Source organism: Ornithodoros turicata, chromosome 3 (genome assembly GCF_037126465.1).
Source record: "Ornithodoros turicata isolate Travis chromosome 3, ASM3712646v1, whole genome shotgun sequence".
In the NCBI taxonomy this organism is placed as follows: domain Eukaryota; kingdom Metazoa; phylum Arthropoda; class Arachnida; order Ixodida; family Argasidae; genus Ornithodoros; species Ornithodoros turicata.
In genome coordinates this window covers 9,132,378-9,345,734 of record NC_088203.1, presented here as the reverse complement: position 1 = coordinate 9,345,734, position 213,357 = coordinate 9,132,378, and the positions used below count along the sequence as shown (strand labels likewise).

Below are 213,357 nucleotides of genomic sequence, written 5' to 3'. Positions count from 1 at the left end.
TCCAGGAAGGAAGGCCAGTCGAACGGAAAGGACGTGAAACTTCCTTTAAATTGATACGACGTCCTTCAGCTAATAAAGGGCTTGCCCTCCAAATAGCTTCCCGGTACTCGGTACCCGTAAACGGAAGACAGTTATCTCGTGTACCGCCTCGATGCCACGTATTCTTGCATCGCGCAGGGTGTTCACGCGCGCAACCCCAGCGGGTGCTCCAATGCCTGTGACGTCATATAAATTCCGTGTTAGCGCCGCGAAGCAACTGTGGCTATGAGCGGCGTACGGACGTGGACAGATGGAGAGAGGACAGCAGGAAGGAGTGGGGGACAGGGGGTTAGTATGCGTCCTGGGCCGACTTCAGGGGGAACTGTGCCGACATTCGTCTGGAAAGTCTTCGGAAAACCCAGGGAAAACCTCAGACAGCACAGCCGGTGACAGGATTCGAACCCGTGTCACCTCCCAGCCTTGCCGTGGAGAGCGATCATCCTAACCACTATGCCACGGGAGACGGTGTGTGACGTCATATAGGCACAGCCAATGGGAACATTTGGCTTATTAGATGCATCCTTAGTAGGGTGCACGAGCGATGACGTTAAACAAGTCACGTGGTATATCTGCAAAGTTTGCGTCTGTCTTTCTGGTAACGTTATCCTCAGATATCGGCACTGCTCGGAGCTTAGGTTTCGTGGTTCACTCTCCCTCGTTCACAAAGCCCCAGTAAACTAAAATACAGATGGTGGAAAGGGCTCGCTGTTGCCTGCCTTACAGACGTGGGTAACGTCGCGACTGACGCCCAGGGAAATGTGCGTCTGAGGAAAACCCATGAAAAACCCCAGACAACACAGTCGGCACCGGGATTCAAACCCCGGTACCTCCCAGTCTCGACGTAACATAGCCAGAGTACTAAAACAACCGACTGGGGGGGGGGGGGGGGGGGTCGAGGTAGCTTGCCGTTGCTGGCCGCACTCAAATGGGCATCGTCACGACTATAGCAAAAAAAAAAAAAGGAAAGTGGGAGAGGGGAGTTGAGGACTTCAAAGTGATGTAGAGGCAGGATGACCGGTACTGATGGGACGGAGGCACACTGTAGGTGAGAGGTGCTCTAGACTCTAGAATGGTCTTTCCGCTAGGCCCGTTTCTTGAAGAAAGCGCACGAGGCCGCCAGTTTTTGAAAGTTGTTCCGCACAAGAACCTAGGGGGAAGAGGACGTCCGATCAGTATGCCAGGCCTGGCGTGGGGAAGATGAGTTTCCCGCATAGTATGGTATATGCACGGCGCTTCACCGCATAGCTCGCTCTGCGCCAATCACTGCGCCGTATGGTACGGCTATCGTTTCTTATTGGAGGAGACAGCGTGGTGCATAGCTTTCTGTGACAATTAACATAGCCAGCTCACATGCCCGAGTGATTAGCGCGCTGGCCATCTCACGTCGAGGTACTCGGGGTCGAATGCCGGTGCCGGCTGTGCTGTCTGGGGCTTTTCCTGGGTTTTCCCCAGATGCTGTTAGACGTGTGTCGGCCCACGACGACCCATAGAGTTAGCCGTGACGTTGCCCATCTCTGTGAGGCCGACAACGACGAGCTCTTTCATTAGCACCACCGCCACCTGTGACAATTAACGTGGTTACATAAGTGTCACAAAAAGGCGTACGCCTCCCATTTCCCAAAAGTTAGGAAATGCCACGGTATCATTCTGAATGGCGGGTCGATTCTCAGAGTGTTGTGCGATCAAGTTCTCTTTTTATAGCGCATTTGCCACCGCGAGGCAATTGTTGCTATGAGGGGCGTACAGACAGACGGGAAGAGCACAACAGGACGGAGCGGGAGGATGAGGGACCGAGTTAGAAGCGTCATGGGTCGACTTCAGGGGCTACTGTGGTGACATTCACGTGAAAAATTCGCCGGAAAACCGAGGGAAACCCTAAAACAGAACAGCTGGTGGTAGGATTCGAACCGACCATCTCTCAGTTTTTAGCTTCAGCGTGACCTTGAAGATCTACACCACCGACAGCCAGTGTTGTATCTCCACTCAGTCATGCCGCCGGAAGCAGAAAAGAATCTTAGCGATACCGTGAACTCACGTGATCGACATCCCAACGGAATATTCTCGTAGAAGAATAATAATTTAAAAAAAACAGGACAGAAGTTCCTCAGCGTCTTATGTTGAGCATTCTCACTTCGCCGCAGTATCGGAAGTGGTGCCTACGCCGCACAAAGCAGACGATACCGTCGGTCCTGTCGTCTGCTACGAAATACTTTCTGGCTGAGCAGCAGGATACTCCTCGTAGATAGAGGAGCACGAAAAGGAATGGTGTTAAGCCTCACGACGAAGCCGAGAGCTACAGTGAGAGAGCAGTGGTATTTTTGAAATGTGACGTGGGCAGGCTTTCGCTTATCCCATCCTACAGTTGGCAGTACGACAGTGTTATGCCTATCTTCCGCTGGAATGGTCTGGGGACCGTCCCTCGTGCGAGTACGCACGGGCGAGGACTCTTCCGTGAAAGTCGGGGGTACCATGCTGCATATCTGTTTCTACTACGTTGCACACAATCGATCTGAGTGACGCAGTACGAGGAGTCAGGATTCGAAACCCAGGAGGGAACTAAATTTAGGAACCTCCCACAGCGCGACGAGTAATTGGTGTCGGTGAGCATCATTGATCACGACATAAACCGCAGCTGCGCCCGCCATGCCATGCGGGAAACGCACTTTGTCTTGTCGCTCATACGTGTAATAAGTGGTGAAATATAATCTCGCTGTCTGTGGAGCGACTCTAGATTTACCTTCAGCTTCCGCGGATTTATTGATTGCGTTAAAAAATGTGTGATAGATTTTCTTGGCTTCTTAGGGGCTGAACATAATTAAGAACGCGGAGGGACAAGGACGACACACAGACACGGAGGCGTTCTTAATCATGTTCAGTCCCAACCAACTCTCCGTATAAGATTTCTATGCGACCAACACGCTCTACGCCTTCTCACACTTCTTAGGGGCGCCAAGACTGCGAATTAGCGAAGAAATAAAGGCCAAGTACTCAATTCCCGATGATCCACTCCGTTCCTATATATAGTGTCACGCACTCTTAAGAGAGTGCATTTCTTTGAACTAGAAATGAGAGACAGCCGTTGACGAAATGCCAGCGAGTATACCGGTGGCGGGATTCGAACCGGCACCTCTCTGACAGCCGGTGAGGTATATGCTACCGACTGGGCCACGCCGACATCGCGCTCTCCTCGACATACCAAAGCCCAATGTCTTTCTGTGTTATACGTCATATCTGCTCGCCGTCTGTAGAAACAAAGGAAAATACAAAGACACTGACAACCTTCGTGAAGTATCAATGAAGGAAGGTTTCGGCTCGTCCGAGTTTTTTGTTTTTTTTTCTTTCTTTTCTTTCTTTCTTTTTCTTTCTTTCTTTTTGTGTGTGGTTTTTTATGTGTATGCCCTATATTATTCGTTAAACTTTGTTCGGAACGTCTGCAAGAGTATCATGCCCAAAATTACTTCAAAAGAAGGCAACAGTAGCACCTGCAGCGAAAGTGTGCTGAAAGATGAAAGTGTGCTGGACAGGTTCCCCTAAAAAATCTTATTGTGCCGCTGTGTTACACTACATAGGTTCCAGAGCTGAATCTCTCAAGGAAATGTATTTAACTGGGAAAGATCGTACAATACTCGTACGGAAGCTGAAGTCCATTTTACCTTTCTAAGTACAATTTGTACTTAGCATATATCACTTCATGTATGTACCACGTTGATGAAACATATACTGTGTGTATTCATGCACTGGGGTGCACGTCCCACATGTAGCAAACAGAAAACGTGATATATTGTAACGACCGTTCTAAAAATAGTATCGCAACGGCGACATATTACTTATACGGACAGGCCCGCATGGCTTTCTGGTCCTATAAAAGCGGCAGCCAAAATCTTGTACCGCTGTGAACCGGTCCTTCTCCAAACTTCGACCATGAGCTTCTCTGCCTTCCTTCTCGGCCTTCTGGTTGCACAGACGGTGCTTTCTTGCAGTGAGTATGACATCGCAATTTTATTCTGCTCCTTTGTTTATTCTCTAAATCATAATATCTTTGTATCCCTACGAACTTCTTTGTTTGTCCTGCAATTTTCCTTTAACTTTGTATTGCAATCTTTGATTGTCTCGCGACGTGAAGCCTCCAGTTATCGTCATCAAGTAATGCAATTTCTGCATTCTTCAACGCTCAGAGGAGGTACATGCTTATACGATGAAAAGTGCACTGGAAAGGTCAGCCAAATGCAAGGGCGACTTGCTGTTCCGTTATAAAAAGAAACTCACTCACTCAACAATTATTATTTGACGGGGTTTGCAGAGACTGTTGCCGGGGTTTTGTGTGTGTCTCGTTCTTGTGACGCGTTGGCTATGGCCGGTATCATCTTCCGACCTCATTTTTCTTTTTCTAATTCAATAAAATAAGCAATCCAATTCAATTTTCCGAGCTCGTACCGTTGTTTGAGGCGCACGACCTGAAAACCAAATACCGTTTTGCTCGTTTGTACTGATCTGATCTCTTTTAGTCCATATGGAAGCGAAACGAAATCAGCGGTAAAACACATAACCATGTCTTAAAACCTAAAAAGTATGTCTCAAATCTTACATTCTGTTGTCATCTGCACTTTTTCAACGAAGCACCTTTGGCGTTCATTTGCTGATTCCTTTTAATCGCAGATGGCCAAGTGGGAATTCCGAACAAAGACACTTGGGAAACCATGAGGAAAAACCTCACAGATATGTAAGTAACCACGTTTCATTAGCGTTTAACGATGCCCGAATTGCATGAAAATGTCCACCCTGTCCGGTCATTTGGCGTGTATGCCCATTGTAATCACGCGCTTACAGAATCTGCATATAGAGAGCGGAAGATGCAATGCGGGGAGATCATGCATACTGGGCCGACTTCGCAAGGAATTGTGCCGGCATTTGTCTTACAGCGTCTGAGGACAACAGCGTTTTTTAATTATGCTTTCCCAGGGTCATGACACGACCGTTTTTTTGTGAATGGACCCTCTGCTCGTTACTGAGTGTTACGTCTATGCCTTGTCGTTGCAGGATGGGAAATGGGTCCCTACCGGCGGGTATGCCATCAGCCAATATTCCATCGAACTTGCCAACTAACCTACCAACTAACCTGCCGACGAACTTGCCCAACGGTTTCCCCACTGCGGCTTTCCCTGCCTGAGCCCGTGCACGCATCTCAGCGGTACCTTGGAACATAGAAATAAATAAAGTTAACGTACTGTGGTGGCAAACCATGTATGCTCACGTATCTCTCTTTTCATAACCGATTTGCCGCATTGTATTTGCCAAGTATGGCTTTCGGCGCTGGAAGTCAAGCTTTACCGCCGTATTATCTCTCTCTGGCCTCGCGGATCCCCGAAGCCTACACTCTTAAAAATGAACTTCACCTCATAGCACGCTCCTAGCCAACCATCATCTCGAATGATATCGTTATCTGGCCTGATTTGTTGAAAACGGGAGGCGTACGCCTTTTTGTGACACTTATGCTGTTCATAATTGTCACAGAAAAGGCGTACGCCTCCCGTTTTCAACAAATCAGGCCAGATAACGATATCACTCGAGATTATGGTTGGCTAGGAGCGTGCTATGAGGTGAAGTTCATTTTTAAGAGTGTATGCTCCATTCAAGACGCACTCTTCTGCTGCTGTATTATCGCTCCGCCCTCGGGGATGCTCGAAGCCTACACTCTTAAAAATGAACTTCACCGCATAGCACGCTCCTAGCCAACCATAATCTCGAATGATATCGTTGTCTGTCCTGATTTGTTGAAAACGGGAGGCGTTCGCCTTTTTTGTGACACTTATGCGGATCATAATTGTCACAAAAAAGGCGTACGCCTCCCGTTTCCAACAAATCAGGACAGACAACGATATCATTCGAGATTATGGTTGGCTAGGAGCGTGCTATACGGTGAAGTTCATTTTTAAGAGTGTAGTGCACCCTTCAAGACGCACTCTTGCTGCCATGTACTCGCTCCGCCCTCGGGGAGCCCCCGAATACTAGTGCGCCCTTCAAGGGGCCCTCTCGTTTTTTTTTCGCATTGTTGTTCCACCTTCCGGGATCCCCGGAGCCTACTGCACCTTTCAAGGGGCCCTGTATATTTGCCCTATTCTCACTCCGGCCTCCGGAATCCCCGAAGCATAGTGCGCCCTTCGAGACGCACTCTTTTGCTACCGTGTTCTCGCTCCGCCCTCGGGGACCCCCAGGGACTAGTACGCCCTTCAAGGAGCCCCCTCTTTCTTTCGTATTGTCGCCCCCCCCCCTCCGGGATCCCCGGAGCCCAGTGCACCCTTCAATGGCCCTTTTTTGCTGCCGTGTAGTCGCTCCGCCCTCGGGGACTCCCCGAAGGCTAGTGCGCCCTTCAAGGGGCCCTCTCGTTCTTCCGTATTGTCGCTCCACCTTCCGGGATCCCCGGAGCCTACTGCACCTTTCAAGGAGCCCTCTATTTCTGCCGTATTCTCGCTCCGGCCTCGGGAATCCCCGAAGCGTAGTGCGCCCTTCGGGCTGCACTCTTTTGCTGCCATGTTCTCGCTCCGCCCTCGGGGACCCCCCCAGAGACTTGTACGCCCTTCAAGGGCCCTCTCTTTCTTCCGTATTGTCGCTCCCCCCTCCGGGATCCCCGGAGCACAGTGCACCCTTCAAGGGTCCTCTATTTCTGCCGTATTCTCTGCTCCGGCCTCGGGAATCTCCGAAGCGTAGTGCGCCCTTCGAGACGCACTCTTTTGCTGCCATGTTCTCGCTCCGCCCTCGGGGACCCCCCCAGAGACTTGTACGCCCTTCAAGGGCCCTCTCTTTCTTCCGTATTGTCGCTCCCCCCTCCGGGATCCCCGGAGCACAGTGCACCCTTCAAGGGTCCTCTATTTCTGCCGTATTCTCTGCTCCGGCCTCGGGAATCTCCGAAGCGTAGTGCGCCCTTCGAGACGCACTCTTTTGCTGCCAAGTTCTCGCTCCGCCCTCGGGGACCCCCCCCCCCCCAGAGACTAGTACGCCCTTCATGGGCCCTCTCGTTCTTCCGTATTGTCGCTCCCCCCTCCGGGATCCCCGGAGCACAGTGCACCCTTCAAGGGTCCTCTATTTCTGCCGTATTCTCGCTCCGGCCTCGGGAATCTCCAAAGCGTAGTGCGCCCTTCGAGACGCACTCTTTTGCTGCCGTCTTCTCGCTCCGCTCTCGGGGACCCCGCGGAGGCTAGTGCGCCCTTCAAGGGGCCCTCGCTTGCTGCCGGATTATCGCTGTGTCCTTGAGGACCCCTACCCAGGAACCCGCTTTGAGGAATTCCCTCCTTGATTCTCGAAGCGCCTCTACAGCAGCGCCCTCCACTGCCGTTCCTTCCACTGGAGGGCACGCTGGACCATCTTCCAGCGGCCCTTGAGTGGTTTCGCGTTAACTTCAAACAGAGTGGACGACATGCAGTGGCGACATTATTGTTCAGTTTGTGAGATACATCGTTAGGTTAAGAGAACGCAGTCAGATTGTACAGCCGGAAGACAGTCACGTGACTCAAGCTATATGAGTGCTCCTTGAAGCGTATTTGGTTCTAAAGGGATTCCTAAGCGCGGAGCGAGAGTACAGCAGTTAGAACGCTGCACCCGACCTTCAAGGGGGCTCAGTTCACTAAAGGCACCTAGTGTACCACGCGCACGCTTACCACTCAACTCTCAACGGACAGCACAAGGCATTTACAATACCCCTTGCGGTGGAACGCGAACCTGGGCTCTTTGCACGCACGTAGTTTTTAAGTCATGCAACTTGATAATGGTGTGGATAGAGACCTTCAGAACGATGGGCTAGTATACGTTGGCAGTGAAGAAAATGAGAAGATTACAGCCACGAAGATGGCTCGGTTGTAGTTCATACTTTGTTCAAACAAGCGACACGACTGTTCCATGCACGATGCTTCGCGAAGAGATGTATGCAGTTTAAAAAGTGTGCTCGCAAGAAACCTTTTCCACGCAATGTAAATATCCTGCAGAAAAGCGCACTTTACACTCTTAAAAATGAACTTCACCGCACAGCACGCTCCTAGCCAACCATTATCTGGAATGATATCGTTATCTGCCCTGATTTGTTGGAAACACGGGGCGTACGCCTTTTCTGTGACAATTATGAACAGCATAAGTGTCACAGAAATGGCGTACGCCCCCCGTTTTCAACAAATCAGGGCAGATAACGATATCATTCCAGATAATGGTTGGCTAGGAGCGTGCTATGAGGTGAAGTTCATTTTTAAGAGTGTAGGAACTCCATTTATTTGCCCATTTTATTCTTTTTTTTTACTTATTTCTTTATTTTTTATTTTTTTGCGCGACTACGGTTTCGACGTATCAATGTGTCGCTCCGTTCTGTGCCTTGGCATATTCGGCGATTAAAACAAAAATGATTTCTCCATTACGGATTGTGCTACATAACGGATTGTGCCTTTTGGTGGATCTCCGGTTCCCTTGGCACGGCCAGCGAGGGGTGGTTCAACCGGGGGTCCCGGGCCACTTCGGAGGCCCGCGGGACACAAGGGTTGTCGTAATCATAGAAAGAAGAAATACTTGGACTGTGTTATCGAGACGTGAGGAGGGGGCCTGTGCATGACCCATCCCCGGGGCCTGTAATTTCTTTCGCCGGAGCTGTGGAATGACATAGCGGATTCTTCTACTTACTACTATTCTACTTTGCTTCCCATGATCCCATGTCATCATCACTTCTTCATTTATTGTTGTTGTTGTTGTTGCTTCCCATGGTGGAATACCTGTGCACAGTACACCCGCATCTTGAAAATATTTAACGCGTATGGCAGCTCGTGGGCGATAAAGAATCTACGTCATATGTTTATGATCTTCAACGAAAGTGGGGAAAATAGTTACACTTCAAATGGTACATGTTGCTATTACCACGTCAGAGCACTAAGGCGAATTTTTGTGTGTGTCGCATAGTAGGCTTTGGTAATAAAGACCCTTGAACACGATCCCGCCTCAAGCTCCGACACCCGAGACGTGAGAGCTACGGCCAATGCCATTGGTTCCCGAAAGGCTGACTAGATACTTCTTGGAGTTGATGTCGACACCTCCTCAGGGCAACCATCGGCTGATGATCCAAAATACCCGCGTCTGGCAACAATGGGCTCATTAATCCATTAAATGTCCACGCTGACAATCTCTTTTACGCAATTTTGCGAAGGTGTTAAAGCTGCATTCCGGGACATCTTTAACGTACATCTTTGCTTGTCACGCCTGAGGGCAGCAACTCTGGATGTTAAACGCCATGGCGTAGGAAACGCGATGTCATTCGCGCAATGGAAAACCCGAAGTGAAATAACAAACGAGTGAAATCCGTCGTTTGCTCCTCCAATTGAGTTATTTTAGTAATTGTGCAGAGGCTAAGTGACCCCGGCAACTTTAAAGCATGAATTAATATGGACTCCTGCAGACTATAATCGTGACGACGGTACCCTGTTCATGCTATATACGGTAAGCGTAGACACCTTCCCCGCACAACGCACGTGTCTTGTGAAGAAGCACGCTTTAGGGCGTATGCGTGCAAGTTACTTTACCACACGTCGGCGGTGCCACGCGGAGAAAAACGCTCTACAGAGTGCGCGCAAGATGGCGCATTTTTATTTCGTGTTGGCGCCGCGATGCAACTGTGGCTATGAGCGGCGTCCACGTATGCTCTCTGAGAAAAAAAAGGTAGAATTTCCTACGCAGAGTTGCAGCGGGACGGTACTTCTACCATTTCTTGCCAACCCACACGCGACCTCTCCCCCGTGGGTATAAGCGGCGGCGTCCCTTTCCCTTGTTCCTCTCTCTCACGTTTGCTCTAAGAGAAAATGGTATAATTCCCTACCCAAGGAGGTATAGAACGACAGATTCTCCACTGTAGTTTGTTTCTAATCTGCAGTTATACCCAAAAGAGTAAAACTGGTTAGAGTAGAAATGTGGTTGCGATGCAGGTCTACCGAAATGGGTAGAAAATCATACCTTTTTTTCTTCTTCTTCTTCTTCTTAGAGAGAGAAGACAGCAGAAAGGAGTGGGGGACAGGAGGGGGTTAGTATGCGTCCTAGGCCGACTTCGGGGGGAAGGTCTTCAGGAAATCCTGGGAAAACCTCAGACAGCACAGCCGGTGATGGGATTACGCTTCCTTTTTTTTTTATTTGCTTTAACGTGGCTTTTGTTTAGTACCCCGAATCGACAACATAACCGGTATAAGCACCGGGTTCCCAACACCGGGGTCCTCTTCCGTTCTATCGAATTAAGATGATTGTGGAACTGTAGCTGCACATCACACGTAAAAGTATTCGTCCTTTAGCTGAGTAAAACCCAACTTCGCAACATAAAACATTGGATGTCAACACTATAGCACAGAGTGATACGACACTCACGATACACGATCTCAAACTTTTAAAATTTGTTACCCACATTTCCTTTCGACGTGTCTAAACGCAATAAAAAAAATGCTGTGGCTACACTTCATTCGTCAGGTGTATAGAGGACAACGTACTTCATGTAAGGGGGCAGAGGTTCGTACATGAAGGCTTGAACGATCAGTCACATGATAGGTGACAGCATGATCTGGGGAAAAAAATGAATTTTTCTTGCGGACCCGCATGGAATGATCCTTTAAAAGGAACCGGTGGAGCTCCGGAAACATCATCAGCCTTCGACCAAAGGATTGAACAAGAGAACCATGCACAGCAAGGTGGCCATCGTAGCTTTCCTATTCGCGCTCACAGCGCATGTCTGCAGTAAGTACCCTTAAGAATATTTTCGCATCAAGTGCATACAACAGTATGTTTTAAAGTATCACTACTTTTAGCAATGTTTCAAGCTCATCTAGTGTAACGATCATTAGAAACGCTTCTCACCGTCCGTCAAATTGCGGGCCAGTAGAAGACATTCAGTTCTACATACATACAATTTTGTCATGGGAAAAATACCCGGAGTTGGGTTGGATCCGGCTTATAGCCTATTTCATAATTTTTAAGGAATATATTTAATATGCAGTAATGCACATACATTCATCAAACATTTATACTTCGTTATGGGCATTTCTTGTCAACGTCTTTGTTCGCTCTTCCGCATTTGCTAGGTTTGGTTTATCGACTTAAGGATCCAGACCCCAATGGCATAGCTAACCGACCATTTTAGAATGCACAAATTTCTCATTGCTACAGTAGCAACGAATGAACATGAGCGTTAATACCGGCATCCATATGCGATGAGTGCACTGTCGTTAGTAGGACCAATGTTGGTACGATAAGGTTGTCCATATTGTTGGATTTCATTCGAACTTTCGGAACACTCATTCGGATTTCATTCATTTGTATACTAATGTATGTCAAAATAATAATAAGAAGTACAGTATAGTAACAGATGCTTGGTATGATCCTGCAGACGGTCAAGGAGGGTGGGTGGACGCAATTCAGAAGTAAGTACAAGTTGCTTCACTCTGTTGTACTTAAAGGAGGTAGGAACTCCCATCTGCATGTATTTAGTTACGGGTTTAATAGATGTAATATTGTTCTTCTACGCTTCGTAATTCTATTAACCGATATATTGTTCAATTATTCTCCTTCATAACTTGTGCAGCGTTAATACAAGAACGCACTCTCTTTCGTATTCGGGCAAGTACACGCACCGCTGTCCAGATACCTCTATCCATCGTTACGTCATCTGAAGTATTGTAGCACCCAATCAGACGCCAACGCGGAGGTACACATATAGCATTCTACTTTACCCTCTTCAAGATGAACTTCACTACATGGCGCGCTCCTAGCCAACCATCATCCCGAATGACAACGTTTTTGTCTCTGGTTTGTTGAAAACGGGAGGCGTATCCCGTTTTGTAGCCGCGCATAATAGACACATAATTAGGGCCTGACTTTTTCGGGTTTTATTTTTGGCCAAATTCGGGGGGTAAATATCGGGTGATATCTTTCATTTGAAAATTCGGGTGTATTCGGGTTAAATCCCGTTACGGCATATTCTGTCGTCAGGAATTCGGGTGTATTCGGGTGATTTTTTTTGTTTAATAAAAGTTTGTCTTAACATGGAACTAATGTTTATCAATGTTATCGAACTTTATTTTAATGCACGCTTATGAGTGTGCCACGGAACCCGGATGTTTTCGGGTAGATTCGGGTTAAACCCGAATTTTACAGATTTCGTTCGGGGGGTAAATATCGGGCGGATACGGGTTTAACCCTAGAAAGTCAGGCCCTACACATAATAAACTTCGCCTCTCCTTATCAACAAATCATGGGCGAGAACGTTGTCGTTCGGGAAGATGGTTGGCCAGGAGCGTGCTATGTGCTGAAGATACGCACCTATCAAATTCACCTATACAAAAGGTGTCCCAGACAACACGTTGAAATCGCCGTTTGGAGCCGACACAGCCGGCGGGCTCGCTTGTTACAGTTCATAGCTCCTTTAAGGAATTCAATTCCTCGTTTCTTCTTTTTCTTTTCTTTTTTTATGTTAAACGGTTACGAACATCGTTTCTTTTCTTCTTATTTTTTTTTAGAAAAGCCACGGAGCCTTCAAGAGAGCGTTAGGGAAATACTATCGCATTTACCGCAAGCAGGAAGCACAAATGGTCTACAGTTTCTGTTGTCGCAGGCCGTCTGTCACCCGAAGAAACGCAGATTCTTACATGAAAGCAGGTTTAAAGTTAAGGAAGATTCTACGTCTAATCGAATCGAAATCGTCTAATCTTGATTTCAATTACTCACATTCGTGTACGTGGCGTTGCTCCACAGTCTGTTAATTCGTACGCAATTACTTTCATTTCTATAAAGGAAACTTTCGTTTATAATTTACACCGCAACCACACAGTGCTGCGTCTTCTTCTTTTTTTCTTTTCTTTTTATGTACGGGCGCATGATTAGTATCGTATTTACCTACTCTGTAGCTCCACGTCACCTTTCCTATTTGAGCGCCACGGTCGTGCAACTGCAACTAACTAATCTCCTTCCATAGCGTTTTTTTTTTCTTTTTCTTCTTGCTTGTTTACACCTTCATCTCGATTTACGTCTCAACTGTGCTCACGCAGAATGAGCTTTAAGCCTTCCGGAGCGTAGACGGATCAGCAGTTGAGGAAGCAGCAGCTCCATGTTTTTCTTCAAATGTTCATTTCATTCCATTCTAGCGGGATAAGCCAGATTCCCGGATCAAACAACATGCCCACCCTTCCCACCGGTGTGAGCGTGCCCGGTATGGAGAATTTTCCCACCCTTCCCACCGGGATGCCTAACGGTGTGAGCGTGCCCGGTATGGAGAATTTTCCCACTCTCGCCGGTATGCCAGCATTGCCCGGCGGCAAATGAGAAGACGGTCTCCGACGAAGCCTCGTGCTGCAAAATAAACCTCGTTATATTTAATGTACACATGTGTGGCTTCGATTTTCTTTCACTTTCCATTTCCAATGCCTTGCTGGTGAGCGTGGTGACTCCTGCGGGGGATTCTCGGGAGTACTTTTCAGTGCGTTACGTCCGTTCAAGAAACCGGGAGTTGTTTCACTGCAGCCGACGTCAAACTCAAAGGAGTTGTGGACTTTACATGTAATGTGCCGATGCTTTGGGATCGGAACTGGCAACCATCGAGGGAGTGCTTGTGGAAACGAAGATGCCGGTTTCAAATTTCGCATTCCTTCGCAGAAAAGGCAGCGGTAGACAGGTGTCCCTGCGTGATATGGGCCTTCCTTGAAGCTGGAGCTCGTGTGCCAACTAGAGTTACCGTGCTGCCCGAGGCTCGTACTGAAGGGTTTCTATTGGCGAATTCGCTTGGTCAAAATGTGGCAAAACGGCCGAGCGTTCGGAAATTGCTAGCCTTTTGCCCGCGCTTGGTCACGTGACAGTCGCCACCCGAACATGAGTGCCAAGAATCTGGCGGTTTTAGTCGCTCGGACCACGCTAGAGGCATCGCGGTCGCTCGTCTTCGGGTTTCGTCGTCTGCTAACCCACGTGAACTTCGACGCCAATGAGGGCCCTCCCCACCTAAGTGGCGCGGATGTGACGACACCGGATATAGTCGGCACACTCTTAAAAATGATGGTGGTGGTGGTGGTGGTGGTGATAGGGCTTGCCGTTGTCGGCCTCACGTAAGTGGGCAACGTCACGACTGACGCCCTGGGGGAATGTGCGTCCTGGGCCGACTTCTAAGGGAACTGTGCCGACATATGTCTGAAAGCGTCTGAGGAAAACCCAGGAAAAACAGCCTGCCCAGACAGCACAGCCTGCAAAAATGAACTTCACCACATAGCACGCTCCTAGCCAACCATAATATCGAATGATATCGTTATCTGCCCTGATTTGTTGAAAACGGGAGGCATACGCCTTTTTTGTGACACTTACGCTGTTCATAATTGTCACAAAAAAGGCGTGCGCCTCCCGTTTTCAACAAATCACGGGCGAGAACGTTGTCATTCGGGATGATGGTTGGCTAGGAGCGTGCTATGTGGTGAAGTTCATTTTTAAGAGTGCAATTCGCTGCCCGGTCGCTTCGACGTCGGGCGGAAAAAGTGCTAGCTAACAGATATACCTCTACCCCAGAAACGTCATCATGACGTTGGTAGACAGACTGAAACCGAAACAGATCGGAAAATTGAGGGCTGGGTTCCACGAATGGGCACTTGTTCGGCTGCCTCCTAGTGAAAGACAAGTAGTACCGAAGGTCGCGTCCCTTTCAGAGACCATCGTAATCCCCTCAAGACCGTGGCTTTCCGGCGCAACCTTGTTCGCCCCTAGCTTCGAGCGTATAGTAAAAACTCTACCAGATTGATGGCGTTGTCGAACACTATGACGTCATTTGTTTACAAACAGACAGAGGTCTATTTCTGGCACTCGGAAAGCGCCACGCGAGATTGCCACGTTTTGTCCAAGCGAGCGCAGTTGCTCCGAATCTAGCGTCCACGACGAAATGACCACGCGAACACGCCACAAGATATCGCTTCTTATGTCTTCGTAATGCCTACACTCTAAAAACTGAGCTTCACCGACCAGCTCCGGTGGCGCAGCGGTAACGCGTGCGCTTGGAGACTGGGAGGTCCGCGGTTCGAATCCGCGGGCCGGCTGTGCCGTCTGGGGTTTTTCCTGGGTTTCCCTCAGATGTGTAATAGGCGTATGCCGGCACAGTTCCCCTGAAGTCGGCCCATGGACGCAGCTATCCTCCCCCCGAGCGGATTCCGCTCGGTCTTCCACTTCACCCTTTCCTCTCCTCCTCTCCACCACCCTTCCCGAGAAACATGCCGCCTAATCAGGCAGGCAGACCTCTCGGGTCACTCCCAACGACACTCCTCCTCCTCCTCCTCCATCATCCCGAATGGCAACGTTCTCTCCACTGATCTACACTCTTAAAAATGAACTTCACCGCATAGCATGCTCCTAGCCAACCATCAACTCGAATGATATCGCTATGTGCCCTGATTTGTTCAAAACGGTAGGCGTACGCCTTTTTTGTGACACTTATGCTGTTCATAATTGTCTCAAAAATGGCGTACGCCCCCAGTTTTCAGCAAATCAGGGCAGATAACGATATCATTCGAGATGACAGTTGGCTAGGAGCGTGCTATGCGGTGAAGTTCATTTTTAAGAGTGTAGGCTGGATCGCGCATAGGAGAGGGGCTCGTGGCAGAGAGATGCGGCACCCGGCCGCCATATTGGAGGACCCAATGACGCCGGCTGCTCCCATAGGAAACAATGGGAAGCGATTTGATTTGGAGTATGTATTGGGCTTTAAGCGCTCATCTTTCTTAGGAATCAGCGTGCTGATGTACTCCTAACGTGTTTCAGCCGTGTTCTTGTAGTTCTTAATGGTAATTGCCTCCTTTTTCTTCTCCGCTGCCTGTACTACTCCGAATAATAGGGGGTCGTAAGTGTCGTGCACGGGGAGCATACGCATGAAGGTGAATTCGGTAAATGTCAACCTATAAAATTAATTCTTTTTGCTCAGAAAGGTTTCACACAGTTTGTTATTGTAAGGTACTTCAGTTTTTATATTGTTTGTTTGTTTTTGTTTGTTGTTCGGTTTTCGAGTGTTGTTCCGTGGTTTTCTGTGGTTTGCGTTCATTACATATTGTATGGTTTTCCTATGGTGTTCTGCGGTTTTCGTTCGTTATTGTGTGGTTTGGTGTTGTATGGTTCTCGTTTGACTTTTTTCCATTATCGTATCATGTTCTACGAGTGTCTGTGTCTGTTCTCTACAATAAGACCTCGATCCTTATTTTGAAGGGGTTGATTATTTTATTCACCACATCACCTCCAGCAATGGGTTGGAGTATCGCCCCTGGCAATTCCTCATCTTCATCCCCATTCCTCATCTTAAAACAGCGTTGTTGTTACGCGTGTGTTGCAGTTGTTCAGCTGTCAGCGCAGTTCTTACAGAAATTCGAAGCCCTGTGCACGATGAGCTTGCACATGCATGACTTATTACACATTCTGTAGGAGCGACTTCATTTACGAGGTTAACACAGCACTTTATTTACTTCCACCCTACCTCACAATAAGAAAAGTGCAGCAAACTGGCATATCTAGCTTCGCATTGCTGCAAGCGATACCGAGATAAAATTGGATGAAACGGCATAGTAACTTCACTGTAAACATGACATGTACAAATAAAAAATTGAAAAAATTGAAAAATTGAAAAAAAAATCCTCAAAATGAAGAGCTTACCTGTGACAAGTTATCCCCCTTCCTGCGTCCGTGCGTGAAGTGCAGCCAAAACTGCAACAAGCTGGCATGGCATGCCCACTAATTTAAAGCAAATTTTAAATTGGGCAGCCCCGCTTGAACTAAATGCAGACGACAGGAGGCCTTGGGCCCACCAATATGGCGGCCGGTGACCACGCTCTGGCCCTATGCGCGATCCAGCCATATACTATAGAGATCAGTGGTTCTCTCCCTTGAGCTGCTGAAAACGGGAGGCGTACCGGCTATTTTTGTGGCAATTATGAGCTTCGTAATGTCATCGGAACGACGTACCCCCCGTTCCCAGCAAGTAAGGGAAAGAACGATGTCACCCGGGATGATGGTTGGCTACCAGCGTGCTATGGGGTGAAGTTCATTGTACTGTGGATGATGTCCTACACCCCAAAGGCTCTTTCACGGAAAGACACTCCAAAATTCGCAGCCTCGTCTACTTTCTCCAGGAATCTGGCCTCGCTCAAAGGCTATAAGTACTGCTCGGACTTCTCGGCAACTCTGCAGTGACTGCCCTAATTTTTCAATTTCGGCCGTCACCATTCCTTCATTTGTTATCACACCATACCGTCTCGTCCAGGCTACAGTGGTGACGCAGCCCACATACGTGAAGCCGACAAGGGCAAGTGGGTTCGCCACCACGAGTGTTCAGAGTGTAGCCCTAGAAGATTCGTTTCCGTTGAAAACATTATGTCCTGTGTGCATTCCCTCACACACACTGTGGACCTCACTGTCGCTCCGACTGTCGACTGGACCAACTTTTCTTGCTGACCCAGAAGTAAAAAGTGATATACGCTAACAGGCTGTCAGAACAACGTTACCCACCACACACTGTAGGCCGGACAACCGGGAGACATGCTTTTCGACCGTGCTTCTGGACCATACACGCAGCGACCGAGCGTCCGACCACATGCGCTGCACCAATTGCCAACAACTCTTTAGTACGAAGACGCACTGCAGGAGTTAAATCTTAACTGGGCATGGGCGTTCCCGGAATTTTTTCCAAAAGTGGGTGGGGGGCAAAGTGCTTATTCCATAGGGGGCATAGCGTGCATCCCCCTCACGTTCTTTCCTGGACGCTGCGGATTGTGCGGGTGTTCGGAGGATTATGTTAGTATTACGACACCTGAGAAACATCATGATGACCTACGAATAAAGAGCGCACAATTTTCGCGAGTGACCTCAAAGCTTCAAGGGGGACTGCCGGCTTTGCCCTACTCTCGCCACTGCCCATGTAACTCGGGCAATCTTAACCCTTGCGATCGTCATATGCACAGCGAGCTTGGAGAAGGAAGTCAAGAGACGCGTAGCACCTCTGAAGCTGTTTTCCGGGCGTAAGGTTTCGCCAAACGGAACACCCATCCTTTGTGCGGTTTGCACCATCTTGAAACAAACTTGTAATCAGCCTAGAGTGCTCGAGGAAATGGACAGAGGACAAAGGCTGGGCCACTCACGCAAGCTGGTGTGGTGCAGCGGTTAGCATATCTGGTCAGAGATCAGAAGACCCGGGTTCGATTCCTGGTGTCAGCATCTCTTTTCCCTGAGTTGTTGCAATTCGTTTAGCAGCCCTCTAGCCACGAATGTCCTGGCGCTGGAGGCCTCCATGTTGAGTTCTATAAAAGGTTCACCGTAGTTAATGCGAGCTCCACTACCGATGCTTTAAATTGATAACTGTCCTGTGGGTACTTTGGGGCAAGATTGTGTTGATTTGTGGAGTATTTGTGGCGGGAGTTCTATTAGAAGAAGTACCCTCGTAGGAGAATACTGAACGAATGGTTGGTTGCTTAGTGATGTCCAGGCTTGGTCACGGCATGCTCCTGGTATTGATTTCGCGCTGTTCGAGCTCTAATAGTTGTTGTACCGACATCTGTCCCTCGTGTGATGCTCAGACCTTACAAGACACCTTTTTGGGTAGTCATAACCCGCCTTTAGAGCCTATTAGCTGACCTATAGGTCAGCTATAGGTCAGCTATAGGTCTATAGAGGCGTATCTAGAGGGGAGGGTCAGAATGTACTGACCCCCTCGGCAATTTCTGTCTTCACATAGTGTTTAGTTTACCTAGATCGTGTATCTGCCATGCTGGCCAAGGCTGGACACCCCCTCTCAGAAAAACCCTGGATCCGCCCCTGAAATGTCCCTAGAACCGAAACCAGTCGGCCAGATCCAGCGAAAGCATAACAACAATGTTTCACCGTTGATTAGATTAATGAGGATAATGATTCATCGCAGGACACGGAAATTAAAGTGCCACCACTATGAACTAAAAAAAAAAATATTTAGTACTTTTAGTGAACCTTACTCAAAGATTCAGTATGCAAAATACAATTATCGTCAGGGAACATTGTACGCTTGAAGGTGACGTCACGGAGTCTCCCAGTTGCTACGACCATGTCATAATCGGCAGATCCTATAAGGAACCCGTCCGCACGATCCGCTAGGGGCGCTACTCATCGGCCCGCGAGATGTACTCGATTGGACAATGGAAATTTGAATTTCGAACGCACAGAAGCGGACGTACGACTACCGTAGCAGACGACAGCAACAACTCCCATGAAAACGCCTAGAATTATGTTGATAATCAACTTTAGAAAGAAGCATCTCTCGTGAGACATCCACCGCTTGTACAAAAATACTAAGGTAAGCGAAAGTACAAAGTACTGTAGAAACTGAGGAAGAAATAACCGGGCCGATGAGTAGCGCCACCGCTAGCCTCAAAATGCGGCGCTGAGAGGGGGTCCATACGACATGGTCGCTTTAGGAGGTCGTGGTTGTTATATGGTCTTTTTCCACTGGGTGTCTGCCTGGCTCGGTAACCCGCCCGCAAAAATGGCATCACATCTTTTAAAAAATGTCAAGGGCACTTCCGCGTAGCTTCGCCGACTAGAATTCGGTTGTTTTCATGCCATTTGGTGCAGGTCTTTCTCCACTTTCATCAGGCTTTTCTCTCCGCCCCATTACGCCTCGTCTACCCGACGCTTCTTTTTGCGAGAATGTCACGCTTTTGAAGATGGATGACAACGAGGATCACAAAACACAAACATGTGCTCATATTCCACGTATACCCGCATGCGAGCTTTATTCCCCGGTTTCTTTATAAAGTTATACGACACAGACCTCTTGTCCATGATGTGCAGCCAAGTCAGCGTTGGTTTATGTTTTCTCGCCCTGGCTGCTCTTTCTTGTAAGTATATACTGTAAGCCTTGAAAGTTGCACCGTGTACCGTGTCGTCGTGCGTCTTGGAGTACCATTTTCAAGAAGATCGTGGTGTGCCGGCGTCTCTTTGCACGTGATCGAATTATAATGTATTTTGTGACGTGGGAGTCGTGGTTGTGATCTGGAAACTTTCGATGTCGTACATTGCCGAAAGCACATACACGTAACCTGATATCCGGTCCTTTTGATCCGAGAGAACGTGTTATCGTAGACGATTATATATATATATATATTTTTTGTAAATGAAGTATAATTCAATTTCAATTTATCTCCATTTCAAGTATACCCTCCGGAACTCGCAGTCACCTAATTTATGTCATTACCTGACATTCTATTCTCCGAAAGTATTGTTTCTCTATGTGACGCGGAGGAATTATTATAAAACTAATTTCTAGTTTTGAGAAGTATGACGCTGTAGGGTGCGAAGTCTACCACGCGCCTGGCAACACTGGCTGCTACTCGGAGGGTCATTTCCGTCTCCTTACTACGGTTGCGCGCGTTCAGACGAACGACGTACGTCCCACGGAATATTCTATTGAAAGAAAAAAAGCAAAAAATTGCTGATGAGGCGGAAGTTCTACCGTGCTTTATGTCGAACATTCGCAGAGCTCTGGAATACCGGTAGTGCCGTATTGGGCACATAGCAGACGACAGCATCGGCCTTGTCGTCTGCTACGGAATATGTTGTGGCTGCGCCGCAGGATATTCCTCATGGTTAGAAGAGCACGAAAAGACATGACGTTGAGCACTCGCATTCACGTGACAGCACAAAACTATAACGTTTTGTGCACCCTCCGCTGAAGCATTCTGGGGAATGTTGGTCCTGTGAAGACAACACGGTTCCTGGAAGTCTTCTAACGTGACGCAGCGAGTGAATGCCGGGAAGGTGGTCTCGCACATTCTTCGAGGATACGAAACTATGAATTTTTTCAGGTTTTTTTTTCCTAAAACTTGTGAAAGCGGCTAATGTAATAAATAATCTATTCTAATCTAATAAAGCTGACTTTGTATTTTGCGTACTAAGTCTCTAAACAAGGTTGACTTATAATTATAATACAAAACAAGATAAATATTTTAGCCCGTAGTCAGCCGTAATTCAGTTTAGTTTGGTCTTTAATTGGCGACAGGGCGAGCTAGAATCTTAACAACTGTGCTGTGTACCAGTGTTCGCTGCGCAGACCAGATTCTGCTTTCGGTTGCGCAGAAAAAGAAAAAGAAATGCCGCGCGAACTTTGCAAAACAAAATTACATATACTACATCGAGGCACAAGGCGAACCCACTTTCGGTGTATATTCAGTGCCTCGAAGATTGTACCCTACGCTAGCACAAACTTCAAATCATCGCCGACTTCCTTGCAGGTTGCCAGATCGAAGACTTTGGCAATATTGTGACTAACATACAGACAAACGTGGGAAGCGGACAGAACGTGACAGGGTACGTTGACATTGCGGTCTTTTATAAAAGAGCGTTATGCGGGTTCCATGAAGTCGGCCACGTGTTCACCCTTAATAGATTTCACCTGAGACCAAACGCCCGTATCGCAGGCAAACGGCGTAGTCCTCAAAACGAGGCTTCATTCTGCCGACGCATTGTACAGCCAAGGATGGTACATGTCCGCCTGTCCCCGACCAGTGATTTCCCCAGAAATCTACCTTTGGGGGAGGTTCGAGCTTCGAACGGGGGCATAAATCTACCTCTGGGGGGCATATGTATTGGTAGCCCGAGCTGTGTTAGACAAACTCAAAAATTTCAGGTGTGTGATGCAAGCTAAGGAGTGTGTACACCCTCCTTGGGGGTCTCCTCCTTGAGAGTAATTGCACTCTCCAAAAGAGAGTGATACATGCGGCAAGGAAAAGGAGTTAAAGTACACTTTTTTTATGGAGTGTAGCCGCATTACTCCAAGTCGGAACAAGTAGTGCACTGACTTCGACACTATGGGACTTTGCAAGAGGTCCAATTTCTGATTCGTCAAATCCCTTCACGGCAGGTACCTTGGTACCACAGGCGACGGCTATGCGGTAACCTAGACTCTTGAAGAAGAAAAAAAAAACTGCTGAGAAGATGTCAGTTGTTCGTGGACGTCGCATCGCAGGGCACAGGAAAACTGCAACAACTTTATTTTAAGATGACGAATGGGAAGTTTCATCGCCAAGGGCGATACTCTACCCCATTGCCGGTGGTGGTGTGGGGAATGAAATAATGAGCCCCTTCACAATAAGGATCGATGCCCACTGTCTAGAAGCCAGGGGTGTCACAAGGCGCCGCAGAATGGAACGACGCGGTCTCCTCTGAGCAGTGTAATACAGGCCCGCTTCCGATACGAGAGAGCTGCTTCTGCGGCGCTGTCGGCCTGCTCGTTCCCCACGACACCACAATGGGCTGGAACCCACGGGAGAACAAGCCTGTGGCCTGCTTCGTACACAGGGTGGTAAGCCATTAACACATCCGTGACTAGGGGTGCGGATGAGCCTCGTATGCCGGAATTTCCAATAGCTTGCAGTGCAGATTTTGAGTCAGTGAAGACACACGGCACAGGATTGGCTGGGGTTGTATACTGTTGGTTTCCTCCTGGTGGCCTCTTGAAAAGGGTGAGCCGTAGGCCGGTCTCTGAAGACTTTGCTTGTGAGGCCTTTTCCAATGACAGTAAGGGTCGTAAAACCCAGTAGAAGACACTGCACTTGGTAATGCTGCAATAAAATTACTCCGGTAAGGCGGAACTCTGCAGCATCGTGCCGTTCTTACGTTGAACACGGGTACAGAGGGCAAATATCGTAGTCGTCAGCACTCTCACGAATAGTACCATGTATCACATGCGATACCACAAACGTCCGTGGAAATACCGCATCAGCTTCTTACATATTTCCACATAACGCCGGCGAATGCACGTTGGTGTGGAGGGACCATTTCAGTGGAGCAGGCAGTGTGGGTCAACCCCCATCCGAAATCGCACCTTGCGTAGTGCATTTGGGGAAAAGTAAACAAGGGGCAACCCTCCTCCCCACGCAGGGGCAGATCCAGACCCTCAGTTTGGGAGGGGAGGGTGAAGTCCCTATACAACCCCCCCCCCTCCCCCGAAATATTTTTCTGGACCATTTTACTCGCAGCACGCAGATACTGCCGATTTGTTTTTGTTTTTTTTATCATAGTTCCACATTAATCTTAAGCGATAATCTACCTGACATTTTGCAGTAACATGGGAGGTCCCGGAGGAAAGAATTCCAGCTTCCCATTCCCAGGACTTCCCGGATTCCCGAACATCGGAAACTTTGGCCGTAAGAAGCGTAGTGTCCCGAGGCATTGAGCTGGACACCCGCAAACAAGTTCATTAGCCAATAAAAGCTTTTTTCTTTTCTTTTTTTCACAGATTTGAATCGTGTTATTACACTGTGTTCTATCTCCAAGACACTGCACCACGTGCAGTGTCTCAAACTCTTCGTATCCTCGGTAGAGCATTTAGGAAAGAGAAATCGGGGGTGAAATCCTCCTCCCCATATAATGTTCCCACAGAACACCAACAAATACATTTTTCTGGCTATGCTAATGGTCAAAACATTTCCTTGTTTACTCACAAAAATCCATATTAAGAAAGAAAATGAATATATAGAAAGTGTCTATCGCTACAGTTTCGTGAGAATACTTTGTGCCGTAGAAATGCCAAGTAGTGCACTGTGGCACAAGGCTGTTGCTGAAATTCATCTAATAAAAATGAAGTGATCCGCAAATATGCAAAGTCACGTTGTGTGTTGAAGAGGATCATGATCCTGTTCAAAAGCACAAACGTGAAGTCTTTTCTTGAAGAGGGAATGTAAGAAAGGCCACCAAAGGTATATATTTTCCCATATAAGGTTCCAATTGACAATGGAGATTGTTGATGTCTCAAAGAGCACAGGTGATGTACCACAACACCAACATCACTCCAGATGAATGGGTCGCAACAAATGCAGCCGCAAGAGGCAAAACAGAGGTGGAGCCGCAGAGGAGCATAGAACCAGTGACCTCAATGTCACAAATTGAAGCTGGTACATATGAACTTTCTGCTGATAGGAGTCATGAATTGTAAGGTCATGAAGGCAAGGTAAGGTAAGGTCGATAAGGTAAGTCATGAATACATATACACGCATTACCTATATGCCGTCAAAGACATGAAAGACCACAACCATCAGGAAATATTTGTAGTATACTGTAATCCCGACAGAGGCATGGACCTATTGTGTGTGAATTCATAAATGCATTCTTAATCGTAACAATCACTTAGCGACACGATAAATTGCTTAGAAGAACAATGTTTTGAGGGCACAAGATGTGGATCCTATAGGCTGGAAGCTCATATAAGAAGCAATTTTTCTAACCCAACCTCCTCCAGGGTGTTCCATTTAGTTCTTTTACACCTTCAAAGTGTAGATGACAACAGGAGCAAGCAGGGAAAAAAAAGTAAAAAGGAGGAAATTATTTATACTTGTGACAAAAAAGACAACATGTACAGAACATTTCAATGAACAACGGCACTCAGGGGCTCCGCTTTTGTGTTGGAAAGATCCAACCTCATGTCGAGTTCGTCATCGATTTCTCCCACCACGACACTGAAATTGCGGGAAATTACATTAAAACAACATATTGCATCCACTTCTGCCACATGATGTGCATTCACACAAACGACAGACATTCCCCGGAATACTCCAGCGGAAGATGGGCGAAATGCCACAGCTTTCTGCTGCCATGTGAGTGTGTGCACCCAAAGTCGTGTCTTTCTGTGCACTTCTAACCATACGGAATATCTCCGTAGCAAGATGTTCCGTAGCAGACGACAGGGCCAATGATGCCATCTGCTATGTGCACAGTACACCATTCCCAATATTTCGACGCCACGTGAATTCTCGTCACAAGACACGGCAGAAACTCTGCCCTGTGAGCAGTGTTTTTCTTTTTTTTTCTTCTACCAGTAGAATATTCCGTGGGGACGTCACTTGTGTGAATACATGGACTGTGTATTTTGTGTGGTGTTTCGGTGCTGGTGCAATGCGGGCATGCGACAAAATCCTGTAAGTATAGCCCAGTTATCCCCTGATCATACTTCTTTCGAGCATCTTTTTCTTTACATTCTCCGCAGAAATTATGATATTCATCACTAAAGAGAACGCGGAGGGATTTCACACAGACTTCGCAGAACCGTCACAAACTACTCGCATCTCACCAGCAGCGCCACAGCCAATGGCTGTCCTTCAGTGGAAAGTTTTCTTACACATTGTCTCCTCGAATAATATACAAGCCCAGCACGACCTGTTCCACGCCATGATTCGAACTGTAAACCCGTTCGTGGCTTTCGTCCAATATCAAGTTGATGGTCTGGTCGAATCCTTTCAACGTACCCTGAAATAGGACGTTTCATCTAGCGCACAATTTACACAACGTTGGATCTACGACATGAGAGGGAAAATTATATTACCACGATGTTCCTCCCATCCGCGGTTATTATCGAAACCGTATCTTTTTCGTGAGTCAAGGCAATACTTGAAAATTAATTCAGTCATAGGAAAACACAAAGCGATCAACAGTGTACCGTTGGGTTGATATCAGAGCGCTGCAGATGCGTTTTGTGGGGTCTAACAAAAGCACAGTGAAAGTGTGGGGAATATATGCTCAGTTGCTAAATGAAAGGATACGGTTCACGTAGCTTTCTAAGGCCAGAGCCATTTATAACGCCGCAACGACGTTCTTTCCGATGCAACAAACTTGGAAACACGAACAATCCGCTGGGAGAACGATGTACATGTCGATGGGAAGCCGGTTACTGTTAGTGGTAATTCTCTTGATATAAGTATTACAATTTTTACACATAAAAGTATCTTGAACATGTTACGAAAACGTTACCCAGTTGTTGTGTGATAATTTTCACTATCAACTTTCACAGGAAAGCAGAAAGATCGCACGCGTCATGCGTTATTCTTCCACCCCATCCTATCGTTATCGTCTGCTAGGCTTTTCCTTGCGCGATTTAATCTAATTCGGACACGACCAATTTGCCGTAATTTTTTTTTTAATTTAGACGCTATTATTGACATATGTATTCGACTTAATACTGCGGCAAAATGACGTTACTTTCTTGAACTGCATGAAAGTCCGCAGGGGACTGCATTTGACGGCGTAGTTACATATGTTCAGAAATCATGAACAGCGGTGCACTTTACGCGGTAAAAGACTGCGGTGTCTGTGCAAAGAAAATGTGCAGATCTCAAGTAAGTTTGCATGAATATATTCGATAAGTGTCTGAGCAGGTCAAATCCAAGATCTTATACACAAATAGGAAACGCAACGCTGTTATTGCGTGATGCTTTACGCTGACTAAGGTGCAAATGACTGGTATACAGGAGTGAAAACCTGAGCTTTCGTGTATGTGTATTCAGTGTATGCGAATTCATAAATGCATTCTTAACCGTAATGATCACCCGAACTCAGTGTGTATGTGTATCCGTATGTGTATCCTTTGCAGTGAATAGCGGCTCGAGAACATCCTCTTTGAAAGTCTCTTAGAAATACGCGGAAATGGCCGGGTTCCTGGCAAACATCGCGAGGGCAACTGTATCGTCCGTGCTGACATGCCCCAGAGCGGTGATCCAACAGGTCAAACCATCCCCGCTGCTTTCCACCGCACTTGCCATGGCATCCGTGGACATGCAGTGTGGTCGTACCCGTACCATGCGGGCATCACGCAGGATCAGAGGCTACCCGCGTCCGTTACTCAAGAACATTGTCCGACCCGAGCCGTGTAAATACGGCTTCATCCCCCTGTTGCCCAAAGACGGAAAGTATACTACCGAGAAGCTTCCGATTCGCAAGCTCGGAGGTCGACACCCGGAAACAGGTGAACTTTCGATATGCGCAGCACACATACTGTTTGCTGAACATTCTTGCGTGCTTTTTGCAGGCAGAGTTGTGGTGTCCACGATTGGAGGAGGCATGAAACGTTATTTCCGCTGGGTCGACTACAAAAGGGTGGGTCCGGAGAGCGCATCTGAGACACTATTGCGAGAGAAGGTGTATCAGGTACAGTTCTGCCGAGCTCTAGCTCTATAGTGCCATGTAGAACGGGCCTTTGTGAAGAGATTATGTGGGACGCTCAACGTTTGTTTCTCAAGCCCTGTCATCTTGCCCTTAGGTAAGGTACGACCCCTGTCGAACGGCACGCATCGCTCTGGTAGCCAACGGAGACCAGAAGCGCTGGGTGATCGCAACACAGAACATCAAGCCGGGTGATACCATCACCACGAGTGGCCATATTCCGAGGATACCTGGTGAGGATAAACATTGCTTTTTGAGCGATAAAGAACCTTGCGACACAATTATTTCTGCAGTTCGCCCTAAGGAAGGCGATGCACACCCTCTTGGGGCTCTCCCTATCGGTACCATCGTGCACAACATTGAGAAGTATCCCAACGAAGGTGGAAGTTGGTGCCGGGCTGCAGGGGCGTCAGCGCAGATTCTAAGGAAGGTTGACAAGCGTGTCATTATCCAATTGCCTTCCAAAGTAGAGGTATACTCTGACCAGATCGTAAAGACCGTAAATAAGAAGTAGCACTTGCAGGTGTCCGTGAGCGAGAAGTGCATGGCCGTTGTTGGGCAGGTGTCCAATGCAGATCGCATGACCAAATTCTATCCCATTGGGAGCCCCAGGAGAATGCGCCGGTTGGGACATAGGCCGAGGTCAGGCTTCTGGCATCGAAAAGATGGTTACTGCGGGCGCAAGATCAGGCCACTGCCCCCGGTCAAGGTGTTTCCACTGAAGAAGCCTGCAAGAGAAGCCTACAACCTCGCAGCTCTTGACTAGACTCGTATATTTCATGGTTAGTTTTTACATGTTGAAAAATAAAAATCTGGTCCTCGCAAAGACCTTCATTGTTGTTGCTTTTTTAAAAACTTTTCACACCATTTTCGGAAATACAATATGCATGGCTGCAACGGTACTAGGTGGCGTTTGCTCACAGGTATGGTAACGTGATGCTCATAAGGATTGTGCGTTTTAGGCAGACTTCGCAGCCTTAGGACAGCACTGCTGCGGTTGTACGGGTTGTACGGATCTCCAAACTACACTTGGCAACAATGAGCTATAAAAGGAAGTTCAATCCAAAGTCAATCTGAGCCAATCCAGTTCCGTTTGTCGCCGCCTCGAATGAGGAAATAGCTGCAGTACTAGAGATTGCAGAACATTTGAGCTGTATTTGTTGTTGATCTCCATAACGTTCGAGTGGTAATCTGGCTATCTGATTCGATCTGACGTTTGTGTATTCTTCGGTTATCGCTTGTTCAGTTTTCGTCCTTCATTGGTGAACTACATTTGCAGCAGACGACAACATCAAATGGCAGCCTGCAGACTGGTTCAACGTTCCCGAGGCACTTTAAATAATCACGTATGTTGCTAGAATGTTACCGCGTGCCATGAAGCTTCATACGATATCATGGGTGGTATCAGCAAGCTAGTTCGCTGTATCGTCCAATCATGTCCACGTTCTATTGCAGCGTCCTTTCGGTCAATTCGAAAGACTATGTTCGACGAAAACGTAAGAAGTATGTGACGTTAAGGGCCGAAATACTGACATTTTGTGCAATCAACTCAGGTACGATGTCTCTTCAGCGGATTACCAGTACCTCCAACGCAGCATTGTGCCTACCATGCACTTTCAAAAGTCGCTGCCGAGATTGCCGATTCCGGAACTTGAAAAAACCTGTCAGCGGTACCTCGCTGCTCTGCAGCCTATTCTTAACGCTGACGAGTATGAGAGATCCCAGAAAGTCGTGGATAAGTTCCGGAAAGGCGAAGCTCTGGGTAAACCCCACGAATGAAATCTCATTTTACGTGATCACGGCTGTTTATATTCGTTTTCAGAACTGAACAAGATGTTGATAGCGAAAGACAAGGCTAACACACACACAAGTTATATCTCTGGTAAGCACTGCAGCGAAACCCGTTGGCAGTAACTGTTCTAATACGCCCCGTTTCGAACAAGGGCCCTGGTTCGACATGTACCTGAAGTCTAGGGTGCCACTTCCGCTCAATTACAACCCATTTATGGCTCTAAAAGATGATCCTAGGTCAGGATACAATGACCAAGTATGTAACATTGAAACGATTTTGTGTTCCGTTAGCATTCTTAAGGCTACGTCCATACTTTTTCAGCTGATACGTGCAACCAACCTTGTGGTGTCTTCACTGCGTTTCATGCGTTCTCTAAAGGCGGGCGTACTGGAACCTGTTGTCTATCATTTGGACCCGAAAAAGTCGGACACAAAGGCTTACAGGAGGATGATGAGGTAACACGAGCACACAACAACCAACTAATATAATACACCATCTCCCACCATTAAAAGAAGAAAAAAAGAAAAACAGACAGACACATTGTGCCCTGCTCAGAAACACATGACAGAGCATTGCTCGGCTGCAGGCTACTTCCGCAGAAAGTGTCTTGGTACGGTAGCTACCTCTACAAGGCGTTCCCGCTGGACATGAGCCAGTTCCAGAACCTCTTCTGCAGCACTCGAATACCAAATCCTGGTCGCGACCAGCTCTTTTGTGACCCTGACGCCAAGCACCTGGTTGTTCTCTACAGGGGACACGTCTATACAGTACAGGTGCTCGACAATAATGGTAACTGTGCCATTGTTTGCAGACTGAATGAGTCCGTGGCACTCACATTATAGTTTTTAATAGATAAATGAAAGTAGGGGTGTCAGGATTGAAAGGTTGAACGTCGACCTCCTGGACATTTTTGTGCTATTCCTGTTTAGGAAACGTCGTCTCGCCGGACCATGTCCACTCCTGTCTCGCCTACATACTGTCTGACAAGAGCCCGCCTCCTGCCACACCAGTTCCAGCACTGACTTCGGAGAATCGGGATCAGTGGGCCAAGGTTCGAGCTGAGTTAGAAGCGCAGGGTAATGCTGATGCGCTGCGGAAAATAGACAGCGCCATATTTGCTCTAGTCCTCGATGAGCAGAGTTTCAAGTCCGACAACCTCGAAGACTTGGCGCATAACTTCCTGCACGGTCCCGTAACTAATAGGTACCAGTGTGCAATGCGGTCTGTCAGATCCGTGCCGCGGTGAAGAATGCAATTTTTTATTGCAGGTGGTTTGACAAGTCCTTTTCGCTGATCATCACAAAGAGTGGCCAGGCTGCCCTGAATTTCGAACACTCTTGGGGCGACGGTGTGGCGGTTCTGCGCTACTTCAACGATCTCTTCAGCGATTCGACGCAGCACAGTTTCGTCTCTCCAGGTGAAAAGCCCAGTGGAGCCATTCAAGCTTCTGATTTTGTACAGAGAATAGGTGAGACCTCCATCATTTTGGAGTATGACACATTGAGCTGTCGTCCCGTGGCCAGCATGTTAGTTTCCTGTTGCCTCTGCAGAGTTCAGCACCAACCCGTCGATAGCGTCGAGCGTGGAGAAGGCACTGCAGAACTACCAGAAGGCAACGAGTCCCCTGCGTATAACGCCCTTCCTGTACCCCGCAGTGTCGAGGGATTTTATCAAGCAAAAAAACTTGAGTCCCGATTCAATAACGCAGCTAGTTTTTCAAGTAAGTATACGAGGCGACGAAGACAGCCGCTCTCGAATACGATAACGCTAAGCCTATTCCTTTGCAGTTGGCATTCTTCCTGCAGTACGGCTTCACGCCGGCTACGTACGAGGCTTGTAGCACGTCTGCATTCCGACACGGCCGCACAGAAACCGTCAGGGCGGCAACCATGGCCACCAAGCGGTGCGTGGAAGCATTTTGTGAGCCCGGAAAACTCAGTCCGAGCCGCGCCAGGGCCCTGATCGATGAGTGCACGAAAGTTCACAACCAGCTAACGAAGGAAGCCGCAATGGGTGAGAGAAGCCATTGATGTCGTAACAAGGGTGACTGAAAGGACTACGGAATCCTGTTATGATCACTAGCATCACAGTCGACAGTTGCACAGTAGATATCTCTCGATAGTTTGGGCAGCATTGTGAGGATCTAAAATGGTACGTCAAAGCACGTCAAGCAGGAAATAGTGGCAAAATTGCAAACATACTAAATAAATAAATACTAAATAATAAATAATTAATTAATAAATAAATAATAATAAATTTACACAAAAGAATAAATAAATAAATTATAAATCAAGGCAGGGCACGAAATATAGTCACTTGCTTTATAAACCATGTCACTGCTCAGCAGAGCGTCAAACCGGAACGGTTTTCGTTTTGTTTCGGGTTCAGGTTCGGCCATAAAGGTTCAGTTCCGTTTCAGCTCCGGAGTTCACATACATCGGTTCGATTAACCGGTTCAGAGGCTGTAAACCGGTTCGGAACCGGTTCAAGGTTCCAATGTGCTACAAAATTATGGGTACCCACTAAAAATGATACAAGATTTCTTAGTTACATTTTTTTTATGCATTTATTTCTGTTTTTCAACCAACAGGATCCCCTTTCATCCCTTCTCCGAGCAATGTGCCGCTAGTTTAGGCAAGCAGCCCACTCAATTCGCCATATCACCCCTCACCACACACCAACCCGAGCCAAACCGGTATCCCGGTCCGGTAACCGAAGTTTTTAGATCTGTTCGGTTCCGGTTCAGCTCCAAGATAGCGCTAGTAATTACAGTTCAGTTCCAGTTCAGTTCCAGCTAAAAACTACGGTTAATTCGGTTTTCGGTTCCGTTTCGGTTTGACGCTCTGCTGCTGAGGGTGGGTGAGAGAGCACTGCGTGGACACTGCAAGTGAAACTGTTTTGCCTTGTGGGGTAATCCAGCAGCACCCCAAAATGAAGAGCTTCTCCCAGAGAAGAAAAATGTGGAGACTTCCAAAACTATAGCACACAAATTTTAAGTACTCTGGCAAGGGAATGAGCATCGCAGATGAGCCACTAGATAAAAAAAAAAAGAAAAGATCACTGTAAGTTGTTGTACGAGGTTTCATAAGTCTCTCATGCTCTCTGCAGGCCAGGGCTTCGACAGACACCTCTTTGCACTGCGGGTGATGGCTGAGGAAAGAGGGGGGCAACTTCCCGAGCTGTATCGTGACCCAGGCTATGTCAAGGCCAATCACTTCATCGTCTCAACCTCAACCCTGTACGGAACTTCATTCAGCGGAGGAGGATTCGCTCCGGTGGTTCCGGATGGCTACGGGCTCAGTTACGGCATGCCGGAGGGCTACTTTGCTGTCGGGATCTCTTCGTACCATCCTCACAGGGACGGTCAAGGATTGAGGGATTGCATGAAGGAAGCGCTGGACCGTATTTGCAGTGTCCTCCTCGCTGAAGGAAGACAATAGGATATATAAAGTGGTGATAAGGTTTCAATTATTGGGACCATTTTTATGGTGATATTACTTAATTTTTTGTCGTTATTAATTTTGATTTAATAATATGGGGACTTACTGATACTGCTGGCAGTATTGATGAATAGATCATAATCATCATCCTCTGTTTTTCCTTGATCAAAGATTTGTATTAAAATTTTTCCCACACAATATATATTTTCTACTGCACAGTGTTTGCTCATTGCGCGGCATGACCATCCATGACTACCTTGAATAATAAGCAAGGCCCCAGGAATTCATCGCGGATCCTTGGTTCGACATGTAATTTCGCGGAATCACTTATTTTGCTCGAAGTTTCGCGAACATCCGATTGGGTCGAAGGACGCGATTGACTCGACGTGGACGGTTACCACTACGTGCAGCGTGGCAGGAGAAGTGCAAACGCTCACGCAAAAGATAGGGTCAGATAAACGCGGGTGCTGCGCACGCTCCCAACTGCTAGGTACACGTACGTGACCCTTCGACGTATTTACTCACATATTTTGCGCCATCGCATAATTTGCGCACCCCTAAAAATAACAAGCAAACAAAAAAATCGCGTAATTTGTGCGTCGTAGAAATGACAAGCAAACAAAATATCGCGTAATTTGCGCACCCCTAGAAATGACAAGCAAACAAAAAATCGCGTAATTTGCGCACCCCTAGAAATGACAAGAAAACAAAAAATCGCATAATTTGCGCACCCCTGGAAATGACAAGAAAACAAAAATTGCGTAATTTGCGCACCCCTAGAAATGACAAGAAAACAAAAAATCGCGTAATTTGCGCACCCCTAGAAATGACAAGCAAACAAAAAATCGCATAATTTTCGCACCCCTAGAAATGACAAGCAAACAAAAAATCGCGTAATTTGCGCACCCCTAAAAATGACAAGAAAACAAAAAAATCGCGTAATTTGCGCACCCCTAGAAATGACAAGAAAACAAAAAATCGCGTAATTTGCGCACCCCTAGAAATGACAAGAAAACAAAAAATCGCGTAATTTGCGCACCCAGGTTTTCGCGCGCGGAGATCTAGCACGCGCGCGTCTCAGTGACCGTGGCGATTGTTTTTCGCAACGCCGCTACCGAAGTTACTGCGGTTGCGGTGCTTTTGTTTGATTAGCGCACACTTTCGGGCGATGGTCAACTGACGCCATGGACGGTATACTGTCACTCGAACTACAAAACGCGGAAAGAAACGCTTGGCAAACACGCTATAGCACAACATGACAAAGTTGGCAAACATAGCGTGCTTTCGGATGTCAAGTGCGACTGGCGTCTTCCAGCAGCGCCTCGACGTACTTCACTGTATGAGCGGTAGCGGGCCGGCATTTTGCCTCCCGACCATCGGCGGTTGCGCGGTATTTGGGTACTTCGTTCGTGCTCGCGCAATGCAGTGATAACGTTAACAGTGAGTTTTAGGTATAACGTACGCTGTCGCGTAATGCGTAAAACCCGCCATTCAGGCGGGATACTACAGGGTTGCATCTATATATGCCATGACTACTGCCAGGATGGTCGAGAACGAATAAAAAATCGTATAGAAAAATCTATACATATGTCTGGAACATTATGGAGTCAATGCTGTACCTCGAGGGAGATTTCGCATGATTTCTGAGCACTTCTATCTTTCTTCTCTCTTTTCTTTTTGAAGAACAGAAAACGCGGACGCGTCAGATTTACCCCATTGCATTGCAAAATACATTCCCTGCTACTCTGGTAATAGCTGAAACAAAACCGCGAAAATCGTCCATTCGAAGCGCGAAAAGAAGAGGTGGTCAGGCCTCCCTTTCCTGTTTCTTTCTCGCTCTTATTTCAGATAACTATATATAAGATAAGATAACATGCTGCCGCGTTATCAGCAGAAGCTTGGAAACGGAAAAGTAAAATTGCATGGTATGTGGCCTCTTCCAAGATCTGAGCGGCCGGCAATTTGCGGTACCCGAAATTGTTTTCTTTCCTTTTTTTTTTTTTTCCACGCCGAGACTGGCAAGCGACTCGTGTTCGAATCTCCGCACTGTCTGAGGTTCTCCCCTGGGTTTTCCCGCAGACTTTCAGGACGTTTGGCAGAGTCCCCCCGAAGCCGGCCCAGGACGCATACTAAGCCCCTGTCCCCTCTCCACGTCCTGTATACCGCTCATAGCCACAGTTGCTTCGCGGCACTAACACGGAATTAAAAAAAAATTGAAATTCAATTTCTCACGAACTCAATTTGATAAAAGCGATCAGAAGCTAGATCTCCCCCGTCGGGAACCCCTGCACGACCGTTTAGGAAAGGAACAGTGCCCGTTTTGGGGTAATTCACCCTATTCATATCCCTTCTAAAATTTTCAGCATTCAATCTCCTTACCCAGAGGACGTAGACGAAGATGACGAAGTGTCCGCGCTCGGTGGACCCAACATGGCTGGGACTCCGGGAGCCGCTTTCGCGTTGCTAGCCGGAATAACCCAGGCCGCGGCGCACGAAATTCACGGGATTCACAATGTGAAACGAGACCACGACGAGCACGACGAACACGACGACGTCACGATATCGCACGTAGACTCCAACAGTCTTAACCTCATCATCGTCCTTGTCCTTATCGCGATACTGGTCGTTTTGATAGTTGTCGTGAGCATCGTCTGCGCGTCCTGGAACAGACGATCCGATTCGCACGTGTACACTCCAATGACTCCGTGGGGAAAGGGCAAGTATATAGCATGATTTTTCTTCCCTACATCGGCCCGTGGCGGATCCACCCCTCCCCCCCCCCCAAAAAAAAAAAAATCATTATGTTAAACATTTGGTTCCCTCATTTACCCTCTACCGCTACGCCCTTCGACAAATAACCCCCCCCCCCCCCCCCCACCTCCAAAGTGACAGTCTGGATCTGCCAGACACCCAGTAGATGATAGGGCTTCAAAGCATAAACGCGTGTGCAAAATCTTATATAAATGTGATTAAAAAGGGCACATTTTGGCAGTATCCAAATTGTAACAGGTGCAGTGACCACCAAAGAAAGTCAAAGAGCTGTCAACATAAATGGCATCAACAACAGCAATGATGACACACTGGATAATGTAAATGCACTAACATTTTGTATCCAAAAGTATACAGATACACAAATATAAATATCTCATTGACAGCACACTATGTACATTGCCTAAGACCAACTGAAGCACTTGACCCTCTCATTGACATTGCCTCGCTTAGCTTTGTATCGGCCAATACCACTCTAGACCCTGGAGCCTTGAAGGTTTCATTCTAAACCTAACTGCAGCACAAGCACTGCAGAATTCTGGCAGCATGCTTAACCACTTACTGCAATTGGGTTCTAACATCAGAAGATAAGACTGGAAGGAAATCAAGACCATGGCGAGATAAGGCGAGTAATTTTTTCTGCACGAACAGACATCTATCGACCTGCCCTGTGCCATCCGGAGTCCTGCCTGGAATCCATCGGACAGAGTCGCAGCTGTCACTGTGATAAGGGAGCTGACAAGTCTCGCACCTGCCGTTGGCACAGCGAGGTGATGAGGATAGACAGCAGTGAAGTGTGCAGCCAGTGTGCCAACCGAAACTACCAAGGCAAGAAAAGAAAGAAAATATACCGCACCGAGGTGTCCCTTACGAAGCTTACCCCTGACAAGGCATCCAAAGAATGTGCTGTGCAGGTAGCATATCTTCATCAACTTTTCTAAATTCGTGCGCGCGGCTCGTTTTATTGGTGTAGCTGCATGCTCTATGAAGTGCGCTTCGATAACAAATTACTCGGATGATAACAATCCGAATTGGTGTGTTATACATTGCTCGAAGTCGAGTGCAACAGATTTTCAATTGTAACAAGACATCTAGACCCTGATTATCATTATCATGGTAAAACTCCACGCCTCTTTGTAAGGAGGTGCGAGACATACTTACCTGTTAATTATCCCTTCTTCCGCAAGGATATCACCATTTGGCATCGCATCCTGCCTATTGAGATTTGGAAAGTGCATTTTTGTAAATGTTATTACAAAAGCAACATGCTCTGGAGACAAGTGTGGCCTTGTGCATCAGATATGTGAACTAAAGTATTACGAAGCATGCATTTACCACTTACAGTTAGGAATGGTTTCTCAACTTCCTAGGTCGACATTGAAACGAGCACAGTACCTGACCTTCCGAACCCAAAGCCCGGTGGTGGAAACGAGACGCTGTTTGGTGCTCATCGTAATGAAGCTGGGAACCCGGAGACGGTGCTCTTCACCACGGGCATCGTTCCGCCGGGACCAAGCGACAGGTCCCTCGTGAGATCGCAGTCGGCGGAGAGCAGCTTTCATCGTGCAAGACCCAACCACGTAATGCGACCTGCTAACGGACTGACTAAAAAGTCGTCCAAAGAATCTGCGTCCAACTCTGACCCTGGTCTAAAACGTACGCCGTCGAATTACCAAGTAAGGAATCGGGATATATAACGAAGCAAACAAGTACTTTTTCTAAGCCAGGACCTACTAGATTACAGCGACCATGTCATAATCGGCAAGCCCTATGAGAAGCCCGTCCGCAAGATCCGCTAGGGGCGTTACTCATCGGCCCGCGAGATATACATCGTGATTGGACAATGGAAATTTGAGTTTCGAACGCGCAGAAGCGGATGTACGACTACCGTAGCAGACGACAGCAACAGCTCTTATGAAAACGTGTAGAATGATGACGATAATCAACTTTAGAAAGAAGCATCTCTCATGGGACATCCACCGCTTGTACAAAAATACTAAGGTAAACTGAAGTACAAAGTATTGCAGAAATTCAGGAAGCAATAACCGGGCCCATGAGCAGCGCCACTGCTAGCTTCCAAATGCGGCGCTGGGAAAGGGTGCCTATGGCATGGTCGCTATAATCTAGTAGGTCGTCGTCTAAGCGCAATTCTTATTGTAATTATACCTCGAATCAATAGGCTGCATTGGGGGAGCTGGTACAGCTCAGGTCAACCTTAATAACCGCACTGGAAAAAATGTGGTCTCGTTCCCGAGCGCGAACAAGAATTTTGTTCACTTAACATTTCCCCAGCGCCTAAAAGGTGGCTGTTATCGCGCTCGGAAATGAGACAGAATTTTTTCCAGTGTTATTATTAAGGTTGACCGGAGCTGTACAGTGCTGGACAAAAGTTAACGGAACACGCTCGCAGCCAATTACTTACAATCGGAATTTTATACCAAGCACTTTTGTTCGCTAAGATCAACAGATAAAACTTGCCCTGTGGATATGCTTGCAACGCCCATTTGCAACCTTTATCAACTCCATGTGGCGCACGACTGCCAGATGCACAGTGTTGCCAACTAACGATGTCCCCCGAATGATTCTGCTTTGCTTACAGTTCACTAGCCAACATAGTAGTCTGCCCTTACATCATTTCTATGAAGTTGCACACAGTGTAGTTGTACTATGTGAACACTACACTGATACCTTATATTACTGCCAAACAAGTTGTAATCTGCTCCAATAGATTGTGCACGTCGCAACGCTGCACCAGTTTAAGCCGATCACCTGCCGGACAAGAGACGCCACAACAAAACAGGTCGGATCCACCGAGTTTCAGCTCACCAAGGATGGTCCCGCCTACCTAGATGACACTTCCGTTCTCCTGCGAACAAACGCCGCTGCACCTAGGGCCCTTCGTCGGCAAACGACGGCCAACGACGGCAGACGCCACGCGAAAATCCTAGATCAAAATGCTAATGAGGAATTGTCATCGTCGGGTTCTGCCGAGTCTGAGTCAAATTCTGAAAGTCCGCCGGATTTTGACGTCGCTGCCAGCGATTCCCAGAGTGCAAAGGCTTCGAAACAGTGGAGTCGAAGCAAGTGACAAGTCGCCACGTATAGTACCAATAAATGTTCGCACGCTTTGAGAACAAGCGAGGTATTATAATGGTTCGTTTTCCGTTTATTTATAGGCACGAGGTTTGACTGTGCAACGGGAAAAAACCACCGCCGTGTCGGAACAATATCAAACAATCCAAAGTATACAAAAATGTCCGGCGAACAGAACACGACATTCACATGAACAAATGGTGCTTTCGGAACGCTCCAGGGTTAATCTGGAAGCACACCGGAATGCGTTAATAAATCTCTGGGAAGGAGGACAACAGATTCTAAAACTTTCCAAAATACTATCTGGGCTATATTAATATAAACAACTCCTTTATAAATATGAACAAACAAACTTAACGTGGGATTAGAGTTCAAAGCAGAGCACCGAAACAGAAAGACACCGGTCACACAATGAAGAATCTGCTGTACGACGCACGTACTGTAAATATTGCCCTTTGCGAAAATAAAGTATGCAAAAATGGGTACCTATAGATATGTATGCCTTAATTCAAAACTGCTTATAGGCAACACCTATGTATGTATTGCAAATGATTGGTTACTCGTGATTGAATTGATTCTACTACGTGATCACAGCTTAGGGGAGACGTGCAACAGGTACCCACACAAGGTACCCACACATATCTGGGACACTGAGACTTAACACACAATAAAGAGAGAGAGAGAGAGAAAAAAAAAACTTGCTCTCCATATACAACACATTGTAAAACATGTGCTGGTTCCGTAAAAGACACCGTAAAATGTAAAACAGAGTTTAGAAAGAAGTGGTAATGGTCAAGCATACCGTCACCGGTGACAAAAATGCTTCCTATTCAAATTGTGCATTTCAGGTAGACAGGGTTTTTCAACGGGGTTCCTCGAGTGATGAATATACAGCTTTGTAAAACAGCACCAGTAACGCTGAATGAAAGTTAGCACACAAACTGTTAAGTAGTATAACCCCCAAACATCATTGCAATTTCATTGCTGAATGTTTTGTTCCCATCCACTGAAGTTATTGTATTTGTGCAATCTTGTAGTCCCCATCGGTACCCTTCTTCTGCTGTTTAGTTCGTTGAGCTCTTGGTCATTTTGTTACCGCAACATATTTGTGACACGCAAGTTGTTTTAACAGCTCATTTTCGTTGTGCCCTGTATAAATAACGGCAGTGCCACAAATTAAATCGGCCCCCCGAATGATAAAGGGTGCCCCCTGTGGTGGCAGACGACGCAGTTTATGCACTTTTGGCACTCTCCTTCTCACCACAGTGTCAAACATGGGTGGCGCATCGCACGAGGACATGACACGAAAGATCACATGGACGAGGCTCCCTGCCAAGAATGTTGGTTCCACAAAGCATCGAAAGACGAGGGAGGTGGAGCTCAATGGGTCTGGCTGCATCAGTACGAGGAAGAAAAAGCAGTCACGGCACCAGGTGGCGCAAGGAAGCCCCTTCGTTGTTTCTGCTTCCTATGTTCTGTCATCTGTAACGAAGGGCTCGCTGTTCAGTGAGACAAAGAAAATAAACAGCGGTATTTACGCTCGGAGACAATGGCGTACGAGAAGATTGCAGCCGCCAGGTTGACTGTGGAACGCGAATCGCGTTCTGTTAACGCAGGTATTTTACGCTTTTGCTATAGAAGCACGCAAAAGTGCCCAGGGTATGTCATCTCAGATGAGTGCTTTTACAATATGACCGGTGTACAAGCAACAGTTTGAAGCATGCAGGCACATTATGTTGAAACTTGGAGGAGTCGTGTCCACCTAAGCCAATCACAGACATCTCGAGATTCATGTCGATGTCTCTGCAAAATCAAAACCTGCGCGTTTTTACATTATGGCACTTTCTGTAAAAGTGACACTCTGTCTTTTAAGACCACGTTTTGGGCCTGTTCGTGCAGCATCGAACTGGTTAAAGAACGCAGATCGAGCGCTTGAGAGTTGGCGCTCGGCGCTTCCCTAATTAGCATTTTTAACCAGTTCGACACCCTGTTTCAAGGTCAATGTGTTGTCGGCACGAGACGATATCGTGACAATGCCTTCTTGTTTGTCTTACCTGGTTCCTTAAGTCGAGCAACAATGTTGAGAGACTTGTCACTATCTTCTGCGTCTCTTCCAACTGCGTCTGCAGCGTTCGCATCTCGTTCTGCTCCCCTTCCGCTTCGTCCGCTGCCAGGGACATGGCACGCATCCGTGGGAACCATTCCAGGTTTTTCTCCTGGAGTGAATTAGTGTGACATGCACACACAGGTTTTCTTGCGCCCGACCAGAAATGCTAATTAAGGCTGCGCGGCGAAACAATAATGCACAACGATGACACGACGGACCTGTATCATGGCGTAGACGTAGCTCTCCGGCCCCGTGAACTCTGTGGGGTCCTTGACTCGAACGAGGACTATGAAGTAAAGGTAGTGCCAAAGGTTGTGTTCACAGCGTATGTGCTCTTCGAAGGAGACGCTCTTGTTGTCAAATGCAGCACGGTCCAGCCCTGTTGTTGTTGTTGAAGAAGGTTGTTGAAGAAGAAGAAAATTAATGCTCAGTACATCATCGATGTAACTTCTCTGGGCGTATCGCAATTAGCTCACCGCAAATAAAGCAGGTGTTCCGCAGAGTTTCTTCCTTTTGCTGTTTCTCGCTACGGAGGTCAGCAAAGGTGTCAATGATGACACCGAAGATGAGGTTGAGCACAATAATAATCACGACGAAGAAGAACAGCAGGTCGTACACCACTCGTGCAAAGTACAGAGGCTCCTGTTGAAAACCGTGGGCTGTTATGTCTGAAAGAAACATCGACAGAGAGCAAGGAAGGAAGACCACTTACCTTGACGCTGGGTGGTCGTAGGACATCACCTATGCCACCCCCATTGCGCAGGCCGTGGTTCATGGACGTGATGATGCACATAATGAGCGAGTCACACGCACGCTCTTTCACGGTGTCATCTCCATCATCCTCCTCACTCTCAGCTACGGATGATGAGGTCACACCCAATCCTGGACCAGAATGCAGGAGCTCCAGAAAAACTGATGCAGTACACTAATGACGTCTGCCATTTTATGTTATGACTGCTTCTTATGTTGTTTCTTGCGAGAATAATCTGCCTTTGATTTAATGATTTCCTCGTGCAACGCTACATAAATGCACGAAAATCAAATATTTCGCACTTAGGGTTCCTCGCTTTTGGGTTTTATGGTTTTCCAAATTCTGGGAGGGGGGGGGGGGGGGTGCAGCTCGTCTGACTCCTGCAGGAGGGGATTATAAGGGGGGTGCGCGTAAATGCACTAGCCCTAGTCATGGACATCAGTAGTACACTCTGATTAACATCAGTAAGACCGCATAGATTCATCACAGAGAGTTGCGACCTTCACAATTTATACAATCCTGCACACGTACAGGAATTTGTACGCTTTAAAACCCTGGCATACTACTTGCCTGGTGTAGTAGCTGAAGAACAAACATCCTTTGTATATTTGGAACCACCAATACCAGACCCCTCACAGAAGCCATCTGTAGGTTCAGGGGGCGCCACTATGTCTTCGACGGCGGGTAACCCTACGTGGCACACACCTCTTAGTGGGACTCAAAATTCGGTTACCGCAGCACCAAAGAATCAGACTTACGAGGGACACTGTTGGATCCTTTATCCACTTCGATTAGGAAGTCATCGCGGAAGAAGAGGTATGCTACGATGGAGAAGAGGTACACGAGGATCAGGGCCAGCACAGCTGTTAAGATGATGGAGCGTCCGTTGCGAGTTACAGACTTGATCACGTTGAGCAGCGTCTCTTCCTGTTTGTGGTAAAAGCGACAAAATGTGTGCCTACTCATGTGCAACAGACTCCATAAATGACAGCCCAGTTAAAAATTCCAATTGTGTCCAACTAGAATTCCAATTGGTCTCAACTGGTTTCCACTGTGTGCAATTCGGTCTAATTGGATTCAGATTGGATCCAACTGGACTTCAGGTTGGGTCTTATTGCGACTAATTGGATTCTGTTTGTCCAATTGGAACCCAACTTGTATCCAACCAGTATTACTTTTTCTGATTGAAGTTCTTATTGAATCCAATTGGGCAGATACTTGACCACCGGTCTCAATTTTCAAAAACCACAAAACTCGAATACACAAGGCAGAAACATTTGCAAAGTTGTACCATTTTGCACATTGCCATATACAGTGAAACCCGCGTATAACGATATTGACGGTAATCGCGAATTCCATCGTTATACGGTGTACATCGTTAAACGAGGGTTGACCTAAATAACCCGTCCTCGAAAAGTCGCGCGCCACCCCGCGTGTAGCAACAGAAAAAGAAACAGATGCTTAAAAAAACGCGTAGCTGTGTGACATCGCACTGGCTTGGGAAAACAGCGACCAGAACTCGTGGAGGGAACCAGGGAACATATCAGGACAACTTCTGGCAATATTACACGTCACCATTCCGCAAGTCGGCTTCACCTAACGCCTGCGTGCTTTAGGAGAAGCCCGCTGTAGAACACTGTCGCGCGACTCGCGGGTGGAAAGCACGTGCTTTGCCTTTTGAATCATCTGGCAAATTTGAGCAGCACTGGCCAAATACGGGGACACAAAAGCGTTACCACCGACCTCCTTCCACTGACAGTACCGTCACACAGTTCCCTTACAAGTCGGCCCAGGATGCACATTCCCCAGGGCGTCAGTCGTGACGTTGCCCACATCTGTGAGGTTGACAACGACGAGTCCTTTCACCATCACCACCACCACCACCACTGACAGTATTGGAAAATGAACAGTCTCTGTCTATTTTCTTGCCTCACTTTTTATTTTGGTTTAATTCTTTTTATAAAAATTTCGGATTATACGAATTTTTTCCGCTACCCCGTGACATTCGTATCATCGAGATCCTACTGTATCCTACTGTATGGCGCAAATCGCCGCGAGGTTACGCGCACGGGACAGTGTCCAACATCGTTATACGAGTACTCGGAACCGCGGTCTCCATCGCTGTACGCGGGTCGTTTCCCCACAGAAACAATGTATATTTTGACGGTAAAATCATAAACCATCGTTTTACGAGGGATATCGTTATCCGCGGGTTTTACTGTACTATTTTGTCCAAGCAGTACAAGTACCTGATAGACAACATCAAGGAGGAGAACACTGTAGAAGAATGGATGAACGACGAGACCAAGTACGCAGAAGCCCAAGTACATAATGTGATATAGCAGTTCTATGTCGGAAGCCACCTGCCGCAGGCTCCTCGTAAACGTGCCATGATTGCCCATGATGCTTACGAGGTGCACAGTACTGCGAGACATGTCGCGCAAATATTAGAACATGTCCTCAAGATTAGGAGTGCTGTAATCTCACCTGATAGCTACATTCACAGTTCCTAACAGCCATAATGTCGGCTGTAGGCCCAAAGAGTAGACGAGCCTCAGAATGAGTGAGCAGGCGAGGGCACGCAGAGCTGAAGGACGTGGTGCCAGGACAGCACCAGCGAGGGAGACCAGCATGACAGCCCAGCTGACTCCAGAGATCCGTGGATCCAACTCTGAAGCAAACATACCCGTCCTTAGGTTCACTTTACTCGGCTTTAGAGGCTAAAAGGACTAAAGACTTGCTTATGCGGGTAGAGGGTTGGACGAAAGTTGGATGTGGCTAAGACATTTCCCAAGAACAAGAATAGAAAGAATTTAATGAGTCACTCAATTTGCATCCTTTTTGTGTTACATACAATGTGGCCAACAGGTACAACGAACCTTCCAGGCACATAACACATCAGAGACAGCCTTGAGGAGCTTAGAGCTCGTACCTGTTTTTTTTTCTTGTTGTCGGTGGCGGTTCAAGGAGGTCCAACCTGTGCAGGATTCTAATAGAAGCCACGCGAGGGGCTGTGGTACATCGTATGCCAGTGAGTGCTGTCGCACAATATCAAGAGTAGAGCATGCTCACTACTTCCAGAACGCGCTGGTCCACACCATATGTTTTCTTGCATCCAAGTATAAACGCTCAGCAAGTAGAGTGCAGCAGGCAACGTCGTTGCACACCCTCTCTCGTCAGTGTAACGCGGTAGTATAAACGGGCCTTAAAAGTGAACTACCTTATTTACCCGAATGTTAGTCGACCCAAATGTGAGTCGACCCCCCCCAACTTCGAGATCTATGAAAATGAAAAAAAGCTTTGTGGTGACGAAAACGTAAAAGATTTATTCATCGTCGGAAGACTCTTCTTCTGTCGTGCTTCCTCGATCTCGTCGGAGGTGTAGCAGACATCGTCGTCGAGACATAGTCTACGCTTCTTGAACGTACAAATGACCATGTCGCATTGCCACCCAACGCCGCCGAAACCCATCTACTAGACCTCGGTGAGAGACACATGCTTGACCCGCCCTGTCGGAGTCATCTTGCGCCCTCCTCTTGCCAACCACGCGTTGTACAACTGCCTGACATAGCTTTTGAACGATTTGTTTAAGCTCACATCAAGCAGTGGCAGCTGGCTTGTGAGGCCACCAGGTATCACCAGCATGCCTTAAACTGGGCACGGCCCATTCCTTCATCACTTGCAAGATGCCTGGCCTCTCCTTGCAACATGTTGCACGTTTCGAGGAGTTTCCTGTTACGCTTTTCTCGCGCAAATGCCTCGAATTTATCTTCAACTGCTGGATAGCGTTCCGTCTTCGGTGAATCCGCGACGTGTCCCGCTGCAGCTGAAGATCGCTTCATGTTGCTTTGTCCATTCTCTGACAACGCGTTCAGAAACGCCAAATTCTCGTTCTGCAGCACAGTTGTTGCTCACTTCGGCAAACAGTATCGCACGTCTCTTGAACGCCGCCGGGTAGGAACGGGGACGCACGTCTCATTGCGCGTCCCATGGCTGGCGGAGAACGAAAGAGGAGCCTTCGTTTTGACTGCTTTTATTGCTGTCGCTTGTCACATGTGTAACTCTCTCTCCCCCCCTTCCCTCTCTCTCCCTCCAAGTGAGGAAGCGGTATGGCCACACAGCGCGCTGGCCGCAGAGCCTTGTGGTTGCGCAGATTCCGATTATAAGTCGACCTTCCTACTTTGGATCGTCGATTTTGGAAAAAGGGGGTCGACTTACATTCGGGTAAATATGGTCAGAGCCTGAAGTTTTAGGGTTTTACCCGATTCTTCCCCGAAATTGCACCCCGAATTGAAGGCTGTCTCTATAGGTTGAAACCCGATTTTTACCCGGCAAATTGCCTTCACTGCGATGTCTGTAGGAATGCACTAACTTACTTGTTTGGCAGAAAAATGCAGTTACATCCCCGTTTGTATCAAACCGCTACAGTTAGTTTGAATAACTGAGCCCGATTTCTCCCCGAATTTAGCGTACTGGAAGGTTTTTCACCCAAATTTGCATGAATTAAGTGCACATGTTTATTTACCCGATTTTTACCCCCCGAATGTGGAAAAAAATATTTCCTGAAAACTTCAGGCTCTAGTTGGTAGTTACATAAGCACCGTTCAGAGCCTCATGGCCCACTGTCCACATAGGTGTTATGTTACGATGCCCTTTCTATCCTACATAGCAGTTTTGTGCAGCAAGTACACTTACCACTGGCTTCAGTGAACGGATAGAAGATGGCGACGAGGATATTCACCAGCACCGCGAGGTTGAATGCCACTGTGCTCCATACTGACATGTGTCTGCTCACCCAGTAAAGCACAGGCTGACCTACAAAGAATCCATTTTAGTGTGCCAGACATTAACGTGCGACGTAAAAGGGCACGTACCACGTAGTTTCTTCTGCCACTTCATTTCGTTGAAGAGATCTTCTGTTCGCTCAAAGAAATCGGACACCTGAGAGGTGCATTATTCGTGTTGACACGTCGCTGAACAATAAAGCTTAGGTAGAAAGAGAGGGGGGGCTGGTACCTTGCTTCCTTGTTCATCACGTTCCGTTGTATTGTAAATTTTGACTTTGGTCTCTCGTGTGAGGAATTCGCAGATCTGAGGCACGGGGAAGACAATTTGCTCCATGGTGCGGTCATGACGGACAATCTGGAATTGCAGGAAACGTTACTGGAATTACACAGAGTCCACATGCTGTACTTTAAAGGCTTTAGCTTCAGAGTTTGTTAGCGCTGGGGTCCATCCATATATTCCTTGGAAACCGAAGGTGTAAACTAATTGAATGAAAGACAATAACGAGCAAACCCACTACCAACACGTCCCTCTCTCTCATCCTCCTTCCCCATGACGAAGGTTCCCGACCAGGACCCCCTTGCATGAACGTTGAGGAGATTCCTCAGTGATGTCGTCGTTGGCTTGCTTTGATAGTGGTTTGAGCATGGGCGCTGGGTTTTCAATCTGCCAGAGGCGGCTGGTGCACAACGCCCCTCTCTCACTTCCTGACGCAAACGCTTCATGTTGCGAGATTTACTAATAAGACCACTGAGGGGAAATCACTGAGGCCGAAAAGATTGCGGAATTTGGAACGTCTTATGACAGCACCCAGTCTTTGGCGCTGTCTGATAAGGAACTGGCTTTTCTTACATCATTAAGACCCTGATGCGTATACGAAGAAGGGAGTCAAGTCCTGTAGATCACATAAACAAAATACAGAAGCCGACACTGAAGATTTTTGTTTAAGTTTAATTTGTACAAGCTTTCGCGTGGAGGTCCACGCTTCCTCAGGCACTTCCTCAGACACTGTACCTGAGGAAGCGTGGACCTCCACGCGAAAGCTTGTACAAATTAAACTTAAACAAAAATCTTCAGTATCGGCTTCTGTATTTTGTTTATATCATTAAGACCCTGTACACATAGAGCCTGAAGTTTTCGGGAAATATTTCTTTCTAAATTCGGGGGGTTAAAAATCGGGTAAATAAACATGTGCACTAAATTCATGCGAATTCGGGTGAAAAAACTACTGGTATGCTAAATTCGGGGAGAAATCGGGCTCAGTTGCTCAAACTAACTGCAATGGTTTGGTACAAACGGTGGTGTAACTGCATTTGCTGCCAAATAAGTAAGTTAATGCGTTCCTACAGACGTCCCAGTGAGGGGAATTTGCCGGGTAAAAATCGTGTTTCAACCTAAAAGGTGAACCTTGAATTCGGGGTGCAAATTCGGGGAAGAATCGGGTAAAACCCTAAAACTTCAGGCTCTATGTACACATAGTGGATTCAGCTGGTCGTTTTCGTGCAGAAGAAGTTGCGATGGCTCAAGCGTGCCTGTCCCAGGACTGCTTTAATGGCAACGTACGTCATGTTTCATTGATCCTCGGTTCTGTTTGGAAGGAGTGCAAGAGAGAGAGAAAGGAGAGGTTCCTCAATGTAGCTTCAAAGTTGAAGGGGAAACACCGGGCAGTTGCGCGCCCTAGGTAACTCTATCTCGCTGGGGCCAACCCCGACAGTTTACAGGGTTTTCCAGACTTTTCCCCCCAAGGTTTCCTTACTCAGACTAAGAGGGAACACTGCCTTAGAACTCTGTGTACTTTGCCATCTCATACCTCAATCTGTGCAGTGTGGGAGGCGTAATACTGAAGCGCCTGCAACATTTTTGCATCCTGGGGCTCCTGAAGCGTAGGTTTGAGCAGCGCGGCCAGGTCCCTGTTGTGTTGTGCAAGCTGATGGCATAGGATGTAGATGTTGTGCCCGACTTCCTTGGGTGAGACCCCATCCTCGTTCACAGAGGCACATCCTCCCTCCTCCTCGTCCTCCTCCTCTTCTTCCTCCTCCTCCTGGTGGTAGGCATTGCAGGCGACCTCCACCAGCTGGCGTGGACTCATGTTGAACAATATTCTTTCAGCATTTTCGTTGTCTCCTCTGCTCTCCATGATGGCCAGCAGTAATTTACTCGCGTTGTTCTGTTGAAATTTGGGAACAAGCTGCATTATGGCTATGCCCAATATTCGGAACACTCAGAGACATCAATTGAATGATGGCACTTTGAATATTCAAAAATCCTTTACTGATTTTGTAGAAAGCATAAATATCAATATACAGATGGAGGTCCCTAGCAAGCTATTGCACTAAAGCGCTCATCCACTATAGCGTTACACTCAGAGACGTTGCTTCTAGCTATCCGGTGGATATGGTCAACTCATATGAGAGTGTGATCTCCACAGTTTGGATCAAGCACCAGTTGGGTGGCATAAACTATAAGTAGGGCCCTCAGTTTTTGGGTAAAACCCGATAAAGCCCGTTTTTACCCCCCGATCTACATCAAGATAGTTCGGGTTTAACCCGATAAAACCCGTAAACCGGGCTTGCGAAAGTGCAAACCAAGGACTTGATCCGCACACGCGCGAACTACGGCAATCGCGCGACCACTCGCGACTTGCTCCCGACCGCGCCGCGTCTTGCTGGTGAAGTAAACAAAACACGTCGAGTTTGGGTTTGTGGACGCTTGCATGCAGGTCCGATTTCTAGCGTGAAAAATGTTCCTTTGGTAGGAGTCACCATTTGAAAGTTGGCTTCACCTAAAACTTCCGTGTATTGCGGTCAAGCCCACTTCAACGAGGGTCTCGTCGACGTCCACGGAAGGCACAAACGGTAGAAAAATCCAACACTGAAGTTTTCAACTTATTTAATGACACAAGCTTTCATGTAGCAGACTACATTTCTTCAGGTGTGACAAAGACACCTGAAGAAATATAGTGTGCTACATGAAAGCTTGTGTCATTAAATAAGTTGAAAACTTCAGTGTTGGATTTTTCTACCGTTTGTTGCCTTAAGTGTACGTTTGTAGATTTAGCGGAACTTTTCGATTCATTTATTTGTGTTACTGGAAAGCCATCTTTAACCTATGACATCATACAATTTGTTTAGTGATATATTAGGTTAGATTAGTGCGGCTGTGGCAGCTTGCCTCGCACTCCCAACTTCATTATCATTACTTCATTATTATAATTAATTAATTTCAACACATAAAAGTATCTTTTTTTTTTCACCCGAAAATGCATCACTTCTCAGTATATCACCCGATTTTACCCTGTTTGGCAGGTCCTGATTTTCAACCCGATATTTACCCCCCGATTTTCACAAAAAATAAAACCCGAAAACTGAGGGCCCTAACTATAAGTATGGTCTTGTGTTTCGGGGTTAAACGTGGTAGAACCCCCTTCCCCCGGATTTGCACCATCGTTGGTACTTTCCAAAATGCAAATTCATCCACCACTATGGGCATTTGAGAACATTGACAGTGAAACTCCCCATTCATCATCATAAAACAAAGTTGTTGTTCTTGTTAAGAATGTTAAGTACTGCACATTCATGTTCATTTGGAATGCACAAAGAGCTCTTTTTTTCACGTGACATCCAACCGATATCACCCCATTTTTGCACTGCATGTTCAAAAAACATAAAACCTGAAAATATGGGGGCCTAACTATGTCATAAGGTGTGAAAATCCTGCTACAAATGAGCTGCATTGCAGTTTCCCCACATAAACATGCACCGTCACAATGCCAAGCTCACCTTGAGTTCTAACACGAGGTCCATTCTCTTTTTTCCCAATGGGTTTATGTCATTCAGGATCAGTGCAATGATGATGTCGATGCCATTGCTTTCATGCATGGCTATGCAGTTCTATTTTAACAGAAATACAACACCACCATCAACCATCAAAGTTCCATGGCACATGCTATAGTGATATAATTATAATCTTCTTGTGACAGGTGACATACTTGGTTTTCATGACAAGGCCCCTGACAGTACTCAGTTAAAGTTTCCAATGTTTGGTTGACAAGCTCAACATTGTGTTCGTTGATGTAGAGACCCAGAAGTCCCAATCCCCCGGTTGTGCTTCCGCAGATGCAGTCGAGGAAGAGCAATGTCTCCGACACCAGGTTGTAGTTGTTCTTATTGTTCTGGTTCCGCAGGAAGTCCTGGGTGAAAAACGTTCTTGCATAAGATAGAGCTAGAGGTAATCCCTGTTAAGAGAATATTAGGTTGCTGTAGCGGTTAACCTGGAGGCTCCTGTTGTGATTTTCGCACAGAAGTTGAAGAAACCTCAGTATGGGCAGCATGACTAATACTTCCGGTGCCAGGCACTGCTCGTCGCCACTTCTCGCCTTTTCAGATCGGTCCGCCACGGCCGATTCCTCGCTCGGAGAGTTTGGAGTTTGCGCTGTGACGCAGATCATGTTGCTCGGATTAACTGTCCACGTCGCACTTACAGCAAGCATAGTAGTGCTAAAATTGTTTGCCGTGTCCATGTTTCATTTTATCAAAATACTGTAGGCAACCTTAAAGCGTACCTTCTGTACTATAGCACACTTCAGTATTGAACTATCCAATTTATGTCTTACTGACATCCATGCTATATGTATCCCATAATCACACAAACGTGCGAGAAACATCTGATGATATTGGATGCTGTCGAGACATCGGAAAATTACATATCGCAAACACAATGGTATGGCATGATACCCGAGATATAAAGCCGTTATTGTGTACTTATCTGGAAATGTTGTATGACTAGTCATGCCTTGGTTTTGTTTAACATATTATTGTGAATGCAATATGAATGCCTATATCTACCCGCAATGCGTCTTCATAAACTTTATTATGACTTTGCTACACTGGCTTCTAACATCAAAACCCAGCGATAACAAAAAGTATGTTTCGACGCCTAAACACCAGCGTTGGAAGCCAGCGTAACAAAGCGATAAAGATCATGACTCCTGGCTTTTCGTCTATTTTCATCTTCATAAACTCTAAACGAACACAGCCAGGACCATCATGACTGTACGTAACACTTACCTCCAGCATCCTCATCTTTTGTGATTCCCCCGATGGTCCCCATACTCCTCAGGTGAGAGTATGCCTTTCCTGTTACACTCGCCGCATCCTCCAACTGGGCCTTCAATTCCTCAGATATCACCAACCCGTTTGACTTTGCCCCTGCACGCAATGAAAACACGAGCGCTTATAGGCTGTGTCTCCAAAACAAGAAACGAGCAGAGAGCAGACGACGGAAGCCTAACCTCTGTTCCTCCTGGATTCCTTTCCCATGCTTCCCCGCGGATGATCTCTGTCCTCACTGGTTGCACGAGCGGCAATGTCCGAAGTGTTGACAGTGACGGTCGACTTGATTTCCTGTTGAGCAGCTTTCGTTTTGTCGTAGAAGACCTTGAAGAACTTCTCCGAGTTGTTGCCTAGAGTTAATTTAGTGTGCATAGATTTCTGGAAGGCAACAGAAATAACGTACTGCTGAGCATGTATGATTTGGATTGCGGGTGACAAGCAGCTACGTAACCACAGGGTAGTTGGCACAGTGAATGCCACCCAGATGCAGCAAACCTCCTCTCACTTCTGTGTCATGTGGACGTAAAGACTCAGGATGTCGCCTGCTTCAGCCAGTCGTCTGCAGTGATTGGCTGAAGCGGACGACTGCAAACACTGGCAACAGCCCCTAGACAAAGAAAGCCTGCTTCCTCGTCGACGTGATGTAACAACCAATAGTCCGCCAATCAGAATCGTGTTTTCAACGGCGGCAGCCAATCACGAACGTGCTTTCACTGGTCGTGGCCATGAAGACGAACCACCGTCGTCTGCGAGTGGTGATTGTACGTCCTCGTGTACTAAATGGGAAAACTTCGAAATAAAACGCAAAACGGCCCCAATCTTTCTCAAAACTGATTTTCTGGAAAGCGTGTTGCGCTTTTTGTTTAAATATTCAGGTCTGCAGGTTCCAAGTAAGCTGCGACCATTTGCGGGTTCTTGGATTCGCAGAACGGCAAATTGCAGTAGCAGACAAATTCTGACTATTTATGTCATCGTAGCGAAGGAGGGAGAGGAGGCAATAAGCAGGCCTTATGTATCTAGGTGGCATTGACATTGGCTTCCCGCGGCTGCTAGTGGCAGCCAGTACGACTGTCTGCGGCTCGTCGCTATGGCTACATCCACCGAAAACGTGTCATAACTGACAGACTCGTAATGACTATGTCAAATTGCTTAAGCAATCGGGCCTTGTTTACTCTGGGTAGCAAGGAAGACCACAATGTCCACTACGGCATTCAGAGCTGTGTCCCCCATTGTAGTACAGTTGGTGACACCGTGGCACAACATAAACACTGTCAACGCGACATACCTGTATTGCTGGGTTTCCTCCTTTGAGCAGCGCAATGCCGAGTTCCACGCTTTCCAGGAAGATTGGGAGCGATGGGTTCATCATAATCAGTTCAACGACCAGATCGGAAGCGCCTTCCTTGTCCAGCTGGCACTGCACTTCGGCCAGCGTCATCTCGGCCCTGCTGAGCAGAGGCGTTCCCGGAGCGCTGGGTTGAGGGATGCGACCCGCGCCACCCGTCGGCGTGTTGCTGCCAGTGCTGGTCCCGCTTCCGTCCCTTTTCGAAGGGGGTTTGCCGAAGTACAGGACCAGTAAACTTTGCCGCAGGACTTCACCCTGAAGATTTGTTTGCACGTTTCGTTATGTACTGGCAAGGAGATGCATCCGACTCATGCCGTGCACGCAAATTAAGACACGTGACCGTGGTGATTTTCACGGAGTGCAAAGGTGTGCTCAAACACGTGAAACAAACATTCAGAAAAGGTATTCTCAGTGGTTAAGAGCAGAGCGTCAAACTGAAACGGTTTTCGGTTTGTTTCGGGTTCGGGTTTGGCCATAAAGGTTCAGTTCCGGTTCAGCTCCGGAGTTCACATATATCGGTTCGGTTAACCGGATCAGAGGCTGCAAACCGGTTCGGAACCGGTTCGAGGTTCTAATATGCTACAAAATTATAGGTAGCCACTAAAAATGGTACAAGATCTCTTCGTTAAGTTTTTTTTTATGCATTTATTTCTGTTTTTCGGCCAAGAGGGCGCCCATTTATCCCTTCTCCGAGCAATGTGGCTCCACCAATCTAGGCAGGCAGACCGCTCAAATGCCCATATCACCCGCCACCACAAACCAACCAGAGCCGAACCGGTATTCCGAACCGGTAACCGAAGTTTTTAGATCGGTTCTGTTCCGGTTCAGCTCCAAGATGGCGCTAGTAATGACGGTTCAGTACTGGTTCAGTTCCAGGTAAAAACTACGGTTAATTACGTTTTTCAGTTTCGGTTCCGGTTCGGTTCGACGCTCTGGTTGAGAGATATTGACAATGAGATCAGTAGTCATGAGATTACACCATGCCTTGCAGTAAACATGCCGTATGTCAACCCACATCTACACAGTGTGTGCGTGTGTATCTATATAGACTTGTGATAGAGCGGAGAAATCAATGACGCAGAAAATTAGATCTCATCTCAAGTACATAGCATAGCTGTACATTTGACATATGCAATATTTCTTCAGCGTTATTTCTGTTGTTCCTGCATTATGAGTATCAAAACAAAACTAGCCTTAGGAACCAGTCGTGTTTATTAAGTTTTACAATATATCAATTATAATGTAATTAATTTTCTGTTTTCTTTCAAACATAGCTGAACAGAGCATTGAAATACAATACAGTTACAATACACAATAAAACTAGCAAACAAGATTAACAGAAAGTATATAAACTGAAAGAGCTCCACGAGTTGATGTATTAGTTGGTACATGCTTGCTAAAAAATGCAGCCACAGGCGACGCACACAAAAGATGATACGGACAAAACAGCTGCTTACGGAAGACAAGCAGCTGTGTCCCATTTTGCATGTGTCTTCTTTTGCGTGTGTCGCTGAATTTTTTTAGCAAGAAAGTATACAATGAATAAACAGTGTAGGGCTCATATACGTAATACTCTGCAGCACTTCATGTACATCTAAATAGGTTTTGCTACATTGTACGTCTCTTACGCTACTCCCACAGTTGCTGCGTTTTATTTTTTTCAATCCTTCCTAATTATAGGTCCTTATCTGGACAGTATGTGAATGAATCGCACAAAAATTACAGAACATCAACACATCACAACAACTCACGTTGTCTCCAGTGAGCATGCCAAGTGCCACAGGTCCACAGGTGCAAACAGCTTGTGAGCCACAAATGACCAACAAGATGCACTCGTGCACAACACCATTCAAACATCCATGCAATCAAGCAGTGGTTGAACATAGCTTGGGCAGGCAGACGGCAAAACATCCCGATGTCTTACCCGTTTCTGATCACTGACTTCTCGGGGAGTGAGAAGTTTGGGGTCGACCTTTGTGGCCACCATCAGCAGAAAGAGACAGAAAAAGCTCAGAAAGTTAGTACCTTCCACAAGCACCAGAGCAGAGCGAAAAGTGACTAAAGAGCAAAGTAGTTAGCTCATCAAGAAAGACAGAGAAGAAAGATTGCTGGATTCAATTATGCATGTATTTACAATGCATGATTTGTTACGCATTCATTATGTATTACTCATTATGCATGATTAATTATATATATGTATAATTTGTTATGTATCCATGATTCATTATGTATGCGTGACTCGTTGCGTATGCGTGACTCGTTGCGTATGCGTGACTCGTTGCGTATGCGTGACTCGTTGCATATGCGTGACTCGTTGCGTATGCGTGACTCGTTGCGTATGCGTGACTCTTTGTGTATGCATGACTCGTTATGTACAATTCATTATCTATGCATTCATTATGCATTATTTATTATATGTTTTCTATCATGAATTTTCCTGTGATGCTCTTGAAAAAGTTAAGAGGCTGCTATGCTGTAAACAGCTGTTCAGAAGAAAGTGTACGTCAGAAATGAAGCACAAGATGAAAAGAATAGAAATTCAGAACTGAACTAAAGACAGTCGTTTCAGAAGGGCCTTCCACATAGGAGGACCATATGAGGATGTTGCAAAAGGTTGTTGACCAGTACAAATTATGTAGAACATACACACATCTTCAGGGTGATGTCTTTGCAAATTTGGCAACATGTCTCTGTTCTGAACTCTACCCCAAATACTTTTACTATATTTATACCCAACAGTAACGGAGCACAACAGTTCCTCAACACAACTAAGAAACATGGCTAACATACGAAAAACCCTCCGATATACACGGCTACTGCATTGTTTGAAAAACCTCGAGCATGATGCACAAACATAATTCGTTCACGCCCACCATTCTACAATGTTGTCCACAAAAATATGAACAAATTGTGCGAACAAATATGCTACTACGCAGCAGGAGCATCTAACTAACTCCAGCACCGATATACCCCTCACACACAGTGACAACGAGGCTACAGAGATGGCTTACCTTGTCACCATAGTCGGCATCAGACATCATTTGCCTCAACGTCTGCAGCACCCGTATGCAGAGAGCTTCCTCGTGCTCTAGCAACAGCCGCTGGGTGTGCTGAACGAGCTTGGAGACGAACGCTGAGCATTTGGTGCGGGCCTCCGTGTTTGCGGGAAACAGCTGTTCGGGATGGTGAAGGACGTCGACCAGGACGGAGAGCTCGGCCTGGACTAGAGGTCGCAGCTGCTCTTCGAGGAGGCAGACCAGATCTTGAAGCACCTCGATCACGGTTCGGTCACTGGGATGTGCAGTGCGGCTCCCCGAACTGCTGCTAGATGAGGGAGCTGGGATGGCGAGCTTCAGGCCCTAGGTTGGCGACGGGAGTTGTGAGAAGATCTAGCAAAATAGCCCCTGTCACACAGCAAATTGAATGCCATTCCCAGCGAATGACAGTCGCACCAAATGTCATTTGTTTGTCTTCCACTGAGTTACACGAAGAAACAGAATGTCATTCGCAAATGACGTCAAAGTCGATAATGATGACACCAGGAACGAACATATGAAGCATTATACAGGTATACTGGTTATAGTTTTATTTCGTTTGCTTGAAACTAGTGAAATGTTACATTATTTCACAAAATTGTTGCGTTTTCGACAACATTTAGTTGGCTATGTATCACAAGCCAAGACAAGTAAGAAGCCTATCTGCACCGCACTTGGCTACGTGACGACTGGGAACGAGGGTAGTTCACCAAAAAACAGTGTTAAGCCTTCCTTCCTTCGTGTCAAAAGTTATCAAATTTGTGATAAAACACTGGAGTACAACTTTTCATTCGTCTTTCATTTCTTCAAATGCTTTATCATTGTTGTTTTTGTTACCTCTCTACTGTGAGGGCACACTGTCGCTGCGAGACGAAAAAGTGAATGAGCTCCCCGAACTCATTCGTATGTAGTATTGCCATTTGGTTCCACCGTCTCACACGAAACAAATGTCATTCAGTGCGAATGTCATTCACTGAGAATGACATTCAATTTGAGGTGTGACAGGGGCAAAAAGATGTGTGCGCTTGCCTCATTGCCTGCACGCTGTTCTTTGTGGGGGATGTCCTTTTTCGGAGCTCGAGCAGATGACAGCCAGGCACGTGTGTGCTTGCTGATGAGAGCGTTCTTGTCAAACATCGCAGTAACTTGGGCGTCCAGGTCTACCGGGATCGCTATGCTGCGGTTCTTAGCTGCAAGTGAATGCACAGGGTGTAGAATGCCGACAATGCCCCGTTGTACAGGAGGAGTAACTCTCCTTCGTGTTATACATTTCAAATTAAAGTTGCAGGACATCTTTTAAGCTATGACAATGTCAAATTACTGCAACCTACAGCTTTCACAAATTGTCTCTAATATTTACGAACATATGAATCTAATTATTGCCTAATAAATATTGTCTAATATTGTCTAAATATTGGTCTAAATGGCAGGTTGAGCGAAAGACGATGTGTTTGTGTGTGTGTGAAAACTGGTGTGAAACTTGCCCAGAGGTTGTCGTACGTTATCACCTAAAAAATTGTCAAAAATCACATGGTCGTCATGCAGGTAGGAGTGATGTCGTCACTGGGAATAAACTTTGAGGCAAAATAGGAAAGAAATTAATGGGCAATTCAGCAGGCCCTTGATTTTAGCGAGTTTGGCTGAATTTATTATTTGTTTCATTAATTTATTTACTTATTTATAATACAGTTTCATTTACAGTTATTCATGATTTTTCCAGTTTCAGCACCTTCGGCTGCCTACATGGCATAGTTTTGGAACTTCAGATTATTGTGGTTGTAGCATGTCAAGGGGCCCCTGAAGCAGCTTGTCAAAAACTGTACGCAGTATATCTTGGAACCAACAAGATGGGTAATTATGGGTCCAGAGTGCTGTTCTGCTTCTGAACATGCTCCCGAGAGGTGAAAGACAGCGAAACCCTTACAATCAACGGTCAAATTATTATAAATGCTGCATAGAGAGAGGTCTGCTTCTGTAGCTGTCCACCATTATGGCATCAACGAGTCAACGGTGCAGACTCAAGTTATTCACAAATTTTTACTTTCGGGGAGTCCTCCAGCCCAAACCCTCGCGAACATATATTTCGATAAGAAATGGGGATTTCAGATCAGTATGGTCTAGGGTACCATCTGATGAATTTTTTTTACTGATCTTAACCATGACTTACTGATCTTTGTTAAGAAATAGAAACCTGATGTTTCACCAACCCCAGTTATTGTACATTGTTATTTATTTCATACGCTCGATATAAATAGTGATTGTTATTTTTAGTTTGTATGCATAACATATGACATGATGTATGCTGCTGAAACTTTGGACGGCAGAGCCTTGTCAAGTTACTTCCGGTAACTTTCAACTTTGTTGTTCCACCATGGATTGTGGTAAACCAATAAATTGAATTGAATTGAATTGAATTGAACTGCTCAGTCTAGCTCTAACTGGAGGAATGAATTATTGACAAATTCCACAAAATAAATTATGCATGAAAAATGAACCTTCTCTCTCTCTCACCAATATCTGCCAATGTCTTAATGCAGCTTTCGACATTCATGCGCTGCTGCAGAGAAAGCCAGGTGCAAGTTGACAGGCGGAACGCCGCCTGCAGCAGGCACACGAATACAGGTTGATGCGTCTGCAACAAATAACGCAATATTCGTACGGTCATTCAGAACGTATCTCAGCACTAGCTATCTACGTCATGCAGGAACGATCCTGACGGGGCGACGAGAGTTAGTGCGAGAGTCATCGAAGCAGTTAAAAAGATGGAAAGGATGTAGGCAACAGTCTTACCTGACCCTGAGAAGCCAAGAAAGCGTGAAGAAGAGAAGAAAGAGCAGAGAGGCTGAGCAAAGCTGAAACAACAAATTCAGCACCACAGCTTTGGCAACGTCCAGCTACGGCAGTATCGGAAGCGCAGTCAAACCTCGATATGACGAAACACGCGGACACTGCATGGCTTCTCGACATATCGAATACTGTAAAACCCTCCAATTTTGCTAAAAAATTTTTCACCAAGGGCACGGATTCATGGCCACTGAATTCGGCGAAATCTAGATCCTAACATTTGTGGTTTGGTTGCCTCACTGTGTGACACACCTTAAATTGCCTTTAGAATATTTAATTAATTAAGGCGGCATTGCGCACACTTGTGCTGTGAAGTAGTTCTAATGCCTCCTCGCAACTAAGTGTGAGAATAAAGTTTCCGATTGTATCACTGTTTCGGGAGTGTCAATTTTCGCTCAACAATTTCGCGTGCCCTTAAATTTTGAGAATTTTTCAATTCACAAAATTCACACAAATTAGGAGTGTGTGAACAATAAAGGTTCAACTTTTACAGTACTACATCGTAACAAAACTCGGGGAAGTTTGGAAAAACCTGGGACACATATTGTAATGAGACATGCAACTTTAAGTGTTTTTGCAATTTCTGTGTGGAATGGGGTGAACAGAAACATATATGTAGAGGGTTATACCTGATTACGCCCCATATTTAACCCGCCCGATTAATAACGCCCGATTTACGCCTCTGCTGCCTCTTAGACACCCCTTAAATATTTTTGATAATCTGTGTCTACTGATGTGTCGTGTGTATTAAGCTGAGTAAACTGAAGGTTTACACCTGATTCAATCCGATTCAACCATAATTGAGTTGAATCAGGTTCAGTTCAACCCGATTACACCCGAATTATTGAAGCAAAATATGACCCCATATTTACCCCCGATGTTGCTGAAAAATATAACCCAAAAAAGTAAAGCCCTAGATAGATGCACGAAATTTTCTTTCCAGAGTATCGGTTCAAGTCTACCAGTAAGGTCTATGGCCAGTCCAGCCCTGGTTGAAATGCATTGTTTCCTAGGGAAATTTGATGGGGAATGTCGGTCACTTCATTGCCACATGGATTTTGCTGTATCGCGTTTTGCTGTAATGAGGTTTGACTGTGCTTGGAATGGAATCATGACAGAAAAGCCCTTGGAGAGGTGACTGTAATGAGCAGGCGTTACAGGAATAGCGTTTACCTGAACTGTGGCACTCTGCTCCGAAAAGGGCGAATTGAAGAAGGTAGTGATGATGTTCATGACAGAATTGGTGACGTAGTTTTCTAGCAGAAGATCGGCGTGTTGACGGTCGTGCGTCGCATTACATACCTGAAAGAGATGTTGGAAAGGTTGCAAAGGCCTGGTTTCACCATTGCTGATTAACTTTAAACCAAGGACAGGAGTCCCTTAAACTTGAAGTTAGCCACAAATTATTTTTCAGTAACATTAGTTAGTGACGCAAGGTGAATTCCAGTAATGCTAGCTAATGTTAGAGGAAGAGGGTTGAGTCGTAATTTCAAGTTAAGGGACACTTGATCGCGTATCAACTCTTAACCGACGTTGGTGAAGCTGGCCCAAAGCCTTTCAAAACCTTGAAATTTCTTTTTGGTAATGCCTCATTTTAACAAGTGTTAAAGACTACTAGCAAAGCATGCGTTGCATATATTGTAACACCTCCCAGTGCTACCACCCACTGTTTGTATGTGGCAATAATGAGTGAAATGAACAGAAACTGAGAAATTCCTACATTGCGTCTCTATTCAACAGAGTAAAGAACAGATTTACTAATGTGCTACACTGTGCATGGCAACCATTTCAAACAATATGCAACATATGTAGAACCTTGTGTTTCCCAGTTCTAGATTTAGATTTGGGGGTGGGGTAAAAATCTGATTTTATTCCAGAGGCTCTCAAACGGGGTAAAATCGGGTGATATTGCACGAAAGAACAGATTTTCGAGCAGGCAATATTTTTAAAAAATTGCCCCCTCACATTTCACATCTGCGCTGTCAAGTGGTTATACTGTGTGTGGTGCATTTAGCATTCTCAGTGCCTGTACGGGTGGCTGGATTTCCACTTTGGCAACCTCTCAGGGCCTCGCGATATTTACCCCTGCAGGGCCCTGAGAAGCGAACTCAGCGAACCGACCCACTATGATGAACCAAACATAATCATTTCAGGTTTTATCTGAAGCGACGTTGATGCAAATTGTGGTGTAAAAACGGGCATTACAGCGTTTAACCCTTAAAAATGTGTCTCTAAACAAAGCATCTGCACACTGCTCACCATTGCTATGTCGACCAAGAAATTGTCGAAGAGCGTCCAGATGTGATTGGACGCGTAGATCTCCTTCATCTCTACCTCGGTGTCGATAAAGCAGTGCGAGAGAAAGTTGATGTAGGCCTCCTTGACTTCGGGCAGACAGTCTGGGTGGGTGACCACGCGGCAGATGTCGTCCAATGAGAGCAGAGAGTGACACTTGATCTCAGTGTAGACATTCTTGCCCTCCGTGCAGCAAGCCAATAGTCGCACCAGGTCCACATGGTAACGGAGTGGTCCACCTTCGTCTAAACGTTGCCGCTCCGAACGCATCATTTCAACGAGCTGCTGTGAAGAGCCTTTGTCGTTGTAGAACACAAGGACTTCTTCTCCAGCATTCACGAGCTGCAGAGCGACGAGAAAGTCGTTACTGTAGGCACACCAGTAAGTACCTAGTAGGAGCATTACCGTAATTTCACGCGTACTAGCCGTGGCTTATTCCTGATTTTTTTTCTTCTCTCGGGCGCTCTGAGGCTTATCCGCCGGTGCGGCTTATCTGATAACTATTTTTCCCCGTTATTTTCTCCATATGCTGGTTTTAACGAAAGGGCCGACAGTGTCTGTCTGGAACAGCGCCGCCCTGCCAATGCACGAACAGTGCGTAACAGGGGTGTAACAGGGGCGCGTCCATGTTCGAGTAGTCCACGCCTTCTTGGTGCCTTCCCACAAGCAGCTTTAAAGTGCCACTACGTACTAAATCTCGTGTCTTCAGAATCCCACCAAAGTTATGTTTCTGAAATCTTCTTGCCTCACTTTACATTCCTGCAAAATATCTTTGCTCTACATGACGCGAAAGCTAGAGAGAAGCAATTTTTATTTTTGAGAACTGCGACGTCATGTTACGCTCCAACGGAGCACCCGGCTGTCATCTGGCGACGTTGTTGAACAACACTAGAATTGACCTCCTTTGTTGTACACCATGCTGACCTCAGAGTATGGACCACAAGGTTTAGGCCTTCTCTATGGTCTCTGTTGTCGCACAAATCAGTAGAGTCGTATTACCCGCGGCTTACCTGCCGGAAAATTTTCAAGACGTTCCTAGAAACTGGTCCTGCGGCTTATCAGCGGTGCGGCTTATACGCGTGAAATTACGGTAAATACATTTGAGAGGACCTACGAGGCTCTAGACGTCCTCATTTGTGCATCTTTAATTTGTCAGTCGAGGCAAACAACTGTCTCTTAACGAAAGGTACTCAAGTAAACTCTTCGTAACACGACTGGATGGAAACTGAATTAAGTAATCCGGAACATGTCACTGGGTCTTTAAGTAAACTGTCAGAAACTAGGGCTGTGAGAATATTCGAAATTTCAAATATCAAACGAATATCTGATGCTATTCGAATGCTATTCGCAACCTGTTTTCACTATTCGAAATTTTCGAATATTTTTCGAATAGTACTGAAGCTTAGATTTTTTTTTTTTAATAGTACAAGTCGGCTTCACCTCGTTACTTTCAAGCGTCAGGTGAAGCCTGCTTTACACTGTTTGCGATGAGCAAAGACACTAGTGTCACTAAAGTCCACAAATTTTGTGAGCTCATGGTGAACATTCTGCGCACTGCAGGTTCCAGTAAATGTATTCCCAACTATAAGAGTTATGTTCAGTAACAGATAGAAATATGCGCAGTTTCTAAAAAAAGTACAGGAAATTCACAATGCAAACATAGGAATCAGGAGATGAACACAAAACAGTCTGCATGAAGCATGCTGACTAACGCCCAATGCAGTTCATACCACTAACGCAGTCTACCATACACAACACAGAGGGACAGTTCTATCACAATATGTTATGCTGGGTGAGCAGGCTCACCCCGTTTCACCCGAAAATTCCCCGATGACATATCAAATTGAGACTGTAGCACCCGATTTCTCCCCGAATTCTCGTGTGTAAACAGCACCTGATTTTGACCCCTGAATTTGAAAAATCATAAAATCCAAAACGGAAGAACCCTACAGGTATGGTCATAGCCAGAAAGGAGGCCTACTTCTTGCATAACCATGTCTTGACTCTTGCGGATGTACTGTCCCTCAGCGATCACCACAGTCTGGAGGAACTTGAGGTACTGCACATGGCGACCGTGCGTCTCAATGCAGTGCGCAAAGTGCTGAATCACCCTTTCGGACACCTCGTTGCAGAGCGCCACATTGTCTTTGAAGACGCTGCACAGTGTCTGCGCTTCAAGGAGCTGCATCGAATTAATTGCCGTTAATCGCAGTGCTGAGGGACAGCAAAGAAAGGTACATACTCCAGGTGTAAGAAAGAGATCAATGTGCTTGTGCAGCAGAGCCTGGTTGGCATGGTTACCCAGGCAGAAGTGCTGCAGGAAGTCATGGGCCAGGCGCATGATTTCGTTCATGCGGATGTCTTCTTTCTGCAGAGAGGTTACGAAATGAAAAATTCAGTGGCGATTTAACGGTAAATGCGAGAGAAATGCGTTAGCCTTAAGCGCCAGTTTATACTTGACTTCCGGTTGTCCACTTCCGGTCTAAACCAGGCTTCCGGTCTAAACCAGACTTCCGGTCTAAACCAGACTTCCGGTCTAAACCAGACTTCCGGTCTAAGCTGACTTCCGGTCTAAGCTGACTTCCGGTCTAAGCTGACTTCCGGTCTAAGCTGACTTCCGGTCTAAGCTGACTTCCGGTTGTCCACCTCCGATCTATACTTGAGTTTCCGGTTCGACACTTTCGATTTCAATGTGTAATTCCATTTAATTAACCTTCAATTAGCCTCAATTACTTTCAATTACCCTGTAATTTCCCTTTAATTACCGAAGGTAACCGCAGCTTTCCTGGGGTAATCTGGAACTTTATTTAATTTTCTTTAATTATGTTTACTTGCTTTCATTATTCTCAATTCATTTAATTTACATTAATTACCTTCAATTACATTTAATTACCTCCTGGTAAATCTTCAATTTCATTTAATATTTCTCGTAATTACATATATCTTACATTCGTTACCTTGGAACTCAACTTCCTTGCTTGAATTACCTCTAACCTTCAATTGCTCTTACCTCTTACTCTTAATTACCTTCAACTACTTCAATTCCAAATCATTTACCTCCATTTACATTTACCCTCTTATACCCCCTTTACATGTCCACTTATAGTACCTCTTCCTCAGTGAGGCTTCACCATCTCATACACGGACACACACATACATACGGTTTTTTCGATTTTGACACCCGTAATGCTGACGCATTAATAAGAGGAATGTAAGAGGAACCTATATAAGCATACCTTCTCGTATGGGATCTGCAATAACTGCAGTACGACAGAATGAGCGCCCATGTTGCGCAGGAGCCTCTGCTCGTGCTTACGCTGTTTCTTCTGTCCCGAAGAGGACGTCTGGTAGCAGAGCCGTGTTAGCCGGATCAAGATCTGTATTGATTGATCGATTCAGATTCAAAAGATTAACCAAAAACTAAAAGCAAAATGATGCCTTTTGCATGGTTTTGTAATTCTTCGTCTGGCTGGAATCTAGAGGAGGCCCAATGTCCAGGTCAATTGCTGATCCTTCTTTTCCAGAAGACTGCTCCTATAAATAATTTAATGTAATGTATCATTACGATTAGCTTCGCACAGCACAATTGTTCTCACAGCTTGTACGGGTGTCTCAGTTGTGCTTTTTGACCTCTTCTTCTCCGTCTCCTGGTCCTGGTCCGCGTCTTCGTCCTTCTTCTTGGGCATGTCGTCCGCTCGTGCCTTGTACACCCAGAGTTCAGACTTTTCAACCAAATTTCGCAGCTTGTCAAGGTCCACTTTGATTTGTTTGTAGTTCTCAACGTCGCTGCTTGATACCAACAGTTGAACCTGAACAACAAATTGCGCGACTACTTAGCCATCCTCTAATACTACGTATTAACCATATTTACTCGCGTAAGAAACACATTTTTTTCACCCAAAAACGCAGCACCACAGTGGGGGATCTAATCATGTGTGGGAAGAAACTTGGATCTCAAATGCTGAGGTACACTCAGCCATTCTGAAGAAGCTGAGTGCGCATTTGGTGAACCCCCGTGTGTTCAACACAAGGGGAAAGAAAAGTACCAACATTTGCACAGAAAACTTGGAACGTGTTAGTTACGTGAGTGTGCCAATTACGCGAGCACATACTAAATACTACTATTAGACTATAATTTGTATATTTTTCATTCCTTTCTAATATCTACACAACGCACAGTTATACGCCGTAGCTCGAACGGTCGAAGCACGGGCATACATAGGTACCTGTTTGAATGCTTGCAGGACTTCCTGCCTTTGACTGAAGTGCTTGAAAAGAAGATGCAATGCACCAGAAACTAGAGGTGGGTAGTCGTGCATGGTAAGATGCAGCAGGACTCTCAGAAAAGTCCGACCACCCTGGCAGTCCAGGTCAACGTCGGAGGACACTGCTTCCCTGAGACCAGACACATCACTCAGCATTCGCATCACCAAACATGTTATGCTGCATCAGCAACTTACGTCCCTCCGAAGATGTCTTCAGCTTCCCTCGCAATCCGTTCCATGTCTACGCCTGCGGCACAGATTAAAGATCCAGAAGGGCCCACAAATAAAATCGCGGACTGATGCGCAAATATACCGTCCATACCTTTATCGCCGATGGCAAGATTATCTTCGCCGGACCGCTCATGGCTCTCGCCGAACTCACGTTTGAAAATGGTCAGCAAGCCGGTGATCCGGTAATCCAGGCGTACGTTCAGAATGAACTGTGCACAATAGTCCATTAGTGTTTTTTGGTAGACCCGTGCGAATAGTGGTTTGGAAAACGAAGTGAGTATGAAGTGAATAGTTACAGGGCCTAAGCGAATACTAAGCGAATAGCTGATTTCGATATTCGAATACGAAGCGAATAGCTGCAAGACGTAAGGGTACTGGCTGGAAGGCTGTGTTCGAGGATGAAGCATTCCAGGACACAACCAAGAGCTCCGCCACCTCGTGCTGACTCAAGGGACTTCAGACTCAGGGGGCCTCAGACTCAGGGGGCCTCAGACTCAGGGGGCCTCAGACTCAGGGGGCCTCAGACTCAGGGGGCCTCAGACTCAGGGGGCCTCTGACTCAGGGGGCCTCTGACTCAGGGGGCCTCTGACTCAGGGGGCCTCTGACTCAGGGGGCCTCTGACTCAGGGGGCCTCTGACTCAGGGGGCTTCTGACTCAGGGGACTTCTGACTCAGGGGACTTCTGACTCAGGGGACTTCTGACTCAGGGGACTTCTGACTCAAGGGACTTCTGACTCAGGGGACTTCTGACTCAGGGGACTTCTGACTCAGGGGACTTCTGACTTAAGATAGGACGAGTCTACTAGTGCACTTAAACAGTGTCTCTGGCAGTTTCACTGCAGATTAATTGTTTGTTCTTGCGTGGCTTTTTGCGCAACAACTATTAAAATATATTCCGTACGGAAGAGGCATTCGATTCGATTCGCAATTCGAATACCGAAATTCATATTCGGAAAATCAGTATGATACTAGTTTTTGAACGATTAAAAGAGAACAAAGAGATCCTTTTCGCCAGTGAACCGCACCTGAAGAATCTCAATAATCTTCAACTTTGTGTCCATCACTAAGGTGTCTTCAGCGGCAGATGTCTTTTTTGGCACCACCACTGAGGAGGGCTTGTTCACTCCTGTTGTTCCCAGAACCATGTTGGTCATGACAGCGCCCATGTCGCCGATCGACTTTAGCACGCCACCTTGCGCTACACATTGTGCAAGAAAAATAGCAGTTTTAGGTTCTCAAAGTAGCTCATCAACGCACATATCAACGTAGCGAGAAGACACATAAAAGTGGTGACTCAGACAACACAGACCTTTTTCAGCAGGTTTCCTGGGAGCTTGTTTGGAAATACATAAAGCAGGAATCAAAATTGTTCCGCTAATGTGTGTGTTAATGTGTGCTTCGTGGTAATGCGTTAATATGTTATTGTGCTAATGTGTCAACACACGGAAATGCTCGTACGGAAGAATGAGACACGTAGCACAAAGTCAGATCTATGACGTACCACCAAGAACGGAAGCTTCTGGCACGCAGTCGAGAATGTTTAACAGCGTTTTCGTGAGACGCAACAAATCGCTGAAGCTGTAGAATCCAAAGTAGATGAGCTCTCTGGCCAATTTCACCACCTATGGGGAAATTTTTTTTATAGAAATCTTCTCCCATTTTCACACGTGGTGATTTGATATCGTTATGTGCGACGTGGAGGGGGTGACGTACCTCATATGTAAGCTTATTCTGTTCACGGTCAGCGAAAGACCACACGTGGCCAACCACGTTGCAGAGGTAATCCTCCACAAAGGTGATGGTAGGCTTGAACTTCTTCTGGACAGCCTCTTTGCTGTGGTCCGGGTGTTTGTTCGCATCGTAGCTATAAAAGCAGACGGAAACGGTAAGCTCAGCGGAAAACGCTCGTGGGGTAATATATAAAGATGAGCGCGGCGCAACTATACCCGCGGATACCCGCGGGTATCAGCGCAAGTTTGCTCCTCGCGGGTACACATTTACATTTCCGAGCTGGTTCCGGGTAAGGCGCGGGTTGACCCGCACTGCCTCCGCGGATTACGCGGGTATACCTGCAATACCCGCAGGCACAAATCCTGCCTGCCGGCTTTTGGTGTAAGACCCGATTTACCGCGAACACTGTGCCCAAAATATTTTCCAAGACAGTCCATATCCAGTCCTTCGGTGGCGTGCGAGATGATGACAACTTTGTCATTTACTGGCACCACGTACTATGCTTATTCTTTGAGAGAGAGAGGGAGGGAGGGAGAGAGTCCAGCTGATTATGAAACCGGAAAGGCCGGTAGTGTGGCCAATAAAAATGGGGTAGGGTATCGCCCCTGGCGCTTAAACTCCTCATTCATCATCATTGTTTTTGTTGTTATTGTCACTCTTTCGCTACGTTTGCCACATAGGGCTAATTTTGGCTATCTTTCGGCACGACGACTGGTTCGCTTCGCGTTAGTAAGCTGGCAACCATGTCAACTGTCTTCACAGCGTCTGACTGTTGGAAAAGTGGCTCGCTGACGGACAGTGTACCCAGAATCAATAAATCACTTCGTGTTGTGACGATCATACGGCATTACTGAAACATGCGTGTGCACTGGGCTGCGGGTGCACCTGCGGTTATGCGGGTACCAGTCGGGACGAGCGGGTGCGGATGCGGGTCGTGGTCCCACGGTCGCGGGTACTAATTTTCGTACCCGCACTCATCTCCAGTAATATACACAGCGTAACGAAACGCGCTTACTCTTGAATGGAAAGCTGCTTAGGAATGTCGGACCACAGGCGTGCATACTTCACAGGCGTAATCAGTTCTTGCGGATCTCTGTCGACGTGCATGTGCAGCATGAGTCGGCAGAAAGCTGCTCGGAGATCGTAGGGAAGGTTTTCGTCCGCCATGCACCTGTGTCGCGAAACGATTTCAAAAATTAAAAGCGAAATTTTAAGCGGAATCCCAGAAAGGTGCAAGTGAGGCAGTATATAGACATACTTTTGGATGAGATCTATGTCCAGGTGCGGAGAAAGGCTGTTGATGGCCAAGTACTGTCGGTCTAAACACATGCCTGAGAAGAGATCCAGTTGGTGCCTGGAAGTAGAAGGTTGCAGACACTGTTACTGCTTTCTACGACAGCGACACCCTCGGCAGAAGACGGGGACTATTCTCAGACGTACCTGTAGTAGTCCAACGTGGTCCGGGCGGCTTCGGCTTCGGGCTGCGACGAAGCAGCAAGCTGTGCCAGCTCCACGATGCCTCTCGATTCTTCTCCACCATCCCACACTAGCAATACTTCCTCTTCTTCTTCTACGGTGATGGAAGAGCCGTCTGCTCCTTCTACCTCAACTTCCACCTGGTTGTGTACCACTCTAAAGGGGGGACAGTGAAGCGTAACATTTTAAAAATGAGAGACTCGTTTGATAGACGAGCTATCTGGCAACTTACTTGACGGCGTGATTCTACACCAAGGTGATGGCGTAGAATTGGTGACTTTTAATTTCGTTAATTAGTGTATTTTAATATTTTATGAATTAAATAAAATTAGCCAAGTTTAATAACGAGTTAGGAAATTAGTAAAATAAGATAAACCTTGGAGCTTTTAGCAAACAATCATGGGTGCTACCTGCTCCACTGCAAAGGTTGTATTGCTATTACAAACTCTGAATCTCACACGTCTGAATCACAGCGGGATCCCTCACATACTCACGGGCACTCAATCAATAGGGCGGGAAAACAAAATAGCACAGTACAGATCTACAAAATACAGTGTCAGCATTAATGAATTAAGTATTCCTTATGCCAAAACGTTACATAAAATTTCTTATGTGCCAGCCTCATAAACAATCACAGGAACGTAAATTCGACGTCAAGTTTGTTTTTTACAAAGCTCGGCCCACGTCTAGGATGAACCGTATCGCAGGACAGACTCTTTTGGCAAACGGACTTCATCAACTGGTTTCGTCAAACGTGCGCTGTACTAACTGTACTGTACTGAATGTACGGTACACTGTACTGTACTGTACTAACACGCTGAACATACCTAGTCTCGATAAGTATGTCCGAGTTGTGCGGAGATAGCACGGACTTGCAGATGAGCTCCTGGGTGACGGGGATGGCCATCTTTTTAGAGATGCACAGGTCCGACAGGTAGTCCAGGAAGCGGCTCTCACGGTTCTTGCGCACTAAGCTCACAAAGGTCTCAATCTCGGCCGCCGTGATGTGCTTCTCCAGGAGCTTGCGGTTGCTGTGCAGCAGCGCTGTGATGGTGTCTTCCGCCAGGACATCGTAGCCTATCTGCTTTTGCATGAAGCCAAACCACTTGGCGATGTACTCCTGCACGATCAAAGTCACATTTATTTGTTTATTTATTTATTTACCCTCAAGGCCATGATGCAATACAGAGGGGAGTTGTTAACATTTGATAATAGGATGCTAATATAAGCAGCATACAAAAATACTTACGAATTAAGTCCACATCAACAAATTGCACAGATACGTGGATGTAAATAAAAAATGAAAGATTTGGGTCTATTAGAGTAAACAATGAGAGCACAAGTGTACAGCATGTAGAATGAAAAATGGCTATGGCGTCGGTAATGGAGGTAGTGGCACCGGGAAGGTGGTTCCACTCCAAAGATGTACGAGGTAGAAATTAATCGTGAAATGACCTGGATGAGCATGAGGGAATGCCTTCTTTGTACAGGTGATCGGTACGAGTCACAGCAAGGTCACATGACTTGGGGGGAGAAGGGATAGTCAGTTTCAAAGGAACGTGTCAGGAAGTGGGTGAGGAAGAGAACAAACAAACGAGAAATTAGACGAGCCAAGTTCGAGTACTGGCATCAGCATGTTTTTTTCCGAGTTGTTAGATTTCACTGAAGTGAACAAGTTAGTGAATGAATAAGTGAGTGTGTGAGCACTGAGCAAGCACATGAGAGAGTGAGTGACTGAGTGGGTAGGTGAGTGGACATGCATAGTGAACAGCATTTCTAGAGAATTTGCAAGGTCTATCAACGATTACTTGATTCTTGCGGTACTCTTGCTGCGAAAGCTTGAGAATCCGGTAGCAAATCCGGCAGATGTGCTTGTAGGGGGCATAGCGGGGGTCACTTAGTTCCTCCATCCGCAGTACAGGACCCTCGCCGTTGTCCGCAAACGGAGCCTGCAGGATCTTGAACAGCTGAAAAAAAAATCGACGTTCTACATCAGCACACTTATGTATCTATCAACGTGCCACCGCCAGTGTACCTGCTTGAGGATATTCTGCTCCCTGAGGAGCTTCTGTCGCTCTCGATTGGGATGTGTAATGATCAGCTCCAACGGATCCACTTTTTTAGGATCATTCTCCCGATCCGCTGTGAAGTAGACAACCTGAAACGGGAACGCTTTCAGCTTCGGCGAAAGTGAAAAGCACTAGACTTACTTCTTGCAGAAGTTGTGTAAGAAGCCTGCGCTCGTTCGAGGTGACGCAGCTGCTTTCGAGTGAGGTTGCCATCAGCTGCAGGACCTTGCAGGCATCATTGGCAAAGTCTAGGTCTCGTACCTCCGTCGCTGACACTGGCACGATTGCAAACGCTTCCTTGTCCTCTTTGATTGGAGCACACCCCACCTGTGCCATGACGTTATGTGCGTTGATAGAAAGTTGGAAGATTAAAGGGACGCTCCAGAATGTCCTTACTGTGCCAAATGTTGCAAAATAGAAACATCTGTTTTTGTTGTTTTACTAGTGTGATTGTCCCGTTACCTAGGTAACATGCCAGCAGTTTCATTACGATAACTAACCTAGAATTAACAGCAACAAAAAAAATAGAAAGAAACTTGAGAGGAATAATTATTATCCCACAACACAGGGCAGTTGACCTTACTGGAAGTTTCTTCAAAGATAAAGTTTGGTGAAACCTTGGTACTTCAAAGCCAAATTTGAAGAACGTTTTGAATTATATGGGCTTTTTTTATTTGCAATTTCACATTAACAGAACTCATTAATGTGAAATTTCAGTAATTCAACATCCAACTTGAAGTAAATTTTTAATCAGTTGCGCTTTAGAATTAGGCAACTCTAAGTAAACGGGACTGTAGCAAATCTCCTAATTAACCGGAATTTCTAATTAACGGGAGTAGAAATAGCACGGTTTCACAGCACCCGCGTGTAAGTAGCGAGAGCAAATACCCTAGACATGACAGGGCGTTCTTCTTGCTTGTCGATTGGAATGTTTGTGCTGTGCACCCATGTGTTTGTGCACAAGTGACGTAGTCTCACGTACGAAGACCTGGAAGAGTCACAACGGTCACAGAAAACTGTACGCCGGTAATTCCGCAATCTGTGAGCACATTACGATTACGCAGAGCAATAACACCTTCTACTTTCCGTATTAGAGCAGAAACGGAGACATACTGAGGCACCAAGTCATCGGTTCGTGTCAGCGTTGTGGGATCCAACTCAAAGATTGACGCGACATCGTTGGAGTGCGGCACAGACACCAAACAGTAGACCGGGTTCCCGGGTGGGCCACGCAACTTCGCCCGCATCGGGTCGGGGGTAGGATCGTCGTCTACCTCGGCGGCTAAATACTGCCCCGTAGCCAGGTGCTTGAAGCGAAACAGGCTGTTCCAGTGGCCTGCACCTCCACGGCAAGGATCGTGCTGCACCACCTACGAAATATAATAGTTCGATTTTTTTCTGAACTCGCTGCACCAGTTCAAGCAGTGCAGCACTTTTGTATCTATATTTCCAGTGCCGCACACGCTCTCTGCACATTCTTATCCCTTATGTAAAGGTGCGTCCCTAGTTCCGTACAAGGTCACGACCGGCTCGCACTTGCTGGATAGGAGGTGCAAACAAGAGTGCAACTACGTCGAGCAGATGATAATTAGGGCCTGAAGTTTTAGGGTTCAACCCGATTCTTCCCTGAATTTGCACCGCGAATTGAAGGTTGCATCTTTAGGGTGAAACCCGATATTTACCCGGCAAGTTGCCCTCACTGAGAAGTCCGTAGGAATGCATACTTAACGTGTTTGGCAGCAAATGCAGTTACATCACCGCTTGTACCAAACCAGTACAGTTAGTTTGAGCAACTGAGCCCGATTTCTCCCCGAATTTAGCATACTGGAAGTTTTTGCACCCGAATTTGCATGAATTTAGAGCACATGTTTATTTACCCGATTTTTACCCTCCGAATTTAGAAAAAAATATCTCCCGAAAACTTCAGGCTCTAATGATAATGCAGGTTCTCATTCGTGGGCATAGGAAAGGATGTTACAGTCACTTGCAAAAATTTTGCAACAAATATTAAAGGAATGCCAAGCACTTAAAAACAGGAACAAACAGCGCGTGCAAAAGAAGCAGAACGACAGTGACTGCGATGAGTATGGATGACAAGGCCTCTGTAGTCGCACATTCACTTTTTAAAGTGACCGTAGAGCACTAGTGTCGAAGCTGCAGCTGCAGTTGAACTGCATGAACCGGCACTGCACGCTGACGGTACCATTTCGAAACTTTCCAGAACTAGTACAGCAAGTGCAACCAAATCATAGAGACCTACAAATCAAATTCAACAGAATTTCTCTTTTTCATTATGAGGCATTCTGCCTGCTGGGTGGCATGCTTCTTGAAGGGAGGATGACTGTGCATCAGGCACCCTTGGTCGGCTTCATAGCGAACTACCACGTAGGACAAGAACAGTGAAGTAGTCAGTACCTCAGCTTCCCAGAGTGCCTTGGAGCTAGTGGCCGCTTGTGCTGTGGTACGCCCGGTCGACCGCAGGAATACATACTGCTTCTTTTTGTACTCGTCCATTGTGAGGAACTTTTCCTGTTCTGCATGAAACAGTCGTACAACGTCTCCCTGCAAAAAAAATGTCAATCAGGGATCATAACTTTCTTTTCCCAGATGAAGGACAGAAATTTCCGTCGGCATCTATGGTCATCTACGATGGTTTGTTCGTTTTATCTCTGAAATTACTTCTTTACCCCTTTGAGAACGTCTTCGGAATTTTCTTTGTACTCCATGAATAGGGAAATTTTCCAACTTGTATTGCAATTCACTGCATTCACCTAAAAAAAAAAGAAGAAATGCAAGAAAAGCAGTTTTGTTAGATCTAGTTATCTACAACACACTGCTGTGCTGGCATGCTGGTACTTTATCCCAAAAATATCACTTGCACACTCTGCAGTGTTCAACATTTTCGTGGTGTATAAATTTTCTAAAGTAGAGGCTATGCTGATTCAGGATACCACTGAAAATGTCAGACACTGCATGTGCCTAAAAAAGTGCCTACACTAGCCAAGCTAAGAATCTAGAAGAACCTAGAACAAAAACTCTGTTCAACTGAAGATGATCGAAAGAAGTGACAGGGCGCTGACAAGCTGGTGCATGATGAGAGAGGCGGAACCCGAGACGGGGAAGGAGAGAGACGACACAATTCTTGTTGTGTCGTCTCTCTCCTTCCCCGTCTCGGGTTCCGCCTCTCTCATCAACTGAAGAACCTGGAACCAAGAAGTGCACCCATGAACTCACAAATTCCCGACTATTTGTGCAACCAATAAAAATAACTACACTATCTAAGGGTCTACAAGTTACTCAATTTCTCTGCCTCTAGTCCTTGCTAAAAAAACGCCACCCTATCCCACACCGCTACGGAGCACATCTAAAAGAAACTCAAAAATACGACACCTAGAAGTGTGAACGTCCTCCCTGCGAAAAAACGAACTCACACTAGCGACCTTCAAAAGGAAGAACAAAGCAGAACTGGTGAAGAGAACTGACGTAGGTATGCGCGTAAAATGCACGTATAAAAAAAAACAGATTCATCTCGAAGGCAAACCACACATACTTCTTTGCACCCTGGGTTGTCCTGAAGCTCATAATTGCTCGCATGCAGGGGCTGTCCCGCATTCACGGGCGTCAAGATCACCTTGTCGCCCACCACCACCTGCGCGGAAGGAAAGGAAAGTGAAGAATGATTTCCGCGGAACTTAATGCCGCGTCCAGACACTGACATTGTCACCCGTAGAACGCAGCTTGTAGAACGGAACGATGTAGAACCAGGAGCCCTCGTTGCCGTTCGAGTCCAGGGACACTCTCATGGCATTCTTCTCGAGCAGGGCGGGCAGACGCTTGTTCACAGTCAGGAACTTGTTGCTTTTGACGTGCAGCAGTTGCATGACCCCTCCATATTGGATCACCTCTCCGACCAGCTTGCGATTTTCTGTTTCGTTCTGTTTTTTCTCGAGTTCTGCCGCGTGCTGCAAATGGAAGAGGGGGAAACGGAAGAAAAAGGCATGAGGCACGGTTCTTCTTTCGGTAACATTCTCCGTCATCTCACATGGAGTTTCTTTAGGAGTACAGCATCCGTTGCACTGGTGGTGCTCTGTTTGGCCGCTTTCCAGAATTGCTTCTGAGCCGAATACCTGTTCATGGGACACATCTTGAACAGGCAATCTGTAAACGAAGGCACAGCAATCTATGACGCACGATCGTGCCAGGATATCGGAGAACAAGTTACCTCTGAATTTTTTTGGAGGATTTGCCAGGTCACCGGCCTCGGGCTGGACAACGCATCGATCGTCCACCAGCCTATGCACAAACAATGAGGTTATTACAAAGCGAGCAAAAAATAAAAATTAAAAAAAAAAGATCCTCACTGACAGTTTCAAAACTTTTAAAAACTTTCAGAGCTACTCTATAACGCAACACGCACAACAGTTGTCACTGACATTATGACCCCTGAAGATAGTTCTGCGCAAATCGAGCTGGAGATTTGACACAGCTTCAAACAAGTGCTTCAAAAAGCACGGCTTACCCGAGAGTGCATAAGAAGCCAGACACATTGCCTTCAGCGTAGAGGGAAACTGTGTCTCCGATATGAAGGAAACTGGAGGTTCCGAGCAGATCACACATCGTTGTGGCCGCCGTAGAAGCACTTTATGAATCTTCGTTTCTTCGGACACTAATACCGACCCCGTCACGAACAAACCTGCCACTTTTAGCAGCTCTGCCCATCGTCGGTGCGGATGCTCTTCGAAGACAGTTCGTTCAATATTATTGCGTCTCGATGCGAACAGCTGCTGTTTTGTGCTCAGGACTGGCTAAGCATGCCAAAAAAGACTGCCACAACGCAATATTAAACAGACAGGAAGCAGTGCGCAAAGTGGACAAACTTTTCCTAGCTTAATTGCGCTGGGCGTGTTGCTTGAGTTTGAATACCTCTAATATCAACAAGCGAGAAAAGGCAATCCTCTGCTCGGTCCAAGGCCCCCAATAACTGCGCTAGCTATTTTTGTTCGAACATAAACTTCAAGCTACCCAAGTCGCGGCTAGAATGAAATTCGTCTGTGGGGTTCCGCAGGTTTCCGTCTGCCGTGCTTCCGGAAACTGACTTCCGGCTTTTATCTACACCAAGAAAGTCAGTTGAAGCAATATTTGAAGTCGTACTCCATGACAGTTGATGCAAGGCAAGCGCTGTTATTGACGCTGTGATCCATGTTTCATGCACAGAGGTTTCATGCAGCGTGATCTCCTAATTATTTGACTTCAAGGCTAGTACAGCGTTCGGATCAAGATGCCCATTCCTGCCGCGCTCTTAGCAAGGTTGAAGAAACGCGGTATCGTCAAGTCAGATGTTTCTGAGCCAGGTGAGCTGTTTCTATGATGCATTACGCTAAGCTGCAGCGCGTATAGCAGCCAATACTGTGCTACTCGACTTATCTTAGTATTGTCTCCTTTTTACTCTGAAATACAAAGTGTCTAGCCGTGTCGCAACTATACTTTTTCGCTGTATACACGCGTAACGTGTACTGGGTACCGGCATTGCTGTAAAGTTGACGTGCGCACACTGGGGATATACTGCTTTCGAACATTACATCCTGTTGTTGTTTTATTTTTGTGGACATTTCTGACTTATCAATCTCTTTTGCATCAGAACAACCCGAAGAAGAAGTTATAGCTGAAGACTACGACGATAAACCGCAAGAAAACTCGGGCCAGAACAGATCAGGGCCATGTCCTGGATGTCCAAACAAATGGAACATCTACCACGAATGTACAGCGTACTGCTACGATACCTGGAAGCAGGGAAAGGTCCAAGAGTCGCCCAACACGAAAAGGAAGCGTCTTAAGATGCTCGTAAAATATCCTCTGCCAGATAACTGGGCCGAAATCTATGATCCGGGAACGTAAGTTTGCAATCCCTGTCATCTCTTCAGCATACTCAGAGTCCTGGAATCATTTTCGTCTGCTTATTTGACAGTGGCCGACATTATTACTGGAAACACGGCAGCGATGATGTATCATGGTTACCACCGCTGCATCCAAGATCTAAAGTATCGGCTCCTGCTGACAAACTTCGAGGTAGAAAAAAAATGTTTTTTATGGGGGCATTCATTGTACTGAAATACTCTTTTGTTGTATTTCTTTAGAGTTAATCAAAGACACGGATGACGGTATTGACATGGATAGCGTGAGTGCAACTGCAGGCAAAAAGGGACTCGTATCCTTACGTGTTTTCATCTGTGACAGGGTTCGGATGATGACATGGATGCAGATGAAGCTGAAGTGCACACCTCGTCAGAACGTTCCAGATCCGACTCTCACTATCGACAGAGTTACCGTGGAAGGGAAGACAACTACAGGGCCAGAGAAACGGGTAATTTACAAAAATATCAAAGTTGAGTAATTATGATTTTATAGGCCTGAATACTGTTATAATTTACAGGAAGAAGGGTGAGCAAAAAGAATGACCTAGACCCAATGGACCCGTCATCCTACTCAGATGTTCCACGGTATGTGGAAGTTCCTTAAGGAAGGTCTAGTATTTCATTCGCGTTAGAATTCTGTACTTTCTCTTCGCAGTGGAACGTGGTCTACTGGACTGGAGAAAAGCAACGAAGCCAAGACTGGAGCCGACACCACTGCAAGTGGCCCCCTCTATCAGATGCGACCCTACCCAAGTCCTGGGGCTGTGCTGCGCATGAATGCTCAGCAGAAACCGTCAAAGAAGAAGGATGATTCTGACAGCGACTAGAAATTTTAATAAAATCCGGAGAATTGAAACAGTGAGGCCTCGAAACATCAAGATACATATTGTAATTAAAGAATGGAAGCTGATGAAAGGGCACAAGCAGTATTTTTTTATGATTGCTGAGACAGCCACAATCTGAGCGTGCAGGATCAAGTCACACAGCTGGTGCCTTATAGTTATGCAAGTCCAGTGTTGTTCTGGTATTTTTATTTCACGTAGGGCGTCTATCCACGAGCAGTCAGCATGTCCGTAATATATAATATAATTTAAATCTCCCGCGCCGGGGGGAAGGAGGAAGGATTGCGTCGCCATACGCTTTCAATAGATGGCGACACATGAGTCACACTTTCGCACAGTCACTCTGTGAAATTGTGAAATTTCGTTTACTTTCTCTTTATTGCACAACAAGTGAAACAGAATGAACAAATATAAACGTTTAATACATTTTAAAGTGTTCTAATAGCAGGGTACAACTCTAGAATGCATTGAAATTTTGTGCGTTTGCGTGAAGCAGACGACAACCTCGGAGCGGCGCAGAAGTGTTGAGAGCAGACGACGCGACAGCAGAGCATGGTATAATCACGTCAAGAATAATCATGTTCAGAAACAGAGAACCTCGGAAAAGTGGCCTCGTTATTTCAAACCCTCGGTTTGTTCGTTGTATTATTCGTTCAAATCAGCAGGTAACGTGATTTCTGCAGATAAACATTTTTTTTTTTTTTTTTTTTTTCTTGCATGGTGTTTCAGGAAGCGATTCTTGGACAAGAAATCCGACTCGCTCGATTCCACTTTGCACCAGAGCCAAGGTGAATTCTCCTCGCAGGTTTTTTCTCAAGAGGCCTATAGCCAAAACATGCTTTCTGGCAATCGGGATGAGCCTTCTCAGGTAGACCGGAAGGAAGACCTCACAATTGAACGCAGACATACACACACACAGCAATATCGAAACATCTGGGTCAGCGACCTCATAAAGCGTTACTTCAACTTTCTGGTCCCTCAATCAATTCAAAATTATTGGCTTTGATAATGAGAATATATGTATGACCTGCAACAATCAGACTATACTGTAAGCAGTTCCAGCATCTCCGCCACCCCACCTGCAACAGTCATAACGACATGATTTACCCTACAATTCCTGTATGTGTAGGGTACACGGAACCCCGCGGGACCATAATTTCCATGACTGTTTCTTGTTTCATTTATTACTCCTATTAATGGCATTTTATCGGGTATTCATAGCTCCTTGCAGACATCACAGCGTTTACCATTATTATTATTATTATTTATTTATTTTATTGGTACATATTCATCATCACTTCTAGGATGACGACTTGGACCGCCGTCGTGTTGCGAAACTAGGACTGCCAGGTCAATCAGTATTGCATGCGTGGGTACCAGAGTTAGTTACACAAAAAGAGCACATTCGGGTTGCACACTTACTATGAGGTCAAAGTAATTTTAACTGTATTTTCGTTTACAGTGACCATACCGCCCATCAGATCCAGGAGGAGCTTCGGGCAGAACTGAACACATTGCGCCAAGAAGTCTCCCGACTCAAGGACAACCTTGGCCAAGGCAGATCACCCGTTGCTCACCTCTATCTTAACTGATAACCTGATGGCTCTTTTACAGTATCACTGGGTCTCGAAGAAGAACGCAGGTACCGAGTCATGAAGGAAGCCTTCGCCGAAGTCCGCGATGATATTCGGGACTGCGTCACAGGAGCCATAAAGTCAGGTTCAATTATCCCCTATCATATGAATGATATTTGCAGACCAGGATAAGACATTGTGCACATTTTGAGATAACGGAAGTGTATATGAGAGCAGAACTCTTATTGGTCGATGATGATTGAGGTGGGCAATCACAGACGTCCCACGCAGAAGTGTTGTGACAACTCAAACAGCTCACTGCAGTACATAGATAGCGTATAAAAAATAAAAATAAAAACATACAGGAAGTCACCTCCTAAACTATATGTCAAACAGGAAGAAAAATGCACCGGCAGAAACCGGTAAGCCCTCCACTAGCAAGGGATATCTTCGATACGTACTGTAGTTACAAGGTCGTCTGCTTTTTTCGAACTCGCAGAAGACAGTTCATATATGCTCGAGATGCGGCTGCAGAAAACGAATGCACGATAACGCATCTCATGATCTACTGTTTTCATTGGTCCACAGAGAGTTGCGGGAAAAGCTAGAACAAGGCATTGGAATGATGATGCGTATGAACAGAGTGCAAGGACAGTTTCTAGCAGACCTTATTAAACGCCAGGCTCAAGATGAGGAAGAAGACACGTCGCAAGCTTCGTCTGCAAATGAAGCCGAAGCCGAGGATGACTGACGATTGTTGGAATCAATAAAATTAAACTGGTCGAACTCGGTATTATCTTCAGCCCGTGCATGTAGTATTTTCCATGTTGGGAGTATTTTAGAGAAAAATAAAATGATCCACGTCACAATGACGGGTTGCTACTCATCTATCACAACTCATCTATCATTTTGTTTGTTTGTTTGTTTGTTTGTTTGTTTGTTTGTTTGTTTGTTTGTTTGTTTGTTTGTTTGTTTGTTTGTTTGTTTGTTTGTTTGTTTGTTTGTTTGTTTGTTTGTTTGTTTGTTTGTTTGTTTGTTTGTTTGTTTGTTTGTTTGTTTGTTTGTTTGTTTGTTTGTTTGTTTGTTTGTTTGTTTGTTTGTTTGTTTGTTTGTTTGTTTGTTTGTTTGTTTGTTTGTTTGTTTGTTTGTTTGTTTGTTTGTTTGTTTGTTTGTTTGTTTGTTTGTTTGTTTGTTTGTTTGTTTGTTTGTTTGTTTGTTTGTTTGTTTGTTTGTTTGTTTGTTTGTTTGTTTGTTTGTTTGAGCGGTGACGTGGACAGATATAGAGAGGACAGCAGGAAGGAGTGGGACAGGGGTGAGTTTAGCATGAGTACTGGGACGACAGTGGGAACTATTTAATTTTTAAATTTTGTATTCCGTATGAGCGCCGCGGAGCGACTGTGGCTATAAGCGGCGTGCAGATGTGGACAGGTGGAGAGAGGACAGCCGGCCGGTGGTAGGATTCGATCCTACCACCTCACAGACCGTTGGTTATCACAACTTCCAGTTATGCCTTCTCATAAGCTATACTATAGCGTCGCTACATAAATGCGAAAGTGTAACACTGCTACCAAATAAAAGTGGCCTAAATACTTTTATGCAATGTTTCCGCAACTTGCCACTGATATATCTGATGGCGTTTCATATACTGCGAGGCGGGGTGTAGGAAAAAATGGTCCCGAAAAAAATGTTCCCTGGTCGTGTGGGCGAAAAAAAAAAAAAAAGTCTTCCAGGCTCCTGAGCGCCCAAAAATACGGGGGAGTGGTTGCGAACAGCTGACGAAACACATCACAGCCGGCCGGGTGTCGCTCTCCCGAGTTGTTGAAATTGGAAGACATCAGATTTTTTATTTTTGTTTTTTCGTGTTTTAATGTAAAATAAAATCTGCGCGCCATTGAACGAATAACGAAATCATTCGCTGGATGCTAGCATTTTTCTATCGTTGGTCGGACACGGGTTTTACAGTCCCCTGCATCTTTTCTGCGCCGATGTTTATGAATAATAAAAGCAGTACGCCCACTCATTCATTGCCATTGCCCTTACAACTCCGCTTCCCGCTGAAGATATACGTACGGTTCACCGACACTGAAGATATGAGGGAACTACTGCAAAACCTGTGTTTGACCAGCAATAGGAAAAACGTATGGCTCACTAGCATCCATGAAGGTCGAGCTGGGAACGACATCCGACGACCCCCACGTACAGCGAGTGTGAAGCCGCAGCATTTCATTAGTACGAATACTGAAGGTAATGCGCCATTTCGCTCATTACTACTCTGTAATACTTCCTTTGATGAAGGAACATATATGTACCATTTTTCCAACCTATCTGCCAGGAATAGGCATACGCGGAAGGTAGCAGGACCTTGGAGAACCGCTTCTTGATCTTGCCGCGTTGTCTTTACTCCGCGCGAAATAAAGAGAGGAAGAGAGAGAGAGGAACAAAAGGAATAGACGCAATCCGCTCAATACAACCGGTGCAGCGAATGTAATCGCTTTTATGTTCCTCGTTGAATGGCGCGCAACTTTTATTGCGCAACTTTTATTGCGCATTGACATCAATGTTGATTTGAAAAAGCCTATGTCTCCCAATTTGCTGTATGTGTAGGGGCACGGAACCCCGCGGGACCATAATTTCCGTCCACGCAAACAGGGACCATTTTTACCCGAGAAAAAAAAAAAAAAAACACGTTAGTTTATGCATGGCCTTTATGTTTCCGTAAAATAAAAAAAATTAAAATAGCCATAGTTGCTTCGCGGCGCTAAAACCAAACAACAAAAAAAAAACAAAAAAAAAACACCAACACTTTCTGCTTACTAAGGTCCAGCTGAAACGTATCTGCATGTCTTGCACGAGCCACATAGTGACCTGTTGAGTGAAGCGGCGATAAAACGGCCGTTTCGATGAAATGGGCGGACACCGACGATTACATGCATCGATAGTGGACACCAAAGGGAGTAAAAATGAAAAATACGGAGAAACTCGAACCCCGTTGACATCACAGCAGGAATATTCTTCTTCTTCTTCTGCAGCAGGAATCTCCGCTTGTGATGCGGCTACGGGGGAGATCAGATGCTTTCGAGAACCAATTGGAATGGCTGAGGTTCCTGTTCTTCTGACGTCAAATCTTCACGCAGAAGTTTGCACGAGGGTATCTCTATCTTTCTCACCGACTGCGACACGTCGATAAATAATTTATTTCTCCGAACTTACAATGAATAACCGATGAAGGTTGCTGAAAGGATATCTCTCGCCGAATGGGAAGAAAATAAAAGATGAAGAAAATAAAGTAAAATAAAATAAGAGTTGTTCTGTTCCTACTGTTTATGTCCCCAGGCAACTTGAGGCTTGTGTCGCGTTTGTCCCTGTGCATGTTCCAGCCTCAGCACAATTACGTTATATCGCGTTTTGCCGTTGTCTCGTAATATATTTCTTGATTTCCTTAATTTCTTATGCAAATTGAAGCTTTATATGTGTTTGTCCCTTCCATGTTGTTCCAACCTCAGAACCCCTCCCCCCCTATCAGTTCTTTCATATATTTCTTTTTCTTTTTTGTTGCTACACATTTACATTTTATGAAAAGTAGCGGCAGCGGAGAAAAAGTACGTCGCTGTCCGAATTCGCAGCGGAAATATTTTTTATTAACACGTAGCGGGATTTCGACCCCCCCCCCCCTCCCCCACTGCCAATGCCCATGTACGTGCAGCACTGACCGCAAGCAAACGACTCAGGAAAAGGTGCTGACGCAGCACAGCACCTACACCTCCCTCAGTTGAATTTCATTGATTCTTGCGCGCCTGGAGGCTTGCGTGTTCGGAGGCGAATGTAGCCTCCCTCGCCTTAGCCTTACTTTGTGTACCTACTACCCTCCCTGTTCCGCACGAAAATTTGGAACCTCGAACTGGTCGAAGTTCCTGTGGCGCATCGTGAAGTATAAAGGCGCGGTAGTGTTCGCGGAGCAACCGAGAAAGGAATTTTCCCAGCAGAGCAGAGAGGGACTGACTGCACACCTCTCCCTCTCTCTCGCCCATCTCGCCGTTCCCTTGTCCCTTTGGAGCACAACGGCATAACTGACAAGAGCCAGCCATGATGCCAGACCAGACAAGACCAGAGCCAGCAGATGCCAGATCCTAGAAAAAGCCAGCACCCCTACAGAGCTTCAAAATATAACCTTAGGTCCCCCAGATGAAAATCCTGCGCAAATCCCTGGCACCGATCCTTTATCTTTTCTTCAAAATCATCCTTCCATTGTCGAACTTGTTTTTACGCGCTCGTTAGAATAGTGTGCAGACGCTGGCTTCATCTGGCAAATGAGGTCAACGTAAGCTAATTCGTGTCACCGACCTACTTCAGTACTTGCAACGAGGTAGTGAAGGTCAAGCCACACATATGCAGATTCACAACAGGTACAACCAAGGGAAAACACGGACGCGAAGCTGGTGAATATCAAGACAGCTTGAGCATTTACCGAAACACATGTAGACGGGTTGTTTTGAGGGTGTCGTGGAGGTGGTAGAGGGGTGTGTTAAACTCAACTATATGGTCCTGCGGGGAGGTTCTTGCACCAGACATCGAATTTCGAGATAAATCCGCTTGAATTCGACCTAGCACACAAGACCGGAAGGAATGTAACGCCTTTCTTCTTTTTTTAGCGCATAGAAAATGGCGGCAACGTCTTCCCTGTGTTGAAGCGTGAAGGACGTAATGTATCTCCTCCCGTTTTTCCCACCTCCTGCCTGGAAACTTATACCTCTTCTTTGTGTCAGAACGTGAGTACGCAAAGAATCATGCGTATAAAGTAGGAAGGGGAATAACTGTAAGCGATAAATGCTATCCCTTCACACCATGCCTAAGTAATTTAGCACAACGTCGATCGCAGCGCCAATTTTGATAGCTTGCGGTTAGGTGAGGAACTACGGTGAAGGGAAGAAGAGTCCACTCTGCTGTATAGCAACTAGTTCATTAGTTTTGAATCTGTACACGTTCAGCTCGTTGTGTTACTTATCCGAATTTTCAAAGGACATGTCCTGCAAGTCCCGGCCACATACAGCATCTCTTTAACCGATTCGAAGCCTCGATTTTCTCGATGAACCACTCGAGACGGTGTGTGGTGTGCCGCCAAAATTTCACCATCTCCGTCACTTCCTGTGGTGTTCGTTGTGGATGGTGATCGTATTTCCAATGGTGAACTTGAATAGGGCTGATACAGGATGAAAGTGTGATGTCCCGAGACAATGATCTGAGAGAAGCCAGCGACAACGAATATTCCCGTGGCCAGCCCGCAATTGAGAGGTAAGTGAACTGGCGTAGTGAGTCATTCACCGCCTTTGTAGACCCCAAGGAAGAAAGCCCGCGTGCTAACTACCGCGATCACCTTCAGAAACGTCACTCACTACGAGCAGAGTATCCGTACCGGAATGCTGTCACCATGCAAAACAGCACTGGTACTACGTCACACGTGAATGCCGACGCATATTCTGACAGGTGCGAGTGGTAGCGAATGCGAGGTGAAAAATAAAATAGCAGGTGACTGCTGTTCATTGAGCTATATCGTTGCGCGATGTTGACGCAAATAAAATCGGCTGGACTAACAACGGCGCTTTGATCTGCGCAGTTTCAAAAGTCATTTTTGCGTGAAGCTTCTCGAAATACACATATTGGAGGTGTTTCCGAGATTCTTCAGCATTTGACAGTTATCCAATAAATTAAGCACCTGAAGCGGTTTTAACTGTCTGTACGCGGGAATCAAGTAGAAATGTGCCAACTTCGGATGTACAGTAGCTTGCCCGCGAAAATGACGCAACTTTCACGTTAAAACACAGATGCAATATGACATCTACGATCAGCGGTTTATAATTGACCGAGAAGGCATTTGATCATCACATTAACACACTATGTCACACCACAAAGAACGCGTGTGAGTCTCCTCGCGACTAATGGAGAAAGCCCATTCCATCTTCCGCAGGGGATGTTCCGCATTGTTGAAGATGCTGACGGACAGACAAAGATCTTCCTAAACGCCACCAACGAGTTTCTGTGCGTCGTGAAGGAGAAGGTGTCCCGGAAGAGGCCCCGGACCGAAGAAACAGACGACAATGAGTGCCGACGGAAAAGTGTCGAACGCAGATTGTCTGACAACTCCTTCAAAAGTATGGCAAGCAGTTAGACAGTTGACGTCGCAACTCCACTCATACCTGTCCTCTCTTCCCCTAGAGCTGAAGAATGAATGCCTTGTTTCTACAGTGGCACAGTGAGTTCTTGTTGAGTGTGTGCACAACAGCACCTGCAATTGCACTGTTTCCAGGTTGAGGGCCACGCTTTGCATAATCGCTTGCTCTAGGGATTGACAGACTATGTGTGTGTGTGTGTGGGGTCATGGTTTTAGTGACAAGGATGTTGCATATGCTTGCATGGGTGACACTTTGATTAGGCAGCACAGCATTAAAAATGCACCTCATGTAACTTTTAATCTGATGGTTTCTCAGAGAAGAGAAATGGCCTGCTTGGGGAGAGTTGTCGTGAATATTTTTACTCGTTGGCGTTCAATAATGTACGTGACACGCTCGTGTTGATGTAATAAGCTCGAAATAAGGGCCCGAAACAAACGTAACATTACAGCATAATGGTGGTGACTGCATGGTCAAGAGATTTGAATTTCCAGAGATCATATCTAGTGATCATGTCATATCACTACGATGTAGAGCACTGCACAAGCTCGGGCTTACCCGAAAGCCTCAGCCGAGACCGTGGGCCAGGTATAGCCTTCTTTTTGCGGGCTTGGGCCTTGCTCAGGTCTGGCCATTAATGGGCAGGGCCCGTACATTGCCGGTCCTAGGTCGGGATTGAGCCGGTCTTACCCCTCTGTTAGTTAACCGCGGTCAAATTTTCCAGCCTGATACACTGGGTCGGGCAGGGCTTGGGCCGAGAAAACTAGAATCCTTCAGGCTTGGGCCGGGCTAGGTATGTAGCCGTTGGAACCAGGCCCAGACCGGTAAATCGAAGGAAGGCCGAGCTCGGGTTAGGCCTAAAAATGCGCATAATGTAAAAAACCCCGAGACTAGGGAACACGAAGGGACAGACACAAACACGAAGTCTCAAAGTCTCGTGTTTGTGTCTGTCCCTTCGTGTTCCCTAGTCTCGGGGTTTTTTACATTATGCATCATCTTCACCAGCTCGCTTGCTTCCTAGCCATTTTTTCACTAAAAATGCGACCTGTGCAGTGCTCTCCTATGGAGCACTGAGGTCCTTTACCTATGACATCCCACGACCGTATGCCAGAATAAAAGTACGGGAGCTCTTACTTCAAGATAAATCTCTATAATTGAGGTACACCTTCAATTACATCGAGGTTCTGAGTTTTCAATGCACTTTAAAGCAACTTTTTTTTTTTTGTTCAAGTGCTTCGCTCAGCTACTTTCATGGCTAACGGAATTTTTTCTCAGCACTATCAACTTCACACACGCACATTTTTTATCATTTGCCACCTTTCCCTTTGCAGGACTTCAAAGAAAGAGAGCACAGAAGTACGTCTCCCATGTGCCACCGATTTGCCCGAGGAGCAATGGCGACCCGAAGAGCCGCCGACGCAAGCCGAGTTCCTCGGGCTCTTCGACTTAATCTCATCGAACGAATCTAAGAACGGCCGCTGGACTCCACCGCTGGACGTCGCCCACGCCACCGCCTGCATCCCGCTGTCGTCCCTACGAGTGAGAAGATACCTGCGCTCCCTCCCGGACGCCGACGCCACCTCCGCCGTGGAGGCCTACGAGAGGTACTGCAACCTGCGCTTCCTGCTGCGGACGCCGACGTTCAACGGCTTCCCAGTCGCGTACCGCGAGCCCAAATGCTGCAAAACGTGGCACGTGTACTGCTTTGGCAGGGAGCAGCGCCTGGAGCGGCGCCGGTACCTGGCCACGGGGCTCAACCGCCGTGCCCGGAAGCTCCGGGCACGGTGCAAACCCGCCGCCGTTGAGCTGCGTAGACTGAGCGCTGCCGAGATCGCCATGTGGGAGCACGGCCGGCTCTCCCCGCTGTCGCTCGAGAAGGTTCCGTGCCTCCAGCCGCGGTGCGTCATCTCGGACGTGAGGGACCTGGTCTGCGACGGTGCCGTGCTGCAGGTGTCCCTGTCGGACGAAGCCTGTGCCAAACTGAACGTACCGGCGTCGCCGCGGCGCTGCAGAAGTTTGACCGCCTCGCCTAGGAAAACGCCCATGGGAAAAGAGAACGTGTGCAAGAGCAGCTGGCAGAACCTTTGCAACACCGGCCCTGTGGTGAATGGACATTAAACGAATATTAGTTTTTTTTAGCGTGTGGAAGACACGTAGCCTTTGACTGCTTGCCTCGGAATATTGATGGACGCTGCCAGGTTCTTGGCTTTCGTTTAGCATTGCGGACCGCGGAGGTACCTACTTCGAACTATGTTTGACTGAGACCCGTAGAACTACTTAAGCTGGAGTTTTTATTTACGTATACATTTACACCTTTTTTTCACTTTTAAGCGAGGATTGGTTAGTTGGAAAAGACATTTTACCGTTGGGTTACTTTGTGGGGGAGCACCAAGCACTCCCAGAAGGATTCTGCTTCTGATGGCAAAACAGAACAAGGCAAAAAGTCCACGATCATGAACATGTAATTTATGTACAGAAGTTGTGTTTGTAATGGAGATGCTTCATGTACTGTAAATACTTTTTATGTGCGAGACTCACATTTACGCGAACTTGACTCCTTCCTTTGTCACGGTGAACACGTGTCGCACGGACAAAGCCACGACGCTTCTAGTACCGTCGCTGTCCACATCTATCTGGACACCGGACTGGCGTCCCAATCCGGACCTCCGGCTGACAACGCACGTCAGACCGAAACGTGACGTTAGGTCCTTGAGGCGAGATGTCACGTCGTTATACCGCGACGTAACGTCTCGCAGCTGTAAGCGGTCGTGCCAGTAAAAGGCAGAAATGCTATCGACGACCAGTAGAGTTGTGCGGTTTACCAGAAGGTGATCTTCCATTGTTGCCAGTGTGCTGAGAAAAGCTTCCAAAGATGGACATTTGTAGAGAGTGAAATATTTGAGCGCGCTGCGGACGTCCGAGCCGTTGCGGTCCAGGATCTGGGCCAGCCGGAACAGGTCGAAGTGATAGTCGAGATCAAAGTACACGACGTGCTGCCGGCGGTTCAGGTGTGGCAGGACAAGCGTGTAGAGAATCTGGCTCTTTCCAGACCCGGGACCACCAGTGAGTTCCGTGAGTGCACCCGAAGGGAACAGTTGCTCTACCCGGTGGACAGTCTGGTGAGGTATCTGCAATTAATCAGTTTCTGTTTGTGTGCATGTTTGTACTTTACGTTGGATGCAGCGAGTGTGAGACAAAGGACCCTTGTAAGTTATGGCAACTGAACTTGTTGAAAAATAAAAATGACACAAAGGAACTTTTAAGCATGCGATGGTGTGTACTTGTGGGATAAAATTGACCAGTATGTATATCGTATTCATACATGTATTGTCACTGCAGCGTGCTGCAGGCTTGTGGCGAAGGACAAGGCGGGCTGTAAGGCAAAAGTGTAGCCAGGAAAATATTTTTTGGAGGGGTTCCATGGTGAGGAGAATTTCACTCCTGCAGTTTTCCCTTTCCCACTGCAAAAGGTGAGAGTTTGAGGGGTTTGCACCCCACTTCCGGCTATGCTCCTGCAAGCTTATAATGTGTAAGTGTTGATGTAGGCTGTGATATACTACAAACACGTCTTTTGTTGCTTTGTTTATGATGGAAATTCTCCTCCACAATGACACTACACGTGGACGAAAAAGTGAAATGAGCATACCTCGGTTGAAGAGCCATGCTTCAGAGCCGCAAATATATTGCAAGCAAACTCGGCTTCTTTTTGCATACCTCTCTTTGCACGTAGCTGGTGCTCAATCAAAGCAGAAGCAACATTATTGGCCACACAAAGAAGGCGTTGAGGACTAAAAAAGCCCGCCAATTACGCCGTGCATCTGTCAACCATGAAGCTGACGAATCGTCCGATTGTCTCATATCTCAAATCCATCTGGCAACATGCCCAAACCGAACCTAGTGGTGTGTGGTGCTGACTGCTGAGCGTTACTTACAACGTGCTTTCAACGGTGCCTTCTAATCGATGACATTCACTGTGCAATTTCCAATGACAGTCCACTGTTCTTGACGGTACCACATCGGAGAACAAGATGAACTCCGTGAGAAAATTTCTACCACTTTACAAAAACGTGCAGAGCAAGTGGACGTCCTCGCTGTGGTGCGTACGTACACACTTCTGTCGGTGCTCTGGTAGCTAACGAAAGAATTTGCTCGCAGGGTATGTTATCGACGCCAAAGCCTACCCAGTCTGAGCACATGGAGTTCGGAAAACGAAGGCGAACACAGCCGGTGGAGAAACGTCGCAATACTCGCGTCTGTAGGTTTGGCCGGTGCCGCGTACTGGGAGTTCAAAAAGTTCCGTCTGCATGCCAAGGAAGGTAGGACACATACCGGCTGCGTAGCCAGGGGTTCAATCCCTCCCCCCTTGAAGTCGTATATTTTGTTGTGCATTTCGGAGAGGGAAGAAGAGAGTAAAATCCTCCTGTGTAAACCCCTCCCAAAATATTTTTTCTTTGTGTTATACTGGCACATGCCATCCATTTTCATCTCGTCTGAGAATGCTTCATTTATTTCATTTTAACCGACAGTACTCGTTGGACAATACTTCACAGCACGACGCCGTGAGGGGACTTCGATATTTAGCAATAGTTTCATACCTGAATATCTCAGCATAATTAACAGAAAAGGTAAAGCAAAAAATATAAAAGGAAGAACATCGGTGATGTATTGATATCCATAAAAGGATATCATAAAAACAGGAACAACTTTTGGATTTGTATTGTATCGTAGACATACAACAAGATTCATGCATCAACAGTGCAGACTATGCTGATGAGATGCTACAGTGACTTTACCAGCTCAGCATAGCGCAACACTATTCAGGGCGTATCGTGATATCGCTGCGACTAACGTCGACACCTCTACAGCAAATATTTAAGAAAATGCAAACTTGCCCAGCAGTGCCCAAGACAAGCGCCGACAAAGACGCTGAAGGCCTTCCAACTTACTCTGCACAAGACGTCGTCACTCACGACAACAAGGAGAAGCGCATCTGGGTTACTTACGGACATGGCGTGTATGACATCACCGACTTTGTGGACGAGCACCCGGGTGGCGATAAAATCCTGCTCGGAGCCGGAGGTGCAGTAGAGCCTTTCTGGAACCTCTACGGCGTACATAACTCTCCGGAGGTGAGAATGACTGTGCAGTTCTAAGTAACCTTGTGTGGATACTATCCTTAAAAGCGGTTGAGTCACTTTCGTAGATGTGGCTCATTACATAATGGATGCATTGTATTGCATGCCAGAGTACGGAGGAAAAAAGAATTACTCTTCTACGTGTCGTACATAGCGAGATACAAGCATTCGAATGCACTTCCGAGCAAGGTGCAGACGTCACAGACCTCAGAGTTGCGTCCGTTCCTATTGGGAGGTGTAAGCATGTGACTTCTTGTGCAGCCAAAGAGCTCTGGCTACTTTTTTCCCTAATATACTTCACTGGCTTCACACTGGACTTTCAATGTGCGCTGCCTCACTGGCTCGGGATTGGCTACGGTGGGGTCTGTGATGTCAGAGCCGCATGAGTTTCGGTATCCGTGGCACCTGTTTTCTCCGTTTCTGTTACCACCTTCGCTGTGAAACTTTCAACGCAGGTTCACATCGATGCAAGGCACCGTTTCTTTTAAACTTTTATTTGGGATAGCCTAGAATGACCTGTCGCAACCTCTTTAAGGTGAACTGCATATATTTAGATATATCATCCGTTGTTCAGTGGCTTTAGATAGTTCACAAGTTCTGCGGCTCTATGCTAACCACTTCCACTGACGCAAAGCTATGGATGGACGATGTTTCCGAACTATCTTAGATCCTGGCACTTCTCGAAACATTTCGCATTGGCAACCTCAAGTTGGCGGACGTTGGGGAAGCGATGAAAGGCACAGCAGATCCGTACGCGACAGATCCAAAGAGACATCCGGCACTCAAGCCAGCTTCCATGAGGCCGTTCAATGCAGAACCTCCAATCAGCATACTCACAGACAGCTACATCACACCCGTGTGAGTGGTCCATCCTGGACAGTGGTCCTGGAGATTGGCAATAAAAAAATTAATTAATTGGATTTTTATTTAAAAAAGCTACAAGAGCAGCACAGATGTTGTTTTTGCAATTGAGTTATACAGCCAGGCGGACATCCTCTAGAAAAAAGTGTGCAACTACGAGATGACCAATTACCTAAAATTCGTTAATTAACTTCTTAATTAGGGGTTTTCCGGCAAAAGTGAGATGGCAGAATGAGAGACTGTTCTTATTGAAAGCCATTCCACATCTAACACATCTTGACACACGCACGTGCATTAAAATATCCATCCCCAAATTTTGATACGCAAATGAGCCGTAACCGTGGTGACAGGGAACTCAAGGAGGCATGGTGCTCATTTCGCATAATTTGGCGCGCATGATTTGGAGTGATGGAGATGATCGGAGTCGATCTGATGCCGAGATAAACCGCTTTCCGGCCCATGTAAGCCTCCACCGTCGTAGACGATGCGCTCTTTCGGTTTTGGCTCATTTGCATACCGAAATTCAGCGATGGATATTTTGCGGCACGCGCTAATTAAAGGGTTAATTAATGGATTTTAGGTAATTAGTCATCCTGGTAGTGATATACTCTCTGCCAGAGGATGTCCACCTGACCGCATAACTCAACTGCAAAGACGAAATCTATGCTGGTATCGTAGCTTTCTCATAAAAATTCTGTAAAGGATAAAAATAAACTCCCGGCATTGTATTGACCGCTCGACATAGTGTTTGATAAGCCGCTGCACGCTCTTCTAGGGAGTTCTTCTATGTCAGGAACCACCTCCCAGTTCCAGAAATTAACCCTGCCGAATACGAACTGGAGATTGCAGGACTGGATGGCAAAGAGCACACCCTTACCCTCGATGATCTCAAGACCAAGTTCCCCAAGGTGACCGTGACGTCCGTCGTGCAGTGTGCCGGAAACCGTCGATCTGAACTGAACAAGGTACGGTGTTCTGATTTGATTTGATTTTTTATTCTATTAGGTCTTTTCTTCAAGGTAAAAAGTCACAAAAACTGAGTGGTCCCTTAGCAGAGGCTAGTGATGGGTCCACTAAAGACGTTCATCAATGACATTTGCAACAGTGACAGCAAAAAAGAAAGAATGAAATGTCTAGAAAAATCACTGTAAAGTACAGCACACAACCACAAAATACAGTCACTGTAAAATAAGCACAAAATACAGTCACTGTAAAATTCTCCTGGCAGCTGGAAAATGTTTGTGAGAAATACTCCCCGCAATCAGGTGAAGAAGGTGAAAGGGCTGGATTGGGGCGCCTGCGCTATCGGAAATGCCACCTGGTCGGGAGCACGTCTAGTCGACGTGTTGAAACACTTCAACTTCAACCTGGACGATCCTCGCATTCAGCATGTCGTCCTCGACGGCCTGGACCTCGATCCAACGGGGGTCTCCTACGGAGCTTCCATACTTGCCGACAAGGTATAAGAGCTTTTGAGAACAGATTATAAATTCGGTATGCAAACACAGCGCCTATTATGATCAAGAAAAGAGGGTAGCTAAAAAACATACCCCCTGTGTTATGGATTTTATGTTTTCTAAAAATTGGGTGACAAAAACCTGGTTTTATTTCAGAAGCTGTAAAATAGGGCGATATTGTGTAGAAAAAAACAGGCATCTTGCATTTCACCTGTGCTGTACTGAATGTGCAGTGCATTGACGTTGTCCAGTGGCCATATTGGTGGCTGAATTCTTATATTTACGAGTTAATTTGCCAGGTTTTATCTAAAGTGATAATCAGTAGGTTATCCAGAACCACAAGTTGTTGGGGGGGGGGGTCACAAAAAAATTGAGGTGCTGTTATATTGTAACAGTAGTACACAGGAAAAAAATTTGAGAGTGTTGCCAAACATTTGTATGGGGGGGGTCTGGGTAAGCCACTGGTCACAATCAGAGCGTCGGACCGAAACATTTTTCGGTTTGTTTCGGGTTCTGGTTCTGGTCGATGCTCTGGTCACAATAATACCAGTTGGGGGGTAAAAGCAGGTGGGGTTTTACCGGGCTTAAACCCAAACCCGAGGCTCTATTAGTACATGACGTATTCCTGTGCGACTCCGTTCCGGTCATTATCCCGCAAAGTGTGGTCAAGTTTTTCTGCATGTTTTCTCGAGGCTCTCGATCCGAAAGGGGACGTCATCTTGGCGTACGAGATGAACGGAGAAGAACTGCCCCGCGATCACGGCTATCCTGTCCGAGCCATCGTGCCGGGAATCGTCGGAGCACGGAACGTCAAGTGGCTGGGTCGCATCACTCTCAGTGAAGTCGAGAGTAACAGCCACTGGCAGAAGGGAGACTACAAAGGCAAGCATTCAGTCTCACCAGCTTCCGACTCAGGGGCTTTATTGCTGAACTCCGAATTACCCGATGACGTTAATATCGCCCCGAGTTTGAGGTAAAACGCAGGATGAAAAGAAATTCAAATTACCTGCCAACCTAAAATTGCTGGTTTCCACACTCCTCCTCACGTTGGAACACTGCCACTAGCTGTGGTGAGGAGATGGAAGCCAACCTTTGAGGAGGAATGTTGCCTGACAGGTGGCAGATTGCACAACCCATGACGTGTTATTTAATGAATTTTAGGAAATAGTCATCTTGCAGTTACATACTCTCTTTGAGAGGATGTCCCCCTGGCCGTATAACTCAACCGCAAAACGACATCCATGCGGCTGTCGTGGCTTTTTTATAAAGAATCTGACGGATAAATATTAACACCCTGTACATGCTAGTGTTTCTTGTGTTGGATAAACTTTTGTTGGAAGTAGTGCTCGTCCTTTGTCCCTCCCTCTCTCCGTTTACTTCTGGTCTAGAACTTCTATGCTGTAGTATGGTATGCCAACAAGCCCAAAGATCTATTGCTCCTTGTCTCAGGTTTTGATCTTCTTTGACATCATGTGCCAGCTCCCCTGTGCCCTTGTGGCATTGCTATCAAAGGTCCGTTTTATTTTTTCTTGCTGATGATTGTAGGCTTCTGCCCATCTGTGGATTGGGATACGGTGGACTTTGACAGTGCCCCGGCGATCGAGGAGCTGCCCGTGACATCTGCAGTGTGCTATCCCTCAGACGGATCGACGGTCCGGGGACAGACGATCCAAGTCAAGGGCTACGCATGGAGCGGAGGAGGGCGCAAGATAGTGCGCGTCGACATTTCAGCAGACGGGGGTCGAACGTGGAAGGCGGCAAAGTTGAAGAGCGAAGATACGTCGCTGACGCGAGCGTGGGCCTGGACTCTGTGGGAAGTGAGTAGACACTTGAACAAAATACAGCTTATGGCTGCTGTATAACTCTAGTAATACCGTATTTTCTCATGTCAAAGATGACCTCAAATGTAAGGCGACCCCTTGGAGATAGGGAGGCAGCATAACAGTTTGAAACAATGCCCAATACCATTTATTCGTGACCTCTTTCTTCGCAGCTGTTTTCTTTGTAACCATCTGGCAGAAGTTCATCGTTAGAGAAGCCACACTTTTTAAAAGTGTGCATGACAGCCTTCACAGATTCCTAGACAGCTCGCTCGAGTTCATGGCAACGCTTTGGTCTAGTAAAAGCCTTCCTGTTGCTGGTGCAATTTATTTTATTTCCTTTTAATTTCTAATTGTAATTTTTTCTAATTGAAACTATTTTAATTTATTTTGCACTGACGGCCATAACGAGCACTACCTGTCGCTTCGCGCTATTGACCTGACCCTCCTTGCTCTTGCCCTCTCTTTGATGCCGGAGGGAGGTATCACCTCCGTATAGCTCCTTTGCTTTTCCCCATTATTCTCTCTCCCAGCTTTCCTTGGAGCCCCTCTCCTTATGATTTCTATGCCTACAAGCTCCGTACGCCGTTCTCACATTTTGCACTAGAAGGTATACAATACATTCTTCCTTCCTGATGAAATAGAAGGCAACCGAGCACACCTGAGGATAGAAGACACTTCGCAGATGGAGTGAGAGGAAAAAAACACAAATTGGATTGGATTGGGTTCACTGGTGGCTGTACGTGTCATGGTGGCACGACCTACTACTATAGTGGAGACCTGGACATGTGCAAGGCTCCCAGCATCGCAGTACTAGTTCTTGCAGTCCCCGCCTGGCTATGGGATTTGGCTCTAGTTAGCACTATTTGTGATTTCATGATTCACCAAAACAACAGCAATGTATGGTGGGCCTTAGACACGTTGATGATGGCGAAGAGGGTATCACATCACACAGCAGGCTGTGTAGCAGACAAACGATGGTGGCAACGATGATGATAATCTACATGTCATTTCCTCTCTTCAACGGTGCTAAGTGGCGTTCCTGGCGGCCACAAGCGTAACTAAGCCATGGCTTGGCTCTCCCATAGGCGAATGTCATCTGTCCAGGTCTCTAGTATACACCGTTTTCCAGCCAGCCTCACACCCAGTGCTTTCACACTCTGCACACTTCAGCAAAGAGGAAAGCGATGCCAGGGAGGAAGCATACGACACGTGTGCTTTCCTTCTCTCTGGCATGGGCAGTAAACAGCTTTCAGCATGTTCCCCCGGCTAGACGGCTCTGCGCTTTCAATATGGTGGCGTCCACGGGAAAACTGTGTATAGTATTAGGTCGTGCATGGCTGTTCCCGTACTTCGACGTAGCGGAGGGCATCACCTCCTTACAAATTCTTTGCTTGCCCCATTTCTCTCCATCTCTCCCTCTCCCAGCCTTTCTTTAACCCCTCCCCTTAAAGGAGCAGTCTAGAGGCCCACAACTTTGTTTCTGTTTTTGGTCAGTATGGAATGTTAGGAGGCCGAAAACAGTTTTCCCACAATTAGTGCAACCGTAGCGAAATTGGGACGCCTGCAATAGGTCCCCGAACCACCCGTGCGCGAAACACCCTCCTTTGCCTTCACGATAGGCACGTGATGGGCGCCACCACGCGCGCGTCACTATGTGACGCAAGTGGAAAGGATGCTCCTCATTGGACCTGGGATCACATGATCGAGGTGAGCAACATCGTGCAGGCCGGAGCGTCTGCTACCGCTTCGGAGACGCCATGCGTTCTCTTGCTTAGTGATGTCCGAAACGGAGGGTTTGAAGGCTGTCCACGACACAACCACGATTTTTTGGGACCGCAGGCACCACAGGAAGAACGAGTGGTGCAGCCCGAAATTAACTGCGCTTGTACAGCAAAAACCCCGTGCTTCCCGACAGTGTGCAGCCTGTCCGACCGTTTTCATCGCGCAGTTGGTTCAGTGGCTAACAGGTGGCACCACAGTACCGCCGCCATCGCTTGCTTTCTGCTACTCTGAATTCTGAGATTGTACAGAAGCCACAAATATATTACTCTTGTGATCGTAATCTTATTTTCTCAGGCTGCATATATGTTTTTTTTTTGTTTTTTTTTTAGAACACGTCATATAAACCATATAAAGAATAGAAGTCAACAAGAAACAGCTCGCGATGTTCGTAGCAGACGGTTTTTCCTACGAACGAATGAGGGGCTCTACTGCTTTACAAGATGAAAGCAGTTTTTGGCCATGTTAGATACCGCTTTAATGCTCCTTTAAGATACCTAGGATTGTCGCAGAATACAACACATGTTTGTACTTTCAGATCGATGTTCCCATCCCAGAAGGAGCGGAGAAGCTGGAGATTGTGAGCAAAGCTGTCGACTCCTCCTACAACACGCAGCCGGACACGACTGAAAACATCTGGAACCTCCGAGGCGTTCTCAACAATGCTTGGCACAGAGTGACGTACAAGGTGGCACAACACTGATTTCTTTTTCTTTTTTTTGTAAAGCTGTTTCCTTTCTCCAAAGATTTATTTACTCGACACGTGGAATGTGGACATATATTTTTATATCTTGTTGAGGTTGTTTTATAAAATTGTTGACACTCACGTTTTGTATGCACAAATTTACCGGGCAGCATGGTGACACTATTAAAAGATGCATCGTGAGTACTTGGATGAGCTGATTTTGAGCATTTTATGGTACACACAATACCGACTGGGAATGATATTGTAGAAGTACTGGTGCAACTGAAAAAGTCTCGCATATCACAAAGCACTTGCAGCAAGTAGGGGCATATTATGCACTATAAAAAATATCGCCACAAGATATTTTCTTAAATGCTTCGGTGCAATCCTAATGCACAACTCTAATGTACCACGGCGCTGGAAGACAATTACTAAGTATCGTGTCCATACACACGCTCTGTTTCGAGTAAACAATGGCGTCTGAATGTGCACGGACACTGGGGTAACTGTTCCTTCAAGACCAAAGGAACTGTAAACTTTCTACCCCTTTTCACAAAAATGCAACCGTAATAAAAAGGCCTATACGTATTGCACATCACAATAATATAGATTGTGCACCAATCTCGATGTGGTCACTCTCTCTCGAGAGAGAGGGAGATTTCATCTATTCACAGTTTGAGTTGTACGTTCTCTTTGTAAGTGCTGCTAGAACAACCTGTATTTCGGAACAGTATCAATTCGAAACCTACGTATACGCGTGGGTCGTATTTTATATAGAGGTTTTGCTTTCCGATACTTTGACTTTGTACACAAAGCTGTTTCAGTGGCACTCACAAACTTATCAAGTCACAGAGAGCTCAAACCATCGTAGAGGAAGAAGAAGAAAAAAAAAAGCAGCGCTAGAACCCTGTTGCTTTGCATCATCTTATCTGCACCTAGCTACCTTCTGCTGGGAATGTGAAGCTTCAGCGTCTGCAGATGAACTGAGATTCGTGAACAGCAGCTGGCAAAACAAGACACTTGTTCTCCACACCTGTGCCTGCCAAAAACATGTATGATGTTATTACTCTGTGAAACATCTCAATTGCATAACGTGTTGGGCTAACTAGGACCAGGGGCAGATTGAGGACTGTTCTGGGGTGGGGCACCCGGTCTAGAACGCATGCTACATGCACTGGTCACGATCAATTGGAGCGCAGAATAGGGTTCTTTGTTTTCAGGTTAAACCCGATTTTTCACGCTATTTGCACACAATGAACACATTTTCTGAAATTCGAATAAAACCCGATTTCTACCGGGAATCCCAGAGTTCCTCAAGCTTGGGGTGCCGAAATAAAGTTAAAATCCGGACGGGTTGGTAATCCATTTTAGTCCACCGTAGATCTGCCCCTGGTAGGGACACAGCATTCACCTCAAGTATTAACTCCAAATAAGAACACGCTCCACGAAGGTCTTCGAGACGTGATGGTGGTCTAGCTGCGGGAAGTAGTCCGGATAGATTGAGGAACAGTGGTAGCCAAGGATTTCCAGCGGGTGACGATTCACTTGACGGAGTCTGCCGGGTAGATTAGGTACAATGTGGCACAGAATTATACCTTGTACTTTTATGCTCGTACTTTTATCTGCACGCTTGATACGTGTGCACTTTATGCGTTTTGAAGGACCACCATGTGATCGTACAGATGCCACACCAAGTATTAAAGGGTTGAGAAACAATTTCTAACTGCGAGTCCTTTATGCACTGGTATTGTAGTTCATAGAGGGTTCATAGAGGAAAAACGTGATTGACAACCGACATTTATCTGTAGATAAATATTGTCTATCATGTTTTTCTCTGGTTCCATGTGTTTCATGCAGCTTCTGTCACGTACTATAAGTCATTTTATTAAATTTAATTCCTCGAATGAGGCTTGTGCACATGATATTCACTTTCCAACGCTCGGTAGGCAGAGCGCAATACAAATACTGAATTTTCCTACAGAGGGTGATGAAAACAGGTTTGTACCTGTTTTCAGGTTAAAATCTCGGCAGATTGGTTATTCATTATTGGAAGCGATAAAACCCCCAGTGCTGGGCCTTAAAGAAGGACAGAGGGCAAGACGAGGAGCGACACACAACAACTGCACTGAACAGTGCAATTTCAGTTCAGAACTTCAGTGCAGTTGTCGTTTGTGTTGTTCCTCGTCTTGTCCTCTGTTCCTCTTTTGGGCCCAGCACTGGGGGTTTTATCGCTTTTAATAATGAAAACTGGTATGCCTCACACCCTCGCATAATAATAGGTATATTATACCTACGAGGACCGAAGGAGAGAGCAAACGTCCCTCTCTCGCAATGCCGGCTTTTGCTCGGCTTTTGTTCGGGAGACAAATCTCCGCATCACAAAAGGGGGACAATCATTTCACAACCCCTTTCAGAAGGTATAATCTAAAATCAGGATCCATTATTGTTTTGCGACGTTCTCCCACCTGAGTGTGATTTCATCCCAATATCCGCAGCATAACATAAATTGAAGAACACGACATAGTTGATAACGTAAGTAATCAGAGACACAAAACAATGTTAGAAACACACTAACTCACTTGTCTCCTGTGACATCATTGATGAACTTTGCGTACGATGACCGCATGTTGTGAGGTTCGACAACGGCCTAATGGGAACAAGCACAATAAATTTTGTGTCTCGTGACAAGCTGCATTTACGTGAATGTGACAGAAGCATTTGTATCCAGGTCGTACTTCAGATGAAGTCAATACCTTTTACATGTAAGCATTGAATCTAGTGCAAAGGTTGTGCTGCATGATATCATATTTGAAAGCTAGAGGTGTACTTCCACTGTCTTCACCCTGGAAGTGAAAACAGTCTGGTCCGACCCACTAGTTTTCGAAATCAAAGGGAAAATAACATTCGGAATATATCTTGTTGTGGTTGGACATCAAGCTCTTCCGATGTGCACTTAGAGCCTCGCATAAATCAGTAAAACCCGAAATACCTGAAAATGAACTTTACAAAGTGCAAGCTCAATGGCACTGGAGAACCCTAAGCACTGCACATTCAGTGCAGGCTCTCGGCACCTCGTGTTCATCTTAACTGCAAGATGTGCTTTTTATTACTTCTGACCCGAAAATCTGCTTTTCAAGATATTGCCCGGTTTTTATCCAAGTTTACAACTCCTGAAGTAAAGCACGATTTTTGTCTCCATTTTCCAAAAAGATAAAACCCAAAAGCACGAGGGTGTACTCCGCTTCTGCCATGTCCACTTGCAACTGAGAGCCAGCATCTCTTCTTTTTTTGTGTGTGTGTTTTTTTCAATTTCTCTGCCTGCTAAGGTCAAGGAGCTAACTAATATTTAGTTCACTAGCAGTTCAGAGAAATGCCCATATCTCTCTGCAAGAAAAGACAGCACGTGACTGCAAATTCGCCACCATTTTCTCTGCCTTATGGGCAGCAGACAACTGTGGTTGACCTGCAGCAAACGCCTTCCCATAATCCTTTCCTTTATCCTAGGTGCACCTTCTGTTCACATGCTCTGTCTGAATGCACATACACCGCCTCAATTCATTTCTGTCTAGCAGACTGGATACAATGCACTTTACTAGCAAATTTGGCCCGGATTTGATCCGACAAGTGGATTTGATAAACTCAATGTAGGCAACATATATCTGAGTTTGTGGGACGGACGGACGGACAGACACCTTGTCCTGTGTTGTACATTTGTTTGTTCATCCCCTTGTCCTCGCCCCAAACCCGGGATGATGGTGCCCACATCAAGTTTACACCAGCTCGCTCGCATAATCCTTCTGTGATCAGATCAGCTTCTGTATCATTCACGTAAACACAGCCATTCCACAAAGTGTAATCCACGCGCAGTTCAAACTTACGCAAAACATCATGACGCCGCAGCTGAACCCAAAGAGCATCTCCGAGCCGAGGGGCACCGTCGGAGCGTAACCTAAGCTAGCGGCGTGACAGTAGAGCACCTGGTGCAGGAGGAAGCAAACGAGGATTAGAGCATGTGTGGCACGCAGGCATGGACGACCGCACCACTCACTTGGAGCAGAATACCCAGAGGAGTCATGGAGGGAGCAGATGAAAGAAAGTAGGAATGAAATTTGGTTAGAGGAGTAACCGTAACCATGACAGCAGAAAAGGGGTACAACACCAAAAGAAACACCCACTGAAGTTGTATGGCATCATGCAGATGTGACAGTAAAGGTATTTTTATGTTATTTAATATATTATTATTATATAATATTGTTATATAATATTAATACGCTGCTTTCATCTTGTCACTTTAAATGGATAGTTTGCACTCCATGCATCGAATCGTAGACTTTGGTTTCAGTGCTGCAGTGCGTTCCCTAACTTACCTCACATCACGGTGTGCCATAACTAAAGCCCCTAGCTTTCCGCGGGATTCTGTGGCCAAGTGAAACAAGCAACAAGAAACTGCAGCCTTCTCCCAGGATTGCACAGACTCATTGCATGCGCTTTACTGACCTTTCATAACTTTTCAGTGTACAAACAAAATTAGACTCGACTCTGTCAATCTCTCTCTGGGCGTTGCTGTAATTGAATTTCCTTTCATCGTGGCACACTCAGCCGTGTAACTGCCGGCATTATCAGCGGCGTCAAGCATTGCAGTCGCGACTGATCGACTTTAACCCACGAAAATGTCACTGATCGATTGAAATCCTTACATAATTCCGCTATATATAGAATTGCAACGGAACGCAGATGTACCCCAGACTTTCTTGAGATTTTGATAAGTGCTATGTTCTGTAGCGAGATTAACGGGTAGATCTACGACACCTCTTTGATTTCTAAATATCTTGGCTAGCGATTGCATCGGCACATCGTCACTGGATCTCCTTCCAGCGGTGATCAGTTATCCGCACCAGTCTCCTACAATGAGGTAGCCTTCGTAATATGATAAAGCCCCCAGGATAATCCTGCGGTGTGTTGCTACCGTAAGGTGCCCTTGAGTACTGGCCCTGTGACTGTCTGTTAGTTCAGGGTGGGTAACCTTTTTTTTTTTTTTTTCGTCCATGTTCTATCACCGCTTTACATCACCTTGCGAGATAGATACAACTACCCCGCAATCAGACCTTGATTATGTTTTGCCCTCATGCTCGACAAGTTTGTGAAAGAAATTGTATAAGGTATGGGTGTACACCTCTATTAGCTTCCAGGTGAGGTAGAGAGCAAGACTGCTGTTTGGACAGGCAGCCATGCACAGGCCACCAAGGAGTCCTCCGACGAGAGAATGCCAGTCCCGCTCACGGCCGCTTATTCGCCTCAGTGCACATTTGCACGCCTGCGAAGACCCGTCCGAGGTTCAGTGTTTGTGAACCACGGAGAAAAGCATCGCGTACGTTCTCACCCGAAAGATGGCGACGGTTCCACCGAGGAAAAGCCCTTGTCCGAGGTGCGAGGAATTGGTGAGGGCCTTACGCAGGGACTCCCAGAAGGGTCCACGCCTCGATACGAGGTACAGCAACGATCGGATGCCGTAACCAGCTAAGAAGGGGATGGCAAAGCCCTGATGGAAAGACGGGTTGCTTCAGAAAGGAAGCTACTATGTATAGAAAGATGGATATTACCTTTGCAATGTTGTGCAAGCAAGATGTGGAGTGAGGACAACTGCAGTGACCCGTGTCTGTTATGCTTTGTGTGGTATTACTGCGGGAGAATTCTTCCTTGCCCATGAGGTGTCTGCACAGGGTAGAAAATGCAGCGTGTGTTATTCCCGCATTTACAACGTGTTTCACCCAATGTGTAAAAAAAAAACTATTAGAAAATGTACTTGTCCGAAAGTTATGGGTTCCATAGTATCTGTCTTCGGCAACTTATGACCACTTTGATTAATCTTCTGTCGTGGGCAGTCGAATAAAAAAAAAAATTGACTCTGAAATCTGCCAAGTGAATATTGTTTTTTTGATGAAAGTCTGTTTTGTCTGTTCCAGCCTCCGAACGTCAATTGTCTCATTGTTTTTTTTGTTTTTGCTGGTAACAGAAAGAGCATACCATTACCCCATTCCATTACAAATCTTTACCACAATGGTAACAAAAAGAAAACAACAACAAAAAAACATCATTTCGAGGTGAGCAAATTGTCGACCGCCGTCAGCTCTCTGTCAAGTTGATGCGAGGATGGGCAGAACAAAGCTGCGACCAGCCTCTTCCTGTTTCCTTCTTACTGTTGTTTCAGATAACTGCTGTGTACCCTTGCTGCAATTATAAACGGAAGCACCGAAAAGTAAACGGAGGGGACAGGTCCACGTCCCTCTCTCGCTGCTTCTTGCATCAACTTGCCGGAGATGACAGCAGACGACAATTTGCGAATTTCGAAACAACGGTTTTTCGAATTCTTTTTTTTTTCCCAGCTACTATTACCATTGTAATGACAAAAGTATTTCATAATAGAATGGCACAAATCTGATGTGTGCGTTTGGCTTCTGGCAGAAGAACATCACGTTCTCTTTGCACATTTCGAAGCCAAATAAAAAAAATTCAATTGCTTGCATCAGAAGATAGATCAAAGTGGTCGTAAGTCGCAGCAAAAGTTAGCCGAACATTGGTACCGTGGACCTCATGACTTCCGGACTAGTAAATTTTCAAATATTTTTAACATGTTATGCAAAACACTCTGTATGTTCCTTCCTCACTACTCCGTGACAGATTTTGAACGTACCTCAAGACGTAACTGATGGGGTCTCTGAGATCCCTTTTCATACTGCTCCGGAAAGGGGAAAACGGGGCTGTTGTACCACACCAAAAACCACGATTTCGACGAGAAAGGTGCAAGATGCATTACCTCATGAAGAAAAGAAAGAATGCGAGGCTGACTGCAAACATATACACCTCCCCATTTGGAATGCGCCGCACCTTGTTGCGGCTCTCGAGCATATTAAAGATGATTTCCGAGCACTGAATGAAAAAAATAAGATGAGAGGTTAGAATGTCTGTCAAAGTGTGCGTACAAAAGAGGAAAATGTCGTTGAATACCTGGTTAAGCATGTAGACCGAAAGCACCCTCCGTCTGCTCCGCCGTTCAACAAGTATAGAGAAGAAGCCGGAAAGCAGGCCGGCGACAAATGTGGAATTCTGCAGGTATAGCCGACCAAAAGTCCACCTAGAAAAGCATACGTTATTTCTGGTGCATGTTACGTACACCTAGTGGATTGTGGGGTTACCTGAGCGCACATATGAAGAACATGAAGTAGAAGACATTGTAGCTGAGGAAAGATGCTGATCGAACTGTGCTGCTAAATGTGTCCAAAAATGCTTTAGGGGAGATTTTCCTGCCGACAAGTTGTGCAACCTACGACAATGAGGAGGCTATTAATATCGTCTGCTATCGTGTTTGCCTCCCGTAATTTTCAAGGACGGTTATCCGACTATCTGCCATCTCGCAAGTTTGTTGTTCATGTTTTACAGTTCTATGTATAGCTTGCTTATTAAAAGCATCTCTTTCATTTTGCGCACTAATATGTATATATTGATATGCACGTATGCACGAAATACAATAACACAGCGAACGTCATCATCGGGATCCACAAAGCACCCACACGCAACACGCTGCTTTGACAGCACCTGAAGCGTGCATAAGGAAAACTTCCCGATGTACCTGTCACGCTCTTCTCGGGGGTGACACAGGTTGCATACATTTATGAGAAGGACGAAAACATAAAGAACACGAACTGCTAGCAACTAAGCACTTCCATATGCGCACAGTTTCAACAACATAAGCTAAGCATGCTGTCATCGAAAGTTAGCAAGCAGACGAAATTTACATCAGCTCGCAAAACGAGAACTGGTTGCAGAAATCACTTACCAGGTAAAGGACACCGTATATTTTGAACGAATTCTTGAAGGTACTGCCATACAGGGTTACCCAGCTAGCTGTGCACGATGGATTCCACGGGTGAGCAATTTCATAGCATGTAAATGGAAAGCTAGCTTCGACTAGCTTGCTGAGGACGACCATGTTAGGCTGCTAACGTTCGTATCTATCCCTCGTCCGCGCACTCGGTGGGATCTCCACAGAGAAAAGTAGTGCGAATTGCACAGGATCCTTTCATGCACTAGCAGACAGTCAATTTCCAAGAAAATATTGTTGCAAGAGTGTAATTACTCCTCATCACGACTAGCGCACACGCGGAGATAAAATGCGAGCGCGACGCTGATAAGGATCTATTCAACTTCTGTGTCGATCAGAACCAGGGATAGCGGGTTTCTTACCAAGGTTACGTGCGGTTGCGTCACAGTTCTGTTCGCGAAGGACTCCACCGTGCGGTGCGAAGGACGAGAAATTGGGGCAAAATCTAGCAATCCACACCTTTTTGATTATCGGCACGCAGTTTATGATCGTGCGAGCAAAACGACTGCAGACACGCGTCATCGCGGTATTTCTGGTGCAAGCAGGAAGCTTCGTGTTGTCTCTGTCCCTTCGTGTTCCCTAGTCTCGGGGTTTCCGCATTATGCAGGAATCTTAGGTTCCTCACTCCTACAGTAAAATGAACTTCTCGTCAGCGGTCATTCTGTACATATGCATTTTCGTAACAAGTCCCGCTATCGAGCGAAGTTAACGTGTTGGAAGCGTGAAACCTTTCATTGCCTTTTTGGTTCAGCAAGACCGGAACGTCCGAATGGCCGAGACCAGTGCGTGCCCGTGCAGAGCAATGCATTCCTTCTACATTCACAACGGACACTCGAGAGGCATACACGATTTCCTTACCGTATTCCAGAAAGGCGTCACTTAAGTTGTTGAGATAAAACAGCCACTTTATTTCCACACAATTCCTGCAGGTTACACATTGTCAACGGCAGCAGTCAATCACAGAGCGGCCCACAGCAGCGTTAAAGAGTCCTCGGTGGAGGAAGACACTGGGCCCCGGGCGGGAGGACACACACACACACACTGATTAAGAGGATGGGAAGAAGAGCATGATTCTTTTTTTCTTATGGTACACGGTGGCCCCCACGTGCGGGTGCCCCCTTTCAGCCCCACACCGGCTGGAACGAGTCCTGGTACCACTGGGAGTCGTCTTGGTTGCTGCTGTTGTGGAAGCGTCTTTTCGAGTCCCCCTGGTTCTGGTGGCCCCCGTCAAACTTGCGCTTACCGGCCAGGCTTCCCCTGAGAGGCGGAGGCCCTCCCCCCCCACGTGGGGGGCCCCCAAGCCCACGGGAGCCAGGAGGGCCCCCCCGGCCACCTCGACCGCGGGCCCCCCGACCCCCACGCCCCCCCAGGGTGGGACCAGCCCCCCCGCGAGGACCCAGAGGCGGACCACCACGGCCGCTCGTTCCACGACCACCACGCCCCACCTGAAACAGCAATGTGACGAACGTGTCAGAAACGTGCACTTCCACATGCGTCCCAGCACATTATCTATGTTCCAGTGAGAAACGTCTGTTAGCAGCGGTGTGTGTTAATTGTGAGAAAATGGGGTTCTACCACACTGTTTTAAGGACAATGATGCAGACTACTGCTGGAGTAGTTACAGCAACCAAAGCCTACTTGTGGAGTACCTGGCCTTTCTGACTAGAATCCAGCTGAGCACAGGGCTTCAGCACTAACCAGAACCAACCATGGCTAAACTGACGGAAGAACAATTTCGCGATCTGCTAAAGGGGTCGCGACAGGTCATCCCGGATAAACGAAAAAGACTGCTCTTTTCACCGACGTGAACCTGCATCGAGAGTTTCACAGCGAAGAGGGCATTAGACTCTGAGCTCACTGACATCTACGCTTTGCTCGGGAGTGCCTGTATCTCGCTAAGTACGACAGCTAGGAGGGAGATTCTTTTTTTTCCTCAATACTCTGACATACAGTACAATACGTACATGTAACGAACCACATCTATGAAAGTGTCCAAACACCCATTAAGGCCCCAAAAAAGGAGCAGACAGCTAACAGGGGCAGTACTGGGCAGGTCCTCGGACATGCCTGTGTACGATTTCCCGACTACACGTACCCGCACCCTTTGGGCAACCCCAATGCATCGAGCACAGACGGAACAAAACCAGAGAACACAAACATTGTAGTTTAAAAACTGTTCCCGATTATGTTTATTAATTTTTTAAAAAAATTCATCACTGCTGTCAGCATGTTAGCTGCAGATCCAGATCCTGGTCAGCTGCTGCCAGGACACAGACACACACCAAGACAACCATTTATGCACTGCAGTTGCTCCTGCTGGGGGACCTGTGGACAGAAACATTACTTGCATCCACCCGTTTCCACTCCGCCTGCAGGAGCAACTGCGGCAGCACAACATGAAGAAGGGGCGAGAGGGGGCTACCATATCCGAGTCTGCCGACCACCATAACCTCCACGGCCCCTGTGTGCTTTCCCGGCAAGGGAGAAGAGGAGAGCTCGGATATGATAACCAAAAACTGCGCTACTTCTGCTCTCTAGAGTTCCGATTGTAAAGAAGAAGAGACAGATCCACCCACCCGCTCTGGAGCTGGCCGACCACGGCCACGAGGGGGCGCCGGAGGAGGGTAGCCGTAGTCAAAATAGTCATCGTAACGGCCGTAATAGTCCTCATAGTACGGATCAGCATAGCCGCCCCGGTAGTCGCTATACCCATAGTAGTCATAGTCGTAATCTGGAGAACGGCAAAGAGAAAAAAACGTTTGTTGTTGTTGACTTTGCTGCCCTCTCTATCTAAACCGTTTTTTTTTTGCTTTTTGTGTGTGTGCTTTCTCTTTTTTTTTTCATCTCTTTCTTAAAACTCATGCCGGGAAAACTCAAAAACCAAAATGTCGCAGTGGAAGCACTGGTGGCCAACAAAAAGGAACACAGTTGCCTTCAAGGGGGGGGAAGGGGATGCCCCCATCGTAAACAAGGGGCTGAAGAAGTACAACCAAACAATAACCCGCCGCAGTGCAGTGCCAGCTACGACAGGACCCAACGAAGCAAATCAAACGCGCATCACAGTAGCCCGCAGGAGAGAGAGAGAAGGAACATCTGCTTTGTCACGCTGCCCGGCCCACCTACCATTCTCTTGCAGGCAGGCACCACAAGGTCCACCAGGGTACGGCGACGATAGAAACATGTGCAGCTAAACCGTACAACAAAAATGTGCAAGAGGGAGAAACAAAGACAGTCCCCAGCCACAAAGGACATGCAGAAAATGCGGTACCCGCTAGACATCTCTAGACCTGATACTCGACACACAATCTGCCGGGAAATTTCTGCGAGAACTACTTTGTGATGCCCGCAAGTGATGAACGCTGCTCTCACACAGACATTTCAGCGGTCCTTGGAATTAATGGCCATTGACACCACACGGTCCGATCCAATGCCCTTTGAGAGGTTGACAACAGGTCCCCCAAACTCACCTCGGAAAAGCGTGCAACGAAGAAGGCCGCCACTAGATACCCCACTGTTGCCGTTCCGGATCACTTCAGCGCGCTAAGTTTAGCGGCAAAATGTTTTTGTTGTTTCTGCGAATGAATCTAGTCTTTATATGTCTAAATAAAACATGTATAACAACTTTCTGTGTCGTGTTTCACTTTTGGTCCCGTTTTTAAACGTGTTGAGCGATCGGAAGGATCTAGTGCACGGCTGCGTGCATCACATAGCGTACCTGTCGTACCAGGCGCAGTCGTCCATTTCTCTTTCGGTGACTTGGCCTGGCTTGGATTGTGCTTCAACTAGATCTTTAGCGCGCTACAATCGAACGCAAGCCAGCGTCTGGTAACAATGGGGTATCTAAGGGCGGCCTCCGGCATTGCACGCATCGGGATAGGAACAAATACATGGGAAAATGGCGACCTTGGGGGACCTGGTTGACACGTTACGTAGGACTACACGCATCCGTTCTATCTGTCACACGAGATTTAGTAGACAAACGGAAGCTATAGTGATGTAACACACACACAGAGACTAAAATTTTGACAGTATTTCAATGGTTCATCATATGCAAATATTATTTAATAGAAAGTTTCCTACGATAGTGAATGGCATCAACATTGTGCCAGTGCAGTGTGTCCATCATAGAAAACTAAATTTGCAAATGTAGCCACATGTAACACCAGTTATTCTGAAGTTTCATGACTTTCCATTAATTTGATGCAGTTTTTGTTTTAATTTCTATTTGCAAGTTTCTCGAGTGCTTAGCGGTTCACTATGAATGAGGTTTGATGACAGTCTACTGCATCAATGGCATTTCACAAACTCGAGGAGCGGCAGAGTCAATGGCAATAGAAGACTTAGAGAGCTTAGCTTCGCTTTGAACTCTTGGAACTTGCTGATAATAAAGGAGGAGAAGGAGATCTCCAAGCTGTTTCGGTTCCTTCTCTCTCTCGGCAGATTGTCCACAAGGAGTCAAGGGCAGCGAAAACGAAGCGCGAAGGACAGTAATCTCCCAGGATGCAACATGTGCGCAAGGAGCACTGGGATTTTCTGAAACTGTCAATTGAAAACTGCCCTGTAGCAGCTGCCAATTGTCATTCAGGTCAATCGTAATTCATTACAAAGACCATTGAGATAGTGTGAGAGCAGTTTAACTTCGGACGATTTGCGAAGCATATCTGAACTAAGTAAAAGTTCCAGTGATGCATCACTCCTTTCTCTCGCCTTGGGTTACTGTGAAGTTTGGCCAAGCGACATCACACGCAGCACGGCACAAAAAACCCGTCGAGCAAGCAACTCATACAAGCACCGAAGGTGTCCCCCCCCCCAGTGCAACCTTTCCAGTTTTAATTTTGGTCAGTGAGACTCCCGCAAGCTTCCCAGCATTTAGTGCCTGACACTCCCACAAAAAACGAGACACGATGCACACACGACACAAAATGCAGCAGCCAGGCCACTACTCACCGTAGTTCCTCGGCCCCACGGGCGGCCCCCTTCCCCGTCCCCCACGTGGGGGAGGGGGTGGTGGAGGTGGAAGTCCCATCATCCTGTAGTCAGCCACGTCTCTGTTCACGAAAAGAACAGCCGTCAGCCCGCGAGGTGAAGCTACCTCTGTATTCAAACTAGCTACATTCCCCCGAAATACTCCAGCAACGTTATGTGGTTTACTGCTGCCACATAAGTGAAAACGTCATTGTCTTATGGTGCAGTGCTAACCGTGAGAAATATCCCCATCCAGAAAGTATCCAGTAGCAGACGACAGGAAGAGAGTCGTCTGCTAGGCGTGCAGTATCAACACCACCTAGATACGGAAGGCCTGCCTTAACGCCTCCTCTGCCTCCTTCGCTACGTAGACATACAAAGTCAGAATTCGTCTGCTACCACGATTTGCAGTTCTGCGAATTCAAGAAATCGCAAACGATTGCAGCTAACTTCGCTAATTTGAACCACCTGACTAAAAAGTGCAACGATAATGGAAAAAACATGGGATCATTTTGCACTTTATTTCATTTTTTCTCGTTTAGTACGCAGGGACGTTTACTACCGTATTTTCACGCGTATTAGCCGCGGCTTATACGCGATTTTTTTTTCTCACGGGCGCCCTGCGGCTTATCTGATGACTATTTTTTCCTGGTATTTTCCCCATATGCCGATTTTAACGAAAGTGCCGACAGTGTCTCTGGAACAGCACTGCCCTGCCGATGCACGAACAGTGCGTAACAGGGACGGGTCCACATTCGAGTAGATTGATCTTCCTGGTGCATTCCCCCAAGCAGCTTTAAGGAAAGTGGTGACAGTGATTCACGTCTTCTGGAAGATCAGTGACCCATCAGTCCACGAAAAACACCCGACAAGGGCACAATCCGATCTTGGTAGAACTCCAGAACTGACCTCCTCTGTTGTACACTGTGCCGATCCCGGAGTATGGACCACAGGGTTTATGGCCTTCTCTATGGTCTCCTTTGTCGCACAAATCAGTCGTTTCGTATTGCCCGCGGCTTATCTGCCAGAAAATTTTCAAAACGTCCCAAAAAACGCGTCCTGCGGCTTATCTGCGGTGCGGCTAATACGCGTGAAATTACGGTACTTGCAGACGAGAGTGACTGCACTGTGGTTGACAGTGGCCTGTCTTCATGGCTACAGCTGTAGAAAACACGATCCTGATTGGCTGACTCTTAGTTGTTACGTCAATGAGTAAGCAGGCTTTCTCTGTCTAGGTGGCGTTGGCGGTACACCACCCCCAAATATTCCTGCACCCTGCGTACGCCCAATGAGGCATCTACCTCCATCTCGTCAGCTTCTCCCCCCCCCACTAGAATATTTCGTGGGAATGTTGCTCGTTCGAATACACGATAAGGGAGGGTACCACGCAGAGAAAGATCCCACTCACACGACACGCTGCTGCATCATCTGCATCATGCGCCTTTCCCGGTTGCGAAGAACTTCCTCTTTCTTCTTCTTGTCCGAAGGTGGCTTCGCCAGAGACACCTCCATGGGGGCTCCGCCAACCTCTCGCCCTTGCAGGGCCTGCATAGCCTTGACGGCTGCATCGCGCTCCTCAAAGTGCACAAACGCATAGTCCTTGATCTTCTTCACCCTTTCCACTTTACCCCCCTCCGCCTCAAAGAGCTCCTTGAGCTTCTCCTCGGTCACGTCTGCCGTCAGGTTCCGCACATACAGCACTTTTACCTGCACCAAACCACAGCCACTGTCAATGGGACTGTCCATAGGATTCATCTATGGGGCTATGCGAATACAGTCACCTACCAATATTTCAACCTCTCAAGATCTGAAGCCAAACTTTAAATTTGAAGCCAGAATCACTGCAGAACAGTGTGCTTAAGAGCCCAATATTATTTAGGCTGCTTCACCAACGGATTTGTGGACAAGGATATCGATAATCTCCCCCGTCGACACACTTTTGAACTTCGATTTTCAGTGGCTCCCGAAAGTCAGACAAATCGGTCGACGAATGTATTCAGATTTTTCTAATATTGAGGCGAATAATTGTAGACGAGATTCAAATTCCGTACCGAACATGGAATGCTATACTCGAATTGAACCACACATATTCAAACAAATGGACCAAAACTTGTCTGCCTGTCCTCAAACTAAAGGAAATGTCACCCGCCTCGCATTTAAACGGTTTCAAAGCTTCAAGAATGGCAGATGAGGGGGGTATTGAACGAAGTGCTTCGTGCGGAGATCCCCATTAGATGTATCACATAGGTATGCAGTCTATCCAAATACAGTGAACCGTCATTAATATGACCCCCGATAATCTGACATACGCGTTTTACGACCATACTCCTGGGGAACAATGCAGTGAAACCTCTGCAAATCCCCCCCGTTAATATGACAATTCCACATTATGACCAAAATTTTTGGGAACGACCATGGTCATAATAACGAGGGTTCACAGTATATGCTCTATATGTGTTCGGTATACAAGCAAGCAAACAAACAAACAAACAAAACAGGAGAGCCTACGAAACAAAGTGAGTGGTACTTCACATGGAGGTCACATATGCACGCTGTGTATCTGTTCGGTTATAATTATTTGCTTCATATTCGCCTCAGGCATACAACTACACGTTTGTTCGGTTTAAGATAGATTACTGTTCGCACAGCCCCATTTGTCTTAAGCAGTAGATGACAGCAGTCGATCCAAACGCAAATAGCTCGGATCGGATCACTTTTTTTTTTCTCGGATCGTCCCAATCACCTTGGCCATGGTCTCCTCATCCGGCTCCTCCTGTGGGTCCGCCCAGTCGACGATGATGTCGCAGCTCCAGACCTTGATGCGTCCTGTGGACAGGCGTCTCTTGGCCAGAGAGGCTGCCTTGTGGGACTCGTACTCCAGGAAGCAGAAGCCACGGTTCTTCTTCTTGTCGTCTGGAGAGCTGTAGATGATCACTTCCGTCAGCCCCGCTACGCAAAGAACCACGGTGTTACTCGACGGGCCACTCTACGTAAAGAGTTATGCTGCAGACTCTGTGTTGTACCAGACGCGGCTACAACACACGAGGAACGGGCTCCCATACGTCGCTGCAGAAACGAGCAGGATCAGTACTACAGGTTTTCCCGGCGATTTTAATCCAAGTGCCAGCTAAATTAATCCACGTGCCATGCAGACTTTATGGGGCATGGATTAATTTAGCTGGCACTTGGATTAAAATCGCCGGGAAAACTCTAGTGCTAGAAAAAAACGTAGACTTTCTCTCCAGAAGTGGGAGAAGACATTGGACGAAAACATGGGATAAATTCGGTAAACTGGCGAAGTGGGGGGTAGTTGATAACGTACACTCATCTTGAAGCAGCAACAAGGACACAGACAGACAAATGAACAGCAGCGCTGTTTCACCTATAGTTAGGGATAGGCCAACCGAATCAGCAAATCCTAGGCAAGGATTCGAGTTTCGGGGACCCAAATCCTAGTGCCCAAACAAATCCAACAACAGAGTTTGTCAGTTTATTTATAAAATTGGGCGCCCCTGAAGTCCGCCGAAAGCCTGATTGACCGGTGGGTCCTGGGGCTTGCCGAAACCACGGCATAAAGCTCAGACATTACAAATTTAAAAGTAACATGGTTTTGCTTTTGATTGTTTCTAAGTTTTATTAAAATAATTCAGACTCGAGTATGCATTTCCTGTAGTCTATGAACGTAAGTCGTTAAAAGTTACATTAAAAAGTCTATGGGTATGTTTTCTCCTGAAAGTGAACTATTATTTGTTTTTCATTAAACAAAGACGTCAAATCCTGCTTCAAAACACTTTTCAGTAGACGGGCTTTCTCCCCTGGCTTTTAAAGCTTTTTTTTTTAAAGAAACGATTCCAAAGATTCGAGATTTGTGGATTCGCAAAACCTTTCTTGGATCTTGAAAATTACTTATAACTAAACTACTATAACTATTACTACTTATAACTAAAGGACAGACAACTCAGGTCTGATTTCAATACATTTCTAGGGACTCGGGGCTGCAAATCTTGAACCTGTTGCACATGAGGAATCTTTCACCTTTATGGCCTTCTAGATATCTTATCTCTGAAGACAACAAATCAACGAAAGATGAGGTCGCTCACACACACACACAATTATTTCCCCGTCTTTTCTAATAAATATGCCTCTTGTATCTCCCTTGAAAGCTGATCTTTACAGTTATCCCTTAGTTGAAAGTAAAGCAGTACTCCTGTTCATTTGTCGGTGTGTGTTTGTTGCCGCTTCAAGATGAACGCACACAATAAAATAAAGCAGATCAATGCGCCTCACTCAATAAATAGGCTGTTTCCTATTAAAGTGTGCAGCCACAGGCCTGTTCACAAAAACAGTTGTAAATGAGAGTACCGTATTTTCACGCGTATTAGCCGCACCGCAGATAAGCCGCAGGACTCGTTTTTAGATACATTTTGAGAATGTTTTTGCAGATAAGCCGCACTCGCAGATAAGCCGCGGGTAATACGACGCGACTGCTTTGTGCGCTAAACCAGTGATGCACATACAAAATCAACAGAGACGCTCAACGCTCGTCAGCGCCGTACTCCCTGCCAACTGCCCTGTTCCCGTACTTGTCCGCGAAGTCGACGACTTTTACTTTGAAGCCGCTGTCGTGCCTGTGCCTCAGCGTTGGAGCCATGCCTCACCTCTAACTGCCGTGCCCGTGTCCACGAATGCTGCTGCTCTCGTCAAATGAGAACTGACGCTTAGCTGACCACGTTTTATCCCGATGTCAGGTGTATTGAACCCTTCCTGTGGGTCTGCCGACAAAGGAGACCGTAAGGGAAGGCCATAAACCCTGTCCACATTCCGGTGCCGGCATGACGTATAACAAAGGAGGTCAGTTCTAGTGTTCTACTAAGATCGGATTGTGCCCTTGTTGCGTGTTTTTCGTGGATTGACGGGTTAGTCCACTCGAATGTGGAGTGGACCCGCCCCTGTTCGGTATTGTTCGTGCACTGGAAGGGCGGTCCTGTTCCGAAAAACATGAGGCACTGTCGGCCCTTTCGTTTAACCCGGGGTATGGGGAAAGTACAAGGGAAAAATATTCCCCGGATAAGCCACAGAGCGTCCGCGAAAAAAATAAATCGCGCATAAGCCGCGGCTAATACTCGTGAAAATACGGTAAATAGTAGTGTTTCAAAATCAATACCGTGGGGTGCCAGTAAGCACACAATGTTCAGAAGAAGAAATCAACAAGTGCAGCAAACAGTTGTCACCAGGTACTGTAGTAGACCAAAGACAATTGCTATTGGACCTTGCTTAAGGGTATGACAAAATTATACACCTGCTTCAACATCGTACATGGTGGTCGCTTCTATCTTTTTGATTATGATGATTTCGAGTTTTATTGATGCAAAACCTACTTTTTTTATGTGAAACTACTCGGCTTATTTTTCTGAGCTGGGTCCTTGACTTGGGATACTGAACACTACTGTCACCCCTGTTAACTAGGTGTCACAAGTGGTCACCTTGTTGTTACATCGCATCAGTGTTAGTCATCTGCCAGTTTGAACATCAGTGATGTCTAGCTCACCAAGAAACTGTTACGATTGATGGTGCTGCTTCTGAAGCACTGAGCAAAGTTTCGTCAAAGTTGCAGATTTCAGCATCCGTGGTACAGCTACACAAAACATGCACTGTAAAATACTACCCAAACGTGCCTCCATCTGAATAGGTACGAAAATACGAAACTCGAGGTCATGCTATGTGAAATTAGCATGCAATTACAGGCACCTAAGGGATTGCATTTTAAACTTTTTAGTCCCAAGATGGTGACACACCAGCAGACGACTGTGCCTGGAGCACAATGGTGTCCTTGTTTCTAGCTCTGTTCAATGCAATGCTTTCCCTAAAAATATCAGTGGGCCCAAAACCCTCTTCTTCGGAAGGTACACAACCCCACCCGCCTTGCTGATACGCAACAAAAACAGTGGAGTCTAGCACGTTTAGTATTTTATCTTCGCAATTAACATTTTGATTCTGTGCTAGCAATGTGAACACAGGCAGATCTAGGAATTTTCTGAGTGAATGAGTGAGTGTGCGTGTGGTCCAACCTTGGACAGCATCCAACCGCATTACCGCCCTAAGGTAATGAAATTCCGTTCCTCCCTGCCTGTGTTTTGTTCCACAGATGCCATGAGCTGCACCAATGTACAAACTTTCACCTTGAAGATCTTTTCCACTCAAACATCAAACAGCACTAAGTCTTAACTTCTTTTTACGTCACACCGCAAGCTTCCTACGAACAAGCACACCTGGATATGCGCAGAAACTACCGAGAAATATGGACACATTTAAGGAACTATAGGTTCCATTCTCTTGTGTGTGGCTGACAAACTCAGTACTGAAAACAACTCCCTTAGCCAATACACAGCCTCACCTACAGCCAAAACTATACTATTAACACTATGTTCAATGCCTGTTACAGCGCAACCATCTTCACATCTGTGAAGCCCAAAGTGCATCAATCATACAAGTAAATACATTCAACCCTTGGCTTAGAGATTATCTCGCTTTATCAACAGTGTCCTCCTGGAACAAGACATCTCCCCTTACTTTTTTTCACCAATGTATGAACCATAGAAACTGGCAACAGGTAAATAGAGGTCAACAAAGTGTAGATTTAAAGCATCCCGTGCCCCACAGTCATAGGGCAAGATTACAAAAGTAGTTTCTGGGGCATCAACAGACAGCGAGCTGACATTTTATAGTAGTACAGAGGGCCATATATATATACACACATATATATACACCGTAATTTCACGCGTATAAGCCGCAGGATGCGTTTTTTGGGACGTTTTGAAAATTTTCTGGCAGATAAGCCGCGGGGCAATACGAGACGACTGATTTGTGCGACAAAGGACACCATAGAGAAGGCCATAAACCCTGTGGTCCATACTCCGGGATCGGCACAGTGTACAACAGAGGAGATCAGTTCTGGAGTTCTACCAAGATAGGATTGTGCCCTTGTGGGGGGTTTTTCGTGGACTGATGGGTCAGTGATCTTCCAGAAGACGTGAATCACTGTCACCACTTTCCTTAAAGCTGCTTGGGGGAATGCACCAGGAAGATCAATCTACTCGAATGTGGACCCGTCCCTGTTACGCACTCTTCGTGCATCGGCAGGGCAGTGCTGTTCCAGAGACACTTTCGTTAAAATCGGCGTATGGGGAAAATACCAGGAAAAAATAGTCATCAGATAAGCCGCAGGGCGCCTGTGAGAAAAAAAAATTGCGCATAAGCCGCGGCTAATACGCGTGAAAATACGGTATATATATATATATATATATATATATTTTTTTTTTTCAGAATTAGATGTCTGATGGAAGTGTGTGTGTCATTTTATAAGAATAGCGTGAAAGTTTTTGATGTGTGCAACTTGGAAAAAAAAAAAAAAAAAAAAGGGGGGGGGGGGGGGGGAGTATGATGCCCAGACACAGATGACGTTACAGGGGCAACTTGTTCTGGTTCGCTGTTCAGTGGAGGGGCAGCTCCCTGTCCCTTTGCCGCCGTAAACCAATTTTGGCAGTTCCCCAGGAGAATTGGGGATAGAAGGAGCGGCCGAATCATGGCAGAGCCAGGAGAGCCAATGCTTTTTGACAACCCCGGAACAGCCGAGTAGCAGACGACATATCCCCTGGACCAATCAGCAGGCGTGGCCCCTGCAGCATCAGCACGAGGTTCCTGGCAGGTCACAGGCTGGTACTGCTCTCCACCGCCGTTGCACACGGTCACTATTTGCAGTGTACTTTAAATTCAATTTCTGCGATAATTATGAATCTATGGGGTGAATTAATTCTTATTTTGCATCTTACTGGCCTGCTTAGCAGTTTTACACAAAAACAGGGTGCTAAAAAATGACTTCTGCGCTACTTTAGAGCCGAGCTTTGAAATGAGTGCATATCTCCCAGCACAAGAACTACGAGCGAACCATTAGACTGCTAAGGTCTCCGATGAGCAAGACCTACACAGGAGAAGTGATATAGTGCCGAGACGATGGTATTACAAAGCATTTCAAAAGACGTAAACCAACATCACAATGAATTTCCTGTCGTTCTAGCGCTCTTCCTCTTGTTCCGAACCTAGATTTATGTAAAATTTAGCTAAGTTTGTTCATACGCGATAAATCGATAAATAAACTGTATTACGTACATCCAGTTTTGCATTCTCCTCATGCTGAAATTTCCCATTATGCCACAAGCTTACAAGAAGGTGCACATTTCTGAACGTTCTGGTGAGATTGTCAGTGTGGCAACGCTAGTTACTAGTTTACAAATTAAGTGAGTAAACTTTTCTGGTCAAAAAAGCATGTGACCTTACAATACAGCCCTATGCCCCTTCAAAACCATCAGATGAAGGCAACAGTATTGTAAGTGTGCAACACACAAACACGACGAAGCTATACATTTCCACTACCAGGCAAAGTCCTGTAACGGCAGAATGGTCGCTCAGAGGTCACTGGATCGCCACAATGGCCAGTTGAGAAGTTTGTTCCTCCACCCAGCAGCTTCGGCACAACAGCTGCTGTTTCTGGATTCACGTTCTCGGAAATCAGCAACGCGAATATCTAACTGCCCAAATAAGCAGAGGAAAATATGGCAAGTAATTTTCAGTGTAGTGTAAGGTGGTTCCTTTATTGCTACATGTATTACCTGTTTTATCACATCCATGGACTTGATGCGTATACGAAGAGGGGAGCCAAGTCCTGTAGATCACATAAACAAAATACAGAAGCCGACACTGAAGATTTTTGTTTAAGTTTAATTTGTACAAGCTTTCGCGTGGAGGTCGCGAAAGCTTGTACAAATTAAACTTAAACAAAAATCTTCAGTGTCGGCTTCTGTATCCATGGACTTTGCGAAGTACTCGTTGGGATTATGACGACGCCTTTCATTTTGTCTAGATTCCCACGGATAACCTCATTTTTCTCACAAAAGTCCCACAGTGAAACAGCAGTCATAGTGCCACAAAGCTGGACTTCACAATTTAGAGGACAGCAATAAAAAAAATTTGGATTCTGTGGGTTCCAGAGTATGTAAAAATAATTCATAAGTATTTTGCAGCAGCAATTTCAGCTGAAAAAAAAAAAAAAAGAAGAAGGAAACTGCAATTCTACTGCCAACTATATTAAAGCAACATATACTGAGAAGGGTTTGCTTGTTACAGAGGGACAGTGTTGGCACACTACATGCACAAGTATACATCCTAAATGCCTTCAGAGATCTTAACATATGCTTCTTGGATGGCTCTATGAACAGTTGAGTCGCTTGAAGTGTGCCCATGTGACAGCTTCAGGACAACAACTTTTTTACTTACGAGCAATGAGCGCATGAAAGTGAAACCGACAAAGCCCTTTAAAGGACGACGGGAACGAAAATAGGCTGCAAAGCTATTTGCCTCATATTGCGATGTGTACCAAAACAATCCGGAATTCGACTTAGATTTGCGTATATTAGTTGAAACGCCGCCACAATCGCGATATAAAATTCGGCCGTGGAGCACTCTGAGCCCCTGGTGAGCGTCGCCGCGCCGCCGTAGCAGACCACGGAAGTGACGCACGTTGGCTCTCCTGTTGGAGTTCCTGACTTTCATTTCGCTTCATTTCATTTGGTGTTTCGGCGTACGTCTAATTCCTGCTACGGGGAAAAGAACGGAGACGAAGAAGCATGTACGAACCCATCTCTCATAGGGTATATTGTCTTCAGACTTCCACGAGATCTCCGAATCAAACATCTTCAGGCGTTATTCAGAATTCGCCGTGTTTGTGCCGGGCAGCCGCACATGGAGCGCGAGAGATATTTGACGTCACGCGCTCCTCAGATTTTCCCGCAATGCTTGGCGCGCTCCATGGGCGATCGTGTCGGGTGGGCGGCCCAGCGCGCTCGTAATCGTCAAAAATATGGCCATCCGCACAGCGTACTTGCAAAATACTAGTGGCACCATAATTTTACATAATATTTACACCTTGTTCGGTCCCCTTTTTGCAATGGACAAGTTTCGCTTCCCTTGTCCTTTAACAAATGCAAAAGGATCAGGGCTGGGGCAGTCAAAAGACAACAACCAATCCTTCAAGGAAGGGCAGAACTAGAGCCGTGTAAACCATGCAGCTGCGCATAACTCAACTTTTGGGTGTTGCATTTGTGACTGACGGACAGGAACTCTGCTTTTCTGCTGCAAATTACACGACGATTTTTGTCCAGTCTCGCAATAACAATGTTTTATCTGTTGTTGAACTCTTCAACTACTGCAGCAATGTTGTTATTTCGGTGTTGGCAATAACTGAAACAACCACCACCTTAATGTCTTACAAGTTTGTAACTTGCCGTAGGGGTAGAGTATTGTCTGTGGATATTAAGACACCCACAATTGTCACCACCAGCAAAATGAAATGAAGTTGCTGCCATAGGTGTCAGCACAGTACCCAAAAACATTCCCTCCGCACAACTCGTGTAACCGATCTGAAAACTGCACTCTCTAAAACAAATCACACTTTACCAGTTTTGAGAGCTACAGAAAATGGTTGACACAACACTCCACACAAAAAGCCTACAGCACTACCTTTTAAGGCTGCACCATACATGGCAACAGAGACATGTACTGGTTTTACCAATGCACATTGTGGTGCCAAAAAAAAAAAAAAAAAGAGAAAGGAGCAAAGGTCGTATTGTTAGGTCAAGAACCTGCTTTCACAGACAGTGCACATGTCAGATGTAGGGAGTAAGATGCTTATCGTGATAATGCACGAAGATGACTTCTACTGATAACACTGTCCGTATGGACCGTTTGGATGTTAATAAATAAATATATAAAATATTGTGCTTTCATATTACATAGACGCAAAATTTTAGAGCATCAAATGTGGGCACACTCACCCTCATGGTCAAACTCATTACAGCGGAACCTCGTTAATATGTACCTGCTGAAGTGGTAGTTCCGCATGAAGCGTAACCGATTTGAATCCCTGACCCCAATGCCATTATAGCCAGTTCATTTAGTGCTTTTGGCGAGATTGTAATTTTGTTCTCGTTCAACTACACATGCACAGTGAGTGCGCTCTACATGTCTTTGCATATGCTCGTCGATGCAAAACCACCTCAGTGCCAAACAAAAGTCAGTTTTCTGTCGTTTGGCATAAATAAATACTGTGACATTCTCCATTTGCATCAATTTCCTGGCTTTCTGTTATGCCGTATTACGGCCTTGTACGTACTTTTCCCACAGTCCGCAAAGTACGGTTTAACGAGGTTCTGCTGCACATGTAGTCATTCACAACCATCGCAAGGACTCCACTGTATACTTCTCGATACCGGTTCAAAGCGCCAGCAGATAAAAAACACCACAGCGGGTGTACGACCAGCAAGCAAGCAGTGGCTTGACAACTGTCCAGACAGATCCTCTACAGAGCTTTTCCTTGTTTTTTGCACCCCGGTCTGAAGCCCAAATTTTGTCGCCTTTTTTTGGTCCGCCAGGCAGCATTCAAGTCGCAGGTACAGGATCCAAAATTTCAACACCACCATCACAAAAATCCAATGGCGCAATTTTTTTTCGGGGCAATTTTTGAGAAAAGATGGGGTAAAACTTACGTGCGTGTTTGGAAAACTCTTCAAACAACTCGTCTTTGCCTCTGTTCTTTGGGATATTGCCCACAAATAACCGGTGGTTGTTTATGGAAATGGTCACGCCAATGAATTTGCCCTTGCGAATTTCGTAATTGTCCAGCTGCAATAAGAAGAGAGAGAAGCCAGCAGGCAAACAAGACTGTCAGAGAGACCACCGGCAGCAACACCCAATCATGCTCAGCCCCCCAATGCAGCTACAACACTTGTCGCGGAGGGAGGCTGCTTGGCCCCCGTGGCAACGCCGCGGCACCGTTCAAACAGCCACGTAACTCCTCACCTCGCGGACCGAGTTGAGTGCGGCGTCGCGGCCGCAGAAGGTGATGAAGGCATAGCCCCGGTTGAGCCCAGACAGGGGGTCCATCATCAGCCGCAGGTCCCAGATCTTGCCACACTTCTCGAACAGCGGAATCAACTCGTCTTCGAACATATCCTGCGAGAAATTTTTTCGCGGAGCGGTCACGTTCCTGAATGAGGGCAGCCGTTCCAGTTGCCTTATCCGACACAACCGTTGCACAATTGTGAATTTATTCGACATTTTGTATTTGTTGCATACATTCGTACCATGGCTCATACAGAACTTATTTTAGTAGTGGTCGTCAGGGCAGTAACATATCATTGACCGCAGTATGGGAGAATTCGATGATAAAATAGAAATAAATGAGCAGTGAAGACACAAAGACAAGTACACTGAGCCGAACCACTTGCTGCACTCCCATTATCATATTTGAGCTCATTCATCAGCTTTCGTTCAGACTGTCTCCTTCCCATACTTCAAACCAATCAATGTCACACAACTGAACACAAAATCATCCCAACATTCCAGAGCATTGCTACACAATCATTTAAGCGAGCACTTGTGCAGTTGAAAGACTGGCTCGGAACGGCTCCAAAACTACGCACGATTACCCACACTAAGGCCAAGACTAAACGAGCGTATCACCTTGGGAATTTTGCCGACAAACACCTCGCAGCCACTGGAAGGCTGCGACCCGGTCCAGTCAGGCGGGGGACCTCCGTACTTGCGCTGGCCCGTCGTCACGTCGAGCGAGTACCCCGTGCGGTCCAGGATGGCCTTGATCTTGTCCTCGTCCGGGCCCTTCCCGCCGGCGGGCGTCCCCGTCGTGGCCGTGCCCGGGGTGGCGGCGGGGGTGGTGCCCGGCAGCTTGCTCTTTTGCCTGTAGGTCTTCATGACCCCGCAAAGGTAGGCAGACTTGTTGGAGACATGCTCGAGGCTGCTGTCGAGGAACTGCTTGAGGACTGCCAGGGCCCCCTCTGGGGGAAACTCCTTGAGGGCATCCAGGGCCCGCTCATCAAGGTCCACGTAGGATAGCTTGCCCGTACGAAAAATGGCATCCAGCTGCAGGGCTACCTTGTCTTGCAAGCCGTGCTCCACCAGCTTGCCGTAATCTGGACTGGGCTCGGACTCATCCATGGGCTCCACTGTGTCGCCGTTGCCCTCCGCCATTATATTGCTGCAGACAACATTGTATTGTTCCTCATCGTCAAGAATGCTTCACTCTTAAGGACTAGCTATTCATCCGCTATTCGGAGCACTTCAAAATAAAGCCAACAGTGCGCACACACTGATCCACACATGATAGGTGCTTTCAGCGCAGCATTGTTAACGTTCTCTTCAGAAAGAAGCGAATTCCTGCCGCAAATGAAGCGTAAGAGTAGACGCGTCTAATTCAGACACGTAATACGCTGTAACGAGCAAAATGTCACCATCACAAAGGAGGATTCAAATATCGCTCTACGCTTTTGCGAATGAGAGAGAGAAAACCACCCTTTCGCAGTCGACTGGGCGACCTTCCAGTGTTCGGTCGAGAAAACTGCTTCACACGGAATAGCTAAGTGTTTATGAACGTTTTTCGCAGTTTTGAAACTTTCTCGCAGGAAAGGAAAAGTTTACTTCCACGCGGTGTGTTCGAGTTCGATACTAAGCGAAGTGCCTTTCTCGGCTTCTCCAAAAATCAGCCATTGCGAGCAACGGATGTTCCACAGCGAGCACACTATCGAAGCATTATCGCGTCCCAAAGCACAAACACGTGCCCGCCAGATTACGCAACATGGAAAGTTTCGACGAATTTCCAACAGAATAACGCTCACCCGTCAACATGCATTGCGTAATAGTGGTTTGAAAACACGTGCCAGTCGAGTACCTGAGCAGACCGACGCTACCGCTCGCTCGCTGAGGCGTCATCCCGCCATACTGCTCAAACGCCAGATTAGGCCTGAGAAATTTAACCACAACACGCCGTTATTTCTACTTATTCTATCCTTATCACGTGTGCGCTAACAATATTTTGCGCCTGAAAGGCGGAGCGCGATGCAGAAATCAAGTTATCACGTTTGTGTTTCCAAGGGGATGATACAACTCTCAAACAAAAGGTAGCCGCCCGGCGCGGCGTTTTGCCGGCAAGGCTCGTCCGTTGATGCTTGGACGCAGAGACGATTCCAGCGTTTAAATCGTTGCGAATGTGGTGTTAATAGGTAAAGAAAAGCTTCGTACTTACTTTTGAAACTGATTGGTAACGCGCTAAAAATTAGATTCCAATCTTGAGGGACAATTCGTCCCAGACCCAATCAAGTGGGAATGGGTAACAACGTGAGTGACACATGCACGGGGTTGCCGGAGTATTCCAAAGGGCGGCAGACCGGCCAGCGTTTATGCTTTCGCTGAAGAAAACTTTTCACGAGCAATTTCTGCTTATATATAAATTAGTCACAAATTAATTTCTTTATCCCAAAAAGCGTTATTTAACTTGTCTTTAGCTACAAGCACAAAAAGACGAGGGGACTAAGTATCAGAGCGTATGGATACGAGTAGCGAATGGCAGTTGTCAGGCTGTATTGTCGTTTTGATTGGTGGCGCATATTTGAGGGAGGGAGATTTTTTGTTCGAAAATTTCGCAAACGCGACTTCAAACTATTTATAGCAGGATTTTTAAAATAACAGTATTGCACTTCCTTACCTTTTCTTCCCGTTTGATACTAAAACCGCTGGTTCCACACGCTTGTCCGGACTCCACAGAGAACACGCACTGCTTCTGCGAGTTCGTGCGTTGGTGCTCACATGTAGCTGCTACAACTCCTTGCAGGTACAAAACTCAAAGTTGCTGTTAAAATATGTCAAAACATTCGTCTGCAACTCTTTGAAATCAAACGGGGACGTATTTCAGTTCTCAAAAAACTTTTATGTGCAGGCAACAGCAGACGACTAGCACACAACGATCATCCTGTACACCTTGACAACACTTGAGTTAGCAGTACGACCTACAGAGGGCGGCCATATGATCGTTTCCGCAGCTCACTTTAAGTACTTCAGCCACAATGCTCACCTGTCAAAAAACGGAAAAAATTTATTCAATTACTGAACGTTTAAATTTGTACTCAAACTGAGGGTACACCAAGATAAGGTACAGTCTCTGTAATGATGACAAAATGAACAAGTGTGTGGGACCGAAAATTCTATCCTAAAGTGGAGGATGTATTATGTGCCTGTTGCGACGAATTGTTCTTTACTCTCAGCAGGAAGGGCTGGAACGACCTTTCCAAAGCGCTAGTTCTCATCAACGACCCCAATGCGTTCCGTAGTAAACCATGCCCATTTTTGTTTCACTGAAGCTTGTAGCCCATCATGTTCTCACTTGCTGCTTGCTATGTGCCCTCACATAACGCCAGAAGGTATGTGAGGTATCCACGTAAATAAATAAAACGTTGCACGAAAATTGCTACTTGGTCGAGTTCTCTGCGGACTAGAAACAAGATACACATAAAGGCGAATTCACATGGCCATTCCTGGCAGTTTTCTTTGCTCGATTCTGAGCAACTGCATTCTCGGTTAAAACGTATCTATCTGTTCTGATGGTGCTTTCCTAGCACGAGGAATTTGCCAGCTGGCACATTTTTTTTAAAAAGTAGCACCAGTTTTCTTTTGTTCGCCTATTTATAAAGTGCTAGTTAAAGCTTAATTTTGTCCTTTAAAGCTTATTTTTGTCCTTTTTGATGTGATAGATTTTTCATTAAAAAACTACAAAGGTTATAGACTTTTTGTTTTCACTTCTATCATCTCTGGGCCGGCGGATGTTCTTGGCCACTGCTGCCAGTGTTGCCAATGTTGCTCGACTGTCAAATGACTAATTACCTAAAAATCGTTAATTAACTTTTTAATTATAAAAGCTACGAAGTTGTCCCAATGAGAGAACATTTGTCCCTTTTGCTGACCTGATATCGTAGCCGTCTTCAGAACAAAAATCTGTTTGGTAGATCTCCCGCAAAAAAATTCGTGAAGGAACACCATTTTTTTCTTTATTTTGTTCATTGCGCATCTTCAGAGACGCGTCTTTCCTTCACCCCCAATGTGAGATGGTGAAGGAGCCTCATGCGTTGAAGATAAGCTTTAGCTTGCCGAAACGAAACAAACACACATGTATCTGGTGACACTATCGGAGCTGCCCTTATCTTGTGTTGCATTTTCTGTTAATCTTTTTCCAGGATGCAAGAGGCGATAGTGTGCTCTTTCTCCCTCTCACATTGGGAGCAAAGGAAAGACGGGTCTCCAAAGATGCGCAATGAACAAAATAAATAAAAAAATTGTGTTCCTTCACAAATTTTTTGCGGACGATCTACCGAACAGATTTTTGTTCTGAGAACGGCTACGATATCAGGTCACCGAAAGGAACAGATGTTCTCATTGGGACAACTTCGTAGATTTTATAATTAAAAAGTTAATTGACGATTTTTAGGTAATTAGTCATTTGACCGTCGAGCAACATATGGCCAAGAACGTCCACCGGCCCAGAGATGATAGAAGTGAAAACAGCATGTCTATAGCCCTTATAGCTTTTTAATGAAAATTCTGTACTGCCTAAAAAAAGACACCCTGTATATTAAGTGCCGTTCCTGTGAGCGGAAGAAATACAGTGCTTTATCTTCGATAACCCTGTATGACTTAAATACACAGATACATAATTCAGACTCAATTTTTTTTCAAATGTGTGTTGTACCTGGCACTACTTACCCGAAATGGAAAGTATTGGGGCCGTGTGTGTCCAATGCCTAAGCACCCTTTCATGTTCTGTCCCCATGTGTAGAGATCACCACGTTCTGCACACAAACATATCATGAGATAACTGCGTGTCTCACAAAGTAAATGCGAGACACATAGTGACACGAGGCTTTTAAAAATTTGAGGTCACTTCGATTTACCACTACATTTCACATCAATGTGAAACGATGGGGCCCGATGTACAATGTTTCCTTTATATGGTGCACTCAATAACGGAAGCCTTCATGCAGCTGTTCACCTGTGATGGCGGCAAACTCGTTGATGGTGGAATATATTTGCCGGACGGGCTCGTTCCTGAATAGCGGTTGTGGAAGCCGAATGGGTTCCTTGGAATGCACGGCCTTCGGGCCAGCGCCCAGGAGGCCGAATCCCCACACGAACACCTCGCCATTTTCTGAAAAAAAAAAAAAAAAAAAATGAAAACGCGAAGAATTCGACTTGACTTGCGGATGAGGACAGAAAAACGTTTTAATGCAGAGTGTGTTGCTGTGTGTGGATGTCAGACTGACTGGCAACAATGTAAGTGAGAACGTGTTTAGGAGCATGTGTCCTTGTGTTCCCTAGCCTTAGCTTGTCAATAGGCTGATGCGAAGGTATCTGGTGTTCCGCAGCTTGTAGCATCGCCGACCACATACTTTGAGGTTGTCGGTTTATATCCCAGTGTTGCTGCCTTTCATCGACTGGTATTCTTTAATAAGATAAGTATTTAAAGAGATTGAAACATTAAAATAATTTATTTTACTAAAAAGCAAGCTTTTGGACAGAGTCCATCCTTCATTAGGTTTCACACTTTAATGAAAGACACATTTCCTGCTGTATGTTAGTGCCTGAAGTTTCCGGGAAATATTTTTTTTCTAAATTTGAGGGGTAAAAATCTGGTAAATAAGCGTGTGCTCTAAATTCATGCAAATTTGGGTGGAAAAACTTCCAGTATGCTGAATTCAGGGAGGAATCGGGCTCAGTTACTCAAACTAACTGTACTACTGTACCTCAAACTAACATTACTACTGTAATATTCACACATTCCGACCCAGCCTCAAAATGCCTCAACAGAATCAGGGTATGTGAGTGCTGCGAGTGGACAACCATAACTCTTCCTGCGGAAGCGTCACTGCAGAAATTATTATCACTTCGAGATACGCCTCGGCGTATCGCTGTTCCGTAGTCTTTGGAGGAAGGTGGGGTATTTGAGTGTCCCTTTAAAATGCTTTTTGAAGGTGTCCATAATGCTGACCATATTCCGCTTACCATTGACAACGGCGCACGCCGTACCGCTACTGGTTGCCCATCGGACTGGGCCATGGGGAAACTTGAGGTGTACGGCTTTTGTTAGCTGGAAAAAAAAATAAGCAGACAGAAGTAGTAGCTTCGTCCCATAACTTGGTTGACTCACAAATAGTAACAAAAATTTCATAATGCAACTCCGGCACATGACACAGGAAAACAAACTATAGAATCAATATCGAACGTCCAAAAGTGAGTAAATTAAAAAAAAAGCAGCAGCAAAAGGGTAACATGGTTAAGAGCATCTAATTTATTTACAGCTTTCGTGCATCAGCATGCACTTGTATACCTGAAGATGTGCACACTGATGCACGAAAGCTCGTTGTAAATGAGTTAGCTGCTCCTGATTGTGTAACCCTTATTTCCTTGTTTGGTGTTACGCAGGATGTGAACAGGCTGTTTTCGTGTTTTATGTTTTCTAGGAATTGGAGGGGGACAAAAATCAAGGTTTATTTTCAGGAACTGTAAAATAGGGTAACATCTGGTGTTATCTATTAGAAAAGCAGATTTTTGGTTGAAAAAAATAAATAACGGAAAAGTAAAAAAAGTGCTTCTCAGTTCAGATGAACACGAGCTGTCGATCGATTATGCGGAACACTCAGTGCTTAGTGTTCCCCAGTGCCCATTTTAGTGCCCAAATCTAGTTTTGTGCTTTTCAGGTTTCACTGTAAGTGATGATGATGGAAATCAGGTGTAATAAACAGGTGTAACAAAATAATCACTGTCGACATAATTACCTGCTGACTGTTCGTCACTGCGCTGAACTGCCCGTATTCTGAATTCCCCCACCCGAACAGTTCTCCCTTCTCTGCAAAAAGAAACTGTTAGTGCGATGTAGCAACACCACCTAGATAGAGAAAGCCTGCGCATTGCCTCCTCTCCCTCTTTCAAATAAGAGTCAGAATTCGTCTGCTACTGCAATCTTCTACGGATTCAAGAACCCGCAAATGATTGCAGCTCACCTGGAACCCGCAGACCTAATATTTAGACAAAAAGTACGAGACGCTTTCCAGAAAATCAGTTTTGAGAAAGATGTAGACCATTTTGCACTTTATTTCCAAGTTTTCTCATCTTTTACGCGGGGACGTTCAATCACAACTCGCAGACGACGGTGGTTCGTCTGCATGGCCACGACTGCTGTGATTGGCTACGGCCGTCGAAAACACGATCCTCATTGGCTGACTCTTAATTGTTACGTCACATCGACGAGCAAGCAGGCTTTCTCTATCCAGGTGGTGCTGGATGTGGCAAGTTTTCCGGCACTACCCACCCGAAATGGCGAGATTACAGTCGACGCGTGTGGCCACTCGGCAGATCTTCTCACCCTGAACGTCACCCAGAACTCGCTGAGGAACACCCTGGCTGCGATCGTGACCCAGTCCTGCTTCGGGGCATATGGGGAAACTAATGACCATGTTGTGCGGAAAAGGAATGACGCGAGCATACGAGGAGCGGAAAGGGTCGTTACCGGTCTGTCCGTCTGCGCCCCATCCACAGGAATACACTTCACCGTCAGACGTGAGGAATAAGGTGTGGTCTTGACCACACTCTACCTGTGGAATGAATCAATCGTGTGAATCAGACACGACCAATCAAACAGGCACCGTTCTGCATACGCTCATTCTTAGAGCCTGAAGTTTTAGGGTTTTACCCGATTCTTCCCCGAATTGAAGGTTGCCTCTTTAGGGTGAAACCCGATTTTTAACCGGCAAATTGCCCTCACTGGGATCTCTGTAGGAATGCACAAACTTACTTATTTGGCAGAAAATGCAGTTCCATCACCGTTTGTACCAGACCGCTACACTTAGTTTGAGTAACTGAGCCCGATTTCTCCTCGAATTTAGCATACTGGAATTTTTTTCACCCAAATTCGCATGAATTTAGTGCACATATCTATTTACCCGATTTTTATCCCCCGAATTTAGAACAAAATATTTCCCGAAAACTTCATGCTCTACTCATTCTCCACTTCTCATGTTTCTGTTGTGTAATGGGAAATGTTGGGTGCTTACTTAATCACATATTCGTCCTACAGAGCTACGCAACTGGCATACTCCATTCCTGCTTCATTCTTCCGCGTGGCGCCTCCTCTCTGAATAGCAGACGCCACAGCGCATGCGTGGGGCACTAGCCGCGGCGCTCACAAAGACAACTGCGCTTCAACGTGTTGAAAAAAAATGCTGAAAGCATATTTTTACTATACGTCCTCGTTTGACTGCTAGGTGAAAATTTGCGAAATCCACGATATAGAGACCAATGTATCCTCGTTCGGGGATTGAGAGGCACTCGAACTCTTACGCTGACTTCTTTTACGTCGGGACCGTTTTTTTGCGAACCGGTTACCGCTATTATTTTTTTCGGTTCTGCTCCAGTTCAGGTTCAACAGCGTCACAAAAATTGTGGTTCAGGTACGGCTTTTTGGTTCGGGTTCGACTTGACACCCTGACTTCACCACAACTGACATAGTCATCTAACGCATCAATCCCGAGGTCTGAGACAATCTTACCTGGACTATTTTCCCGGGAATATCGCGAACCTTATGCACCAGCGGGTTGCTTATGTAGTCCTCACCTGTGACGACAGGTCGGCCACACTGCCCAAAGGAATTGTTGCCGAGGGTGAACACTGCAAGATGGAACTGGGGTAAATGGTAACTCCTTGCAGGATTCGCAATTCGAGCTGGCGTACCTCCGTCCTTGTCTGTGAGAACGACGGTGTGAGCTCTACCGCAGGCTACTTGCAGTACCTTCGCACTGCGGTCCCTCAGCGGAAGAGGAATACCCACAGGCTCTGTCAACATCCCAAGTGGATGTCCTGGAAATGGACAATGTTTGCTAAATGATGATCCCGCGCAGGAATAGAGAATACGGGGTGTTTCACCTGACGTGATAAAAAAATTCTAACCGGCGACGTACTCACCAGAGGATCGTGGGACTTTCGGCAGTTACCTTTTGGAAACTTTTGCGACCATTGAGGAAGGCTCTGGAGAATTTTTAATTGTAGGAAACTTATTTTTTTAACGAAAATTAGAAAAATTGCCAAGTGAACCTCACTTTTTTTTTTTACAGAAATATTAAGTCCTTCATGGATAACCACAGACCCAACAAAGCTATGCACAGTATCGCAACAGAAATAGTCGGGGAAAAAAAAATTAAGTAAGAATTCCGCATTAGCCCTGCCTGATTGTCGCAAAGAAGAGCGCATGGAAGATGCGAGGACAAGATGAAGTATTCCCGCCTTCCTTTTTTTACCTTTCTTTCTCCTGCTTTGACCTTGATGCTGGTGACAGCAGTCTTTATCTCAAAGAAAGCAAAACAAATGAAGTTGGGGCTCCTCTAGACACACATTTTGTGCGCACTTCTTTGCAAAATCAAGCAACAATCACTAATTTCTTTCGACTATTTATGTTGCGATACCGTGCGCAGTTTTTGTTGGGTTTGCGGTTATCCGTGGAGGACTTCATATTTCTGTAAAAAAAAAAAAAGTGAGGTTCGCTTGGCAATTTTCAAAGCTCAATTGACGAAAATAAATTTTCCACAACTAAAAATTGTCCAAACCCTTCCTGAATGGTGGCAAAAGTTTCCGGAACGTTGTCAGTTAGAATTTTTTATCACTTTGGGCGAAACACCCTGTATATCGCACGTTTTTTCACGTTTATCACGACTTCAGCATAATAAGGAGAGGTACATCCAAATTGCCTTATGCAGAGTGAAATTTACCACGGAGTTGTCCCCCGAGATGAGCAGCAGAAAAAGAAGTACGATCGCGGGTGATATTTTCCTGTTCAGACTTAAGACAAGTTTCCCTTCAACTACTTGTGAGCTTTATGGCACATTCACGGAAGAATATGAAAAATTGCACTTTTTTTTTGTAAACGATAAACTCAAGCAGAGTATCGGGGTGCAGGATCGTAAAAAATTACATCATCGTGCTGCAAGTAAAATCCAGCACTGCTCCCACTGGTTGCTTTTAAGAAGCGCTAATGTCGACGTCTGATCTTCCTCTCTCTCTGCTCGTCTTACATAGGAAGTAAAAGCTTTGTGCGAGCATATGTGCAGCAGCAGCCACTTATGCAGACACAGGACACACAAGGTTAGCGCTACTAAAGACTCTCAGGAGTCAAATTACCTTTCCTCGCTTCCTGCAATCCCAACTGGGAATCAGTGTTGAGGCCAGTTCCAAAGAGAATGTTGTCATTCTTCACCTTGTCAGCTGTCGCCGCAAACACCGTGAAGCCATAACCACATGCCACGTCGGAAACCTGATAAATAGGAAAAACATGGCGTGTCTAAAAACTTTGCTGCAGACGCCTATCAGACATTGGTGTTTGTCCTAATACGCTTTTATTGACATAAATAAATTAAATAATTTCTTTTTTCTTTTTTTCAAGCAGGCAGGTGCCTTGCACTCCAAGGAGGACAAACGTAGAATTTGATGAGATTTTTTCGTGCCTATTTTGCAATTGTGCCTTATTTACAGGAGTTCCCTTTGTGGAATCTAGAGAATTATTTACACATTCTTTTTTATATTTCCTCATTTACTCTAATATTTTTTTTTTTTTTATCGTGAACAGTATAACGTTACTCAGATATAAAATAGCGCCCTCTATCTCCCATTATTTATCACTGTCCACGATATTCATCTGGTTGCAGTTGCTTCGCAGTGTAAACCGGAAAAAAAAAAAAAATAAATCGGATGCGCACAACACGCATATGCTATTGCGTAAAACAATACAGTTCTACGAAAGAAGTCATCAAAAGGGTAGTTCCATGCGCACCTGGTACACTTCTGCGAAAAGTGTTTTGTACGGCTTGTGTGTGCATTCCCTCGGTTTAATATCCGGACCGGGTCTGACCAACTTGTCGTGGCCGAGAGCTCCGGTGAGCGAAGCTCCCCACAAATAAACCCGCTTCCTGCGCTTGCTTCTTTCCGTGGCATACTGGAACACCGGTAATTTCTTCTCTTCGTCTGGATCTCGAAACTTGAGTTTAGCTCGCCAGCACGAAGACGCATGCAAACACCGTCTGCAAGCCTTCGTTAGCTGCTTTTGAAACTCAACTTGCAAAAACCAAGCATTTCTGGAGGCAAAAGACATGACGGCTAGCATCCGCTGTTCACTTCGCGAATTGACTGACAGCTAGTATTTTCGCTCCTCTTCAAATCGGTGATTAAAGCAATGAGAATACGACTAAAAGTTGTTGGAAATGTTTGCTTTCGCACTTAGCTCATGACTTCTGCCGCCATTGCTGTGGATTGGATTGGATTGTCCGACAAGGCGAAATCGAAATCGAAATGCTGAAGATGTGGAGGTTGCGGAAGTGCTGAAAAATTATCGGCAACACGTCAGATGCTCTACACATACATTTCATTGCTGGACTGCAGGAATGTTTTAAAACGCACAAACACATTTAGAATAAAAACGGCACAGCCAGACTCCTCCATCCATTGGTGGTCTCGTAAAAGCGGCAAAGTTCAAATAATGACCGCGTCATACTCGAAAGTTACTGGTCGAGAAAAGAACAAAAACACATTCAGGCTTATTGTGTTGCACTGCACATTACAAAAGCTGCTTGCATGCAAATCATATCCCATTACCTGTGTGTGAGTGTCGTATGCCGCAAAAGCCATATATGGTCAGTACACATGACAGTATACCTCCAGCCAAGTTTACGTGGACGTCCCAGAAATGCCCCAGCGCCTACTCTCGCCTCCGGGGGGACAACGCACCCCCCCCCCCCCCCTCTGTATTCTTGATTTACTTTCTCTCATCTGTCGTCTCAAAAAAGCTTCCTTCTGCTTCCTGCTGCCCGAAAGGTGTCTTTTTGATACCCCTTCAGGCAATCTCAAGGGACAACTGCCCCCCCCGTAGACGCCGGCACCGCAAAAGAACAAAATACAAAATTTTATTCATGCAGATGAACGTCTTCTTCGAGTGTTTTACTCTGGGTTTTCCGGCAAATACGTCAAGAGGCGAATTTGCAAAGATGTGAGCCCGACAAACCACCGGAGCGGAACGGCTGCAAGAGAATATTGACGTGCTGCGGAAAATTACATGAATGCCTTTGTCATGTCGTGAAAAGAGCGTACCTTTATTAAATAACAAGAAACTGTTATGCGTACATATGTACAAACAATGAAGTGCTTCAGTCCTGTACATGGGAAGACACACACTCGTACACGGTATAAAACTATACTTCGTAAAATGCATAGAGAAAAACATTCCCGCTGTTATTTTTAGTTGAGATGAGAAGACAACACAACTTGTAAGTGTGTAGTACTTACAACAAATGTGCTTCTTTTTCCCTGATTTATGCTCGCAATACTGAAACACGATTGATTGATTTTTATTTCCTACCATAGGTCAACCTCGCTAAGAGATCCAGTACGCAAATCATTCTGATTCTGCAAGAGAAGGGGACCTCAATCGGAGCTCTGGCGTGTGTCTCACAGTAAAAGCGGACGCAGCTTCCCGGTCTCCGGTCCCCGCCTCACGTTGGAAGACTATAGACAGCTGTAGATATGTATTTCATAGTGGCGCTTTGAAGAGATGCGACAGCTTCTCAGTGAGGACTGCTTCCAGCACTCTGAGCACAGTATGCCGCAGTCCAGGACAGTAATACGCGCAATATTATGGGATAAAATACATTAAAACAGCCAAACTGCCAGATAAGCCAGGCACAACATAAAGAAGGCTCCAAGAAGCAACGTTCCCAAGGACTCCACAGTGCCCAAGAGGTCTTTGCTGCTGGTCGTGTCAACCTTCCTGGTTTCCAACGCTCCGCGGACGCGCTCTTCGTACGTCAGAATGGCTTCGCGTGCTCCGGGCCACGGATTAGGTCCTTCGAGCCTGTACTGGTAGGACAAAGATGGCCCCGCTGTTAGGTGCCAGCCTAGGACAGGGTCCTTGATGGCTATCTTCGGCACGTTAGGCTTCACACCCAGTTCGACCGCGACTTCGTCCAGGTAGTCGATCCAGTCGATCTGCAGCGTGTTGCGTGGACCAGCGAAGTAGCGTGCACGACACCTGTCGTGATAGTCTTGGATCTGCGTGAAAGATACGGGGCGGATCGTTAGCAAAACGAATGATATATGTAACGCCATTGAGATGCAGAAGGCCCGCTTAGTGCCTCTACTTATTCCTTCGCCACGTAGACGTACAAAGTCGGGATGTCGTCTGCTCCATCCAATCACCGCAGACGATTTCAAGCACAGTCTTTTTGTGGCTATAGCTATAGTGGCTGCCCATGTGGCTGATGACGGCTCATCTCCATAGCTACGTCATCCGAAAGCGCGTTCGTGATTGGGGGACTCTTCGTGACCAGGTCCGCGAACTGCCTTCAGAATCCTGCTGAATTTATGTCATTGCACTCTAGAACGTACCTCACATTGTGCTCTCCCAAAACATTGTTTCACCGTGTGACGCTGTATTGTCATAAAATTAATTATTAATTTTGAGATGTATGACGTTACGAGGTGTCCAACGATCAACTGGCAACATTGCTCCTCGAAGTTCGACTCGCGTTCCTCGCTACAACTGCTGGCAGTCTTCCAGCGTGGGACGGACAGCGGTGACGCCAGAGGTCTCGGTGAGCCTTCGAGCGAGGTTGGTTTACAATACGAAACAAAATAACAAAATAAATGGACAATTTGTTTTAGTCCGCAGTGCCACTTTTAAGCGGTAAAGCTTTCTTTATCCAGGTGGCTTTGACACGTGTCAGTGTGTATCTGGGCCTTACTTGTTCCCACATGCGAATGTGCGAAGGCAAGCTGAGCTTCCCCGAGAAGACCCTGGAAGCCCACCGACTCTGAATCTCGGACACTGGCAGGAGGGCTCCGATGGGTTGAGCAAGACCAATGAGGGCCAGTCCGGGAAGATCCGGAGGGAACACCAGGCGGTAAGCGTCCACCCGATTCTCCTGTACGGGCAGCACTTGATCTCGCAAGAAAGGGAAGTAGACCTTGTAGCCCGTCGCCAGGATGATGTCGTCCACGGGAGTTTCCTCGCGGTCGTCTTCGAACATAATGCCATGCTCACGGATCTAAGACGGAGGGGGTCAGGTGATGAAAGAGAAAAAAGGGGTGAATGAAGGGAAAGGGAAAATGAAGACGACGCGTAACGTAGCATAAGCAGCAGTGTCTTGTTCACGCGTAATAAATGTTCATGAAGGTTCAGTCATCCTCACTTACACGCTGGAGATAGGAGATGCACTTTCATTACTGCCTAGACGACCCTCGCCCGATCTTGAGGAAGCTGCTGGGACACTGGCCGGTTGAACTAAGGCCACGAGCGATCGGAATCCTGATTATATTTCTTACGAATATCGCTGCCCTCCCACATATACATCGCTGTCTTTCCCATCTCCTCTCTCCCTCACATGCATGTAAAAAAATACAAACATACGTGTTTCCACATACAAGTGGTCTGGAGTCAAGGGGGATCCAGACAAAGCGGCATTACGCGCGGGTAAGCTGGTGGATCATGTCCATATGATGAGGAAGATCCAGGATCCGTGTTCGGATCCAGACCCTCCCTTTAGGGTGGGGGTCCTTTGTCGAAGCGCGTAACTGGGGAGGGGACAGGGGAAAACTAATGTTTAACCTCATGGGGGGACGAGCGCCCCCCACCCCAACTAGATACGCCACTAAAGTTATGAAGTACAGAAGCGACGTATCGATCTATCAGTGGATGCCCTGGAATGCTTCACACATCAACGAACATGGGCTTACCGGGATCTAATGGAGAGCCACGGAAAAGACCCGAGGTAAGGTCGTGTTCTCACCTCTCGTATGTTCCCCTTGACGAGTACAGTTCCACTGAGTATTCTGTTGGGCAACGCATCGTTGACCATAGGATGCTGACCAAAGATGCGATGCTTGGGCTTCAGTCCATACGCGGCATGGTCGAACTTCTGATTGATGAAGTACTCGCAGAACCAGCAGACGACCTGGTAGGGCATCCTGTGGAAGAGCCAGTTGAGGAGACGCGTCGTGTACTGTGCGTCGAAGGGACGTCCCTGCCGACCCACGCGGTGGATGATCCAAGCACCTCGACGGGTGCTCAGGTATACCTGCGACAGCGTGGGAAATCACGTGTTATCTTCTTTTTTTATTCGGTGTTGTAGCACCACGAAGCAGCTGTGGCTCTTAGCGGTAGACACAGTCAGCAGGAAGGAACAGTAGATAGGTCGGATAGTGTATGCGGTTGGTAATGTGCGCCAGTGCGTGATACTTCTTTCTGTACGACTTTTGCGAAACTTGTGAAAGAACGCGAATGTATTCTCTCTTCCCCCAAACATTCCTAGACACATTTTTACTTCCCCTACCGTAAACCAGTTGACGCGCAATTTCATAAAAATAGTTTTGTCAATAGCGTATCTAGACCTCCGTAGACTATTATATACTCCGTATACTCCTATACTCCTATATACCTCCGTATACTATCTAGACCGTAGACCTCCCCCCTGTTTGTAAACAAATGACGTCATAGTGTTCGACAGCGCCACCAATTTGGTAGAGTTGAACTACGCTCGAAGCTAGGGGCGAACAAGGTCGCGCCCGAAAGCCACGGTCTTGAGGGAATTACGGTGGCCCCTGAAAGGGACGCGACCTTCGGTCCTAGTTTTCTTTCAATAGGAGGCAGCGAACAAGTGTCCATTCGTAGAACCTAGCGATCATCTTCCGATCTGTTTCGGTTTCAGTCTGTCTACCAACGTCATGATGACGTTTCTCGGGTAGAGGTTTATAAGTGTCCATTAGTGGAACCCTGCCCTCCCCTTCCGATTTTTCGGATTAAGTGCCTTTCTCAAATTCGGGAGGTAAAAATCGGGCGCTATTTCTAAATTTGTATTACGGGGAGAAATCGGGCCATAATTGTGCCTCCGGGTGTTGTCGAGTGTTCCTTGTTTTCTCCTCTTGTCTATTTAGTCCTCTCCTAATATTTCTTTTTTTTTTTGTGTGTGTGTGGGTGACCTACCAGCGGTAATCCCCGAAGGCATAGACAGTACAGACACAAATGGGTGTAACGTAACTGCTGGGAACGTAACTGACCTATTCTTACATATGTGTTACACGTCACAGTCTGGACGTGGAAAGCGGTCATCAAGGCAGCTAGACTTTCTAGACGAATGTCGGCACAGTTCCCTATGAAGTCGGCCCATGACGCATACTAATCCCACTTGCCCCCCACTCCTTCCTGCTGTCTTCTCTCCATCTGTCCACGTCTGTACGCCGCTCATAGCCACAGTTGCTTCGCGGCGCTAACACGAAATTTAACGCTACGAAAAGCAGGGCAGGGAGGTAAGGTAGGATGCAGGGCATGGTATAAGGTTTGGATTGATCACGTGACCAAGTGTCTGTCCACTCACAGGGCAGCAAGAAGGGAGAAACCACGTGCGCTATCACCTTGAAATGTTGCCCCTTATTTGGCAGAAGGACCAACGAGGTCGCTCCATGGGCAACAGGGGAGAGAAGGAAACTGGAGAACTACGCAGACAGCTGACCGGCTTGCATAGCGTAAAGTAATGACATTGACTGAGAATCTTTGCACTTTAGTGCCCCCTGGAGGATGCTGTTCTCGATGCTATATAATGCAAGGGCGCGAGCTGGTGCTCCATAAGGGTGCAGCGGTATTTCGAAATAAATAAATACACCGAGGAACGTCACTCCAAGGGCGCTGCTTCGTTGGCATCGCAGACGAGGACAGCGTAAATATTCTTGCAGAATCTCGAACAGGCACCTCCTTGTCGACAACGAGTGAGGTCTGCCCGTGAAATTAATGGGCAAGCTTCTCACGGACTTTGTCAACTGAAAGAAGAGCGTTGACATCCTTGAAAGCAACTGCACATGCATATGTCACTGTCAAGGCTTCTACCTAAGCCACAGTTGTGAGTAGGAGAGGAAATTTCCCGTTTTTCGAAAAGCAAATGCAAAAGTTGTACGCGTTGAGGAAAGTATGACGCAGTTCACGCGCTGCGAACTTTGCATTTGCTTTTCAGAAAACGGGAAATTTTCTCTCCTACTCACAACTGTGGCATATGCGCACGTCAACCAGTCTCGGCGTCCGTGACCTATGTGGTGCTGCTTTTTTCCCCTCACAAATAGAGCATTGTTTATAATACCATCGAATACTAATTATGACTACTTGTTGAAAAAAAAAATCGGTCGTGATTGACTATCAGGTCAACAGAAAGGAATCTTCTTATTGTTTGGCGCAGCGCTTCCTTTCTGTTTCTTTTTATCCTTATCATAGACGATGACATCTCAAAACGATAAGAGCAAAAAAAAAAAAAAAAATGTTCGTGCTCATCATGCCTCTCCACTCGTGGAAACCGAAGTGCCGTGACGTCACCGGTACTAGCCAATCTCGAAGCGCATATCAAGTCCTACGTTGGGTAGAAAAAAAAAAAAAAAAAAAAAAAAATATATATATATATATATATATATATATATCGAAAGCCGAGAAACATGGGACACTATTGTGCAGAAATCGATGTCACAAATCGTGGAAATCAGATCATTCGGGAATTCGACAAGAAATCTTCATCTTCATGTTGGCAAGTTTCACACATTAAATGCTCTTCAGATCTAGCTACAGTCTCCTGAAACGTCATATTCCTAATACATAATAGGCTACAATTCCATTTTTCATGCAAGAAGCTAGCGTAGAAGAAAACTGTCCCTACTAAATTACGTGGCAGCAAGTACCCAGAAACGTGGAATCGTGGAGTGTTCTGAAGGTGCCCTAGAGGGACCAATCCATATAGGCACCAGGCCTTCGGGTCTAATTTTTTTTCTTTTCGTTAATGTGTTCGAGCGACCAGGAGAAACAGTGCACTAAAGAGTGTGTACATACGTACGAGCACAAAGGTTTCGTGTTTAACGTTTCGTAAACGCCATCCAGCAAGGTCACGTGATCTTGCAAAACCCGCTACTCTCTGATTTGAATATGAAATGCTTTCTTGGCACATACACATTCGCATTTTTTTGTTCTCCGCCGCAGCCCGTTTCAAAATACACAACTTGTGCGGATGACATTGAACGACTTGTGCCATAATTTCCGACGTAATTTGCTTGCTACAAACAACGCGGCGGAGAAAGTTCAAAATGGTCGGACATTTTTATAGCACGAAGAATGAAAGGGTGGCCTTGCACTAAATTTTAGCATCCGCGTACATGTGCGTTCCCGGCGTTCATTGCAGCTGAATACTTCCGTCCCCGTTGTAGCGATGAGGATAGAAACAAAGGTTTGCATATTATACATATTTACGTGTGTTGACGAAAGCCAACATGCTTTCGAAATTGGTGTTCGCAAATGAAATTGGAGCAGAGAAAGTGCTGGCTTCAGTCACCGGGTTCTGTGAATGTAAAGCTTACACAATGTGTACGCAGAATACAGGTTATGAAATTAGTTGCGTTTCAGTACTGTTTTAGGGAAACGTTTCATTGTGGGCTTAGAGAAAGGAATTGCATGAACCGCTACAGTATTCGCGTTGGCTGGGTGATTCGTCCGATGCTTTTCGACATTCGTCGACTAATTGGTGAATTTTTTGTTTGTATTTGCTGGTTTCTTCATTATTTCTGTTTCATTTCATGTGACTTAGAAAAGAAGCAACATGAAGCAAAAATACGAGATCTCCCTTCGTCAGCACGCTGACGAGTTCATAGTATGCAAAACGGCAAAAGCATAGGAACACATTCGAGCAAGTACTAGCATATTCGTCGTGGCTTTATACCAGCTAAGGAAGTTACGCCAAAAAGCTTTCCAATTTAACTCCACATTTGTCAGTCATTCAGTTTTAATTGTTATTCAATTTTCCAATATAGACAAGCATTTTAACACACGATATGAAGCGCAGAATTTCAATAAAAGTCAGTCTGCGTCTCTGCCATCGCAGACGACAGAAACAATGCAGAAGAACGACGCTAACAGGAGCACGTCTGCAACGCGCGAGTGCAAGCGGAGGTCAAGAAGCTTTCAAATTCTAAATATTCAATTTTTCAGCATAGCCAGACATCTTTAACGGACGATTATAAAGTGCACAACTTCAATAAAAGTCGGTTTGCGTCTGTGCCATCGCAGACGACAGCAACAATGCAGAAGGACGACGATAATAGGAGCACGTCTGCAACGCGCGATTGCAAGCGGAGGTCTCGTCAATAAACTTGAAATTTTTAAATATTTAATTTTTCAGCATAGACAAACATCTTTAACGGACGATTACAAAGCGCAGTACTTCAATAAAAGTCAGTCTGCGTCTGTGCCATCGCAGACGACAAAACAAAAGCAGACGACGCTAGCAGGAGCACGTCTGCAAGGGCGGCTGATGACCCACCGGCCTTGCGGCCCCTCTTCCGTCCGGGATAGACGCAAGTGCGTAAAAATGTGGGTCATCCCCTCTCTCCTCCGGTGACCGTGACCGCTATCCTATATTATGCGTCTAACGGCCATTCCCCCCCTCCACGGAGTTCCGTTCGGGAAAGGCACGAAAGCGAGCACTGATAATCGGCAAGCGAAGATGTTTTTTCTTCCAAAACCTTCACATTGTGTCCAGCTGGGCGTGAATCGGATAGACCAAAGTCTGATCCACCCAGAAGGTCTGAGGCGATGGCGATCTCAATGAAACATTTAATGGCATTTCAAAGAGCTTCATCAAAAAATTGCTCCCAGACTTCATAAAGCTATAGGCTCTATGCGTGTTTGTAAGCTGTCTGTAGCTATAAGCTGTTAGAGCGTTTGGCATAATGACCAAGGATGGGCAGCCTTTTTTTTTGTCTTTTTTCTCGCTCGTAGCCTGAAGGTATGATTCTGTCATAAAGAGTTCACCCACCTGCTTGGCGACAGCGGAGAGCTCGACGGCGACGTCTCCGCCAGAATTGCCGACACCGATGACGACGATGTTTCTGTCTTCGTATCCCTTGGGTCTCTTATAGTCGTGAGTGTGTATGATACGTCCTTTGAATTTTTCCTGGCCCGTGAATCTGGGGAGCAGTGGGTAGACGTGGTGGCCTGAACACACCATCACAGCGTCCACAACTTGGCTGCTGGTTTTACCTTCGGGGTCTTTGACGGTCACTTCCCACAGGCCGCAGACTTCCCTGGATGACGCGTACATTTAATCGCACATAGCTGGCAGTAATTTCAACAAAACACGCAACCAGTTGTCATGGACTGTTTTTTTTTTCTCACGAAAGCTGCTATTGTATGTAGTTCAAACTGTGCTTTGGGCATGTTAGTAGTCGACTGAAGTCATCATTAAAAGCGCTAAAAAGACGGACAAACTGAACGAATACAAGACACAGAGCGCCTATGATATTGAATGTAGTCTGCATTGCGATAACATTACATTTTCCTAGAAATTAAACTGTTACATCACATCGAATTAACGATTGATAAGTGGATCATTAATGTTATACTACTCCGATATTATTTCAAGAACACGAATTAACCTTACCGTTTCTTGCCACAGGTCGGTTCAAGGTCGAGGACCTCGTGTTTGAGTTTGACGTATTCCGTGAGTTTGTAGTGTTGGGCGTAATCTTCAATGTACTTTATCATCATGGAGTTGTGCATGTAATTCGGATAATGGGCAGCCGGGGGAAAGTCGCTGAAAGCTGACATCTCCTTGCTGGAATTGATGATGGTGGACTTCATGACGGATGCTTGACCTTGTACGATCTCGTCGGAGTAGCGCCATAGCCCGCCCACCTGCACATGCATAAACATCATTACCACCGTCAACTCGATGTAGCTATAGAGCGAGCTCTTTACTGTCGTCTGTTTGTCATACTTCACTGTCGTCTGTTTCGTACACCTCACTGTCGTCTGCTTCGCATGTTCCACTGTCGTCTGCTTCGTCTACTCCACTAGCGTCTGCTTTATATACTGTCGTCTGCTTCGCATACTCCACTGTCGTCTGTTCCGTTGTGCTCCACTATCGCATATTTCATGTACTCCACTGTCGTCTGCTTCGTACGACTTACGCTCCGTTACGTTTTTTATTTTATTTTATTTTTTTGCAACAAGGGTATGTTGGCCATAAAGGATTGACAATTAAGGTAGTCGCTGCCGGGAGCTGCTTTTAGTGCCGCTTGTTGAAATTCTCTAATTACAAGATACCATAACTCACGTCGAGTGATGACTGGTGGTCCACTGGCCCAGGTGATTATAAAGTTATAGCGTGTAATAGTTGATATTAATAGCGTGTAATAAATGTGTAATGCCCCATTCGCTTCCACTGTACTCACTGACACCAACGTTGCAACCGAGTACATATTTCACACGCTAGATTCTACAGGAAGAGTGCCAGAAAACGATCGTCCTGGAATACCTGGACGCATCAGTTGGAAAATACGTCCCAAAAATAGTCCCCACAGAAGTATCCAATAATAACGAAAGTGCTATCAACTTTCCCTTACATGATCAGACTTTTCGTAGCAGACGACATCGAGCCCTTCTTCGAGACACGCCTTGATTGCTGTCAGACCACTGGCTCCAGCCCCGATGACAACGACCCGTTTCTTGGCTTCTGCAGCACATTCTTGCAAATACTCCATGGCTCTAGATCATATGCGGTGTACGTGTCGTTTCCTACAGGCGCACACATGCACCCAGTCACACACACACAAACGCGCGCACACAGAGAACAAGAGCGGTCGTATACGGCGAGGAAGTGGCCCCCCGAAACTGTCGACCTGTCTTATACCCGGAAACTCTGAACTGCTGCCGCACGCTCTCCGCTTAGCGCTCGCCTCTCTCTTGATTCAGATGGTTGCCGCTGCTTGCAGGGGAATGGCCCTTCATTCTCTGTGGGATCGATCATCGCTCTCAACTCTACGTAGACGCTTTGGTGTCAGATCGTTCGGTCAAGGTTGCTTGATTTGGATGGCAAGTACAGATAGTTTAAGTGGTGCGAAGTATCAGTGGGGATGTGGGTAGTATCAGCACAATGTCATCGTCATCGTGTTATTATTGGTGGTGGTAGCCAGCAGAAGGATGGGCAGTTCATAGCGGAGACATGGAGAGTATATTAGCAGAGGTATGGGCAGTAACGGGGAGTATATACTAACAGAAGATAGACGTGGTAGACTAATAGACGTGTAAGCGGTTGTAGTGGTAGCAGAGGGGGAGGGATATGGGTGATACGAGGATGGGCACGGGAAGTATTGTATTAGCAGAAGTATGGCAGAAGATGGACGGCATTAGGAGTTGGGTAATATTCGAAGTCAACCACTCAAGACAGATGTATGATATTCTGCACGGAAGACGGTAAAAATAGCGATATTTTGACCGGTTACCATACGGGATAGGTACCTAAAAGACAGAGAAAAAGAAGAAGAAGAAGGGGTGAGGACATAAGGAAGCTGAAGGACTAAGCTGGAAGTTGACTTGGATCCCTTCTCACGATAATAATAGCGATAGTAAACCATTGTGGCACTTGCCTTCGCAATGGTATAGCTGTATCGGTGGACTGCGTTAGACACAGCGGATGTCGAGCAGAGCTATAAAAGACAGAAGAGAATAGAAATATCAGGTACCATATTACTATATACATAAAAAGAAGTTGCGCTCAAGCTGCGGTGTGACGTCACCCATTTTCGAGACGACAGAGCACAGAATAGCGCAGCATGCTCGCAGACGGTTTCGCACTAACCCTTTTCTCGTCCGTGTTTTTTTCACTGAGCCAGAACGAACCCATTGGAACCTCGATTGGCGCTCGATCGCCCTTAGGTTCTATATTTGAAGCAAACGGACGCCAAAAACGCTATCGTGGTGCACTGTAAACTGAAAAACACCCTTATGGGTGTAAATGGCTTGTCCTATAACTCACACAACTTTTTACACCGTATGGTCTGGAACACACTTTTTAGAGGGTGTATTCTGTGTAAAACACACTTTCAAAAGATGCTTTTCCTTGAAAATGCCTTCTTTTGCACCCTTTCAGCGCCCTTTTAGGAGGGTGTAAGATTGTTAAACACCCTCCTAAAAGGGTGTATAAAAGGTGCAAAAGACGGCGTCTTCAAGGAAAAGCACCCTTTCAAACGGTGTTTTACACAGAATACACTCTCTAAAAAGTGTGTTCCAGACCATACGGTGTAAAAAGTGGTGTCAGTTACAGGACAAGCCATTAACACCCTAAAGGGTGTTTTTCAGTTTACAGTGATGGTAGTACTGCTTGAAGAGCTCGCCGTTGTCGGCCTCACAGAGGTGGGTAACGTCACGACTAACGCTCTGGGGGCAATGTGCGTCCTGGGCCGACTTCTGAGGGAACTTTGCCGACACCTGTCCGACAGCCGTCTGAGGAAAACCCAGGAAAAAGCCCCACACAGCACAGCCGGCTCCGGGATTCGAACCCGGGCACCTCCCAGTCTCGAAGTGACATGGACAACACGCTAACGTTTTAGTGTGAAATGGGCCTCATGCGGTCACTTGCTGAACAACGTAGTAATCACCCAACAGATTATCTCTTTCCTGTCAGTCCGTTTTTTGTTTTTTTTGTTTTTTTCCTTCTCGAGAAACCTTGAAAATGCGAAAATATTTCTGTTCCGCTTTCGCACGCTTACTTAGTTGCTCGTCTCGTTCGAACTTGGAGCAACGAGGATATATGCTGTGACTTTCACGTGTTCACTGGCACGCAAAGTAGAAACGACTGGAAGATTAGAGTCGTCAACCAGACTGCTGGACCCGCCTTTCTGCCAAATAGTGGTAGTTTAGCAGGGGCGGATTTAAGGCACAGCATCATGCAGGAGATAGGGTTTCTACATAGAGAACACAGCCGTATGGGGGGGGGGGGCGGTCGCCCCCCCTTAAATCCGCCCCTGAGTTGTAGACTAGTATTACATGAGCTGGATGCGGTGCTGGAGTAGGGTGCCTGCCCCCTTGATGTATCTGCCAAGTTTGAACATAGCGAGGTGCACGAAAGGGAGGGTATACCATCTATCCACATCCGTACGCAGCTCATATCCACAGTTCCTTCGCGGCTGTTAGTGCCGCGAAGGAACTGTGGATATGAGCTGCGTACGGATGTGGATAGATGGAAAGAGGACAGCAGGGGGAGGAGTGGAGGACAGGGTGTTGGTACGCGTCCTGGGCCGACTTCATGGGGAACTGCGCCCACATTTGTCTGGAAAGTCTGTCGGAAAACCCAGGGAGAACCTCAGACAGCACAGCCGGTGGTAGGATTCGAACCCCTCCACCTCCAAGTGTTCAGCACGCTCTTGACTTGGTCTCTCCGGCGAGCGGACGCTATCCCACTCGGCCATGCTATCCCACTTTTTCCACACACGGCCATGTCGGGGGCAGGGGGTATGTAAGAAGGTATGGCGGTCCGTGGACGACGATGAAGACGCGTGCCTCTACTGCTTCACGCCACTGCGCCTGCCACTGGAGGATTAAAACAGCAGCATCGACATTAAAGAGTATGTGGACAACTGAAAACAGCAACTACAACGTGTTAAAAAAAGAAGAGGAAATAAGAAAACGCGACACAATGTTGCTCACCCCAAGTCTTCCTGCTATCACCCAATAAATAAGCTATTTAGAGCATTGCCGGTGGTTCAAAAGAATGGTGATGCCTCGCATTCCCACCGTGTGGATAGTCCACGCCATAGGGTCCGGGCCGGAGGGTCGCACAGACCGACCTAATGTCATCACTTTGCTTTGATGCAGAGGTCGCATATAGAGATGGAGACAAGTTGAGGAGGGCCAGGCCGGCTACGTGACAGTGGGAACGTGTACAGGAAGGTTGATAGAAGCGTGCATGATAGAGTTTCAAGAATATCGCAAGATGTCAATGGCAGGACTACTAGAAGTGTCACTGGCCGTTCAGGTGCCTATACCCGTATACTTTGCGTTCCTGGAGGCCTGCATGCGACACAAAAGCGAGAGAGACTCTCAGCACTCGCTCCCAGAGGTCGGCCCTTCCGACTCCTGCTCACTCAAGCTCAGCTCAGCTCTCCCTCAGCTCAGCGTTTGCTCACTCATGCTCGTTACATTCGTTACATTGAGCATGACTGAGCATGCTCATAAGTGTGAATTTTGTGAAGTATATCAAGTTCCTCCGTGTAGCAGCTGCAGGCGCTGTGACCATGACACTGCCCTTAGTCGATCCATGGTGTTATGCTACTATTGAAACTGTTCAGGATATCGAGAATGTCTCACTGGACAATTACGATGTTTAGATTGATAGTGGGAGGGACTTATAGTGGCACTCGTCCGACTGATCTATACATAGCACCCGGGGTAGTCCGGATACTTTCGTTACCTTTCACCCTCCGTTTGCTCACTCATGCTCATTTACTCACTGCTCAGATCTTGATATGCTCACTCATGCTCACTCACTCCCCGCTCACTCGAATTAATTTACTTTACGTTTCATTTTACTCCGAAGGGGTTTCGACTTTGATAGATGTGGTTGATTGCGGCACAAACGCATTATATTGCACGCTAGAGTACTGAGGAAACAACTAAATTTTCTTCGTGTTGTACTTGGCGAGATACAAAGCCCCGAACGTATTCCCGCGTGGAGCCGTGGAGCTGTTACGTCAGAGGAGCAGGAGCTTCGGTCGTTCCTATTGGTTCTCGTAGGCACGTGACCTTTCCCGCGGTTCATCATTCGCGGAGATGCTTGCCGTGATGCCGCAGCATTTGGTGTCCGCAGTGCTGTTCTTCTGCACGTCCATCACCCCACATCACCGCCTTTGTTGGAGAATTTCAAGTGCAGCTTCGCATCGATGGAAACAATAGACTTTTACATTTGTCGTTGGCAACGTAGGGGAAGGTACAAACGGGTATACCTGTTGGGATGTCCAGAGACACATACGAATAGTAAGACTTGAGACTGCGCCCTGGAAAACCACACACCAGAGGACGACAACGATGGCGCTAGAGCCACTAAATAAGCTTCAAGATGGCGCATATCACGAAGTCTGTTGCGATCACGACCCCGGTCGTGGTTGTGATGAAGACTTCGCGATGTTCCCTAACGCGCTTTCTGATACGGGCGCTTGGTGTCGAGAAAGCAGACGACACACTGTTCTGCATATCGTCTGCAAACTGATGACGATGATGATTGGTGTCTTTATGGCGCATGAGCAACTTCGGCCATAAAAACTGAAAATGGGGGATGCGCCAGGGGATTCTACGTCTGCTGATGCAAATGTAAGCTCGTAAACTGTTGCAGCACACACTTGTCACAAAGCATCCACTGGCGCTGTCCTTAAATACGTGCGCGCTTCAATTTCAATTTCGGGTTATTTTTCTTAACGCAGGGAGGAGAAGCAAAAAGCTTTCGAATACTCATCGGTGAAGTAGAAGAAGAGAAAGCAGCAACTGCGGCACATAAGAATCTCCTTTGACGATGAAGAAGAAGAATTTGACGAACCGCACTTCTGTCTTCGAGAAGCCTATTCCTATCACCTTGGGGGTCTGAGGGGCATTTGAGCTCCCATTTACGATCCTGTATGATCCAACTCACCTTGTCTTACTTCCCACTGTGTTGACAAACGGGGTGGAAACTACGGCTTGGACAAATACTGTGTACTCACTTCGTCAAACAGCAAAACGGTTGAGAGACAAAAACACAATATGACAGCGAAGTGATAGCAACCCTTTAGGAATGTCACAGACCTACAAGTTGGCGGTTGAAGAAAGAATGACGCACCTATATTTGCGGGTGCGTGCAGCGAGTGTGCCTACTTGACGTGGCTTGTTGTATGTAGAAATCTCTATGGTGGGAACAGAGCAGTGAATGTGTTTCTCGATCGATGTTCAGCAAAGCGTTCGTGCTCGAACTGTCATTCTGTTAGATGTTACGGTTGACCTGAGAGCTGAGTGTCACTGTCATGTTAGTGGAGAACATCACCATTCATGACAAGAGTGTGGCGTGTGAGGTTATAAGGGACATAGGGGTTCTAAGGTGTGTTTACATGGGGGGGGGGGGGATTTCACCCTGTGTTCCCTATCGAACGTACGAGTTCAGAAAGGGGGTGTTGAACCCTCCTCTCCCGGCCGCGCCACTGCCTGCACGTTTGTGTTTATACCTTCCAACAAACCATATAGTGCCTTCTGGTAACAAGATCCATAACTGGAATTTGCACACAAAACTACACACGTGGACTGTTCGTGATAACCATTGTCCAAAAAGCTTATTTTTACTGTCACTCGATAACACCCGACTTTCACGCCGTACGGGAAATAGCCCCCTAATTCTTTCAGATACGCGTACTCTAACAACGAGGCACGCGGACGAAACACGAGACAACCTTTTATGGTCTTTTCCTTTCAGGCTTGGAAAGTTGGAATGCACTTAGCACGACATACCTACGCAATCGGGCCGCAGTTTAAAGACCGAATACCCCGCTTTGTAGGAAAGGGCTGCCATCTTCGTCAGGTCAGAGCTCTGCGTCAGGTGAGAGACGTGCTTCATTACGTCACACGTTGGGGTAGCGGATGTTGACGTCAAGAGCAGCCCTTTCCCGTCATTGTCTTGGAGGAAGTGGCGGAATCTAACGGGTTCCCGTGCAACGCAGTTTCAAAGGCTTACCTGAATCCTCCACGTACAGGTGGCATTGCTTTTCCGCAAGGTGGCATGGCGCGTTCTGACTTGCTAATCGAAAACGATCATAATGACCGTTTGCACGAAACTGTTTGAGGGAAATACTCACCGAATTTTCCACTCAAGCATTAGTGTACCCGGTGTGCATCAGGGGTGGGTAAATGCCCTCACGATCTTTGCCCTCACCTCAGCTTTCGTACCGGATGCTTTTCCTCACCTCACCTCATTTTCGGAGAATTTTTTTCTCACCCCCATCACCGTATTATTGAAAGAATTTCCTAACCTCAACCTTTTCCCTGAAGATGTTGCCTCATCTCACCTCAACCTCCTTTTTAAACAATTTTTTGAAAAACATTCCTCACCTCACCACCTCACCTCAACATTTTCCACAGCACTTTTACCTCACCCCGTCTCACCTCAAAAATTTTCTGCGCTGAAAGTTGCTGCTCAAATGGATTTAATGAATGGAGGGGGGGGGGGGGACGTAGGGATTCGAGCGGTCTGCCTGCCTAGATTGGCGGCACGAGGCACGCAGGCACGTACGTAAACTGTTGACGGGGAGTTACATGTTTTATATACAAGTTGACGCAGTGTGTACCAGAGACTCAGAATTTTGCAAGGCCCAATCCCCAAGCTTTACATAGTAAACGTTGTCGCTCGAAACAACGGTTGACGTGTGACAAAACAAGTCGTCTGCTGCCTTGGCAGCAATTCTGTTAACATCATCATCGTCTTTTCGTCAACATCAACATCAACATCTGTCACTTCGTGTTTGCGGATATGCATTGAAATATATCGGTTGCAACGTGAAACTGAACTAAGCGCGCAGTTCACAAGATCACCTCTGGACAGTACTGTCTTCGATGTGACTCTTCGTTGGACTGAAAAAAAAAAGCCGGTGAAAAACTCGTTGAAAATTTCCTTCAAACAGTTTCGTGGAAGCGGGCCCTGAAATTAATCTTTCGAAACGTTTCCGGTCATGCGGACTCCAACTGAACGTCCCACGCGCCGTCCGTGCAAGCCCCAGCAAAGATAAATATTTATGACACAATTAGAACGTTTTTCTTTTTTTTACTTTGGACAATTTTCGTACGGGATATACGAGGGGCGTTCAAGTCAAACCAGGACTTTTCATTTTTCGCAAAAGTAAAATGAACTTACAGGCGAGAAATTAGTTTTATTTTTTGTCCCAGCGTTTCACGAAGGCCAGGTTGGATGCCAGCAGCGTAGAAATCCTTACCGGCGCGTAGCAGCCATGATCGAACTGCATTCTTGACCTCATCGTCGCAGCTGAATTGGCAGCCCTGGGCTCTGAGCCGCCCCGGGCGGGGTCGTCCTGCACTGATGTACGGCCGTCTCAGAACCGTTTGCACCACTCAAACGCTTTGCTGCGGCTAAGTGTATCGTGGCCATACTGAGCCTGAAGTCTTCTGTGAATTTCAGATGACTTTACGCCTTCATTCACGAGAAACTTCGTGACAATTCGCTGTTCGATGTGCGCGCTCACCTCGTTGTCGGCCATCTTGTCCAGCACGTGCCTTCTGTTTTGCAGAAATTTTGGACCACCATATATGGTGAATGCGGAGGCCTGTCGCGTGTGAAAATGACGAAAAAGAACTAGCGCAAGCCATTTGTACACTGAGGAGACAGAAAGTCCCGGTTTGACTTGAACGGCCCTCGTATATAATTTTATTATAATCAATTGTTGTCGTACGACGTCTTCATGGTACTAATAGCGCACTACTAGCGAAGACAGTTCACTTTGCTGGCGCAGGTGCATGAAAAATGACGGAAGCCGCGCGACAGAGCTTCCTTGTCGCTCGAGTGGTGGCGCCGCCATCGAATTTCTCGCTTGTCGCGTGGCGCTGTCGGGGACCTGTGCTTTATTTCTTCTTGCTCACCATTTCTGATCAGTGATCACACCACTAAAATATGTATTGATTCGCGTCATTTGTAGCGCCGTGTATAGCGCGAGAAGTATAACTAATCGAATACGTATTCCGCTCATGGCCACACTTGCCTCGCGGTGCTCCGCGGATAGGGAGCGACAGATTAGGTGGGAATTTACTCAGTCTTCGTCACTGCCCGCATTCGTTTGTTTGTTTGTTTATTTCCAACAATACAGTAGGCAGTAATATACAGGATGAGGTCCCGTAGTTTAGAAACTATGTTGGTATATTTGTAGTGTGTATTTGTTGTGGTTCATAAACAAACACTGTAATGCTTGCCATGTCGGAGCCACACATCTCATACATTAGAGCACTGCACGGGCCCGGGCCCCCGACCCGGCCCGGGCCCGACCCGGCCCGCGGGCCGGGCTGGGCTTGTTATTGGCTGTGTGCTCCGGGCCGGGCCGAGCCCGGGCCGACAAAATACGCCAGCACCGCGGGCCGGGCCGGGCCCGGGCCGTTAAAATACGCCACCACCGCGGGCCGGGCCGGGCCCGGGCCGACAAATATGTTCCCGAGAGTCAGGCCCGGCCGGTCCACGCAGCTAATTCCACACATTGGAGGTGCATTAGTTCATATCATCATGCGCTTGCGTCATTCCTGTGCATATTTTGCAAAGACAAGCAAAGGGTAATGCATTATGCATATGATTCGGCCCTCTAGAACATTCTCCAAGCCACTTTACATTGCTCCTCACTCCTCACATATTTCACAATCACTTTGGCAAAGCTTGGTGAGAGGGATAGGGACTGGGAGAAGCAGTTTGTCGACAGCATGCTCTATCTCCGCAAAATCTTGACAGTGTAACGATAACGCCCCGTGCGTTCTGGATTTAATTTGGTCTCGTGCGGTTACGGTGTTAAACCGCCATCACTTGTATGTTTGTCTTCTCTCCTTATAAATTTACTTATAAATTTGTTTGATAATCGCCAGAAACGCGTACGTCGCGGCTGGAAATACTAGGCCGGGATCTATTCGCCGGGTCACCGGGCCGGGCCGGGCCGGGCCGGGCTCTATTTGCTTAGACGCCGGGCCGGGCCGGGCTCTAGTCACTGGGTCACCGGGCCGGGCCGGGCCGGGCCGCATAAAAATATGAAGGTCCGGGCCCGGGTCGGGCCGGGCCATTTTTCGATGCGCCCGGGCCGGGTCGGGCCCGGAAAAGTCGGCCCGTGCAGTGCTCTATCATACATACATACATTGGATGATGATGAGGTGGGCGATTCACCGCCGCTGTGGCGCACTGCCCTACTGCTGGAGCCAACTCCAGACGCTTTCCTGGGCTGACCACTCTTTGCTCATACCAAACAAACAAACAACTCCCACCGCACACGTTTCAGGAGAGTGGAACATTAACAGAAAAAAGAAAAAAGACAGTAGCGATAAGATCATATCGTGAACTTCATTAGCATAGTTCCAGCTCTTTTAGTACGTACAACTTAAAGTTGTCCAGAAATGATCACTCCTATAACGTACGCCTCTTCAAGACGATCCTACATCCCCATTGGGTTTCTTCCCAGATGTGCTCTTCAGCGTAAACGCTGCCGCTGCAGCGGTGCACGCCGCAGCCACGGCCAAACCCGCCCGCGACTTGGCCCGCACGGGGCGTGGTGGTTTGAGCACGTTCCTGACGCGTTCCTGGTACCCCAGGAGTACCTGGCGTGCTCCTGACCATGGATGAGGTCCCACCAGCCGGTACTGTGAATTGAGGAACGGGCCGAACATCACGGCCTTAAACATTCTTGGATCTGTGAAGAACAGGCGCTGCAGTGGTGGACGGCATCCGATTTCTTCAGCTAGATGGTCTACGTACTCCATCTGCAATAAAGCGAGACGGATAAGGAGTTGAACTGTAGTTAAGGTATACAGTCAGCTGAGTTATACCCTACACTCTTAAAAATGAACTTCACCACATAGCACGCTCCTAGCCAACCACCATCCCGAATGACAACGTTCTCGCCCCTGATTTGTTGAAAACGGGAGGAGGAGCCTATTTTGTGCCCGGCACAAAATAGGCTCCTCCTCCCGTTTTCAACAAATCAGGGGCGAGAACGTTGTCATTCGGGATGGTGGTTGGCTAGGAGCGTGCTATGTGGTGAAGTTCATTTTTAAGAGTGTAGGCGTAAATAGCGACCTCACGTGGAAGCATGCGTGGAAGTCACTAAAGTTCGTAATCAGAAAAGCATGACCGCTTGCACGAACATTGAGGAGATTCCTCAACGGTACCCTTCGTAGCTTCGCTAGTGCTTCTGGCGCACGTGCTACAATCCTCTGCGCTGCTCGTGCGTAAAGCTAGTAAGGACACGCCAACGAGGAATCCCCACAACGTTAGTGCAAGCGGGCCCAGCTCTGTAAGCCGTGCTGCACAGGAGGACTGTGCGCCGTCCCCGAATCCCGTCTGCATCGCGCTGTGGAACCTGATATGTCTCAGCAACGATTCCTCTCAAATCTGGTTGCGCCTAGGACACAGTCGGGTTTCCTCGTAGCGTTAATGCTCAAGTTCTTCACCTTGGTGACCATGATGTGATGCCGTGGACTGTCGATGAAGTCCTTAGTCCTCCTCTGGACATCCTCCTCAGCGATGGCTCGCATTTCAGCGGGAGTAGGCAGCGTCATGTGTCCCGCAAAGACTCTAGCCGCGTACCTGGACTGCATCTCGAACATCTCCATGAGGCTTCCGCTGGCGTCGATGTGGCCGATGTAACCCAGCCGTGGCTTCTCGGGGCAAAAGATGCCCTTGTAGAGGACTGGGCGACCCATTTGGTCGCGCGGGAGGACCTCGTCCTACGGTGAAGTAACTACCGTTAATAAAAGGTCACTTCGCCCGCTGGAAAGATGGTTGCTTTTTTTTGGTACTCGGTGTCCCTGGAAAAATGGTAATTTCAAGAAGCTGCACTCTAACAACAGAACATCCTGGTTTGTTGAAAGTGGTATATGAAATTCCTTTTGAGGTTCTTTTCCTGCTTACGTTAATTAATATATTTCTTCTGTGACTAAGAGAGCTCTAAGTTTGCACTCACAATCGTGACGACATCGCTGGCCGCTATGTTATATAATGGGAGCGGCAAAACGACCAATGTCCTTCATGGTCCGATAACGTCCCGCATGCTAATCACAGAGCTGCTTAACATATACCGCGCTTGTACGAAACTGGGAATTTCCAGAACGCCTTGAAGAACGCCGAGGAGCAAAGGAAACAAACAAAATCAATGTCACTGAGTGCGACGTGCACAGCCGTTAGCCGTAGCCATCGACCATGAAGTAAGTCATCAGACATATCCCCGATCTAAAGTCCTACACAAATCGTCAACGGTCAACGTCACCTAGACAACAAGGTAGCCACTAAGAATCCACCAATCAAGACAGTGCTCTTTGCGGCCGTTCTTATGGAGACGAGCCGCCATAAGTCACATGGGGAGCCACTGAGAGCTTGTTTCCAATCGTCTGTGGCGATTGGTTGAAGCGGACGACGTCCTGCCTTTATGTGGTCACGTGGCGAAGCAGTGAGCGGAGGCACTAAGCAGAATTCCTGTGTCTAGGTGGCGCTTCCACGGTTCGCGTACGGATGACGCTCAAAATGATTGGGATATCGCAGCGCGTAAATATTGTGTTCTAGGGCCGCTCTCAAGACTTCCAGAGTCTCGCGCAACCAGTGGACGTTGGGGATGGCGTCTGGACGTTCGCCAAGATGGAAATGGATAGACGTTGCTCTAACCGTGTTCTCGATCGGTAGTTTGTCAGCCCTGTATCCCGTAGCGTAGACGACGGCGTCCAGGGGCTCTTCAATGTCTGTGCCGTCGAAGATGACTCCCCTCTCGGTGAAAGCCTTGATGCCTTTCCTGACACGCACAGCTCCGCTCATGATGCGTGCGTACAGGTAGCCGTTGATGGTGGCCGCCTGGGAGAGGTACGGGTGACTGCGAGGGATCGTACCGTGTTGGTTTAGAAATGTGCAAGTATCTCAATACGCGTGAAACTCTACAAGTGTTCCTTGCCACGTCTTCATTGACACCTCGTAAATAACTTTACACAGCCAGCCATGTAGATCCGTCCGTAACAGGAGAGAGGAGGAGAAGAAGAAGAAGAAGAGAGAATGACGAACAAGCTAGAATGCAGGGGTGGGCACCGAAACGGGTGCGGAGAGCCCGCGAAGATCATGATCGGAAGATTATACCCTTTTAAGCTACCACATTTAAATACTTTTTTGCAGAATGCCTGTATCAAGATCAAGCTCTTTTAAATTTCATTACACTTCGTTTTCTTTTTTTTTTTTTTTACAATTGACGTTGGCCATTATGGTTGCGGAGTCGTTCAAAAGTGATCAACAGATCATCGTCACTACTCACTTGCTGCAGACGAAACCCGTTTGGAGCAGAAGAAAGGTGGAGGTGAAGGAAAATGAAACGGAAAATACGGAAGTCGGGAAAGCAGACAAAAGTTGGACATAGTTGCCAGGTTACTATCGCAAAGCTGTAATTCCGACAGGGAGGGTTATCAAAAGTAACAGTCTGTTGCAGTGTTATCAAGACAAGGGATAACGGCCATTGTCTGGACCATGCATTTCCTGCTACTAGACTAGTAGAGCAGCTATGAACGTGGGCCCGCTTGGACGAACGTTGCGGCTATTCCTCTGTGAAGAAGGGTTAAAACTTGGGCGGGTTGGTAACTCATAATTAAAATCGATAAAACCCTCAGTGCGGGGACGAAGGACGTACGCAAAGACGACGACGAAACAGCACTGATGAACTGCCAACCAAAAAATTTTATTCCTCGCAAACGGGGTGCTTAAATACACTCGATAATTCCCTCTCCCAGCCCTCCTGCCCTCGTGTCTGACTTCCCGATTATACGACTGACGTGTGCTGATCTGTGCCGATCAGTTCTGTGTCGTCGTCTTCTTTGTGTACGTCCTTTGTCCACACACTGAGGGTTTTATCGATTTTAATTATTCCTCAGTGCTGCCCTCGGTAGCTTCGGTAGTGCTTTCTACACACGGTACTGTCCTCCACGGTTCTCTTTCTTTTACCTCTGGCAAAGCTGCCGAGGGCAGCACTGAGGAATAGCCTCAACGTTCGTGCGAGCGGGCCCTGATCTGTTTTCATTGACCTACATTATAGGACGACACTTTTCTTCGGTTACCCTATGGTATTCTCGGTGCTTAGGATGTAGGGTAGGTGGGGCAAGATGAGACACGGGGCAAGACGCGACATTTTTTGCTCGACGCCGCCTGTCTCAGGGACGCGTTGCTCCATGCGCTTGAAACGTTACACATAGGTGGCTCTGCGTGTCCGCTTTATTAAATGTGAGAATAGACCTCTCCCTGTTTCTAAACAAATGACGTCATAGTGTTCGACAGCGCCACCAATTTGGTGGAGTTGAACTACGCTCGAAGCTAGGGGCGAACAAGGTCGCGCCCGAAAGCCACGGTCTTGAGGGGATTACGATGGTCCCTGAGAGGGACGCGACCTTCGGTCCTACTTCGGTACTACGAACAAGTACCCATTCGTGGGACCTAGCCGCCCCCCCCCCTCCGATTTCTTTCGGTTTCAATCTGTCTACCAACGTCATGATGACGTCTCTCGGGTAGAGGTCTATTGTCTAAATTATGTACGCGTTGAAGAGGAAAAAAATCAGTTATTTCTGCCTGGAATGTAAAGACCCGCCAAAAGGGCGCGATTTTCTGTAGTCCTTTTTCTCGTTATCTGTGCAGCAGCGTTTCGTAGGCTTTATTTTGTCAATGTAAGTCCCCATCCTACTTCTTTATTCATTCATCTAGATATATGCAAAATATGGGCACTCTTGGTCATCCGGTGTTGAACAGAAGAATTAATGCATCCGATGATATGCACGGGGCAAGACGCGACAATTTAATGTGATTTGAATTTAATGCAATTTAAATGTAATGTAATTTGAATTTAATGCAATTTAAATGTAATGTAATTTGAAACGGATAAGTGAACTACTAGGTGGCTTTATGCATGCTTGCTCCTCAGAGATTTCTGTTTTGAATATTGCCTAGGATTTTCCAGCAAATTTTCCTGATTCCTAGGATATTTCCGGCAAAGCAGAAGCGCACGCAAAAGCGAGTGGCCAACGACACATGAGACTGGCGGTGCCTTGCTTGCAAAGGACGGCGGAGCAAAGCATCACCGGGTTCTGTGTGGTTTTATTGCGCATCATGTGAGCGGTGTTCTCAAGGGGGTTGTGTAGGGGCGCAATGGGCTTTACTCTGTATGCTTGGATTGCAAAAACTAATTTGTATAGTTTATTACTGCGGCGTGTCTCATCTTGCCCCTCGCGATATCTCATCTTGCTCCGAGGGCTGGGGCAAGATGAGACAATCTGCATTTTTGAATTTCTTGTTCGGTGTTTATTTTAGACCGGCTACGTCCGTTCTGCATTTACGGGTCGGAAGCTCTAGACCCCCGAAAATGTGCCTATGACTAGTTTTTTTTTAGACACGAAAAATAAAAATTTCATATTCAATTGCAAATTTCTGTCTCATCTCGCCCCACCTTACCCTGCTCTATATGCGTGCCATGCGAATCGTGTAGGAAGCGAACGAGTGTTGTCGTCCATTCAAAGTCGTAACAACAAAGGACAAAAGGTGCAATAAGCAACCGACAGAAAGTATGCGCAGCCACCGACGTATTGTCAGCGACACTGACACGTGACAACACTATCTTTCTGGCTCTTATATGCCTTAAAATGAGTGTCCCTGTCAGTTAAAAGAAAGATCAGTACTCTGGCTTGAGTCCCAGCAGGCCATGGTCCCAGATGGCGTCAAGTTTTCTCTCCGTGAACCAAGATGCTCCTCGAAGACCCAACAGACGAACCAAAAGACCCGTCTTCAAGGCACTGATTCTCCTCATGAAGTAAGCGTCGGCAGGACTGTCGCCTATCAACGGTGGCAGAACCCAGTTGCCACGACGGGCACTCAGGAACACAACCGCGGATTCCTGCAAGAAGGTGTTCTTTACCGATGGTAGAGTTAAAGCCACTGGAATCCGGAAAGTGCCGCAATCGTCTTATCTTATTGTCGCGGTGGTCAACCATGGCCACCAGCGACGAAGCCTGAAAAATATTTCGGGAGAGGAGGAGGATTTCCCGTCGTTTCCCTCGTGACACGACACAGACAAACAGTACCTCCAGGGTACCATTTCAGGGCAAGGGGGTTGAACAACAAGAAACCCTCCTCTGGCTACACCAGTAATGGCCACCGAGGGGCAGGATTGCTTGCGTGGATCTCAAGCAATCTAGACTTTCTTATGGTACCTTCGACTGGCAATACCAGAGCGTTCCAAACTGGAGGAAGAAGGAAGATGGAAGAAAGAAACAATTGCCGAAGTTGTTGTCAGAGCGTTCCATCTTGACCAATCAAAGATAGAGCGTGCGCTCTGGAGCAATCGGTGGCCGCCAGTCGAAGAGTCTAACTAAAGACTCTTGAACTCGGAAAGGTACTGCAATCATCGGATCTACGCAAGCAATCGTGCGCTTGCGGTGGCCATCCTTGGTCTAACGTCGCAGCGGGAAAGAGAAAACGATTGCGGTACTTTCCAGGTTCCAATGACCTTAGTCCAGATCAGTGTTCCTATCTGATAAACACAGGAGGATTCTTTCTTGTCAAGGGTATCACAACACTCTGTCTTATCACACGATGCTTTCAAGCTTGACAATGGTGCGATGTAACAATTGGCGAACTCGGGTGGTTATTTCGCGGCAACTTTGTTTTGCCAGATCCCGCCTGTTTTCGCCAGTTTTGCCAGATCTCGCATGTTCGCGTGGCACTTTCCGAGCGCCGGAAATTTGCCAGCTAGCGCCTTTCCCGCCCGGTCTCGATGCGACTAACTATATCCGGCGTCGTCCCATCAGCATCCCGAGGGTGGTGGGGACCCTCACTGGTCTGTACGTTCGAAGTTCACATGTGTTAGCAGACGACAGAACTCGAAGACGAGCGACCGCAATGCCGGTAGCGTGATCCAAGCGGCTGAAACCGCTGGATTCCTGGCCCTCATAGTCGGGTGGCAACGGTCACGTGATCGAACGCGGGCATCGACCTATCAATTTCCGAGCGCTAGGCCGTGTTGCTATGAAATGACCATCTGAATTCGCCACATGGTTCTGCATATTGCCATCCTCGTACATGGTAAGTCATTCAGATGCTCCTAAGAGAGGTCTATGGGACACGCAGGGTGTTTCACCTAACGTCATGAAAAATCGTATTTAAAAAATCTACATTTCTGAACATTATGGGGTGAAAGCTATATTTATCTCGGGGGAGATTTTGCCTTACTTCTAAGCACTTCAATCAAATTTCATTCGCGAGAAATTGACGTTAATTGATCTCCGAAATTTGCGAAGTCAACCTCAGGTTTTTTTGACAGACACACAAAGCACATGTCGTATTTACCCTATTGCATTACAAAATACATTAACTATTACTTTGGTAATAGCTGAAAAAAAAAAAAAACTGCGAAAACCATCGTTTCGAGACGCGACAGAAGATTGTGAGTGTCTCAATGTAGTTATGTCTACCTTGTAGTATACCTGAGTAATAAACAACATTCTGTCCAGAAGAAGAACAATCACCCGCCCCTTCCTGTTTCCTTCTCACTCTCTTTTTTTTTCCTTTTTGTTGTTGTTGTTCTTGATAACTTTGCATTGTAACCATGCTGCCTTCATCAGCAAAGGCTCAGAAAAGGAAAAGTGAAAGAGCAGGTACGTGGCCGCAACAACAACAACAATAGACGATGACGATGAGATGGGGTGTTTCACCGCGGTGGTGAGGTACTCCACCCCATTGCACGTGGAACATTATATGAAGATGATGAAGGAAGTATGAAAACACAAGAAATAGTTAAAGGAGTCTGGAGCAATCCAGTGGACGACAGGAAGCCCATGAACAGGTGATCTTCATATAGGGCAATGAGTGCAGCTAAGTTGAGCAGTCTCTTGCTGATACGGGCAAGCTCATCACACAGTATCCGCTTTTGCAGACAGTAGAGTGCACATTCCATAAGCATATGCTGGGTGTTCGCCACGACACCGCATGTGGGACAGAGGCTTGTGTCACAACATCTGTTCATGCATAGCTTCTCATCGGAGAACCAGCAATTTGCACGTCTCGCAGGGACGGTTTTCACTTTTTTTTTTTTTCAGCTTATTACCACAGTCGTAGGGATTGTATTTTGTAATGCAATGGAGTAAATCCGCCCGCTGGCCGGCATCAGCCCCGGCATCTCATCATCAGACGATGTCTTTATGTGTGTGTGCCGACGTGCGCTTCTGCGAAAAATAAATAAAAAACCGTGAAGTTGCCTAGGCAAATTCCGGAGTTCTATTAGGAAAATTCAATTTCTCGAGAATGAAATTGGATAAAAATGCTCAGAAGTCATGGCAAAATCTCCCACGAGATCAATAGCGTTGACCCCATAATATTCTGCCAAGTAGATTTTTAATACGATCTTGTTTAATCACGTTAGGCGAAATACCCTGTATTAGAGCACTGCACGGGCACGCGCTTACCCGAAAGCACGAGCCCGGCCCGGCCCGCGATCCGGGCCGTGTCGGGCTTTGCGTTTTTTATGCGGGCCTGGGCTCGGGTTTCAGCCACCGGGCCCGAGCCGGGTACGGGCTCGACAATGCCGGCCATGGTCGGATTGTACGCGAACATCTTTCACGGGACTGTATAGCTGAATTTTCATGTCAATTTCCCCCCACCCCCATTAGTTATGGGATATCATGGTATTCTCATCTGAGAACTATCACTTTCTTATATGTGATCATGTTTATTTCGTGTAATGAGTCTGGATTTCACACGTGCACTGACGCACATTTGGGGACGATTGGTGTGGCGGGCGCGCTGAGAGTCCGGCACGAGGGTCACTTAGGTTAGGTGTTCTGATATATTTCGTTCGCGTGAGAGTTCGAGAAAGGGGAACTATCACCGGTGCACGCGCAATAGAGCGAAGATGAGTCTCTCTTGAACCGGAAGGTACATACACATCGCCTACCGCGCCGCTGCGCGCTTCCTTCCCAAGCAAGCACCAAGTACAAAGCGGCTCAGTGCCGGCAGGGAAACACAGCGTGTACGTAGAATGTACTTTATCACCCTCCACCAATTAGCTGCGTCCTTTTCCTCGCTGAGCTGTGCTCTTTAGTAAGTCTAAATACGCCCCGGGCCCCGAGAACACATAGAGCAGAAGCGGGCTGGGACCGAGCCTGAGCATGGAAACATGCATGCCGAGCCGAGCATGGAAACAGTCGGGTACGGGCTGGACCCGGGCTGGACCCGGGCCGGGCCCGGGCTGGAAATCTGTAGAAGACGTCAGGCCTGGCCCGGGTGCGGGCCGTAGCAGCCGGGCACGGGTCTGAAAATTAGGCCCGTGCAGTGCTCTACCATGTTGAAAGTGCCGAAACGATAAAAAAAAAATCATATTTTTTCTGCCACAAAGCGTGGACGTTGCTGGTGAGGGTGAGGGACAACGTTTTGAAATGCTCGGCCTCTTTGGAAGAATACGCACCTGGAAACAGCGTGATTTATCAACTTGGTCTATAGCTGACCTCTACGTATTTCGATGTCATTTTACTCTGACACGTCCGTATAACCTGCAACGGTGTGCACGATGCATGACCAGATGCTATGACACAAGACCTTGTGTGCAGACTTTGTCGACGCCCGTCTATCTTTAACGGTCACTGTCTGAGTCACTAAGAAAACGTCTAGCTCGCATACATGACGCAAAGAAACGAGCCAGGAACAAAATGAAATTAAAGCGTCCAACGTCCAAATACCGTGGGATACAAAACCAGTTGACGAGAGAAAAACAATAAAAAAGTAATAATAATATCGGGAACTCTCTGCGGGTTCCAGTCCGCTGTCTTACCATTACGCAAAGCTGACATCTCCTTCCCGTCAGCTAATGTCTTCTTTCGCGCAATAAAAATGCGTGTCATTATTCTTTCGTCGTTAATGTGCCGTCCGCTTTTACGAAACGTGTTCCTCTCTCGTCCTCAGTCTCGGCCGCCAGGAGGCAACGTCTCGACCTTGCACTCTATACAACGTGTTAAACATCGCAGCAACAATGAGACATACATAATTCCGTATTGCCACACGGCCGTTCAGCAACGTACCCCCACTGACCGTGTCAGCCCGGAGGTCGTCGAACACGGTATATTGCCACACACCGGGCTGCGCAAGTTTATCGGATCGCAGGAGGCCGTGAAACGGTAACCAGGATTCAGCTCGGGAGAGAAGCTCGAAAAAGAGATCAAACAAAGATCGAAGGCTGCCTTTATTATATCTCGTGCGAACGATATATGTGCCGACCTTCTATACGTGGTCGGCCGTTATAACCGTTGCGTAAGCGGCCGTTGACTTCTCTCTGTGATTGGCGGAGCCGAACTCTGCGTCCAATGAAATGCTGTGTACGTTTGTGTGCTTCAGTGTGTCATTCATGTGGAGTGAGGGTGGTATATAGCTCGTATTATCTAGGAAGATGTGATATTAATATGAATGCGGAAGTAACGGTAGTACGCATCACTTTCACTTAGTTGCCGGGGTAATTTGATAAGATGACTATCTGGTCGGACTGACGAAGAAAAAAAGAGCGGGGGGGGGGGGGTCAGAAAGATCTTATCGGCGTTTCTTCCGGACGCACAATCGTTGGATCAATCTATATATTGACCGATTCAGGAACAAATTGCGAGGGTAAGGTATTTCTGCGCGTGGCACTCGAAATAGGTACTGCTTGCGAGTTGCGACACGTTTGATTTATCCCATCTCAAATCTCCAAGTGCTGCGAGATTATTTATTTTGAGTGAAATACACGTTGAGCATTTAGCCTTTCTTTAAATACAATAGTGGAACAACATTTCCGAGGGCAACAAAAGAAATTTGGGATGCAGAACTGCTGACAGGCGATTACAGACAACCGTGTCGCAAGCAGTACATCGCATTAACAGAGTATCGCGATAACTGACAGGCGATTAGAGTATAGGCGAACAGAGTAGTACAAGCAAGTAAGCAAGCAGTAAGTATGTAGTACATCGCATTAACAGAGTATCGCACTAACTGACAGGCGATTAGAGTATAGGCGAACAGAGTATAGCACTAACTGACAGGCGCTTCCAGACAACCGTGTCGCAAGTAGTACATCGCATTAACAGAGTATCGTACTAACCGCGTCGCAAGTAGTACATCGCATTAACAGAGTATCGCACTAACGAACTTATGCATTCAGAAATGAGATTGCAATAGACTTTAACGAAGTAACTGAACCCACCAATATGGAACAATAAGTTCTGCATAAGTTCCCCAGAGAATGTCGCGACGACGTAAATAGAAGCGTCTTGACATTTCCTCAGAATATTTTAAGGATTTCCTTTCGAAAGGGAGTCCTAAGAGTGGAAGACCGTGCCAAGTGAACTCACCCAGCTAAGCTCTACGGCGACGTCCCCGCCAGAGTTTCCGAGTCCGACGACGCAGACTCGCTGGCCCTTGAAAGGCGTCCCGTCTCTGAAGTCCTGAGCGTGAATTAATTTTCCTTCGAAGCGTTCCTGGCCAGGTACGGCATCTGGCATGTTGGGCACCGTGTGGTGGCCGAGGCACAGGAGGCAGTAGTCGAATGTCTCCTGAGTAACTTGGTCCCCTTCCTGAACCTTCAGCGTCACAGAATCGTCGTTGCATTGCACGGCATTTACCTGCGTGTCAGAGACATGGTTAGTAAATGATTGCCTTCAGAAGGTCCGCCTTGGAGGTTCTCCGTATCTCGTTGTATGGTACTATAGCCCTATTGAAAAATCCATCAAGATTTTCTGCTGGTCCATTAGTAACTCGTGCTGGACCAGTAGAAACGGCTACTGGTCCAGCAGGTGAGGCTAGTAGACCAGCGGTATTGGTCACTGGTCCAGCAGACCTTGCTTACTGGTCCAGAAGGCGAGGCTAGTGGACCAGCAGGCTTGGTTGCTGGTCCAGCAAAACATGCTTCTTGCCCAGTAAGCGAGTTTAGTGACACAGCAGACTTGGTTACTGGTCCAGCAAATACATCTTGTGTCCAGCAGGAAAATTCTGCAGATCGTGGTCCAGTAGAAATAGAAAATATACTTGTATAGGCTGTAAATGTCATACATGTACATAGCGACCAGCATTTTTAATGCATTGTGTTTAAACATATTGCACGCAACGATGGCTGCTTGTTTAGGCACGTTAGGGTTCAGTGGTCTCCAGACATTAATAATGCCGCTCCAAAGGCTACTGTGCAGATGTAAGCTTAAACAACGTCATAGCGCAGAGACGGGGTATGGCTGGTATGCTTCAGACAATATGTTAACAGCGCTTGTAAGCTCGGATAAAGAAAAGGACATGCACAGGACGTTGCTGCCTAACATGATGCCTCATGCATACCAACTTCAGCGACGTCCCGTCTATGTCTCTTCGTTTACAAGCACGGGTAACATCAATTTAAAGTACGTGTACTTTGAGGGCAGCAATACCACGGTTCAAAACGGTATAAACGATACGTCAAATTCCATAAAATATTGTGTATTGTGATTATATATATGGGGCAAGATCTCGCGAACATGCATGTGTCCCAGCGCCCCATATGCGCCCAAGTTGTGATAAAAATGTCTGTACAGTTTCCGCGAATTACGAGTGAGGTGCAACCTGTTTTCCGAAACTGATCCGTCCTCTGAGGTTGAAGTGGTCCACGTACAATCTCAGGTATTGCAGCATCTGAGTGTTGTGCGGGTACGGCGGGAACTCTGCCGGCTGGGGAAAATCGCTGAAGGCGGACAGTTCCTTGCTGGAGTTGGCCACCGTGTGCCTCATGACGGTGGAGCGTCCTGGTGGAGTTTTATCATCCCGGAACCACCAGAGCCCTCCGATGTCTTCGTCCCTCTCGTAGCAGACTGCGTCGATGCCTTCCTCGACGCAGGCCTTGAGCGCAGCGACACCGGCGGTGCCCGCACCCACTATTACCACCCGCATTGTTTATGGGTATTCTGAAAGAGAACATGCCTTTAGTATTATACATGTATACCGCAGCAACGTCAAGGTGGAGACAATGTGACGTCACGAGATATTGTAAATAAATAAAGCAAACGCACTTCCAAGCGTGATGATGTGTGTCTGAAGCGTTCTCGAAACAATAAACCGCCCCTCTGCTGAGGAACATTATCGGGCTTCCCAAAACCTACGTTCTTTGAGAACTTGGATTAATCGCTGTCCTTACTGTGACAAGGTTTTTTCGAGGGGCACTTCAGAGAAGTATACGCGTAGCTCTCAAGAAGTCTCGTCAATATTGTAAGGACATCGTTTGACTAGTGTCCAGTGACAACGGAGAATGGCGCGCACGTGTACGACGTTCCAATGACCATTATCTCCCTTATCTCAGGCTGTGCAAACAGACGTCGATGGACACCGTCAGTGCCTCGAGTATATAGTAATGCCCGAACGAAAAGCAAGTGAGGCAAGATACGGACACCAGCACGGATTGCATGTCACGGAGCTGTTGTCGTGCTACTACATACTAGATATTTGGACGTTAGACGACTAGTGGAAAGATGTACCCCGGTCACACGGCAAATTGAATGTCGTCCCCAGCGAATGACATTCGTTCCGTGGCACACGGTGAAACAAAATGGCAACACACGCAAATGACATTCGCCCAGCGAATGAGTTCGGGGAACTCATTCGCTTTTTCCTCTCGCAACGGTTGCGTACCCTCGCAGTAGAGAAGTAGCAAAAATCAGGACAACCCGTTTAAAGAAATCAAACACGAATGAAAAGGTGTAATCCAATATCCCAGTCGCCATGTTGCCAAGTCTGGTGCAGATATATAGGCTTCTTACGTAGCCATCTTTTCGTTTTCCAACTTGTCTTTACTCGTGCCAACTGAGCGTCGACGAAAACGCAACGATTTTGTGATATAATCTAATGTTTCGCTAATTTCGAGAAAAAGAAATGGAAATATATATGGAATGTTCCTGTATAACGCTTCATACTGTCCTGCTATCTTAATTATCGACAGTGACATCATTTGGGAATGACATTCTCTTTCTTCGTGTAGCTCGATACAATACACACGAACGACATTCGGTGCGGCCGTCATTCGGTGGGAATGCCATTCAGTCTGCTGCGTAACATGGTGCCGCTTGTATATGTATATAAGCGCCGCGGGTATAAGCGGGTATAAACCCGCGGGTATACGCCACCACGTACCCGGGGAGCGCGAGTGGATACAAGTACAATTTATCTATCTATATGCAAACAATGATTTTGGACACAATGAAAAAAAAAAAAAAAAAAAAAAGAAACGATATACTTCACTCATGCGAGGCTCCCCAGAAAGGTGTAGTTCGAACGTACACCATGAAGACTAGTGTTCATGGTATACGTTCGAATGGTACGTTCGTCTACGTTCGAATTTCCAGCATGGATCGACAGCTATCGATCGATGCTGGAAACAGTATCGGTTAATATATAACGATGCTACAGGAATACAAAGAGATGCAATGGACCACAGACACCGATCAGCTAGAGGTGATAGAACAACCCATGCAGCAAACAGTTCACGGAAGAAAGCTACTCCATATTATTTGTAACTCCAACCCAGAAAAAAAAAGTACACAACGGAAGAGGCAATATACGTTACTGTGAGAAGCATTGGATCCAGCATTTTTTGAACAGTTCCGTTCTGAGCCCGCTTGCACGACAGTTGAGGAGATGACTGTCCTCAGTAACTTTAGCAGTGCTCTACGCAAGAGCAGCTTTGAGGACAGTAGCGCGTGCGTAAAGCCCAACCGGAGCTAGTGAGGACACCACTGAGAAATTCCCTAAATATTCGTGCAAGCGCACCCACAGAAGGGTAGATTGAGGCTCAAACACGACAGTTCCTTGAGAATAATCTCTGTTCGAAATATCGCTGGCTCGTGGACCGAGGCTCCTTCCTGAACAGTTGCATTCCGTATAATACGTTAACAGTTTGCCCGTCATTGCCGACTTATCAAATTACAGATCCTGATGAAGATTTCTCCGGTTTTCACGGATGCAGGTCAGGACCCCAGTCAACGCGGAAGCAGGAAATCGTGAAAAACGCAATTAAGCCCGAATTAGTAATCTGCAGAGTAATTGCGTGTCAACACGCGAAGTTGCGTTGCATCGAATTTCCGAGTCCCGTTCAATGTCCTTTTTCCGTCTCTGTCCTTTGACCAATTTGTGAGTCACACAAGTTCCTTGTCTTGCCACATATAAATATAATACAGCACATTTCCCAACGCGCCACTCACCTGGAGCAATGGCACATTGCGACAACTACATTCTTGACCCCCGGCCTTCGGAGGGCGTGTTTGTGTGCATACTTTTACGCTCAAGAACCTTGTTTCCATCTCAATGCTGCGCTTCGGTTTGATTTTACTCTTGTCGGAACAACCTACACCGTGTTGTATAACGATCGGTTTTCCAAGATCAACCTGTAACGCAACAGGGAGACCTTCGTTCTCGTACGCGATTGTCAACAGGAACTTCACGGGGGATAAACAAAGAGCAAGGGCATCGATTGAACCGACTGCGTGGCACGAAATGTGTGTAATCAGTACGGTGGAACGGGACGTGGTTAGTCGTGCTGCTGAACTTTTACACACTGTGTCCTGTCGCGTGCACTGAAACGTTGACGACCACAAGCACCACGTTTAGCCTTCTTGCAAAAGTTAGGAGGCCATATGGGCGTGACACGTATCAAAACCGTGGACAGTTGACACCACGCAGAGGTTATTCCCGGATTAATCTTCGGGAGTAGCAAGCCAGCTTGTCTAGGCTGACCTCTCCTAAAATTTCCCATAATGAAAGAAAGAAAAAAAAGCCCACGCTTTCATAGTTCCGTGTGCTTGCTTTATAATTTTGTTGCGCCCACTTTTTAGCAGCAGCAGCAGGTGATTAAGGCTGAGCAGGCTGGTTAAGCAGGTGTCGTGGTCCAAACAAAAACGACGTTGAACGCTCACGTTACCGCCGAAAGCTACGACATTTCGCCTATATTCCGCTGGAATATTCTGGAGAATGTCACAAGTGCGAATACATTGTTACGCCCGACGCCTGTCGTCGCTTTTTGCAAAGTACCTGTGACCAGTATGCCGTCACTTTTCTTCTTGACTCGCCCATCGTTGAGCAAAACGATTCATTTGCGCTGGCGAAGGGGAACGGAGGCATGTGACGGAGGAGGCAAGGATCGGGGTCAGTGGATTCCGCGATCTTCGGAGCTATTTCCGCTCTCAAAACCTGCCTCTGCCTGGAGCGACGCTTTTCCGTCTCACGCTTTTCGCTCCCGCACCGGAAAGTTGAGAGCCGCTCTTGTGTTACGTAAGAGTCGTTCAGGATGTTCAATGGATCGTTACCGTTTCATTCTCATGCGGTGACTCTTCCCTGTGTGGTCGTTTTACCGCGTATTCACACGAGCCACATTCCCCGCAGAAGCGGAAGGCGCAAAAAACGTCATAGCGTTCACGTACACTGCTATAACCGTGTGGAATACCCTGCGATACAGCCACAAGGTATTCCGTAGCAGACGACAGGAAAGACGCCGACGGTGTCGTCTGCTAGGTGTCGTCTGCTAAGTGCGCAGTACGCCACTCCCGATATTCCGCACCGAATGCGAATGCTCAACATAACACGGGACGGAACTTTGTCTCCGTGAGCAGTGTTTTCGCTTTTTCTTCCACCGAAATATTCTGTGAGCATGTCGCTCGTGTGAAAACACAGTTAGCCACATATTCTAACTATTGTCGATTCGGATACACGGTCCAGAGTTTTTTGCTTAGCCCCTGTTACAAGGGCCCTGTCAACTGGTGTTGAGCCAACTACAGTTGGGAGCCTGTGTTACACGGCAGCGTCACATGTCATCGACACTTCAATGGCAGTTGACTTCAACTGAGATCGGCGATATGGGTAGAACGAGTCAACTGACAAAATGGCGGCGACCACTGATATGAACCATGCGTCCTTCGTGTCGGTCGGCACATTTATTGGGCCGCTCTGGCTTTTATGTGGCCTAGTTGTGTGCTTTTTGACGCAAAGAACAAAAAATTCTCCAAAAAGTGTACCAAACAAGACGAATATTATTGTATACAGTATACATATACAACTACCCTGATAGAAAAGCTGAACCTAACGACGGGCAGAAGCAGCCGTTAAGCACGTGGAACTGCCGCTCAGCTGAAGGGCTTCTGTGATGTTGAACTGCCGTTGACCTCATTGATAGTTGAGAGTGTCGGCGTGAGCAGTCAATTCGTTGGCACATGTGAGTCGCAAAGAACGCTCCCTTATCGGGTATTCTGCGGCGCAGTAGGAGACGTAGGATAATACCTCTTCCGCTAATTGGTAAACAGATACGTGGATAAAAGCTCTTCGTTTCGTGTTGTACGTGCGAAAGAGTATGTACGGTACGCGCAACAACATCACTGGGATCGCCAGTTATACAACCTCCTTAAAAAACGTGTTGAGGTAACGCAACGCCAGCGTTTATACCACGAACGAGTACACGCTTACAAAAAACGGCGGTACTTTTTCATAGCGTAGATGTGTACGCTCTAAACTTGGTATTAAAAGGTATCCTTCACTATTTTTGCCTGTATACTGCCTTTAGAACGTGCCTTAAAAATACCTTCTGTGTTATTTTAGAACATGTAGTATACAAAAATGCTGCGGTCACATTTTGAGAACATGTGACATACGAGGGTATACTGTCAATTGAATGATGGTGCTGTCGTTGCTCTTTTTTGTATGTGTGTTAGCGCCGCGAAGCAACTGTAGCTATGAGAGAGGTACAACGTGGACAGACGAGCTATAAGCACTATGCCACGCGAGCTGGTTGTTCGAGGGTACGGCCAACTACCGTCGCTGTTTAAGATATAAGGGTACCGTGGTCTTTTGGGACATATAGCACACAAGGGCACTTCAGCAGTGTTTTCGGAACTGGTAGTATATGCGTGAGTATAGCGTTGTCGATCTTTTGGAGCGTGCAGTGCCGAAATGTTCGATCACGGTTTTCAAAGAAAAAAATTCGACGGCACAGCATATGAAAGTAGCGTTGATGGTTTACGCGTAGTACAATGAACCCTCGTTATTATGACCGTGGTCGTTCCCGAGAATTTTGGTCATACAGTGAACCCTCGTTAATATGACCCCCGATAATCTGACATACGCGCTTTACGACCATACTCCTGGGGAACAATGCAATGAAACCTCTGCAAATCCCCCTCGTTAATATGACAATTCCGCATTATGAACAAAATTCTCGGGAACGACCACGGTCATAATAACGAGGGTTCACTGTAATGCGGAATTGTCATATTAACGGGGGGGATTTGCAGAGGTTTCATTGCATTGTTCCCCAGGAGTATGGTCGTAAAGCGCGTATGTCAGATTATCGGGGGTCATGTTAACGAGGGTTCACTGTATATGCGAAAGTATATTGTTATCATTCCTTTCTGAAGCCGCGTATAGGTTACAAAAGTACAGTTGTCCGTCTTTTACGACACCTTTCTAAAAGTACCTTACCGTGCACCTGTCATCAAAATGAAATTGCGAATCAGTGTTATTATTTCTCCTCGCTGAAATAGATATTACGTTGCCTTGATGCCAACACAAAAGGAACGGCAGTCATATCCGTCGCGTCCTTCGTGATTTATGAGCGAAAGAAATTCCCACTTCTGTCCTTCTCAAGAAGCGGAACGGCCTCGGATTGGTCACTTTCAGCGATCTCTCCGGGTGACTGGACAAATCGCTTTGAGGAGACCAATGAGAGCAGCGGACAATCAGTTCACGTTGACGGCGTAATTTAAGAGCTTGTTGATTGTAAACCCAGCGCGCAACAAGTTAAAAATGCGAAAACGAACGCCTAATGATTTTTAATTTACAAGCAAAATCGATGTAATACGGCTCGGGGCGACGTCTGGTGGGAAATAATTCCCAATTCGTCAAGCAACGGTGGTCTAAGGCTACGTCGCCGACACGTAGTCAACTTCTTTCGTTTTAGACCCAGCGTTGTCCGCGTGCAATGTAGTTTTGCCGTCGTACTTGACGAGCAATGCGCATTCGGTGACCACTTCGATACAGTGTTGCCCACCGTTTCCAATCCGAATTTTCTAAAGAACTGTGAGTGTAATTATGACGAAAATTGTGACGCAGGCCCAGACTATTCAACAGATAAATCTTCTCTGTACTTCACCTCTGCTGCTTCACGATGCATTTGATTTTAAGAAAAAGTAAGGATAGCATGAAATGGCGCTATTAGTGTTCCACGTCTATTTCCACAACGTCATTCATCGCTTATCAACTGTAATTCCAAGAAACGTAAAAAAAAAACCCCTAAAGTGTAAAAAGAATTATGCAAATGATTCGTGTCAACTACGCCCATGAAGGCCATATGTCGTGTCCATTAGAAGCGCAATGGATCGAGTGGCACAATGTTGTTTGACGAGGTGCAACTAAAACAAGAAAAACAACAACTATGTGCTGAGTTTCGTTTTCCCTGCCTCATCATGCGTGGTTAAAGCTTCCGAAGGTGCATACACGATGCAGAGACGGTTGCCAACAAAATTTGCATTCTCTCGAAGCGCGTTATAATCCGTGCCAAGTTTTCTTCGACGCGATTACAAACGAGACGTCAAAGAAGTGCTGGGGATCTACCAATGACCTCGCAGACAACACAAACAGCCCGGCATTACCATTGGCTGTCCTTTAAACGCCGGCGTGGGAAACGTGCGTCAATGCATATAAGCGCTTGCGGTTTCTAACCGCAGGTCATTTACCAATACGAGTATCCTCCTAATTGCATAGAAGAAGTAGCTGCATACTTTTGATCCTTTTCGCGATATACACATATACGCTATTCTGGGCTGAGCGACTTCTGCGGAGCCTGCCGATTAAGCTTCCGGGCAAGCGTTTATCGGGATCAGATCGGGATTACGTCGTTCGAATGTGGGCTTTTCGAGAGACAGTGATTGTAATCTGCACGAAGCAGTTCGCCTTTGCACGAGGAAGAGGGGCCAGGTTTAGATGGCATGTTTCAGGAATAGTGGCATTCAGTGATAAGACACTTCTCCTCACAGATTACGTAGCTCTTACCACTGGCTGTGGAAATGGAAGTTGAAGAAAAAAGCAAAAAAAGAAATGAGAGAAACGTGAAGATGCAGTCTACATACAAAACATCCGCTTATCTGCAGTCTTGCGTTGGAATCGTATTATTATAGTTTCTTTTGCGTTTGTCCAGAACAGAAATGTATCTTTGTGAAGCCCTTAATGACTCTTGTGAGAGAACAAATGGGTTCGATAGCCTATCTGTTCGTTACGTGACTCAGGCCCGCAGCAGCCACACAATCAGTAATGGCAGAAGGTAGGAGTTGCAGACGATTGTTCTCTCGTTCATCCGTCGTCTGCTCCGTTCTCCTAGCTTACGTTTCCTAGTAACACAAATAGACGCGTTTTTTATTGATCGAAGACGGCCAAAAGATAATGCTCGACCCTCGAAATCCTCCATCACGGCGTAATGTAACCACTCTCTAAGCTGTCAGCTTCTTTTTTTTTTTTTTTTCTCCTGCGCATCCCTGGGGGCTGTTTACACCTCATAACACGGAGTCACCCCCCTCATCTACTGGCACTGCTAACAAGAAACAAAAAGAAACATCCACTTTGCGAATGCTGCCAACTTTCAAGGCTGTTTCTGACGTACGCGTAGCTGGTGTTGAACGTCATCGCGGGCATGGCTGACCAGCCTCCGGGCACAACTGCACCCACTGAGCCAGCCACAGGGAGCGCCAAAGGAACGCATGAAAATTTAGCAGACGACGGCGATTTCGATGCGCGGGTTTCTGCGAACAGATTGTGTCTGTGGACGGAAGAATGCAACATTCGTCCGCATACCTAAAATGCCCCTATATTGACGTCACTGGTGCCTCACTATTGCACACTTCTGGTATTGATAGATGGCAGGACATTTCTTAGCAGATGTGTCACACGTAACAGACGTGTCTCCGGCAAATGTGTTTCTGCTAACGTAACCGACAGACGATTTAGAAATGTTTCTGTTTATGAAGAAGCACAGAATGATTATAAAAAAGCAGCTACGTGAGGCGGATCATCAGCAGAAGGAATTTCATTGTCATCATCGGAGGAAGCAAGGCACCGAACATGACGTCATTGCGCAGCACAGGCGACACAAGAAGAGGAATGCGTGGAAAAAGGTGAACGTCGTCTGCTAACCCGTCGTCTGCTAACATCGTCTGCTAACCCACGACTGATGCGAATCGACAATGGCGCACGGATAGAAAATAGCCTCACCTGCTTTTGGCTGTCTGCAGGGAGCCGGCACGAGAAGACCGCGTGATGGGCTTGGAGGAGCCTCGTTGTCAGAGGCTGCTTATCGATTCCCTGAGGCCTCTGGACGCACGATAAGGGTGAACGGCATCGCACTCTGAAAGCACTTGTGTCGCGGAAAGAGCGCGCCCTCTTCAGAATAGGAAAAGCAACAATGAAGAAGAAAAATAAAAAGACAAACGAGGGGTCGGGGGCTCATTTTAGCTAATAGGTCTTCTCTTAAATCCTGTAAGTGGCGGTTGGGAAGGACATTTTTCCACATTCGGGGAAATGAGTGAGGTTGAAAGAGACGAGACGCAATGGCCTTACGTGCGGTGGTATAGCCCTGTTGGCACAGTCTCGCTATAGTGAGTGTTGCGGGACATCCTTATGTCGGGTACTTCACTTCCACAGGTGCCAGATACCCAAACTCCCAGCCCCGTGCTGACAGCCAAGTAACCATTTCAGGTGCTAATAAAGCAGATTATCGGGGCATTGCCTCGCCACTGCTTGCCTGTAGTTGCTGTCGTAACAGCCCTACCCGTGTAAGACACAGGGATCCCGACTACCGACAAGGGTCGGTCAGTAACGCACGACCTGCTGTAACCGCAGAAAACTCGTGCGAATAACACCAACGTGACTGGCGCGTCATGGGCGTAGGCAAAGGGGGGGGGGTTGAAAAAAAGTTTTCTGGCTACCATGCTCTGTCGCATAACACAGGCCAGTGTGTATTGCAATCAAGTGTCTATGCAGGTAGTCCTAGAGCAGTAACCAGATGGATTATCTGCTCCAGGAATGACTTTCAAACGCGAAGACCTGTGACGCAACAGTATTATTGTCGTTCGGTTTTGCGTGTGCTAAGCTCCATCTGTTTCCGTTCTATTCATATCCAGGCGAAGGTAGGCGATCATTTGCGTGTGCTGGTCATTGAAACATCTTATTTTATTGATTATTGTTAGGGCCACGGAGATATCTGTGATGCGTCGCAGATATGTTCATTCGTTCATATGTGGAAGACCTTGCCCGCGGCGTGCCTTGTGTCTACAAATAACACCAAACCCGGTGTGTGCGGGTGCGTGTGCCCGCCGAAAGCTGCGCCAAAGAGAGACAGTTCGGGCAGCAAGAATGCGGGGGGGGGGGGCTAAATTTCCACTTGCCCTCTCCCCCCCCCCCCCCCCCCGGAGGAGAAAATGTAGTCGCCGGCCCTGAACAAACACATATTTTGTCTTTTACAGTGCCATGTACTGTAAGAGAACTAACTTCGAAGTATCACGATAACAGCGAAGGCGATAGAAAATGACCATTTCGTTGGCTCCCACGTGATCGTGCAGTGTGCATACGTGATATGTCGCGTGACATAGATGTATCTGTGTCTGCACATGTGTCAGGTGTGCCAGGTGTCACCAATCCCTTATCTCGTTGGTAGCTAGAACGTTGAAGCCACGCTGCGTGCAAAAAGTATTAGAACGAATCCCAGCGCGAAGCACGGTATTTAGAACCTCAACTAACCAATCAAATATCAATCAATGAAAACCTCCATTGAACCAAACTATTTCAGCAGTATTAGAACCATTAGAAATATAGGCGTACACACTTTAAAACCAGAACTTCACCGCATAGCACGCTGTGCACAAACTATTCCCGCGAATGAGAGGGTTACCTGTAGGGTTCCGGGTAAAAACGCAGGTTTTCGGAGTGTATGATTTACAGCTCACTTAATATCCGAAATTCGGAGAAAACTTGACGACGCACGCACGGTTGTGCAGCGAAAACGCAGTTGTCACATTTATTGCTTCAACACTACATCATCATTACTTATTTGTTGTTGTTGTTGTTGTTGTCCAATACTAGAGACACAAGCTTAACAACACATTTCGCACGACGCACACTGAGGTGTTCCGCAATTCCAAATGCACCCTTTCCGTGTGGAGTGTTCACTATTATGTGGCAGTACTTACATACGACTACCTCTGCATCGCGATCGCTAGACGATGTGAACTCCTCGAAACCAGGGTACTCCTTCACGTAGTCGCAGGGCAGCTTTCGCTTGCGTCCCCTCTTGTCGTCAGCACTGCTACTAGTTGCCCTTCCAAAAACACCACTATGCACGACAACGATTCGATGCTTATTTTAGTGCTGAAGTCACGTGTTGGACAAGGAAATCGGGAAACAGACTTGGGAAAACCCCGGCGGTGAATCCTCAAGTGATCGAGATGATCGCCGAAGAAAACGCTATGCCGCGGTGGGGCTGGTATCCGAGGTCAGACGAAACCCAGGACACAAAAGGAGGCCAGGAACATTAACCCGGTTATCAGGGAAAACATCTGCCAAGCGAAGTTTTTCGGATCAATACGAATTGTTTAAAATTTTACCGAAACACGCTTTTCGGATTTTTCCGGATAAATCCGAAAACCCGGAACCCTTATCTGGCAATTTTGATATATGATAATTGCCACGAAAAGGGCGTACGCCCCACTCTTTCTTCGAACCAGAAGCGATAACCCTACACTCTAAAAACAGACCCTCACCGCATAGCACATGCTCCTGCGGCCAACCATCATCCCGAATGACAACGTTCTCTCTCCCTTGATTTGATGGAAACGGGGGCGTACGCCATATTTGTGGCAATTATGTATTCCCCCCAAAAAATGGCATATCTGCCCGCCCCTCGTTTTCAGCAAATCAGGGGGGGAAACGATGTCACTCTAAGAAATAAACTTCACCGCAAAGCCATCATCTCGAATGATATCCTTATCTGCCCTGATTTGTTGAAAACTGGAGGCGTACGCCTTTTTTGTGACAATTATGAACAGCATGGATGTCAGAAAAAAAGGCGTACGCCCCCATTTTCAACAAATCAGGGCAGATAAGGATATCATTCGAGATGATGGTTGGCTAGGAGCATGCTTTGCGGTGGTCATTTTTAAGAATGTGTGGTGAAGTTGATTTTGAACACTTTGCTCTCCCCGACAAACTCACGCACCCTCTACGCATCTCCAACCTTCATCCGCTTTTTTTTTTACTATAGTCGTCACGACGCCCACTTCTGTGTGGCCAGCAACGGGGCGCTGATCCTGCCATTAGCCCCCCCCCCCCCCCCCCTCATTTTTAGGAGTGTATCATTCGTGGCAATGGTTGGCGCACTGCGTGTTATGCAATAACGTTGTTTTCCTCGCAGCCTTGTACCCTTATTGTTCTTCGACGACACTACATACTATACTACGTATTATATCTGCATTCATATCTGAGTTGACGGAGAAATGAAATAGCCCGCAAACGAAAGCATGCACGCACAATTCTTCCCTGGCAGGAAACAACAGCGTTCTTGCTCCCCGATAGTTGTTTGTATTCACGTACGTCATGCCACAGCGAATTCTGTATGTGGAACCTCAACATGGAGTAACAACTTTGGCAAGCATTCTGCGCAACACAAGGTCTCCTTTAGACGCATATTAATGAGTCGGGGAAAGACCTTCGACTGTATAGCAGACGGCGTTCTTCAGGCAGAACGCGCTCCATACCGTCTCATTAGGCTACGTTTTATTGTCGTTGTTTTCCCTTTTTATAACACGGGGTGTAAAACAGTCGGGGGCAATGATTGTCCAAAAAGTAGAGGGACCTGCGCACCGTGTGATTGTGTGCGTAGGTCTTTACGGGGGAAACAAGCGCGATTGTGTGGTTGTTGTTTTTCTTTTTTTCTTTTTTTTTCGGAACAATGAGGTTTGGGCAATTTTGCATTTTGAAAGTGTCAAGGGTGAAGCGGTGAAATATATTGTGTAGTCCACTGGGAATTGCCCTGTTTATTGTTACGGGCAACAGCCTGTATACACTGTTGCAATATGTTTGGTAAACACGCGATTCGCGAATGTCTCGAAAGGCTTAGCTGATCGGTTCCATGACAGTGCTGTGCTTCAATTTTCAGCACAGGGGGCAAACGAAACGAAACAAATAAACGTACCAGGCCTTCCTCATGCACTGAAAATAAGAAATACATAATACATTGTAACACACTATACGCACGACCCACCACCTAACGGAACGTGTTCGAAATAACTGGTAAGGGTGTGACATATGGGCATAACGGACCATCGTCAAGTTCTTGAGTATTTCAAGATTTTTCTCCGGGACACTGGTCTCCTCTCTACCCTACACTCTTAAAAATGAACTTCACCGCATAGCACGCTCCTAGCCAACCATCATCTCGAATGATATCGTTATCTGACCTGATTTGTTGAAAACGGAGGGCGTACGCCTTTTCTGTGACAATTATGAACAGCATAAGTGTCACAAAAATGGCGTACGCCTCCCGTTTTCAACAAATCAGGGCAGATAGCGATATCATTCGAGATGTTGGTTGGCTAGGAGCGTGCTATGCGGTGAAGTTCATTTTTAAGAGTGTATGATCTGCCTGCGTACCTGTGTGCTGTGTGTGTGTTTTTGTGTGCTGTGGTTTTGCCTACGGTTCTGATGTCTTACTGACTCCACTGACTATCCCTATTTAGTATCGTTCATCACCTCATCATCAGGACACATCACATCCTGCCCCATTGTGCCTTGGAGTAGTGGGTCGCACCCTACGTGGCGAATTTCCCCATTCATTATCATTAACTTATTTGTTGTTGTTGGGCATAACGGGCTCGTTCCAGTGTGTATGTGAAGCGCGCCGTAACAACGATAAACTGGAAGACGCCTTCCCGTCTTCCTACGCGCAAACATGTTGATTGCAGGTCACGCGTGCGCAGAACATTACACGCAGATGTCCATCGCAGTATACAATGCTTCTTATCTTATGTGGACTGTTCCGCGTAGAAATTGGTCACCCACCTGCTAGCAATATTGTCGATCTGGTAACTGATGCCGTATAGTTGATGATGGGTTATGAATGTGACACGGTAATAGAGGCTTTAGTCCACTTTAATCCACACGTATCTCCTGGAAACGACCAACAATTTGTAGCCCATTACATTTAACAGCGGTGCTTGCAAAGTATGCGTACCCTGAATCGTTTGTACATCACGATTTAGTCTAACTGAAACGTGCACAAAATGCGACCTCCTGCTACACTGCATATTTTCCCAGACCACAGGTACAGTACTGGTACAAGTATAGCCAACCCTGTTTGGACTAACAACTCCATGTTTTTCATTTCATTCTAACAAATGGCAACAAACATCGTGACGTAAACAACAAACATCGTGAAACGCGGTCAGAACTATTACTATACAGGGTGTTCAAAATTAAGCTTTCACGAGCGCTACGCAAACACAGCGATGACAGGAAACCGGATGATAACTTTACGCTACTTGTGTAAGAAACAGGTGCTGCTAATCATGTAGCACCTGTTTGTTACTCAACAAGCAGAAAAATAGCGCCCAGTTTTCTTTTGTTCGCCTATTTATAAAGTGCTCGTGAAAGCTTAACTTTGAACACCCTGTATGTCACGCTATCCCGATACGTTGTGTGTTATGTGGTGAAGTTCTTCTTCGACAGTGCGGGAACAATGAAAGTATCAGGCGGATATTCTCGCAATCGAGTAACAATTTAGGCAAACGACATACTCAACGACCGTAAACACAATCATCAACAGCCCGTTACGTCATCGGTGACGTTGTGCCCGCTCCATAACGGGACTTCCCCGTGGCGTTAGCCGAGATCAGCAACCGCAATGTCGGGACCTCCCACTAAATTTCCTCATCCTGTCGGCTGACCTTTACCTGACAGAAACACGTGTACGAACTGCGAGCTTGTTGCTCAATAAGGCAGAGAACACGTGGGCATGGAACGTCTTCTCGGTCGACGGAACAGCCTCTGTGGGTGGCTATACAGGATGGGATGCTGGTAGTATCGGTAACGTCTTCCACGTGATCTCTACAGGAGTGGACGAATGTAGTATGTCACCGCCTCCACTTTACCCCCTCCCCCCCCCCCCAAAAAAAAAGAAAGAAAGGAGAAAGAGCTATGACCGTGTTTTTGATGACAACCTAAAAGTAGAATCATGCTTATTTTTTATTTTTTATTTTTCGGTTTAGTCAAACTCGGAGTGTTGTGAAAGGTGCTGTGCCAGTTTTTTTTTTGCCGCACATGGGCGACACCAGACGTAAGCATCCTGATGACACAAAATGCTTCGAGTAAAGCAAACGCCTGTACTGGCCTACTCCGCAGTCTGCAATAGAAGACGAAACACAGAGTACTAACTTGGAGAACTTATATAGAGTAAATATAGGTATCGAAAAACATGTAGTCGGGTCAAAGCACGAACGGCGGAAAAATAACCCCTGCCGAGTTCATCCATTACGAATGAATGTGATGTGTGTGAAGTGATGATTATATACGAATGGACTACAGAATGCGAGTAATGAAAAAACGTAATTCAAGTAGAGTAGTCTACAAGTACTATACATTAGTCCTTCCCAATGAGCATGATTGATATTTGTTCGGTTCTTTTTCTGTTTATGTTTGACACGAACTAATATCAGGACATGATACCCTAAGTACTGGCACTATCTATCACACAACATCATACTGCATCTCTGTCATACTTGCAAAAATAAAACAAACAAGAAAAATAGTATGTGGGCTATATAGCCCACTCTTTTTCTAGCCAAAATACATACATTTTTACACAGGCTTTTACATAGACTTTTCCTGCCAAAATAAATAGACCCTCCTCCCACACACACACACATACCAGCTGAGGAGGTACCTACGCTGAACGATCTACTACTAACGAACCATGTGCAAAGACCCATCTAACGTACCCCCCCCCCTCCACAGTTCACATCGGTCTCATCGATCCTTTACACACCCCTGAACCCTTACACCCCTAATCCCTCCACCCCTTTTTGCCTATACAGTCGTGACGATGCCCACATGCGTGTGGCCAGCAACGGCGAACCAATTCCGACATAACCCCCTCCCCCTCCCCCATTGAAATATTTATTCAATCGCAGGATGTGGTTGGGACCAGAGACAAAAGTACCACCAAATTATGAACGTGTTATGAAACGAAAATCACACATATATCCGTTGACCCTACTGTACATTGGGAAGTAAAAAGTGTTAAAAAATGCGAATGCAATGTATATTCGTTGTGGGTTGTATCGGTATGTCGTAAGGCATAGAACGTCCACAATGCGCAGTTCGTTGACATCGACACGGGTTGCCGTGAGTGACGCTCCGACTGAGTGCCTTTGGGGGTCTGCCAAGGTCGAAGCGGAACGGAGTCTCTTTCCGCCCCACTGACTGAATATTCCGAACGTAGGAGGAAAAGTGACATGCTCCAGAAGGAGGGCTCTCTTGGTCTTGGCTCCCATTTTATTAGATACGTGCTTCACAGATGCGTGACCACGTGACAAATGACATTCCGTGCATGCGGGACACTTATTAACGGTACACTTCCGCCTACCTTCCGACCTACCTGTATCGTGGACGTCGCACGACCGTGTCTACAAGAAGCGGCGACGCCCCGTGTTGCGGCTGGTGGTGGCGCGCTATTTCCGAGCGGTCTGCCCTGCCGGTATGGCGGCATATGTTGCTCGGGGGATCGTGCGTCTTGGGCCGACTTCACAGCCGGCGTTCCGGATTCGAACTCGGTTCACCTCCCGGCTGGAAATGGTAGAAAATAAACGCACGTGAGACCAGCTCGTGAGATGAAGCCCATCCTGCCCAATGATCTCGAAACGCACGGCATGCCCAGTGGTTCTCACAGGCTTCTGGCGGGCATCGCTCCGGGCATCTCGTCGTCATCCTCAGCTATACAGTCGTGACTATGCTCACAGCTGTGAGGTGAAAAACGGATAACTGTTACCAATACCCTAATCACCACCATTATACCACCACCACCCTTGCTCCGCGAAAGCAACCGGGGCAAAATGTGCGTGCGCGGGTGGGTGGGGGGGTGGGGGTTATTTTCAACCACAGTAGGCGAGACAAGAGGGCACGAGGGCATTATAGCGACACCAACCTAGACAGAGACATCTTGGTCACGTAACCACGTGACGGTCTCGTTAAGACGTACGTAAGCGGCCATTGCTGTGGAGGCGAGCCGCATGGGAAGCCACTTGAAGCCACAAAAAGCCTGTATTGGAAATCGTCTGCGGCAACTGGCTCGACGACATCTTGACTTTATATGTCAACGTGGTAAAGGAGGAAGAGAAGGTATTAAGCAGGCTTTGTGGCGTTGATCCTGGTCGCGGCCTACGTCTTCACAGCATTTCCCGCGCTACTGGCGAGGCTGCTGTCTAGGACGTCTCTCCCCCTCCCTTCTCCCTTCGTTTTCAAGCAAAGCTATTTAGACCGCAAGAATTAACCATGTCGTACCCATTGAAGACCTGACAGCGCCTGCAGGTCGCTTCGTGCCCCATTACTGATGATAATAATTGGCGCTCCATGTGGCGAGGCAAGTACGATCATGAGCAGCCCCCCCCCCCCCCCCCCCATTGGTCGGTCTGTGGATTAATTTTGTCCCCCAGAGGGTTTTCTATCTTGCACCGAAACCTCACCACATGGAACCTACTGCTGAATGTCCCCCGCGGAAGACCCTGCTACTAAGTGGGTGGCCTCCTTTGCCGGGTTCGAACACGCAACCTTGGTACGGCATCGAACAAACTACAACCTGGACCCCCGAGGCCTGTGCACCTCATTGATGATGCACCCACACGATGCATCAAAAGACAGACGCTCAACTAAGTCCACGGAGCTCATGACCTAGAGAAGGCAATGGAGAGGCTAAAGAAAATGGAAGTGGAGCAGAGCCATTCTCGGTCCACTCTCTCACAGTGGAGGGAGAAGGGAACACAATGGCCGCTAGCGTTGTCTGGGCTGTTTCTCATTTTTCCTCATTCTTCTCTCGCTCTCTTTATTCTCGATCAACCGAAAGGATCCAAAAAACGTGGTCAAGAAAAGTGCAAGGGAAACATGTGGGGCGGAACAGAACGGAAGACAAAGTGGATACGGGAAAGCGAGAAAGAGAGATCATGTTTATTATCCTGGTAGTTTAATTATACTGACTGCGATGAAATATTAGGAAGCAGAGGAGACGAAATGGCGGAAGGGAGGGCGTATCATTTCAAATTGGCAGGCAGCTTGAGATTAGGGCACCCAAGCGCTGTATAGGAGTCCAATAGGAATGAGAAGTCGTTTGAGCTCTGGAGTGAGGACCATTTATTTCTTTGAGGCCCCAATACCCTATTCTAAAATTGCCTAGTATTATCAGCAGCCAGGACACGTCGTCATGTCAGTCCTCTTTCGAGATGCGTATTGGTCCAGAAGGACCAAACCCGCTGACGTACATGTTGCTCAGAAAAAGGCTGAAGAGGAAGTGAGGTGTTCAAGCTGCAAATCAGCGCTTCCCTGCCACCGATGATTAACACCGTTTTGATATCGGTAAGATTCTTACCAGTATACGTTCTGCTACAATCTAAGAAAAAAGGGTGCGAAAAGGTGGTAACTTCTATAGTTACCACCTAGGTCAACCTAGCGTCTGATAAAGGGTGTAAAAGGGTGGTAAAAGCAATTGTCATATACTATCCAAATTGCTACAATAAGGCGTACGCCCCCTCGCTCACCGAATAAGAAGCTGTAACCCTATCATTCGTAGGTAGCAGGTAGAACATTGCAACCTTTTAGGCACAACATATGCGACAACTATTACCTCTTAAAAGGTGTTACTGCTCCACCTTTTTTTCTATGAGTGTACTGTTCCAACCGCCATAGCTGCCATACTGCTCCACCATACCAACTGCTCCAACTATTTGAGTCAGTTTTTTTATCAATAAATAAGACGAAAATTCTTATCAAAATGGGTCACTGGAACAGTAACCCTTGATGCTTCGAAGCAGCACGTCTTCAATAAAAGCCCTCGACCATAACCGTACTCATCGTCTGCTTCAGAGGCTATACCAACGTCCAACGGGAACTATTCGACCGTGCTACGCAAACATCACTTATTGACGTCTGCCAATAACCGACGTTTTCAAATCGGGCCACGTGAAACCCGTTTATGCCCACAACGGTACTTTAAAAGCACGCTTCATAGAAGAGCCCAGCCCTCCATGACCTGCGGGACAGCATCACCGCCGAGGAGTCAACGAGGAGGGGGATGAAGAAAGGCGAGCCCCCAGAGAGATGATGGCCTTCGCATTCCTTCCAGGGGAGAACAGATGGACAAGCGTTTGACGGCCAGAACAAGGCATCAAACCGCGGTGACCGTCCATGCCCTCGTGGCCCACTTTCTGTGTGACTTCCGCCGGCTGTTCTTTGGCAGAGCACATATTACTCAATGTTCATCCAGAAAAGTAAAAATAAAGAGCGGCGCTCGGGCTGTGGAGTGTTTGACGAAGACTGGTATGTGTCGTGGAAGAGCAACCTGTTGCGGCGGTTCATATTTTTCTATTACAGCGACTCACATGCTCGTGGTGCTTGCGACATGCTGGTTCCCGGACGAACTGGATGGCGTGGTTATATGGATTGGTTTCGAGTTGCTGATGGATCTCTGTTGGGTATATATTAAAAATGAATGGCCGTGAACCGGGTATGCGGAACTCACTTGCGAACCTGGGCATGCTCTACGGCATTCGAGACGGCATTAGAAATTCAAAAAAGGAGGAGGTTCTCTGAGTGTGTACACATAAGAGAACGCTTTGTCTTGCGTGCGCGCTGGTTCCCACGAAGGGTCATCGAGTCTTGTAGTCCACAGCTCTGTCGTTTGCCGGCTTTCTATTTTCGAATGAACTATGAACCGTGTAGGGGTCCGTGCTGCGTTGACCATAAAGCATCCGTTAGTCTCACTCAAGGGTACCATTCAGCCAGCTCTGTGGTTTACAAGCCGCGAACTACAACGCACTGTGCTCAGTGGCGGATCTAGAGGGGGGTCAGGATGCCCTGACTCCCTGTCTTCACATAATGTTTAATTGACCTAGACCGTGTATCTACCATGGCTATACGCCGAAATAAATCTTCTAAAATAAAACATTAAAAAATCCATGCTCAAAATTCCACCCTTCAAAATCCATTTTATGAAATAAACCGCTTGAAAATACACGCCCTCAAAATAAACGCTGTTAAAATAAATCATTGTTAGGCTTAGGAAGGTAATGTTCCGTATGATAGTTCATGGACGACACGATGTTCTTTTCGACGGAACATGCTATTATGATGTTTCTTACTCATGTTTGTATTGTTATCAACTACATTTCTTCAAATAACAACTTAGGATTTCGAAATATCCAGTTTAAAAGTGATGAGGGCGTTGAGCGTATGAACACAGGATACGCACTCTTGAGCCAGTTGAGCGCTGTGAACGAGGCTAACAGGCTTCCGGAGGGTTGGGGGGGGGGGTGGATATGGCGGTGTTGTGGACGGATTGCGCGGCGAAGGTCATTCGCATTGGTAACAGAAAGTCCAAGAAAGCGTGCACACACACGAAAAAAAAAAAAAAAGGAGAGAGGCAGAGTGAGTGAGATAAAGCCGGCCAGGACACACGACCAAAAAAATCGCCAGCCGCCAAAACATGAGAACCTTCCCCCGCCACGAAGTTGGCAACACTGGCCACGGGTCACATACAGACAGACAACCTACTTCTTATGTAGCGAAACCCTCGGTCACAATTCTAGCCCTGGCTAGCCCCAAGCGCGAGGAGCGCACTATTTTTCGCGACGGACGTACACTCTCAGCAAAAAGGGTGTGAAAAGGTGGTGACTTCTACAGTTACCACCTACACTCTCAAAAATGAACTTCACCGCATAGCACGCTCCTAGCCAACCATAATCTCGAATGATATCGTTATCTGCCCTGATTTGTTGAAAACGGTAGGCGTACGCCTCTTTTGTGACAATTATGAACAGCGTAAGTGTCACAAAAAAGGCGTACGCCTCCCGTTTTCAACAAATCAGGGCAGATAACGATATCATTCGAGATTATGGTTGGCTAGGAGCGTCCTATGCGGTGAAGTTCATTTTTAAGAGTGTAGATCAACATAGCGTCTGATAAAGGGTATAAAAGGGTGGCAAAATCAATTATCATATATCCAAATTGCTACAAAAAGGCGTACGCTCCACTCGCTCACCGAATCAGAAGTGGTAACATCCTTCGTGGCAGAGAGTGAGGTAGCAGGTACCATGTAGAACTTGCAACCTGTTAGGCACAACATATGCGACAAATATTGCCTCCTGAAACGTATAACTGCTCCACCCTTTTTTCTGAGAGTGTAGAGCCGACGGCATTCCACCAATCAGGGACGGTGGATTTTAAAAGGATTTATTTCGAAGCGTTTGTTCTTCAAAGTTTATTTTTCGGAGTTAATTTCGACGGCGTGGATTTCCTCATGATTTGTATTGAAGAGTTTATTTTGCAAGTTTAATCTTTAAGAGGTTTATTTTTGAACGTTTTATTTTTACATGATGTATTTCGGCGTCATCCCTCTACCATGCTGGACAAGGCAGGACCCCCCTCTCAGATAAATCCTAGATCCGCCCCTGACTGTGCTTTATGGATGCCACTTCAGCAGAGCAGTTCCCAATAGTTTGTACACTCTTAAAAATGAACTTCACCGCATAGCACGCTCCTCGCCAACCATGATCTCGAATGATATCGTTATCTGCCCTGATTCATTGAAAACGGAAGGCGTACGCCTTTTTTGTGACACTTATGCTGTTCATAATTGTCACAAAAAAGGCGTACGCCTCCCGTTTTCAACAAATCAGCGCAGGTAACGATATCACTTGAGATCATGGTTGGCTAGGAGCGTGCTATGCGGTGAAGTTCAATTTTAAGAGTGTAGGAGACAACTTCTCCTCCTTTCTTGCTTTCTTACACACATTTTCTTGTACGTCTGTCCACGTATATTGGCAAAGGACAGTGGACGGTACGTCTTCTTGCACTTCACTTGCACACTATATGTACGCCTTCACGACAGCCATTCCCACATTTATTCTTGTCCTCAGGGCCTGTCTCCAGGCGCTTGCCTTGATTCGCATGATTGCTGTAGTGCCTGCGCAATTTTGATTTTGAATCTATGACTGTACGTTGTGGATTGACGGACATAGCCTTGTCACGAAGAAGGTCCATTAGTAGGATCATGTGTTGACCAACGATGACCGGAAGTGATTCGAAGACGTGTTTCGTTGAATTTCTGACGTACACCGGGTGATCAACCAACGTTTCGCTTCCGGTTGATGTAAATATATTTTGAACGATGATTGCTTCTGCATGCGAGAAAGAGGCTGACATGTCAGCGTTGAAGGGAAAATGTGTTTTGAGATGGAAAGGCTGTCAAAAAATAGCCTCAACTCAATCGAGTTTATGTGGAATTTCTCGTCATTGGATGACGGATATCGTCGTGACCGGTATTTGAAGAGGAAATTTTGTGGACGTATCTCGTTTGCAATACAGGAATAACAACAGCAATAAATGGAAGAGAATGTGATGATGACATGGGATGTTTCCACGTGGGTAGCCACAGGACCCGCCAACTTCACAGGGGTTAATATGAGATGATGAATTATGGTGAACTCGAAGCGATGACAGGTCGGGGGTTCTGTTTAGAGCTCTTCGAGAAGTCCAGTGGCTTGCATGAAAGCGAAAAGAGAGCGAAGAGCCCGGCACTGATGCGCAGGGGATCTCCAAGGGCCAAGTACATACTTTGGACAAGCACTCATCTGCCCGCGAAATCTACATCGTGATTGGACAATGGAAATACGAATTTTGAACGCGGACGTACGAGTACCGTAGCAGACGACAACGACAGCTTCCATGAAAACGCGTAGAATGATGATGATAATCAACTTTATAAATAGCCATCTCTTTTGGGACATCCATCGCTTGTACAAAAATACTAAGGTGAGCTGAAGTACAAAGTATCGTAGAAATTGAGGAAGTAGTACCCGGGCCGATGGGTAACGCCACCGCTAGCTTCCAAATGCGGCGCTGAGATGGGGTGCCTATGACATGGTCGTTATAATCTAGTAGGTGCTCCTCAGCAGTTATAGGGGACTTTGTAGATCCTCCTCCCAAATGGCCAAGTGGAGAAGTCAGTTGTCTTCTCAGTGGTGATAATTATCACCACTGAGAAGACAACTGACTTCTCCGTTTCTCCTTGTATAGCTTCAACCTTGAGGCGAGTCCATGACCAACAGAAACTGATACCATCTGGCTTCTACACTGGTTGATTATCGCTGTTCCGATGACGAACCCGTACATTCGGCATTGCTCCAACAAACGTGAGCACGTGAAACAGACTCCTGGCACATATGACGGCCCAGCAATCTCGTATAGACAACAGAGGGACATTCAGTACGTTCGGGTTGCGTAATCTTACGTCACCAGCAGGCGGGGACATCCCTGGTTCGTGACGTCACGACAGAAGAACCCTTACGTTATACCAGAGGGAAGCAATCGAGGATTGCCTGTGCCAAGCGTTTTGTGTCGGAACGTTGCGCAAGGCGTTGAGTTCGTCGCCTGCAATCTAACAGAAGACACGTACAATTTACTTGCACCACGATAATCCGCTTATTAACGCGTTCTTATAGCTGACGTGCAGAGGATTTCAATGCTTGTCATTGGAACACCTGGCTTTTTTTTTTTTTTTTATTCTTGATGGGCGTATATATGTGCGGAAGCAATGATGAGAACCAGCATCTATATGGTGAATCATACAGCGTATACCTCAACTTTGATGACGTACGAAGTCTCGCAGTCGTATCACAGCTTTCTCGAATACGTTATCGATACTAATCGAAATAGTGCGCGGATGAAGCAAACGTCAAGATAACAGGAACGTGGCAGAAAAAAGAAAGAGAAGAACTGGAGATGCCAGCCCAAGCAGCACAATGCACTGAAAGTCGAGTGCAATAGGGGTGGACGGTATGTGTCTATCAATGTTCCTTGGTTTCAAGAGTTTGTTCAAGGTCTTCCACCTACCCGTCCACCCCTATTGCACTCGACTTTCAGTACATTGTGCTGCTTGGGAGAGCACTTGACACTGTCGCGTACCCAGGCCGTCCTGAGTCATGAATCAGGAAGTAGAAAATGAAGACCGTTACGGGGATGTTGATTCAGTTTCCTCGTTGTTGTTATTGTTGCTGCTGTGTCTGGAGAGGCTTATCTTCGTTGTTTGTTGGGGTTATTCTTTGTTTCTCCGCTAATGTATTTCCTGAGCGTTACGCATCACGTAATGCACCCGGCATGTCGAAAGAAACCCGAATTGCCCGTGGTTCACTTGAAATCGAATATTCACTGCTTGTCGAGCTTTCTCGAGAGAGGCAAATTAGATGTCACAGTCAACAGGCTAACTATTCGAAGGCTCCGGGAAATTGGGACTCCGTGAAGGCTCCGGGACGGAGCGGACTATATACATAAAGCACGCGAAGTAGGCGATTGTATGCGGTGTACGATGGTATACGACATTACAGCGTGCGAAGCAGACGTAGCGTACGACCAACGAGCGACATTACAACGTCTATAAAGCAGACGACAGGGTGTACGAAGCAGACATTCGAAGCAGACGACCGTGCGCGTGCGAAGCAGACGACAGTATACAACAGAAGAAGGTAAAACGTGTCAAGTACGATACCATATTAAACCTGTGCCTCTCTCATTCGGTTTTCGGTGCTGACGCGTGACCAAGGAACGTAACTGTATCAAATTTAATCACAGGGGCACTGTATACAGTCTAAACAGAACTTCACCGCATAGCACGCTCTTAGTCGACTACCAGCAGGAATGACAGCGTTCTGCCACCTGACTCTTTCAAAGCGGACGGGAGTACGTCTTTTTGTGACACTTGTGACAGTAGATCCCGGGTCATGTGGGCATCAGCGGAAACGAGGACCCCACATTGTCCCTTACTCTACCCCGCCGAATGCCGCGTTCCTTTACCACAGTCTTCCACCGTACGAGACTTAATGTGGCTGTTACACCGGCTTTCAAACACCTCCTCGGTGTCGGCGCGTCCAGCCTCTGTTCCAAGTGTGGTGTGCGCAGTGTCCTCCATCACGACCTCCTGGTCTGCGGACAGTAGGATCGCGAGCGCGCCCTCATGGAAACTGCTCTCCAACGCGTCGATCAACGCCAGTTTGACTTAGCCAAAATTCTCGGGCCATGGTCGGACCCCTCACATCTGATGCAAGGCCTACGAGCTGTTGCCGAGTTCCTCTCCAGCACTGGACTAATGGACGAACTCTAATCTAGGTCACCTTCCCATCATCGTCACTTTCTCGTCCCTTCCACAAGCGCAATGGGGCAGTGTACCGCCATAATGGCGGAGAATGACCCACCACATCATCATTCCATTTGTGTGTGTGTGTGTGTGTGTGTGACACTTAGGCAGTTATGTTAGTTGTCACAAAAAGGCGTACGCTGAGTACAAATCAGGAGTGACGACGGTATGATTCTGTGCAACAGTTGGCTTTCAGCGCATAGCACGCTGTGCTCCGACCATTTCCAAGAATGATAGGGGCGTACCCCATTTTGTGGCAATTACCATACATTCAAATTGTGCGTTTTTTGTGACAATTTCACATATCGAAAACTACGACAAAAAGGCGCGCGAAGCGATAATCCTATCATTCGTAGCAATTGGCGCACGGCGTACTATGTTGTGAAGTTCTGAAGTTTCTTATTTTACAGTTCATGTACACACGTCACATCGCGTGTGACACTTTTGTTGTTGTATTTGTATATGTTATGTAACAGGGAATGCGGGATAATGCGAACGGAATCGACCACGTGACCATGCTCAGAAGGGCAGGAAGCTGCTGGCAAGGTGCACCTGACCTCCCCCTCGTTTTCTCGTCAACTCCCCATTTCATTTCCTGTGAATTAGTCTGCATTAATTGGCAGCCTCACAGTTATATAGTATCCTCCTGGAGCGGATGTTTCGTTTTCTAATTGCCTCAACGTGGCACTATGGAATTTACAGCGATGACAGTGTTCTATTTTCTTTGGGCAGAGTACGTGTGAAAGTTCCCAACGTATACACTCGTAGATGCGATGTGATAAAAAAAAGAAATAAAAAGGGGGATTTAAGTCACAACAAAGTCAGACTGGCTACCCCAGACCACTTAGCCGCAGTTGGTTGACAAATAAAAAAAAGGGCGAAAACCCAGTAGCGGGGGGGGGGGGGGGGGGGGGGGAGACAAACATCCCTAGTGGAAGCTAGTGGAAACACTGCACACACTAACGACGGACCAGAAAGTGTCACAAAATGTCAATCAGACGCGTTTCTTCAGCGTAGGAGCGCTTTCAATGCAGTCTCTTGATGATTGAATAGCTGAGGATCCAGGAGCTACACTCGTACCACTCGTAGAAACGAAATACTTTCCAAATAATTACCGTACCTTCTAAGACACTTACCATTTTACAAACGGGCATTGACCCTGTTAGGCGCGCAACCTCTTGCTGGTGTGTCGGCGACTTTTATTTTGAAGTGCACCCTATTCGCCGCCACGAGAACCCTGCACCTATAGAGACATTATGGGATTAAGGTACCCTTTTGGTCGCCGTCGTCGATGCATAACGTAGGTGCCTCCAAGGACATTCGGAGGGTTATAATCGTGCAAGCGACACAGAGTGACGACGGACCAGGGTGGACAACAGGTATCCAAGGTTAACCCTGCGGGGCCCGTCGCTTTGAAACGCTGCGACGAAAGTCGCCGCTTGTTAGGCGGCACAACTGTACTTGAACTGGTGCAGTGCTCACGTGGAGGGGTTTCATTTTCACCACACATTTTGTATATTTATACCGACGTCAGTTTCGCGTGTGCTGATTGGTAGAAGAGAGGTGGCCTTTCCTTTAAGAAGGCACCCGCGCATGTTAGCGGGGTTGATTGCTTGATGGTCTCGCTGCCACTTAGGCTAGCAGTTGTAACTGGAAGTTTCCTGTAATAAATGTAAATTGTTGGTGTTCTACGTCAAGTCCCCGTGGACTCCTCCTTTCGTAACGTGTCGACGCCGCGTCGGGGCCCGCGAACCGTTCCTAAGACTCTGCGGACCCACTTCAAGAACTCTACGCGAACTTATCTGGCCCTTACCGAGAAAGTTCTCTTTGCCCAGGGACAAAATAGCGACTCAAATACCGCGACGTGATTTCCAGTGATGGATAGACCTTGGAACTACAGAGCGCAGGTGAAGACGAGACCTTGACAATTGGTCGCGCATTGAAGATCTCCACTGCAGAGAGGGAGAGAGGGAGAGAATCACCTTTTTTTAGCAGAAAGAGTGTTTACTTTGCAATCTGCAACGGGTGAGTCCCTGCAGCCTGAGAGCTTTGTTCGTGGACGTCTCAAGGACTCGGAAAAATAACATCTTCCTGTCTGGGGGGTAGCTGCTTTGCGTTTGTAAGTCACTGGGACGAATATGTCGAACAGAAGAAAGAATAACTCACGCCCACTACATGAGACACGTGGACAGGTTTAATCTTCCACTCGCAAAAGACCGTGGCAGAGCAACAGCGTCAATATTTGTAGAACACCGTCAAGAACCATTAATCTTGTCGTGCAATATGCCGGCAGTGAGAACCGTGTACACGTGTTTTGTCCTTCCTTTTGACTTTATTTTCCTTTGCTCCCGACTGCTAACCGTAACGACAACGAGTGTAACGACACGTAACGTAACGTAACGACAACACGGGTAACTGATTCTAATAACGCAGCAGAAGCGGTTCACGCGTGCGAAAGCTTTGCAAATAGGTCCATTGCTTTTACTACAGCGAGCACGTTCCTCCGAGTCAGCCATTATTGGCTGGTGGCTGGCGGAACTGGTAGCTATACACCTTGCCGTGAGATACACAGCCATTATTTTCTTTATCACATCACTATCGCCGAGCCAAGCGTGGGAGATCACCAGAACAAGTGGTGCGAAGACGTTGCTTCGGAAATCGGTGCCAGGAGATAGAGCACGTTGTATAGGAAAATTCATTTTTTGCAAGGTTTCGAATGCACCCCCCAGGCAGTATTCACTGCAAACGCGGTATTAAATACACCAGATGAAGTTGGCAACACAGGAACTCTGTTCAATAATGTAAAAGCCTGAGTCTGGCCACACAGAAGGACGACACGAACACACGACGTGTCGTGTCGTCGTGTCATCCTTCTGTGTGCCCAGACCACCAGTTGGCCTGCATATGCGCTATCTTGTAAGTCTGCTCAACATTGCTCGTGCAAAGCTAACAGCGCCCACTGGCCCTGATGTATGATAGACTTCAAATAGTGCAAGGACTGGCCCTGTCTGACGATCAACCTCGAAGACCGGACACCAACGCATGTGTACCGGGCGGTAACATAGCCTTGGATAAGAGTTGTTTTATTGGTCACGGTCGGCGATGCGCGTGTTTACAGAGAGTATTCTCGAAGAGATGCCAAGAAAACAGAACTCTTATGGACCCTTGCTCCTTATATGGAAGTGACATGATACGTGCCATATATACTGCATCAACGTGGAAATCAAATAATGCAGATATGCGGACGTGCGAGACACGCATATTTAATCTTTTGACGAAGAGTTGCATGGCGGGACATAAAACATGCGTGGTATGTATATTCACTCAGAGAGGTATTACATCTACAAGTATATAAAAAATACAAGTCCACGAGGCCAGGCCTGTATCTTCCAACACAACAACAATAAATGAAGTAGAAGTGACGATGACATGGGATGTTTCCAACAAAAAACGCTAGTCAACGGGTGGAAAATTGTACCACGACATTCCGCGTCCGAAGAAACGCAGCGGGGAACGCACCCATTAAAGCATTGCCGGCGGTTTCGGGATTCGAACCGGGTCGCCCACAGTGTTCGTGTATGGTATACGCAAAGGCGCCAGTCGTATCTGGTCTGGTCGTAAGGTTGTGGTTTGCATGGGCGGATAAACACAATTGGTTTGGGGCGGGGCGGGGGGGGGGGGGGGGGGGGGGGGGGGGGGGGGGGGCGTTCTTTTTTTTTTTTTTTTTTTGTCGGAGCGCGAAATGAGAAAGGGGAAAGAGAAATTCAATGCATAATATGCATAATATGACGTTTTGAGGGCGATCGCCACCCCCCCCCCCCCCCGCCCCTGGATCGTCCACTGGTGGGTTGGAACCTGCGGTTGAGCAAGAAACAAACACGGTACAAGTTGCAATATTAGGTATTCGTCCGAGGGACAACAACAACAACAACAAATAAATTAATGATAATGAATGGGGAAACCGAGGGACGTTGGATATGGTACATTCTTAAAAATGAACTTCACCGCACAGCACGCTCCTAGCCAACCATTATCTCGAATGATATCGTTATCTGCACTGATTTCTTGAAAACGGGAGGCGTACACCTTTTCTGTGACACTTATGCTGTTCATAATTGTCACAGAAAAAGCGTACGCCTCCCGTTTTCAGCAAATCAGGGCAGATAACGATATCATTCGAGATGATGGTTGGCTAGTTGCGTGCTATGCGGTGAAGTTCATTTTTAAGAGTGTAGCGCCGTGTGTTGCAGTATATGAGTGCACGTTAAATGACCTTCAGGTGGGCAAAATTAATAAATTTAAGTGACTCTTTACGAGGCGTCGGAAGACCAGTTGCATCCCGCTTTTTCGCAAACTGCCAAAGAAGGAAGATACGCCGAGATTTTATCGCGCTGAAATTACGCAAGAAGGCATATCGCTTTGGGCAGAATAAGAGGCCAAAATCTCTCATTGACCCAACTTTGCACTTCCGAGCAAAATAAAAATAACTCGGGCTTATCTGATACTAGATTACTAGATTAGGCGGAATGTGAGAGCACAGCTATATCAGTCAAAATCAAGAGGAAACGGGCAGTATAGGTGCCATCATTGGACTATGTATAGATATCGGAGTTCTTATCAGATATCGATGGCTCGCGATGTGTAAGGGTACGGACATTGCGGGATTTATAGCTTTTGGCGGTGGTAGTCCAATTATGAGACTTATATACTAGAAATCGAAGAAAAAAAAAAGAAAACGGTGCGACTTATATACTGTCGATAGTCGGTAGTATGACTTGTTCCGCTGTTCCTTTTTGGGGCCGGTAGAAGTTGTAGAAAGCAGAAAGAAATTACGAAGGAAATTCTAGATACTATAGGATCTTACTTTGACAAGAGTTCGTTTGTTGTTGTGCACTTCCAGTAAGCAGAAATTCTGAAGCATATACTGAGTTTAACTCGCCACATTTGAGTATGGGGTAGATGCTGGGGTAAATTTGGGGTGGAACACTAAGTTTACAAATTAAAAAATCAGTCATAGAACCGACACGTATAGTTCAGAGGGGTGTCCGCGCATACAGGACTGTGCCCTTCAAATAACAACGACGGATACATTATGATTATATTCCTCCATCGTTTTGCGGCATATTGCGGTATTTGCAGGATTGCGTGTGTTGTGTCGTCTTCGTGCCGTGTGTGCTCCATCGTCTTGCGGGACAATACCCCATTACGTTACGAGAGGTTACTATGTGAGCGACATAGGAATTAAATTGATGGAACACACACACGCACACGTGACAAGTGACCCATGCACTGTTAGAAGCCAGGAGCAACCGAGCGGACATATAAAAAGCGCTGTACACACTATATATAGTAAATAAAAGTAAGGCACAATAGCTGCCGGAAACCATAGAGTTCAGTTCAGCCCACAAGTGCACCTACACTCTTAAAAATGAACTTCACCGCATAGCCCGCTCCTACACTCTAAAAACTGAACTTCACCGCATAGCACGCTCTGCGCCAACCATTGCCGCGAATGATAGGGTTATAGCTTCTGATTCGAGGAGAGAGGGAGGCGTACGCCTTTTTGTGCCAATTATCATGTATCCAAATTGACACAAAAAGGCGTACGCCCCCTTCTCTCTTCGAATCGCAAGCGATAACCCTATCATTCGCGGCAATGGTTGGCGCAGAGCGTGCTTTGCGGTGAAGTTCAGTTTTTAGAGTGTAGCCAGCCATCATTTCGAATGATATCGTTATCTTCCCTGGTTTGCTGAAAACGGGAGGCGTACGCCTTTTTGTGACAATTATGAACAGCCTAAGTGTCACAAAAAAGGCGTACGCCTCCCGTTTTCAGCAAATCAGAGCCGATAACGATATCATTCGAGATAATGGTTGGCTAGGAGATGCTATGCGGTGAAGTTCATTTTTAAGAGTGTACACTCTTAGAAATGAACTTCACCACATAGCACGCTCCTAGCCAACCATAATCTCGAATGATATCGTTATCTGCCCTGATTTGTTGAAAACTGGAGGCGTACGACTTTTTTGTGATAATTGTGAACAGCGTAAGTGTCACAAAAAAGGCGTACGCCTCCCGTTTCAACAAATCAGGGCAGATAACGATATCATTCGAGATTATGGTTGGCTAGGAGCGTGCTATGTGGTGAAGTTCATTTTTAAGAGTGTAGTGGTGGACTGAATCCCTTTGGCTCTTCAAGAAAAAAAGAAGAAGAAAAACATTTGTGATTCCCTATGCAAGACGATACCCTTTACCCCTTTGTCTCCGGATAAGTGTGCTGTGCACGAGCTGCACTGTCCCAGCTATCACGGAGCCCATCCTCATGACCTGCCTACGCTACATGAGGGAACGAGACACTGTTTAGAAGACGTTGACATCAGACCGTATATACCATGTCTCCAAGTTGCTTGGACGTTGGTGCAGTCCCGTACGCCAGCGCTGTGCTTTTCGACCACTTATGATTTTTCTAACAGCCACATGGCTATACTATATGGACGAACTCTAGGCCTTTGCCCTGTTATATACATTCGGGTGCGTCTCATGTTAGCAAATCAAATCAAGTCAACTCACTTGAACTGAGGTAGGGTCTCGCAGCACGAGCGGGAAATTAATACCCCGTATAACATCATCATGCAATCGTTGTTGCCGTTATATGCTTACAGAAAAACAGCAGTTAACTGCTACTATAATAGTTACTGCTGTTTTTCTTCAGTAATGCAATTTTCTTTAGTAATCGAATTCGTCAGGTGACGAATTATGCTACTTCCACAAAGAACCCCTAAATGGATGAACCCCACAGAAAGGAAAAATAAAAAGAGAAAAACATCCCCCCCCCCCCCCCCGGTCACCGAACTGTATGTGCACGTGCGTAGGATTCCACGTCAAGAGATCCAACGGGTCAAGAGATCCATCGAGTCAAAAGATCCACCGATGGATCTCTTGACTCGGAGGATCTCTTGACCCGGTTGGATCTCTTGACTCGTCTGAGGGTTCGCCAGGCTTGGATCGTTTGACCCCTTTGTGTTACATCGTTAACTCTAACATCGCTAAGCAGAAATTACCCGTATCGAAATACGAGGGACTCGTTTTACGTGCGGTATAAATAGAATACAAATGCAGGTGGCAAATCAACATCTAATTTTTATTGACTTAGTTACTTACTTTGTAACGCATAGCGCAGTCAAAGAAAAGCCGATAGTTCTCTTATGTCATTTGTGTTAAAAACAGGTGGTTGCATTGTAAGATCAACCTGTTTGTAACAGAGGATTGATAGGAGTGCTCTCTCTCTCTCTCTTTTTTTTTAACATGTTGAACTCAATTATCATCTCTGTTCGTCTCTGGACATCATCCTTTTGCGTTTTCATCATCTCATCATCAGATTGAACTTTCTGTATTAAGTGTACTGGGGTAGCCAGTTTGATTTCGTCGAAACTTACATCCCCATTTTTTTCTTTATTCACATCACATCACATCACATCACATTATTTTTTTTTTCAGCGCTTCGTGTTAGAGATTATTTCTACAGTTAGCGTGGGGGGGGGGGGGATATATTTATTAGACGAAAAGGGAAAAAAACGGAGGAAAGGTCAGCCAAACGGGACGTCGGCTTGCTATTCCGGAAATAAATAAATAAATAAAAAGACAAGAAAAGGAATTAGGAAATAAATGATAAACTAACAAAGGATGAAAGAAGGATGAGGTAGATTAAAGACAAAGATGAAAAAAAAAAAGACTAACAAGCGGTGAAAGAAGCGTGGGTTACGTATACACTCACATTGGGTGGGCCGGCTGCTGTTTCAAACACGTTGATTATTCAAACACTTCTCGTATCACAGCAGGCTCGTAGTCGAAGAGCCAAGTCGCTGTTGTGGACACACGTTCTACATGGCGGAACCGTCTGATCATGGACTCTCTCAGGGTACGAAAGATAGCTTCATATGCCCGAACACCTTTTTTTTTTGTGTGTGTGTGTGTGTGCGTGTGTGTTTCTGTATCAAGTTTTCCCTTAATTTTTCCCGCCGTTCACCAAAGGACAAAAGCAAAGCACTTTGCGGCTGTGCCCATTATTATTGGTAACAAACTTCAGTTCTGGCATAACGTGGGGACGGCTGCGCCAATGGACACAAAAGTACAAAGAGAGCTCTGAGTCCAGCAGTATACCCTGCATCTTGGGGTTGAGGTCAATGTTGATTGGAAAGCACAGTTGGACAGTATTTTCCCGCACGGTCAGTAAAAGGTGGTGGTGGTGGTGGTGGTGATAGGGCTTGCCGTTGTCGGCCTCACGTATGTGGGCAACGTCACGACTGACGCCCTGGGGAAATGTGCGTCCTGGGCCGACTTCTAGGGGAACTGTGCCGACATGTGTCTGAAAGTGTCTGAGGAAAACCCAGGAAAAACCCCAGACAGCATACAGTAAAAGAATAGAATAACCTGACAAGGGTGGGGGCCAATGAAAAGAATGCGACAAGGATAAGTTTTAAACTCTGCGGCCTACGATTCTTTGTAAGTTGATCTCAATATTCTCTGGGAGAACAAGGGGCAGTCGAAACAGGGACGAAGACACAAGAAAACATACAAAGAGAGGCTCCAACTCTAGAGCTCAATATTCCTGGTAACAAGCATCCGTTCTGGCATAGCGTGTTATGGCGCTAGGGACAATGGACATAAACGTGCAAAGGCAAAAGGGGGACTCGACTCGCTGCCGTAACCTACAGCACAACCACAGTATTTTCTCGCTTACTTTTTTTTTGTGCGTGTGTGGTAAGAAGAGAGAAAACACCGAAAAATATTCACTGTTACCGGCCATATTACTTCCTAACTTAATAATACGTACAGCGCAATCGTTCTGCAATGAACATGGTAAGGGATAGACTTTCTTTTCTGTCGGGAATCCTGACCAGTATCACGCTTTGACTGGTTGGATCTCTTGACTCGTCCGTCACGTGACCGGTTGGATCTTCTGACTCGATGGATCTCTTGACCCGTTGGATCTCTTTACCGGGTTGAAACTCTTGACGCTTTGGATAATTTGACTCGCCTGTCACGTGACCGGTTGGATCTCCTGACTCGATGGATCTCTTGACTCGTTGGATCTCTTGACCGGAAGCGCGTGCGTATAGCTCCATCCCATAGAAGTGAAAGGAATTGCGAGAAGCTAACAGGAACGAGGAACTCGCCAACACATGCGGTCCTAAAATACAGATTCGATATCACTGCTCACTATGAATTTGACAAGTGCTGATAACGCCGCATCTTTCTTCTTAGGTTCCCATACAGCGAGCAACTTGACTATATCGAAAGTTCTATTGTTCAAGCGGTCTATATTGCCACGAATCATCTTCGAGAAACTTCCAGGGCAGGCATGAAATGGTACAGCTCATCCCGGCGCATGCTGAAGAAGAAGCAAGAAGGTTCCAGACACATCGTCTGCGCTCTGGCAAACGCACGTGCTCTTTCTAAACCTTTTAGCGCGACGCTTAAATGCTTGTGCGCTCCAGGCTGCAGCATTCTTTCTTAGGACTCAGTTGTGTTCAGAGAGCTATCACTCTTGTGCTTTTGCTACCAAGTAGTTTAATAAACCGTTTGCTGTTTATTCGACGACTCGCGGGCGTGACAATATGGAGCAGACTTCAATGTAGCTCTTTGGGACGCATATCTTGTGCAATGCATAAGAATGTGTTCCGTGTTTCCTAGAGATGCACACACTGGACAGTTTGCTGAACTAGCCCTGCCGACTTTATGGAAAAACTGTTAACCATACGGAACGTTGAGGCGAAACCTACGCAAAATATATAACTCTTGAGTCTTTTCCCCATTTACATCAACGATTTCCGCACCAGCAGTACTTTCCGTACTCTTGTTTAATTTTCTTTTGTTCTCTTCTTTCTTCTTGCTTTCACGGAATAACAAGCCGTCATGTCGTTTGGCTGACCTTTGCTGCCCTTCTTCTTCTTTGTTCTAATAAATATATCCCCCCGTATGCCAGGGAACCCGCGTCATTCCTGACTACCATACTCGACTACGTTGCCAACGCCACAATGACAACAAAGCAGGCGCCAAATTGAATAAACGGTTCGCTTTCTTCCTGCTCTTCTCTTTACTATAAATGCCCCATCCTCGTAAAGTTGTATCCGCTAATGACTCTATTGTTACACCTTGAGGACACGGACGTAGGTGAAGTATGACGTAGATTCTGGTCGTTTGTTGCGGCTCACATAACATTGTTCATTGTTTTCGAGATTTGAAGAATTAGGGAGATCCTAGTTGGTCACGGCGGAAGTTCAGAAAGTAGAAGTGCGTAACTCCACGGAGTATAAACAGAAAACAAGCCTCCAGGAATAGAAGTGACCTTGATGCGTTGTCTAGTGGTGCGTTTCGAGTGGATGTTGTCCTTTCTTTGCATGATGATAGAGTTTACTTCGGAACGGCCTGTACACGGTGAAAGATGAAAGTCACTGAAAAGGTTAGCCAGCTGTAGGACTCGAACCCACATCTTCTGGGTTGCCGGTCCAGGGCTCTACCAATTGAGCTATAAGCTAACACGCCTTCTCGGCGACTTCCAGGGTGCGTCATAGGGACATACCAGTCACTCTCTCTCACTCATCCTCCTTTCACTCTTACATTTCTGCTCACTCATACACACATTCATACGACGGGGTCGACGCAGGCGGCAAATGTTGAACATGAAAGTTCGAGTCCTACGGCTGGCTAACCTTTTCAGTGACTTTCATCTTTCATCGTTAATTTCTTAGGCAATTGAGGCCTTGTATGTATTTGTCCCTTCTATGTTGTTCCAGCCTCAGAACATCAATTCTTTCACTGTAAACGGTGTGGCGAGTGCATATGTTAGGAATACCCCAAGCTGATGAAAGGAACAGTGACAAAAATATAGAGATGTTAGTTTCTACACGTTAAGAACCGCGCATCTACACGTATTAAGGGATCCAGATCCCTTAGTTGTTTTGGGGTAGGTTTGGAATGGCTTTTATGATGTCAAATTCCTCTCTAAAGCGAAATACCTTCGAGCTTTTGCAAAGACATCATCGCAAGAAGATAACGCCAAGAAGACGAAATGTCCGGAATACATTAACATATACCACAAGAACTGTTGACAGTGCAACCGCCAAAGAACTACGCTTCGCCTTGCTGATAAGTGTTTGAGTCAAGAGACACCATTATTTCGAACCGAAGGCTGTTCGGCTTCTAACAGGTACGAAATATCGGTGCCTCTCCCCACCTGAAACTTGTCCACCCCCTTCTATCATTCTTAATAGCTTAATTCTCATCGACGTTCTATTTAATCTAAGCAATATAGACCATGTCCACCACACCAGTTTGCGCGCGTCTCTTCGAAGACCCGCTCCTGAAGCAAACACACAAGTCAAGACATACAGATAAAAAAGCACATTTATTCGTGCATCTATTTACATAACCAACTCACGACTCCAACAGCAAAACAACCGTCGGATCCAAGTTTTTATCGCACATGTACAGAGGCCACCCCTGGTTCAGGGACAGCTATTTGGCAGTCCTTCTTCTCTTCGGACGCGACAACCGACGCCTTTTCCTGCAAGGGCAATCGTCGCCGATCGGGTAAAATTGGAATAGAACGAACCTATATATAAAATTTCGGTAACAATGAACAAGCCCGAAAGAGATGTAATATTCGATCGCCACAACCGGCGTGGGAAGATGCTTTTCGGTATAGAGGACAGAATTTGACACGTATATATATGACGATGCCCGTCCAAACGAAAAACCCTTTCCTGCCCACGAGCTGTCCTAAGTCAACAGCTCGCCGAAGGGTTTCTGTTTGATGAAGACGACGCGGTCCTGGTCCGAGACAGCGAAGTTCGCTGTCGCTCTTAGGTATATGCAATGGGAGGAACACAGCAGCAGGTTCTGCGGTGGCAAAGCTCGCGCACACAGGTACACTTTTCAAAGGCTTACAGAGAAATATCTTGCAGGTTCAAAGATAGTGTTCCACCCCGAGGGGAGCCTGCTCGGACGTACTACTTAGCGAGGACAATTTGGTCGTCCAAATTAACGCAAGCCACTGGTGCTCCTCTACGTATAGAGGGAACAATAGATTAAGGTTCCTCTCGTTAAAAGCGGAAATGAGTATACGACACTTTATGCGCAGCGGATTTAGTATCTCGGAAGGTCTAACGGTAACATTCCCCTCTGTTTCTTAGTATACGAATGAGTATTATTTTGACGTTATTTGTACCGCGACAGTGCGGTGGGAACACATTACCCCCCCCCCCCCTCTTAGTGCCCCCCTGATCAAGCTTTGACCCGACCGGCAGAACGTGCTGATGGGAACCGCCCTGCATGCACACACCGATCCAGAAATGCACGCCGCGTTGAAGATGGCGAGCAAAACGGCGAGAGTCAGTGAGTACGTATCGTTTTCGAAACGATGCGAGCAAGGATGACCTAGTATAGATTAAATAAAAAGTGGAACGTGAGCAAAGTCAACTACGACGACGTCGGGGGATTTGTGAAGGTCACTGTGCCAACTGCCAAGTTCACGGAACCCCGCTCCGTTGACGGAAACACGCGTAGACCGCGGCGTATCCTTCGAGCACGGCACTATAAGGGCGTCCGTAATAGTTCACACCGCGCGTAACATCATCCAGAGATCACTGCACCGCCTTGACGGGCTTCTGTTGCGTCGCGGAGGAGACGTGTCGCGCTTTGTACGTCTTCACGTAGAAGTTGAAGAAGAGTCCAAAGAAGAGGCACGCCTCGAAGATGGTCAGGTAGCCGAAGTACGGGGGGAAGCCGCAGTCGTAGAACACGGGGATGGAACCGTGGACCATGAGCATAATGAACTGGGACATCTGCATCTGGGTCAGGTAACGCTTCCACCAGAGGTAGGGTCGCACCTTGGGTCCGAGAAGGGCGAGAGCGTAGTAGGTGTACATCACCATGTGGATGAAGCAGTTCAGGAATGGGAAGAAAACGTTCTGGCCCGTTGCACCGAAGTTGACGCCGAGCCAGACGGACCAGGCGACCAGAGAGTGGTGGATGACGTGAAGGATGGAGATGTGCGTGAACTTCTTGGTAAGCACGAAGAATACCGTGTCCATCAGTTCAGCCACCTTGAGCAAGAAGTACCACCATCCTAGCCTGATGATCAGCATGGGTTCTTCGTCCGTCGTGTAGTTGACGGGCTCGCAGAACCAGGAGTACTTGCCGCCCAGGTACGTCCGCGGTCCGCCGTAGAAGAAGAAGAACCCGTTGGCTAAAACCATGGCTACGTTGTAGGCGAGGATGATGCCTTTCAGTTGGAAGGGCTTCCTGTCGCGCATCCATCCTGGTCCCCACACCTTGACGAAGTACACGTAACCCGCCAAAAGCGAGAGTATAGGAATGGGGCTCCCCATGAAGGGCCATCCGGCCACCCGAGCGTCCGTGTTGCTCAGGATCCCGTGGTAGGCCCACGAGATCTGGTCCACGACGGGTACTCCCATGACTGTTTTTCGCTCTGACTGAATTGGGGCTCGAATTTGAGAGGGAATGTCCAGAGTGAGATCGGCTGGCCGCTTATGTAGCCTCCCGGAGTGCCGTATCCAATGGGGGGCGAGCAAGGTCGGCGAAAACGTCACGGCGAGTGAGAGGGTCGTTGAGGAGCTGGTCGACGCTCCTCTCTCCCCTGTACCTGCGCTGAGGGGGAAACACGCTGTGATTTCTCCGCATTTATGACGAAAGAAGCTGCGAGGAATGGGATGTTGATGAGGATGATAGCGCAGGAAGTGTCCTTGGGAGCCGTGTGTTGAGGCGAAGACAAGCGGTGGGATTCTCGCGCTTGCGGCGCTCGAGGGCGAACAACAGCAGAATGTCGACGTAAACTCAGTGACGTAACGCTTTGCTTTTTTCTTCTCGAAATTTGTCGAAAGACAGCGAAGCTAAAGTCCACTCGGGGAATAGACCGCAGTGGTTTGCAGTCGGTACACTGTTTTCAGCTGCGGAATGTTACTGGGGTACCTTTTCTTGCCGTTCATATATAATTCTGGAATATTATTTGCGGCTGAACTGCAACATTCTTTTATCAGTAAACTTCGGAACCAGTATTACCTTTGCGGCCGCCAATGCAAATGTTCCACACCAGCCTAAGAAACGGAACTTCACCTGTACGCTGTGCGCCAACTGTTGTCACAAATGGCAGGTTTATCGCTTCTGATTCGAAGAGAGAGAGGGGCGTACGCCTTTTGTGTCAATTATCATATATCCAAATTGACACAAAAAGGAGTACGCCCCCATCTCTCTTCGAATCAGAAGCGATAAACCTATATCAATTTTGTTTTTAAAGTGCAAGGATCAAGTGCAAGTGCAGGGGCAGTACTTCACCGCGTAGCACTCTCCTAACCTCTCGCATGTTCTGTTTCCCCTGTGGGTTTATTGAAAACGGGAAGCGTGTATATGTCCTTTCACTTTAATTGTCACAAAAAGGCGGGCCAGAAGTCAGGCGTGATAGCTGTATGATTCTACACTCTTAAAAATGAACTTCACCGCATAGCACGTTCCTAGCCAACCATCGTCTCGAATGATATCGTTATCTGCCCTGATTTGTTGAAAACGGGGGGCGTACGCCTTTTCTGTGACAATTATGAACAGCATAAGTGTCACAAAAAGGCGTACGCCTCTCGTTTTCAACAAATCAGGGCAGGTAACGATATCATTCGAGATGATGGTTGGCTAGGAGCGTGCTATGCGGTGAAGTTCATTTTTAAGAGTGTATACAACGGTTGTTGTTGGTGGTGGTGGTGCTGATGGCTTTTGGTGGTTGGTGGTGGCTGATGGTTGGCTCTTACCGCGTGACACGTGCACAGCCAACCGTCATTCAGAAATACAGCGTTTCCTTTTGGTGGAAATCAGAAGGGTACGCCGTTCTCTACACTCTTAAAAATGAACTTCACCGCATAGCACGCTCCTAGCCAACCATCATCTCGAATGATACCGTTATCCGCCCTGATTTGTTGAAAACGGGAGGCACACGCCTTTTCTGTGACACTTATGCTGTTCATAATTGTCACAAAAATGGCGTACGCCTCCCATTTTCGACAAATAAGGGCATATAACGATATCTTTCGAGATGATGGTTGGCTAGGAGCGTGCTATGCGGTGAAGTTCATTTTTAAGAGTGTAGCAAAAGAACATAATATGTCCAAACTGATGCAAGAAGGCGTTCTTCAGAAGACGAACAGTCTCTGTTGAAAATATCGGCGACATCTCGTCCTGAGGCACTGAATGACGGTTTGTTTTGAGCGGTTCATGGCCGTGTATAGTTCTATTTTTACGGTGTGTACGTGATGTGATGTTGGGTGAAATAGCGCACATTCCGACCATCGCGCTGGGGACAGTTATTCGGAACACGTCTTCATAGCAATGTAAAGAGGTTGAAGTAGTATGACAGATTGTGTTGGATGGAAATATAACGGGATGAAGGCAGATCACCGAGCACCAGACAAGTGCGTCTCCAACTGTACAAGCTTCACGAACCTTCACAAAAGTTGTCCTTCGTATTCATTCTATCCATTCGTTTTTCCTGTGGCCTCGTGAATAAAAAAAAATAAAGAATAAAAAAGATAATGGACCCAATGTCTGCAAAATTTAATGAGGCGACACATCTGAAGCTATCACGCCGGATGTGCCACAGCGCGTGCATGGCATTCATTACACCTGGTAAGGCTCACTGATTCTCAACGACGTTAACAGGCGATATCGTGCCAATGAGACTTCGTCTGGCGAACGTAGTCAGTCCATCCCAACGCGCCTCGGTGAATCAGTCGACAACCGTTACTGAACCCAAGGTAGCGAATTGGAACCAGAGAATTTTGTGGCACGGTATACACAACTGCCTTAGGCACGGCGTCCTCCGAGACGATAGAGCTATAAGCACAGTCCACACATCGACTTATGGTCAAATATTGTTGTCTCACGATGTAAAGGCGCAAATTGGTGACTACAAGGCACTGAGTGAAACGTGAGTTCTTATCTTCTCCGTATCAAGCAAGACGCCCCAAACTACACGTTTTGATGGCTGATTGATTGATTATGTGTTTAATGGCACAAAGGCAACAAAGGCCATAGAGCGCCAAAACTATGGTGAGTGTGTCGGAGATGATTATGGGAAAGATGATGTGAGAGAGAGTGTGTGGTACTTCGCGGTTTCTATTTAACATATGACACTGGCGCATGTGACATGTGTCCTGACGTGTATTTGTGTGTGTTTTGAGTGCAGTGATATTTCATGCATTTAAGACAATAAACATTTTGTGCAAACGGAATGTGCAATTGTCCGCGCACTTGTGTGGCAACAACTATTCGGAAACGCTCTGCATCATCATCAGTAGCCATTCACATCCTGTCGCTTCGTTGCTTTCTCTGAAATCAATCAGTGCGCTGGTGTTTTTACTAGCTCAAGCTTTTTTATAAATCGTATCCTCGTGCACGCATTAGTATTATGACCATGTGTGAGCTCCTCCCATAGAAAGATGAATGGCCAAATTTACAAGTATAAAAAGAGCGGGAGAAAGACGTTGCTTCGTTTTGATCACAACACATTGCGCATCCTTTTGCCCGCGTGACGTCCTTGTACTGACGCGAACAGTCGTACCATCATGCTGGACATATAGCAGCCTGAGGCTGCTGTTGCTGTATGTACAGCCCAAATTTATTGGAGTCCCTCTGTAGCATTTATCCCTCCGATTCAAGACCAAGTATGGTCATTATAATCGGACAAGACATTATAGAGGAGCGACGTCTGGCACGACGCCGCGTGTGTCTTACGCAAACCAGGATTTCCATTAACGTCTAAGTGTTCATCCACACAGTCAGCGGTAATTACGTAAAACGGCTACGGACAAGTGGTCCGCCTCCGGCGTTGTGCACGGGAACCTTGGAATGAACTATAGTCAACGCGAGTGGTATGAACCTTGTATACAGGGTGTTCAAAATTAAGCTTCCACGAGCGCTACGCAAACACAGCGATGACAGGAAACCGGATGATAACTTTACGCTACTTGTGTAAGAAACAGGTGCTGCTAATTATGTAGCACCTGTTCCTTACTCAAGGAACAGAAAAATAGCACCAGTTTTCTTTTGTTCACCTATTTATAAAGTGCTAGTTAATTTAATTTTGAAGTTAGTTTTGAAGTAATTTTGTAAGTAATCTTTGTAACTTAAGCAATTAAGTAATTAATGAATTTAAGTAATTTGTAGGTAAGTAATTTTGAAGTAAGTTAATTTTGAACACCCTGTATACTCTGCGCCCGTTACTTCTTCCGCTACAAACAGACCGTCCTTTTGACAGAAGAACCTTTAAAACTTTCCTTTCGCGTGTGGCATTTGTGGCGTAGCGAGTAAATCCCAATAATGTTCGCGAGGTTTAACGACGCGAGACGTCTGAAGCCATCATACCCGACGCCACAGTGCGTGACTTTGATTGCATTCTCAGGGCTGAGTGATTTTCAGTGGCGTTTCACGGGTTCCAGCGCGCTATAAGACTTTTTTTTTCCAGAAGATGTAGAGGCAACCCTCTGTGAAAGATTCTAACAGCGCTGGGGTTTCAATAGCTCTAGGAAGGACTCAGGGATTGACACATACCACGAACTGTATAACCAAGTAGGCACTACTTATCAACTTATCTCCTTGGTGGTAAATTATTACTTTTTCTGTAACGAAGCTCTGCGAAATGTAACCAGTATTTTTCGCTAACCAGCTATTTTCGTTACAAATAGCGGCAACCGCAGTTGTTGCGGTGAATCGCCTCATCCCATTATCATTCATGTATTGTTGTTGTTGTTGTTATCTCAGGTTAGCGTTCCTTTGTCTAAAGGCGAGTGATAGGAAATAAACGATATTTTGTAATATTCCCACCACCACGATCAGGATCGCCATCGTCACTCCAATCATTATCGTCATCACTGATAATATTAGACCCCTTAGCTATATGGGGTAACGTTCCACTCCTATAGAGTGGAGAACCTCCCCACTTGATCTTCAAAATATAATTGTTGTTGTTGTTATCCCGAGTTACGCGTTTCTTTATCTAAGGCAAGTGGTAGGAAATGAACGACATTTTGAATATTTCGTGTGGATGACCCTTTCATTTCGAGAATATATGCTCCATTCTTCTTGTAAGCGTGGACTTTGGAAGTTCGCGGGTTCGATCCCGGCTAAGGACGGTGGCAATGTATAGGGGAGGTAAACATTGTCTCCAGCACCGTGCGTCGGAGATTTCCGGCGCACGTTAAAGAACACCAGGTGGTCGAAATCATCTGCAGTGCCACCCTGCGGCAAGTGCAGCATGTATAGCCACGCAAGCGTACACACTCTTAAAAATGAACTTCACCGCATAGCACGCTCCTAACCAACCATAATCTCGAATGATATCGTTATCTGCCCTGATTTGTTGAAAACCGGGGCGTACGCCTTTTCTGTGACAATTATGAACAGCGTAAGTGTCACAAAACTGGCGTACGCCTCCCGTTTTCTACAAATCAGGGCAGATGCGATATCATTCGAGACGATGGTTGGCTAGGAGCGTGCTATGCGGTGAAGTTCATTTTTAAGAGTGCAGGCGGACTCACTTTACGCGTAAATCCACTCCAAATTATCCTACACCAAGTATACTGTCAAGTCATCATCGGAGTCATTTACCACACAGCGTCTACTTGGAATTAACCCTCCGAATGATGATTGATGATTGATTGACAATTAACTCATAATGACGTCACCTCCCGTACTAGCGTACATGAATAAAAATCCGATTCTGTATAGTCCCAACCTTCAAACTACCATTCATTCAATGTACCTGACAAACAACGCAATCACCTTCTCCCGCATAATGTCCGTATCCGGACAAGATAGAAGAAAGTCATTATCATTCACATATTCCTAGCACGCATTGGAGGAGCCGGTCAGTGCTCTAGGAGTACCCGAAGGACATGCCATCAAAACTTTCCCGTCTATCAATTTGAACAGGACATTAAAGGAACAGACCTTCGCGGGTCACCTTGAGTGGGTGCAGTGAGGTTGTTCACTTCCGCAACACATTCGGAAAAATACATTTCTCAATACATTGCAACCATTGAGGAGTCACTCGAGCATCCTGCATAGCAGCGTCCTTGTGCGAGAGTGGGCAGCACTGTTGCAACGTACGCATTATTTGTAGCGGTCGGCCTCAGTTTTTTTTTTTTTATATCTATTTTCCGAATGTCTCGATGCACGCGAGGGCTATTAAGGTGGCCATTGTTTGATGAAGGCCTGCTTTAGAGGATTCTGTCAATGTGTCAGAAACGTACGTGACAAGTGCTTTCGTAAGAGTACTTGGATATGGCCTTTGAAAGTGTTGCAGCGAAGTACTTGTGCGTTGCTTTTAAGCGTGATCCCGTATTTGATGTGTTGTCGTGTCGGTGAGGGCCAAGCGCTCAACACCGTCAAAATATTGAAGGGAACGGATATCCAGTGCCGCGAGCGAGGACCGAAGGCGGGTTCCGAGCTGAAGGGTACCCCATACACATGTCATAAGCTCATCTTCCATAGACGCGCGGGTTACAACTTGCACTGTATAAGCACATCGCAAGATGAAATATCGCGAAGACTTCTCTTATGCACTTGGCTATATAATTTCCGCTGTCTTATTTGAGTCCCAATTGTGGTATCTTCGATTGCACGGCTACGTTACGTCGTTTACTTGCTTGCTTCGGTGTAATAACAATTCCGCCGTTTTCCTTTATGCTTTATCCTGCTACACCCACTCTACCCATTTCCCGTCTCCTGTTTTTGGTTGTTTGTTTGTTTGTTTGTTCTTCTCTTTTTCCTAGCTCATCTTTTTTTTTTCTCACCCACAAACGCGTTTTGGAGTAGCCAGCTCTGACTGGGTCGGGACTAACCTCTTTATATTTTTCTTTCTTTTTCCAATCCAATCCAATCCAGGAAGAATTAAATAGGAGTCACGCATCTGGTCTCTTTTCTTTTTCTTCTTTTTCACGTTCCTATATTCCATAAGTGAAAAAGTAGCGCACATTTGGAGCCTGAAATATGCATTTGTATGATCATCGCGTAGAGCTGTCTGTTGGGATTTCAAGTTCGAAGGCGGTCACTGTTGAGCGTTCTAGATCGTGGTGTCGACTTTGACAACTTGTCGAACTCGTCCACTCTGACGGGTCATGATTCTTCTCCCCTGTTTGTGTGCCCGTGCAGTAAACCTGTTGGTCCAGGCGTAACGCTGCGACCCTATTTGTTTACCTTGTACCGAGTAGCGCTAGTGATCCTTAAAACAAAAACAAAAATAAAAAAATGGAGGGTTGCAAAATCCAGCCACTGTTGAGACGCAATAACTTCATATTCGGATAAAGTCGCCATAATGAGTGCATAAAATACGGGGATATAGTCTCAGCTGTCGTATATACCCCAACAACACCTAATATGGACGTACGAATTCGTTAGGACATTATCAACAACAACAATAGATATACTCTGATGATGAAGTGGGGAGATTTTCCACTCTGGAACGCTACCCCATAGCTAGGACATTAGGCCATTCCTTAGGACATTATTCGTACATCCAGAGGATATCCGGTGTTGTTGGGGATACTAAAAGCTCTTCCCTCCCTCTTTCCTTAGTAGGAGAGGGAGAGAGAGAACGTTAATGTCCGCAAGGAAAAGAATCGTACCAGTAATACTTTTTAAAGCTAATGAATAAATAATAGCTTTTAAATTTAAGTTTACTTTAAGAATCTCGATGATGGTGATGACGATTTATCGAAGTTGCTACATTCAAAGTACGCTTTAAAATGTTGGACACCAAACGCGACCAGAACGTACCTCTGCGGAATTCTTCCATAACTTTGCCTTCCGCTTGGAACAACCGGGAACTCCGACTCATGCATATTGCATAAAAACGGCACGCACCGAAGCCATGATCTTATCTCTGTAGAAACCCTGCGCGTTTTCATTGCCATTTGTTTATGCGGTCTTAAACGTACCGTAATATGGTCGAATATTACGTCGTGCAAATCTTAAAATATCAAAATCTCGCATAATCGCACACAATGCGCGGATGTGAAGGACAAGTGCCAGGAGTGTTTAGTAGGAGTGAGAGTGTATTCTGTTGTAATACAGTTTGATTAGATTGCCGAAGGAGACCCAAAGGAGAATTCCGTGTCTGGTATCGTGTTGCATCGAAAAAAAGAGAACCGTTGGGTTGTGTAACATGTGCAGTAGTATGTATATGTAACTCTGCAAACAAGCTGAGTGCAAAAAGAAAGAAGAGAGAAAACTCACGGGCCTGTCTACAGAGCGTTGCCCAAGAGGTGAGGGCCAAGTGCCCAAACCAGTAAAAAAGAATTAGGGGGACGGCTATCCAGCTAGTCACGCTAGCCCAATTTCTGTATTTCTATAAAAATGCGATAATTCGGTCTGCAAAAAATCTTGAATCGGTACCAGCTGAGCTGCCCAAAAGTGTTTTACTTCTACATTGTGTTTTCATTTTTGTTTATTTGCATACTGAATAACAGTAGTAATCAAAGCAACAGTAATAAATTATTATTGGGTTGTTTTAGTAGTTCAGAAGGTGTTCACGACAACCGTTCCGAAAACACGATAAGCCAATCCCTTTATCCCTAGCAGCACAATATATTGGCCCAGTATTCGCTGGATATGGGCCATATTGGCCAATTAGTGGCCCGGAATTGAACCAGTATTACCGATATCGAGCCAATTTTGGGCCAATATGTTGTACAGCTTGGGATTCATTTGAACAGGCTGACATCACGTTGCTGATATATGAGATGACAGCTTCTTTTATCGTTTTCGTAAAGTGCATCCGATCTATACTAGAATCCCCTATAGCGAGTTACATATCGGATGAACTTATACGAAAACGATACGATAAAGGAAGTTATCAGATCCAAGCTTAGCAATGTGACGTCACCCGCTTCAAACGAATAGGGCGATTGGCTTATATCATGTTTTCGGAACCGTTGTTGTGATCACCAGCGTCACCACCACAGTGAACACCTTCCGATGTACTAAAACTTATCTTATCTTATCTTTATTATTATTATCTTATCTTATCTTTATTATTATTATTATCTTATCTCATCTTCTCGTTTACGTAGTGTGTTTCCCGATATACATATTTTTCTTTTAAATTTCCGTTTCGACGACGCGAAGCAACTGTAGCTATGAGCGGCGTACAGACGTGGACAGATGGAGAGAGGACAGCAGGGAGGAGTGAGGGACAGGAGGGTTGAGTATGCGTCCTGGGCCGACTTCAGGAAGAACTGTGCCGACATTCGTCTGGAAAGTCTGCCGGAAAACCCAAGGAAAAACCTCAGACAGCGCAGCCGGTGGTAAGATTCGAATCCGTGTCACCCTCACAGTTATATACAGGGTGTTTATTTTTAGCTCCTTTACATAATTTTTATTTTTTAAAAAATATGTGAACGGCATAGATGTCGTCTTCCCAGTTCGGTTCTGCGGCCAGTCGGACATCCTCTCGAAGAAAGTGTGCAGCTACGAGATGATTAATTACCTAAAATTCGTTAATTAACTTTTTAATTGGGGAGATTTCGGGCAAAAGCGAGATGGCAGATTGAGAGACTATCTTAGTTGCGAGCCACTTCACGTTTAAACAAATTCTGAAACACGCACGTGCGTTAAAATATCCATCGCCGAATTTCGATATGCAAATGAGCCGAAACCGAAACCGCGACAACCGGGAACACGGTGAGTACAGCGCCCATTTCACGTCAGAGGGTCACGTGCTTCGGAGCGATGGAGATGATTGGAGTAGGAGCCCGTTCAGCTGGCCAGATAAACCGCTTTCAACACCTTAGTCAAGCATCCCAACGCAGTGATTTTTATTTTCATTTTCATTTTCAGGCGCTCATCGCTCAACCCCTGATTTGACTTCACTGCAAATCCGAACCTACATTCCTGTTCTTTTTTTTTTCTTTTTTTTTTTGTTTTTTTACGGCCCAGATAAGCCTGCGTCGGCGAGGGTGGTGCGCGCTTTTTTGGTTTCGGCTCATTTGCATATCAAAATTCGGGGATGAATATTTGAACGCACGTGCGCGTTTCAGGATTTTTTTTAAACGTGGAATGGCGTTCAACGAGGATGGTCTCTCAATCTGCTATCTCGCTCTTTTGCACAAATTTCCCTAGTTGGTTAGTCAGTTAGTACATTAGTAAAATAAAGTAAACCTCGGAGCAACCCACCATGGGAGCTACCTGCTCCATTGCAAGAGCTGTATATCTATCACACACTCTGTATCAAAATCCTCGCAGCAATCAAAACAAATCACATCGGTATCCCCCAAATTTCCCTAATCAAAAAGTTAGTTAATAAATTTCAGGTAATTAGTCATCTGGTATCACTATCTACATACTCTCTTCCAGAGGATATCCACCTGGCCGTAGGACTCACCTGCAAAAACAACATAGAAAAGAATAGAATAGAAGTAGAAAAAAAAAAAGAAACGTAGGTCTAGGTCGGCCCTGGTGGGAACAGTTGTTCCATGACGCTCGCTCTGTGAAGGCACTGAACGATTTAAAAGATTACTTCAGCACGTATGTCCTTGAGGTAGGTAGTTCGCGAGGGCGCACAACAACAACAACAACAACATCATCTATGCTGCTCTCATAGTTTTTTAAATAAAAATTCCGTAAAGGCTAAAAATAAACAACCTGTTTATAGAAAAACAACTCCGTCTTATCTTCCGCAGTGCTTTCCGAGAAATTCGTTTCCCACGTGTGCGTACGAACCGTACCTCACGCGTCATTCACCCTGCCCTTGAAGGCCGAGAAACACTTTGAAAAGCCAGGGCGGGTACATAATAGCGATGGGCGTAAAGAGCAGCCGACGAGAGGGGACTGCTGATTTTGTACAAACAAAACCTGGCTCCCGCTAAAAGTTGCTGACCAGACGGAGAAGCTGTCACGAGTGACTGACTGGTGACCTTGTAGCATTGATTGGTTCCTCCAGGGCAGCACGTGCGACAGGTTGATGGACGCGACTTCGCAAATCAGTTGGCCCGTCGAATTCAATGGACGAAAACACATCGGTGTCTTTCTCGGTCCGCTACC

The 213,357-nt window shown here is 46.6% G+C and overlaps 15 protein-coding genes, 5 long non-coding RNA genes and 1 other non-coding gene across 33 annotated transcripts; 11 read left to right on the top strand and 10 right to left on the bottom strand.

Annotated features, from left to right (window-relative positions):
• Positions 1-18,183: 18,183 nt before the first annotated feature.
• On the top strand, positions 18,184-18,255 carry Trnas-aga (transfer RNA serine (anticodon AGA)). The gene has a single exon. It is a non-coding gene; the product is annotated as a tRNA-Ser (tRNA).
• A 1,477-nt stretch (positions 18,256-19,732) lies between these two features.
• Positions 19,733-23,302, top strand: LOC135389863 (uncharacterized). The gene is made up of 3 exons (XR_010421607.1): positions 19,733-19,907; positions 21,300-21,375; positions 23,131-23,302. It is a non-coding gene; the product is annotated as an uncharacterized LOC135389863 (long non-coding RNA).
• Positions 23,303-24,373: 1,071 nt separating this feature from the next.
• Positions 24,374-25,827, bottom strand: LOC135388010 (U6 snRNA-associated Sm-like protein LSm8). Its single transcript, XM_064617279.1, has 4 exons — positions 25,602-25,827; positions 25,385-25,425; positions 25,181-25,308; positions 24,374-24,521 (listed from the first exon to the last, which is right to left on the bottom strand). Exons 1-4 carry the CDS (start codon positions 25,630-25,632, stop codon positions 24,431-24,433), a joined length of 291 nt encoding a protein of 96 aa, XP_064473349.1. The 5' UTR covers positions 25,633-25,827; the 3' UTR covers positions 24,374-24,430.
• Positions 25,828-26,078: 251 nt separating this feature from the next.
• LOC135388007 (large ribosomal subunit protein uL2m-like) lies at positions 26,079-27,826 on the top strand. Its single transcript, XM_064617277.1, has 6 exons — positions 26,079-26,174; positions 26,429-26,800; positions 26,864-26,982; positions 27,095-27,230; positions 27,291-27,469; positions 27,521-27,826. The coding sequence occupies exons 2-6, from the start codon at positions 26,482-26,484 to the stop codon at positions 27,761-27,763; spliced, it is 996 nt and encodes a 331-aa protein (XP_064473347.1). The 5' UTR covers positions 26,079-26,174; positions 26,429-26,481; the 3' UTR covers positions 27,764-27,826.
• A 263-nt stretch (positions 27,827-28,089) lies between these two features.
• Positions 28,090-32,445, top strand: LOC135388005 (carnitine O-palmitoyltransferase 2, mitochondrial-like). Its single transcript, XM_064617275.1, has 13 exons — positions 28,090-28,183; positions 28,277-28,343; positions 28,453-28,493; positions 28,551-28,759; positions 28,820-28,879; positions 28,941-29,044; positions 29,111-29,244; positions 29,376-29,578; positions 29,719-29,992; positions 30,058-30,257; positions 30,340-30,509; positions 30,577-30,802; positions 31,898-32,445. Exons 2-13 carry the CDS (start codon positions 28,293-28,295, stop codon positions 32,227-32,229), a joined length of 2,004 nt encoding a protein of 667 aa, XP_064473345.1. The 5' UTR covers positions 28,090-28,183; positions 28,277-28,292; the 3' UTR covers positions 32,230-32,445.
• LOC135388011 (uncharacterized) lies at positions 31,767-34,982 on the bottom strand. Its single transcript, XR_010421276.1, has 2 exons — positions 34,609-34,982; positions 31,767-32,212 (listed from the first exon to the last, which is right to left on the bottom strand). It is a non-coding gene; the product is annotated as an uncharacterized LOC135388011 (long non-coding RNA).
• Positions 34,614-38,151, top strand: LOC135388006 (uncharacterized). The gene is made up of 4 exons (XM_064617276.1): positions 34,614-34,945; positions 35,650-35,912; positions 36,369-36,674; positions 37,727-38,151. The coding sequence occupies exons 1-4, from the start codon at positions 34,660-34,662 to the stop codon at positions 38,084-38,086; spliced, it is 1,215 nt and encodes a 404-aa protein (XP_064473346.1). The 5' UTR covers positions 34,614-34,659; the 3' UTR covers positions 38,087-38,151.
• LOC135388004 (inositol 1,4,5-trisphosphate receptor type 1-like) lies at positions 38,141-75,216 on the bottom strand. 5 transcript variants are annotated; one of them, XM_064617274.1, is made up of 51 exons: positions 74,655-75,216; positions 74,358-74,428; positions 74,178-74,293; positions 73,852-74,097; positions 73,686-73,784; positions 72,823-72,906; positions 72,551-72,697; positions 71,249-71,505; positions 71,024-71,123; positions 70,277-70,462; positions 70,102-70,224; positions 69,875-70,033; positions 68,894-69,186; positions 68,031-68,222; positions 67,849-67,944; positions 67,606-67,761; positions 66,573-66,723; positions 66,361-66,481; positions 65,885-66,057; positions 64,952-65,069; positions 64,825-64,876; positions 64,591-64,759; positions 63,961-64,173; positions 63,803-63,898; positions 63,601-63,741; positions 62,607-62,732; positions 62,346-62,546; positions 60,329-60,706; positions 59,243-59,371; positions 57,737-57,857; positions 56,255-56,415; positions 55,202-55,549; positions 52,131-52,445; positions 51,025-51,223; positions 50,801-50,941; positions 50,005-50,165; positions 49,723-49,923; positions 49,514-49,624; positions 47,545-47,901; positions 45,966-46,091; positions 45,824-45,890; positions 45,645-45,764; positions 43,437-43,620; positions 43,199-43,373; positions 41,708-41,876; positions 41,520-41,639; positions 40,911-41,080; positions 40,675-40,840; positions 40,417-40,577; positions 40,146-40,307; positions 38,141-39,573 (listed from the first exon to the last, which is right to left on the bottom strand). In XM_064617274.1, exons 1-51 carry the CDS (start codon positions 74,750-74,752, stop codon positions 39,490-39,492), a joined length of 8,310 nt encoding a protein of 2,769 aa, XP_064473344.1. In that variant the 5' UTR covers positions 74,753-75,216; the 3' UTR covers positions 38,141-39,489. The 5 variants fall into 5 exon arrangements, with proteins under 5 accessions (XP_064473344.1, XP_064473342.1, XP_064473343.1 ...); XM_064617272.1 differs by having other exon boundaries at positions 64,825-65,069; XM_064617273.1 differs by having other exon boundaries at positions 62,346-62,732.
• A 52-nt stretch (positions 75,217-75,268) lies between these two features.
• On the top strand, positions 75,269-76,905 carry LOC135388009 (polyglutamine-binding protein 1-like). The gene is made up of 7 exons (XM_064617278.1): positions 75,269-75,486; positions 75,774-76,026; positions 76,101-76,201; positions 76,270-76,310; positions 76,370-76,496; positions 76,566-76,632; positions 76,703-76,905. The coding sequence occupies exons 1-7, from the start codon at positions 75,414-75,416 to the stop codon at positions 76,872-76,874; spliced, it is 834 nt and encodes a 277-aa protein (XP_064473348.1). The 5' UTR covers positions 75,269-75,413; the 3' UTR covers positions 76,875-76,905.
• Positions 76,906-77,414: 509 nt separating this feature from the next.
• Positions 77,415-78,401, top strand: LOC135389861 (uncharacterized). The gene is made up of 4 exons (XR_010421606.1): positions 77,415-77,444; positions 77,619-77,757; positions 78,194-78,258; positions 78,352-78,401. It is a non-coding gene; the product is annotated as an uncharacterized LOC135389861 (long non-coding RNA).
• A 4,552-nt stretch (positions 78,402-82,953) lies between these two features.
• LOC135388002 (uncharacterized) lies at positions 82,954-87,890 on the top strand. 3 transcript variants are annotated; one of them, XM_064617267.1, is made up of 5 exons: positions 82,954-83,229; positions 83,659-83,752; positions 84,426-84,609; positions 84,674-84,710; positions 85,959-87,890. In XM_064617267.1, the coding sequence occupies exons 3-5, from the start codon at positions 84,429-84,431 to the stop codon at positions 86,743-86,745; spliced, it is 1,005 nt and encodes a 334-aa protein (XP_064473337.1). In that variant the 5' UTR covers positions 82,954-83,229; positions 83,659-83,752; positions 84,426-84,428; the 3' UTR covers positions 86,746-87,890. The 3 variants fall into 3 exon arrangements, with proteins under 3 accessions (XP_064473337.1, XP_064473336.1, XP_064473338.1); XM_064617266.1 differs by lacking the exon at positions 82,954-83,229 and having other exon boundaries at positions 83,261-83,752; XM_064617268.1 differs by lacking the exons at positions 82,954-83,229; positions 83,659-83,752 and adding an exon at positions 83,845-83,944.
• Positions 87,072-88,508, bottom strand: LOC135388003 (DNA repair protein XRCC2-like). Its single transcript, XM_064617269.1, has 2 exons — positions 88,274-88,508; positions 87,072-87,755 (listed from the first exon to the last, which is right to left on the bottom strand). Exons 1-2 carry the CDS (start codon positions 88,337-88,339, stop codon positions 87,168-87,170), a joined length of 654 nt encoding a protein of 217 aa, XP_064473339.1. The 5' UTR covers positions 88,340-88,508; the 3' UTR covers positions 87,072-87,167.
• On the top strand, positions 88,483-96,577 carry LOC135388000 (sulfite oxidase-like). Its single transcript, XM_064617264.1, has 9 exons — positions 88,483-88,723; positions 88,783-88,943; positions 89,527-89,756; positions 90,430-90,620; positions 91,399-91,588; positions 91,889-92,083; positions 92,773-92,962; positions 93,626-93,897; positions 96,221-96,577. The coding sequence occupies exons 1-9, from the start codon at positions 88,656-88,658 to the stop codon at positions 96,383-96,385; spliced, it is 1,662 nt and encodes a 553-aa protein (XP_064473334.1). The 5' UTR covers positions 88,483-88,655; the 3' UTR covers positions 96,386-96,577.
• On the bottom strand, positions 96,451-104,730 carry LOC135388001 (transmembrane protein 135-like). 2 transcript variants are annotated; one of them, XM_064617265.1, is made up of 12 exons: positions 104,202-104,723; positions 103,561-103,688; positions 103,373-103,499; positions 103,182-103,294; positions 103,059-103,100; positions 101,968-102,079; positions 101,748-101,906; positions 101,541-101,681; positions 100,246-100,344; positions 98,947-99,014; positions 97,779-97,922; positions 96,451-97,406 (listed from the first exon to the last, which is right to left on the bottom strand). In XM_064617265.1, exons 1-11 carry the CDS (start codon positions 104,352-104,354, stop codon positions 97,787-97,789), a joined length of 1,278 nt encoding a protein of 425 aa, XP_064473335.1. In that variant the 5' UTR covers positions 104,355-104,723; the 3' UTR covers positions 96,451-97,406; positions 97,779-97,786. The 2 variants fall into 2 exon arrangements, 1 of the variants encoding a protein (XP_064473335.1); XR_010421275.1 differs by lacking the exons at positions 96,451-97,406; positions 97,779-97,922; positions 98,947-99,014 and having other exon boundaries at positions 100,259-100,344; positions 100,416-101,681; positions 104,202-104,730.
• Positions 104,731-105,130: 400 nt separating this feature from the next.
• On the bottom strand, positions 105,131-123,484 carry LOC135387997 (heterogeneous nuclear ribonucleoprotein R-like). Of its 5 annotated transcripts, none has more exons than XM_064617258.1 (9): positions 123,361-123,484; positions 121,785-122,316; positions 121,122-121,274; positions 120,809-120,944; positions 111,955-112,160; positions 110,620-110,918; positions 109,194-109,294; positions 106,823-106,977; positions 105,131-105,691 (listed from the first exon to the last, which is right to left on the bottom strand). In XM_064617258.1, the coding sequence occupies exons 2-9, from the start codon at positions 122,307-122,309 to the stop codon at positions 105,368-105,370; spliced, it is 1,899 nt and encodes a 632-aa protein (XP_064473328.1). In that variant the 5' UTR covers positions 122,310-122,316; positions 123,361-123,484; the 3' UTR covers positions 105,131-105,367. The 5 variants fall into 5 exon arrangements, with proteins under 5 accessions (XP_064473328.1, XP_064473327.1, XP_064473330.1 ...); XM_064617257.1 differs by lacking the exon at positions 123,361-123,484 and adding an exon at positions 123,007-123,090; XM_064617259.1 differs by lacking the exons at positions 105,131-105,691; positions 123,361-123,484 and adding exons at positions 106,406-106,571; positions 123,007-123,087.
• On the top strand, positions 123,229-124,587 carry LOC135387999 (uncharacterized). The gene is made up of 3 exons (XR_010421274.1): positions 123,229-123,337; positions 123,879-123,945; positions 124,051-124,587. It is a non-coding gene; the product is annotated as an uncharacterized LOC135387999 (long non-coding RNA).
• LOC135387998 (RCC1-like G exchanging factor-like protein) lies at positions 124,021-132,462 on the bottom strand. Of its 2 annotated transcripts, none has more exons than XM_064617262.1 (11): positions 131,977-132,462; positions 131,328-131,460; positions 129,888-130,013; positions 129,706-129,824; positions 128,668-128,752; positions 128,470-128,583; positions 127,937-128,007; positions 127,164-127,248; positions 126,154-126,309; positions 125,868-125,953; positions 124,021-124,185 (listed from the first exon to the last, which is right to left on the bottom strand). In XM_064617262.1, the coding sequence occupies exons 1-11, from the start codon at positions 132,304-132,306 to the stop codon at positions 124,108-124,110; spliced, it is 1,383 nt and encodes a 460-aa protein (XP_064473332.1). In that variant the 5' UTR covers positions 132,307-132,462; the 3' UTR covers positions 124,021-124,107. The 2 variants fall into 2 exon arrangements, with proteins under 2 accessions (XP_064473332.1, XP_064473333.1); XM_064617263.1 differs by having other exon boundaries at positions 128,470-128,580.
• Positions 132,463-133,286: 824 nt separating this feature from the next.
• LOC135389859 (flavin-containing monooxygenase 5-like) lies at positions 133,287-143,155 on the bottom strand. Its single transcript, XM_064619894.1, has 6 exons — positions 142,614-143,155; positions 141,650-141,903; positions 141,026-141,293; positions 135,980-136,267; positions 134,936-135,238; positions 133,287-134,243 (listed from the first exon to the last, which is right to left on the bottom strand). Exons 1-6 carry the CDS (start codon positions 142,749-142,751, stop codon positions 133,845-133,847), a joined length of 1,650 nt encoding a protein of 549 aa, XP_064475964.1. The 5' UTR covers positions 142,752-143,155; the 3' UTR covers positions 133,287-133,844.
• Positions 134,727-147,890, top strand: LOC135389860 (uncharacterized). Its single transcript, XR_010421605.1, has 3 exons — positions 134,727-134,802; positions 134,898-135,094; positions 147,465-147,890. It is a non-coding gene; the product is annotated as an uncharacterized LOC135389860 (long non-coding RNA).
• Positions 147,891-152,084: 4,194 nt separating this feature from the next.
• LOC135387996 (flavin-containing monooxygenase 5-like) lies at positions 152,085-173,143 on the bottom strand. Its single transcript, XM_064617256.1, has 7 exons — positions 173,030-173,143; positions 164,363-164,700; positions 163,129-163,398; positions 157,441-157,655; positions 154,412-154,613; positions 153,205-153,480; positions 152,085-152,514 (listed from the first exon to the last, which is right to left on the bottom strand). The coding sequence occupies exons 2-7, from the start codon at positions 164,684-164,686 to the stop codon at positions 152,179-152,181; spliced, it is 1,623 nt and encodes a 540-aa protein (XP_064473326.1). The 5' UTR covers positions 164,687-164,700; positions 173,030-173,143; the 3' UTR covers positions 152,085-152,178.
• Positions 173,144-200,643: 27,500 nt separating this feature from the next.
• LOC135389858 (very long chain fatty acid elongase AAEL008004-like) lies at positions 200,644-202,807 on the bottom strand. The gene has a single exon (XM_064619893.1). It carries the CDS (start codon positions 202,731-202,733, stop codon positions 201,900-201,902), a length of 834 nt encoding a protein of 277 aa, XP_064475963.1. The 5' UTR covers positions 202,734-202,807; the 3' UTR covers positions 200,644-201,899.
• Positions 202,808-213,357: the final 10,550 nt, after the last annotated feature.

What these genes read in the sequence shown, in the direction of transcription:
- LOC135388002 (XM_064617267.1), top strand. Translation starts at nt 84,429, where the DNA reads ATGTTCCGCATTGTTGAAGATGCTGACGGACAGACAAAGATCTTCCTA. An exon ending in GTCTGACAACTCCTTCAAAA is followed by an intron (nt 84,610 to 84,673) that starts GTATGGCAAGCA and finishes CTCTTCCCCTAG; the next exon opens with AGCTGAAGAATGAATGCCTT. An exon ending in CTTGTTTCTACAGTGGCACA is followed by an intron (nt 84,711 to 85,958) that starts GTGAGTTCTTGT and finishes TTCCCTTTGCAG; the next exon opens with GACTTCAAAGAAAGAGAGCA.
- LOC135387996 (XM_064617256.1), bottom strand. Translation starts at nt 164,686, where the DNA reads ATGCGGGTGGTAATAGTGGGTGCGGGCACCGCCGGTGTCGCTGCGCTC. An exon ending in GGATCAGTTTCGGAAAACAG is followed by an intron (nt 163,399 to 164,362) that starts GTTGCACCTCAC and finishes TCTGACACGCAG; the next exon opens with GTAAATGCCGTGCAATGCAA. An exon ending in TCGCCGTAGAGCTTAGCTGG is followed by an intron (nt 157,656 to 163,128) that starts GTGAGTTCACTT and finishes ACCTTCTTGCAG; the next exon opens with GAATCCGCGGTTGTGTTCCT.
- LOC135388004 (XM_064617270.1), bottom strand. Translation starts at nt 74,752, where the DNA reads ATGTGTGATCTGCTCGGAACCTCCAGTTTCCTTCATATCGGAGACACA. An exon ending in AAGACATGGTTATGCAAGAA is followed by an intron (nt 60,707 to 62,345) that starts GTAGGCCTCCTT and finishes GTCGCTCTGCAG; the next exon opens with CTCGTGAATGCTGGAGAAGA. An exon ending in ACCTCGTGTTAGAACTCAAG is followed by an intron (nt 47,902 to 49,513) that starts GTGAGCTTGGCA and finishes AAATTTCAACAG; the next exon opens with AACAACGCGAGTAAATTACT.
- LOC135388005 (XM_064617275.1), top strand. Translation starts at nt 28,293, where the DNA reads ATGGCAGCCTGCAGACTGGTTCAACGTTCCCGAGGCACTTTAAATAAT. An exon ending in AGACTATGTTCGACGAAAAC is followed by an intron (nt 28,494 to 28,550) that starts GTAAGAAGTATG and finishes CAATCAACTCAG; the next exon opens with GTACGATGTCTCTTCAGCGG. An exon ending in TGATTTTGTACAGAGAATAG is followed by an intron (nt 30,258 to 30,339) that starts GTGAGACCTCCA and finishes TTGCCTCTGCAG; the next exon opens with AGTTCAGCACCAACCCGTCG.
- LOC135387997 (XM_064617257.1), bottom strand. Translation starts at nt 123,047, where the DNA reads ATGACGCCTCAGCGAGCGAGCGGTAGCGTCGGTCTGCTCAG. An exon ending in CACTCAACTCGGTCCGCGAG is followed by an intron (nt 120,945 to 121,121) that starts GTGAGGAGTTAC and finishes TTCTTATTGCAG; the next exon opens with CTGGACAATTACGAAATTCG. An exon ending in AGAGTTTTCCAAACACGCAC is followed by an intron (nt 112,161 to 120,808) that starts GTAAGTTTTACC and finishes TTCTTTGCGTAG; the next exon opens with CGGGGCTGACGGAAGTGATC.
- LOC135388010 (XM_064617279.1), bottom strand. Translation starts at nt 25,632, where the DNA reads ATGGCTCTGGCCTTAGAAAGCTACGTGAACC. An exon ending in CTTAGAAAGCTACGTGAACC is followed by an intron (nt 25,426 to 25,601) that starts GTATCCTTTCAT and finishes CTCACGAAAAAG; the next exon opens with ATACGGTTTCGATAATAACC. An exon ending in ATTATTCGAGGAGACAATGT is followed by an intron (nt 24,522 to 25,180) that starts GTAAGAAAACTT and finishes CCGCAATTTCAG; the next exon opens with TGTCGTGGTGGGAGAAATCG.
- LOC135389859 (XM_064619894.1), bottom strand. Translation starts at nt 142,751, where the DNA reads ATGGAGTATTTGCAAGAATGTGCTGCAGAAGCCAAGAAACGGGTCGTT. An exon ending in GCTACGAAAAGTCTGATCAT is followed by an intron (nt 141,904 to 142,613) that starts GTAAGGGAAAGT and finishes ATGCATGTGCAG; the next exon opens with GTGGGCGGGCTATGGCGCTA. An exon ending in TCAAGGGGAACATACGAGAG is followed by an intron (nt 135,239 to 135,979) that starts GTGAGAACACGA and finishes CCTCCGTCTTAG; the next exon opens with ATCCGTGAGCATGGCATTAT.
- LOC135388009 (XM_064617278.1), top strand. Translation starts at nt 75,414, where the DNA reads ATGCCCATTCCTGCCGCGCTCTTAGCAAGGTTGAAGAAACGCGGTATC. An exon ending in GAAATCTATGATCCGGGAAC is followed by an intron (nt 76,027 to 76,100) that starts GTAAGTTTGCAA and finishes CTTATTTGACAG; the next exon opens with TGGCCGACATTATTACTGGA. An exon ending in TCCTGCTGACAAACTTCGAG is followed by an intron (nt 76,202 to 76,269) that starts GTAGAAAAAAAA and finishes GTATTTCTTTAG; the next exon opens with AGTTAATCAAAGACACGGAT.
- LOC135388001 (XM_064617265.1), bottom strand. Translation starts at nt 104,354, where the DNA reads ATGGTCGTCCTCAGCAAGCTAGTCGAAGCTAGCTTTCCATTTACATGC. An exon ending in GCTTGCACAACATTGCAAAG is followed by an intron (nt 101,907 to 101,967) that starts GTAATATCCATC and finishes TCTTTCCATCAG; the next exon opens with GGCTTTGCCATCCCCTTCTT. An exon ending in TCACCTGGAAGCTAATAGAG is followed by an intron (nt 100,345 to 101,540) that starts GTGTACACCCAT and finishes CTCCTGCACCAG; the next exon opens with GTGCTCTACTGTCACGCCGC.
- LOC135388007 (XM_064617277.1), top strand. Translation starts at nt 26,482, where the DNA reads ATGGCCGGGTTCCTGGCAAACATCGCGAGGGCAACTGTATCGTCCGTG. An exon ending in AGGTCGACACCCGGAAACAG is followed by an intron (nt 26,801 to 26,863) that starts GTGAACTTTCGA and finishes TGCTTTTTGCAG; the next exon opens with GCAGAGTTGTGGTGTCCACG. An exon ending in AATTGCCTTCCAAAGTAGAG is followed by an intron (nt 27,470 to 27,520) that starts GTATACTCTGAC and finishes TAGCACTTGCAG; the next exon opens with GTGTCCGTGAGCGAGAAGTG.
- LOC135388003 (XM_064617269.1), bottom strand. Translation starts at nt 88,339, where the DNA reads ATGCAAAAAGAAGCCGAGTTTGCTTGCAATATATTTGCGGCTCTGAAG. An exon ending in AGCATGGCTCTTCAACCGAG is followed by an intron (nt 87,756 to 88,273) that starts GTATGCTCATTT and finishes GATTAATTGCAG; the next exon opens with ATACCTCACCAGACTGTCCA.
- LOC135387998 (XM_064617262.1), bottom strand. Translation starts at nt 132,306, where the DNA reads ATGCTAGCCGTCATGTCTTTTGCCTCCAGAAATGCTTGGTTTTTGCAA. An exon ending in TTTTCGCAGAAGTGTACCAG is followed by an intron (nt 131,461 to 131,976) that starts GTGCGCATGGAA and finishes CCTATTTATCAG; the next exon opens with GTTTCCGACGTGGCATGTGG. An exon ending in TTCCCGGGAAAATAGTCCAG is followed by an intron (nt 128,753 to 129,705) that starts GTAAGATTGTCT and finishes TTCATTCCACAG; the next exon opens with GTAGAGTGTGGTCAAGACCA.
- LOC135388000 (XM_064617264.1), top strand. Translation starts at nt 88,656, where the DNA reads ATGAACTCCGTGAGAAAATTTCTACCACTTTACAAAAACGTGCAGAGC. An exon ending in GACAGCTACATCACACCCGT is followed by an intron (nt 90,621 to 91,398) that starts GTGAGTGGTCCA and finishes ACGCTCTTCTAG; the next exon opens with GGAGTTCTTCTATGTCAGGA. An exon ending in GGGCCTGGACTCTGTGGGAA is followed by an intron (nt 93,898 to 96,220) that starts GTGAGTAGACAC and finishes TTGTACTTTCAG; the next exon opens with ATCGATGTTCCCATCCCAGA.
- LOC135389858 (XM_064619893.1), bottom strand. Translation starts at nt 202,733, where the DNA reads ATGGGAGTACCCGTCGTGGACCAGATCTCGTGGGCCTACCACGGGATC.
- LOC135388006 (XM_064617276.1), top strand. Translation starts at nt 34,660, where the DNA reads ATGGCTGGGACTCCGGGAGCCGCTTTCGCGTTGCTAGCCGGAATAACC. An exon ending in AATGACTCCGTGGGGAAAGG is followed by an intron (nt 34,946 to 35,649) that starts GCAAGTATATAG and finishes CTGCACGAACAG; the next exon opens with ACATCTATCGACCTGCCCTG. An exon ending in GTACGCCGTCGAATTACCAA is followed by an intron (nt 36,675 to 37,726) that starts GTAAGGAATCGG and finishes CTGCTCCAATAG; the next exon opens with ATTGTGCACGTCGCAACGCT.